Genomic DNA, 254,842 nt, shown 5'->3' with positions numbered 1-254,842 from the left:
TGGCCACCGGAGGGCACCCCGGTGCAGGCGCTGAGGCCTTTACAGGGCGAAGGAGACCGGCAGGCTGCAGTGCCCAGAGGTGGCCACCGGAGGGCACCCCGGTGCAGGCGCTAAGACCTTTACAGGGCGGTGGAGACCGGCAGGCTGCAGTGCCCAGAGTTGGCCACCGGAGGGCACCCCAGTGTAGGAAGATGGAGATCAGCAGGCTGCAGTGCCCAGAGTTGGCCACCGGAGGGCACCCCGGTGCAGGCGCTGAGGCCTTTACAGGGCGAAGGAGACCAGCAGGCTGCAGTACCCAGAGGTGGCCACCGGAGGGCACCCCGGTGCAGGCGCTGAGGCCTTTACAGGGCGAAGGAGACCGGCAGGCTGCAGTGCCCAGAGGTGGCCACCGGAGGGCACCCTGGTGCAGGCGCTGAGGCCTTTACAGGGCGAAGGAGACCGGCAGGCTGCAGTGCCCAGAGTTGGCCACTGGAGGGCACCCTAGTATAGGAAGATGGAGATCAGCAGGCTGCAGTGCCCAGAGTTGGCCACCGGAGGGCACCCCGGTGCAGGCGCTGAGGCCTTTACAGGGCGGTGGAGACCAGCAGGCTGCAGTGCCCAGAGTTGGCCACCGGAGGGCACCCCAGTATAGGAAGATGGAGATCAGCAGGCTGCAGTGCCCAGAGTTGGCCACCGGAGGGCACCCCGGTGCAGGCGCTGAGGCCTTTACAGGGCGAAGGAGACCAGCAGGCTGCAGTACCCAGAGGTGGCCACCGTAGGGCACCCCGGTGCAGGCGCTGAGGCCTTTACAGGGCGAAGGAGACCGGCAGGCTGCAGTGCCCAGAGGTGGCCACCGGAGGGCACCCTGGTGCAGGCGCTGAGGCCTTTACAGGGCGAAGGAGACCGGCAGGCTGCAGTGCCCAGAGTTGGCCACCGGAGGGCACCCCGGTGCAGGCGCTGAGGCCTTTACAGGGCGGTGGAGACCAGCAGGCTGCAGTGCCCAGAGTTGGCCACCGGAGGGCACCCCAGTATAGGAAGATGGAGATCAGCAGGCTGCAGTGCCCAGAGTTCGCCACCGGAGGGCACCCCGGTGCAGGCGCTGAGGCCTTTACAGGGCGAAGGAGAACGGCAGGCTGCAGTGCCCAGAGGTGGCCACCGGAGGGCACCCCGGTGCAGGCGCTGAGGCCTTTACAGGGCGAAGGAGACCAGCAGGCTGCAGTGCCCAGAGCTGGCCACCGGAGGGCACCCCAGTATAGGAAGATGGAGATCAGCAGGCTGCAGTGCCCAGAGTTGGCCACCGGAGGGCACCCCGGTGCAGGCGCTGAGGCCTTTACAGGGCGAAGGAGACCGGCAGGCTGCAGTGCCCAGAGGTGGCCACCGGAGGGCACCCTGGTGCAGGCGCTGAGGCCTTTACAGGGCGAAGGGGACCGGCAGGCTGCAGTGCCCAGAGTTGGCCAATGGAGGGCACCCTAGTATAGGAAGATGGAGATCAGCAGGCTGCAGTGCCCAGAGTTGGCCACCGGAGGGCACCCCGGTGCAGGCGCTGAGGCCTTTACAGGGCGGTGGAGACCAGCAGGCTGCAGTGCCCAGAGTTGGCCACCGGAGGGCACCCCAGTAGAGGAAGATGGAGATCAGCAGGCTGCAGTGCCCAGAGTTGGCCACCGGAGGGCACCCCGGTGCAGGCGCTGAGGCCTTGACAGGGCGAAGGAGACCAGCAGGCTGCAGTACCCAGAGGTGGCCACCGTAGGGCACCCCGGTGCAGGCGCTGAGGCCTTTACAGGGCGAAGGAGACCGGCAGGCTGCAGTGCCCAGAGGTGGCCACCGGAGGGCACCCTGGTGCAGGCGCTGAGGCCTTTACAGGGCGAAGGAGACCGGCAGGCTGCAGTGCCCAGAGTTGGCCACTGGAGGGCACCCTAGTATAGGAAGATGGAGATCAGCAGGCTGCAGTGCCCAGAGTTGGCCACCGGAGGGCACCCCGGTGCAGGCGCTGAGGCCTTTACAGGGCGGTGGAGACCAGCAGGCTGCAGTGCCCAGAGTTGGCCACCGGAGGGCACCCCAGTATAGGAAGATGGAGATCAGCAGGCTGCAGTGCCCAGAGTTGGCCACCGGAGGGCACCCCGGTGCAGGCGCTGAGGCCTTTACAGGGCGGTGGAGACCAGCAGGCTGCAGTGCCCAGAGTTGGCCACCGGAGGGCACCCCAGTATAGGAAGATGGAGATCAGCAGGCTGCAGTGCCCAGAGCTGGCCACCGGAGGGCACCCCGGTGCAGGCGCTGAGGCCTTGAAAGGGCGAAGGAGACCAGCAGGCTGCAGTACCCAGAGGTGGCCACCGGAGGGCACCCCGGTGCAGGCGCTGAGGCCTTTACAGGGCAAAGGAGACCGGCAGGCTGCAGTGCCCAGAGGTGGCCACCGGAGGGCACCCTGGTGCAGGCGCTGAGGCCTTTACAGGGCGAAGGAGACCGGCAGGCTGCAGTGCCCAGAGTTGGCCACTGGAGGGCACCCTAGTATAGGAAGATGGAGACCAGCAGGCTGCAGTGCCCAGAGTTGGCCACCGGAGGGCACCCCAGTATAGGAAGATGGAGATCAGCAGGCTGCAGTGCCCAGAGTTGGCCACCGGAGGGCACCCCGGTGCAGGCGCTGAGGCCTTTACAGGGCGAAGGAGACCGGCAGGTTGCAGTGCCCAGAGTTGGCCACTGGAGGGCACCCTAGTATAGGAAGATGGAGATCAGCAGGCTGCAGTGCCCAGAGTTGGCCACCGGAGGGCACCCCGGTGCAGGCGCTGAGGCCTTTACAGGACGGTGGAGACCAGCAGGCTGCAGTGCCCAGAGTTGGCCACCGGAGGGCACCCCGGTGCAGGCGCTGAGGCCTTTACAGGGCAAAGGAGACCAGCAGGCTGCAGTACCCAGAGGTGGCCACCGGAGGGAACCCCGGTGCAGGCGCTGAGGCCTTTACAGGGCGAAGGAGACCAGCAGGCTGCAGTGCCCAGAGGTGGCCACCGGAGGGCACCCTGGTGCAGGCGCTGAGGCCTTTACAGGGCGAAGGAGACCGGCAGGCTGCAGTGCCCAGAGTTGGCCACCGGAGGGCACCCCAGTATAGGAAGATGGAGATCAGCAGGCTGCAGTGCCCAGAGTTGGCCACCGGAGGGCACCCCGGTGCAGGCGCTGAGGCCTTTACAGGGCGAAGGAGACCAGCAGGCTGCAGTACCCAGAGGTGGCCACCGGAGGGCACCCCGGTGCAGGCGCTGAGGCCTTTACAGGGCGAAGGAGACCGGCAGGCTGCAGTGCCCAGAGGTGGCCACCGGAGGGCACCCCGGTGCAGGCGCTAAGACCTTTACAGGGCGGTGGAGACCGGCAGGCTGCAGTGCCCAGAGTTGGCCACCGGAGGGCACCCCAGTGTAGGAAGATGGAGATCAGCAGGCTGCAGTGCCCAGAGTTGGCCACCGGAGGGCACCCCGGTGCAGGCGCTGAGGCCTTTACAGGGCGAAGGAGACCGGCAGGCTGCAGTGCCCAGAGGTGGCCACCGGAGGGCACCCTGGTGCAGGCGCTGAGGCCTTTACAGGGCGAAGGAGACCGGCAGGCTGCAGTGCCCAGAGTTGGCCACTGGAGGGCACCCTAGTATAGGAAGATGGAGATCAGCAGGCTGCAGTGCCCAGAGTTGGCCACCGGAGGGCACCCCGGTGCAGGCGCTGAGGCCTTTACAGGGCGGTGGAGACCAGCAGGCTGCAGTGCCCAGAGTTGGCCACCGGAGGGCACCCCAGTATAGGAAGATGGAGATCAGCAGGCTGCAGTGCCCAGAGTTGGCCACCGGAGGGCACCCCGGTGCAGGCGCTGAGGCCTTTACAGGGCGGTGGAGACCAGCAGGCTGCAGTGCCCAGAGTCGGCCACCGGAGGGCACCCCAGTATAGGAAGATGGAGATCAGCAGGCTGCAGTGCCCAGAGCTGGCCACCGGAGGGCACCCCGGTGCAGGCGCTGAGGCCTTTACAGGGCGGTGGAGACCAGCAGGCTGCAGTGCCCAGAGTTGGCCACCGGAGGGCACCCCAGTATAGGAAGATGGAGATCAGCAGGCTGCAGTGCCCAGAGTTGGCCACCGGAGGGCACCCCGGTGCAGGCGCTGAGGCCTTTACAGGGCGAAGGAGAACGGCAGGCTGCAGTGCCCAGAGGTGGCCACCGGAGGGCACCCTGGTGCAGGCGCTGAGGCCTTTACAGGGCGAAGGAGACCGGCAGGCTGCAGTGCCCAGAGTTGGCCACTGGAGGGCACCCTAGTATAGGAAGATGGAGATCAGCAGGCTGCAGTGCCCAGAGTTGGCCACCGGAGGGCACCCCGGTGCAGGCGCTGAGGCCTTTACAGGGCGGTGGAGACCAGCAGGCTGCAGTGCCCAGAGTTGGCCACCGGAGGGCACCCAAGTATAGGAAGATGGAGATCAGCAGGCTGCAGTGCCCAGAGTTGGCCACCGGAGGGCACCCCGGTGCAGGCGCTGAGGCCTTTACAGGGCGGTGGAGACCAGCAGGCTGCAGTGCCCAGAGTCGGCCACCGGAGGGCACCCCAGTATAGGAAGATGGAGATCAGCAGGCTGCAGTGCCCAGAGCTGGCCACCGGAGGGCACCCCGGTGCAGGCGCTGAGGCCTTGACAGGGCGAAGGAGACCAGCAGGCTGCAGTACCCAGAGGTGGCCACCGGAGGGCACCCCGGTGCAGGCGCTGAGGCCTTTACAGGGCGAAGGAGACCGGCAGGGTGCAGTGCCCAGAGGTGGCCACCGGAGGGCACCCTGGTGCAGGCGCTGAGGCCTTTACAGGGCGAAGGAGACCGGCAGGCTGCAATGCCCAGAGTTGGCCACCGGAGGGCACCCCGGTGCAGGCGCTGAGGCCTTTACAGGGCGGTGGAGACCAGCAGGCTGCAGTGCCCAGAGTTGGCCACCGGAGGGCACCCCAGTATAGGAAGATGGAGATCAGCAGGCTGCAGTGCCCAGAGTTGGCCACCGGAGGGCACCCCTGTGCAGGCGCTGAGGCCTTTACAAGGCGAAGGAGAACGGCAGGCTGCAGTACCCAGAGGTGGCCACCGGAGGGCACCCCGGTGCAGGCGCTGAGGCCTTTACAGGGCGAAGGAGACCAGCAGGCTGCAGTGCCCAGAGTTGGCCACTGGATGGCACCCTAGTATAGGAAGATGGAGATCAGCAGGCTGCAGTGCCCAGAGTTGGCCACCGGAGGGCACCCCGGTGCAGGCGCTGAGGCCTTTACAGGGCGGTGGAGACCAGCAGGCTGCAGTGCCCAGAGCTGGCCACCGGAGGGCACCCCAGTATAGGAAGATGGAGATCAGCAGGCTGCAGTGCCCAGAGTTGGCCACCGGAGGGCACCCCGGTGCAGGCGCTGAGGCCTTTACAGGGCGAAGGAGACCGGCAGGCTGCAGTGCCCAGAGGTGGCCACCGGAGGGCACCCCAGTATAGGAAGATGGAGATCAGCAGGCTGCAGTGCCCAGAGTTGGCCACCGGAGGGCACCCCGGTGCAGGCGCTGAGGCCTTTACAGGGCGAAGGAGACCAGCAGGCTGCAGTACCCAGAGGTGGCCACCGGAGGGCACCCCGGTGCAGGCGCTGAGGCCTTTACAGGGCGAAGGAGACCGGCAGGCTGCAGTGCCCAGAGGTGGCCACCGGAGGGCACCCTGGTGCAGGCGCTGAGGCCTTTACAGGGCGAAGGAGACCGGCAGGCTGCAGTGCCCAGAGTTGGCCACTGGAGGGCACCCTAGTATAGGAAGATGGAGATCAGCAGGCTGCAGTGCCCAGAGTTGGCCACCGGAGGGCACCCCGGTGCAGGCGCTGAGGCCTTTACAGGGCGGTGGAGACCAGCAGGCTGCAGTGCCCAGAGTTGGCCACCGGAGGGCACCCCAGTATAGGAAGATGGAGATCAGCAGGCTGCAGTGCCCAGAGTTGGCCACCGGAGGGCACCCCGGTGCAGGCGCTGAGGCCTTTACAGGGCGGTGGAGACCAGCAGGCTGCAGTGCCCAGAGTTGGCCACCAGAGGGCACCCCAGTATAGGAAGATGGAGATCAGCAGGCTGCAGTGCCCAGAGCTGGCCACCGGAGGGCACCCCGGTGCAGGCGCTGAGGCCTTGACAGGGCGAAGGAGACCAGCAGGCTGCAGTACCCAGAGGTGGCCACCGGAGGGCACCCCGGTGCAGGCGCTGAGGCCTTTACAGGGCGAAGGAGACCGGCAGTGTGCAGTGCCCAGAGGTGGCCACCGGAGGGCACCCTGGTGCAGGCGCTGAGGCCTTTACAGGGCGAAGGAGACCGGCAGGCTGCAGTGCCCAGAGTTGGCCACTGGAGGGCACCCTAGTATAGGAAGATGGAGATCAGCAGGCTGCAGTGCCCAGAGTTGGCCACCGGAGGGCACCCCGGTGCAGGCGCTGAGGCCTTTACAGGGCGGTGGAGACCAGCAGGCTGCAGTGCCCAGAGTTGGCCACCGGAGGGCACCCCAGTATAGGAAGATGGAGATCAGCAGGCTGCAGTGCCCAGAGTTGGCCACCGGAGGGCACCCCGGTGCAGGCGCTGAGGCCTTTACAGGGCGAAGGAGACCAGCAGGCTGCAGTACCCAGAGGTGGCCACCGTAGGGCACCCCGGTGCAGGCGCTGAGGCCTTTACAGGGCGAAGGAGACCGGCAGGCTGCAGTGCCCAGAGGTGGCCACCGGAGGGCACCCTGGTGCAGGCGCTGAGGCCTTTACAGGGCGAAGGAGACCGGCAGGCTGCAGTGCCCATAGTTGGCCACCCCGGTGCAGGCGCTGAGGCCTTTACAGGGCGGTGGAGACCAGCAGGCTGCAGTGCCCAGAGTTGGCCACCGGAGGGCACCCCAGTATAGGAAGATGGAGATCAGCAGGCTGCAGTGCCCAGAGTTGGCCACCGGAGGGCACCCCGGTGCAGGCGCTGAGGCCTTTACAGGGCGAAGGAGAACGGCAGGCTGCAGTGCCCAGAGGTGGCCACCGGAGGGCACCCCGGTGCAGGCGCTGAGGCCTTTACAGGGCGAAGGAGACCAGCAGGCTGCAGTGCCCAGAGTTGGCCACTGGACGGCACTCTAGTATAGGAAGATGGAGATCAGCAGGCTGCAGTGCCCAGAGTTGGCCACCGGAGGGCACCCCGGTGCAGGCGCTGAGGCCTTTACAGGGCGGTGGAGACCAGCAGGCTGCAGTGCCCAGAGCTGGCCACCGGAGGGCACCCCAGTATAGGAAGATGGAGATCAGCAGGCTGCAGTGCCCAGAGTTGGCCACCGGAGGGCACCCCGGTGCAGGCGCTGAGGCCTTTACAGGGCGAAGGAGACCGGCAGGCTGCAGTGCCCAGAGGTGGCCACCGGAGGGCACCCTGGTGCAGGCGCTGAGGCCTTTACAGGGCGAAGGGGACCGGCAGGCTGCAGTGCCCAGAGTTGGCCACTGGAGGGCACCCTAGTATAGGAAGATGGAGATCAGCAGGCTGCAGTGCCCAGAGTTGGCCACCGGAGGGCACCCCGGTGCAGGCGCTGAGGCCTTTACAGGGCGGTGGAGACCAGCAGGCTGCAGTGCCCAGAGTTGGCCACCGGAGGGCACCCCAGTATAGGAAGATGGAGATCAGCAGGCTGCAGTGCCCAGAGTTGGCCACCGGAGGGCACCCCGGTGCAGGCGCTGAGGCCTTTACAGGGCGAAGGAGACCAGCAGGCTGCAGTACCCAGAGGTGGCCACCGGAGGGCACCCCGGTGCACGCGCTGAGGCCTTTACAGGGCGAAGGAGACCGGCAGGCTGCAGTGCTCAGAGGTGGCCACCGGAGGGCACCCTGGTGCAGGCGCTGAGGCCTTTACAGGGCGAAGGAGACCGGCAGGCTGCAGTGCCCAGAGTTGGCCACCGGAGGGCACCCCGGTGCAGGCGCTGAGGCCTTTACAGGGCGGTGGAGACTAGCAGTCTGCAGTGCCCAGAGTTGGCCACCGGAGGGCACCCCAGTATAGGAAGATGGAGATCAGCAGGCTGCAGTGCCCAGAGTTGGCCACCGGAGGGCACCCCGGTGCAGGCGCTGAGGCCTTTACAGGGCAAAGGAGACCAGCAGGCTGCAGTGCCCAGATCTGGCCACCGGAGGGCACCCCAGTATAGGAAGATGGAGATCAGCAGGCTGCAGTGCCCAGAGTTGGCCACCGGAGGGCACCCCGGTGCAGGCGCTGAGGCCTTTACAGGGCGAAGGAGACCAGCAGGCTGCAGTGCCCAGAGTTGGCCACCGGAGGGCGCCCTGGTACAGGCGCAGAGGCCTTTACAGGGCGAAGGAGACCGGCAGGCTGCAGTGCCCAGAGTTGGCCACTGGAGGGTACCCCGGTGCAGGGCGAAGGAGACCGGCAGGCTGCAGTGCCCAGAGGTGGCCACCGGAGGGCGCCCCGGTGCAGGGCGAAGGAGACCAGCAGGCTGCAGTGCCCAGAGGTGGCCACCGGAGGGCCCCCCGGTGCAGGCGCTGAGGCCTTTACAGGGCGGTGGAGACCGACAGGCTGCAGTGCCCAGAGCTGGCCACCGGAGGGCACCCCGGTGCAGGAGCTGAGGCTTTTACAGGGTGATGGAGACCGGCAGGCTGCAGTGCCTAAGGTGGCCACCGGAGGGCGCCCCGGTGCAGGGCGAAGAAGACCGGCAGGCTGCAGTGCCCAGAGGTGGCCACCAGAGGGCACCCCGGTGCAGGCGCTGAGGCCTTTACAGGGCGGTGGAGACCGGCAGGCTGCAGTGCCCAGAGGTGGCCACCGGAGGGCGTCCCGGTGCAGGGCGAAGGAGACCGGCAGGCTGCAGTGCCCAGAGCTGGCGACCGGAGGGCGCCCCGGTGCAGGCGCTGAGGCCTTTACAGGGCGAAGGAGACCGGCAGGCTGCAGTGCCCAGAGATGGCCACTGGAGGGCGCCCCGGTGCAGGGCGAAGGAGACCGGCAGGCTGCAGTGCCCAGAGGTGGCCACCGGAGGGCTTCCCGGTGCAGGGCGGTGGAGACCGGCAGGCTGCAGTGGCCAGAGGTGGCCACCGGAGGGCGCCCCGGTGCAGGGCGGTGGAGACCGGCAGGCTGCAGTGGCCAGAGGTGGCCACCGGAGGGCGCCCCGGTGCAGGCGCCGAGGCCTCCGCTGCCGTTAAATGCGTGCGCCGGCCAGTCCGCCCCAGCAGCCCCTCCTGCGGGCTCTGCGGCGGGAGCTCTGCGGGGAAGGCGGCCGCTCCACCAGCCCGGCCAAAGCCCTAGTCCCCCCCGGTTATTTCCCCTCCGCCCTCCTCATCCCCTGCTCCTGGTCTGTCGCGGCCTTTCAGAGCGGGGCCGTCTTCGTCCGCGGCTTACAGCGAGCTGCTTTCGGCGGAGTGCGGTCGAAATCCTCCAAACACGTGAATTGCGTCCCTCCTCCGCGGCCCCGCCCGCTTCTGACGCGGACACGGGGCTCGAGCGGAGGCGCCGCTGGGCGCGGCAGAGCTCGGGGCTGGGCGCGCGACGCCGGGCTCGGCCACCCTCTCCGCCTGGCGCCCTCCAGCGGCTTCGGGCGACCCGCCCGGCACCCCGCCCCTCGGCCGCGCTGGCGGAGGCTGACGGGCGTCGACGTGCGGACGGCGGGCGGGCGCCGGCCGAGTCCGGCCGTCGCTCTGCACGCATTCGGTCTCGGAGCCGCCCTCTGGCCGCCCGCTCCCCCGGCGCCGCTGCCTCGATGCAGCCGGCGCTTCCGCGGCAGCGGGGCGCCTGGCGGCGGCGCAGCTCCCGGCCCGGGCCCTGAAACTCCCGCGCCGGGACGGGGCGTGGCGCGGGAGCGGCCGTGTCCATTCCCCGCTGCTCCAGGCCCCCGGCAGCGCGCGTCGGATTTCCCGGGAGGCGCCGGCGCTTGCTGAGCCTGCGGGCATCGTGGGAAACCAGAGCGGCGGTCCTGCGCCAGATCACCGGGTCGGGGCGGCAGCTGAGCGGCGCCTCTGCAGGCGGCGCTCGAGAGGGCCTCGCAGCGCGGAGTTGTCGAGGCCTCTTCTGACAGCAGCGGAAACTCGGGCCAGCCTGATGGGGGCGGAAGGGCGAGCCTCCCACGGGCGGGTCGCGGCACGGGCGAGGGAGAGAGAGGCCCCCGAACGGCCCCCGCCCCCTGTGGGCTGCCGCGGGCCTCCATTCCTGCCACCGGAAGCTTCTCCACCCTAAAGGCAGCGGGAGGGGCGATTGCTGAAGCGGGCAGATGTGGGAGGGGCGCTCGCCCCCCGAAGCAGCGGCCCCCCGAAAACGCCCCCCGCGCGCCGGAATCAGGCTCCGCTGAAGCGAAGGGGGGCGTTTTCGAGCCGGACGCGGCGGGCGCGGGCTGTCCGACGCCTGCGGAAGGGGGCGCGGGCGGGGGGGCCACGGCTGGCGCGGAGCGGCCGCCTCGGCCGATCTGCGGGGCCTGGGGCTTGGCCCGCCCGCGTTCCCGCCATCGGCCGCGCTGGCCGGGTGCCCGCAGCCGCCGGCAGCCGGAGATGGCGCTCCGCGCGTCGCGGCCGGAGCCCTGCGGCGGGACGAGCGCCGGCCCCGGAGCCCAGCGGCGGGGCGCGTCCTCGGCCGCGGGCGGAAGGGCGCCAGGGGCGCTCAGCGCCGCCCCGCCCGCCGCAGGGAGCCCGCGAGCCCTGGGGGCCGGCGCGGGCGCGCTGGGCGGGGCCCTGGCTCGCCCGGGGAGGCCCGCGGGCGCGGAGGCCGAGGCGCGACCCCGCGCCTCCTCCGGCCGCTGGCGGCGCGCGCGCGGGAAGGCCCCTGGCGCTGAGACCGCGGCGGCGACCCTGCAGGCGCTCGGCCCTCGCAGTTCCCGCGGGCGGAGGGCATCGCCAAGGCCGCCTGGCCTGGCGCCTCACATGCGCGCTCCCGACGGGGCCTCTGGCAGCCGGCGGAGTAGCCCAGCGGGACACCGGGGCGCTTCTCCGGAGGCTGAGTCCGAGCCGCTCCTCGGCCCGTTTCCCTTCCTCCCAGAGCAGCCGCGCGGGCCTGGCGCCTGAAACAGACGTCCCGCCTAGGTCGTTTCAGCGGCTGGTGTAGCACAGGGGTAAAGGCTGCGGAGCCGGAGCTGCGTGGCGGCGAGTCGGGTGATCGAGGTGGCTTTTGCTGCCGCCCCGGGAGCCCATTTTTATCTAAAAGATGCCGAGTGCGAGGTCACCCGGGCGTGAACCTACTTTCCCAGGTTACTCGAGGCGGGCCGCCCCAGCTGACTGGCCCTGTGCAGGGCGCCACCGCCGCCCAGCTCTGGTTTCTCTTCTCCCTTGTGGGCCTCTGCCAGCTGGGGGCGGGCAGGCATCAGAACCCCAGGAGCCACTGGCGACGGGATGATCTCAGCCAGCCCCTCTCCCAGGACACAGTGGGGCTCAAATTCAGGACTGCTAGCCTCACAGGCATGCGCCTTACCCAGTGTGCTACACCAGCACTTGCAAAAAGCTATCCGGAGCTTATTGTTGAGGCGCCAGGCCAGAGGCGCCTTTACATAAAAGCACCACCCCAGGCTCGAACACCGGACCTCAGGACCGTAAGTGGGCTTCTCTCCCTTTTGAGCGATACGCGCAGCTGAAAGCACCTTTTCGGAACTTTTATTTGAGGCTCCTGGCTAAAGGAGCCTTTACATACAAAAAGCACCACCCAGGATCCGAACGCTTGGCCTCTGGACCTGTAAGCAGGCTTCTCTTCCTACTGACCTATACCCACAGCTGGAAGCGCCCCTTCGGAACTTCTGTTTCAGGCTCCAGCCTTATGGCTATGCAAAACACCTTCCCTCCCAGAGCGGATTCAAACCCTCAGCCTCTCACTGCACAACTAGCTTCCCCTTCCCCCGGCACTACATTGACTGCTGAAGAGGTGTTTCGGAACTGCTATTTGAAGCTCAACTTCTAGGCCACATTTCCAGGAAAAAGCATAGGCCACGCGGAGGATTGGGGCTGCGACCACGGGACCTTCCCCACGGGCTACACCCGCAGGTGAGCAAGCCTTTGCAAAACGTCTTGTTGAGGCCCCGGCCCCAAGGCGCCTCTCCAGGCAAAAAGCGCACGTGCCATGGAGGAGATCTGAAGGCTCAGCCTCGGACTGCATCACGCGGCTTCTTCCCTCACTGTGCTGGAGCAGCTGCTGGGAAAAAGGGTTTTCGGAACATATATTGCAGGCAGCAGGCCTTTTTTTTTTTTTTTACAAGGCAAAACACACCAGTCCAAAGGGAATTTGAACTCTCAGCCCGCAGCTCCAAAGCTCAGCTTCTCTCCCTCCTATGTTAGACTGGTAGGTGGAAGATCTACCTCGCAACTTACATTTCAGGCTCAATTTCTAAGCTGCCTTTCAAGGGAAAAAAAATGCAAACCAAGGAAGAGATTTGAACTCTAGCTTTTCACCCAGGCTTCTCTCCTCATTGAGGTACAGCAGCAAACTCTAAAGCAAGAGTTTTCAGAACTTGTCTTTCAGGCTCCTGTCCCATGCAGCCTTTCAGGTAAAAAAACAAACACACAAACGTAATCCACAAAGAAGACTCTCAGCTTCTGGCCACCAGCCCCACAACTAATCCCCTTTCCCCTCTGCATTACATCAACAGCTGGAATGTTTCAGAAGTTCTATTTCAGGCCTTGCAGGGTTAAACAAAAAGAGCATATGCCTGAAAGGGGATTCAAACTCCAAACCCCCAGATCTGCAAGTAGACTTTCCTCCTGCACCAGCTGTGGGGGGAAAAACATTGCCCTAGAACTAGCATTTGTCTCCCAAGGAGGAGAGGGGTCTTTAGAGCAGGGGTGAGCTCAGGAAGTAGATCACCAGATGTTTTTGACTTCACCTCCCAGAATTCTTCCCTAGCCATGCTGGCAAGGGCTTCTGGGAGTTGAAGTCCGAACCATCGGGAGAGCTACCTTCTGCCCACCCCTGCTTTGGAGAATCTAATTGGAAGCAGACCTCAAGGAGGCAGCAGCTCCTAAAACAAAATAAAGCTTCCTCTGGAAGATCTTAGTAACCATTACAACAAAGATTGTGGCACCTTAAAGACCAACACGTTTATTCTGGCATAACCTTAAAGAGCACACGTTTATTCTGGCATACGCTTTTGTGGACTAGAACCCACTACATCAGATGTGCATGGACTATTATGGAAAGGTTGAGGTTTATATACAATAGGTGGGGGGGGGAGAGAAGAAAATTGAAGAACAGGGAAGAAAAACAGTGAGGGCAGAGGAAAATTAAATGCAAAAAGTGACAATCACGTTATTAACAGTGGTCCTTCAGTGTAGTTGTTGCTGATAACACAAGCACCTAACACATGTAGCGTGATAACAAAAATAAAACCTTTATCCCAATCAATGCCAATGAGAAAATCCTTTATCCCAATCTGAGCAGGGTGGGCAGGATGGCTGCCATTTTGTCTTTCCCAGAAAGCCTTGTTATGAAGGGGGATGGGTGGAATTTTGGGAAATCAAAGATTTCTGCTGATAGTTTTTAAAAAATGTCTGCTTCCTTTGCCACTCACTGGGGGCCGCCATTAGAGTGGATAGCAGCTGAACATCTGCAGAAAAAGTACACACACACACACACACCTTTTGCAAACTGCACCTTATTTTATTTGGGAAGGGCAGTGTTATGCTCTACAGAAAGGGCAGTGATGAAAGCAAGCTTGTTAACATTATAAAGCAGGGGTGGGCAACTTTGGCCCTCCAGATGTTTCGACATACATGTCCCAAGATCCCTCACCATTGGCTATGCTGGCTAAGTAGGGCTGATGAGAGTGTAGGCCAAAATATCTGGAAGGCAAAAAAGGAGAGAAATGTCTCAGGATACAAGAATTTTGTTTTTGGAAAGCCCGATATGTTTCAGCCTTTTCTTTTTTTACTTTAAGGCCTTCAAGGGTTATAAAAACACTTGCAGAAATCCTTATAACAAAATATCTCCTGCTGTAAGTCACTAGTAAATTACAGCAGGAGATATTTTAATAGAATTTCTGTAGACATTTTATAACCCCTTGAAGATGGTCTTAAAAGTTTTTTTAAAAGTGGCCAAAACGTGTCAGGTTTCCACAAGTAAATTACTTGCACCCTGAAATGTTTCTCTCCCTTTTAGGTCTACTTTGGATGTTTACCAGCCTTTGTGCCCCCAAAACATATGAAGGGCTGCAAGTTGCCCATCCGTTATAAAGTTTCAATGTGACTCAAATGTTTAAATCTGAACTACTAGCAATGAAACACTTTTCACCCCAATTTCCCTGCCCATGAATACAGTGGAAAATGTCTAGAGCCCATTTGTGCACAGACAGCTTTGAGATAATCTCTGAAGCCCTTCTTCACATGCCCCCAACTGAAATACAACACGAGGCTACAAGAGCAGGACCTTTTCACCAGCAGCCTCATGATTGTTGGAATATCCTTCCCAGAGAGCCATACATACCTGGCACCTACTTTCCTGCACCAAGCAAAAGACATATTTATTTCCCCATAGACCTTTTTATACTCATCCATTATACTGTGGCTTTAGAGGGTTGTTTGGCTTGGTGAAATCAGGTCTTCTTTCACCTCCCTGCTCTAATGGGTTTTTGCTGCAAAGTTTTGATCTCTTAATCTCTGTTGTACAAGTGTTTCGATTTTACAGTTGCTTAGTTTGCTTCCTGATTTTTGTTTGTCATTGTGATTTTGAATTCTCCCCCTCCCGCACCTTGACCAGAGAACTGCTGTTATTGGGAGACTGATAAACTGAATAAACAGGATTAGACAAACTCATGGAGAAGAGCTCTGTATTACAGCTAAATGGAACTGCGATATTCAGAGGCATATCTTTTCCTATCAAGAATGGTTGCCTATGGGCTTTCCAGCAGCATCCATTTGGGAGAGAAGTTTGTCCAACTAGATGGACTTTGCTTTTAGCCAGGAGGGCAAATTCTCACATTCTTAAGTTAGCCACAACTATCTCACGCTGTTGCTCCGTGGGGTCTTAAGTCACTGCTACTGTTAGCTGAAGTGGGGCTACAGAATCACGTAGATGTATTGGCCTTGGCTGCCAGCCCCCGAATTCAGGAATGAACAAGAGAGAAAACAGACAGAAGAGTCTGAGGGGATGTGGCTGTGCAGAGCCTAACAAAGTACCAAAACCAACGGTTTGTTTGAAGAACACGGATCACATAATCCCTCAGGCGGGCAGCGCATTCCTCTTCCTCCTGGGGAGTGATGGGGCGAGGCTCTGTATGGCTGGGACCTGAGTGCTTATCCCGGGGTGCCAACTCTGAGCACTGCAGCCTGCTGATCTCAATTAGCATTGAGATCAGCAGGCTGCAGTGTTCATAAAAGCCACCAGTCACTGTTGACAATATTGGGCTTGAAGGACCGATGGTCTCATTCAGGATAAGACAGCTTCACCAGGAGGGTAACAAAGATGGAGGTTGTTGTGTTGTCTTGTTCTTCAAATCCCAAAGCCCCTCCTCTGCCCACCCACCTTAGAGGTGGGTTCTTCACTTTGGCCTCTTTCCACTCTGTCTTTTCTACAGGTTTGGTGCCTTCAGCTGTGTGATCATGCCAAGAAGGGTGACAACAGGTGAATCGCTCTCTTGCTGATCTCTCACTTTGCTGCTGCTGGAGGTGAAGCTCATCTCTCCTTGTGCTCCATCTCAGGGTGCCCATTTTCCCCATTCTAAGGGTGAAATGCCTCTCCTAAGGCTGTTACTGGCAATGAGGACTTCAAGCTAAAATAGGCTGCTATTCTGGCCTTACCCTGTTTTGCAGCACCCCTCGCTAGAAGAGGTTCAACATTCCTTGTTTACAAGCTGCTGCAACTACGACCAAAAACCACGGAGAGACAAGTGTCTTTTTAATGCACAAGTATGAAAACTCTCCATCCCTCCCAGGTGTAACACAGTGCTCAGCCTCCTCTGCTGACACTCTCAGCAATGAGGAAAGCTAAACACGTGACTGTCTGCATGGCTAAAGGGAAGGAAAGATGGTGGCATGGCCGTGGCTTTCCATGAGCTGGGTTGCAACAGTCCTCACTAATAAAGCCAACTGAAAACCAACTCTATTTGAGGTTTATTGTCTGTGCTATGAAGTGATGCTGAGTCTGGAAAAGGATGGGGTGGAGGCCCAGATGGTAAGGGGGCCTGTGATCACTTCTTCACTTTCCCAACTGGGTCTGTAATCACTACAACACCCCAACAGGCAAGACCTGGGAGGAAAGAAAGGAAGATAATTAGCAGAACACACATGATTCTGAAGGGAGTAAAGAAACGTGCCTCTAGTAGCCAACACAAGTGCTGAGTGCCAATTGATATGTAGCCAAAAATGGAGCCAATGAGAAAAAAAGAGGGAGATATCAGCATGTTTGGAGAAACCCTAAGAATTGAAGTGTAAAAAACAAACAGCTGAATGAGGACTCAGTATGCTTAGTGGCCACAGAATGCTGTGTATCTCTTGGGGAAAACAGGATGAACCAGATGAACAGAATGGATTTTTTAAGGAGAGGGCATGGCTGCCTGGAACCCTGAACATGAGCACATCTCACTGCAACATTTTGTTGCAGGTCACACTCATAACATTTAAGACAAAAGCACGGGGAGCATATTATCAACAAACCTCATTATGTAGCCAACAGGTAGAGCAGGTACTATATAGTGAATAATACAAGTCCAACACAATTCCTAACGAAATAACTGGTGCAAACTTCCCCACCCTGCCAAAATGTGTATTGTTTTTGCCACATAGTGCCTTCTGTCTGCAAAATTCTAGTGGCAACAGCCGAGGTGTCTCCTGATCAGCCATTCCCACTTTGACTTTGCAATAGAGATGGAAGTGAGAACCTTCCTTTAAACTTGGCCCCACTCTTGCAGGTTCCACAGAAATATAACAACTCAGCATTGATGTGGAATTTACCAGTGAGTGTATACCGGAATGGGTTAAGTCCAGCACTTACTGATAAGTATTTTTGTGGGACTGGGTCAGTCTCCAGTTCTTTGGGTCTGTCCCAGATCAATCAAGTGACCTGATTTCACAGCAATTCAGGAGTGGCAGGGACCAGATGTTGGCTATAATGCGGGATTATCTGTCCACCAATGCACTTGTCAAGGGTGGGCAACTTGTGGCCCTCCAGATGTTTTGATCTACAACTTCCAGCAGTTGCCCACCCATGAAATAAAGTTTACTTCTCTCTAAGCAGAAGCTCGTTTCTGAATGAGAAGGGTTGAGCACCAGCGATTAGACAAGCGGGGCGAGAAGCAGTCTCCTTCTGAGGATCAAATACTGGGAACAAATAGGAGGGGGCTCTTGCATTCATGTCCTGCTCAGTCTTCCCTGAAACACTTGGTGGGAAAGAGGATGCATGACTAGATGGGGAAGAGCCCTCACTCAGTGGGTCTGAGCACTAGCTTTCCATGCAGAAGGTCCCAGGTTTAATCTCTGGGTAGGGCTGGGAAATACTCTTGTCTGAAACCCTGGAGAGCCACTGCCACTCACTGTGGAGTAGGCAACCTAGTGCTCTCCTAGATGTCTTTGGACTACATCTCCCACATTCCTTGACCATTGGCCATGCTGGCTGGGGCCTGTGGCAAGATAGCTTATCTACCAGCAAAGACTGCATGTTTTATAGACAGAAATTGGTGATAGGAAAATTGTTCTTAAAGGAGAATGCTATTGTCGCCCTGCTTATTTAAGTTATATGCAGAGTACATCATGAGAAACGCGGGGTTGGATGATTCACAGGTCGGAATTAAGATTGCCGGGAGAATTATCAACAACCTCAGATATGCAGACGATACCACCCTAATGGCAGAAAGCGAAGAGGATCTCAAGAGCCTCTTGTTGAGGGTGAAAGAGGAGAGTGCAAAAGCTGGTTTGAAACTCAACATTAAAAAAACGAAGATCATGGCATCTGGCCCCATCACTTCCTGGCATATAGAAGGGGAAGAAATGGAAGCAGTGACAGATTTTACTTTCTTGGGCTCCAAGATCACCGCAGACGGTGACTGCAGCCATGAAATTAAAAGACGCTTGCTCCTTGGGAGGAAAGCTATGGCACACCTAGACAGCATAGTAAGAAGCAGAGACATCACCTTGCTGACAAAGGTTTGTATAATCAAAGCTATGGTTTTCCCAGTAGTAACATATGGCTGTGAGAGCTGGACTATAAGGAAGGCTGAGCGCCGAAGAATTGATGCCTTCGAACTGTGGTGCTGGAGAAGACTCTTACGAGTCCCCTGGACTGCAAGGAGGTCAAATCAGTCAATCCTAAAGGAAATCAACCCTGACTGCTCATTGGAAGGACAGATACTGCAGCTGAAGCTCAAATATTTTGGCCACCTAATGCGAAGAGAAAACTCCCTGGAAAAGACCCTGATGCCGGGAAAGATTGAAGGCAAAAGGAGAAGGGGACGGCAGAGGATGAGATGGCTAGATAGCATCACCAATGCAATGAGTATGAACTTGAGCACACTCCGGGAGAGAGCGGAGGACAGGAAGGCCTGGCGTGCTATGGTCCATGGGGTCACGAAGAGTCGGACACGACTTAACGACTGAACAACAACAACAACAACAACATTTTACTTATTTTAGCTAGCGATCCGGAATTTTAAGTTTATTCTATACGATTTGTGTTTGTGTTAACTTTGGGTAAACGTTGAGATCTAGTATACTTTGTTAAATGTTTGCTTTGCGGTGACCTGACAAGTTGCTGTTGTTCAGTCGTGTCTGACTCTTCGTGACCCCATGGACCATAGCACGCCAGGCCTTCTTGTCTTGCACTCTCTCCCGGAGTGTGCTCAAGTCCATATTCATTGCATCGGGGATGCTATCTAGCCGTCTCATCCTCTTCTCCTTTTGCCTTCAATCTTTCCCAGCATCAGGGTCTTTTCCAGTGAGAATCAGACCACTGGCCATGCTGGCTGGGGTTTATGGGAGTTGTACTCCGAGGGCACTAGGCTCTAGGTGGCAGCAGGGCTTTGTTTTTCTCTACCTCAGGGTTGGGCAACCTGCAGATGTTGGTGGACTGCAACTCCCATCAGCCCCTGCTAGCATAACCAGTGGTGATGGATGATGGGAGTTTGGAGTCCCGGACATCTGGAAGGCCGCAACTTGCCCACCTCTAGTCTAGCCATGTCAGCCCTGACACGGATGTAGTCGCTCAACAATGACGAGGGGCACAGGCGCTCTGCATATGTTCAGAGGCTTTAACTTACAAGGCCGATCTCTAGCATTTCAAGTAGGTCCCGGGGCTAGGGCGCCACCGCCCTACCTAAAAGCGTCTCCTCTCCTTCGGGCTGCCCGTAGCTCCCTGAGCCCGCGCACTTACCCAGGGCGAAGGTTATCTGTGTGATATGCCACATGTTGGGCGGGATCCTTTGCTGCATGACCCTGCGGGGCCCCAGGTAGACCCAGAAGGCGGAACCGATCAGCGCCGCCCCGCTCAGGAGGCGGCAGCTGAAGCAGTTCCAGAAGGGATGCTTTTGCGGGACCGCAGGAGGGGCGACGTCCGAAGCAGTGGGTGACATGGCTCCGTTTTCCTCTCAGAAAAAAGATGGCGGCGCCCAGGAAGCCACGCGAGAAGTCGATTGCGCGGGACGGCCGGAAGTACAGAACCAAGCCGCTCTACACTTTTTCTCATCTCAGTGGAAAGAGGCGGTGTACGTGCGCAACAAGCGTCCGGGGAGGTAACGTTTCCCCTCGTCATTTGTTCCATTTAACGCTAGCCGCGTCCTGGGAGGTAACGTTTCCCCTCGTCATTTGTTCCATTTAACGCTAGCTTCGTCAATATTTGTACATTAATACTAATTTCGATAGAAGCGGATTTTGTTTTACTTTTAAGGAATATTTGTCAGGAAGCATTAAGCAAGTAGCAGAGAGCGCAGGACAGGAAGGCCTGGCGTGCTATGGTCCATGGGGTCACGAAGAGTCGGACACGACTGAACAACAACAAGCCTATTTTTGCCACTTTCAAATTAGCTGTATTTCCCCCTTCCTATAACCGCATAGCTGTATCGTCTGAAATGTATTTTGAGTGTTTCAATTTAGTGTCATTTCTTTCTTATAACTCGGTCCCATTCACCCAACAAGAAGCTCAACATGACTTATATGGTTCCTCTCCTCCTCCTCCACTTGAGAGCAGAGCACTACTGGGCTGAGACCAACCAGCATCACGGTTGAGCAAAGTTACTATTTTATTTATTTAAAATATTTTAAAAATATTTTAAAATATTTTGTATACTTCAACAAAGTTGATTTCATGGCAGTTTACAACAATACATGACATATTAAGGGCACAATCCTTTGCATGTTTAGACAGAGAAAAGGCCTACAACTCCCAGCATTCCCAGCAAGGCTGGCTGGGGAATGCTGGGAGTTGTAGGCCTTTTCTCTGTCTAAACATGCATAGGATTGCGCCCTAAGCTTCCTTCTGGCTGCTGCTCACCTGATTGAAAGCTGCTTCTGCTTAAAGAGCAAGCAGATGCACCTATGATTTTTTTAAACCTTTGATTAGGGTTGCTGCACTGCATCATTGTTGTTTCGAGCACCTGTACCCACAGCATAAGACCAGATGAGACCATGTTCTAAAAAGGACTATCGAATGAATGAAGACAGAGACTTGGTTTAAAAATACTCAAATGTGTACAAGTACTGGCTCTAGTAATCAGATCATCATGCACAATAAATTTCCCATGCAAATAAAAAAAACCATGTATCAACATGGTAGCTCCAAAATACATTCTGGTTGGATTGTTTAATTTGTAATTTATTTTTTGCTTTTCTGTCCCTGTTTCATAATCCTAGGTTGTGGTTTCCTACATTCACTTCTTTTAATGGATATGTCTTAAGGGGCTGTCCCATTTCTCCCCCTTCTCCCAGAAAGTTCCAGCTCCTTAAATGCTCTGATCAATGGAACAAATTTTCCCAGCTACTTTATGAGGTTGCCAATGCTGCAGAATTTCCTATAAGAAAATTAGACTTGCTGAAGATAGTGGAATCTCCCAGTCAACGTGTTTATTGATCAAGGTGTAAATGTATCTTCTTTTAAAACGTTTCTCCCTTATCCCATGCCATAGCTCAGGTGTCAGGAACAAGTGGCCCTCAAGATGTTGGTGGACTGCAACTCCCATCAGCCCTAACCAGTATAGCTAATGGTGAGGAATGCTGGGAGTTGCAGTTCAACAACATCTGGAGGGCCACGCATCCCCCATCTCTGCCATCGCTGCTCTAGAGAACACCCTTTACTTTGACACCAGTTTTCAGCAAAACACCAGCAAAAGGAAATAGGGAGGCAGGGACAACAGGAGCTGGCTTGAGTCTGATTACTTGGGGCCACAGAAAATAGGTTTAGTCCCCTCCCAAATGGTCTCCATGTGCCTCCATTTTCTTCCATACAAGTGAATACTTGGCTTTCACATCCTGTGGGAAAATATTTCGTGCTGTTCATGGGCCATGTCCCTTCACTGGGCCCCAATCGCTTTCCTTGACCGCCAATCACTTGCTGGTTTCCTGGCTTCTGCACATCCCCATCGCCGCCCCCACGCCCCCTGCGTGCACATACACATTCTAAAAAGTGGAAATATCTCTCCTAACGTTTAGTTACTAGTAGTAAGACCGTTAAGCTAAATGTTGCCGGTATTTCTGCCTTTGGCTCCACTCAGACCACTGCAATGCCGCTCCCGAGAGCTTCTACGAAATAGAATTCAGCCCTTGGGCTGAAAGGGTTTCGGCTCCCCTTCAGTAAGAGATATGGGCCATACATCTTTGTGCACAGACACCAGCGCCACACAGGAATCTTTGCAATATTCAAGCCCACCCCCACCTCACCCCGACAGACATACACTTCTACCTTGTCCATCATAACGACAGGTATTTCTCTGGTTTACAACGATCCAGACATCATGGCAGGCATTGAATAAGTGCAGACAAATCCTCAAGGTGCCATTGTAATTTATGACAATCCGTTATTATTGCTCACCGTTGACACAAAAGCAAGCTGGGCCCCATGGCTGAGAAACACATGGATGCAACAGAAAAAACAAGAGCGCTCTCCCCACCAAAGGGGACAGCAACAGCCTCCTTACCCGATCCTACAATACCACACAGTTGTGGTGCAGCATAAGTTCAGAGCTGAGTCAGCCCAGAGACCTGTTAAGACAGGTTTACCCAGGGGTGGGCGCTCTTCCCATCCACACCCACTTATTTCCTCCAGGGCCATGGTTTACTGGCCACATTCTCATTGGTCTCGGCTGCTTCTTTAAGGACTGCCATCACCAGGGCATTCTGCTGTCGCCTCTCTGCCTGCAGCTGAGGATTGGATTCGGGGTACTCCTGAAGGGGGGAAATAAGATATTAGAGGGAAAGGGGAGCTGGAAAGAGGCAGAGAGAAATAAGATAGTTATGTGGCTTTACGGAAGCATTGTACGTTGCACCGAGGGCTCTATCAGGGCAGAAAATAACTTAGAACACAATCCTAAACCTGTTTAGACAAGGAATAGCCCTACATTTCCTAGCATGAGAACTGTAGCATTTTTTTTTGTCTAAACAAGCATAGGATTGTGCCTTTAGTAAACATAAGAGAATGCCTTCTATTGGTCTATCTAGGCCAGACCAAGCATGGGGGCCCTGGGTTCTTCAGACATTACTGGACTACAGCTCCTATCATCTGTAGCCATCAGCCACACCGGCAAGGGCTGATAAGAGCTGGGCTCCTAATGACATCCAGAGGACCGCAGGTTCCCTAGACCTAGCCTACTCTAACAGGCAGTGATTTCAGGCTTGGATAGGTGTTTCCCATCAAATCAGGAGTGGACAACTTATTGGGACTACAATTCCCATCTCCTCTCACCATTGGCTATGGGACTGATAGAAGTTAACTGGAGTGCCTGGAGAACTGGACCTCGGCCCTCCTGCAAGCAAAACAGGGGTTCAGGTTCATCTCAGCTCCGCTATACTATCCCACCTTCGCCCAGCAGGATTTACGCACCTTCGCCATCTCCTGCCAGCGGTTTTCATCCGGCGCTAACGCAACCCACAGTGCGAGCCCCAGGCCTGTACACCCCACCATGGCCCCCAGTCCCATGAGGATACGGTATGCAGTCCCCATGGAAACAAGCAGCCCCCTCCCCAAACTAGAGAGCAAGACCAACTTCTTCGGAAGGATGGGGGAAGAGAAACGGCAAGCACTACCATAGAGACGAGGAGCTGTGTCCTGGCCAGAGTGTCCTGACCAAAGCATAGAGATAAGAAAAGGGAAGAGTCGCAATGTCTATTAGCTAGCGATTGAGTGGGTAGCTTCCTTTAAACTGCTTTTCTTTTCTTTTCTTTTCTTTTCTTTTCTTTTCTTTTCTTTTCTTTTCTGCAGAGAAAGCTTCCCATAGAAAACAATGGTTTATTTCTGGTGGGAAATAATGTGATTCTTTGAGTTTTTAAACATATTTTACAAATGGCCTGGAAATGTCAGTGTCAATACAAATAGAGAGCCCATTATCCCTATACCCATATTAGGGTGGGGTGGGATTTGGCTTACAACAGCCCTGCAAAGTAATCCACTATTAATAGTATAAGTCAGAGGTGGGGAAGCTCGTTTGGAATCTCAGCCAACCCAGCCTCACCATACCAAATACCTCTCAGGTTCCAGTATGGTCAGCCTCCAAAGTCAGCCCCCATCCTCAGCCCAAATCCAGTGCTCAGGTGCACACAGAAGCTTTGTTTTCCTTTGATTTGTATGCAGAACCACTGACTTACATTGCACTGTTAAATGACTTAAAACTAAGCCGGGGCGGGTGGGGAACCCTGCGATTTTCACAAGAAATGTGGGCTGAATTTCTTTAACCTTTTCTATGTATGGGCAACTCTCACTTCTCCCTAAGGGATGGGGGCAGCCTTCCCCAACCTGGTGCCCACCAGATATTTTGGACTTCACTCCCATCAGCCCCAGCCAGCATGGCCAAGTGTCAAGAATGCTGGGAGTTGTAGTCTAAAATGTTTGGAAGATACCAGGTTGGGGCAGGTTACTCTAACGGTAGGCAACTTGGTGCCTTCCAGATGTTTTGGACTACAACTCCCATAATCCCTTACCCTGGGGCTGATGGAAGTTGTAGTCCAAATCATCTGGAGGGCTCCAGGTTTCCTACCTCCTGATCTAGAGGGTCCTCAGCAGTCAGCAGCCTATGTGAGCGCGAAAATTACAAGGCTGTGCACTATGGAGATAGGAAATTACACAGGGAACTGTTGTCTATGAATCGTATCCAATGTTGGTTCTACATAGAGAAGGCCCATTGAAATGAATGACACTGAAGTTAGTCACAACTAACTTGAATCCCATTCATTCCAATGAGTCTACTCTACATAGGAATAACATTACCCTATAATCCCAAACTTTATGGAGCATGGATACAATAGATTTTCCCATCTGGGAGTTGTCATCAAGCACATCTGGAGGACACTAGGCTGGGCAAAACCGATGGAGGTGTTCCAGGATGGAGTTGCAGGTACAGGGAGGAAGGGCAGCCAGGGGTGAAAGCTTGTTCCTTTAAGCAACATTGCCCAACTTTAAGAGTTGTTCTTTCTTTTACCAGCACCACACACAAATACACACGCATGTATACACACATACATAGCATAATAATACTTAATGTATTAGGTGCAGCATGCCTGAAATTCTGTGCACAGTTACCTGGGAGTAAGTTCCACTGAACTTGGTGGTGCTTATTTACCTTGCGCTCCAATGAAAGATCTTTAGCAATTGAAATGCAACCTTTATTTCTTTTATTTATTTATTATTACGTTTAAATCCTGCCTTTTTTTCTTCTGGCAAGGAACCCAAGGTGACTTACATGGTCCTTCTCCTCTCCACTTTATCCTCACAACAACCCTGTGGGGTAGGATAGGGTGAGAGTCAGTGACTGGGCCAAAGTTACCCAGTGTGCTTAGTGGCTGAGTGGGGACCAGAACCTAGATCTTCCAGGGCCCAGTCCAACACTCTAACCACTACACAACACTGACTTTAGCCAGCTGCAATGTAACCTGGAGCTTTTAATTAAAAATGCAAACTTTATGGTAAATAAGCGTTACCGTTGAAACTGTGAGAAGTAGGAACACCATCAAAGAAAAGAAATATACAGCCTGTTTGATCGTTTTCTTCATGCTCCAACTTCTTCTATGCTGATCTCTCACAAACAGTAGTAAAACCTGAAAGCCTCATTATCACCTCATTCATAATGGATGACACCACACCACATTTCTTCTTACATTAAAAGTATTTGATAGTTGGGGGAGCCAACTGGACATATACATAACATGTACAAATGCTCTATCTATCTATCTATCTATCTATCTATCTATCTATCTATCTATTATCATTATCATTTACTTTTTAAATATATTACCCTGTTCTACAACAAAATGGAGCTTATCCCCAAGTAAATGTGTTTAGCATCAGAGCGGTGGAAGGAAACTCCATTTTATTCTTACAGTCATGATGGTGCTATGATTTAAGTGAGTTCCAAATTAAAAATGGCACATGCTCAGAGTATTGGGTTGCTGTTTTTTCAGTAGGGTTGGCAAATGGGTTCCCCTGCCCCCCCCCCACTCAACGTATCAGGAATTTAGAAGCACACGACAGTGGGAAGGAAATGTTACTTCTGTGATTCACAACTGAAGTAATACAGATGGCCATATAAAGGCAGGGCACCCCCCCGGCACCCCCCCCAAAGACCATCAAAGACACAATCCTATGCATGTTTAGACAGAAAAAGTCCTATAACTCCCAGTGTTCCCCAGGGAGTGCTGGGAATTGTAGGACTTTTTCTGTCTAAACATGCACAGAATTGTGTCCTAAGTCTAAAATTACTTGGCAACACCTCTGCCCTCCACTGCACCTAACCACACCTAACCAAGTGGGGAGAGGTAAAATTACACCCCTGTTGATCCATTAGTTGGTCAGGAACTGGGAATAAATGCAGGACTTTAAAATGCAAACCACATACTTGTGAATTGCAATCAGAGTTGCTTTCTTCCTGCACATCCCACCCTGATCTTGTCCCTGAGCTTTTTAACAGTAGCCTGACAGACATCTATTTTAGCCAAGGATGCTCTTCCTTGGCATGGCGATAAAAGTGAAGAGGAATTATTCACCCGCTTAGTTTCTGTGTGACATCTTGCTTATAAAAGTCAAAGATCAGAGCCAGTTTAAAATAACAGAAACAAAAACTGACACCCCTACATCTTGGTAAGATCTGGTCCAAAATACAATCTCAATGGATAAGCCCTGGATATGGCAGAAAATGGGGTATACCTACACAGGGCTTAGAGGAGAACGCCTTGGATTGCTAAACTGTATGCCAGCTCCTGCTCCTTTTTTAAAACAGTTGATGTATGGACATTAGCGGCCGTCGTGTTTATTATGGCCACTGTGGTGTAGTGGTTAGAGTGTTGGCCTGGGATGTGGGAGATCTGGGTTCTTCCAGGTCAGAGTCAGTGACTTTGGGCCAGTCATTGACTCTCAGCCTAACGTACCTCACAGGGCTGTTGTGAGGATAAAAGCAGAGGAGGATCATGTAAGCCACCTTGGGTTCTTTGCAAGAGGAAAAAAAGCCAAGACAGACATGTAATAATAATAATTATCCCTGTAGTCGATAAAAGCCTTGCCTGAGTCATGCTGCCGCAAAAAGCACAGGAGCAGGTCAAACTGGGTTTGTTTGGTTAGTTGACAGCCCTATGATACCCTGATATTACTAAGGTTTCTCTCTCTCTCACCCCCCCAAATGACAGACACCATCTCCTTTTAGTAAGGCATCTCCCACTGTTCCCCACCCTTCATGCTGCGAGCCCTGTGACAATCTCTTTCTTTCACCCTGAGCTCATTAGCTGTTTCCATGAGCTCAGAAGGTGATTAATCTCCCGGGAGCACGTAGCTGATCCCTCTGCCCAGTGTCCTGGGGCAGTCTCACCCCTGGGTTCTAGCTCCTCTTCTGGCTCCCTTACGCTTTGTTCTGTTTGTCCAGCCTAGGCAAGCGTACAACGCTTCCCCACCAAATTACAGCGTCAGGGCAGAAAGGGCCTTTCCCTTCTGTGGCAAGAAGGCGAGTGCTGAGAATTCGAAGAGCATCCAGCCAGAATCCAAGAGCAGGAAAAGGTGAGAAAGTTGCGTGCCTGTGTGTGAAATTGTGTTTTTTTCTTGTCAAATCCCCACTACACTGCTGTCCAACTGCACTTCTTGAAGTGAGTTTGCCCCTCCTCCTCTGCCTCTCTAGATCCTCTGTGTTGTAGCAAGGGTATCTCTTGGACACCCAGGGTTGGCTCCAGAGGTTGGCACAATTGGGGATCTGCAAGGGGCCCCAAGGCCCACCACCACCATTTTCACTTTTTGAGATGGACCAGAGTCAGAGGAAATGCTGGGTTTTCCACACATGGTGGCCACTTCCAGATTAAAGGAACCTCACTCAGGGTACCTTACTCAAGGGTTTCTAAAATTCTGGCGTACATCTGTGTGTAGTGGAGCCATATTTTTTTTTGCACTGGGGAGAGGTAATCCATTGGCAAGTAATGCATTTGTCTCCTTAGTTGTTCTGGCTACCTATTAACTTCCAGCTCTGATTCAACATGCTGGTAATCAGGACTTCACACAAAATGTATCCAACATCCTCTTGAGTTGCTATGAAGGTTGCCAATTTGTTTTCCTGGCCCTTCTCCTATGCCTTTTAACAGCTGCCTCATGCACAGGAATGTAGCAAGTGAATCTTTTCCTTGGCATGGTGACCAAAGCGATAGGGCAGCCACGACCTGATTGGTTCTGCATGTCAGAAACTTGTTGTTCAGTAGTTCAGTCGGGTCCAACTCTTCGTGACCCCATGGACCATAGCACACCAGGCCTTCCTGTCCTGCGCTCTCTCCCGGAGCGTGCTCAAGTCCATATTCATTGCATCAGTGATGCTATCTAGCCATCTCATCCTCTGCCGTCCCGTCCCCTTCTCCTTTTGCCATGTCAGAAACTAAACGGGTAAAAAAAATTACCCCATCCCTTTTTCTCTCCTAAACACTGGGCAGTCTTGGGTCCAACATAATTCAGGGATCGTGTTCTCCTTTATCAATCTGCTTACTTTTTAAGGTCTACCAGCAGTATCCTGTGACAACCATCATATATTAGAGAGAAGACACCGGTAAGATCTTGGTGCAGGGTCTTTTTCATCATAGCACCCTAGTTGCATACCTCATGCCAGGCCTTGCTTTTGTGCAGCTTCAGGCAACTGCTGAAATCCTTCTTCTTTGGGCAGGTTAGTTGGTTTCACTGTTTGAATGGTTGCTGTTTATTAGGAGTTTCTTAACCACCCTGAGCTGATGGAATGGTGATCTATAATTCTGATAAAGCAATAAATATATTATCCCTGTCTCTGTATATTTAAAGGCACACGCACAGAGATTCTGTTTTCAGCTGTCAAATGTAGGAATTAAGGGGTGGGGGTGAGGTACTTGGTTGATGGCAAATGTAGTTCATTGAACAATATCTGCAGTCATTACCTAGTCCCTGACCCGCCTTGTAAGGTTGTGAATATAACATGGGATAACATAACATTATCATGTTTGCAGCCTGGAGCAAGTTGGAGAGAAAGGAGAAAGTAGCAGTTAGGAGTTATAACACATGTAGCCTGATCTTACACATGCTTACTCAGAAGTTTAGCAGGGCTTAGTCCCAAATGAAGGTATCCAGGACCATTCAGGATGAATGGAGCATATTAGGAGGCTGTATGTATCCACAAGGATAACCTTCTGAGCAAATTTGCACAGGAATGTTGGAGACAGTTGTGTTAGATGGATTCATTCATATAATTTTGATCTACCCCTTCAGCTGCTGGGAGATTTTGTATATTTCATTATTTTAAGGATCTCTATGCTACTTCTTGATTTAAACATTTCCAGGGCAGCTTAAAAGCTAAAAACAGTGAAATACATAACAAATCAACAATAAAACCAAAGCATGTTCTTCAATCAGGGATGATGCGAGTTGTACCCCAACAACCTCTGGAAGGCCACCGGTTTCACATTCCATCAGTTTCCTTTGGTGGGAAGGGACGCTGGAAGCTTGTTGCAATTTTGTAAAGCTCCATTCATTTACACAGGTCCAGGTTGAACAGGTAACACTGGGGCATAGAAGCAAGCACACAGGCAGGGGGCTCGATCCTTTGCTAATCTCAGTTCAACCTCTCGGAATCCCCACAGGTTTCTCCCAGCACAGGGATGTCCAAACCGGTCCTCTTGAAAACACCCTGAGCCAGACTTTGCAAGGGGCTTGTGAGCGGAGGATTGCTTCTGTGGTTTGGGAGTTTGAAGACCCCTGAATTCAGTGACTCATTATTGCTATTGTCTTTGTGTTGGAGGATGGATGTCTGAGCTCCAGGAGAGAAAGCCCCTGAGGTACAAACAGGGCCTCATACAGAACAGAATCATTGCTAATTTGCTCACATTGATGGAATAATGTGTTGGACCCTAGAACCACAGAGAGGGAGAGAAATCTCAGCAAGGGGCTGCTCTTTGCAGAGTGAGCGGGAAATCTTCTTACACTGCTGTGGTCATGTCACCCCAGGCCTTTGCCCCACATACAATGGGGCATGTGCTTGTGTGGGAGACACGACTTGTGGGTGTTGGTTGTTTTTTCTGCGGTTGAAAGATTATCTGGCCACGAGGCCACAGTGATTTAGAGCAACATGGGCATCTGTTAGCTCCTAGGCCGGGGCACTCTGACCCTAATCCTCCTTAAGCTGCCCCATCCTTGGCTCATTGCTGCCTGGTGAGTGACAAAGCATTGTGTTTTCACACCCCTAGGGTGGAACCCACTGGGAGGGAAGCCAGGCCAAATCCTGCTTGTATGCAGACATGAGCATCCCTTTCCCCAGAGTGTGAAGAAATCTACGCGTATATATCAGGGGTGCAGAAGTTCGGGCCTGGGGTCCCAATCCAATGGTGGCCATGCCCCTTCCCTTGGCACCACCCCTTTTCCCCCAACCTCTGATTCGTCTGTGGTTTCCTGACTTTTGTGCAGTTTTTCCCCTTCACCATTTGAAAAGGCCGAGATGCCTCTCCGAAGGTTTTAGCTAGCTGCAGTAAGAGCTTTAAGGTAAAATATACTGTTATTTTTGGTCCTTCCCCTTTTGCCTTCCAAAAGCTTTTCTGCAGTGGAATTCAGCCCTTGGGCTGAAAAGGGGTTCTGCAACCCTGGTATATATAGGCTGCCTTTACATTAAAGAAAAACCCCGCAGTGCTCCAGTTCTGGAGCCTTTCCTCATTTATTGTGGGCTCCCAGACAGGGACTATTGTTGAGAGAGGAAGCTTTTAATTTTCAAGGTTCCATAGAGCTCAATGAAACAGCGCCATCCAGTGGCTGTTTTAATCACATAACATTCTGAATTTAAATGATAGTTCATTAGTTCCGGATCTATTTGAGATGAAATAACCAGGAAATACCTCTGGATGTGCCGTGGAGGTTCACAACGTCATCTAAAGGACCCACCGACTTCCGTGAGTGAGCAATCTCAATAGCAGGATAAAAGCTCCGTCTGAAGGAGCCCATAGTCTCCCATATAAGCTAGCAAGATGGAGATGGAGGGTTAGCTTAGCAAAGCATCTCAAGAAGGGGAATATAACACACCACAAACTCCAACCCAATTGGCATCATTGTTTTTGGGTTTGCATTTCCTGGGAAAAGATGGAATGAGAGTGCAAAATAGGACGGGCTTTACTAGGCTGGGCAAATTTTAATGTGGCTGCACTTATTGGAATCTGCTAATGATGAAATGCACATATAACATACTTCCCATCTCAATGCCCAGAGAACATTTGGGAAAGTTTCTTTTTTCTTTTTTAAAATCGTACTTTTCTTTTATGTTCATGAAAAGATGGTTGCACAAAGCCACAGATAATCCCCTTTGGGAGAGTCAAGAGTTTTCCCAATATGCTGGAATTGACGAGACCAGAGGCTAATTTGGTCCAGTCAGTTTCAAATGTCCTCTGCATTCTATGGGACTAGGGAAGTGTGACTGCAGTTGGGAATAATGCAAAGTGTGGGGTGAAACAGTTGTTATTTCCCTGCTGGGAGGCACTCCCTGCAATTATGACAGTATATTTATCAAACACCTGAAGCAGTACAGATGGAATTCTTTGCCACCAGATGCGGAGATGACCACTGGTTTAGACTGCTTTAGAAGGCGATTAGACAAATGCACAAAGGAGGAAATGTCTGTTGCCGGCTACTAGCCATGATGGAACCTCCATGTTTAGATGCAGTAGACCTCTGAATATATGTTGCTGGATGACAAATAACAGGGCAGGGATGTTGGCTGGATACCGTGCCTTGAGGCATCCCAGAATCATCTAGCCTGCATTGTGCGAAACAGCATAATGGCTTCCTCAACCTGGTGCCCTCCAGATGTTTTAGACTACAATTCCTAGCCTTCCTGACCACTGGGCATGCTGGCCTGGGTTGATGGGAGTTGAAGTGCAAAACATCTGGAGGAACTTGGGTCTTATCTGCTAGAGTTTACACTGTACCAGTCCTGCTTAATCTGCAGAGAGACAGGTAATGGGGCTCAAGCGGTCTCTCCACCCTGCAACTTGGAAAAACTTCCTCCTAATCTTAGATGGGGGAGAAGGGGGCTGGCAGTGATTACTAACTGGTGAAAGAAAAGGAACTTTGCACATGGCTGAAGGTGCTCTTGAACTTATTATGACTTCACATGCTCTTGGGGCCAACAGACCTCAGGCTGAGCTGTGCTATGTTCTGACTGCAAATTAAGCTCCGTACAATCAACGTTATTAGTATTTAATGCATCATTTGCAACAAATAACGTGACCCTATGCAGTAACTCCAACTTGAGTTCAATGGGATTAACTCCCAAGGAAGTGAGCCTAGGACTACTGACTTAATCCACTTATTGGATGAACTGATATACAAGCCTTTCGTTCATTTAAAATGTGCTCCTAATGAATCATGCAGCAAACGCCGTCTGAGGAGAGGCACGTTGGGCGTAGGAGCGTAGATAGCTGTTATAAAATACTGTTGTTACAGGCATGTGTGCATCAACATAAAAACAAAATTGTTGTTATGTTTTTTCCCCTTTTAGTTTTTTTTTCCTGCCCAATTATAAATCAACTTTTGGGGGAAAAATAGAACAATTGAAGAAATTACAGGCTATTCTGTGCAAATGGACCCCTTAGGTCAAGGCGGGGGGGGGGACCAGCAGCCTGCCAGATGCAGGACTCCAAATCCCATCTGCCCCAGCCAGCATGGCAATGGTTGGGGATGATGGGAGCTGGAGTCTAATTACAGCTGGAATTGTGCAGGTTGCCCACCTCTGCCTTAAATGGCCCTGTTTTACGGTGCCTGAAGGATATAGCACTTGAGATGGATTTAGGGTCAGGAATCGATGTATTGGCGGCAACCCAAGTGTGTATCGCAAGCTGTTGGTCCTTAAAAATTGGGCACAGTATCTAAGAGAACCTACTTTATTCAGGAATTGAGGGGAGGCAAATACTGAGAAGACAGGGGATTTTGTTCGTGGTGTTTTGGAATAACAAATTCCAAGAAAGGTTAATTATTAATGATTATTCATGATTAATAATAACTAGTAATTAACCTTTGGTAATTATTAATACTTAAGATAATTATTAACAATTAAGATAAGTACTGAGTGTAATTAAGATCATTATTAATTGTTATTAATTATTAATCATTATTGTTATTAATATTTATTATAATTATCTTCCCACACACACACTCCTTGCCCAGGCAGGAAGCACCTGTATTCCCGGCATTGACCCTTGGCTTGCAGATGCCGTCATGACAGAAATGATGAGGGGCTCTGATGGTCCCAAGACCTCTGCCAAGGCACGTGCTTCACGCCAGATGCCAGCAGAGACTTTGGATCCAGCTGTGAACAATGAGGCAGGTCCAAACACGGATCAGGAGATGCAATGGATATTGGCCAGGGAGGACGGACCCCTCCAAGTGGCTTGTCTAAATACCCAGGTAAGGCCAGGGTGCCCTTGACAACTGCTGCCTCCCTTCCTCTTTAGATACAGGTTGAGCTATTTCCCTTATCCATCTTATCCACCATCCTCTTGATTGCCTTGGGTCTCAGCAGTTTCATCTCAAAGGGGTAGCAAGCAAGTTAGATACCTCGCTGGTGTTTTCCCATTCAATGTGGCATTGGAGACTGGGATAAGCAAGATGAACTTTGCAAGAGCGGAGTTGCTAGTCCAAAGCAGAGCCTCTTTGCATGAACTCACCTGCTTTGTCACTTTGTTAACTAGAGTTGATCAATGTAGGCAAAATCAACCTTGCACAAATGCATCGAAATTTGCCAAAAAGGCGGAATGAAAAGTGGAGGAAGCGAGAAGTACATGGATGTTTTATTTTAATTCTCTTCTCCCCACACCTTTAAAAATTCCTTTAGAAGTGTGCATTGTATAAATCTAGGATGAACCAGTGGAAAAGGGAACATCTTAGGCTGCATTAACAAAAGCATCGTGTCCAGGTCATGGGAAGTAATAGTTCCATCCTGTTGTGCATTATTCAGGCCACATTTGGCGTCCTGGGTCTAGTGCTGGATGCTTCATTTTAAGAGGGATATTGACAAAGTGCCATGGGGCAGACTTGCCCATTCACAAAATGGTTGCCAAGGTTGCCATGGCATGGCTGGTCACAAAACACTCATTTCCCAGAGGGCAAATTGATGGGACACAAAGAAAAGTCACTTGCCCAAGAACTTAAGTACAAGGCAGAGGGGTGTGTGTGTGTGTGTGTGTGTGTGGGCACCAAGAGAGATGTTCCGGGCATACTGGTGCCTAGGGGCACCACATTAGGGACCCCGACAGTACAGTGCCACCCTGTGGGGCATGTGGGATTGGCCTCTTTCCAAACACAGGTTATTTGCATTTAGATTAGAATTTTAGAGCTGGAGGTGTCCTTAGAGTCCATCTAGTCCACCGCACCCATCCCACTCGATGCAGGAGATCCTGAGTTGAAGCTCCCCCCCAAAAGACCTCCAGCAAGGGAGAGCTTTCCCCAGATAATTTTTTTTAAATGTTATTTATTACGTTTATATCCTGCCTTTTTTCCTCTTGCAAGGAACCCAAGGTGGCTTACCTGATCCTCCTCCTCTCCATTTTATCCTCACAACAACCCTGTGGGTAGGTTAGGCGGAGAATCAGTGACTGGCCCAAAGTCACCCAGTGAGCTTGATGGCCGGATTAGAACCCAGATCTCCTGAGTCCCAGTCCAACACTCTACCTGCTGCACCATGCTGGCTCTAGCTGGTTCCTCTGTCGAATGTCTCCTAATGTGCAACCGAAATCTACCCTCCTATAACTTGGGCCCATTAGATCTAGGCTTCCCAGAATTGACCTGAACATGTGAAGCAGCCTTCAGTTCTTTGATATGGGACTGAACCTTCTGTGCTTCCATCCCCAGCTCTTCCTCGCCCTGCCGCAAGGCCTGGGGGCAGATTCCTTCTGGGCCCCCACCATGGAGATGTGCAAGGACCTCCCCAGCGAGACGCCCAAGGGCATGTGCAAGGACCTGTCCGAGCTGCCGTGCGAGAAGATGCGCATCCAAGAGCCCCTGGGGGCTCTGCGCAGGGGGCGGTGCCAAGGGCCGCCATGCAAGGAAGCGCACAAGGCACCCACCCAGCGGCCCTTTGAGGAGGACCGCTGTGGAGAGCTGTGGCCTGGAAAAGCTCGCCTGCCCTCGATCGTGGTGGAACCCAGCGAAGGGGGCAACGTGGAAAGTGGGGAGCTCCGGTGGCCCCCGGATGACTTCTCGCTGCCAGAAGAGGCTGGGCAAGACAAGCTCTTTGCTGAAGGCGAGGAGGCGCTGGAGGCTGGTGAGCCAGGGGGTGGGCTTAGTGGATATGGGCACCTGCCTCTTTACAACGAAGGGGCAGAACTTCAGTCCTGGGGTCTAAATCCAGCCTGCCTGGGCTCCAAATCTGGCCGCAAAGCAAAATACCATCCTCCAATACCATCTTTGAAGCGTTGGAGTGAGAGCCAGGAGATCCGGGTTCTAGTCCCCACTTGACCATGGAAGCTCACTGGGTGACTTTGGTCCAGTCACAGACTCTCAGCCCAACCTACCTCACAGGGTTGTTGTCGTGAGGATAAAATGGAGAGGAGGAGGATCATGTACACCGCCTTAGGTTCCTAAGGAGTAAAAACGGCAGGATATAAATGTAATCAATGTCTGGAATGAATGTTTTGGAGCTCAGACCCTCACTTCTGATTTGTACGTAGATTCTTGGGCAATTTATTTTTCTTGCAGCTTCAGCAGTTCGCCTTTAGGGAAAAGCATGTTTTGTGACTGGCCATGCACACCGTTTTATGAAGGGGTAAGCCCACTGTTTAATGAAGGGGTAAGCCCCTTCTCCCCTACAGCAGCCATTTTGTGAGAGCACCCATGACACTCGCTCAAAATTCCAAAGGTGCCCACAGACCCAAAAAGGCTGGGGACCCCTGCCATAGCATATGCACCAGGATTCTTTTGCAACCAGATCAGTAGCTTTTTTAATCTCCCCACCCCCTGCTTCCTGTGACTTTCTCCTCTGCTGTTTTTATATTTTTAGGACTGTCTTCTTTCGAAAGTGATGTGGCGGATGTGCTTCTGTGAGATCGCTTGTGGCGTTTATTTTTCCCTGGGACAGAGAATGCCCTCTCACCCTCAGCCATGGGCAAACCTAATTCGCCGACTTCTTTTTGAGCTTTGAACCCAGGAGGAATGGGGCTCCTGGGCGTTGCCCCAGAAGCCAAATGGCCGTCCGGACGGCACTCATCCGTTTCAAGGTGTCTGTGTGGTGGGTAACAACAGCCCTGCTAGGCAGGCATGCCAAAGGAGCACAAAACAAAAGCTCACTAGTGGCAGTAACTTCTGCTTCATTCTCCCTACAGAGGTTGTTGTTGGGGGGAATAAACCTTTAACTCTTCTTGTTTCCAACCAAAAGGAAACCTAAACGAATGTGTGGGTCAACCAAAAGATGGCAAAAATTGTGCACACTTGGCTGATGAAAGGATCTGGAGATCTCAAACATTTGCACAGTTTTGGCCATTTTTTGGTTGACCTAATAAAGATATTACGCAAAATATGGATTTTGGAATTTTTATTTCCGTCAACATGGCTACCTTTGGTTTTATTTTTTATAAATGCATGTCATTCTGAATTAGCTCATTTTCTCTGTTGTACCCACCGTCTTGCTGCTGATGACCCCAGATCTTCCTTCCCTCCACCTGTTACCTCCCCTTGCAAAATTTTGATTGTAAGATCCTCAGGGCAGACACCTATCCTTCCCCATCCCCAGGTTTACCACTATTCATCATAACACACCATGTATGTTGATGTGCGCTGTACAAAGCAGGAGTGGGGAACCGGTGGCCCTCCACTGTTGTTGGACATCCATCAGCCGCAGTCAACATAGCAGGGATGATGGAAGCTGTAGTCCAACACATCCAGAGAGCTGAAGTTTCCCCACCTCTACTCCAAGTTATTACTTGATTGAACACTGTTATTATATTTTATCTTCTATGGGGGAATTCCTGTGAGGATCAACAAACTAGAGGTGATTTTTGCATTTAAAATATATGTGTAGAAATTATCTAGGATAATTAAAATGGAATATCTGGGTTCAGGAGGAGGATACCTATGAGCACCAGATGCTGGGGGGGGACAGACCTGAGGAAGATTCTTGCCTTCTTATGGGCTTCCTGGAAGCATCTGGCTGTCCCCTGTTGGAAACAGTATGCTGGGGCTAAAGAGAGCTTTGGTCTAATTGAGCAGGTCAGTTTATGTTCTTCTGTGTATTACACTTGGGAGAGAGTAACGTTAAGCTGAGTCTATTTTTAGAAATCTGTTTGCTCAACATTCACAAACGCTTGTCTAAACCTCAGGAATAAACAGTTTCTGCTGGGTGCCCGATGTGATTATTTTGATGGGAAATTGCTCTTTCTACGGGATAGCATTTTGCTACCCAGGAGGGATGGGTCCTTCTCAGTCTAATGGCAGGTCTTGTCCAAGCTCAGGTCCATGTGCACAGGTGCAGTTCTGTGGAGGATACTAACTGGGTGCAAAATCCAGCATCGCGTGCATCTCAAGCTTTTGTTAAAAATAAAATCAAAACAAGCTTCTAGTCCTTAAGGCTGTGAAGATATGCTCAAAAACACATGGTCAGCCTGCGGTGAAATCTCCGAAGCCAGAAGAGTTGCTGAATAGTGTGTCCAGTGGTTGGGGGGCAGGCTTCATAACATTGCTGGGGGCAGGTTTTTGAGGGCCCATAGAGAACAAGACACCCTCCATGGGCTCCTTCCATCAGGAAGTCTTACTCACCGCCATTGTCGCCAGCTGCTCTTGGAGAGCTCCATTAGCATTCTGACTGAAACCCAGAGCGGAGTCACTGCCCCATTGGCATTGAAGCCACCAGTCTCCACCGGACTGCTGTAAAGTTGCAGACTGAATGCAGCTGCTGCTGCATCTGAATCCTGTTTTATGGACTGTTTTCCATATTTCAACATGAAAGGGGAACGGCAGTGCTGGAATATGAACCCTGATTTCCAAGATCTCAATCCGTCTCTCCCTTTCTAAATGACAGGCCATTTCTGATCTCATCTCCCATTTCTTCACCAGGCTACGAAATGGCCATGCTGGCTGGGAATGATTTTGAGGTCCAACACACCTGGAGGGGTTCAGGTTGGGGTCCAGTTTTGCGCTCCCCTTCTACTCGCCTGCCCCGCAAATCGCTGCTGAGTCCAGAGCCCTCGGGCCAAGAATGTAGGCGTAGTAGCTGATGCCATTAAAGTGCCCGATCTCCCTTACGGTGACGGGCACACCCCCAGCATGTTCCAAGAATGGCACTCTGGCATCAGGGTCCTCGTCTGAGAACTGGAGCAGGCTGCCCTTGGGTTTCAGCACCTGTAGGCATTCTGCCACCAACCTCCTGGCTTTGCCTGGCCCCTGGGGGCAGCGCAGCGTGGCATCACAGGTCCCTTTGTCAAGGACCAAGTGGAAAGACTTTGGCCCGAAGCTGCCCGTCAGGTCAGTGGCATCACCCAAGCAGCAGTGCAGTTCGGATAGAGGGTGCCGTGGGGGGGCGCTGTCCTGCAGCAGCTGGCGCAGTGTGTCGATGGCTGGAGGTGAGAAATCCAAGCAAGAGACATGGAGCTGGCGGGGCGAATCACGATACAGCCCCAAGCCCAAGGCTGATGTGCCGCAGCCCACGTCCAGGATCAGGGCCTGGCCGGACGGCAGACCCTGAAGAACAGACAGCAGAAATCTTGAGATGTCTTTGTAGCCAAAGAACCAGTCGAAATGACTGGGACCGGCTGCTCCTTCCTCCTTAGTGGCATAGAAGCGGTCCCAGGTGTCACGCTGGTCCATTCTCCAAAGCAGGTCGTCTGGGAGACGGTCAGACAAAGCAGAAAGTATCACAGATGGAGGAAGTAGACATAGGCAAGGCCACACTTGTGTCCCTCTGAATTATGCCTGTCAACCTTTTCCCCCTCCTTCAGTCTGTACCTGTAACACAGCATCCCTGCATGCAGAAATGTAGCAGCTAATTTTTATTCCTGCCTGGTATGGAGAGGAAGTTGTGGGAAAAGCTTTAGCTGCTTACTGTCTATATGTCAGGCTTCTGCTGCAGGCACAAAGCCAAGAATGGGGGGAAATGATGGTGATCCTCTTTAACTAAAGCTGCTAAGAAGTCCATGAATAGCTTGAGAATTAACCCCCACCCCCACTGGGGGGGTAAGTTTCTTCATGAATTACACCTGATCCAAGTCATCCGTGAGACACGCTGTGGGGCACAGTTGGCAACCTCAGCTCACCCCATCTTTCTCTGCCCCCTTGAAACTTAAAACATGCATCATCGTCTTAAACAGTGCAGTCCTATCCATGTTTACCCACAGTGTTGAAAGGGGCTTAATCCTTAGTAAGTATGTTTAGGAGTGTAGCCTGAACCATCCTTTTTGTGACTGCAGGTGCGTTGGCAGCGATTACGTTTTCTGCTTTTTGAGTCAGTCTTTGAACCATATCGGTACACACAATTGGTTTTAAAATATACACACTCAAAAGGACAAACATCCAACAATAAAAACATCCCAAACTCACCTTTAATATGCACGGAATAGAAGAAAACTCATTACAGGCATTAAAGCCCTATTACCAACTGATTAAGGCTGCAATCCTATCCCCATTTACCTGGGTATAAGGGCCAAAACAGACATGACTTTAAATCTGAGTCTAGTAGCTATGTCTTTTTTGTCTTTTTTCTAATGTCTTTTCCCCTCCCTTCATTTTTACTCTAGCGTAGGCAATTCAGATCAGGATCTTAGTGCGAGGGGGTAGGGTTTTTTTAAGATCTGGACTGGTGGCCCTGCACCTACACTTAAGTAAAAAAAAAAAGACATGTAGCTACTAGACATAGATTTAAAGTCATGTCTGTTTCGGCTGTAAGTGATGGCCTTGCCAAATGGCCACCCCAGGGAAACCCACAGCATGCACAAAACACCTTTATGTCAATGACAAACGAAATAAAGTATTGAGTGCTAAGGAAAAACTGTTTTTTAACTGCAAGGAGAACACCCACATGTGAAACAGAGTAGTTCTATTTGCTGTAAATAAATAAATTATGGATGCCTCCATAACTCCTTCACTTCGTGGATCTCTATCCAACTTTTCAACTCATGTCCTCAAAGCAGTTCACATTATTAATAAAATGCAATGGATACGTCAGAAGTCATATATTAAAAAAAACCCAAATTAACAAACAAACTATCCCAGCTGGAGCAAGCAGCTTGTGTCATCTTTGCCTGCCTGCCTGCCTCTCTCTGCTCTCTTTTTGAACATTCCTTCTTTCTAGCCATCAATGAAGGGGCGAGCCCAAGAGTGAAGAACCCCAAACTACTTCCTGCCCCACCCTGTCCCTGCCTAAGACCACAGTTTCTCCACATTTTAAACCAAGCCCTGCCCCTAACTCAGTGAATTGTTTGGGTGTGTGGGACGCTGAAGCGAATCCAGTTTGTACCTTGTGAGCCACTTGGATGGGAGGGCACCCCATGTAAGAGAAACGAGGGTACAAAGGCAGGTCAAGCTTCCAAAGTAGATGCAAAAAGGAGATAAATTTCTCAGGATGCTGGAACAAATATTTTATTTGCGAAAATAAATACAATCTTTGTTCCAGCAGTCTGTTAAGTTTCTCCCCTCTTTGGGTCCACCCCATGTAAGAAGAGGAGGACAGAAGCATAAATAATAATTCGTTTTTTTAAACAAAAAATGCACCCAGGTTTCCTCTTTCTATTTAAATTTATTGCTTTTATAACTTTCCTCCAAGGAGCTAAAATTGGTTCTGGAGGAAGAGTGTGATATAAAGCCCCCTTGAGTGCCGTTTTTGGTAGAAAGGCAGGGGACAAATCAAACAGTGATAATAACAATAATAAATGTAATAAATAAATAAATGCACTGCAGTGGAGTAGTAGCATGCTGAAGTGCAGGCATGCATCGTGTCTGTCCCCTATAGCTAACACCCTCAAGGAGAGTCCAAAAATGCAGGTGTTGATGCATGTCAACGAACCAGTTCTAGCCGTTTTCATTTCCACCAGGCGCAGGTCTTTGGTCAAGTGAATGGGTCTGAACTGCGCATTCAGGACCAAGGCACCCCAAAAACACTTGGCATGACGAAAGAGAACAACATAGCGTCACTGGCAAAATCCATTTCTCCCCCAGCTCCTTGTGAGGATTGCAGCTAAGCTCAGAGGGAACAGGGAAGCCTGAGCGGGGTGTAAACCAGATTTTACCCCTCCCGGAGCTTTTGCATAGCACCCACCTGCCCAAGCAGAAGAGGACAGGGAGACAGAATGATGCAAGGGCCGCCGCAGGGTCCTTAAAGTCCCCCGGGGGCCTTTCAGCCAGCTGAATATCGCTGCTCCTGCTGCGGCTGCCATCTTCAAGGGGGTGGGAGGAAAGGCAGAGGAGGAGCCAAGATGATCGCCCAGAAGGAGGCGGCGGCTCGGCCCCGGCAGGGAACGTCTGCGAACTGTCCTGCGGAACCTCGTGCACCGACCCAGACCTCGCCTAGCTGCACAGCTGGCGGGGAGGAGATCTCTCCAGGGTTTCAGGCAGGGGCAGGGGCGGGGCAGCCCATATGGGCGAACTAGGTGGTCATGGACAGGGGGTCTTTTCCCAGCCCCACCTGGAGATGCCGGGAATTGAACCCCGGCTCTTCTGTGTGCCAAACGTGAGCTCTCCCACTGAGTTATGGCCATTCCCTTAAAGATAATGCAAGATTCCAGTCCTCATGATTTGGAATAACGGCTGATTTAAATAGGAACATAAGAAGCTGCCTTGGAGTGAGTCAGACCATTGCTGCAGCTAGCTCAGTATCCTGCTTGTGGCTTTCCACAGGGTTTCAGACAGGGGTCTTCCCCAGCTCTACCTGGAGGTGCTGGGGATTGAACCTGGGATGCAAGGCACTGCCTCTGCTATCTGAGCGATGTGATCAGTAATGTAAAAGTGCTTTCAGTCAAGGCTTTTATGGTGCCATCGCCCTGGCTCATTCACAAAATTCCACAGGGAGGGCCGAAAGCTGCTGTCTTCCACTTGTAACCCTCCCAGGTTTTTCCACTACTTCTTCTGTCTTTTCCCCTCCCCTTTCCATAAGGGAGAAGATATGGAACAGCTGCACAACATCTTTGGACTGGTAGTGCTAGGAGCCCTCTGTCTACAAGCATCCTAAGATTCTAGTCCTCACCGTTCTGAATAAAAGTCTGATTTACATTAGGAACACCGCTTCCCACCGAGTCAGAGCACTGGTCCGTCCAGCTCTGTGTTCTCTACACTGACTGGAAGCAGCTCCCCAGTGACAGGGGTCTTTCTCAGCCTTACCTGGAGATGCTGACAATTGAACCTGGAACCTTCTGCATACAAATCATGTGATCTATTACTGAGTTACTGCCCATGCCCAAAAGAGGCAAGAACTTTTTTCTTACCCAGGCATGATTCACACCTATCAAACCTATAGCCATTATTAGCAGCTGGGGCCTTCATTTGATAGGGGAGCATTTGGGAGAGGAAGGGCACTGCTTGTCCTGCAGGAGAGGGAAAAAGCAGCATCTCCAAAATTCCCTCTCCTGCATAACTATGAGAGAGAAGGCCTTACTTCTCTCCCCTCTAAGAGAATTAAAATACATATTAATACTGAATTAAGGCAGAAAGCATCACAGACAGAGGAAGCTGCCTTTTTCTCTCTCTCCTTGCATCTGGGCCTGTAACACAGCAGCCCTGCATGCAGAAATGTAGCAGCTGAAGTTTTTATTCTTGAAGTCTAGTATCCAGGCCCGGCTGAAGGGCAGACTCTGAAGGATGGAGAGTAGAAATCCCAAGACATCGTTGTAGCCAAAGGGCCTGTCAAAATGGCTGCAGCTCCCTGCTCCTTTCTCCTTAGCAGTATAGAAGTGGTGCCAGGCATTGCACTGGTCCATTTGTCATCCAGAAGATGGACAGAGGAAGCCGAAAACATCATGGACGGAGAAAGCAGACAGAGATGAGGCTTGTTTGTCTCCCTCTGAGTTAAGGTTGCCACTTTCCCCCCACCCTTGGATCTTTGCCCGTGCATGCAGACATGTAGCAGCTAAGGGTTTTACCCCTTGTCATGTAGAGAAAGTAGTGGGAAAAGCTTTAGCTGCTTAGTGTCTATATGTCAGGCTGCTGTTGCAGGCACAAAGCCCAGAGGAATAAAGGTAGTGACCCACTGTGGTTTCTAACCAAAACTGCTAATAAGTCTACGAATACCTTGAGAATTGCCCTGAGGATGCTGGAAGTTACATTCCAAGACATCTAGGTTGGGGAAGCCTGTGTGAAACTATCCCTGTTAACCAGGGGCAATGCCTTCTCTTTGGTATCTATCCCTGGTAAACTGCTGTCCATATTTTGCCTTCAGGGGAAATTTGGGGGCTGTTTAAATAAAAGTGGTACAGATCTGTCCTTTTGTATTTTTCTTTAAACAACCTATATACCACTTGATATCATGAAATATTTGGGGTCAAAAACAAGCAAGAGAACACGCCGCTAAAGAGCAACTGATCGAGTTCTCCTACACTTGTTCCTCTTTTTTCCCCCATAGCAGACTGACCTAAATAACAGTAATATATATTCCCCCCTATTAAAAAAAAAATAGTTTGTTGTTTATTCGCTGAGTTATTCCCAACTCTTCGCTATCTCAAATGTCGTGGGATAAATAACTATTATTCTTCAGAAACACATCTGTTTTTAAACCAATATTATTTCCCCCGTGGGGAGATGTACCGTTCCTAGAAATACTGCAATATCAAGTCGATGCGCGAAATGGATGGAACAAGCTCCTATTCCAACTTCCAGTTACAAAAATCCATTTAATATATTGTTCTCAAATAGAGAACATGTTGTTGTTGTTGTTCAGTCGTGTCCGACTCTTCGTGACCCCATGGACCATAGCACGCCAGGCCCTCCTGTCCTGCGCTCTCTCCCGGAGCGTGCTCAAGTTCATATTCATTGCATCCGTGATGCTATCTAGCCATCTCATCCTCTGCCGTCCCCTTCTCCTTTTGCCTTCAGTCTTTCCCGGCATCAGGGTCTTTTCCAGAGAGTTTTCTCTTCGCATTAGGTGGCCAAAATATTTGAGCTTCAGCTTCAGCATCTGTCCTTCCAATGAGCACTCAGGGTTGATTTCCCTTAGGATGGACTGATTTGACCTCTTTGCAGTCCAGGGGACTCGTAAGAGTCTTCTCCAGCACCACAGTTCGAAAGCATCAATTCTTCGGCGCTCAGCCTTCCTTATAGTCCAGCTCTCACAGCCATACATTACTACTGGGAAAACCATAGCTTTGATTAGACGGACCTTTGTCGGCAAGGTGATGTCTCTGCTTCTTACTATGCTGTCTAGGTTGGCCATAGCTTTCCTCCCAAGGAGCAAGCGTCTTTTAATTTCATGGCTACAGTCACCGTCTGCGGTGATCTTGGAGCCCAAGAAAGTAAAATCTGTCACTGCTTCCATTTCTTCCCCTTCTATATGCCAGGAAGTGATGGGGCCAGATGCTATGACCTTAGTTTTTTTAATGTTGAGTTTCAAACCAGCTTTTGCACTCTCCTCTTTCACCCTCAACAAGAGGCTCTTGAGATCCTCTTCGCTTTCTGCCATTAGGGTGGTATCGTCTGCATATCGGAGGTTGTTGATAATTCTCCCAGCAATCTTAATTCCGACCTCTGATTCATCCAACCTGGCATTTCTCATGATGTACTCTGCATATAAGTTAAATAAGCAGGGTGACAATATGCAGCCTTGTCGTACTCCTTTCCCAATTTTGAACCAATCTGTTGTTCCATGTCTGGTTCTTACTGTTGCTTCTTGACCCTCGTACAGGTTTCTCAGGAGACAGGTAAGGTGGTCTGGTACTCCCATCTCTTTAAGAATTTGCCACAGTTTGTTGTGATCCACACAATCAAAGGCTTTCGTGTAGTCAATGAAGCAGAAATAGGGGTTTTTCTGGAATTCTCTTGCTTTCTCCATGATGCAGCGAACGTTGGCGATTTGATCTCTAGTTCCTCTGCCTCTTCGAAACCCAGCTTGTACTTCCGGTAGTTCTCGGTTCGCATACTGCTGAAGCCTAGCTTGTAGGATTTTGAGCATCACCTTGCTGGCATGTGAAATGAGCGCAATTGTGCGGTAGTTTGAACACTCTTTGGCGTTGCCCTTCTTTGGAATTGGAATGTAAACTGACCTTTTCCAGTCTTGCGGCCATTGTTTAGTGTTCCAAATTTGTTGGCATATTGAATGCAGCACTTTAACAGCATCATCTTTTAGGATTTTAAATAGCTCGGCTGGAATACTGTCATCTCCACTAGCTTTGTTGTTAGTAATGCTTCCTAAGGCCCACTTGACTTTACTTTCTAGGATGTCGGGCTCAAGTTCAGTGACCGCACTATCATGGCTATCAGGGACATTCAGATCTTTCCTGTATAGTTCTTCTGTGTATTCTTGCCACCTCTTCTTAATCTCATCTGCTCCTGTTAGGTCCCTGCCTTCTTTGTCCTTTATCATGCCTATCTTTGCACAAAACGTTCCCTTGAGATCTCCAATTTTCTTGAAGAGATCTCTAGTCTTTCCCATTCTGTTGTTTTCCTCGATTTCTTTGCATTGTTCATTTAAGAAGGCCTTCTCGTCTCTCCTTGCTATTCTCTGGAACTCTGCATTCAGTTGGGTATATCTTCCCCTTTCTCCCTTGCTTTTCGCTTCCCTTCTTTCCTCAGCTACTTGTAAAGCCTCATCAGACAGCCACTTGGCTTTCTTGCATTTCTTTTTCTTTGGGATGGATTTCGTTGCTGCCTCCTGAACAATGTTACGGACCTCCGTCCATAGTTCCTCAGGCACTCTGTCTATCAGGTCTAATCCCTGAAATCTATTCCTCACCTCTACTGTGTATTCATAAGGGATATGATTTAGGTCATACCTGAATGGTTTAGTGGTTTTCCCTACGTTCTTCAATTTAAGCCGAAATTTTGCAACAAGAAGCTCATGATCTGAGCCACAGTCAGCTCCAGGTCTCGTTTTTACTGACTGTATAGAGCTTCTCCATCTTTGGCTGCAAAGGACATAATCAATCTGATTTCGATATTGACCATCTGGTGATGTCCATGTGTAGAGTCATCTCTTGTGCTGTTGGAAAAGAGTGTTTGCTATGATCAGCGTGTTCTCTTGGCAAAACTCTTATTAGCCTTTGTCCTGCTTCATTTTGTACACCAAGACCATGCCTGCCTGTTATCCCGGTGATTTCTTGACTTCCTACTTTAGCATTCCAATCCCCTATGATGAAGAGAACATCTTTTCTTGGTGTTAGTTCTAGAAGGTGTTGTAGGTCTTCATAGAACCGATCAACCTCAGCTTCTTCGGCCTCAGTGGTTGGGGTATAGACTTAAATTACTGCGATGTTGAATGGTTTGTCTTGGATTCGTAATGAGATCATTCTATCATTTTTGAGATTGTACCCCAGTACTGCTTTTCCCACCCTTTTGTTGACTATGAGTGCTACTCCATTTCTTCTAAGGGATTCTTGTCCATAATAGTAGATATGATGGTTACTTGAATTAAAGTTGCCTATGCCTGTCCATTTTAGTTTGCTGATACCCAAGATGTTAATGTTCAATAGAGAACATACCAGATATTAAACTGATAAGAAAAGATACTGCATTTCATCTTACCCAAAAGGCTGTAAAGCAATACCAAACACCGAGCAGGGCAGGGCAGACTCCTTTTCCAGAGGTCTGCCGGGTACAGAGAGCAAATCCAGCCTCCAGACAGCTCAGCGCCACACCAGAATCAATAGAGTTGTAATTCCAGAGAACATACTCTGACAAGATTCCTTCTTTGAAAATCCAGGTTAGCAGCCCCCTGGTAGGAAATTTAAGCTAAAAATTGTGGATTTTCTCGATCTCGTCAATTTCTCTGCCAACAGTGGTTGGCGTGTTGTTTGCATAAACCTACCTATTTTCCCATCATGCTCTGCATAACAGTGACCTCCCTGCCTGCCAGCAGAGGTCGCGCGTGTTTCTCTTCCTGCGAAAACCCAGCTGTATGTGCCAGCAGAACGTTCGAGATCATTAGGGAGGTGTTACGGGCAGAAAACGTGTTCCATGTAAATGAATGTGCTGCACATCACGACTGCACAGAACGTACCTGGCCTCCCGTTCCCTCTGAAAGTATTCACTAGTTAAGTCTGACATCAGAGAAGTGTTGCTTACTCCTGCCCTTTGAGTTTCCATTGAAGCATGAAATATACCACTCCCACCTGAACGATGACACCACCGTTCATTTTAATTGGTTTTCCTTAAAGAAATGTAACACTGTCCATTTTGACCACACCACGATTCAAGCACCTCAAGAAATATATTTGGGGTAGGTATGTCTCTCTGTTCTAACTCTGTCAACAGTAGACAGGACACAATCTTTTGCTGACAAAATTCTGCAGATTTTTTCTCTACCCCTTGAAGAAAGCCTAAAAATAAGAAAAAGGCCGAAATGTGTTGGGCTTCCTACAATAAATTAATTTTGCCTCCTGGGAACCTGTTTCTCTTCTTTGTGATCTACTTTGGATGTCCACCTCCTTCTGGTTTCTCTGTTCTAATAGAAACAGGAATGTCTCAAATCTAAGAACTGGTCATTGTTAACACGTTTGCAAGGTCTTTTCTACAAACATGAGGGATATGAAATTTGCGTTTCATTTTTTGGCAAAATCTGGGTTTTTTTCTCCTTGCCGAATTGTATGCTTATTACACCTTCCACAGCTCTGCCCTGCTAGAGGGCATGCAGTGACAGCTTATGCCTGATGGGGCTGGTGGTGTAGAGGGCAGGGCAGCTGAAGGCAGGCAGGCACTATAGGTTAATCATGGATTAAACAACCCACAGTTAACCTACAATCAGCAGTTAAATTAACTGTGGGTTGTTTAACCCACAGTTAACCTATAGTGTCCAGGTTCAGATGTCAGGTAGCAATCTCTGATCAGTTCTATTGGAGGTTGAATATGCAAAATGGCTGTGGAACGTACCCAGCATGTGTCGTGGCAAATCTTGGGTTACGCATGCTTGCCACCATTACATGGGAATGGGCCCATTAATACAAAAGCACCCCTTTGGACCCACATTTTTCTGTCCCGGCAACAACTTCCATTGCAAAGAAAAGGGAAGCTGAGGGCAAGATCATGATTGCAAATTGGTGGTGGCAGCAAGAGTATCTGCAGACTCATACAAAAGCTACCGTGGAGCTACATTTTTCCGTCCCAGCAGCAACCCCCACTGCATAGACAGGGAAAATGGGGCAGGGGGTCGAAAATGGAAGAAAAAAACGAGAATGGGGAGAAAAATCAATATGCATTTAAGAGCTTGGTGAGGACAGGACATAAGAACATAAGAAGAGCCCTGCTGGATCAGACCAAGGGTCCATCTAGTCCAGCACTCTGTTCCCATTGTGGCCAACCAGCTGCCCATGGGAAACCCACAAGCAGGACATGAATGCAACAGCATAGGACACATTCTCCATGGCTGGTCCCACTCACCCAGGCCAGCAGCTTCAAAAATAACATTATTTAAACATTGAAATTAAAAAAACAACAATTAAATAAAAGTGAGGGTACCCCAGAAAGCAAAGCAATGTACCTTGACTGTGGTGGCTGCTTCATTCCAGTCTCCGCTTCTGAGTCCATAAGTAGCAGCAATAATTTTATAGCATAGCTATAAAAACAGAAGGAACATTCACAGCTGAGCAACAAATTTAGCTCTCAAATTCCTGACCACCAATGCAAATAAGGTAACACGCAACGTAACCCAATTTTCATTACCAAACAAGAGAAATCAAGAATCTTTCCACAAACAAAATCACCAGAGTCAAACTCTTTCTTGCACACAGAGGCACACAAACACACTCACTCTCTGTGCCCCCCACCCCCCAAATCTTGAAATGTGCATTAAAAACTATTTTAAAAGAAGGAAAATAGAGGCTTTCAGTACATGCTGTGGTGCTGTCTCTGGCCAGAGCAAGCAAAGAAAGCATAACTATGCAAAGCCCATGTATTCACACCTGCAGTTTATCTGTCTGTTTTTAAGGCAGCTGTGATTGGCTCCTGGGTGCCCTTTGCTGATGCCCATTTTTGCATGCATTAACAAGCCTGCCCTGACTGGCTTGGTGGGCAGGAGCTGATTATGACCATATACAGCCTCAAGGCACAGTGCTCCACTCAAGACACTCTGAATGCTGACCAACTTGCCAGTTATTGTGTTTGGAACATTCTGAGCATGTGCAGACAGCTCCCCACGGAGGGGAGAAAAATGGCAGCGGACGATTGGCAAGGGGTGGGAAGGAGACAATGGAGGACCACCGAAGGCTCTAAGGAAGGAGGGCTCCACCTGAGAGAGTGCCTCCTTCTTTACCAACCTGCCCGGTCAGTGAGGTCATCAGAGGGCATGTTGCTGGTGGTGCCACATGGACCCATGGCCTGGTTGGAGTCAACCAGGTAAGGGCCTTCAGTGTGGTGGACCCCTTCCTGTGGCATTCCCTGCCTTTGGAGGTCAGGCAGGCACCAGTGCTAAGTTCCTTCTGGCGCTTCCTGAAGACACTGTTGTTTCAAGAGGCCTTCTTTGCGTGACCAGCAGTGGTTTATTAAATTTGACCGTATTGGAATTTGTCTTTAAAAAAAATGTTTTAAATGTTTTAACCTGGTGTTTTATTCTTGTATCTTTGTTGTTCACTGCTCCAAAATCTTCTGATGTGGACTGGCATATAAATATTGTAAATAAATAAATAAAAAGAAGAAGAGGGAAATGGGGCTATTCTACCTGCCCTGCTGAAAGACCTCCCCATCAATGCTTTTCCTCCCTCAGCTGTCATCACCACCAGCCATTCCAGCAAGCTATACTGAGGGAGATGAGAGGGGGAAACAGGGCCAGTCTATCAGCCCTGCTGAAAGATGAGTTCATGTTTTTCATCTTCCCTCCCCACCCCTTTTTCCTTGTGTGTTGTGACTTTTTAGATTGTAAGCCTGCGGGCAGGGACTGTCATCTCTATGGAAGGCAAGAGATGAGAAGGGAGACTTAATTTTGCCAGCTTTATTAGATTTAGGAAAGGAACAGGGATCACTGTATATACCAACAAAATGGAGGAGTGTTTATTGGTTTGGCTTTGAGTTAGTGCTCCAAGGTTCATAATGACCAGTTCCAGACCTACAATTTGGCTGTAGGGATTCTCTCAGGATAGTTGCCCTCTGGCAGGCTTAGAATATCAAGGCAAGAAGGTCGTTTGGGAGGTCAGCCTCGGACATGTAACAGCAAAGAACGGGTGCCTAAAGCCACAGATAATGGCCTTTGGCCCAGAGACTGCTTAAGGCTTCTCTTCCTACAATTTATACCTCAGACTTGCCTTCCCCAGCCTGCGGCCCTCCAGATGCGTGCAACTGCAACTCCCATAATTCTATGCTGGCTGGGAATTATGGGAGTTGTAGTCCAGACCTGGAGGGCATCAGGTTGTGGGAAGGCTGCCCCAGACTTTCAGTAAAAAATGGCTCCAGCAATTTCTTGGCAAGGGACGTTACCTCCATGTCGAATGGGCTCTTCTGTGTCCGGACAGTCCCCAGAGAAGAAAGGAATGCCATTCTGCATTGTTTGGTGCATCTGGAATAGAGGAAAAAATCAGAGCTGTGCACAAATGGCCTCTCAAAAGTCTTCACCCTGTTTGTGGGCAGAGAAATTAGGGGGGCAGTTTCATCAAGTTTCTCACAGGTAGGGCTCACCACTGGTAGGGGCTGCAGCACAACTTCTTTCTTTTGGGGGTGGGGGGTGGATAAGGGTTTTTGAGGATTTTCTGCTGCAATAACGTCAACTGTGTTGGCAGGCCGGCCCCCATTTTGCATCCACCAAAATGCAGGTGAGGTGGGGGGCAATGTTGTGTCAAGCTCCAGGGATGAGGGGAAGTTAGCGCTGTGCCAAAATCTGTCCTCCAATTTCCTGAAACTTTTCTTTCCCCATGAAAGGGGCTTCCATTGTTCTGCCTCACTCTCAAAACAGTCGATAATTTATGTTGGGGGCTGTTTTTGAGCTTACCTAATCACTGCTAGCGTCCCAGGCCACCCGCACTTTCTGGTTTGAGTAGGCCCTATGGGAAGAATTACCTCTCGAAGTCTTCCCCTGGGCTTTAATTGAAGTGTGGGAAGCTGAGGAATCACAGGCTGCGCACACTCCACAGCCACCTCCTAAGTAAGGTAAGCCCAAGAAACCTCAACCCAAATTTTGGAGAATTTCTCCAAAATTCCTTCAGTATTGAATTTCTTTTTGAAAGCTATTTCTTCTCTATCACGTTGAATGAGAATGGTTGAAAAAAAATGTGGGAGAAATTTTTGGCACGGCACTAGAAAAAATGCCCCACACAATCAGAGACCTTTTATTTTTATTTTTTTAAGGGTTGGGACTTTAAACTTAAAGTGCAGCTTGCTTAATGGTCTGGGGGGACAGCATACTTTAAACTTACAAACTCTCTCAGAATAATTGCACTGGGCTAAAAAAAAAAAAAAAGGATGGGATATGCAACTCCTGCATCTCTTCAGTTTTGCAAGATTCTGTCTATTCAAGCTTTCTGTTCATGGAACTGAAGAGCCTTGTAACTGTTTTTAGCTGTTTTGATTTGTCTTTACATTTTATACATTAAAGTTTTTTATATTATGTTTTTGTAATTTTTGTGACCCACCCATTGTGACAAAATAGCTTTGGCTATTGGGCAGCCTAGAAACAAAATTAATGAAATTAAAACATCCTTATTGCTACACAGCAGCATATTGCAAGAGATCTGGCATAAAGTCCCAGCAGGTTTATTTGCCTGCCAAGACAGGAAGCGCTTTTCTAGGCCCCATTTGTCTTTAGAGTCACGAACAGCAGCAATGAAGCTCCAATAAAAAGTTCTGGAACGCTCTCCTTGCAAACTGAAATGTTCCTTGTTAAAGAAGAGCATTTCTTTTGCGTTTTGCAAAATTATCTAGGTGCTGTTACTCAATGGCTTGCTTTAACCCCGTTTTCCCACCACTTCTCTCCCATCTCATGCTACCTTCTGCTACTTCAGAGGATTTGCAGAGTGGAAAGCACCTGGAGCAAACAGCCATACCTAGGGACCCCATGGATCCAACCTCTGATATGGAAATCTTCCATGCTGAGGTACTTTCTACCTTCTTTTGGGGCTCTGGAAGGCCTTCCCCCCAGGAGCTGAATTCAATTTTGAATTTCTTGGGAACTGCATTCCAGTGGTGGGCAGGGCAAAAGGCAAAAAAGGAGGGGCTAAAATCCCACCAGCTTTGAGCTTGATGCTCTTACACCAGCAATTAAGCCTTACGAGGGGCATTTCAACCTTTTCAAATACATGGGAAGGGTGGGGGCTGTGCAAAAGCTGTAAAACCTTCAGATAGGTAATCAGAATGGTGGTGCAGCTGTCAACACAGCACATACTTGAATTCACTTCCACAAGACATAGTGATGGCCACCAATTTGGATGCATCAAAGGCAAGATGCTAGAGAATATGAGTGGGAGGGTGCTATTGCATTCATATCCAACTTGTGGGTTTCCTCACTGTGTGCGAGCAGAATGCTGGACTAGATGGGCCCTTGGTGTCATCCAGCATGGCTCTTAACTAGGGACCCCAGGAGGACTGAATTTGGCTTATGGGCCTAGGGCTCCCCACCCAGTCTATATGTCAATTTGTTTTTTAATCTTTAAATTAGCCGTTTCAATGTTATTCTTGCCACTATTGAACTGGCCTTTGTGAACACAATGTGCAGGGGCTCCTTTGTGGACCTATGGTGGCCAACGCTGATGACCTCACATTTGGGTTTGTTGGCTAGGCATACATATGGAGAATCATGAATAGTAACTTCTTCAAAAGGAACCCTAATTCACAGAACTAGTTTACCACTGTGGCTGAGAGTGAGCTACACATGAGAAGTCCCCCATTTTGAAACTCGCCTCTGCCCTGGAATGGTCAAGCAGGACTCAGGCAGACCAGCACTTCAGCTCTATCCTTCCCTCAGCATCTGGAATTGAGAATGATCCTTGTCTATCCTACACAGCTGCTTTAAGGATTACAAGTTACCGTCCTCAAGATTAGTCATCCCCTCCTCTCCCACAAATTTTTCACAAGCCTGTAGCACCTCCTCACCATAGTGTGGAAGGGGACACTTGATGCCCCTGTTCCTGAAGGCCTTCAATCTCCTTTCTCACATCAGGCTTCCTTCAAGGGGGTTGTGATGTAACTGCACCTGCTTACCACATTCTTCCAGAAAGCTAGGAGCTTCCAAGTTTTTTTCGTTCCCTTCAGCACCTGTCTCAAGAGTTCTTGTTCACTGCAGCCATTCTTTGGCATCTTTCCTTCTCCCTCCCAATCCCTTTTCCTTTCTGGTCCCGTCTTTTGAATCAGGGGTGGGCAAAAGAAAGATCTCCAGATATTTGGAACTGCCAACTCCCAGGAGCCCTGACCGACATGGCTGATGATCAAGAACGTTGGGAGTTGAAGTCCACTGATCACCTGTTTTAGATTGTAAACCTGAGTGCAAGGACTATTTTAATTGACCGATCCTTGCACACTGCTCTGGGAACTTCTTTTGGTGAAGGGCAGGGTAAAAACACTAATAAAACCATATAAATTCCCTTTGCCATGCCTTCCAAGCCTGCAGCAGGCTCCAAAACAGCTTTAGCACTTAGGTGGGACAGATCTGTGAACCAAGCAAAAGATTTAGCCACCTGGGTTTCAAATCATAAAGATTTATTTAAAATAACAAAGAGTGGGGAAAATACATAGCAGTAAAAGGAAATGAACAATACTAAATAATCCTGTCCTAGACAGTTACATACTAACAGCATTGTGCAAAGATCTCTCAACATAACATAAGTGAAACAGTCTCCCAATCCTCTTTATCCAAAATGACCAGGAGGGGGAAACTGGGAATTTATCCAATTAGGCACCAACAAGTTAGGAGCGGTGGGGTATAAGCAGGTACTGGATGCCCAGAGGAAACTAAGGAAAGCAGTGAAAATTTGGAGGGAAAAGCCTGCATACACAACTGCCTTGTCTCAGGGAAATGAAGCAGGGCAGAATCCAATGGTAGTCCTACTCTGTGTAGGAGTGCTATTGGATACTGCCAAGAGGTACCACTTTAAGAGGTACCTTACAGAGCTTACGCAACACAATAGCTTGTAACCCAGCTTTAACAAGGCAAAGCTTTTAGGGGACAGCCATAAGAGTCTGCTCTGAAGTAAGAGGACTGTGGTTAACACTGAGCTAAAGGCCTTCAGTTAAGTATCAACAATGAACATTTAGCAGAACATCAGCAAGTGAACTAGACATTGGCATATCAGAAGATGGCCTAAAATAGTTACAGAAGTGGGAAAACAAAAAGCTAGAAAGGCTAGTGAACCAGGGATGGCAAGAATAGCCACCTCCATAACCACAAAGTCATGACAACCTTCAGGAGGTATCAACAGGATAATGGGAAGCAAAATTAGGTACAGGAGAAGTGCAGGCAGAGCTTTGGATGTTTTGCGGGAAGGAAATGGGTTTGGGAGACCACTGAGGGAGCTTAAATTCTATTGTTACTGCTTCGGGGCACATGGGGTAGGAGCTAGCCCTAAGATATAGAAAGAAGTGTGCCAAAGCTTCCAGGGATCCTTGGACAGGACAACCCGTGAATTCTTAAGACCAGCCTTCTCTGACCTGTTGCCCCTCAAACACCTTGGACTGCAATTCCCATAATTTCCAGTCCAAGATGTCCAGAGAGCATGAGATTGGAGAAGGGCAGTGTTAGGTTATTCTCCATGCCAGCCTCAGAGCTCTGGACTCTGTTCTTCTCTTCTACAACAGCCTTTAGAAGTTGCCCCTAGAAGCCTTCCATTTCATATGGGTGGAGTTGTAAAAATCATGCTTTTAGGATCCTGCGGCATAACTCATCTGGTCAGAATCCCTGTGGAGGAAGAAAGTTGTAAGAAATCCAAATCTGATAAAATGGTACAGTCAAGTTGTCCCCTACTTGTAAGAAACAGAGCCCCTTCTTGACCAGCTCGTTTTTGCAAAGCGTGTTTAATTACAGCTCCCATCACCCCCAGCCTGCATGGCCAAGAATGATGGGAGCTGTAATTCAGCACATCTGGAGGGCATCTGATTGGGAAGGTAGCTTCATAATATGCTACAACCATGTGCAGGGGCATGTTGAACAGAAAAGGCAATATAGCTTTGTCCCAGTGTTTGAGGATAGAACCAGCAGATGGCGAAGCAGCTGGCACCGAAGACAGAACACTGAGTGGGCATTCCTTTCCCTCCGGACATTACAGAGCCGGGCACTGCAAGACCCGGGCCTGCCAAGAAAAGGAGGCACTGCACTGAGACGGTGAGCTCACTCATCTTTGCAGAATCTAAACATTTCAGAAAATGACAAGAAGCAGGATCCATTATCTTAGACGCCACAGAACGGATTGCGTAGGGGCTACAGGTTACTAAAAAGTCAGGCACTGCCAAACACGTAGCTCCTTGTCTCCAACAGGGGCCAGACAGATGCCCTCAGGCGGATCACAAACCAGAGCAAGATGGGAGGCGGCCATCCCATCTGTCACAAGCATGTGATGAAGATATACAGTCAGGGCCAGAAATATTGGAACAAGGATAACTGTTTTGGCAGTTGGCCTCTGTACACCACCACATTGAAGTTGAAAGGAAACACACCCAGTTGGGAGCGAAGTTGGGACTTTCAGCTGTAATTCAAGGGGTTTGACAAAAGTGGGGCACTAACCTTTCAGGAAGGGCAGCCAGTGGCATACCCCCCCCCCCATCGTTGGTGGCTCATAAGTAATGGAACAAACCAACATTTCAAACTTAAGGATCGCCTTTAATACCTGGATGAAAGTCCTTTGCAGTCAATGACTGCCTGAAGTCTGGAACCCATGGGCATGACCAAATGCTGAGTTTCCTCCCTCAAGATGCTTTGCCAGGCCTTTACTGAAGCTGCCTTCAGCTGCTGCTTGTTTGTGGGTCTTTCTGCCTTCAGTCTTGTTTTCAGTAACTGAAAAGCATGCTCTGTTGGGCTGTGACTTGGCCATTGAAGAACATCCCACTTCTTTGCCTTCAGAAACTCTTGGGTATGTTTTGGGTCATTATCCATCTGCAATATGAAGCGGCGTCCTGTCAGTTTGGCAGCATTCGGCTGAATGTGAGCAGAAAGTATAGCCCTATACACGTCAGAATTCATCCTGCTCCTTTTATCAGCAGTCAGGTCATCAATAAACACCAGTGACCCGGTTCCACTGGCAGCCATACATGCCCATGCCGTAACACTGCCTCCACCATGTTTGACAAATGATGTGGCACGCTTTGGATCATGAGCTGTTCCTTTCCTTCTCCATACTTTTCTCTTCCCATCATTCTGGTACAAGTTAATCTTGGTTTCATCAGTCCAAAGAATCTTATTCCAGAACTGGGCAGGCTTTTTTAGGTGTTTGCTAGCAAAGGCTAATTTGGCCTTTCGGTTCTTGAGCATTACCAGTGTTTTGCACCTTGTTGTGAAGCCTCTGTATTTACATTCATAAAGCTGTCTCTTGACTGTAGATGTTGACAATGACATGCCTACCTCCGCAAGAGCACTCTTGACCTGCCTAGATGTTGTGAAAGGGTTCCTCTTCACCATGAGCAGAATTCTGCAGTCATCCACTTTAGTTGTCTTCCGTGGTCTTCCAGGCCTTTTGCTGTTGCTGAGCTTTCTAGTTAATTCCTTCTTTTTCAGGATGTTCCAAACTGTTTGTGTTGGCCACTCCCACTGTTTTTGCTCTCTGATGGGTTAATTTTGTTTCCTTAGCCTAATGATGGCCTCCTTCACTCACAAGGACACCTCTTTGGACCTCATGTTGGGGGTTCCAGTGAACAGCTACCAAATGCAAATGTAACACTCAGAATCACCTCCAGGCCTTTTATCTGCTTGATTGGTCATGGGGCACCCAGGAAACAGGCCACACCTGGCCATGCAGCTGCTTGTCAGCCATTCATTCCATTACTTATGAGCCCCCAACGGTGGGTGTGTGTGTATGCCACTGGCTGTACTTCCTGGATGGTTAGTGCCCCACTGTTGTCAAACCCCTTGAATGACAGCTGAAAGTCCTGACTTTGCTCCCATCTGGGTGTGTTTCCTTTCAGCTTCAATGTGGTGGTGTACAGAGGCCAAGTGCCAAAACAGTTATCCTTCTTCCGATATTTCTGGCCCTGACTGTACTGCCTTCTTTTCATCCCCCGCTATTTTTAATCAGTTTGGAAGGTAGCCTCCTTCTCCCCCCCACCCTTTTAACTATTTTGGAAGGGGTGGTCCTTCTCCCTCCCGCCCATTTTTAGCCATTTTAGAAGTGACATCTCCTTACAACAACCCTGGGGGGTAGGCTGGGTTTAGAGGTATCGACCGGCTCAAGGCCACCCTGCATTCCCGGGGGTCGGGGGAATTGGGAGGATAGATTTGAATACTCTCTTCCACGTGCACATTTCTCAGCAAAAGGATCTAGACACACGCGGTCCACTGAAGTGGCCGAAGACATGGAGAGGAGTTAAGCCACCCGAGGCCTTTCAGACGCCATGTTACAACTACGTGGCTTCTATGAGTTGCATCCATAAATTAAATGTGACTAGGCTACATTCTACAGGACATCAGAGAACCACTATAGATCCCCGCCCTCCAGGCCACAAAAAGCTCCAATTATCTACCCAATCACTATTTTTTAAGTCCCCCCCCCCCCTTCGTTACCTTCCTCGCACGAAAGCAAACACCAAAAGAAAGGGCAGATTTTTCCCAGCGCTGGTACTTATACCCTTGGGCGCCTCCACGTGGCAAATTCAAAAAACGATGGTGGTAGGGAAGAGCCAAGCTTAACTGCGGCTCTGGTTGGCCAAGTCCCTTGTGACCAATCAGAGCACTGCAGGGGCGGGGTTTCGGGGATGGGATGTTGTACGCAGGAGGACCTTCCATTCACGGTGCGGAAGGTCACGTGCGATACGTATCCTACCCGGAAATTAAACAACGAGATAAGGAAGTGGGCTAGGAGAGGCCACGTGGGTCCAGCATGGGGGCTCCTACGGGGAAAATTAACCGGCCAAGGACGGTAATTTTTTATTATTATTATTATCGTCATAGTTATTAAAGTTCTTGTCCCCTGCCCCTTCTCTAGAAGGAGTACAGACCAGCTTGCGGTATTAACAAAACAAATACCAGTAAAAGAACAATAAAGTCCTACTATAAGGATGAAGCAATTTAAAATAGAACAAAAAAATAATCTAATCTTATTGAGGATCTTATTTGTGAGGGTTTTTTTTTTAAAAAACTAGCTACTCGGCAGGCTTCTTCCCCTTCCCCCCCCCCCGCAAGGGAAGTAAGAATATTAGCATTAATGTAGCGCTTTTAAAGGCAAAATCCTATGCATTTTTATGTAGAAAGAAAGTCCTACAACTCCCAGCATGCCCCAGCCAGCCATGCTGCGAGTTGTAGGACGTTTTTATGTTGAGAAATGCATAGGACTGTGCCTTAAAGCATTCAGGGTGCTTTACGTGCATTCTTATTCCACCTTTGCAAGGTAGGTCAGGATCCTGATCTACCTTCTGCCCACCCCTGTTGTAGAATGATCATTTTTGACTTTGCAATTTGTTGCATTTATTGCTTTATTATAATGAAGTTTTCTGTATGTTAAACCTGTTAGAAATCTAATAAATGCAATGCAGAATTCTATCTCCTTGTTCTGAGTAATCTGTGGAACCATTCTTACCAACACCACGTTGTCAATGGGGTTAGTGTTGAGGCTGACATATCCTGGCTTGCTAGAGGCTTCCTGGAGTATACGTTAGAAGCAGTGTATACCAAAGTGCATACTTTATTGCAGCCTTCCCCAACCTGGTGCCCTTCAGATGTTTTGGACTTCACATTTTATCAGCCCCAGCCAACACAGCCAATGTCAGGAATGCTGGAAGTGGTAGTCCAAAGCACCATGTTGGGAAAGGTTGTTTTATTGGGAGCAATGTGTACAAAAGTGCATACATACTTCAACGCATTTCAGCTAAATTTGAATATTATTTTCAAAAAAGTAATACTTTTTAATTGGAGAACTGTATCCTAAATTCAAAGAAGCGCAAAGACCAGTGGGTAATTGATTCCAATTCCCATATTAGTTTAGGAACTACAAACTGGATCAATTAATTTCTCCCCTATTCTTACTTGGGTGAGTTTGTCATGGAGACGAAATTTGAACTCGGGGCCTCTTGCTGCTCGACATGGAACCGCTATGTCGGGGTGGGCAACATGTGGCCTTCCAGACGTTTTGGCCTACAGCTCCCATGAACCCTCACCATTGGCTATGTTAGCTAGGGCTGATGGGAGTTGTAGGCCAAAACATCTGGAGAGCCACACATTGCTGACCCCTGCGCTCTGTGAAAATGACAAAATCCAGATCAGGCTCCTCTCTGCGCAAGAAGCAGCTCCTTTTTCTTTTGTGGAGCAAAATCAAACAAGGAGGACATTTGTTTGAGGTGCCAGCTATGTCAGCTAAAATGGCTTCTCTTTCTCTCTTTTAGGAGCTCCAGAAAAAGCTTTTCAAAAGGCGCCGTGTTCTGAGCAAGCAGAAGCGGAAGAAACACCAAATTGTGGGAGCTGTGGTGGATGAGGGACTGATCACTATTCACCACCTGAAGAAGCGCTCGTGAGTTATGCTTAGCTCTGTACAGCCTGGGGAAGCGTGAGAAGAAATTAGAATTCAATCTTGAAGGGATTTTGGGGGTCGGGGGTGTATGGATTCTGTTGATTACAACAACACGGTGTTTATTGCTTATAGTTGTAGGCCATTGCAAATAGTACAAATGTAAAACTATCTAAAACAAAGACAAAAAACATGAGTAATTGAGCTGCCCTGGTTCTCTTTTAACATAAAATCATAACAAAAATATATCCTAGAGAAAAATGTCCAGTAATATCTTTATCTTGCTCAGATTAGAGCATTTCCTTTATGGTCCACTGACATGTTATTTACAATACCTGCTCAAATTTTTTTAGCTGCTGTAGCAAATAATGCAACATAATAGGGCTAGGTGGTCTTCGGTAAGGCCACAGCCTGTTTCTGTTGTTTTTGTCACTGTTTTTGCTGTATTTTTATTGCTTTTTAAGATTGTATTGGTTTTTATTATGTGTTTTATTGTTGTATGCTGCCTTGGGAGAGCTTCTGTCCTGAAAGGTGGCCAAGAAATATTTTAAATTAAATAAATAAAGGAAGGAAGTTTAATGGTTAGAGTTGGACTCCTGGAGTCAGGGTTCTGGAACAAAGCAGGGCAGATGCTTCTTGGTTTGAAGGTCATGGGAACAGCTGCACTGGTGTTTGGAGCAGAGAGAGACTTGGATTTTTAAGGGAGCAATCCTGTGTCTCGTAGACATCATCTGGAGGACATAGAGTTTTTCATTTTCCTGGCTTCACACTTGAAGACAGGGCACTGAGCTTGGAGCCAGGAAACCGTGCTTCCCTCCCTCTTGTAGCCAGTATGGGGAGAACTGCGCCAGCTGCCTCTCAGTGCTTGGAGACAGGGGAAAGGAGGCATTCCGGGGGCAGTAGGGGCGGGGAAGGCCGGGGCAGCTGGTTTACGCCTTTTCTTTTGGCTACTCCAGCCTCCTTCCCTCTCCCTCCCTGATGCCTCTGCTAGACAGGTGAAATCGCCCATCTAGCTAAAATGCAGCACAGGAGGTGCGAGGCGCCTCCCTCTCTGCATAGGGTACTTGTAAGCCCCCAAGTTTGGGGGCTTACAAGTACCCAGGGTGCAACTGATAGGATTGTGCCCTTAAACGGCATTCTAATAATGGACCATGGTTAAAATGTCTTCTGTTCTTTGCTTCACCTCCAGATCCAGCGCTCGAGCGAACATTACCCTCTCTGGGAAGAAGAGAAGGAAACTGCTGAAGCAAATCCGCCATGCCACTAAGGAGAAAACAGACATGCAGGGTAACCTTTCTTCCCTCCAGTTGGGCCTAGGAACAGGGGCTTGTGTCTACCTCCCCAGGAAGTGGAGGGCAGGGCCAGCCTGTCTGTCAGTTCGTTATTAAAAGTGCCACCACCATTTTGAAGTACTGTGAGGCTTTGGGATTGTGGGCCAGTTTATACATCCAGCAGATCCAAGTGCAGAAGCTTTTCCTGGATTTTACCACTTTAGGAAAAACAAAGCCTAAACTGAGCCGTACTCCTGAGCATACTAGCTTTCTGCATGCAAGGAGTACTGTGGTTGTGAGGGGTGGGAGTGGCAGTGGTTTTCATATTGGTATGCTTCATCACAGAGTGGGCAAGCCCTACCCTGCATGATACCCCCCCCCCAAGCTACAATTATTCCATGCCTGAACATGCTCGATTTCTACATGCAGGACTGTTAATTTTTTTCAAGTGAGGTGGAGGCGACCAACAGCCAGAAGTGGTGCAGTCCAAGGAAAGCTTAGGTGCTCAATATTGCTGAATCCATAAACCATAGCACACAGCTTAGTTATGAATTTATGAAGTCACCGCATACTGAGTACGTTGAACTCATTGGTCTATCCATCCCCACATTTCCTACTCTGACTGGCAATGGCTCCTTTTTAACTGGAGATGCGGGAATGAATTGGGAAAGAAAGCTGATCTAGGCTTGGAGAGTGGCTGTATATCAAGCACCAAGGAAGGATTATGGTTTTTAACTTCCATTTTGTCCTTTCTTATTGCAGTTGATGCTTTTCCAGGTCCAAGTAAAAGTGCTCAGAGTGGAAAGGGAAAGAAGAAGGACAAAGTAACAGACTGCCTGGATGTGGCTATGGTGGAAATTGAGCCTGCTCCCGGACCGGAGAGCTGAGATCTCCCTGTGAAGTCATGAAATCTAGCTTCCTTGTTTGTTTTTGAGGGTTGGAGCTGGCAGACTTGTGGGGTGGGGGTGCCAAGGCTGCAAAACCAGAAAAGTCAGAGGGCTTGGATTTTGAACCAGCTTAGCCCCATAAACTTGAATGTGACTAAATTCCTTTTAAGAAATGCAACAGACTTGAGAGGTTTGCAGAACAGGCTGCAGGTCCATCAAATTCTTGTTTGTTTCTCTGGACAAACAGCTCTGAGTTCTTCATTCTCTCGAGCAGCATTGGCTAGAATTTTAGGGCTTGAAAAGGGTCCCAAAAATCAGCTAGCCCAGCCTTTGTATTAAGTGGGTGCATGACATGGAATATCTTATTAGGGTGCAATCCTATGCCTGTTTAGACAGAAGAAGATCCTACAACTGCCAGCATTCCCCAGCCAGCCAAGCTGGCTGGGGAATGCTGGGGTTGTCGGACTTTCTTTCTAAACATATGTAGGATTGTGCCCTTAAAGAATTACCAGTGGCTAAGCCAGCTTTGCTGTATATTAAAAACATGTGAATGTATGAAGACTATGATCCTGTGCACAGTTAACTTCGGAGTAAGCCCCACTGATTTCCATGGGGCTTATTTTAGGGAAAACATGAATAAGATCATATATATGAAAGCAGGAAGGCTTGACCCTGTGTGGCTTAGGAACAGATGTTCCCTTCCCCTCCAGTTGAGGTTGGCTGACCACACTGGGGGTAAAATCCAGCATAAGTCCTTCTTAGAGTAGACATATTGAAATGAATGGGATTTAAATTAGTCATGACTAACTTAAGTCCCATTCATTTCATTGTGTCTGCTTTAAGTAGGACTTATGCTGGATTTTGCCCTGGCAGCTCACTCCCTGCCTTTAATCTATCTAGATTAAAGGCAGGGAGTGGGTTTCCAGTGTAGTCAACCGATCTCAATTGGAGGGGAAGGCAGCATCCTGTTTCTAAACCCCCATAGGGCCAGGCCTTCCTGCTTTAATATGCTCAAGCTTCAGATGTTCCAGGGCAATGAACATCATCCTGATTAAATGACAAGAAACCACTCTGCACTCTCCTGGCTTTCATTTCTTTCATAGTGTTGTTGGGGAGGTGGGGAGAGTGTATTTCTGGAATGGAAAAAGTGTGTGCCTAGGATATTGGAAGGGAGGAGGGATTGTTTCTGGGTACAAAAAGAAATGGCATATACAATAAGAAATTTCTTGTCATTAAGAAAGACAACTACAGAGGAGAGAGAGAGAGAGAGAGAGATGGGCTTAGGTCTTGGAAATCAGGGTTCAGTTTTAAGTGCAGCCATTCCTTCTTTCTGTTGCAATTTGGAAAGCAGCTCATAAAACAGGAAATGCAGATCCAGGTGCAGCAACTGCCTCATTCAATCTGCAGCATTTAATACAGCCCTTCCCAGCCTGGTGCCCTCCAGATGTGTTGGACTCCAACTCCCATCATGCTGGCTGGCAGTGGTGGGACTTGCAGTCCAACACAGCTGGAGAGCACCAACTTGGGGAAGGCTGATTCATTAGATTCCTGCCAGTCCATACCTTTTGCTAGGTGTACAGCACCAAGTGTGTATGTGGTGTTTACAGACTTAAGCGAAAGGCATCACCCTACAGCAAGGCATTCACAATCAAGATTGGGGGTCTCCAACCTTTTTAGACCTGTGGGCACATCTGGGAATTTGAAAAACTGCTGTGGGTACCAGCGCAAAATGCTAATCAGTGAATCACCGCTTTAGCACCTACCTGTTGCGTCTATGGATCTTAGGCTGCATCTTACTCAGCAAAAACTTTTGTTTCTTGTCTATTGGACACTGCAACATCTCTTTAATAAGGGATTGTCTAATTTGGCTAATTGCTGGCAGTTCAATGCAGCTAATGTTGCTTTTAAACATGTTTTGGCAATGTCCAGTAGTTGCTTATTACACAGGTATATTTTGTACTGGAACAGTCTTTAATATTCACTGATGTACACATTCTTTTAAATGATTTACCGGCTTTGTGGAAATTAACACATGGTCAGTGTACATGGATTCTCCATGCCCTTTTGACTGCTAAAAGTCTGATATTCCAGCATTGGAAGGATAAACATTCACCTTCAATAATGCAATAGATTGAGGACCCTACAGCACTTTCAGTATTTGAACTGGTAGCATATAGACACCACCTTCAAATGGATATTTATATTTGGTCTCCTTCTGTTGAAGCCTATGTATAATTGCCAGAAAGCTGTATGCATTTCATATGTATTCATTGCTATGGATATATACAATCCATGTATGTATATTTTAAACAAGGGGGGGAAGTGTAAAAAAAAAAGTTTTGTGGGTGTTACAGTGGGCACCTGATGCCCTGGGAAATGCCCATGGGTGTTGCTATATATCATGCACACACAAATACCCAAAGGTAATTCTTACCAATTTAGACACTTTCCCAGCAAGCATACAAAGCACAGCTAAACTCCATGCATGTCAACTCAGGGGTAAGCATGTAAAGGACAGCTCAATTCAATGCTTGTTTCCCATGTGGAGGGCATTGGAGTAGTCTAGTTGTGGTATACCTTAATGCATGTGTCCCAGGTCTGCCTTTTCCTAAAAGAGGCACAGGTGCTGTACCAGTGCCTCTGGCCACAACTATCACCTGGCCATCTAAGGTCTAGGAGGGCTTCCAGCCTACACACCTATGTTTTAAGGGGAGTGCAACTCCATCTAGTACAGATTGCACCCTTATATTCGCATTGCTTGTTCTACTGGCTATGCGCACCTCTGTCTTGCCTAGATCAGGAGTGGGCAGATATCAGGTTTGTGGGATTGACTTCATTTTTCCCCTCAAAGCCCTAGATCTACCAATCAGAAACTGGTGTAAAAGACATGCGCTTAGAATTAAAGAATTCTCAACCCATGAATTTGGTGCGAACACTGAATGGAGCTCAGTTATGCCAAGCAAAAATTCATTCCTCACTCTCTTGTATGACATCACTTTCTTGTATTCCATCTACCAGCCATGTTTTTGTACTCATGATCACTAACACAAAACAGTGCATGCAATGAATTATAAATAATTACTAATAAAATCTTTTAGCACAATGAATTGATTGATATTATTATAAGCAGCTGTTTGACTGGTTGAACCGAATGCATATTCCTTTCCAATGTATTCTTTTTTAAGATAAATTTTTATTTATTTTAACTTTATAAATAAAATAATACCAAAATACTAACAACCTAATCAATACTACAATTTCCCAGCAATACAATATTCTAATGAGGACACCACAGTAACAAAAAGAAAAGGAAAAAGAAAAAAAAGGAAAAGAGGAAAAGAAGCAAAGAAAAATGAAAGTTCTTTCCCTCCCCCTCCCCTTTAAAGGATTAAGTTTAAACTCCCAATACCCTGCGGCCTCCGATGCTATTCTATTTAAAAAAAATATAACATTAACAATCTTACAATTTAATAAGCAACTTTACATTTCAATATCATATCATCAATCTTAATATCAAAGAAACAGGCCTACAGTTCATTCCCAGTAGCCTATAATAATAATTAAAATACAGTGTTATATAATAAAACAAAATAAACCTTCAACAGTCAGTAATGTATTTTATACTAGATATATAAATGCATGTGCACAATACACCTTCAAACAATATATTTAAATAGAGCATATATCTATTTTGGCATAAAGAAATAAAAAGGAAAAACAAGATGAAAGAGAAATGAATATATGTATACTCCAATATATTCTTGATTCCCTAATCCTCCTCTTTGGTTTAGCTTGTAAATTCTTTGGGGCATGGATCTGTGGTGTGCTGTCTGGACAAGTCATTAAGAATTGATGGGCTTACCTGTTGTTGAAGGTGCCACAAGGGTCAGTTACTTTTATATGCAGCATACACATCTTGTTTTTGGCAAGTTGCCTGTAAAAATAAGTTCTGGGTGGTGGCTGGCAATTCTAGCATGGGGTTACAGGTATGTTGAGGAATTCCTCAAAGTGTGCCAGGCTCTTGTCTTTATAGCTACAAGGGTTGCAATCCTATATCTACTGACCTGGGAGTAAGCCCCACCAGTGGATGCTGGTGGCTCCAATTTCGGTCGGGCTGCGAATGTATTCTGGCTTTCAGTCAGAACCAGCCAGAACTCTAAAGGAACTGTCCAAGGTGCTGAACCTATTTTGAGGATAGGGCTCGGCACCTTGGATAGCTCCTTTAGAATCCTAGCTGGTTCTGGCAAACCCATAATGGTTTTACAGTCCCACCGAAATCGGAGCCACCAGCCTCCACTGAGTCCTACTAACCACAATGGGGCTTTCTTCTGAATAGACACTAGGATTGCGCTGCAAGCGTTCTTTAGACAGAAAGTGGAACGTTAGTATCGGGTGGTCTAGGAACCAGCACGGACTTTTTTTAAGGAGAAACGCTTTGTGGGCTGATTTTATGCTTCCCCCAACCATACACCGTGCGCAGGCGCGGCAGAGGGGCGGTGGAAAGAAAAGCGAAAAGGGACTGGTCATTTCCTAACTTTTTTCCCCCGGCCGGCATGTCCGCTCTGTGTGATCCCCCGGGGGTGGCGGGGCCTCCCGGGTCCGCCCCCAGCCCCAAGCCGGCAGTCGCCCCTCCATCGCTCAGGTACTGGATGTCCCGCCTGCCTATAGGGGATTGGTAGGGGATTGGGAGGGATTTCCCCCTAGATTGGAGCCTCCCCCAACCCTGCATCTCGTGGGACTTTGCAGGTTGAGGGTTGTGGTGATTGCTCAGGTTGCTTTAAAAAGGATCAGGTTGCTCAGGTTACTTATAAAAGGATCATCAATATAATGCCATCAGTGTTCATGGCACTTCGGAAAAATATAAAAGAGGCCAGGTCGCTGCCCCGAGTAGCTGACAATCTAAGCTTCGAAACAGCAGAGGGATAGGATGGATTATTTCATTTACATGTACTTTATCTAGTCATTATTAGTTATCATCAACATACTGAGAGACAATCTGGTGAAGTGACTAGAATGTCAGACCAGGAATGAGAGAAACCCAGATTCAAGTCCACACTCTGCCTTAAAGCTTGCTGGGTGACTTCAGTTGCTCTCAGTCAAACCTACCTCATAGAATTGTTGTGAGGATCAAGTGGTAGTGATGGGGAGAGGGGGGATAAAAGTGTAAATAATAAAAACTGAGTAACTTATGTAGTCCAGTTACCACCCCTCTTACTTCAGATGGTGGGTACCCAGAGAAAGGTCTCAGTAGATGGTCTTAACCAGGGATGGGGGGAGAATAACATAAATACAAAAGAAGGTGGATCCCTGCCTCACGGAGCTTACAATCTAAATGTCAACAATAAGGGAGACAGTGGAGGGAAGGGAAGAAGACAGACATAGAGTTGCAGGGCTAGGTCCCACCAGAGGAAAGGGTCCCTCCGTCTCTAGTCTGAAACCATCTACTAGCACCCCATTTTATGGGTCCATGGTGGACATTCTCTACAGGTTAAGAATATGGTGGTGGCCATCAGCCTAGGTGGTGTTAAAAGAAGGATTAAACTATGATGATGCCATCCTCAGAGTACAGGGCTCTTTACAAAGTAACATATGGCAGAGGCTCTCAGTGGTCTGAGGACATGCTTTCCATGCAGAAGATTTCAGGTTCCACCTTCAGCATCTCCAGTTAAAAAGGTGGAGAGCTGCTGCCAGTTACAGTAGACAGTTCTAGGCTAGATGGGCCAATAGTCTGACTTGGAGTAAAGCAGCTTCGGATATAGCAAAACAGGAGCCTGCCCCACCGAGTTTATAATCTAAATTTCAGCAATGAAGGAGACAGTGGAGGGAGAGGAGGAAGACAACAGGCAAAGGGTGATAGAAGAATGTCAACAGATGCCATAAGTTCTTGTTCTGGGGGGGGTTGCAGGGGGAGGTCCCCTCAACTTGGTGCCCTCCAGATGTGTTGGATTACAGCTCCCATTATCCACAGCCAGCACAGTCAATTCTGCCTGGGGTGACAGCAGTTGTAGACCAAAAGATTTGGAGGGTGCTGGGTTGGGGAACGCAGAGCTATTCTGACTGGCAGTGGCTTTCCAGGGTCTTGGGTGAAGAGAGATTTTTTCTATCACCGGATTGGGACAGTGGGCTGATCTTGGGCCCCCATCAAGCATCCAGCCTCACCACACTCTGAAGCCATCTCTCAGTGTAGTTCCATATACTTAGAGGCTTCATTTTGGTAGTAGGTGGGAACAAATTTATTTATTTTTTTTTAAATCTAAGCTGATTTGATTTTCGAGGGCAGTGTACAAAAAAATTATTCAGCCAAAATACAATACAATAAAAAATACAGTCCTCATAACAGACAGAGAGGCAGCAGAACTGAAATAGCATAAATAAAAATATCTTAGCCTGGTGCTGAAAAGATACTAAAATTGGTGCCAAACCCCAGGGAAAGAGATTTTGTGGAGAGATTTGAAGGAATCCATGGAAGACAGGGGTTCTCAGCAGCTATTTGCCGTGATGGCTAAATGGAACCGCCATGTTCAGAGGCAGTCTAGCTTTGAATATCAGTTGTTGGGGGCAAATTGCAGTGGGGGGGGGATGTTGGTTTCTGGCACAGTCCTTGAGCTTCAAGGGGCACTCTTGGAAATAGCACTGGACTAAGCACTGGACTTTTGGTCTGAACTAGCAACACAATATCTTAGTTGTTATGCTAGTTGGGGATTGTGTGAGATGTGTAACTCTTGTTTCTACCTAGATGGCATTGCATGAAGCAAGGAAAAGACACCACAGGCCTGGGATGAGAAATGCCTAGCTGTGAGACCTGGACACGAATGATATTGTGCTCTTTATTCAGAGCTGGTGTCTGCATTTGACATCCTTGGGCAGCTGCCAGGGCTTTGCCCACCTGGCAGCACCCACTACCCCCCTCCCCCAAGTAAAAAACATTTTCTGACCTGGCTGTCTGAGCTGGGCAGCTGTATCTAACTGCCATTTTAATTTCCTACAATCCCCCGGTGCAGCAACACTCCTGGGACATTGTGGGAAAATTAATGTGGTGGCTAGACTCAGCCACCTGCTGCTGCTTGTAGCACTACTAGCACCAAGTAAGTTCAAGGAGGCTCAACAACAGAAGAGGGGTCCCACTACAGGTCACATTGCCCAGGGCCCTCTTCCAGTCTGGAGCTGGCTCTGCCTTTATTAGACCATCTGCCTTAGTATGGTAGCAATGTTTTGAGTTTTACAGAGTGCTTTGTGTGGACAAGACAGCGGTAGGAAAAGAACCACCTAGGGCAGTTTTGTGTTTAGGCACTAGTGTGGTTGCCATACGTGGCTAGGAATTGCATGCAAGCTAGTGAGTGGAGGAAGAATGGAGTGCTGCATCCCTCCTCTGCTCCCAGCATCAAGGAAGGGAAGCCACCTCTTCAGTGCCTAGCATAGATATGCAGTTCTCCGGCTCTCCTCTGCTAGGTTGCAGTAGGCTAGTAAAAACAAGTTTTGTAGGCTAGTAACTCATTTACAAGGCTGACCTATAGCCTCCCACTTCTAAAATCCATTATAGGCATGAGGCTCTCCCAACATAACAACAACATTTAAAGTTTCTCCATTCCTCTTGTCCGTGTCTGAGGGTGATTTTTCCAGAATCAGTTTTGACAGGAAGCTATCACCACTTGGTGACTCCTACCCCCACTGTTATTCTCTTATGGTCAAGCTTTCTTTCGAAGATGCCTCTTATAAAGTCAGCAATAGAGTCAATCATATTTTGAAGTAGATTTTTAAAAAACAAATCACAGGGATAGTAAAACAATAGCTCTGTTAGGGTGAGCCACTGTTGACAAAGTGGAGTGTGAGCTTTTGAGTTACAGAGAATACTTTTTCAGAAAGGGTAGGAAAAAAAGAACATTTGAAAAGGGGGATATTTCTGCGGGAGGCCCTATGGTGTTAAACTCTGTCTACAGTCTGTTCAGAACATAAGAAGAGTCGTGCTGGATCAAACCAAGGATCCATCTCGTCCAGCATTCTGTTCACACAGTGGCCAACCGGATGCCCCAATGGGAAGCCCACAAGCAGGACATGTGCGGAATAACACCCAGTCGTGTTCCCCAGCAACTGGAGCATATAGGCAAACTGCCTCTGTTACTGGATGTAGCATATAGCCATACGGACTAGTAACCATTGATAGCCTTATCCTCCATGAATTTGTCCAATCCCTTTTTAAAGCCATCCAAATTGGTGGCCATCACTACTTGTGGTAGCAAACTCCATCATTTAAGTATGCACTGTGTGTGAAAGTCCTTCCTTTTATCTGTCTTGAATCTCCCACCAATCAGCTTCATGGGATAACCAATACTGGGTTCTAGTATTATGAGGCAGCAAGAAAAATGTCTCCCCATCTCCCTCCCTGTTTCAATCTTAAGATGATAATGGAGTAAACCCTTGCATACAAAGGAAGTTAGAACTGTAACTTGTGCAATGGATCTCTGGTTATGTAATAGCACACTGGGATAGAGAAGTAACTGGAGTCTCTCCAGTTAGGTGAATTGAATCCAGTACTAATTGGAACTAACAGGTCTCTTATAGGGCACAAAACAAAACCAAAGAAAAGTATGTTCTGCTTATTAGCTGCACTGAACATTTTTTTTAAAGTAGCCTAAATCTAATCACACTCTTAATCTGATCCCAAGTAGACTCCTTCACAACAAAGCTTGACTGTGGGAGAATATCAGAAAACTCACTATGTGATGACCTTTTTTCCAACCCCCTCAAGCTCCTATTGACTCAAGGCTCACATGTTTATTTTTTTCCTCCTGCAGTTCCCAAGAGCTGGCCCAGGAGATCAAGGCCTTCCTTAGCGGCGTTGACCCTGTGCATGGTAACAAGCTCACCATCAAAGAGCATGCCCGCTGTGCCATTTTGTTGCTGCGTAGTCTGCCCCCAGCCCGCAGCGCCGTCCTGGACCACCTCCGGGGTGTCTTTGATGAGTATGTGTGCACCTACTTGCTGGAGTTGGAGAGCAGCGATGGTGGGATGGGCTCCATCCGCTCCCAGGGCCCCAACCTGGACGACGTGGTGCAGGAGATCCAAGCCGTGCTGTCTGAGTTTGTCCGCATGAACCCCAAGGCATGGGCGGGCTTGGTCTCGGCCTGGTCCATAGACCTGATGGGGCAGCTGAGCAGCAAGTACGCTGGCCGGCACGGTGTGCCCCACGCCAGCAGCCTGAATGAGCTGCTGCAGCTGTGGATGTCATGCAAGGCCACGCGGACACTGATGGAGATCTACACTCAGTGCCTCTCCTCGATGATTAGCACCTGCCCGGACGCCTGCGTGGATGCCCTGCTGGACACCTCTGTCCAGCACTCGCCTCACTTTGACTGGGTAGTGGCCCACATCGGCTCATCCTTCCCCAGCACCATCATCAACCGCGTGCTCTCCTGTGGGCTGAAGGACTTCTGCATGCATGGGACGGCCTCGGCCGACCTCCTCCTCTTCCCCAGCTCCACGGCCGCTGACAAGCGGGTGCCCAAGATTGCCTCAGTGGTGGGCATCCTGGGCCACTTGGCCTCTCGCCACTCGGCCAACATCAAGCAGGAACTGCTGCGGATGTTCCACGGCAGCCTGGGCCCTGCCTGGGACCAGCAGCAGAAAGCCACTGTGCCCTTCCTGCTGCAGCTGGCTGTCATGTCTCCCACTCTGCTGAGCACCATCTCAGCCGAGCTGGTGGACTCCCTCAAGCCAGCTGTGCTCAATCAGCTGCACCAGCACTTTGCTTCGCTGCCTCGGGAGGACCTGGAGAACATGGTCAGCATCGTGGTACACCTCATCTGCCAGACCTCTGGAGGCGCTTATCGCACTCTGCAGTTCCTCATTGGCACGGCCATGCCGGCATCCGTCATCACCACCCCAGGCCTCGCCGTTCACGACAGCGTGCGGGAGGCGTGTGACCGCGTCATCCAGCTCCTGCTGCTCAACCTCCAGAAGCTAGTGTACAACCGGGGCTCGGCCAGCTTGGCGGAGGCCCCACCCCGGGCGGTGCCTTTCTTGGATGAGCTGAAGGGCCATGTGCGGGAGCTGTGTGTGGAGACCTTGCGGCTGGAGAGGAAGCGTTTCCTCTGGCAGCACCAGCTGCTGGTCCTCCTTTCTGTCTACTGCACCCCAAGCTGTGCCAGCGAGGCCCTCTTCTACTTGCTGACTCTGGCCAAGAGCCAGGAGGAGCTCAGCCTGGCCACCCAGCTCTACTCCGTGCTCAGCTCATGCATGAGCGACCTGCTGCCTGCCACAGTCAAGAAATGCGTGTGCCAGATTCACGCCGGGGGCCTCTCTGAGCAGCACACGGCCCAGCTCTTCCAAAACCTGGCCTTGATCATGCAATGGGAGGGTGAAGGCCCCGCCTCTATGGGACACCAGTTGGGCCAGGCGGTCTCATGGCATGCCAGTGACTTCGGCCAGCTCCTGCTGCACCGCAACCGCGAGGTTGCCCAGGCAGCCTCCTTGCTCCTATCTGTTTGCCCCATGCCAAGGGCCATCCGGCCAGCTCACCTCCTTTTCCTCGTCCGTTCCGCCGTGCACCACTTCTTCTCAGTGCTGCGCTGTAAGTGTCCCATGGGCATCAGCTATGGGGGCCGCCTCCTCTGCTGCCTGAGCGGAGCCTCGCCCACGGCCAGCAAGGCCATCCTTCAGTACCTGGTGGAGGGAGCCCTGCACCCGGGCAACGCTGAACTCTTTGGCGGAGTTGCCGAGCCCCCCGCCACCGGGAATGAGGCCGCCCTGGAAGGTGCCAAGCTCTCCCTGCTAGACATCAACCGCCGCTTCATGGCAGCGGTGAACTTCTCGGGCAGCGTGTGGTCGGTGTTCCACGCTGGGGTGATTGGGAGGGGCCTAAAGCCGCTCCACGCCCCTCACCTTCGAGAGCTGGAGGAGATCTCTCACAATGTCCAGACCTTCCTGGGCTTGTTGCTGCAGTGCTGTGGGGCAGGGCGTGGCAGCCCAGAGCCCCCCCAGCGCATCACTGTCAGCCCTGAAGCGGCAAAGACGGTGGCCGTGGTCCTTGTGGAGTCTGTCTGCCCTGATGTCACCAACAGCGAGCTGGCGTGGCCTCCTGAGGAGCATACCCGCAACACGGTGGAACGGGATATCCAGATTGGGCGGTCCTTCCGGGACAACCCCCTGCTCTTCCAGCTGCTGAACCTGGTGGCGGCAGGGCAGCCGGCCTTGTGCTACTGCTCAGTGCTGCTCCGGGGCCTCATGGCAACCCTGATGGCACACTGGGAGGCCTCGCGGGAGAACGACACCACCAGCTCACCTTGGCATTTGCAGGCCTCCTGTGCCCTGGTGGCCTGCATGGGGGAAGGCCACCTCCTCCCTCCCGTGCTCAGCAACATGCATGAGATCTTTGACCAGCTGGCCCCCTTTGAGGTCCACCTCCTGCTCCTCAGCGTCTGGGACTACATGCGCGACAACAGCCCACTGCCCCAGAAGTTCACCTTTGATGCTGGCACGGGCCTCTTCTTCCGGGACTTTTCCAGAGACATGGACGTCGGCAAATACCTCTGCGTCTTACACAGCGTCCTGCATAAGAACATTGACCGGCTGGGGCTGCTTTCTGGGCGGTTCCACACTTAGCCACTTCCTTGCTGATCTGCCCTTTGGGGTTCAGCCTGTTGTGATGCTGTTAGGGGCAAGAACATTCTGCCTCTTAAAAACTCTGATTCTGATGGTAATCTGATGAAAAACTGTTGCACGGTTTGTCCAGGTGTGCAGCAGGAGGAGGTGCCATGGGGAGGGAGGGTGCAGATGGTTCTGATGTCGTTCTCCCTTTCCATTTATACCCTCAGCCTTGCTGAAAAATGACCCTAGCTGGTGTCTACAGTTTAGTTTATGGAAGGCTCTATGAAGCGAGTGTTGAAAATACAGTAATGAGTAGAAATACGTTTTTGTTTCTTAAAGAAAAACTCAGCCTGTTGCAAGTAGGCTAGCTGCCAGGATGAGTTTACCCTAAAGAGTGTTGAGTGCTTTTGTTAAAGCTGGACCTAACAGTTGCTAAATATAGTCTCACCTACAGTGCTGTGCATCATGTGACGCAGGCACCAATGTCACCTGATGTAGCCACATCCAGGTAGTGTGATGTGTGGATGGTTGAAGCTTCTGCAGTTCACCACCTCCTCTTCCAGGTTGATTAGGCCAGAAAGCAAGGGATATCTGTTAGTTCATTGCTCCAGGTTAGATACAGCCAGTTTCTGGGTTGACCTGCCATAGAACCTAGATCACAGCAATGCTGTTGAGAATCCAAACAGGCTGCAAAGCCTGTGCAGAAATGCATTCCTTAATATACAGAAAAAGGGGGAGAGAGGAGAATTTGCTGATCAAATTACCCTGCATTAAATAAATAAAATAAACATTACCTAGTAAGGAAAGGAAAGGTAAGAAACACTTATTGGCCTGATCAGTTGGTGTAAGAGTGTGCAAACCTTTCTCGTTACGCAGAGCTGATGCAATTTTGTCCTGCTGAAGAGTTCTGTGTAACTCATGAGGGTCGCATACTTCTGGGTTACACAGAGCTCTTCAGCAGGCCGAAAGTATGCCAGCTGTCTGTGTTAACTGAAAAGCACTTCAACCAGAGGAGGGGTTAGCCAATATTGCCTTGCTTTCTTAACAGCGCAATACTATGCATGTTTAGACAGAAAAAAGTCCTACAGTTCCCAGCATGCTGGGAGTTATAGGACTTTTTTCTGTCTAAACATGAACAACCTTGTGCTCTCAGATTTGGGGGGGGGGGGCAGACAGCAATCACTGTCTATGCTAACTTGCGTCACTGAAGTATGGTTTTGTTAACTGGTTCTGCCTCCAAGCAAGGAAGGGTGGTCATCTGATTGATGATTCTTGGAGCGGATCAGAGCCAGCCACCACCTCCCACTCATGTTCCTGATGATGTGATTTCTCTCTTGGCATTACAGATATGCGATCACCTTATCCTCCAGTAGGTTTTTCCACCCACACCAGTGCTGCTGGTATGAGCAGCTGGTCATGGTCCAAGAGCTTGCTGTATTGATCCCTGTGCAGTCAACTACTCATCTATGTACCAGCTCAAAGAGATTTGTGCTAGTGCTGTATTTGGGATATTTCTTCTGGGCCTCCTTGGGCCTAGATAGCCTCAGGGGAGTCGTTCCTTTTCTTTTGGGGACAATTCAAATGCTAGAAAGAGGTTTATTTCAGGCAGTAAGGCAGGCACTGAAGACGGAGTTCTTGTCGCCAAGCATTTTTAGCAGGGCTGGAGGGTTGCTGGTTTTCTCTTTCGTTTTACATCATCAGAGCTCACTTGTTGTTTTTGGCTACTTCCTTTTCTGAATAAAAAAAGTGAACTTTTGCCACTCTGGTTTTCCTTTACAGCCAGGGGGCTGAAAGGTTTCCGTATGTGCATCTGTTAATTTCTCCATCTGGTGTGGTTGGGCATACTGGCATGAAAACAAACAAAAAACCTTTTACGCCTCTGCAGCTGACTTGGCACAAATAGAGTGGGTTCTACAGTGTGGGCTCTGTTCAGACACAACATTCCTGCAAATTTTAAAGACAAAAGGCCCTATACCACATATTTGATGTGCTTGTTGGGACAGACATACAGATACAGTCAGGGAGGCATCATTCTGTGTACATTTTCATAGAGTTTTAAGAGGTGATTTGGGTGGCAAATGAATACTGTTAAGGAGAGAAAATTAATCTATGAGAGAATTATCACTTTGAATTTCTGCACATCCACTGCATGTGGCGAGCAATCATATGGCCCCATGACAGTGTCTGAGGGGCCATAGGATATTTCAGATTTCCAGATCCCAGGTCAGAGAAAGCACTCTGACCTTGGAGATGGGAATCCGTGCTCCGCCCCCCTCCCCCTCACAGCTGGCACGGAAAGAACCGTACCAGCTGCCTCTCTGAGGTTGGGAACACAACCTTGGAGAGGGGGAAAAGGGGATGTTTCTGTGGCTGGGGTGCGGAGGAGACTGGAGAGGCCAGGATACAAGCAATCCTGATGCTTCTCCGGCCTCCTTCCCTCCCCCTCTGAAATGCTTTCGCCCATCTAATGAAAATGCAGGGGGGGAGGACAGGAAGGCAGAGAACGCCTCTGTCACTCCTTCCGCTCTGCACTAGATATCATAAACTCCAAGTTCAGGGGCTTACGATCATCGAGGGTGGAACCCATATAGGATTGCGCTCTTAATCTTGTGTGTGATAGCCCTGTCTGCTCTCCTGCTCTGCGTTTTCATCCTTGGTATGATTCTCCTGCCATTTTATTTCTATTACTTTTCTAATCTACCACTGCTCCAAGGAACTGAAAGTAGTTTATATGGTTCTTTCCCTCTATTGTATCCTCTCAACAACCCTGTGCAGTAGGTTAGGCTGAGAGAGAGACTGGCCCAAAGTTACTCACTGAGTTTCATTGCTGGGGGGAGGGGGAGATTTGAAACTGGTTCTCCTTGGGCCCAGTCTTACACTCTAGCGCATGGCTGGGAATGCTGGGAGTAGCAGTCCAACATATCTGAAGAGCGCCGGGCTGCTGTAACCACTACACCACAGCTGTTCTCTTCATAGTTCCTGATCTGGCCCCCAAGGGCAAGAGAACAAAGAAAGCCAGGTTGGGCCATTTGTCCAGTATTGCTTACTCCGACTGGCAGTAGCTCTCCAGAGTCTTGGGCAAAGAGAGGGCCTTTCCCATCATCTGCTCCCTGATCTTCTTAACTGCAGAGGCCAGGGAATGAACCTGGGCCCTTCCGCATGCTGGGCAGGTGCTCTTCCACTGAGCTGTAGTCCCACTCATAGTGATGGGGCTGGTACTGGTTTCCTCTTCCCCCGCTTCCCAAAAGGATCTTTGTCAGTTTCGCTTGTGCCTTGCCCAGAGCTGTTAAATGAAAATTTCGAAAGCTCCTTTGGTGTGGCTGCGGGGAGGGCAGGGTGCTGCCCTTCAAGGGAGATGGGTGCTTTAATAGAAGGGGATACACAGACCCAAATGAACGGAGCATCTGGCATCGTGAGGGAGAGCGTGTGTGTCCCCAAAAGACGAGTCACGAAGTGCGGGAGGGGGCATTGCAGCATGTGTGCGCGTGCGATGGGGGGGGGAGCTACTTCCTTTGTTTGCATTTGCTAGACGAGCACGTGAACACTCCTGCTGTGGTGGAACAAGGGGAGCGCGCTCTTACTTTATGAAGAGTTTTTAAATTGTATTCTTAACACTGGGGGAGCTTGTGTCACTTGGCACGAATGATGTCACAGGGGCTACCCCCTTATATTCCTCAGAGCGAGGCCCAGGCGTCCGAGGCTTTCCCCTCAGAGCAGAACCCAGACGATCCAGTTTCTCCTCGTTCCCCCAAACAGGCCTCAGGCGCGCGAGACGTTCCCCTCCGAACAGGATCCAGGGGTCCGGCCACCGTCCCTCCGGGCCCCGCCCCCCGGATGCCCGAGCGGCTGCCGGCACGCCCACGACCGAAGAGCTGGCTCATGCATAATGCAGCAGCGGGTGGGGGGGCCGCCGTGCGGCGTCTGGCCGGGCGATTCGAGGAGCGAAGGGGCGGGCTCGCCCTGCGGGAGCCAACCAGACGTGGGAGGGGCGGGGCCAATAGCGGCCGGCGGGCGGGGCCTAGCATGATCCAAGATGGCGACGTCGGAGGGGCCAGGGAGGTGAGAGTGAGGCGCGTTCGGTCTGATCGTGAGGGAGGCGGAGGGGGTCGGTCGCGGAGTAGTTCTCCCTCCTCACCAAAGGCCATCACCCCCGACATTACCTATTAACAGCCTTCTCCAACCGGGCTCCCTCTAGATGTGTTGGACTACAACTCCCATCATCCTCGAGCCGGTATGGACAACGGTCGTGCTGTCTAGGGCATGATAGGAGGTGTAGTCCAACAAGTCTGGACGGTGCCCGGTTGCGGAAGGCTGCCTTTTAACTTCTGGGACACCCCCTCCTTTGTGCCCCCTCTTCCAAATCCTTTCCATGGTTGCCTCAGTCTCTCCCCCACCTTATCCCCATATGGCCTGCCCCTGCCATAACCTCCTTCCCCCCCCCCAGCTGCTCCGCATCTAGAATCCCCTTCCACATCTCCCATCTCAGGTGCCGGTGTCTGTCTCTGCATCCCTCACTTGCTCTCCCCTGCTTTCCTCCCCATCACTCCCCAAACCTCCCGAATCTCCCTTTAAGCCCCCTCCGATTCCCCCTTTAAGCCCCCTCCGATGTTTACAAGACAGAAGTAGAGCCCTGCTGCGGATCAGACCCCATAAAAAATCCATTTTGTCCAGCATCCTGTGCCCTGCATTGGCCTCAGCCAGGTGCTGCCAGGGTGCACGCCTACGTCCCTCCATTGCTATTCATCTTCCTGTGACTGGTATCCAGAGGTAGACTCCCTCTGAACAAGAAGGTTCTGTTTAGCTGTCGTGCAGCTGATAGCCTGTGATAGACCTCTCCTCTGTAAGGATGCACCAATTGTCTTGCTGTATCAGACCAACGGTCTATTGAGCCAAATGTCCTGTTTCCAGCTGTGGGCAGCCAGATACTCCCAGGAAGCTCACAAGCAGAACATGAAAGCAACAGACTGGTGGGAGATTCAGGACAGATCAAAGGAAGGACTTCTTCACACAGCACATATAGTTACACTATGGAATTCACATCCACAAGATGTAGCGATGGCCACCACTTTGGGTGGCTTTAAAAGGGGATTAGACAAATTCATGGAGGATAAGACTATCAGTGGCTACTAGTCCTGATGGCTATGTGCTACCTCCAGTATCAGAGGCAGTCTGCCTATGTACACCAGTTACTGGGGAACGTGACGGGGAGGGTGCTGCTGTACTCATATCCAGCTTGTGAGTTTCCCATGGGCAACTGGTTGGCCACTGTGTGAACAGAATGCTGGACTAGATGGACCCTCAGTCTGATCCAGCAGGGCTCTTCTTATGTTCTCCTGCTGTTTGAATCCTAGTTGCTGAGGGCAGAGGTGTACTGCCATCCAAAATGGAGGTTTCTATCTTCCTATTCCTTCACCTCCCCCACCACTCTTCTGTAATCCCTTTAGCCAGACTGTACCTTATACCTTTTATATACCTCTCTTAAGACCCCTGTACACTTTCCCAGCAGCCGAATACTTTCCCTCTACAGTTGCTTGCTTATCGCTTTCAAATACTCACGAGTTTCTCTCCTCCCCACAGACTAGTTCTCTTCTTCCTCTTCTCCCCATCCCACCCCTGTTTCCATAGATCAGCCCTCCCAACCTGGTACCTTCCTGATGTGTTGGACTGCAACTCCCATAATTCCCAGCCAGCATGGCCAACACATCTGGAGAGTGTCAGGTTGGGGGAGACTACCATAGATCTTGTAGACTGCAGCATTGATTGCCATCTTACTCTCCTTTGTCTTTGCAATGACGTTGTGAAGCGGATGATCAATATTTCCATTTTATAGCTGGAGTTCAAGTGACATACCCAAGAGCACCTAAGAAGATCCATGGCTTAGCTGTGGTTTAGAGCCCAGGCTGTAGCACATTGGCCAGTCCACTGTGTGAGAGAGAGAGAGAGAGAGAGATAAAATCTCCATGAAGAAGTTCCATGTTGATCCCTTTAGATTTTTAACCATTTAATACTAAGTTACATCAACATTTTAAAGTATTTTTGTATGTTCATGTGGGCTAGAAACCTTCTTTGTCTGAAAGCAGAAGCTGAGTTTCATGAAAGCTTGCAAATTTTTGGTGCTCTAGGTTTCATATCATACTGTGTTAGGTGTGAGTGTGTAGATGTGAATGTTGATAGCCCCCTCGAAATACCTACGAGATGTGATGATTCCCCTCAGTCCTTAGCTTTGCTCTTCTGCCTGCTGTGCTCATGTCACATAAAACCATCTGCACAGATGTGTTGCTTTATGAAATCTTGACGGTGTCTCCACTCCCTAAAAAGGACAAGCCTCTGTCATAAGGAACTTAAAATGTACATTTTGGAAGGCACAACAGGCAAAAGAAGGGAGACTTTCCACAGCCCTTACTGCAGTGTCTTTTAAAAACTGGTATTTCGCAAGCAAGAGGTCCTAGGCAGGCTGCCCCTGCTATTGGTGGCTTGTCTGGAAACTGGAACTGACCTTTGCACCAGAAACGAGGGAGATGCCTGCCCTTTGTTCCCTCTCTGTATCCATAGGGGCCAGAAGCTGCTCCCAGTCACTGGAAACTTATTCTGTGGCTTGATCTAATCTTGCCATTTGTGGTGTGTGCAAGTCTCTTCTGCTAGAACAGATGTGGGCAGACTTTAGATAGGATCTTTTTTGGTTGGTTTTTCCCCCTGCTAGAATCCCACAGATTCAGAACCAGGTGCAAAATAGTGTTGTGGGGTGAAGTGGGGTGGGGTGAGCCCTTCTGCACACCATAAGCCAGAAACTGGGATAACCTGCCTACATAACTACAAATGTGACAAGTTATTACTACATAGAAGGGATTCAAACAGTCTTAATTTAGAAGAGGCAGGAAGTCTTTTTGCTGTCACTGTTGTCCAGTAATAGGGAGTCGAAGAACCATTGTCGATCTACAGCCACTTATTCGGGAGGGGCCATAGCGGTAGAGAATTTGCCTGGCATGCAGAAGGTTCCAGGTTCAATCCCAGCATCTCCAGGCAGGGCTGGGAAGGACCCTTGTCTGAAACCTTGGAGGGCTACTGCCAGTCAGTGTAGATTTGACCAATAGTCTGTGTTGGTGTAAAGCAGCTTCCTACATTCCTGCTGAAACCAGCCTCTGTTTCAGAACCGTGAGGACTGGAATCTTACTTTCTTCTCGTTAGGGGAAGGGCCTTAGCTCACCGGTAGAGCATCTGCTTTGCATGCAAACAGTCCCAGTTTCAGTTCCCGGCATCTCCAGGGAAGAAAACTGACATCTGAAAACTGTGGAGAGCAGCTGTGAGTCCATGGGGATCACCTCTCCCCAACCTGGCGCCCTCTGGATCAGTTGGATTGCAACACCTATTGTCCCCAGTCAGCATGCCCAACAGGCATGCTGGTTGGGGATGGTGCAAGTTATAGTCCAACAGATCAGGAGGACACTAGATTGGGGGAGCCACTGTTGGACCTGCTGGCTGGGAATGGTTGGAGTTGTTGCTATGTACCAGTGTGGAGATCTGTCAATAGATCCTGATCTGTCTTCTGCTCAGCACTGCTCCAGTGATGGGGGAAGGCACTCGGGAAGGAAACCATCATTCCATCGTGAGCCCGCAGACAGGGCTTGTCCTTTCCAAAGTCCTTGTACAGCGGCAAGTAATGTCAGGCATCGTTTAGAAATAATAGATAACCATTATGGTCTCCTCTTTTGTCTGGAGCTGAGGTTTCCCAGGAGGCCTATAGCATAATTGCTAGGAGAGAGTGGGCTAGGAAGTCCTTGGTTCAAATCTTGCTTAGGCCATGGACTTGCTAGCTGGGCTAAGGCAAGCACCCCTCTCTCAACTTCACTGCTCACCCTTTTTGTAATACTGATACTTAGCATATAGGTAGCATTTTCAAGTGTTCAAAATGCTTCATGTACAGTCCATTATCTCGTTGCTAACCCACAACAATCTGGGCCAGCACCAGGGGTCGGCATTGCTGGGCACCTGCCAAGGCCTGCTGCTGACCCGCTGATCACCTTGGCACTTTTACACTTCCTTCTCCTTGGCCTTGCAGTTGCTGCCTGTTCTCCCTGCTCTCCAAGCGTATGAAGAGTGACAAGAGCAAGGAGCTCACCCTCCGCTCCCGTTTCCCTTTCCTGGGCAATGGGACGGATTGGGCCCAGAGGATGAGGACAAGCCAATGTGTAGTGGTGACAGCAGCAAGAAGGTCTGCCCGCTCGGAATCTGGCCCCAGAGTCTCCCAAAATTGGGGCCGACACCAACTTGGACCAGTATTATAATCCCCATATTGCAACTGCCAGATCTTTTGGACTCCAACTCCCATCAGCCCCAACCAGTATTGCCAATGGTCAGGGGTGCTGGGAGTTGTAGTCCCCAAACACCTGGAAGGAGCCAAGTTGGGGGAAGGCCTGCCACCTTGCACAGGTAAGGACTGAGGCTGAGAGAGTGAGTGGCCCCTTTGGGAGTTCTTGGCAGAGGTGAAGGGGGGTTTCCTTCCAGAGTTGCCTTCTCCCATCACTAGAGCACTGGTGGGCAGAAGAGAGACTGAGACCATTGGTCCACCTGGCTCAGTACTGTCTGTGCCAGCCTTCCCTGGGCTGGTGCCCTCCAGATGTGTTGGACTACAACTTCCACCATCCCCAACCAGCATGTCCAATGCTCATATCGTCTGTCACAGGTTCTCCCAACCTGGTACCCTCTAGCAGTGTTGGACTACAACTCCCACCATTCCCAGCCAGCATGCCTACTGAACCTGGTAGCTGAGGTCAATGGGAGTTGTAGTCCAACACGTCTGGAGGGGGCCAGGTTGGGGAAGGTTGATCTCCACTGTCTAGTAGCTGCTCTCCAGGGTTTCAGGCAGGGTTGTTTCTCAGCTTTCCTTGAAGAAGCTGGGCACTGAACCTGGGACCTCCTGCATGCAAGCAGGTCCTCTACTGCTGAGCTAAGGCCCATCCGCTAAAAAGAAGAAAGTAAGATTCCAGCAGTGCTTGCCGCATCCTGCGGCGGTGGGGTCCGTGAGCTCAGGTTGCACCGCGTCACGAAGTGTCCTCTTTCTTGCTAGGCTCAGGATGGCAGCTGTTGCTTGGCTCACACTTTTCCTGGCAGCCGTCTCTGCTGTGGACAGAAGTAACTTCAAAACCTGTGACCAGAGTGCCTTTTGCAAGTAAGTTTCCATGCTGGGGTGGGGAGAGAGCCAGGAAAGGAGGGCTGGTGCTTATCTCTCTGACAAGGTTCCACTTCCCCAAGGAACTGATGAAGGGACAGGGTAATTGTCCTCTGCTGTGAACTGCACCTGGTACAGTCCTCTCGGGGTTAAAGCATACAGAGACAAACAAGTTGCTGCTCTCCTAAGAGGGGAAGGGAGGATAAAGGAGAGGTGACACTGAAGGTCTGCCTTCTGTAACCACGATTTCTCCTCCCCAGGCGCCAGAGGAGCGTGACAGCTGGGAGCTCCCCGTACAGGGCCTTGCTGGACTCACTGCATCTCAGCCAGGATTCCATGAAAATCCAGCTCATCAATGAAGCAAACAAGGTGAATCGCTGAACTGAAACTGCCTGGGCAGCCTCGAACAAGTCACACTCACACACTCTGCCTTTTTCTCTACCCCTCGCCTATCTTGCAGGGTTTCCTCATTGCGTTCCACCTGCCCCAAGCTCTTTGGCATTTGATTGGAAAGAAAACTTGCGAAATAATATGTATTTCAGGGGGCTTAAGCAAGTAAAGGCCCAGTTCAGCGGTGGGCAAGGTGGTGAAGCTGTGCCTTGCCCTGTACTGCTTCAGGCTGCAAGTGAAGGATCATGGGTTTAAGGCTGCACCACACTAATAGTTCCCCCTGCATTGTGAGAACTAGCATGTCAGGGAGAAGGTGGAATCCCTGTGTGGGGAATCTTAACTTTTTATATGGAGAAACACTGAATTATGCAGTTTCTCCCCGCCCCCAGCCTGAAGTGGTACAGTCCAGAAATAGCTGTACCACCTCATCTGCTGTTTGTCTGAATTCAGCCACAGTGCTTTGCTGGATTGTGGCCAAGGAAGCCTTTAACCCAGGAATGGGGAAGCTGTGGCCAGTGGTTAGGGATGATGAGAGGTGTAGTCTGACAGCATCCAGAGGGCCACATGTTCCCTTCAACCAGTGAACCTTTTACACCTCTATAGCGGGTCTCTGCAAAGAATTACTTTTTCAGATCCTGACTGTTCTTAGTATGTGTTTCAGCGGGGGAAAGGGGCTATAGCTCAGTGGTAGAGGGCCACGCTTTGTATGTGGAAGATCCCAGGCTCCAATGCTGGCATTGCCATTCTTTAAGGAAGTCCAGATAGCAAGTGGTGGGAAAGAGTGTGTCTGAGACCCCAGAGAGCCCCTGGCAGTCACTGTACCCAGTAATGGGCTAGATCAGTGGTGGATAGGGGCCCAAATACAAGCATATTGAGCTGAAAGCTCTTACTATTAGTAACTGAGCCTTAGGAGAGGCATTTCAGCCTTTTTGAATGGAGGTGTGGGGGGAACAACACAAAAGCCAGGAAACCACCAAGCAATTGGTAGATGTGGGAAAGGGGTGAAGCCAAGGGATAAGGGCGTGGCCTTCTGGGGATTCCAGGAGGGCCAGATTTGGCCCCCCGAGGTTGTGCACCCCTGCTGTAGCGCTTCTCTATCCCACAGTTGTCCTCCTTGCCACCCCCATTTCTCTTGTGTCTGCTCTCTTGCTGCCAACTGCAAATGTTTTATCCCTGTCTCTAGACTCGCCGTTCCCTGCAGCACTTTTACATCCCATAGCACAGAAATGTACCATGAGAGATCTGCAGTTCAGTGGTAGAGCCCTTGCTTTGCGTAGTCCTACATACAATCCCTGGGATCTCCGGGCAGGGCTGGGATTGGGAAAGGTCCCCTGTCTGAAACCCTGGAAAGCTGCTGCCAGTCAGTGTAGACTGGGGCATTGGACCTTGTTCTGTCCGAGGGCCAAGTTCAGTTTCCAAGACACTGTTGGGGGCCACATTCCAGTGGTGGGTGGAGCCAAAGGCAGAAGGGGTGGGGCCATAACACCAGCGTATTGTACCTTAAAGCGCTTACTGCCAGTAACTAAGTCTTGGAAGAGGCATTTCAGCCTTTTAGAACGGGGAAACAACTGCCCAGAAGGTGGGAATGTGCCCGCACCCCACCCCTAGAGCAACTCCAAAATTAAATTCGGTCCTCAGGCTGCAAGAGGTTTGACACCGCTGGTGTCGAACAAGATCTGACCCTGTTCTCTGCTTCCAGGTTAGGCTATCAGTGGCTACTGGTCATGATGGCTATAGATTACTTCCAGAATCAGAGGCAGTCTGCCTCTGTACGCCAGTTGCTAGGGAACATGGGTGGGAGGGTGCTTTTGCACTCGAGTCCTGCTTGTGGGTTTCCTGTGGGCAGCTGGTTGGCTACTGTAGGAACAGCATGCTGCACTAGATGGACCCTTGTCTGATCCAGCAGGGCTCTTCTTATGTATGTTCAGGTCCCTCTCCTCCTCGAGCTCTACGGCTTAAAAGGCAACATGACCCGGATCCGGATCAACGAGCTGAATCCGCTTAAGCCCCGCTACGAGGTACCCGACGTGTTAGTCCAGGACCCACCCACCACCAGGTATGTGGATGGAGGGCGGCATCCAAATGCAGAAGGAAGTCTTTGAACGGGTGGTGGTAGGGCGGGGGCAGGGGGGAGAAGACACGATTATTATTAAGAGAGAGAGATTATTTTGTGGGACTCGTCTCTCTGGGGGTGGGGGCAGTACAACATTCCTAGGAAGTTTCCCCTTCCCTCTCATGCCAAACACCTGGGTGTGAGGGGGAGAGGATGGAGCTCAGTGGAGCTCCAGGGGAGCCAAGGGGTTACGTATCCGTGGGGCTCCAGTGGTGTAGGCTGATGGGAAAAGGTGAATAGACTGTTTTGTTTGTATTGTTTCAATTACTTGAAAATCCAGTAAAGAACATGGGGGTGGGCAGGGAGCTGGGAATAAATAAAGAAATAAAAGCACACCACCCTGCACAGAGTAGGTCAGCATTCCCCAACCTTCAGATGTGTTGGGCTGCAACTCCATCAAGCTGGAAAAAGCTGGAGTAAGTAATGCCATGTAAAGAGGAGCAGATCGCCACACTGATGTACAGGTGGGGTTATTTTTTTTAAAGTATATATAGAAAGGCTTGTCACATTTGCACGATGTAGAGCAGGGCTGCAGGACCTCAAGCCCGGTAGCCGAATCTGACTTTCCAGGCTTCCCCAGATGGCCACGCCCCCTTTCCCCGGCCACCAATTGTTTGGCAGTTTCCTGCCATTTCATTTGTGCAGTTTTTTCCCCATTGTAAAAGGTTGAAATGCCTCTCCTAATATGCTGGTATTTTTTATTTCGGTCCTGCCTGCCACTGGAATCTGGCCCCTGAGAGCTTTTCTAAAATGGAATCTGGTCCTCTGGCTTTAAAGAAGTTCAACGCCCCTGGTGTAGAGGAAGCAGATTTTAAAACTCCCCTCTCTCCACTTCTCATAACTGGAATTCAGGGTCATCCACTAAAATTGACTGCAGGAGATTCAGGACTGAAAAAGGAATTCCTTCACTTCATGTTCTTCACTTGACAGAGCGTGTCGTTGACTTGTGTAACTTCCTCCTCCCCAAATTTGTCAAATCCCCTCCTAAAGCTGCCGAAGCCAGAGCTCACCACCACGTTTTGTGGGAGTGAATTCTACAAATCACCTTTGTGCCACACAAAGACATATTGACTGTGTTCACAGAACATGCTAACCCACACCCAGTGATTGAGTGTGCGTTGTTGTTGAACTGTGGGTTTGTTGAACCATGGGTCTGAAACCAGGACATTTCCCACAGGGTGGCATGTTAATCATGTCATATGGATTATTTTTCTCGAACAAGCCACCTTGAGAACACATGGTTTGTTACTGGTATGTTCAGGGAGGTTAACAAGCCACACTGCGTGGTTAACAAGCCACCTTGTGCAAAATGTCCTGGGTTCAGACAACACACTAACCCATGGTTCAACAAATAACCCACACTCACCCACTTACCGTGGGTTAGTGTGTTGTGTGAACAGTCTCATTTTTTCGACTGTTTGTCTCGAATCTACTCTCTGTCAATTTTATTGGCCGACCCCAAGTACGAGGGTCATGGGAAGAGGGGGGCGGGATCTCTCTTGCTCAATCTTCTCCAAAGCATGTGTACTTTTAGAATCCTCCCTCATGTCTTCCTTCAGCTATTTCTTTCCCCCTCTAAACTTAGAAATCCCAAATGATTTATAGCCCGGGGTTAGGAAACTATGAACCCTCCAGATGTTGGTGGAGTCCAAGTCCCATCAGCCCTAGCCGGCATGGCCAGTAGTCAGGCATGATGGGAGCTGTAATCCAACAACATACCCACCCCTGCTTTAGCCATTCCTTGTTGGGCTACGGGACTTCCTTTCAGTTTCTGATGGTTTTGTGGTGGAGAGGAGAGGGCCAATAGGAAACTATCCCATTAAGGATGCCAAGAAGATGGTAGTGCGGGTGGCATGGGGGCCCTTCAGCTTTGTCTTCTGCAGGGCTCCAGAACAGCTCTTGATGAGGGCATAAGCAATGAGGATCTCCCCTTCCTCCCCCCTCATCCCCCCCGGAACATCTATTTACTCATTTCAGCCGTGCCCTATTTTCTCCCCACCCCACTCCCAAGATTGTCTGTAACAGGTCGGGACGACAACAGCGTGGAGCTGTCCCTGGGCGACGGGGCCCACAAGCTCATCCTGACGGCCAAACCGTTCCGCATGGACCTGCTGGAAGGGCGGGAGCTGGTGCTGAGCGTCAACTCCAGGGGGCTGCTCGTCTTTGAGCACCTGCGCCAGAGGAAGGACTCGTGAGTACTGGGGATGCTGGCGGGCGGGCGGTTAGCTTCCCCTGGTTTTAGCTGGCGGTCACCTTCCTCGAGGAGAAACGGGAGGAAAGGCATCTGTTGGGTGGCAGGCGAGTGGGGTGGGGGGCCAAGTTGTAGTGTGCCGGACATCTTTTCCCTAGTGGAGATGGGAGCCTGCTGCTTAGGAGTGAGGGAGCGTCTTCCATTTGGCTTAGCAGTGACGGCTTTCAACCATGTTGGGAAAATGGCTGACATGGGGAGGTGGACTCCTTCTGGGCCTGCCCTGCCCTTTCCCAAGGGGAACCCACTGTGCATCTCCAGCAGGAGCGCTGATTCCTTTGGGAAGCTGAAGATCGCTTTCCCCCTTTAGCTGCAGTCCCCTTTCCCCCTGGCTTGGGGCACGCCTGTGGGCGGTGCTCACCATATCGCCCATAGCTACTCCTTATATCAGAGGTGCAGAACATCTCTCAAGCCCATGGGCCGAATCCCACTGGGGAGAACCTGGCGGGTGCTGCATTCCAGTAGTGGGTGGGGCCAAGGGCCAAAGGGGCGGGGCCAAAATGCCACATGCCTTAGCTGAAAGCTCTTACTGCCAGTAACTAAACCTCTGGGGAGGCATTTCAACCTTTTACATGAAGGCAGAAACTGCACAAAAGCCGGGCAACCACCAAACAATCGGTGGCTAGGGGAAATGAGGTGGGGCCAAGGGGAGGAGTGTTGCCATCGGGAACCCTTGAAGGCAAGGTCAGCACCCCAAGAGGGCTGGATTTGGCCCCTGAGACTGAGGTTCTGCACCCCTGCCTTATATATCCACTCCCTGGAAAGTGGGTGGCGCCAAAAGCCTCTGGCCCTGGCAGTCCCGTTCTCTCATTGGGCAAGCACTGGATGAGGGTGTGGCTTTGTGGTACTTCCAGTACAAGCCTCCCATCAACACCATTTTTCCATTTCAGCCAACATTTGGATAAGGACAGATGAGTGAAGACCTCTTGTATGTTTTTCTGTTTTGGGGCACGCAAGGTCAGATTTCATTGTCCGAGGAAGCTGTACCCAACCTGGTGCCCTCCAGATTTAGACTACAACTCCCAGGATTCCTGACCATTGGCTATGGTGGCTCGGGCTGATGGGAGCTGAAGTCCAAAACATCTGGAGGGCATCAGGCTGAGGAAGGCTAGTCCAGGGGGATGTGGACATTGGAGAAGAGGGAGGGGTATAATTTGGGGCAGCCTCCCCCAACCCAGCACCCTCCAGAGAGGTTGGGACTGCAACTCTCATCATCCCCAGCCATGGTGGCTTGGGATGATGGGAGCTGCAGTCCCAACCACTCTGGAAGGTGCCATTTCGGAGACAGCTGATTTAGGGAAAGCAGCAGGCTTTTCCCCATGCTGGTTGGAGGGGTGTCCTGAGTTTGTCCATCATTCCCTTCCCTCCTACCCCACAGGGCCAGATGGTGGGGTGGGCGTTGGGTGGGCGTTGGGAGGGTTGTGGCGTCTCCGGGGCTTCCGTGCACTGACTCTCGTTGTGTTTTCTGTTTTTGTTGGTTTGTGCCTCCCCCTCCCGTTCGCCCCCCCCAGTTTCTCGGAAAAAGTTAGTAGCACGGTCGTTAGCATTTGGGATAGGATCAAGAACCTTTTCTCTAGGTAAATCCGCAGCTTCTGCTACTGTTTCTCAACCCCCTTTCCGCTTGCCACACAGTCAGTGCTCTGCCCTTCCTTGCCCATCCAAGTCACTTGGGAGTTGTTGTGGGTTCTCCCCCCCCTTTGGTTGGGAGCTTGAGGGCTCCTGCTGCTCTCCTAAATCCTCGAGGAGAGGGCTTGAATTCCTTGGGCTGTGTGGTTAACTGCAAATCTGGCCTTGCGCAAGTGGGCGAAGTTCCATTTGTTGTGGCCCAGTACTAGGAGCAGCCAAATCAAAGCGTCAGGCACGATCCAGCCAGAGTTCAGCGCTCTTACACGCCGATGGAAAAGTTGAATCCCAGTGCTTAGCTTTCTCTAGATTTATCGCTGTTGCTTTTTATTATTAATACTCTCCCATCAGCGTATGTTGGGGTGGGGAACCATTGGCTGGTTGGAGTCCAGCAATGTCTGGGGGGTCGCCAGTTCCCCACCCCCTGGTATACATGGCGCCTTGCAGCATTACCTAGCCAAGGGACACAAGGTCCCTGTTCTCAAGGCACCTGCAGTCTTAAAACAGACAGTGAGGAAACAACTGAGGGAAGGGCAGATGTGGGCAAAAATGTTGGCTTTGGTTGGGATCAGAGGATTGGGAGTCAAGCTGAAGGCCAGGAAAAAGTAGGGCTTGAGGAGGGGTTTCAAGAAACCCGGACAAGTGGCTACATGTATGCGTTTGGAGAGGGAGTTACATGAATAAGGGGAATAAAACACTCTGGCTGGATTGTGCCATGTGTGTGTGTGTATGTGTATGATTTACAACTCTCTGGCAAGGTGGTTAATAAATGTGCCTGGCTCATTCACACATTTTTCAGTGTATACCTAAGGTGTTAAAAAAAAAAAACATGCATGAATGAAACAAACCTCTATCTAGTTCAAGGATAAGCAACCTGTGGCCCGCTGCCTAATTTCAAAAGCCCTCTGTAAGCGATCAGTAAGCAACCTCTGGCAAGTGTGATCTGTGCCTCCACAGGCAGCCTGATGGGTGGGGTGAAGGAGAGGGTGGCAAAGAGAGAGAGAAGGGGTGGCAAAGAAAGAGTGAGAGAGAATGGGGTGGCAGAGAGAGAGAAGTGGATGGCAGAGAGAGAAGTGGGTGACAGAAAGAGCAAGAGAGAAGGGAGTGGCAAAGAGAGAGAGAAGGAACTAGCAAAGAGAAAGAATGGGGTGGGAAAGAGAGAGGGAAAGGGGGTGGCAGAAACAGAGAGAGAAGGAGGTGGCCAAGAGAAGGAAAGGGAGTGGCAGAAAGAGGGAAAGGGGATGGCAGAGAGAGAAAATGGAAAGAGAGGCAAAGAGAATGGGGTGGCAAAAAGAGAGGGAGAGGGGGTGGCAGAGAGAGAAAAGGGGATGGCAGAGAGACAGGGAGGGAGGGAATGGGTGCTGTGCCCACTTTTGGCTCTGGCTCCATCTACCACTGGCTTCGGCCCTGCCCTCTGCCAGCATGCATACCCCCCTCTGAGAGATTAGCCCCTCCACAAAAGAAGGGTTCCTCACCCTGATCTATATAGGTAATAGATATGCAAAATAGAATATTGTGGCACCTTAATGATGTACAAGTTTATTGTGGCACAAGTTTCCACACGTTTAGTCCACAGATGCTTTTGCCACCATAAGGCTACAATCCTATGCCTGCTTACCTGAGATTAAGCCCCATTGAACTCAGCAGGAGTTACTTCTGAGCAGACATGTACACCTGTTAGTCTTTAAGGTGCTGTGAGATTCCTTTCCGTATACGTCATACAGTTTAAAAGACTCGGCAAAGTGCTGGAGTTGGCAGCTGCTCTCAGTTTAGTGTCCACTTGGTGACATGCCTGTGTTTACTGCCATGTCATGTGCGGGAAAACCTGGCAATGATGCCCGCAAATTACAAGCTACAGCTGGCAGTCACAGCTTTCTGATCTGCTTCCTCCTGCCTCCCCTCCCCAGTTAATTTCCAAGTATTGTCTCCCGAACCAAAACCTGCAAATGTAGCAGATTGAGGCCCATTTGGCTTCTTGTTCTGTACAACAGCATTTCCAGCAGCAGTTGCACCTCTTGGTTATGCCCAGTGCCAGTTTGGTATCAGGGGCCCCCCCCCACCCCCCGGGTATGTATGATTTCATATCGGAGAGGAAGAGATGCTTTTCTACCCCTTGTAGGGAGGACATGCTGATGAGTTGCTTGCCCTCACTTTGGTTTTATTTCAGTGTTGTAGAATCTCAGGCCTAGAAGAGAGCTTGTGTGTGTGCCTGAATCATAGGAACAAGGGAAGCTGCCTTATACTGAGTCAGACCCTTGGTCCATGTAGCCCAGTATTTTCGACACTGATGGGCAGCAGCGGCTCTCCAGAGTTTCAGGCATGAATCTTTCCAGCCCTACCTGGAGTTGCCGGGGATTGAACCTGCGACCTTCTGCATGCAAAGCAGGTGCTCTATCACTGAGCTACAGCTCCTCCCTAATCCCTTAACCCACACAATCCCATGCAATAAAAGGGGTTATTGGACACATTCTAAAACATTTTGGCTTGTATGGGGCAACAGCTAGACCTCTCCCCCCCCCCAACCCCAATGCTCAGCCGGCTCCCTATATAAGGGGTGTTGAACCTCAGACCTGCCAGGTAAATCCAGCCCACCTGGACTCTCCAGGTTTCCTCACCTGCCCTTGCCTTCTTTCCCTGGCCCCATCTCCTTTTCCCTGACCGTTTGGAATTTTCCCAGCTTGTACACATTCTTCCCCCGTTAAAGCTTGAAATGCCTCTCCTAAAGCTTGGTTACTGGCAGTAGGAGCTTTAAGCTCAAATATGCTGGTATTTTTTATATTTTGACCCCACCCCTTTTGCCACTGGCTCCGTCTCCTTTGGCCCTGCCCACCAGTGGAATGTGGCTCCCCGAGACCTCTGAAATTGAATTCAGCTCTCCTGCTGAACGAGGTTCAACACCCCTGCTGTATATGATCAGAGTGCTTGTCCATGAAGGCATATCCCTGGGGTGGGCAATGTGGTGGTGCCCATGGGCTCCAATGTGCCCTCAACACTTTCTTGGTGCTGACTGAGGTGCCCTTAGCCTCCCACTGTTATTTTTTTTTTATTTAACACATTTTCTTAGCAACAACTGGGGTTGCTGTGAAATACGTTTCTGTTGGTGCTGAAAACGGTGGGTTCAAGGGAGTTGTGTAGTGTACTGGTGCTCAGACCCCATCTCTGCCTTGTACTCAATCTTTTGGGCAGGTGACTTGTCCTCTGTCATGCCTCCCCCGGCAACCATTTTGTGGTGGTGCTCAAGACAGTTTCTCAAATTGCCAAATGTGCCCACGGCCCAAAAAGATTGTCTACCCCTGGCTTATGTAATCCTATGGAATGCACATGGATTCATCTGCGGATGTACCAGTGGGGTCCCTCAGTGAGCAGTCACTGTGGAAAGGGTTCGGTCCAGGTAGAGAGAGGAAGTTTTGAAAACTACGGATGCTCTGACCCACCATCCAGAGGAAGTTAGGAGCTGCCTGCTAAATGTGAGCAAGTGTGTGTATGTAGGACTTCCTTTAGTTTAGATATACGGAGGCACAAACAGGACACCCACTTCCTGCTTGAGTGCAAAACAAAGGGGCAGCCATTTTGGGTGGGAATGAGCTTCCTTAGGAGAGAGGAGGGATTCTTTATTAAAGGACCTTTCCCAAGAACCCAAGAGCATTGAGGGGATGGACACCAGAGCCTGGTCCTGCACTGTCCTTTGTCCTGGCAGCTGCCTCCCGCTTTCCCCTCCCCTCCCCTCCCCTCCCCTCCGCTAACCAGCTCGGCTGTGAATTGGTGTGCGCTGCTTCTAGTGACTAATGGAGTCTGCAGTTTTTCAGGGCTGAGGAGGTGTGTATGTGTGTGGGGTAATTTGGTTCCCTTTCTTCCTTTGAGTTACCTGAATGGGGAAATAGGGGGAATGTCTGGCTGAGCCTTCCTTTTCTCCCCATTCTTTTCTTCCAGAGAGCTGCCAAAGGAAGTGGCATCAGAAGGCGAGGGAGCTGCTGAGGCACCGGATGCCTCTTTGTCTGAGGAGCAGGAGTCCACGGAGAAAAGCGAGCAGGTGAGGGTGGGGGGGCTCCTCTGCCAGGAATAAGGCATGGGTGGGGAACGTGCCGCCTAATTTTATGCAGCCCACAGTGGTGTGTGGGGAGGCACAGAGAGAGAGAGAGAGAGGGATACAATTCGACAAGGTTGCAAATGGCTTGCTTTGGGATGTGGCTCCACCCACACTTGGTTCTGCCCACCCTCAGATCTGGCCCCTCCTGTCATCAGGCTATGATTGACTTTTCTCGCAGGTTGATAGCCCTTCTAGGAAAAAGGTTCCCCACCTCTGGAATAAGGAAACGGAACGGGGGCAAGTGGCAGGCAGAGATGAGACTTTTATTCTGGCCTGCTTCTCCTGTAGTTATCTAGGGATGCCGTTGATAATACAGGAATCCCTGGGTTTTGTACAACAGGGGTGGTCAGAAAGTAAATCTCCAGATGTTTTAGACTTCAAGGCCCAGTGTTCCTGAACATTGGCCGTGCTAGCAGGGGTTCCTGGGGGTTAGAAGTCCCAGTCATCTAGAGATCTATCTTCTGCCCACACCTGTTGTACAGCACAGGTATTCCAGGTGTTCAGAGTGCTTCCCACTCACTATCTTGTTGTGATGCCCTTACAACATTCCTGTAAGGTAGGACAGTACTGTCAAGATATTACAGGTCTGGGGCTGAAATGGAGAAAATAGTGGCTTGGCGAAGGCTGCAGGAGGGGCTACAGCTCAGTGGTAGAGCACATGGTTTGGATTCAGAAGGTCGCAGGTTAAATTCTGGGCATCTCCCATTTAAAAAATGGTCAGGTAGCAGCTGATGGTAGAGGCCTCTTTCTGCCTGAGGGCCTGGAAAACCACTGCCAGTCAGAGGAAGCAGTTTTGGGCTAGTTGGGCAAATATTCCAACCGTGCAAAGCTGGGTCTGTTTGTGAGTGCTAAAAGAAATCAAGAGCTCTTTCGTTTTAAAAAAAACCACTCACATAGAGAGGGACAAATGGCATTTCGTTGTTGTAAACCAGCCACTACATAAAGAGCCAGAACCACTGCACAGATCTGGACTAAGACTCCCATTCCATGCATGAGGCCTACGGCTTATCTGAGATCACCAGTGAAGCATATGGCTGATTTGTGATTTGAACTCCGGTCTTCCAGATCCAGATTCTGTGCTGACCACATCACTGTAATCTTTTTTTTTTCTTGTTGTCCTTGCAGTTTGAGGAAGCATCCAAAGTGGCAGGTGAAGCCGAGGAGGATCCAGGATCTTGGGAAGAAACATTCAAGACCCACACAGACAGCAAGCCCAATGGTAAGAGCCCTGTAACGAGTCACGCGGCTTTGGGTCAAATATGGCTTTGATTTTGCCCATTCCCAAAACATCAACATCAGGTGTCTTTCTACAGCTCTTGAAAAGAAGGCAATGATTCTCTTGAGTGAAATTGCTGAAGAAACAATACTTGATGTTAGACCTTAAAGGGCATCCTTATGGTTTTCTTTTTCATCCCTTTGGGAATCTGAATTGCAAAATACTTTCTTATTAGAATAAGACATTGGGACCAAAAGTTCAAATCCCAATCAGTATTGTAGATGATCCAAAAGAGATGTTCTGGCTCTCATTTTCAATTGAGCACTGCCCGCTTAGATTGGGAGTTGCAGTTGCAGTGGGGATAGGGATTAGGGGCGATGGTTTAGGAGGACAAGGAGCTGGGTTCACGCAACACGCTAACCCAACTCAGTGGTTGAGTGTGGGTTGTTTGTTGAACCGTGGGTTGTTTGTTGAAGTGTGGGCTAGCATGTTGTCCGAACCCAGGACGTTTTCCTGGGTGGCTTGTTAACCATGCAGTGTGGCTTGTTAACCTCCCTGAACAACCCAGTAACAAATCATGTGTTCTCAAGGTGGCTTGTTCGAGAAAAATAAGCCATACTGCATGATTAACATGCCACCCTGCAGAAAATGTCCTGGCTTCAGACCCACGCTTCAACAAACAACCCACGGTTCAACAACAACCCACACTCAACCACTGAGTGTGGGTTAGGTTGTTGTGTGAACCCACCATGGTCTGCACTAACACCAAACCATGGTTTGTGCTAACAGTTTAGACTCCAAACCATTATTTGTGTTCTAGATGTACAAGCAAGCCATGGTTTCTGAGGTTTTCCTCTCCCCTGGGAACCACTGGATGCAACCCCAAACAGCAGTCTGAAGGCAGAGCATTGTCCCATACCATGTGCCTCAGATAGTGAACCACATGGTATGGGATGTGTAACATGATGTTGTTGCTCAAGCGTCCAACCATGGTTTCAGATCCTGGTTTGGTGGCTGCTTGCAAACTATGGTTTACCAAAAGGTGTTAGTTCAGACCTGGAAGACAAAGCATGCTTTGGCACTGAAGTCTGAAGTGCTCTGCCTTCTTCCTGCTCCCTATCCTATCTCCCTTGTTCTACAGGGCCAACATCTGTGGGGCTAGATTTCTCCCTCCCAGGTGTGGAGAACGTGTACGGGATCCCGGAACATGCGGATAACCTCCGGCTACGAACGACTGAGTAAGCCTGGGGCCTAAATGGGGTTGCTGGCACTGGGGCTGTTTTTTTTCCTGATGGATCTCAAACGTTTGGTGTTAGAAGGTGTGCGGCTGTGTGTTCCATCAGAGGTTGGATGGATGGTATGCAAGTTTCTTGTGTGCCCCTTGTGTGGCACCATCAGTACTAGGACGTCAGCCTCTCCTTTGGTTCTTTGTCCATTGTCTGTGTCATTTCTAATCGCCCCATCCTTGGCAGGGGAGGAGACCCATACCGCCTCTACAACCTAGATGTCTTCCAGTATGAACTTTACAACCCCATGGCCCTCTACGGCTCCGTTCCTGTCCTGCTGGCTCACAATGCCCAACGCACGCTGGGCATCTTCTGGCTCAATGCTGCAGAGACCTGGGTAGACATCACCTCCAACACAGCTGGCAAGGTACTGTCACTCCAAAAATTATGAGCACGTAATCCCTTTCATTCTGATCTAAAATCTTCGCTGAGACACAGGACACTATCCTTGTATTTAACAACTTGCCTGCTCGCCACAGGTGACCAGGAATTCCACGCAGGCGAGTGCCTGCTAGATCCCTGTGCTGTCTGGAGAAGAGAAAGAGTGTGTTCCCTCATCACCAGCATGGAAATGCAGCAGGCTGGTAGAGTGGGGACACAGCTCTTCCCATCTCTCCTCCACCAGCCTGCTTGGTAGAAAACACTTTTTCTTTTTTTAATAACCTGCTAAGAGCTCCCGTCTTCAGTCCCAGCTTCTGCCAACCTAGCAGTTCGAAAGCAAGAAATTGCAAGTAGATAAATAGGTACCGCCTCGGCGGGAAAGGTAACAGCGTTCCGTGCACCTCGGTGTTCAGTCATGCCGGCCACATGACCACGGAAGCGTCTTCGGACAACGCTGGCTCTTCGGCTTAGAAACAGGGATGAGCACCGCACCCTAGAGTCAGACACGACTGGTTGGGGACACCTTTACCTTTACCTTTTTTAAGAGGCTAGTAGCCTGTTTCCACGGTGGTTGCGAAGGAAGTGGCTTCCCCTCTTCTGAGAATGTGGAAACACAGGCTACTTAAAAGCTTTGGAGGCTAGTAATTTTGTGGGCTTATTTACAAGCCTGTATCATACCCACCTGAATAGGAGCCAAAGTGAACAAAAGGGCATTGACGTATTCCCTGTCCTGCTACAACTCAAAGTCTCTCTGCCAGTCCCTTTGGAGGGCAGCCCTTCAATCTGAAGCTCTGGTGTTTGGGAGCAAAAGCAGGGTGGGGGGAATGTCTGATACTCCAGCAGAAAATCCACACAGATGTTGAAGGGGCAGCCTTCCCAAGCCAGGTACGCTCCAGATCTTTTGGACTACATCCCCCATCATCCCTGGCCATTGGTTTTGCTGGCTGGTGCAGATGGGAGCTGTAGTATGAAACATCTGGAGAGCCCCAGGATGGCGCAGGCTAATTCTTTCTAATTCCCCACATTGCTCCAGGGCACTGGTAATTTAAAATGGCAGGTGGCCTTCAGCTACCCTCTACTCCTGCTAGAGCTTGGGTGGGGATCCCCTTTCAGCCTGAGGGCTGAATTCAGTTTCAGGGAAGCTCTTGGGGGCCACGTTCCAGTGCTGGGCGGGGCCGAAGGCAAAACACTCTCCTATTTTAGCTTAAAGCTACCGCCAGTAACGTTTAGCTCAAAACTCTCGCTGCCAGTAACTAAGCTTCAGGAAGAGGCATTTCAGCCTTTTAGAACTGGAGAAAGCTGCACACAAGTTGGAAAACCGCCGAATGATTGGCACTTAGGGAAAAGAGGGGCAGGACCATCTGAGGAAACCAGGTGGGCTGGATTTGGTCTCTGGGCAGGTGAGATTTGGCCCACGACCCTGAGCTGGTAGCTGCATGAGGATGCCTGGGGGCTGACCCAGGGCTCAGATTGGGTGGAACGGCAAAGGGGTTTGCTGTGAATGAGGAAGTGTGGGAAGGCACGAGGGCTGAAGGGAGTGGGGCGGTCGCTCCTGTAATACCAATGCATGGTTTGGTGTTCTGTCCAAACCAAATGAGTCCCACATCGCTCCCAAACTCTCTTGCAGACCCTGTTTGGAAAGATGCTGGATTATATGCAAGGTGGAGGTGAGACTCCGCAGACAGATGTTCGCTGGATGTCAGAGAGTGGGATCATTGATGCCTTCCTCTTGCTGGGGCCAACGCCCAATGATATCTTCAGGCAGTATGCCTCCCTGACAGGTGAGTGGGGCAGGAGGGCTTGTGAAATTGAAGACAGTTTCTGAACCATGGCAGGAAGAAGAGAAACCATATTTTATCAATTGTGCTGTACTGTGCCTTGTGCGAACATTCTGCCGTCAGCCCACGCAAGCACAGCATTGGGCCCAGAATTCAGCCTCCTGAGATTCTCAGCTTTAATTTCAAAACAAAAACCACATTCTACCCCTGAGGCTGTGGTTCAGACCTTGCGCCAAACCATAATTCAGGAAGCTTGACTCCGGGTTGGTGTGATGGCTGTCTGAATTGTCAAACCATGAGTTATGACTGGTGACAAAGGAGAAATTGAAACAATGGCTTGAAGCAGGTTTGCCAGCCGTGGTTTGGATAATGAATGGTTCAGCAGGATGTCTGAATTGATAAAGCGGAGTTAAGCTCTGCCTCTGGAACTCCCTGTGCCATAGCAACCGGGGTCCTGAGCAGATGGGAAATGAAAGCATGCCAAAGCCACTCTAAACCATGGTTTGCTTGAATGTTCAACACCCCTGGAATAGGTAGAAGTGGGTCAGCGGTTTAAAGCAGCTTTCTTTGTTCAATTTATGTGTGGGGACGGGGACCTTGGCAAGCGTCCCAGCTGCCCTGTTCTTTCTCTCAGGCACCCAGGCCCTACCTCCGCTCTTTGCCCTGGCCTATCACCAGAGTCGCTGGAACTATAATGACGAGGAGGATGTAAGCACCGTGGACAACGGCTTTGATGAGCATGACATCCCGTATGACGTCATCTGGCTGGACATCGAGCATGCTGACGGCAAGCGCTACTTTACCTGGGACCCCAATAAGTTCCCTCGCCCCCGGGAAATGCTTCAGCGGTTGGCGGACAAGAGGCGTAAGGTAAGATGGGATAGGTTCGGGAACATAGCCCCAACCTTGTGTCTGCTTGGGGATTCTTGGAACTTCTTTACGTCCCCTCATTATATGACACACAATTCTGACATTACAACCTAACCGTGGTGTAGAACCCCAGCCATGGTTCCAAATCATTTAATGTATTTTGAAGGTTTACACCAGGAGTTCCCAACACAGTGCCTGCAGGCATCTCCAGTGGCACCCTCAAATGACTCCCCAGCATGGTTCCAGTTGACACCCCGATTTTTAAAAAATTATTATTTTTTCCACATTTCTAATGTACTTACATGGATTTGTATGAAACACATACAACTTTCTAGCAATTATACATGGGCTGCAACCAAAGTGGACCAAAAAGTGGCAGTTGCTGGGGAACATGGGCAGGAGGGTGCTGTTGCACTCATGTCCTTCTTGTGGGTTTCCTGTGGGCAGGTGGTTGGCCACTGTGAGAACAGAATGCTGAACTAGATGGACCCTTGGTCTGAGCCAGCATGGCTCTTGTTATGTTTTATGTTAAGATCCCAGGCACAGTCCCTGCCATCTTCAGTTAAAAGGATCTCTGCTTGCAGATGATGGAGAAAGCCTGTCTTGGCCCAAGGCCCTGTTAAAGGAGACAATTTCAGGCTAGATGAGCAGAGGCAGCTTTCTATGCTCCTATGTATCTGTGTGTGTATTGCAATTCTAGAGGAAAAGTGAAGCTCCACTCCTCGCTGAATTGGTCAACCTGGGTCTGAAGTGTACCACTTCAGACTGCAAGTGGGGGTGCACATGACTGAGTGGTCCTCCTTACCCAGCCTCCCCCTCCCCCCCCAAGTCCTTGCACACAGAACACTGTCTTGTGAGGGAGAAAGCTTTGCTTGCTAGAACCCTTCTTTTAATCATTTTGTGGAGGAGCAGCATTCAGTTGCTGAGCCCCCAACCTCCATTTCCTGAGTTTATTCAGTTAGGACAGTGCTGCTTGAATGAGAACTAGAACAAGTTTCTAGCCCCTGGTGGCTGCGAAAGCCTGCGAGCCATTCTTGTGGGAATCTCAGATGCCAAAGTGGAGGGGCTGAATAAGATGTCTCGTGGCTGCAGGTGCAGCTTCCTCATTTCCTGTCCTAGGAAATTGCTTCTCCCCCTTGACTGTCGAAACTGGAACACATAATGCAAAGTAAGAGAACTCAGGCACAGTTGGTCTTCCTCGAGGTGGAGTGACATGGCTGAGTGCTGCCTGTTTCTTCCCTGACCCCTCTCCGTCTTCCCTGTCCTTCCCCAACCCAGATGGTGAGCATTGTGGATCCACACATCAAAGTGGACAGTGGCTACCGGGTGCACAACGAAATTCGCTCCCGGGACTTCTACGTCAAGACCAAGGATGGTGGGGACTACGAGGGGTGGTGCTGGCCAGGTGAGGAAAGACAGTTTTGGTGGGGAGGAGAGAGATTGGGGGTGCTCCTCCTGTTTCTGGCAATCGGGCCGGCCTCGATAAGTGGTAAAGTGGGGCGGCCCTCTCCAGCATCAGAATGTGGGCCCGATTATTTAATGAAGTGAAGTGGAAGAGGCAGGGTGGATCCCAACTGGAGTATCTAAAGGCACGTCTCCTCCCGCATGTATCTGCTCAGACCCTTAAGTCATCTTCAGAGGCCGTACTCCGGGTGCCTCTGCCAAAGGAAGCAAGGCGGGTGGCTACAAGAGACAGGGCCTTCTCAGTGGTGGCACCCCACTTCTGGAATAAACTCCCCAAAGAGGTTCGCCTGGCACTTGCATGGTTATTTTTTCAGCGCCAGGCAAAGACCTTTCTTTTCTCCCAGGCATTTTTGCTAGTTCTAGGTTATTATGGCTGTTTTATCAACTCCTATGCTATTTATTGTTTTGCATAACTGTTATACGGCATATTCAGTTTTTAACTGTAATCCTCCAAGAGAACATTAGTTATTGGGTGGATTGGAAATGTACTAAATAAAAGAAAGAAAGAAAGAAAGAAAGAAAGAAAGCCTTTTCTTTGCCTCCTCCTACCCAGGCTCAGCAGGCTATCCAGATTTCACCAACCCAGAGATGCGTGCCTGGTGGTCCAGCATGTTCAGCTATGACCAGTATGAGGTAGGGAGGTCGCTGGTTGCTGCAGACCATCCTCCGGCTGGGACGCAGACCATAGACACCACCCCCACCCCTGGTAACCTGCTTTTCCTCTCCCTTGGCGCCAGGGGTCCATGGGGAACCTCTACACCTGGAACGACATGAATGAGCCCTCCGTCTTCAATGGGCCCGAGGTGACAATGCACAAGGACGCTGTGCACCAAGGGGGTTGGGAGCACCGCGACGTCCACAACCTCTACGCCTTCTATGTGGTGAGTGCCACTGCCCTTGTGCGCCGAGGAAGCTGACTTGTAGGAGCCAACTGAATGTGTTCGAGGCCACCAGCAAGTACTCTGAAACACCGGTCTGTCTGTCTGTCTGACCAAGGAGCTCAGGTGCTATACCTGAGATTGAACAAAGAGGATAATGTCCTGACCAGTAACAAATGGATAGAAGCAAAAGATCAGGACAAGGTGCAAATTTTACACAAAAATAGCAATAATTAATCAACAAGTTTCATCAATTATTATACAAATTTATAAAACATAGCTTAAAATTGTACTCCAAAGGGTGCAGATATAAGGGAGAACTACACACTACATGCTATCAAATTGGACACCCAAAGGTGCAAGTAAAAGGTAGTGCTATACACTAAAAACACTGCAAAACATAATTTTTTTTAAAACCAAGGCTAAAATTGTAAACTAATAGATATGAGTGAATTCAGTTTGTATGTCCACTACTTCAGAATATACAAAGGATTATACAGGCAGGTGGATCATGTCTCTATCCTGTTGAAGAATTAGATTACAAAGGTAATCTGTAAATTTTTGACATTCTTGTTTGCCAAATGCATTTCTATTTGCAGTGTTTTAAGTGTATAGCACTACCTTTTGGTGTCGTTTTATAGTGTTTTTACTGTGTAGTGCTCCTTTTTATCTGCACCCCTTGGAGTACAATTTTAAGCTATGTTTTATAAATTTTATAATAATTGATATACCTTGCTGTTTCATTATTGCTATTTTTGTGTAAATTTTGCACCGTGTCCTGATCTTTTGCTTCTATTTGCTCAGGTGGTGTACACCAGCCGAGGGTGGACAGGTAGGTAGATTGGGACCAGCTGCTCAATTGCTAGATATTCACAGCAGAACAGCAAGGCTTTTTTGCTCCCAGTTGTTGTTTTTAAAACTGAAACCATAAAAAGGCTCTTGCCGCCACTAAATTAGTCTGTTGGAATCTCTGATCCATAGTCATCCAAATGTATACTGGTGCTTTCACAAGTGGGAGCTGCAAGCAAATGTTGCTGTGTGAAATGCTCCTGTTCAGGTTTTAGTCTAACACTAACTGCTACATCACACACTGCAGCATTGGGGAAGATAAGCAAGTTTGAAACCTGATCAGTACTCTGGCTGGGAAAACACTGGAACCCACTGAAGAGTCGATAAACTATAATTCCTTGGTTTTCATATAATATGCACATTTAGCAGATTGTTGTAATATCGCTTCTGCATAATTCTGCATTGTTTATTTTTTATATTTTGCTAATTTGCTAATAGCATGAGGGTATGCCGGCTTTGCAGGTTTCAGCAAGCCTTGCTCGCATGCATATATTTGTTGCCATAAGGACCAGAAACTTGTTTTTAAAAAAATTGAAAATCCAGGAAGCTGCATTTTGCACCCAATACCACCTTCTCCACTTCTTCATTCCTTCAGCATCATGCTGTATCTATATGTGCCAGCTTCAGGGAGGGAGAGAGAGGGGGGAGGCACAGGGTTTGGGCTGCAAGGTTTCTTTTGGGTTATCTCTGAGACAATTGGATTTAATCCTGATAACGGTTTGAACTGTCCCTGTAACAAATACTTATTTTCTTCCCTGCCTTCCCATTCTGGCAGCAAATGGCAACAGCGCTGGGGCAGGTGCAACGGTCAGGGGGTGTGGAGCGTCCATTCGTGTTGACCCGAGGCTTCTTTGCAGGCTCGCAGCGTTATGGTTAGTAGTGCATGTGTGCATGGATGTGTGTGAAAGGAGAGGGGCTTTCGCTCTGTGTCAAGATCCCGCTTTGCATGCAGATGGTGCCAGGTTCGATCCCCAACATCTCCAGGTAGGGCTGGGAAACATCCCTTGTCTGAAACTCTATTTGGAGAAAGTGCAGGGAACACATTCATAAAGTCCTGGATTCAGTTCCCAAAAGAGCCAGCAGGGGAGTAGTTGGAACACTTTAAAAACAAGCAGCACAACATTCCTGTTGAAAAACTCAGACAAAATATGCCGTAAGCTGCCTTGGGAAGACTGGTCTTTTTTTTTTTTAACTGAATTTTTCACACTAACAATGAACAGTAACAAATTCAGATACACCACCCATGTGAGTCAATTTCTTTACAGTCTTTCTGATCACTCAGGTTCTGTATTTGGTACAAGCAAGATTATCTGATAAAGTTATCACTCACCATAGATCACGCTATAGAGTTCCATGTGTCTTAGGAGATTGTCGTGTATTCTTCTCAGCATTCACAAATTCAATAAATGGATATCATATTCTATAAGAAGTCTCAATTTCTACTTGGCCTCTTTGTACCTGAAGACATTTAGTGAGTTTCTCCATTAGTACAAGGTCCCCAGTTTTCTGTTTCCATACAATAAGAGAAAGTTCATTTGCTGATTTCCAGTTAGCAACTATGACCAACCTGGCTGCTGTCCATAAAAAAGTCAGGAACTCTTTATGTCTTATTTGTGAATTAAAGTCCATATAAGGAGAGAGTAAACGCAGTTTTGCAGATCGTGTTACATCTGCTTGTGTCCCTCACTGGCAAAGGCAAAGACTTGGACCCAAAACCTTTGCGCTAGTGGCCAGTCGTAGCATGTATGCATGTCTGTGCAAGACTATAGTCTTGAAAGGCAACTGAGAAATAGAATGAATTGGAGGGGCAGCAACTTGTGACCCTCCAGAGGTTTTGGCCTACAACTCCCAGCAACCTCAGCCAGCATAGCCAATGGTGAGAGAAGATGGGAGTTGTAGGTCAAAACATCTGGAGGACTACAAGTTGCCCACTCCAGGATTAAATGAATAAACGAATGTTCTGCCAAGAGAGATCCTACTGATACATTGAAGCCCCATTTAGCTAAAAGCACCCTAGAGATCCAAATGAGGGAAAAAAACAGGTAGGATCCAACTGAGCCTCTAAAGGCCTTCCTAAAAGGGAAAGTCTTAACACTGTGGTGGAAGAGTGTCAAAGAGTGGGTGAGGCAAGGCACTCCAGAGCCTACAGGCGGTCCCAGGAAAGTAACGGGTTAAGTGATGACCTAACTGCAGTTTGCTCACTACTGCATCGTGTCGTCGTCATCCTCCTCTGCAGGGGCTGTGTGGACAGGGGACAACGCAGCAGAGTGGGACCATTTAAAGATCTCTATCCCCATGTGTCTGAGTCTGGGACTTGTGGGCATCTCTTTCTGTGGAGGTAAGTAATGTGGGATTCCTGGTGAAATAGGCTGGACTGAGAAAAACTGACTAGCTCCTGAAGGTCACCCAATAAGCTTCATGGCAGAGTGGGGATTTGAACTTGGTTCTCCCCAGTCCTAGTCTGTGTACCATTTCAGGCTATGGGTCCTGTCGATGCCCTGTGCTGCCTCAGTTGTGGCAAGGGCTTCATGTTGCTGTAGCTTGGCAAGGTACTACTGTCGGTCAGATCTTTAGCAGGGGTGTGTGTCGCTCAGCCTTCACTGCCAGTCAAGGTGGGAAGAGATCAGCACACTGGAAACTACCCAAGTGGGACTGGAAGCCGGACAGGGTTGCCTGTATGTTACTACAAAGGAGCAGATCAAGACTGAGTTTGGAGTTTGGCTTCCTCTCTGGCTAGTTAGTCCTGCCTCCACACTGACTGAGGCTTTCTCTCTTAAAGAGGCCTGGCCTGTTTTAGCAGCCTCAAGCTGCGATGTGGCTGTGGCGTGCTAGTGACCTCATGACCAGAGTCCTCAGAGTCTAAGGATGGCAGTGCCTGAGGCAGCCTCCTCAGGATGCAGGGAAGCTGACCCCCGTGATCTTTCGGGAGAACTGTGTTCTGGGGAGGTGGAAGCCTTGTGATACTTTTCTGTGACCAAGTCCTCTCCCAGCACCATTAACTGTGGAGCCTCTTCTGAGGATAAAGGGTCAGGATCCTCTAAGGACAAGGGTTCGGATTCCTGGTCAGTGACAGTCTGACACACAAACCGCTACACCACACTGGCTCTGGCTGGCCACTGTTGGAAACAGAGGGCTGGACGATATCCATCCTTGGCCTGATCAGAGTGGCCGTAAATCTAATAAATAAAAAACAAACAAAAAAACCAGGCCTGCTCTTTTGTCCTTCAAGGATCTTAAAAGGAGCATCTTTCCCTCTTTCTCACCCTACCCGTCTTCAGCTGATGTGGGCGGCTTCTTCAAAAACCCAGAGCCAGAGCTGCTGGTGCGATGGTACCAAGCGGGGGCTTACCAGCCCTTCTTCCGGGCGCATGCCCATGTGGACACTACCCGCCGCGAACCTTGGCTCTTCGGTGAGGAGAACAAAGCACTGATCCGGGATGCCATCCGTGAGCGCTACGCCCTGCTGCCCTTTTGGTACACCCTCTTCTACAACAGTTACCAGACTGGCCAGCCGGTCATGAGGTGAGACAAGGGGAGTCTCTGCAAATGGGGAGAGAAGCTCATGCGCCCAAATGCTAGAACCCCGAGGGTCATGTGATGAAACTGACTGGCAGGAGGTTTAGGCCTCAGGCAGGAAGCATTTCTTCACAGAGATAACATTGGGCTGGATCAAGAGATCAGTGGGCGGAACTCTGCTCATGCAAATGGGGTTTTCCCAGCTCCTCACCTCCGAAACAGCGCATGCGCCCCCCCCCCGCCCGCCCCCAGACCTGCTCCTAAGTCTCTGGAATGGCATGTGTTGGGCAAGGCACACCAGGTCTGGCCCAAGACATTTTTCTGCCTGAGGCGGATCAGCAAATGGCACCCTGAACCCACTGAAGTTGAGGTATGCAGTATGCAAAGCCAGGCACATTATTTGGGGACATGAGGCAAAAAATCCCACAAGCGCCTTTCCTAATTTCTAGCGGTAAAAATACAATATTAACAAACTGAATAGCTAACAATTTCCTGCCCTTTTAAATATGCTGCCTGCCTCATGATAGGGCCGGCCCTGAGGCACACGGAGCTGCAGCAGGGCAGAGAAACTGGTGAGGCTGCCTTGTGCCAACGGAAGTTCTGTTTCACCTGCACAAGACACTTCTTTTGTCTAACACTGTCTGGGGAGGGGACTGATGGATAAATTCTGCACTTGCACATCTCAAGACATGGCCCCAAACCAGCCTTCCCCAACCTGGTGCCCTCCAGATGTGCTTGACTACAACTCCCAGAATCCCCATTGCTGGGAGTTATGGCCCAACACATCTGGAGGGCTCCAGGTTGGAGAAGGGTGCGCCACACCATGGTTTGCCATAACCATAGTTTAGAGCAGGAGTGAGCAACTTGTGGCCTTTCATATGTTTTGGCCTACCGCTCTCATCAGCCTGAGCCTGCCTAGTCATTGATGAAGGATTATAGGAGTTGTGGGCCCAACATCTGGGTTGCCCAACCCTGGTTCAAAGAACATGGTTTTAAATTAGTCTTCCTAAACTGGTGCCCTCCATATGTTTTTGGACTCTGATCCCAATCATCCTGGCATTGGCCATGGTGGATGGGGCTGATGGGAGTTGGAGTCCACAACACCTGGAGGGCATCAGTCTGGGGAAGGCTGCTTCAAACCCTAGTTTTTGGAGCTGTGCCTCTGCTTTCATTTTCATTGCCAATGCAGACATCACACCAAAACGTGGTTAAGGAAGCATAACTGGTTTGCTTTGGTGTCCTGTGTAAATAAAAAAATATTTTTTGTGACCAGCCAACAAAATCAGAATCTGTTGTTTGTTGTGGGGTGTAAACCATGGTTTGTGCTAACTCTGGTTTGGCACAACATCTGAATTGACAAATCATGGTTATGGTACAGCTGCTCTATCTCCAGATGCCTCTGTACCATAGAAACAAGAGCGTTAAGCAGAGGCAAACTGAAAGCAGACAAGCAACTCTAAACCATGATTTGGTGAGATGTCTCAGTTGAACTATCACTCAAGCCCAGATTTCTGATTCTGATTGTCTGGCTAATGGCAAGCCACAGTTTATCAGTTGAGACATCATCTAGACCATCATCACATTTCCTTAACCCTGGTTTGGTGTGCTGTCTGAATTCAGCAACTGTGTCATAGTTTCCCCCTTTCTGTCTCTCCATCACTGTTACATTTTTTTCCCCATCTTAGACCTCTCTGGGTGGAATATCCTCAGGACGTTACAACTTACGCCATTGATGACCAGTATCTGCTTGGTGAGTTCCCTGGAATCTCGGGGTTAGAGGAGCCCAAGGCTCTGTCGCTTCCCTGTCTGTCTTCTGGCATGAACCTTTTACATTTTAAAATCCAAGACCTGTTTTGATTCCTGGCCCTTTTAGCTGAGGATTTAGAGGCACACTTTAATTTGTTGAGGCTACTTTGTTTCTGGTGTGTTACTGTAATAAGGGAATGAAACAGCAAAAAGGCTATTCTTTCTAACACTGAATGGTAGCCTTTATTGGTGATCTATCCATCAAGATAGATCAGTGTTATCTCCATTTTGGAGATGAGGTGGCTGAAGATGAGAGAGTGGGGAATTGAGAGAGAGGCTCAGTTTGGGGATTCTAGTGTATGGCAGAGCCGAGATTCGAACCATAGACTTCCTGATCCATAGCTCAGTTTCTTCCCTACTATATTACATTAGCTCATGTTAACCCTTCAGACATTTCACAATAACTACAGTAAACAACACTTTTTTTCTTTAAAGAGAGTTTCTGCAATACTGGTGATCCTATTGGCATTCAGAACCAAATTTTGAAATGAGCAGATAACACAAGTTTCTAGATCTCATGCTCCTATACTGTTTTCTTTGTAGGTGATGCATTGTTAGTCCACCCAGTAACAGCCCAAGGGGCCCGAGGCGTGCAGGTCTACTTACCTGGCAAAGGAGAGGTAAGTGGGACTGGCAGAGTCAGAATGAGGAGTAGGGTGGAGTCTCTCTCTTTCTGCCTCCACAGTTTGTCTCTCTTCCTGCCACTCCTCAATCTTTTCCTGCCTCCTTCTTTTCTCTCTCTCTTCCTCCCACCCCCTTCTCTCTCTCTCTCTGTCTTTTTCAGCCGTTTCTCTCTTCATTCCCCTCTTTCAGCCATCCATTTTCTCTCTCCCTGTTCAGCAGGGTGCCAGAGGAAGCAAGATAGTTCTTGCCAGGGGTCTGGACTGGTTGCTTGAACGGGGCTTTTGAAATTAGGCCCCGGGTGTCCGGAGGTCGCCCCTGCCGCCTTCTGAAATCCTCAGGTAGCCAGAATCAACAAGCAGACAATAGGCTCTTTCCCAAGGCTTTATTCCCATTCAACCTAATGACGCTTACAGATGCGAATTGCTTGATCCTACGAGTGAGACTTAAGAGAGCTGCCTACTCGGGGGTTCTAACCTTAGGAATCAGTTGATCTCTGTTTGGAGGGGAAGGCGGGAAACCTCTGTACCTATGGGCTAGGAGGAGAGAGTCCACCCTTTTCCCGTGGCGCATCAGGGCGCCACTGTTGCCATCGCACCAAGTGGGCTGAGCACCTCCTCTCAGCGCCCGCCATCTCCCGCTTGACGCTGCGCCGGCGCCGAGCGTCCAGAAACTGCTGTTGCACCTCCCTCTCCCTGCCAGGGTCACTCTTACTCTCAGGAATGTGTCCCAGGAGGGGCTCTCCCCCTGGCTGCTCCTCTGAACAGCGCACAGGTTCCTCTCCTGCAGTTTCTATCTCTTCCTCAGAATCAGAACTGCTTTGGGGCTCTCTGGGCTCTGATCTAACCCTGACACTGGGTTGCCCAGCCCCTGTCTTAAATGAAATCTGAGGTTCCCCAGCACTCCCAAGATTCTGTGTGGAGCCCTGGATGGCACTCCATCTTGCTGCCCAACGTCCTCTCTTAACTTCCCTTTTTTTCCATGCAGGTTTGGTATGATGCCCGCACCCACCAGAAGCTTCACGCACCTCAAACCCTTTATTTAGCCGTCACCATGAGCAGCGTAAGTGTGTTGCAGAGCAGAGGGAAGTTCCCTGGGGTCAGGAAAAGAGGCTAGGTAGGGCATGGAAGCCCAGCTAGCTGACAACTGGAGATTTTTCTCAGAACCATAAGCCCCAGGATGTAAATAACACACAAGGCTGGGCAGATTTTAGGCTTGCAGAATCCTACTCTGTTCTTGGCTAGGACCCTGAGATCTACTAACCAGATCCTGGTTCAAAAGTCCTAGAATTAAAGAACACTGAGCCCAGGAATTTGTTTTGAGTCTCAGACCTGAACAGAGCTAACAGAAACAATCTCTCCTGGCTACCCCAGGCTTTCGTTGCTGCTACCTAAAGGAGCGCCTTCTTCCCTAGGTTCCTGCCCAACTGCTAAGATCCTCTTCAGAGGCTCTTTTCTGGGTGCCGCTGCCCACAGTGGTGTGATGCATGGCTATCAGGGAAAGAGCCTTCTCTGCAGTGGCCCCATCGCCTGTGCCTGACATCTTCACTGTATACATTTAGATGCCAGGTCAAGATGCCTTCCTCTTCTGGCAGGCAGTTCATCTTTAATCTGTTGCTCCGATTATTAACTTTACTACTGGCTTTTAAATATTTTTAATGTTTTAATATTTCGATATTTTCATTGTTTTGTTTATGGTTTTGATATTTTATTGTTGGGGTGGTGGTGGTTATGGTTGCAAGCCACTTCAAGGGCAGTTGCCAGTTGGGTAGTATAGAATTAAAACAAAATAATAAAATAAAAATAATATTAAAGGCAAAACTGAAGTACTTTGGCCACATAATGAGAAGACAGGATACCCAGGAGAAGATGCTGATGCTAGGGAAAGTGGAAGGCAAAAGGAAGCGGGGCCGACCAAGGGCAAGGTGGATGGATGATATGCTGGAGGTGACGGACTCGACCTTGGGGGAGCTGGGGGTGGCGATGGCCGACAGGAAACTCTGGTGTGGGCTGGTCCATGAAGTCACGAAGAGTCGGAAGCGACTGACCGAATAAACAACAATAATAAAGAAGAATGGTAAAGAATTGGGAGTTAGAATCCTTGCCGATCAACTTCCGATCATCTAGAATTCTCCCGGTAGATGCCAACCTTAATTTCTGCCCAGCCCTGTGTGACTGCGCACGTTGAGCACTGCCCTTAATGCTTCTCCGCAGATTCCTGTGTATCAGCGTGGCGGCAGCATCGTGGCACGGAAGGAGCGGGTGCGGCGCTCGTCCGACTGCATGCACAATGACCCTTACACCCTCTTTGTGGCCCTGGGGCCCCAGGTGAGTGGCGAAGTGGCTGTGTTGGTGGGGTCAGGGAACCTGCTCCACATAGTTTGATTGGGGCCAGTGTAGGGGTCGGCATCCTCAGGCACTTGCCAAGGCCCATGGTGTAGCAGGGACCCAGCCTTGGCCCCCAGTAGCCCCCTCCTACTTCTCCTGTTCCTGCACTTTACTGGGTGGCTGCCCACCCTCTCCAGTAAGCAAGCGAGTGTTGACTGGAGCAGGAGCCCAGCCTGGGAGAGAGGCAACTCCTGTTTATCACCCCTTCTCTCTCTAAGTCAGGGGTGGGGAACCTTTTTTAGCAGAGGGCCAAATTGGTTTTGGGCAAGCATATCAGGGCCCGCAACCCAAACTGGATGGGGCCACCCCAGTGTTGGCATGTGGTCCCAACATGATGGCCCAGACCGCATTCCCTCGCACACAGAAACACACTCACACATAAAATCAGATGCCACACTTGTGATCACACACACAGTGACACAACTACACACTCATGATCACATGCAATTGCACGATCACACACTCACACAGCACGCACAATTACACACGCAAACGCAGTGACAGTTACATGCTCACACACACAATCACACACATACATATGCACACACACTGACAGTTACTCAAGTTCACACATTCACACAACGCACTCATGATCACACACAATTACACACGGTGACACAATTACACACTCACACTCACACAGTCACATGACACAATCACATACACAGTCAATACACAATCACACATACACAACGACGCACTCACAGTCATACACTCACACAATTCCTCACTCACTCAGTCACACACATCCTCACATATCACCCCTCGCACGCTCCAGTTGGCCTTTTTAAAAACCCTCCATTGTGGTGGAGAGGTGGCTTTTCGGGTGCAGGCAGTGTCACGGTGTTGGAGAGGGGAGGGTTAGCCCTTCACTCCCTAGCAACCCCCCCCTCAGACACCACTCCCCACTGTAATTATGCCTTTTAAAAGGCTAAATAAATTTAAAGACTAAATGTAGCAGGGGTGGGGCAGGGCAGAGGGTGCAGGGATGGGGAGGGGACAGTTAGACTTTCCTTCCCCCAGCAGCATTACCCCCCAAATGTTCCCCCCCAATACTCTACTTAAGGCTTTTTAAAAGCTTCTCTTCCTGTGTGGGAGGGAGGAGGGGAAACCCCTTATTAGGGCAGGGGTTGGATGGGGACTTCCCACAGGCCCTATCTGGCCTGTGTGCTGAAGGTTCCCCATCCCTGCTCTAAGTTCAGTCCTGACAGGGGCTCCCTGCTTCCCTCGCACACAGGGCACAGCACAAGGAGATCTCTTCGTCGACGATGGGCACACGTATAACTTTGAGACAAAGGGACAGTACCTGCATCGTCGCTTCAGTTTCTCCGGCAACATGTTGACAGCCAGGTACTTGGCCTTCGTCCCCCCCGCCCCATCCTGTCTGGCATTCACTAGTTCTCAGTGAGGTAGCAACCTTGTGACAGAGCTGCACCACTTCTGATTGCAGGTGGGGCATTTGTAGGATTAAATGCCCCTCCGTATCAATTATATATTCCTGCACACACAAAACTACCATGTCGGAGAGAGATCCTCTTGCCTAGCCCTGACAAGCCAGGTTTCTACGTGCAGGGAAGGTGTCTGCCCTGATGAGCATTCAGACATGCGAACCCCTGTCTGAAGCAGTGCAGCCCATACACAGGGTTGGCGACCTCATTAAGAACAAGGCTGTGGTCACTCGACAGTGGTCTGTGCCTGTGGCTTGAAAGGCAGAGATGACACCTCCCCCCCGCACCCCAAGCAAAGCTTGACACTCCAGCCCCACTTTTCACATGCCAAAACAATTGTTTGGTGCTGCTAGTTCCTGGCAAGACCCCTCACATTGGAAGAAACTTTCCACTCCCTACCCCTTGCCCTCACATCCTGGGCACCTGCATACTCAGCCAGGCTTTTAACTAGAAAAAGAACTTGCAGGTGTCTAGCTGCGCTTCCTAATCAGTAATGGATAGATTTAATTAACATCATCAGCAAACTGAGAGGTTGCATAGTAGGGCTGCAGCAATGACTCAAGGTAGATTAATCTATCAGAGATCTTTTTGTTGATTAAAACAGTACCTCCGCTTAATTGACCAGATTTTTTTAAAAAAACTTCTTTTCATATAAGTACAAATCCAGGGGTGACAGGAGCCTTAGAAAATGTATTCCTCTGGCACGTAGGAAAGCATCTTCTGAGACAGTGGCTTCTATGTCACATATGCATGTATCATCTAAAAACAGAGAGAGTGCTTCCCCCCACCCGCTGCCCCCACTTACGTGATGTTCTTGTGCTAATATGTGTGGATTTACTTGAGTAACTGATTCACTGATTAAGCTGATAGGATTAATCAACTAAGAGCATGATCCTTACCCCACAGACAACGTCTGGGGAAGCATAGGATAGTTTGGTTTCCTCACTCCAAGGAAAAGGGGGTATTCCCAGGGGCAGGGAGGGGAGGAGACTGGGGCAGCTGCGATACAACATATCCTGTGGCCACCCCAGCCCCTCTTCCTCTGAGGTGTCTCCGCTAGACCAGCGAAATGCACCAAAGAGAAACCTATTGTGTCCTATTGCCCCCTAGCAGAAATGCCCCATTTCTGCCCATCTAGCAGAAAAGCAGGGCGGCTGGAGCATGGAGGCAAAGATGGCTTCCGCTCTGCTCCCGCCCTGCATTGGATACTCTGCAGCCTCTGAGTTCAGAGGCTGCTGGCAATCCACATAGGATTGCGCCCTAAGGGTTTTTTTTTAATCAAGTGAAAGCCCATTAAAAGTTTTACTATCCCATCAACCTACAAATAACCTTTGTGAGTCATTTGTGGCCCTAAACCACCCATTTTTGCAATCCTTCCCAGCCAGGTTGCCTGGAGAGAGATTCCTGCTCATGACAGGCGATCAGCGGAGTGGCTGTTTCCACTTGGCAACCTGACACTCAGTCCTGCATGCACAGTCTTTCCCCACTTGATGTCACGATCACATTACCCCTTCCCTGTCCTCTAACCCTTCCCCACCTCTTTGTTTCCTTCCCATCTTCCAGCTCTGTGGATTCAAAGGGCAGTTTTGAAACAGCGGCCTGGATTGAACGGGTGGTGATCCTGGGAGCTGGGAAACCAGCAGCAGTGTTCCTCAAACAGGATGGTGAGTGATCGCGTGCAGTACGTCACAGACTCAATCCCTGGCATCTCTGCTTTATGGAGAGAGACCGCACAGCTGAGTGGTAGAGCACAATACCAGCATATTTTAGCTTGAAGCTCTTACTGCCAGCAACGAAGCCGTTTCAACCTCTTAGAAGCGGAGGAAAAACTGCACAAAAGCCAGGGAACCACTGAGCAATTGGTGTCCTGGGGGAAAGGGGGTGTGGCCAACTGGGGAACCCAGTAGGGCTGGATTGGGGCTCCAGTAGGGTCGGATTGGGACCCTGGGCCTGAGTTTCCCCACCCCTGATTTACAGGCAGAAGGTCCCAAATTCAGTCACTAGCGATTCCGGTGAAAAAGAATAGCCTGTGATGAGGAAGAGCAACTATCTGGCTTGATATAAGGCAACTTCCTCTCTTTCTATTTAAATCAGCCATTTATTCAGATCCATGAGGACTGGAATCTTCCTTTACTTTTAGGAGAAGGGCTGTAACTCAGTGGTAGAGCCTCTGCTTTGCATGCAAAAGGTCCCAAAGTCAATCTCTGGCATCTCGAGGTAGGGCTGGGGAAGGACCCTGTCTGAAGCCCTGGAGAGCCATTGCTGCCACTCAGTGTAGACGATACTGAGCCAAGATGCTGACATTTGAAATGGAATTCAGCCCTCAGTGCTGTGTTCTGGGGCCTGGAATAGAGAATGTTTGGCTCCTGTGTTGTGTGTGTGCATGTGTGTGCGCGTGTAAAGTGAAGCCCCGACATTTTTTTCTGGAGCAGTGGAGGAGCTGTCACTTACACACACACACACACACACACACACACACACACACACCCCCATACCATGAACAAAGCTATGTGATTGCTGTGATGGGGTCCTCGTTCCTTCCTGGCATGCAGAAGACCCCATCATGTACCATTGCTCCTGGGGGGCTTTTAAGGGAGAGAAAAAAAGTGGCCAGCTGCCAGCTGCTGCTGGGAGAAGTTTCTGCAACAGGCTGGGAGAAGTTTCTGCTCCTCCTGCAAAAATGTTGCCTCTCCTGCCCCTGCCAGTGACTACAAAATTGAGCTCTAAAATTCTCCAGGCACTGAATTGTATTGTGGTTCTCTCTGTATATCAGCCTTCTCTAAGCCCTCCAAATGTGTCAGACTACAGCTCCCAACATTCTCAGCCAGCACGGCCACGTTTGCTTGGGGAAAGTGTCATATAAATGGAATTGTCATCTAATTTTTAAAGAACGGTCCACTCAGCTTTTCTTGAGACCATTCTCTGACTGGGACTCCTGGGGAAGTCTGAGCACTTTCCTTTCAGCCATGCCCATTCTTTCTCTCTCTCTCTCCCTCTCTCTCTCCATTACCCTCCATGCACCGCCCTCGAACCCCCCCACAGGTGCTGCCGAGACTCGTCTGGATTTCACGCACGAGGCCGAAATGTCCGTCTTAACCATCCGCAAACCCGCTGTCAACGTTGGGGCAGACTGGAGCATTTCCCTGCGATAATGCCACGAGGCGGGGGCAGGGGGTGGGGTAAAGGATAGGGGAGATGCTTGTGCAGTGTTGGGGAGTTTCAGGCCACCCCCCTTTCACTGGCGCATGGTAGGGTAGGCTTGGTAGCTCCCTGACCCACGGTGTCTCTGGTCCAAGGTCCCATACCACACAGGCATGTCTGGGGAGCGGGTGGCCGTAGCCCCTTCCCCTTTCAACCCTGTCTCGGACTCTGATCTTTTCAGGTGGTTCCATAGATTAACTTTTAGCAATATTTGCTGTAGAATGAAGAATCTCCAGGTTGGAGGTGGCTGTGACCTGGTTTCCCTCTGCCTCTGCAGCGGGGTGGCTAAGAAAGGTGCTCCCTCCCTCTCTTCCCTCCCCCCTCGTCCTGGAGATGCAACATTGGGGCCAACCTTTTGAGGGGCTGGACCTTTCCAGAATAGTCAGGGGTAGTCAATCCACTCTCCTTTTACTTTTCTACCCATCCCTGCTTTCCTCTTCATCTCTCCCAATCACCAATTATTTCTGATTCGAGTTCCAAGCCAGTGTGTGGACGAATTAAAATTTTAAAAATTACCTTGGTAGGGACTGCCTTTTAACCTCCTTTCCTTGTCAACAGGTGAATGTATAGACAATTCCTCTTTCCTTGTCTTCCCCATGCCCTCGTGTAGCCTCCCACCATAAGCAAGGGGCAAAGGGTCCAGCTAGATCATGACTCCTCTTATCATGCTCCTTGCAAGTCCCAAGAGGTTCTTGTTTTTTTCCCCACTTCTCCTCCAATCCTCCTCCAATCCTTACTACTCTGGATGAAGAGGAATATTGGGGGTTGGGGGGTTGGGAGGGAAGCAGGAAAGTCTCGGTGTCAGTGAATCACTGTCACTTCTATTTATGTTTTTTTTGGTGGGGGTTGATGGAGAGTCAACAAGACAGATCATGTGAAGAGGGAAAAGCGGAGTGATCCCAGGTTAGGTTCAAGTAGAAACTGATGGTTTTTGTCCTGCACGGGGACCTAAAAAGAGAGAAAAAGTAAGCATGGGGTGGGGTGGGGGGTGTACAAGCTGCTAAGGAAAGAGGCCTCTCTGCTGCTGGAAAGAGAGAAGAGGGGGCCCATCTTCCTACAGGTGGAACCGGATGGAATTTTTTACTCTTTGCTACTGCACCTCCCAGTCCCACTCCCTGCTTCTGGCTATCAGTGTTCCTCCTGCTCTCTGTCTAAGCTACGTGGCTTTCTTTGGCCATCTCTTTTGTGTGTATGTGGATTAACATTCCTGGTTCTGGCTGGTTCTCCCTTGTGTGTTCACAGGCAAAAGGCCCAGAGCAAGGCTTTTAAGTAAAAAAAAACCCAAAAAGACAAATTTCCTTCTTAACACACAACTTTTCTACCCCTTCCTGATTTGTGGTTTCATCTGCAGGTAAAGCTTTCACTGACTGAGTGTTTTGATAAAACAATAAAAACAAACAAAAAACCCCCATAAAAACTGAAATCTTTTGTCTGACTTTTCCTTGATAGTAGTCAAATGTCAAAGGTTACATGCGACAACGCCAGAAGCTTGGATTGTTCTTTTGTTTTGTTTTGCTGCATGTATGTGTAGTGTGTTTGGGCCATGAAATGATGAGAGCAGAAAAAAGAGGCAAGCCTCAGAACAATAATGTGTGTGTGTATCAGTTGTACTGGGTACTGCTTTTGAGGGGTGGGGTGGGGGCATTTGAATCAGTTTCTTTTGAGGGGTGGGGTGGGGGCATTTGAATCAATACTTTTAAAAATATATTAAAAAATTATACTCCTCCCCTCTGAAAATGGAGTTGCTCAAAGGGTCCTACAAAATATTAAGAAAAATAAAAACAGTAACTTTAGGCTTGTTTTTTAGTAGAACCCTGAGGTCCACGAACCAGAGGCAGGTGCAAAATTGTGGCTCAGGTGGGCAGACATATACTAAGAATTAAGGAGTGGTGCTCAGCCCAGGAATTTGTGATCAGTACCAGAACCAAGCTCAGAATTCTTTTCCAAATCCACTCATGCTTTTCCCCCAACTGTTATTTTATTAGCAAGCTGATTTGGAGTGGGGGATGCTTTTTAGGTGTTGATATTGTTAGACAATTGGAAGTCAAAAACCCTAGCTGATCTACTGTGAATCACCCAGTGATCTAGTAGTAGATCCTAATCCACATGCCCACCCATGTCTTAGACTTAGACCGTGTGGGATATATAGGCTGACATGGCTGTGGTGCTGATGTAAGACCTTTTTCCAGACATATCCCCAGACAGAGCTTCAAACACAACCCAAATATTTGACAGTATTTTCTTACTTGTCTCCATGGTAGGAAAGCCTGAATTAGCATAGCCAAAGCCTCTACAACATAATATTCCACAGCCCCTTTCTGTGGTTCGCCATCTTTATGTAGCTTGTATTCAGTACAGGTTTTAAAGGCTAAAAAAATACGCACGCAGCAAGAAAAGGAGGAAGCAGAAGAAACCGCTTGTTGATCAGCAGCCCAGACGGAAACAAATGGGGGGAAATTTGAGAAATGAGTAATTTGAGAAATTATCTAATGACTGACTGGTGACATAGGTAAGGGAGTGTTGCCATTTGGGGAAGCCTGGTGGGCTACATTGGAACCGTGGGCCATAGTTCAGCACCCCTGTTGTTCTGTGTCTGCATAGCTGCATGGGCCATAGTTTTTTGGTTACTCTTCATAGGTTGGTGTTGTGAAGTCTTACAAGATAGTAACTTTTGGAAGTAGGGGGGATACTTCCCTTATGTTTCTGTCAGAAGAGGGCACTGTATACCACATACTCAGAAGCACTTTGCTGTGGTTTCTTTACTCGGCAAAAACACATTCTGCATATGCTCAGAGGCACTTTCTCAGAAGTGCCAGATTTTGGGTGGGGGGAATGAAAAGGTGCCAGCCCTATCTAGAGGGGTTTTAACGATCCCTCCCTCTTGAGAATGGAAGATTAGTTTTTAGGGTAATATGCAAAGAAATCGAGGAAAACAACAGAATGGGAAAGACTAGAGATCTTTTCAAGAAAATCGGAGATATCAAGGGAACGTTTTGTGCAAAGACGGGCATGATAAAGGACAAAGAAGGCAGGGACCTAACAGAAGCAGATGAGATTAAGAAGAGGTGGAAAGAATACACAGAAGAACTATACAGGAAAGATCTTAATGTCCCTGATAGCCATGATAGTGCGGTCACTGAACTTGAGCCGGACATCCTAGAGAGTGAAGTCAAGTGGGCCTTAGAAAGCATTACTAACAACAAAGCTAGCGGAGATGACAGTATTCCAGCTGAGCTATTTAAAATCCTAAAAGATGATGCTGTTAAAGTGCTGCACTCAATATGCCAACAAATGTGGAACACTCAACAGTAGCCACAGCACTGGAAAAGGTCAGTTTACATTCCAATTCCAAAGAAGGGCAATGCCAAAGAGTGTTCAAACTACCGTACAATTGTGCTCATTTCACATGCCAGCAAGGTTATGCTCAAAATCCTACAAGCTAGGCTTCAGCAGTATGTGAACCGAGAACTACCAGAAGTACAAGCTGGGTTTCGAAGAGGCAGAGAAACTAGAGATCAAATCACCAATTGTCAGGGTGGACACTGAGCCCATAGAATCCCAGAGTAGTTCTGATTCAGAGGAAGAGGGGTTGCTCCTCTTTCCCAGGGCCAACAGCTGACGGAGATTCCTCACACCAGCATTCCTAGCTTAGATAGCAGTCCTGGGAGTGACAGCGCAGGAAGCAGACTTGATGGACGCGCGACGCCGACACAGAGAGCGGCGCCAAATGGAGGGCGCAGAAAGGAGGCGTAGTGCCCGGTTGGTGCGCAAACAACGGCTGCACCCAGAGGATCCAAGGGAAAAGGGGAGGGACTCTCCCTAGCCCTTAAGTTCAGGGGTCTGCCAGTAATTCCCTTTCAAACAGGGACCAACTGTTCCAACGTAGGGCATAGGTACTCTGCTGCTCATATCTAGTTGCTAACAGTAGAGTTGTTAAGTTGTAAAAGAGGAATAAAGCTTTGAAAATAATCCATTTGTCTGTGTCTGGACTTGGCTACTGGATTAGACTGAGAGAGGCCTCCAAGGAGCCCATGACACCAATATTCGCTGGATCATGGAGAAAGCAAGAGAATTCCAGAAAAACGTCTATTTCTGCTTCATTGACTACGCTAAAGCCTTTGATTGTGTGGATCACGACAAACTCTGGCAAATTCTTAAAGAGATGGGAGTACCAGACTACCTCACCTGTCTCCTGAGAAACCTGTACGAGGGTCAAGAAGCAACAGTACGAACTGGACATGGAACAACCAATTGGTTCAAAATTGGGAAAGGAGTACGACAAGGCTGTATATTGTCGCCCTGCTTATTTAACTTATATGCAGAGTACTTCATGAGAAACGCCAGGTTGGATGAATCACAGGTCGGAATTAAGATTGCCGGGAGAATTATCAACTACCTCAGATACGCAGACGATACCACCTTAATGGCAGAAAACGAAGAGGATCTAAAGAGCCTCTTGTTGAGGGTGAAAGTGGAAAGTGCAAAAGCTGGTTTGAAACTCAACATTCAAAAAACTAAGATCATGGCATCTGGCCCCATCACTTCCTGGCATATAGAAGGGGAAGAAATGGAAGCAGTGACAGATTTTATTTTCTTGGGCTCCAAGATCACCACAGACGGTGACTGTAGCCATGAAATTAAAAGACGCTTGCTCCTTGGGAGGAAAGCTATGGCAAACCTAGACTGCAAAGTAAGAAGCAGAGACATCACCTTGCTGACAAAGGTTCATATCATCAAAGCTATGGTTTTCCCAGTAGTAACGTATGGCTGTGAGAGCTGGACTATAAGGAAGGCTGAGCGCCGAAGAATTGATGCTTTCGAACTGTGGTGCTGGAGAAGACTCTTACGAGTGCCCTGGACTGCAAGGAGGTCAAATCAGTCCATCCTAAAGGAAATCAACCCTGGCTGCTCATTGGAAGGACAGATACTAAAGCTGAAGCTCAAATATTTTGGCCATCTAATGCGAAGAGAAAACTCACTGGAAAAGACCCTGATGCTGGTGGGAAAGATTGAAGGCAAAAGAAGGGGACGGCAGAGGATGAGATGACTAGATAGCATCACCGATGCAATTAATATGAACTTGAGCACACTCCGGGAGAGAGCAGAGGACAGGAAGGCCTGGCATGCTATGGTCCATGGGGTCACAAAGAGTCGGACACGACTTAACGACTGAACAACAACAACAACAACAATACTCTTTGAAGAATTTGTCTTCTTTAAATAATAAGAATATTTAATCCCACAATGGAGCTTGTGGCACTCATAGAATTTGCTGTCTGGACACGCTTTTGTGCAGGTAGTGGAGGAAGGGAAACTAGCGCAAATGTGCATATAGAAACACCACTTTTAGAAAGCCATCCCTAAAAGACAAAACGGAGGTATAATTTAGCAGGTACAAGAAAAGTAACCATTACTGCTAAACAGGAATACTTGGGAGCATTTGTTTAATGCCTGTGACTTGGAAATGTTATGGAGTTTTATCAACTGCTTATTTATTTGGCAGGCTACTTCCAGGACTGGCACAGGCCAACTGGTACAGGACCATGATTTGAAAGTACATGATGACTGAAATATCCTAAATATATAATGCGTTAAACTCCTCCAGATAGGGATAGAAATGCATTCAATACATAAAAGTGCTATATCCAAAGCTGATATATACAAAGATGTTTATTTCTTACAAAGCCATCCTATTATGTTTCAGAACTGGTCAAATTATGATTGTGGGGTAAATCTAATAAAGATGCAACCAGAGTACACTCGCATGCAGAGATCTCAAGCCAAGATTACCTTCCTTACCTATACAGAAGATAGGGTGGCCACTTATGTATTGCCAGAGGACAAAAGAGGATAGAGAATGACATATGCTACTTTAGATATGCATAGATCTAAATATGAAATAATTACCACAATCTTAAGCAGAAATACAGTATGACTCAGCAGAGTGGAGCAGATTGTGGCCTGGTGACAGGTGTGCCTTTTCAGTCTGCTGTCCAGGCGTTGCTAACTGGATGGGCAATTTCAAGGCCTTGTTCTCTTAGGGTTCTTTATTGTAAAACCCAGCTTGGACTAGAGCACTTCAAACAGAGGATGCCTTCAAAGAGAGGACTGCTCCATGAAAGCCCTTAAAAAACTGGACTGTCCTCTATAAAGGAGGACATGTGGCCATCTTGTATCCCCTTTCATCATCTGAACTTTTGCTTTGTTAATTCATTTTGATTAGTTGACTCCTATCTTTAAGAGCAGGTTATCCCAAAGGAACTTACAAATAAAATAATAAGAACAAAAGAAGAGCCCTGCTGGATCAGACCAAGGGTCCACCTAGTCCAGCATTCTGTTCAACCAGTGGCCAACCAGCTGCCCATGGGAAACCCACAAGCAGGACATGAGTGCAACAGCACCCTCCCACCCATGTTCCCCAGCAACTGGTGTACACAGGCATACTGCCTCTGATACTGGAGGTAGCACATAGCCACCAGGACTAGTAGCCATTGATAGCCTCCTCCAGGAAATGAGAATAAAATAATAAACGAGAATACAGTTCAAAACGCATCAGATTGTAGCAAAATGAGATGCTGTTGTACCTGGGGAAAATATGTCAATACCATTTCTGTGATAAGAGAGAGATTTAATCATCACCATCGTAACAACAATAATAAAAGGACGAAGAAACAGGTAAGACCGGAAGTAGCTGCACAGGGGGACACTAGATGAGGGCGGACCGCTGAGGAGTATAGGCGCGGAGGGACCGGAAGTGGTGTGTTGGCTGGGATGGGGGAGGGTGAGAGCGTGGGGCCCCGGATACGATGGAGGGGCTTTGAGGAGCTGAGGACCCAGCCCCACACTCCCTCCTTCGGCAATCGCAGGAGCGCGGTGAGCCTCGGCCTTTGCTCCGTCGCCATGGCAACGGTGTCACACCGTCTCCCTGCCGTCCTCCCCATGACCGGCGTCGGGGGGTAAATCCGTGGGGTGGGGTGGGGTGGGGTGGGGTGGGGACATGGGGTGGAGCTGCCCCCGCCCTTACAGGGCAAGAAAATTTCATCCCCACAAGGGCTGCCAAAAACCTCGGTGATGCTGCAGTGCTGAAGGCTGTTTTAGTAGCACTAAAAAAAGAAAAGAAAAAAGCGCGGGGCGGGGGAGTAGAGGAGAGACCAAAGGTAATCTGTATTGGCTATAAACCCCCAACATCCATATTCGGGTAATGTCTTTATTAGGACAAATCGAAGGTCACCAAACAGTGAACAAGCTTCTGAGTTCTCCAGAACTCTTCTTCAAGCTAAGACAGGCTTCTCCAACCTGGCAACCTCCAGATGTTGGGCTACAAGTCCAATCACCCCTGACAATTTGGTCATGCTGTCTAGGACTTATTTGGACTACAATTCCTGTCAGTCCTAGACAGCATGGCCAAACTGCAAGCGGTGATGGGACTTGTAGTCCAACAACATCTGGAGGGCACCAAGTTGGGCTAGATGTATCCTTAGATCTCCAGATGTTTTGGGCCTCAACTCCCAGAAGCCCCTGCCAGCATGGTCAATGATCAGGAATGCTGGGAGTTGAAGTCCCAAACATCTGGAGATCTACTTTCTGCCCACCCCTGTCCTAGGGCAGTAGCTTTATTAGGCCAATACAGTTTTTGGAGAACTTGAAAGCTTGCATGGTATTTTGTGACCTAATAGATGTCTCACCCTAATAATGTATTTTGGAATTAAAATAACAGGCGCTGGGACTTGTGGCTGTTTGCAGTCTGCAAACCAGTAAACCCTGCTCTTACATCCTCCATGCGTGTGTGTGTGTGTGTGTTCATTAGAGAGATAGATGGAGATGGGAAGGCACTCTGTGCTCAGAGACAACCTCAACACCAGCCTTCTCCAGCCTAACGCTCTCCAGATGTGTTGAGCTACAACTACCATCATCCCCATCCAGTGTGGCCATTGCCATGCTGGCTGGGGATTATCGGAGTTGTAGTCCAACACATCTGGAGGTTGTCAGATTAAGGAAGGATGCTCATTCCATGGATAGGCAACATGATCCCCTCCAGATGTTTTGGACTACAGCTCCCATAATCCCTGATTATTGGTTAAGATGGCTGAGGCGTATGGGAGTTGTAGTCTATAGCATCTGGGGACACCAGGTTGCCTACCCCTGCTCCATATATTCCAAACCATTAATATAGATTGCAGGGGGCTCTGTGAAGTTCAGATCAAACTGAACTGGAGATGGGGAATGCAGTGTATATGCTGTAGCAGGGGGAGACCCATTTGTGGGGTAAAAGTAGAGTAGTACTTTTGAGAGTCTAAGGGTGCAATCCTATGGCTGGCTAGGGAATGCTGCGGATTGTAGGACTTTTTTCAGTCTAAACAGAATTTCTAGAAAATTTCTAAAAAAAATTCTGGTGCTCTAAATCGAGAAGTCCGATTTAGCCCATTTATTTCACTTACAGTTTAAGTGAACACAAATAAAGAAGTATGTCATGTGAATTGTACATGCTGTATAACTATTTGAAAAATATTTTTTCCAATAGTCCAAAGTAATTGAACAGAACAATTTGATTTATGGTAAACATTCAATAAAAGTACACTCAGGATGCAATCCTATGGCTGCTAGACAGCGGCTGGACAGTCATAAGATTATTTGGTTTTTGGGAACCGAGCTCAGAGCCAGTGCGCCGAAGTCAGTTCCCAGAAAACTGCCTCCCCGCCCCCCCCACCTCATAGGTGACGTAGATTGTTCCAGGTTCTGGGCTCATATATAATATTTTTCTATTTTTTTTAAAAAAAAGAAAAACTCAACACAACAACATAAACACACAATACACATGCACTACAATATCTCTTAAGATTGTAAGAGATCTACCTTTGGCTCCCCTTACACAACAAGTGCTTATTATTATTCTCTAGTTCTTATCTTAGTTGTATATCATACATTGCGTTCACAGACATTATCTCATTTCTCTCCTAATTTTAACAACAAAAGAGAGAACCATCTCAAAGTTCAAAATCCACATACATAGATATCATTTTTCTCTATTTCTTGTACAAATTCTGTAAAAGGTTTCCAATCTAACATAAATTTAGTTCTTGATCTTTCTTTAATTATAATAGTAAGTTTTGCCATCGCTGCCAGCTCCATCATTTTCATGATCCACTCGCTCACAGTTGGTATTGTTTCATTCTTCCATTTTTGTGCATACAATAACTTTGCAGCCGTCGTCATGTAGAGAAAGAGGGTTCCCCCCTTCTCTTTTACGTGTTTATCTGTTAGTCCCAATAAAAAGTTTCTAGCTTTAATCGGGTTCTGGGCTCATAAGAGCAGCATGGAGTGGGAGGAAATGGGGCGTTCCTGGGGTGGGGAGGGGGCGAGGACCTTGGGAGGGCCAGTATGACGCTTCCTATGCGTTATCCAGCCCCCTCCCCCCCCCGAAGCACTGCAGCCAGACAACCGAAATCGGCCATCTAGCCACAAATGCAGGGTAGCCAGAATGCAGAGGTGAAGATCCCCTCCACACTCCGGCCACCCTGCATTGGATAGGCGGTTGCCTCCGAGTTTGGAGGGGGGTGCCTATCCCCATAGGATTGCTCCCTCAGTAGGTTTTAAGTGTTCGAATCAAACTCATTCAGAGCTTTCCTTGGAAATTGTTTTTATTGTAAATATTTACAATATTTATTGTAAATATACTTGTAAATATTTTAAGACATGATAACTTTATAGCATACACTTCCCTTATGTTTAGATTTTAGCAACAAAAAGTGAAGGCACTAAGAACTGTTAACATACTAATTTTAGTATGCTGGAAGAGCTGTGCTTGTAAAACATATGTGCTTGCTAAAGAGAGTCACCTAAAAAAAACTAACTACAGCTTTGAGTTTTTATTTAACGAGTGTTGTGTCAATTGCCTAATTTGACTTATATTGTGTTTATTCAATAATGTTTCTAATTAATGTTATTCGTTCATTTTATTAATTCATTTATTATATTTCTGTACCTCCCCATAGCCAAAGCTCTCTGGGTGGCTCACAAAAATTAAAAACCATTAAAATACATGATATAAAGTATAAAACCATTCATGTAAGGACATAAAACAGATAGCACACACAACAACAACATATATGTAAAACAATTTAAAACGGTCAGAGACCACCCAGGACCTGATCGAAAGACTCATTATATGCTGCCAAATGCCTGAGAGAAGAGGGCATTTTTAACCTGGTGCCAAACAATGCATTTCTACAGACAAGGGTAGTAGCGGAAAACTTTCCACCTCACATTGCTGACTGTTCCCAAGGTCCCAGTCTTACTTAGAAACCATCCTGCAACTAGCTGTGTTTGCTCCTTATCTCTGCAGGCCCTGCCATGAAGGTGAAATTGAAGAATGTTTTTGTCATCTACTTCCTTGTATCGGTGATTGGTCTGATGTATGCACTGCTGCAGCTGGGTGAGTAGCAAAGGGCGGGGAGTTTTTCTGTTTCTGAGAAGAGGAGAATATTAGCATCAGAGTACAAAGAATGTGGAAACTGCATGGCTAGATCAGACCAGGTCTATCTTGCCTAGTGTTCTGTTTCCAACAGCAGTCAGCCGGTTGCTCTGGAAACTCACAGTGAGGACAAGACTGTGATGGCCTTCCCCTATTGTTTGTCCCCGGACGCTCAGGGGAATACTGCATCTGAAAGTGGAAGTTCCATTTAATTGCCATGGTTAATTTATTCTCTGTGAATTTGGCTAAATTCTGCATGGGGTTGGAGGCTTGTCCCTTATTCCAAGCTAAATCCAAGTCTAAGGGTGCAATCCTATGCATGTTTAGACAGAAAAAAGTCTTACAACTCCCAGCATGCCCCAGCCAACCATGCTGGCTCGGGAATGCTGAAAGTTGTAGGACTTTTTTCTGTCTAAACATGCATAGGATTGTGTCCTAAGCCAGCAGGCCTAGACATATTTGCTAGAGAGTAAGCCCTGTTGGGACACAACGGGATTTACTGCTGAGTAAACATACATAGGTTCAAGCTGTAAGAATCTGTAACTCCATGTGCTCATGTTCATTCTAAGGTGGCCAGGGGAAAAACAAGAGAGGGCTTCTGCACTTTTAATAGTTCTTTAGAACAATTAAGGTGAGGAGCTTTGTCTCCCCCCCCCCCCCCCGGTCACCCTGGTTCCTTGTTATTCTTGCTCTCCCTCTGTCTAAATTTCAAATGTAAGTTCTTTGGGGGCAGGGAACTTTTCCTCCTCCTATATATTGTTCTGGCATTATAATGCACTATATAGCTTAGCTTTCCCCAACCTGGATCCCTCCAGATGCATTTGACTACAACTCCCAGCAGCCACAACCAACAAGACTTTTGGTCAGGGATTATGGGAGTTGTACTCCAAAACCAACTGGGGGTGGGTGGGTAAAAGCTGGAATAGGTGAATATTTTTGCAGCAGCTTTTGCTGATGTTCCTTTCTCTGGCCTCAGGACAGCCCTGTGACTGCACCCTGCACCTGAAGTCGGCCAGCGATCTCATCCATGCCAAGGAGAAGAAGCTGTCCCAGCTGCAGAATGAGCTGAAGCGGCTGCAGGGGCGAGAAAAATTACCGGAGCCAGCAGAACAGGGGCTGCCAGTCATCTATGCCATCACGCCCACCTATGCTAGGTAAGTCACCAGCCATGCTGGGGGATGCTGGGAGTTCTGGTCCAACTTATCTGGAGGGCGCCAGCATGGCAAAGGCTGGGGTAGTCCAGGGGTCTCCTGCTAGCACCCGCAAAGCTTTTTCTTTTTTAATATTTTCCCCATTTTAATATTTTCCCCGTTTTTGTAATATACATACATGGATTTGTATATATCCATAGCAATGAATACATATGAAATGTCTATATATGAAAATACAACTTTCTAGCAATTATAAGAAGAGCCCTGTTGGATTAGACCAAGGGTCCATCTAGTCCAGCATTCTGTTCACAGTGGCCAACCAGCTGTCAACTGGTTATACATATCCTTGCTATTTCTCTCCACCCAATCCTTTCCCTTGCTCTTTCTCTCCCTTCCCCATCCCCAACCTTTCTCTTTCTCTCCCACTCAGCCCTTTACTGTGCTGTTTCTCTCGACTCCAAGTCTGTAGCCTCGCTCTTTCTCATCCTTCTACTCTTTTGCTGTACTATTCTGCCCCGCCTCGCTATTTCTCTCCCCCCACCCCACCCCTTTGGACTAGCCAGCCCACACAGCAGCCATTCTGGGACTAGCCACATGGGGGCCATTTTGTAGTGGTGCCCACAGCAGTTTCAAATTCCCAAATGTGCCCACAGGTCCAAAAGGGTAGTAGGAGTAGACAGTGCTGGCCTTGATGGGCCAAGAGTTGGTTTCTGCCTAAGGCAGCTTCCTCAGCGACTTCCTTCTGGTTGACCTCCTCCTCTCTCCTCTCCTCCTCTGCAGGCTGGTCCAGAAGGCCGAGCTGGTACGCCTGTCACAGACCCTCCTGCACGTGAAGAACCTGCACTGGATCGTGGTTGAGGACTCACCAGTGAAGACCCAGCTGGTCTCAGAACTGCTGGCCCAGAGCCACCTGCGCTTCACGCACCTCCACGCAGAGACGCCCAAGGAGCACAAGCGGAAGGAGAGCGACCCCAACTGGCTGAAGCCCCGAGGGGTGGAGCAGCGCAACTTGGCGCTGCAGTGGCTGCGGGAGAACCGGCAGCTTGGAGACAAGGGGACGGTGTATTTTGCTGACGATGACAACACTTATGGCCTACGGCTCTTTGATGAAGTCAGTGCTTCGGGGAGGAGGGGGGAAGCAGAATGGTGGGGCGGTGGGGAGAAGGCCAAGAAGGCAGTGGAAGGAAGCAACCATAACAGACTGTGGGGTGTGTGTCTCAACATTCCAGAAGCTTCCAGATTCTGTCTGCCATTGGTGTAATCTGGCTCCGTCCCAGTGTGTTGGACTGCAACTTCCATCATCCCTGTGGCCATCGGCCATGCTGGCTGGGCATGATGGGAACTGCAGTCCAACTCAACTGGAAGGCGCCAGGTTGGGAAGGCTGGTATAAAGGAAGCAAACTTGAATAAGCCAATTTGATCTGCATTTTTTTAAAAAAATTGCTTGCTGAATATTCCCCCTAGCCCCAAATAAAATAGGATGAGGGACAGAAGCAGGGCTGGACCTTGTGGGGGTCTCAACCACAAACTTGGGTAGGGAAGCCACCATTCCCTCAGCCCGCTCCAGTCTACCGTACAGGGCTGTAGTCCTCACTACAAGGATTATTACGATAACACAGGTGAATTGTGTTGTGCACCTGAAAGGCACTTCCGTAAGTGCTGGTTTTTATTCTTGTTGTTTTGTTGTGGAGTAGAAACCGTAAACTGTGCTGAGGAAGGGAGTCTAAAGCTGCAATCTTATATACAGACTTTGCTGTGAATAAGTTCCATTGAACTCAGTGGGGCTTAGCTCTGAGTAGATACAAACGGGATTGAACTGCAGAAATCTGACCGATAGAGGATTGATATAGCTCCCATGTGGCTTTTTCCTCCTTTACTAAAGACTTGTCTATACTTATTTCTGTTTTTGTTTTGTGACCATGAGGGCTAGAACCTTGCTCTGTTTAAACAAAGCATGAAGGATTGGGGGTGATTCTGTGGGACTAAATGGGTGATCTGCTAGATCCTGTATTCTGCAGTTATATGTGGGTTACCCTCAAGTAAGAGGCCCCCATAGTTCATGATGGGGGTAAATAGAAAAATTACTTCTTACATCAGGGATGCATAATCTCAGGCCCAGAGCCAAATCCAACCCTGCTTGGGTCCCAATCCAGCCTTCTGGGGTTCCCCAGAGGGCCACGCCCCCTTGCCCTGCTCTCACCCTCTTTTCCTCCAACCTCTGATTCTATGGAGGTTTCCTGACTTTTGTGCATTCCCCCCCATTCCCATTCTAAAAGGTTGAAATGCCTCTGCTTTGGCTTAGTGACAGGCGGTAAGAGCTTTAAGCCGAAATATGCTGGTATTTTTTGACTTCGCCCTTTTGCCTATGGCCCTACCCAACACTGGAATGCGGCCCCTGAGAGCTTCTCCAAAGTGGAATGCGGCCCTCAGGCGGAAAGAGGTTCTGCACCCCTGCCTTACATAAGCAGTGTATTAAACTAGAGAAGGATTATTGGGGTGTTTGTAGGCCTGAGGTGGGGCTCCAGGTTGCCACAAGAGTAGGGGATGGTCAGGCTGTTAAGTAGAGAGCTGGGCCCAGGTAGAGCAGGGTGCGCCATGGCCTGCATAGCATACCTTTTGCCCTAGTGTCCTTTTCCAGTTGTCGACGTTCTGAGGCACTTCCCAAACTTGGTCTCTCTTATTCTTCATCTCCCCACAGATCCGCTCCACTAAGCGTGTCTCGGTGTGGCCCGTCGGCCTAGTGGGGGGCCTCCGCTTCGAGCGCCCCCTGGTGGAGAACGGCAGAGTTGTGGGCTTCTACACGGCCTGGAAGCCCAACCGACCCTTCCCCATCGACATGGCCGGCTTTGCCATAGCCCTCCAGCTGCTCCTGGCCAACCGGGAGGCTCGCTTTGACTTGCTGGCTGAGCGCGGCTACCTGGAGAGCAGCTTGCTGCAGTCGCTGGTGTCTATTGAGGAGCTGGAGCCCAAAGCTGACAACTGCACCAAGGTGATGGGGGAACGTCAGCCACAGCAGCCAGGGGTGAGGGGAGATGGTGGCACTTGGCTGGCTGTGTTTCTCTCTCTGGAGCAGCCTTCCCCAACCTGGTGCCCTCCAGATCTTTTGGACTTCCGTTCCCAGCAGCCCCGGCCAGCAGGGCCAATGGTCAGGAATGCTGGGAGTTGTAATTCAGAACATCTGGAGGGCACCAAACTGCTCTGGAGTATGACCACAGGGGGAGTGTGCATGTGTACTAAGCAACTTTGTATTTATTTGAAACATTTTTACCTCGCTCTTCTTTAGCTGAAGAAGGCTCCACACAGTGTCTTCCTGCAGGGGTGGGCAGAAGCTAGATCTCCAGATGTTTGGGCCTTCATCTCCCAGAAGCCCCTGGCAGCATGGTCAATGGTCAAGAATGCTGGGAGCTGAAGTCCAAAACATCTGGAGGTCTGCTTCCTGCCCACCTCTGGTTGACAGCTGTTAAGGAGACAGTCTCTGCCCTCAGGCTTGCAGTCTAAAGCACAGGACACAAAAGGAAAAAAGGGGGATTGGAAGGAGAGGGCCAGGGGAAAGCAAACTGGCACCAATTCTTAGTTACAAAGTTCAGTGGGTCGCAATTCAGGAGGTCGTGGAGATCCATCAAAGCGGAGTAGAAGGGCAGCTGCTTCCTCAGCAGTGGTGGTTGGAAGCTGGGGGAGTGGGCTTTCAGCCGGAGCTGCATCTGGGCATGATGGAGCGGGACCTGACTGCCCTTTGCTTCTCCCTGTAGCGGCCACAATGATGGCCGTTGGGAGCTGGAGGGAAGGCGGCTGTCTCTCTGTCTGGCTTTTAGCTGGAAGATGTGGTTTCACTTCCTCAAGCCACAACAGCCCTCGGGGTGGTTTGTCTCTGGAGCAGGCAGCCCTTGTGGGTGATCGCCATCGAGACACTGTCTACAGGTGAACAAGCCATTTTGGCAGCAGCAAACACAGGCAACACATGCCCTCAATCCTGGATCGGGGTAGGGCACCCACATCTGAGAATCTCCGTGGTCATGAGGCTGTTTCTCTCCAGCGGCTCTCTCTAGCATCTACCCCAGCTCCTCACTTTCCCCAGCTCCCCAACTGCAGCCCAGCCAGCGCCTTCAAGGGGAGGCTTTAAGTTAAGGGTGGGCCTTAAGTGGATCATTCTTTACTCTCCGCCTTCTCCAACCTGGTGCCCTTCAAATGGGTTGTACTGCACCTCCCATCATCCCTAGCCAGCATGGTCATTTGGAATTGCAGTCCAATGCATCTGAAGGGTGCTGGGTTGGGAAGGCTGCTTTACCTGGTGGAGATAACCAACCCAGAATAGTTCTTCCTGTCTTGCAGATTCGAGTGGGGGTTATCTAATCTCCAGATTCGAGTGGGGGTTATCTCTCCTCTCTTTAGATTGGGTGTACCTCAGCACTTCTGCTTGCCTATAACACTGTAGTGAGAGAGCAGTTATTATTCCTGGCCATATACCCTGATAGGTTGGAACAAGGCTGATAGGTGGAACATGGGAAGCTGTCTTACTCCCAAGCCAGAGCATTGGTCCATCTTGTTCAGGATTTCCTGCCCAGAGTGGCAGCAGTTCTCCAGGGTCTCAGTCTGAAGCTCCCCCACCCCCAGCGAAGCTTTTAATATCCCATGATTGAACCTGGGAGCTTTGGCATACAACAAAGATGGCCCTGCCTCAACCCTTTTTAAAGCTCCCCTGCTGCTTATGCACCCACCTTCTTATGCAGTGGTGGACAACACAGCCCCTCCCCCCCACGGCCTCAAGTGCAGCCCCTGCTGTACATACTGCCACCAGACAGCAGTGAAAAAACTGGCAGTTTGCCACCAAGATTCAACAGCAGACTGCTACAGAAACTCAAATATGCCAGATTGAGCTTTTTTTCAAGTGAAATATGCCGTATTTGAGACTCCATACTGATTTGTGGCAAAATTTCAGAAGCAAAGAGCTGGGAAAAATCCAGTGGTGTGGTGGCAGCTGGAAATTGCCCTCAAGACCACCTGAATTTGCCTGCCCCTGTTCTTATGGGTCATTTATACGTGTCTGATATTGGCAGCGAAAGGGGAGAAATGAACCCAGAGCTTCTCTCGCTCTCGCCCTCGGCTTGTTGCAGGTGCTCGTCTGGCACACCCGGACTGAGAAGCCCAAGATGAAACAAGAGGAGCTGCTGCAGAAGCAAGGCCTGGGCTCCGACCCCAGCATTGAGGTGTGACTGGGTGACCCCATTCTTGTGTGGTGGGTGGCATCTCCGTGGGACACAGGGAAGAGCTGGATGGACCGACCAAAGTGGATCGGCCACAGATGCTGGCACTTTTCCTCACCCCCTCATCCACGGACACAATGCACTGGAACATTTTCTATTTATTAAAGATGAACTCTGCATCTGTGCCCCTCCCTCCCCAAGCGGGGTGAGCAGGGACACACTCTGCTTCCAACAAGAAGAGACTTTTCCTAAGTGCTGCTACCCGCTTGCTGGGGCAGTGCCTCCATTGCAGCACTGTTGTAACACCCCCCAGCCCCGGTTAAATATTTCTTCCTTGAATGCTGCAGCCTTCTCCTGGGGAAAGAGCCCCAACCCGGCTTTTGCCCTGGCCCTCCCTCGGGAAACGCCACCTCCTCTTCCCCAAGCCCTTCATGCTTAGTTTCAAATTGGGATGCCTGCCTTTGTGTCATGGTTTGACCTTGGCTCTGATTGATGTCTCCTGCAACACAGCGCTCCAGTTAATGGGGCTGGGGAGATGGTGGGGGGGCTGGGAGGCTCTCAATGAAATCCACAAACCCCACCCTTGCCCCCTTCAATTTTAGCAAGATCAAGCCCCCATAGCCTTCTAAAACAGTAGTTAAGGGGGTCATCGCAACAATGCTGGATGAGTTTCCAGACCTGCACACTCATCTAATGGGGAGGGAAGAGTGTTTGTGTGTGTGTGTGTGCTAGGCTGCACATCTGGGGGAGCTGAGCTGAAGACGGTGGGAAGCATCGATGACTCCTCTGCAGCCCAATCATTGCATCCTCCTCCCGTATCTGAAGGAAATAAGCCCTTGCCAAGCCAAGGGCCTGGTCCTGGGGAAGGGCTGGCTCCTGTCCCCATGAGCTGCAAGTGTCTCTGTGTTGTGTGTGCCCCTGTTGCATGTATCGGTGGCTCTCCCAGCAACATGCATGTTAACTGCTCAATAAAACGTATTGACTCCCACTCCTTCCATGAGGGCCTTTTGTACCTGAGCCTGCCTCAGGAAATCAGGATTGGCTGACCGCCCCTTCTCGGGCCTCTGCAGCGTCCAGCTGCCCCCATGGTAGTGGTGAGGAACCTCTTTCAGCCTGAGGCCAAATTCCATTTCGGAGAAGCTCTGGGGGCAGGGGGGCATGTCCCAGTGGTGTGTGGGGCCAAAGACAAAAGGAGCAGGGCTGAAAATACCAGCACATTTTAGCTTAAAGCTCTTACTGGCAGTAACTACGGATAAGGAGTGTGGGGAATGGGGAAAAAACTTCCCGAAAGCTGGGAAACTACCACATGATCGGAGGTCAGGGCAAACAGGTGGGGCCACTGTGCTGCTTTTGTTGGCATGGGGAGGAGCACAGAGCTTAGGGACAGTACTCAAGCTCTGCCCCATCCAGTATGAATGTTATGCTGCTTATCTTCCTGCCTTTTGATGTTTTGGCAAGCATTGCCCCTGTACTTTCACGCATAGCTTTGCCACTGTGAGGGCCAGAAACATGTTTAAAAAAGAAAATGAAAGACAGGAGTCTTAGAAAAATTAATTCTGCATTCACCCACTGTTACATTCTGCATTCTTGTGGAATCACTGCATACCCACAGCCCTGGGTGGGTTTCCTCTTGTCCTTGCTTTGACTCTGGCTTATCTTCAGCCAAGCCTGAGAACTAAATCTGCTTCTTCGGCCTGTGAGCTGACGGCAGGAAATCATTAGGGATGCATCTTCCCTGTGCACCTTATCGCATCAAAGCCAAATTAGTTTCTCAGATGCACCCACCATTGCCCAGAGACCCAGTGTGGTGTAGTAGTTAGAGGCTTGGACTGGGACTCGGGAGACCTGGGTTCTAGTCCCCACTCAGCCATGCAGCTCACTGGGTGACTGGGCCAGTTGCTGACTCTCAGCCTAACCTACCTCACAGGGCTGTTGTGAGGATAAAACGGAGAGGAGGAGGAGGATCATGTAAGCCACCTTGGGTTCATTGGAAGGAAAAAGGCAGTATATAAATGTAATCATAAAAAAGTTACCTCTGAGCATCTGTACATTTCACTCACAGCCCTGCCTGTGAACATGGGGTCAACAATCCACCCCAAGAATGGCACAGAATCCAATCCTGAATGGCTATGTTTGCTCCAGCTGGTTTTCTCAGTGGAGTATGAAATAGGGTGGGTTAGGCATGTTTAACCTTTTGTCTAGAAGCTGGTGTCACTGCCACCTGTTATCGGTGCCCTGCAACACTTTGGACCATGTGGAATTCCATTCATCTTTGCGGAACTTCACCCAGCTTCCACGCCCTCTTGGAGGGGAGACGGGACATCAGGGCTTCCAGGGAAGAAGGTGTGTCTTCCAGACACAGCTGAGTTCTGCACAAATCCTTTTCAGCATTGTAACAGCCACAGCCAACATGTCAAGAACCAGTTTCCGGGAGCTTAATGCATTGCTCATTAACTTGATGCAGTCATGGTCTGACCATCTGATTGGCCACTATTGTCCTTCCAGCCCAGGGGAGTTGAAGCTCTTTCAGCCCGAGTGCCAAATTCCAATCTGGAGAAGATCTTGAGGGGGCTGAATTCCAATGGTGGGCAGGACCGAAGGAAAATGGGGCGGTGCCAAAATACCAGCATATTTTAGCTTAAAGCGCTTAATGCCAGTAACGAAGCCTTAGGAGAGGCATATCATTCTTTTGGAATGCAGAAAAAACTGCGCAAAAGCCGAGAAACCACCAAATGGTCAGTGGTTGGCAGAAAGAGGCCATCCGGGGCCTCCAGATTTGGCCCCCAAGCCTGGGTTTCTGCCCCCCTGCTTTGAGAGAAGATCCTACAACAACTTTTGATTTCTCTGCCTGCAAAATTGCAACCACTGGCCAGGCCCAAAGCCAAACATTGTTTATCCGCATAACGTTTCCCTCAGACTTCCTTCTGTAATACCCACTTGGGAATGAAACGATTCTCCAGTTCTGCGCTCTGTCCCCAGAAGAGAAGGTCGCCAGCTCTAGCGAGCTGCAGAACAGGGGAGAAGGAATTCTCAGCTTTGTTCTTGGTGTTCTAGGGTTTGGCAAAGGAGCTAAAGCCAAAGAATGATGTGTAGGCATGGTGAATGGTCTTCTTTTAATGGGGCCTAATTTGAGGATAGAGGTGATGGAGGGTCAATCCTGCATTATGGGATTGGGGGAGTTGATTGCTTTCTGGGCTCTGTAGAGCCGTATACATGTAGATTTAAGTTCAGAGTCAAAATACCTGGGGTTTGTTTTTCTGGGAGGTTGGGGTGTGGCTGCAGGGGTGGGGGGAGAAATCAGTACTCCTATATTTAATCTCTAGTTCTGTAAAAGGAGTCAAGTTCAACAATATACATGGCAGAATAGCAGCTCTTTGGAGACAGTAGTGGCTAGACCCCCCAACTCCTAACTTTAGTCTTTCCCCTCAGTGTACACAGACTTGCTTTTGAGAGTCGCTGGGCCAGGAACCAATTCTGAAAGCAGAGCTCTTTCCTCGAATCAAAGATGAGAGTGGTTTTGAGCATGCGCAGAGTGCTCGCAGAGGCACGTAGGGATGAGAGGAAAGACATTTCAGGCCACGGAGGTTCCTGCCTGAGAGCCAGTTATATTGTAAACTAGCAAATGGACCGTGGGTTGGAATAGCCCTTAGTTTGATAAGTGAAGCCTGCAAACAAAGAGACACGTTGTGCCTGCCCTATCTGAGCGAAGCCACACCTGATGGCACCCTTAAGCACCCCCCCTGCCATGGTGCTTCCTTATAGCCCCCTGAGGGAGTGGTCTGTCCATTTTCCTGAGGGGGGCCCTGCCCCGCAGCAGAGGAGAATGGGCAGGCCTATAATTCTGTCCCTCAGTCTACTAGCCTCCCCTGCTTCAAACTGTATGGGACTGTTGCAAGCTGTGTGCTGGTTAGGGAAGTCTTCCCCTAGTGGCTGAAGATGTTGCTGCAGGGCTCAACCACATGAACTCATTTAAATTAATTTTAAATAATTTGTTTTAAAAGCAAAATAACTCCGACGTGCACCCTCTACGGTTCCCTTCATATGTATGGCGTGTTTCAGGCATCTAGGTTTCACAGTCTGGGCGCTATGGTGCTGACAGACAGATACACACACAAGCTGGGAAATAATTATAATTATAAATAATAAATACCAAATGATTGGCGGTTGGGGGAAAGGGGGCATGGCCTTCTGGAGAACCCTGGAGGGCTGCATTTGGCCCAAAGGCCTGAGGTCCATACCCTTGTATTAGATAAATACACAGTGGGCAGGCCAATTGGCAGCTGTGAACCATTACAGCTAAATGGAACCTCCATGTCAAGTAGCAATCTACCTCTACCAGTTGCCAGGGGCAGGAAGGCAAACGGCAAGGCAGGGCTGCTTGTGTTCTTAACTAAGCGTCTGGTTGGCCACTGTGAGAAACCAGCGGTGCAGCTAGGTAATTTTAAACTCTGGGCTTAATGGTTTTACAGGGGGGCCCTTTAGATAGCCTCATTATTACTTCAATTGTGAAGCACACAACTCGCATTTCTTTTTGCCCCGCTGCCTCGCCACCACCATTCCATGCTTTACAATCTTCCTGAAATGTTAGAAAAATAACAACAAAACTGTTTTCGTTCATTTATTTCATTTATTACATTTCTATACAGCCCAATAGCCAAAGCTCTCTGAACGGTTTACAAAGATTAAGGGTGCAATCCTATGGCGATGCCCGTAAGCCTCCAAACTCGGAAGATTATGGGCATCCTATGCACAGCAGGAGGAGCAGCGGAGGCAATCTTCGCCTCTGCGCTCCTCCCGCTCTGTATTTTGGCTAGACGGGCTTTTTTGCCGGTCTAGCTGAGGGGAGGGAAGAGGGCTGGGGAGGCCTTGAGATACATCATATCCCAGCTTCCTTAGTCCTCTCCCCCTGGCATGCCCCCTTTACCCACTCTCCAAGGTCGCCAGTGCAGTTCTCTCCACGTGGGCTGCAAGAGGAAGGGGGAGGGGCAGGGAACACAGATTCCTGGATCCGCGGTCAGAGTACTGTCTCCGATCTCGGATCCAGGAATTGAAATTATCCTATGCCCCCTCCCAGACTCCCTCCAACCCTTAAAAATACATTATAAAACCATTTACATACAAACATATAAACAGACAGCACAGAGAGAGAGCTACACATACCTAAAACAATTTTAAACAAGAAAAATCCAGGACCTAATTAAAACCTCATCATATGCTGCATATGCCTGAGAGAAGAGGAAGGCCTTAACCGTTACCTGGTGCCAATAAGATAACAATGTTGGCGCCAGGCGGGTCTGGTCGGGGAGATCTTTCCAGAACTGGTTGGCCACCACCGAGAAGGCCCTCTCCTTTATTACTGCCTTCCGAGCCTCCCTCGGAAGAGGTACCTGGAAGAGGGCCTTAGATGTTGAACATAGTGTATGGATAGGTCCAACCCCTATATAAATAATAATAGTCTGAGCGTGTGCAGTTTTGCATTTTAAACTCCCTTAAATCATAGCACCATCATGACGACAGGAATAAAACGGAGTTTGCTCATCGCTTGCTACTCTCTGGGTAGTCACTTGGGGGACTCACGGTGGTCCTGCACCCCTGTGGGAAACAGAATGCTGCTAGCCTAAATGGACAGACCTTTAATCCGATCCAGCAGTTTAGGGCAGCCTTCCCCAAACTGGCGCCCTCCAGATGTGTTGGGGGATGCTGGAAGTTGTAGTCCAGTCCATCTGGAGGACTTCCCAACTCCTCGCTCAGTTTGGGGAACCCGCCGCAGAAATCTCCACCCTACTCTATCGGACCCCCGAAACCTGGTCCAGCTGAGCCCCGGATCCATCCTTCCATTGTCCTCCCTTTCCAGTTCCTTACTCTGGGCACGGCCCGGTGGTTGGAGAACTAACTTTTTAAAAACACGCACACAGGCGAACGCAACGCGATGCAATCCTCTTTTTTTCTTTCTTTCCTCCCCTCTGCAAGGGAAATGACATACCGCCTCTTTGCTTCCTGGGGGTGGGGGGAGCCCGGCCCCGGCAGCACGATCTGAACAGGGCGGGCGCTGCTGCCGCCTCCTCCTCCTCCAAATCCCCGGGACCTTTCTGGCTTCTCCATCCCCTGCCCTGTCAGCCAGAAGGAGCGGAGAGGAGCGCGATCGCCAGCGAAGAGCGCATGGAAACGAGGCGCGCCGCTGCTCGGCCACTATGGACGGCTGCCGAGAGCGCAGCCCGAACGGTGAGCCCCAGATTTATTTTGATTTGATTATGTGTTTGAGTGTTTGGGGGCCCCACGCTGGACAGCCCCTCCGTCCACCTGCGGCTGATGGTGGCTGGGGGCGCAGAGTAGAGCGCCTGCAGTTCTTACGCACCCACACACGGGGGCGCTGGAGAGAGTTGGGGTGACGGAACTGTGGCGGGATTTGCAAAGCGAATTTTAACGAGCGCTGCGCAGCCCCGCTCTTTACCCCCTCTCCGCTTTTGGCTTTGGAGCCCCGGTGGACAACTCCACACACAGGCACACAGACAGAAACATATGCTAGAGACGGGAGGGGTAAAACAACCACCACCCAACAACACGTGGCGAGGCTGTAAAACGCGAGTCAACGACCTGCCTTTATTTACGTGGGAAGAAAAGTTGCTTTCCCTGCAGGACTTACTTCTGAGCAAAAAAAGAAAAACGAATGAAAAAGGGCAAATAATCGGTTTGCCCAGCTTGTAATCTTACGCACCGCGGGACTCAGACTTACCAACACACATTTACTAGGGAGTACACCCCATTGAACTGGCTGCCTCTTGCTTCCAAAGAAGCAGGCACAGGATTGCTCTTACTTTCAATAAGGTGTGCAAAGGATGGGGCTGCACCAGTTTGCAATCCTATGTATGCTCTAAGGCATGATCCTATGCATATTATTATTACTACTGTTACGAGCACCTAAGACCACTAGACTATGAGATTTGCAGAGGTTCAGGGAGTGTTGTGAGTTTAATAGATCTTGTTGATGTTGTTAAGGAGCCCTGTCATATGAAGAGAGAGGTGTATATTCGATGTGGTGTACAGTTACAGAGGAAGTGGGGGCTGGCTTATGTGGGAAGGGTGTGGGGAAGTACGCACTGTGTGAATCTTGCACAGGGGAAGCAAGATTGCGTGCTTGAGTCAACATAGTGCGTCAGCATCATAGAAGAGTGTCTGTGTGTGTGTGTTTCGATGGTATGTGTGAGCAGAATTTCCATGCAGAAAGTCACCGTTGTAACCTGCGTGTACACACACACACATCTTCCATTTCCCCCAGTGTTTTACTCTTTATCGGGTAGTGATATGCGTGCACACTTTTGCTAGAATTACAGACTGCCCCCTCCACCTTTTATTCTTTTTAGACGTGTGAGACTCCAACATTTTCCCCAAGTTAATATACTTAATGTAAGAGCTCCTTTTGTTTTTCTTCCATCCTGTTTTCTGGGCAAAGAAATGACAGGGTCTAGTTCCTTGTCTGCGATAGGTCCTGTATGTAAATACACTCTCACACTCCCCTGACATACTTCCTATCTGCCTGGGGCTTAGAAGAAGCCACATATTGCAACATCGGGAATCAAAGTCAGTGGGACAGGGTGAGGCTAGTGGGTGTGGGGCAGAGCTTCTAAACTGTATGAAGTCAGGGACCCTACAATTGAATTCAGACCTTGCTCAGGTCCCACCTGTTCTCTCTTTATTTGCTTCTTGAAACATGAAAGCCCACACTACCCCCAATCCCTTTCTCAGAGTAGGCAATTGTTCCTATTGGTTTTCCATTCTTACAACAGCCCTGTGAGGTATGGCCCAATTTTTACTTCCATTTTATAGATGTGGAGTCAGTTTTATCACAGGTATATCCCACCCTTTTGACAATCAGGCCTACTATACATGGGTTACTTCCTCACAAGAACGCTGTGAAATAGGGTAGGCTGAGAGAGAATGACTTGCCCAAAGTTTGCTTCATGGTTGAGTGAGAATTTGAACTTCTTCTTTTTTTTAACCATTCTTTCATCACCCGGATCATGAACACAACAAGGTGGTTAAAGATAAGGGGTAACTAACATGTGCTACGAAATCTTCATGTATGACTATTTTAGAATTTCAGGTTTTTTTCTGTGGTTCCTCAGAAGTTTATCAGAAGATTACTCATGTGATGGGCAAGATTTCCTGGCCAACAGCTTGTTTAAGACTGCTAAATTTCCTCTACAGTGTGCAGCTACAGAGTATATTTGGTATGTTCAAGGGCAGAGGGTGGGCAGAAGGTAGATCTGGATGTAGTGGTAGATCTCTGGTTGATTTGCAGTAGATCAGGCAAGGATTTCTGACTCCCAGTTGTTTAACAATAGCAGCAACTGACTCTATACTGCTGAAATGAAGAAAGCTTGGGATAACCAGGACTGGGTTTTTTTGTGGAGGGACTGCTCCACTGAGGTCTAGTACTCAAAACGAATTCCTGTGCTCATAATTCTTTAATTCTATGTCTTTTTCACCAGATCTTGGGGTGTTAATGGATCTCTGGGTTTTAGTAAAAATACACGAAGAAACAAAGTAGATCCTGCAAGCTTGAAGTCTGCCCACTGCTGCTCTAGAATGCATTATCAGTTCAAAAGAGCCAACAGTGAGACCCAACTGTCTAGGTCAATGCCCCCTGTGAACTAAGCATACAGCCTAGGACATGACCCAGAATCCTTTGCAGCCTATGGTGGTTCTGTGGTAAATATGTCAGTGTGGAAAGGGTACCTGAGAAGCAAAGATGTTCTGCCTGGTTAGCACAGTAGCAAAAAGTGTGACCTGGGAAGTCTCCAGTTCAAATCTCGCTTCACACACTGTCTCAGTGGCTGCATCAGGCAAACTACTTTCTCTTGGTCTGCAACACAGAGATAATAATGCAGGCCTACTTTCCAAGGCTGTTGCATGGATTACTGAGTTAACAGAAGCAAAGGGCTCTCTGAAAATTTCAAATGCAGTACAAATGCTAGTGAGGTTAAATTAATGCATAAATACTAATTTAACCTCACTAGCATCTCAAAACTAACCCCTCCTTTCCCAGAGTATGAGCATACATTTCTGTTCTTCAGCTTTTACTTATAACCCTACAACAGCTGTTCTGCAGCCCAAGTTCCAGTGAATTCTCACCTGTTGGGTCCAAGTATTACCTGCATCATAGACAGGTTCTGGCTTTGGGTTCAAAGGTGCTCAACTCCTATCTTGCTTATAACCAAACTTGTATGGAAAGGGGAAGTGTGTTTGGGTGTAGTATGAGTTCGTTTCATCCGTTTATCTCCTTTTCTGGGAATCTATGCCACATGTTTGAATTCCTTGCTCTTTCCTCACCTGGGTTGAGAACACATTTCAGATTAATTAGCAATATATGAAGGAAAAGAAGATGGAACGGGGAAAAGTTGAAGCTTAGGATAGTTGACTAGAGCGTACATGTTGGTGTCTCGCAACTAGGATTGTGAAATCTGGGGGCCTGGTCTCCAGATAGCATCTTGTCCTTCATCGTTTGGCCTACTTCTTTTTCGGCCTACTTCTGCTGAACATAAACAGTTTGTGAGATTGGATTGTTTATTCTGGATTAACGCATGCGGAATCTGTTGGCCAGCTCCAGTTTCTTGCTCATAGATACTCGCCTGGATGGCCAGTTAGCATTTAAACATAATGTAGAAAGAATGGAGTGGAAATACCACATTCTTTAACCCATTGATTAATATGCTTGGCCCGTGCCCCCCAAAAGTGTGGCTCCCAAAATTAAAAACCCGAAAGGAGTCTTGTAGCACCTTTGAGCCTAATAAATTAATTCTGGCATAAGTTTTTGTTGACACTGTCCACTTCATCAGATGCGAATGGACAGTGTCACGAAAGCTTATGCCAGAATAAATGTGTTGGTCTTTAAGGTGCCACAAGACCTTTGGTTGATTTTGTAGCAATGGATTAAAACAGCTACTCCTCTGGAAATTGTCAAGTAACAACAACAACAACAACATGATGATAATCATGATAGAGTAATTTGATGATTAATTCAGGAGCAAATCACAGGAGTTTGGGGACATGTTAACCCTAGTGGGCTTTTGGGCAACTCGGCACACCAAGGATGCTTCCAGATTAGGGTTTTACAACACCAGTGTCCTGCCTCATTCACAAAGGTTTGCGGGGGCAGGGGGCGTCCAGACAACATCTTCTACTCATGATCCTCCCATGTTTTCCCACCACTTCTTCTGTCTTTCTCCTTAATGCAAAAAACCTGTTAAGGAGACAAAGATGGAACAACTGCCCAGTACCTTCTGATTGCTAGTGCTGGGAGCCCCCCATCTAGAAGTACCCCAAGAGAAATATGGCCGCTGCTTTCCTTTGGGACCTTAATTTGGCCTATTCCATCCTGTTCCCCTATGTTAAAGTTGTCTTCTTTGAAATGGGGACAGGGAGACAAGTTTGCCTGGATCATTTGGTCCTTGTCCCATATTCTCTTACCCAGAATACATACCCTTATTCTCCAACTGTGGTACGGGGGGGGGGGGGGCACTGAGGGAAACGGTGGTGGTGCTAAATTTCTCCCCATTCTTTCCCCATTTGCAGCCTAGCAACTGGAAGTGACTGAACCACACATGACCATATGGGAAAACCCCAGTTGGGCCTACTAGCGTGTCCTAATCCAGATTAAGTTTGCCACATAAGAATTTCAAAACAAAGTAACTTTTTTGTATCTGTGGTCTTCAAATGAAGTAACAACCCCCCCCCCCCCATTATGCAACTTGGCATGTGAAATGTCGCCGTTTAATGCATGATGGACGCTCTCTTTTGGGCACTCCATGAGTTGCTTCTCTCTTCAGCACTCACTTTGCAGCCTGGGAGAGGCCTGGGAGGTGCCTGTCTCCAGCGGTTTAATTCTTAAGATGAGCACCTTGCCCAAAAATGTCACCCGACGTGTTTAGCAGGGTGGGGTGTGTGTGTGATGTGTGTGTTTGTGGGGGTGATATTTCTTATGCGAACTCCAGAGCCCAAAATGGAAAAAAAAGATGCCCTGGCATCTGGCTTTAGTTTCTACACATACACACACAACACAATGCACCAAAGTCTGGGGAAGGTGATAAGAATCCAGAAATCCCAGGTTCCTTTCTTGGTTTTTGGGTGTGGAGCAGGAAACATGTGGTGTGGAAATCCGCCAGGGCCCTGTCAGGTTAGCGGGAAGGGGCAGAAATGATTGCTTCTTCTAGGAGTTTCTTTCATCTTTAAAAAATATATGTTATTCATTTTCCAAATGCAAAGACAAACAAACAAAGGACACATTGGACTTAAATCTAGTTATTCACGGAGTACAATTCATTTTGTTCTCCCTTTACTTTACAGAGACAAAAATATAGGTGGGATCCATTGGCTGCTTGGAGGTTTATTTTATGGTTCTTCATAATAACAAATTATATTTAGTCTCCATAATTTTCTTAGCAGATGAGGGAAGAAAAGAGAGAAAATGGAGGGGGGTGGGGAAGTTCAGCCTTTGCATGGGAGAATAGACAAATAGAGCAGGGAATAATAAAATAATGCTTTTCCTAAGTGCTTCACAAGCGTTATCTCTGTAAATCTTGTGGCAATGTTATAGTGTTAATAATAATAACACGTACATTTATATTTAACTTTACAAGTGTTCAAAGCCAATCAGATACGTTACATTATCTCAGTAATTTTTAGGCCCACATTACAAGGTTTTGGGGAGTGTGTGAGGATGGTCTGAGAGAAACTGCTTGTTTAAGGACACCTGAAAGGGTCAAATGGCAGAGAATATAGTGAGGACTTTCATGAAATCTACCAGCACCTTTTGATTCCCCCTAAGCTTTTGCCAAATCACACACACGCACACGCACACAGTAGCCTTCTAAAACAGTAGTTAAGAGGGGCACTGGCTACCTGTTGAACTTGGGACAAAACTAAGATTTGAACTTTGGACTATCCACCTCATATCTCAAGAGATGTGGCACTGAAAAACAGTCACTTGGGAGCAGAAAATAATTTTAAGGGCATCAGTGAAGATGTGGGTATGTAAGCATGATCCAAGAGTTGTGCCCCACAGCATGCTGTGGACATCACAGGGGGTTGTTTTGGATAATATGCAGCTGAATAGGATTCGAACTCGGGACTTGAACATCCAAGCCAAACAGTCTGGCTTTCGGCAGGCAGCCAAGGCCCTCCTGCTCTCTCCCTTGCCATTCTGAGTTGGCTGTACAGGATGCGGGGAGGTATGAATTGAAAAGGTCACCTTTTAAAAAAAGGCCTTTTGTTGGCCATGCCTCTTGGGATGAGTGTGCAGAGGAGGAGGATCTGGACAAAGCAGAGCCTGTTTGGGGGTATTATTTCTCCTTAAAGCATGTCTGATTTCTGTGCTGGTTGGCATAGAGGAGAAAAAACCAAGGATTTGGGCCCTTCGCCTCAAATAAGAATCTCTGTTTCTTGTACCAGCTCCTCGGATCCAAGCCTCTTTTATGGCCCCACATCCTTTGAATGTTGGACAGAAGCCTTCTTTGCCACCCACTTCTTGATCTTGGCTGCCAGGTCCCTGCTAGCTGCGGGGTTGGGAGAGAGAAGGGCGGCTCTGTGGTTTCATCAAAGGGGGTGGTGGTGGTATCCAAGAAGAAAATAACCCCAGCAAAGCTGCTGTTGGCTCAGACTGGAAAACACTTTGGTCCGCTTCATTGCAGCAAGATTGGCAGCTCCCTGTGTTTTCTTTGCTTAACTTCCAGCTGGTTTTGGGTACCTTAAAAACAATCTGAATACGTTATTTTACATTTACATCCACTTCTATAAACTGAAATACATACAAGGGCTATGGACAGCTCTTTTTTGTGTGTTTGCCCCTACTGGCAAGGCCTGCTGGCTCACAGTGAATTCTTAACCTACAATTCTCCTCTCGCTTGGCTTTCTGCCATCTCCTGGTGTCAATCAATGGGCACATTCACACATTTAATTAAACCATCAATCCTGGATTAAGAAATCATGATCTGCACAAGCAGTCGGGTGAGCGGGTAAATAAATTGCAGGAAGCTGCAATTAAGCATAGCTTCCTGTCTTGTCCAAGCCAGGATTGGGATTCTGGATTTGCTTCCAAACAAGCCAGGATTTGTAAGCCAACTTTAAACCAACCTTGTACATGGTTTATTAAGCCAGAACTGATGGTTTACAATGACCTGCGAATGCAGCCAGTGTCTTTGGCCTTCCTTTCTCGCACCAGTGTAATAAGTTCGTGATACTGTGTGTTCTCTCTGTCTTCCAAAGAGCTCCTGGAGGGACTCCTAGGACACCTAGTCTCCCATCTATATACCACCCAAGTCCAGGCCTGCGTAGCTTCCAAAACAGCCCTATGTTACATTAAAAAAAATAGCTATGCTGGTTCATGGGAGGGGGTGAGAATCCAAAAAATACATTTAGACAATACCTTTATTTGGACCAACAAAAATTCCACAGAAGTATGCAAGCTTTTGAGTTCTCCAGAACTCTTCATCTGGCTAGGTGATACAAAAAGCAGGGGATGGGGAAAGAATTAGAAAAGTCCCCAACTGTGGCTAGATGTTGTGGTCATGACGAGTGGTATAGTGGAGTCAGGACTTGCAGGGATGTAGCATCAACCATTTTTGATTAGCAGGGTTGCTGATGTCATTTGCCACTCGCACCAGAATCATTGTTCCCTCTGAGCTTAGCTGGAATCTTCATAGTAGCTGGGGTGATGGTGGTGGTGGATTTTCCCAGCAACAATATATTGTTGTGAGGTATCCCTGTTATATTGCAAAATATTTTTGGGTGGCTTGGTCTTGAATAAGCAATTGAGATCCATTAGCTTTACTTGCTGCTAGTGGAGATAAAGGTGCCAGAACTGGTTTGCTGATGTGGATCAACACAGCTGTCTGTATTTTTGGATGCTCCTTGGGAAGTGAGAGTGGGGTGGCTATGGGGACTGTATTGATGAGCGCCTGAACTTCAGTATTTACTGCTACACCACTGGTCATGGGGTCTGCAGTTTTAGATAGACCTAGTCTCAAAATGGGGATTTGCAGTCTGAATGAATTAAGTCAGCAGTAGGTGTTGCAGGTATCCGATTACACCTAGCAATGCATTTTGGGATAGAGAAGCGATGGCCAATCTATGCTAAGATAACCCTCAGACCTAGGTAAGTCTAGACTGGTCTTCTCAAGGGTTGAATTGCAGTCTGCAGTCAGAGGGGAGTCAGGAACCAGGGGACACATTCCTGACTTTTTACCAATTTGCTAACCACCTTGATTATGAAGAGGGTACGAAGGGGTTACTGACTGAGGTTAAGTGATCTTGAGTATGCGCACCCGTAGTTCTCTGCCTCCCTGCAAACAGCCTTAGATGTGATCTTGGGTATGTGCACCTATGGTTCTCTGCTTCCCCGACCCACATCCTTAGAGTACGCCGGGGGCAACGGGCCTTGCTGCTGGGTTATTCAGGGGCCCGTGTTCTGTGGCTGACGGTGGCGTCAGGAATGTCTGAGGCGGGAGCTGTTTCCTCCCAACTGCCACCGTCCTTTGCTGCCAGCACAAACAACACTGGCCGGGCATGAGGCAAGAGCTGGGCTTGGTGCCTGCAAGATGGAGACTGGAGGAGGCCTTAGCATGAACCAAACAGACCTCTCCCTTCTCTCCCTCCCTCTGTGAACTGAGGCATCTCCCAGGGACAGACCTGGGCTAGGAAACAGTGTTTCCCCCTGCTGTGTTAATTATACACAGTGGCGATTGTGGGTTCTGGCAAAATGTGTGTGTTTTGTCTGTGAATGTAATAAATAAGGATTAGCTCTTCTTGGTGTACAAAGTTTGAGTTAACACAAAACTCCTCATCAGCGGGCAGAAGGGAAGGATAGGGTTATGCTGGAATTCTAGCCCCTGCTCGGGAAGATGGAAGCGGGGTCTAGCTGAGGGTCGTGGGGACATTATTACTGTGTTTTAATAGGGCAGGGGTGGGGAACCTACAGGCCAGGGCCCAATCCGGCCCTCCAGGTTTTACCAGATGGCCACGCCCCTTCCCCTGGCACCACCTCCTTTCCCCCAACCACCAATCATTTGGCGGTAACCCGGCTTTTGTGCAGTTCCCCTAGAGCTTCTCCAGAATTGAATTCACTCCTTGGACTGAAAAAGGTTCCCCACACCTGATATAGCGCTACTGGTGTACCGGGTGCTAAGGTGGCCATGGGTCCTACTTTACAGAGGACAGTCTTTTTATTTGAAAGGGCTAAAAGAGGACATTCCTCTATTTGAAGGCGTCCTCTGTTTGAAGGGCTGTCTGATCCAAATCTAAATTTGCACATATAAATCTAAAAGCATATGCAAATTTTAATGCAAATCAGTGTCCTGTTTTGTCCTATTTTGGGGGCGATGCATTTCCTATTTTTTGGTACTGCATAAGTAGCTATTAACCAGAAATGTAGGCTGATACCAGCCCCAGGGAGCTTACAATATGAAGTTCGGAAGTTCTTACAATTCCTACATCTTTCAGCATTCCCCAACCAGCACAGCTGGCTGGGGAACTCTGGGAGTTGTAGGACTTTTTTCTGACTAAACATGCATCGGCTTGTGTTCTGAATCTCTGTTTATAGTTCTTGGGTCTAATCATAGTTTGGCTACTTCCTCCTCCTTGCTAGGTGAGAACCTCTTGGAGAGCAACAGCGTCCTGCATCACCCTCACTGGCTCTCCGACTTCGATTCCCGACTGCGGAGTCAGGAAGAGGAGCTGACGCTGGTGAAATCGGCGCTGGCGGATGCGCTACGCAGGCTTAGCTTCTACGACCGGCAGATCCCTCTGCTCAGGCAACAGCTCCTTGAAGGTGAGGCTGCTGAGAAGTGCCAGTAGGCGGGCAGTGTGTGTAGGTAGAGCACGGCTGGGGTAGGCATGGTCGGGCACCTGCTGAGGGCCCACACCCCAATAGGGGCCCATTGATAAGAGCCCGCTGGAGTGGCTCATCCTCTTCAGCATTGCAACCTGCTTGTTTGCCTCTCGCTCTGGCCCAGGCAACGGTGGTGGTGAGAAGGAGGGGCAGGAGATGCCACGGCCTGCTTGCTCCCTGGCTCTCTGCCTGCCAAGCAAGCAAATGGGAGGAATGAAGAGTAAGAGGAGGAGGAGCAAGCGCAACCAGTGACCGTGGCAGTGAGAAGGTAGACTCACTGAGAGAGGAAGCCTGTTGAGGGTGTCTTGCCCGAGGGCCCTCCAAAACCTGGGGTCGGCATTGCCACCCCGGCAGGGAGGCCACTGCTGTCCCTCAGAGCCCCCCTGCCCTCCTCCTTATTGCTGCCTGTTCAGTGTCCTCTCCAGGCTTATATCCAGTGCCAAGACCAAGGAGAAGGAGGCGCAGCGGCCACTCGCCTTGCCCTCTCCTTCTGGGCAGGTGTACTTAGGTTTCGGTGGGCCCTAGGCAAAGCCCCCTCTGCGGTGGTGGCGGGAGGGCAACTAGGTCAGTGTGCCTTGATGGGAAGCAGTGTTCCAAACAGCACCAAGTCTCTGGGTCTGGCCACCATTTTAAGGTCCTCCAATGTAGTACCAGTCTGGGACGTAGTGGCACATTAAAATGGCAGCTAGGCCCAGCTCCTTGGTGCTGACAGGAGTTTCTGATGCAGGGCCCAGGGTAGGCGTTAGTGGCGGGTCCTGCCAGGGAAATGGGGCCCCAGCGGCTGCCCACATATGCCAGATGCTGGCACTGGTCTTGGTGGAATGGATTGGGGCCAAAGGGAAAGGGTGAGCAAATGGGCAGTGGTGATATTGGCAAGGAGGTGGGCTCGCTCAGAGCGTCTTGTTCCAGAGGCCTCCAAAATCTGGAGTTGTCTGTTGCTGGATAAGAGGTGGTGGGAACTCCGCTGCAGAAGCTTGTTAGTCTGTTGTACCAAAGACAAATTACGTTTCTCCACAGCAAATTCCATCGTACTGGATACCAGAGAGCCGGCAGTCCCGCAAGGCAATGGTGCCCTCTGGATTCTGCCCCCTGCCCTCTCCAGTGATTCCAGGTACTTCTCCAAGCTCCTTGAGAGGGAAAAGACTAAGCCTCAGCAAAAGCAGCATTTAAGGGGTGGTGGTGGCAGTTCTAGCCCCTTTTCACCCATGGGCCTGTCCATATTTGATTGGCTTTAGATTCCGGATCGACAAAAGAAAAGTACTAGTTGACATGACGCACAGTTCAGTTTATGCAGTGTTCCCCAACCTGGGTTTTTCCAGATTTTTGGGACTACAACTCCCATCAGCCCCAGCCAGCATGGCCAATGGCCAGCATTTGTTTGTTTATTTATTACATTTACATCCCACCATTTTTCCTCCCAAGGAGCCCAAGGCAGCGTGCATGATCCTCCTCTCCTTTTTTGTCCTCGCAACAACTCTGTCAGGTAGGTTAGGCTGAGACAGTGACCAGCCCAAAGTCAACCAGCGAGCTTCGTGGTCATGGTCAGGTGGGGACTTGAACCCAGGTCTCCCCAGTCCAACACTCTTGATGGTTGATGGGTGTTGTTGTGAGTATAAAATAGTGGAGGGGGGCATCTATGCTTCCCAGAGCTCCTTGGAAGAAATGAGGGATAAAAATATAACAAAAAACACAGGGACTACTCCAGGGAGCCATTTTCTGTGACAAGATTAGCGAGTGGAGGTATGAGAACTGCATTTTCTCTGTGACTAAACTTGAAGCACTGAGAAAACACCACCAGCCCACAAGAGAAGTGCTTTCTTGAGGGAAAGATAGTATTTGGTAACTGTAGTTATTGTGCCATAACCTACCGTCTGGAAAGAGCCCTCAGCTTTCTGAAACACATCTGGCAGCTTGAATTTTTATTTTATTTTATTTTATTTTGAGGGGAGTGTACTGTTGGGGGGGGTACCAAGGCAAGAGAAACGAGTTGCTGTTCTCCAACTAATTCTGTTGAGCGGGGGGGTTGGTTTGCAGTTTGCCTGCCACACAGCGATCGGGAAGCCATGAGGAGCCGGTGCCCTGGGCCGAAAAGGGGTCGAGGGTCAGTGTTGGGACGCAGACTGAGGAGTCAACTGTCCTGGTGGTGAAGCAGGACCAGCACCTCAGCAATGGACAGCTTAACCAGACAGCGGAGAGTTCGATTGTTAGGAACAAACTAGGCCAAGCCTCTTCCAGCAGTGGGAAGGCAAAATGTGTTGAGGGCCTAGCCAACGCAGGTGCCCCAGAGCCGGTGAAGAATTCCTTCGGGCTGTCAGCTGACAGAGGAGACCAGGGCTTTGCCTTGGAGATGCAAAATGTCCGGGAGGACCCCCAGACGCATGGCCTCGGTGGCCGTCTTCCGAGCGCTTGCCTCCCCGAAGCTCAAGGCGTTGAGGAGCCTCCCCCTGAAGACAGCACGGACAAAGTCCCAAGCGCGGGGCAGTCCCGACCCCCAGCTCAGCCATCGGGGCAGGAGACACCCTCCCCTGAGCCTCTGTCGGAAGGGAGCAGCAGCAGCAGCGCCGCCGCCTCCCCTGTCCCAGCAGTTCAGAGTCTGATGACCAGCAAGAAAGAGCTGTGAGTGAAGAGTGGTTGACTAAAATGTGGGAGCTCGGGGTTGGGCCAAGTTTAATATATTTTATTATTTATTTGAAGTATTTTTATCCCAATCCTCAGTCAAAAAGACTCCTGGAGCATCTGACGTGCAATCAGGAAAACAAGGCTGTCCTTGTCCACAGGTTTACAATCTAAAAAGAAACGGCACATAAGAAAAATGGGATGGAGAGGGAACAGGGGAAAAACCAAGTGGTCTTTCAGAAGGGCTGATGGATGGCCCTGCTTCACTCTCATCTCCCCCTGTACTGTCTACTGGAATGGCTAACTCTATGCCTAAGTCAGGGTTGGGGCAGAGGTGGATGAGGTTTAGCAGGTTGGATCAGTGAGCCAGGAGTCTTGGTTCCTCTGCCTGGCTCTGGGTGGGAAATGAGGCCTTGTGTAGCTGGGCCTGTTCACAGACAACACCAACTGTGGTTTGGTGTTATATGAACGGGCCTTGTGCTCCCTCCTCCTACCCTTACACACTTCAGGTCAATGAATGGCTTTCTCTCTGGTGCAAACCATAGTTTCCTGTCAGCACCTGGTTCAGATGTAACAGCAAACTGTGGTTAGCATTAAAAGAGGAAATTACTCCCTGGAGTGGGCAAGGGGAGAAAGGGGAGAGGAGAAGGCATGTCTGAGCACAATGGGTTCTTGTAGAGCAGGGGTGCAGAACCTCTTTCAGCCCGAGGGCTGCAAACTGTGGCTTTATATCTGAACAATGAATGCCATAATCTTCAACGTCCAGGCCCAGCCTGCAACCCAGGCACGGTTTCAGTGGTTTTCTGCATTGGTCCATCATTCTCCTTTTTCTTTGCAGGGTGACCAGATGCAAAGGAGGATACCGGGGGGCTCCTGCACCTTCAACAGTGGAGTAGGAGGAGGCATTTGAGCAGGTGCTGCTTGCCATGCAAGGGCTGGAAAAGCCACAGCACTGGCTGACTGTGCCACCTGACCTTCAGAGACGCAACTGCCCTTGGTCCTCCTTTGCATCTGCTGGGAATTCTGTTTTTTCTCCTACTCTAAAGGAGGAGACAGCAAACAACAAGGGAAAATGGCGCCTCTGGCACACACCCCACTTAGGGTCAGGTCATGGCTTGCTTGTGGAAGCCCGCCGGCTACCATCCGGTTCAAAACCAGTGCTAGTGTAATGGATGGCTATGTGCCAAGATAGCTTGGGACCGGGGAAGTCCTACACCTTTATCTGGGACAGGGCTGGAGGGGGCTGGAAGTGGAGCAAGGTCTCCTGGGTGTTCTGCCTGAGGGTGGGAGCGAGGAGGCCAGCAGCAAAGGCCCCTTGGTGCTGTCGCATATTGTGTGTTCAGTCTCATGAGGAACAGCAGGATGTCGGTGGGAAGTGAGACCTCGGGATTCTTTCCTCCCAGAACTGCAAGGGGATCTGGGATCTGGTGAGGTCCATGCAAAGCAACCCCCCCGCCCAAACTAGCCTTGCCCAACCTGGTGCCCTCCAGATGCGTTGGACCGCAAGTCCTGTAATTTCCAGCCAGCCAGCACAGCCCTTGATTAATCAAATATTGATTAACCTAGCTCATCATTTAGTGCTGTATATATGGAAAGTATTTTTTATCCCACTCCTCAGCTCAAAAGGCTACCGGAACAGTTTACACACAATGCGTAAAAGAAGCCAGTCCCTGCCTGCGGGCTTACAATCTAAAAAAGACACAACACACAAGGAAAAAGGGATGAGGAGGGAAGAGGAAAACATTAAGTAGGCTGTCAGCTGGGCTTGGATGAATGGATGAACTTGCCTTATAGCAGCCTTCCTCAACCTGGCGCCCTCCAGATGCATTGGACTGCAACTCCCAGCATGCTCAGCCAATGGCCATGCTGGCTGGGAATGATGGGAGTTGCAGTCCAACTCATCTGGAGGACACCAGGTTGGGAAAGGTTGCCCCAGGCTGTTCGTTGTCCTGTGCTCCCCTCCCTTCCCGGCTACATCCCGAGCTGCTTCCCTGCGTGCTCTGCATGCCCCGCCCTTCCCTGGCTGAATTGAAGGTTTAGTATAAACCAGTCTCTATTTGCAGCTGTGGGCATTGCGTAGCACTCACACCGCAAGGCCAGAAGCTGCTTCTGAGTACTGGGAAGAGCCCCCCTCGGAGGAAAGGGCCCAGCTGCTGCCTGCTTCGCCTCCTTGGAGGACGGAGGCCTCTCGGTCACCCCAGCCTAATGCACCCCTGGGGAAGAATAAATGAGCCAGTGTTCACAGGTGCAAAAACATATCCGTAGTGAAGAGACGTACTTCTTCCAACATTGCAGGCACAAGGTTCCAGGGGGGTCTGTGGAATGCATCCCCATCATGTGCACATATATATTGGCCTCTTGTGCAAAGGTTTTCTGAACTACAACTCCCATAAGCCCTAGCCAGCATGGCCAAGGGTCAGGGATTATGGGAGTTGTCATTTGAAACATCTGGAGGGCATTGCATGGCCTAATCCTGGGTAATACCACTGGTCCGGTTAGCTCAGTATCGCCTCCACAGAAGCCTTCCCAACCCGGTGCCCTCCAGATGTGTTTGACTACAACTCCCATTATCCTCAGGCAGGCTAGGATTGGTGGGAGTTATAGTCTTGGATTTCAGACCGGTGATGGTGGGGTGTCTTTCTTTCCCGGTCCTACCTGGAAATGGCAGGGATGTTGCTCTGGGACCTTTTGCATGCAGAACATCGGCTCTACCACTGAGCTATGCCAGGGCTAACCCAAGACATTTTGTTGCCTGAGGAAAAGCAGCAAAAGGCATCCATCCTCCCTGCTCCCCAAGTCAAGCTGCCTCGTGCGCAACGTTGCTCAAGTTGTATTGGCACCTGAAGCACAAAGTCCCACAAATGCTTCTCCTCTTCCCTACCAGTAAAAATACAATCGTCACGATAAATTAAATAATCAACAATTTGCTGCCCTTCCACGACTCTCAAAATCAGCTCCCTGAGGCGGTCACCTCACTCTGCCTAAGGGTAGAGCCAGCCCTGTGGTCCTCCTCAATCTGGAAGCTTTTAAATCTGGAGTGGGGGGCCTAATGTTTTTTAAAAGTGAATTAACTCCCTTCCCCTACTCTAATTTTGCACACAGAAGCAGTTTTTGTACAGGGCTTGTGAGCAGAGAGAGCAACCACTGGAGCTGTAATGGTGTTTTGTGCCATCTGTTTTATTTACAAAATATACACATGGTGCAGGAAAGCACCTGGACAGACAGTTCTAGTCTGCAAAGTAACATTGGTTCCCTCAAAAGCCAAAGGCATGACCTTGAAACACCCCGGGGCTTCTTTCTAGCTACCAAAATCCAGACTTCCGTCTCCTTTTATTGATTTCTTACTTTCTTATCCTGCCCTTCCTCTAAGTTAGGGGTGTTGAACCTCAGCCCTGCAGGCCATATCCGTCCCAGTGCAGCCTTCCAGGTTTCCCCAGATGGCCATGCCCCCTTCCCCTAGCTCCACCTCTTTTCTCCCAACCACCAATTTTTCGGTGGTTTCCAGGTTTCTGTGCATTGTTTCCCGATTCTAAAATTTTGAGTTGCCTCTCCTAAGGCTTTAAGCTAAAATATGCTGGTATTTTGGCTCCGCCCCTTTTGCCTCAGGCCCTGCCCACCACTGGAATGCAGCCCCCAAGAGCTTCTCTGAAATGGAATTTGGCCCTCGGGCTGAAAGAAAGTCATCATTCCTGCTCTGAGAAGCTCAGGGCAGCATATATCATCCTTCACCCACCCATTTTATTCTCAGCAACAACCCTGTGAGGCAGGCTAGCGATTGTGACTGGGCCAAGCTAACCCAGTGAGCTTCCTGGCCATGCCAAGATTTGAATCTGGGTCTAACCACTAAGACCTCACAGGCTCTCGATTCTAACTCATCCCCCACCCAAGTAAGTGGGGTGTTTCAAATAGCTGGTAGCCACCATCCATCAAAGGCTAGCATTGCTCATTGAAGCAAGCATCTTTCAGCTGTCAGTGTTTGTGTTAAAGAAACATTATCCACTAAGCCACACAGACACAAAAACCTAGAGAAAAGGTCATCTTCTCACTTTGGAAATCCACAACATTATTGTGAAACGTCTTCCCTCTTACCCCAATCCCCCCTTTTCTTTCCAGACTGCGGAGAAACAGCTCCTCTGACAAACCCTCCCGAACCAAGCAGCAACTCTCCAAGAAAGCGGCATCCTCAGCAAACCTCTTGAACCGCTCCAGTAGCCTTGAGAAGTGAGACACACACGCACACACTCACACACACTGCAACACCCCAGTTGTTCTGCTGTAGGTAGTTGTGTGGGATTTGGCTGTGTTGCCCTGTAGTGTGTGCTGTGAGGGCGGGGGGGCGGGGGGGAGGCAATATGCACATGCTCAGAAACTCTATGTTATCCCAAAGTTGAGCTCTTCTTTGTTTATGTCTGGGGTCTCAACATGGTGACTGACCATGGCTTCCTGCCCCTCCTGATTTTTATCTTATTTCTTAAGATTTCAAAAAATTATTATTATTTTTGAATTGGGAATCTGGCATACTGCAAAGTGAAGGGCTGCTCTCCAGCACCATCTTTATTTGGGTTCCAAAGATTGCTTTTGTGTTTTCAAGCTCAGAAGCGACCTCTGCCTTGTATTAAGTTCTTGGGCAAGTGACTTTTCTTTTAGTCTCAGCAATTTGCCTTCTGCGAGATGAGTGTTTTGTGACTGGCCATGTCCATCACGGTAGCCACTTTATGAATGGGCAGGTCCTCCCATGGCAGCCATTTTGTGAGAGCATCCATGACATGTTCTCAAAATTCAAAGCATCCCTGCCCACCTAAAAAGGTTGGGGGCCCCAACTTATGTATTTGGCATTTCCAGAGCAGTTTACAAAAAGCAAGATAAAGTACACAAATAAACAAACAGGGGAGGGAGGGAGAGAATGAATGAATACATGAAAAATCCTGGGAGATTAAAAATATTTTTGCCTGGTGTTGAAAAGCTAACAACATTGGTGCCAAGAGAACCTCTTTTGGGAGGGAATTCAACAAATATAGTGCCACCACTGAGAAGGTCATGCTCTCTCTCTCTGGTCGTCACCTACCTTACCTTAGGTGGTAGGGGCATCTAAAGGAGAGCTGGGTGGAAGCTGACTGCTCCCTATAAGTGACCTACAGCACACACACATGCATACACACAGTGCACCATCCCTGTTTGTCTATAGGGAGATTGTGTGATTTAGTTGTGTTTGCTCTGCTGGGATGGGGGAACACTCTGTGCATGCTCAGAAGCACTGTCTTTTCCCAAAGTTGTGCTTTACCACTCCCTGTAAGCTACCTACAACACTTACACCCTGGTGGGCCACCTTAATACTCTGTTTTCTCCTTGCAGCCGAAACAAGGATCCCTCCCTCAGTCCAGGTGAGCTCTAGAAGGCTGTGACAGTGAAGGAGGCATCGGGACTGTTCTGGGGTATAGAGCAGGATCACAAATCGCTCAGGTAGTGGCTGTGGCCAGGTCAACAGCAGCACGCAATCACTTGGCAGGTTCCCTTCCAAGGTATATGGGGGGGGGGGGCTGTAGGCTGTCCTCTGTTCCCTGCTCAGAGAGCCACCTGCCAAGTGAGAAAAACGGCACCTTTGCAGGTACATTGGGGTTGGCGGGAGAGGATGGGTAATGCTAGCCAGAGCCCCAGCAGCCCTAGGCGTTGGTGTTTTTTTTAATTAATGTTTTAAATTGTAAATTTCAACAGAGCAAAGCAAAACAAAACCAGAAAAAATGTTGACATGACTGAATGAATCAATTTCAGTAAATACATGTGAAATGTATATGTATACATTTGTGTATACACACACACACACACAGATGCACGCATATATATATATATATATATATATATATGAAAATACAGCTTTCTAAAAAATAAAAGAGATTATACATATACTTCAACAAAGGCACACCAAATATCCATATATATGTCCATTCGCAAGTGATGCCTATATACAACCCGTTCAAATGTTGAAAGTGTTATTAAGTCCTCAAGCCACTGCATTATTGGAAGTGAGGATTTATCCTTCCAACATTGCAATATCAGTCTTATATATGTCAAAAGGACGCAGAGAATCCATTTACGCTGACTGTGCGTTGACTTTCAGGAAGCAGGTAGATAATTTAAAAGAACATGTATATCAGTAAATATTAAAGAATTTTTCAGTACAAGGTTTATCCATATAATAACCTCATCCCCAAAGAGGCAACTATTGGGCATTGCCAGCATTAGGGGTACTACACAGCAATTAGCTGATTTAGACAAACTCTTAATGAAGAGACATTGTGGCATCCAATAGATTTGGAACAAGAGTTTTTGCACAGCAGCCCTAGGTGTGATTCTGCAGGTGAAGATGGCCTCAGCTACCATAGCTTTAGGCTTCCTACTTTCCGCGTAACGCTTCTCTCCCTCTCTGCAGGGCCGTGGAGCAGTCGACGTGGGAATTATAACCTAGGTGAGGCTCTTCAAATGGGAGTACTGTCCTAACATGCTATTTTTCGATGTTCAGGTATTATTATTTGTTCCGCTCAGTGCGGGTGCATTTAGTTGTTGCAAACCCTCACTCCCTGCCTGAATTCATGTGCCCCATGCAAATATATAGCAGCCTATGAAGTGGTACAGTCCAGGAAAAGTTTGACTGCTTAATTCTGTTGATTGCACAAACAGGTCCTGAAAGAGGGTACACTTGGTCATTTGGAGGCAAAGGGGTGAGGGCACGGAAACTCCATCCCTGCAGACGTGCAGATTATTTTATGAGCCTTGTATATCAGGAGTGTTGAACTGCTTTCAGCCTGAGGACCAAATTCCATGTTGGAGAGCCTCTCGTAGGGGTGGGGGCATTCGAGTGGTAGGTGGGCCAAAGGCAAAAAGGGTGGGGCCAAAATACCATCATATTTGAGCTTAAAGGTCTTACTGCTGGTAACTAAGCCTTAGGAGAGGCGTTTCAGCCTTTTAGCATGGACAAAACTGCACAGAAGCTGAGAAACTACCAAATGCAGGAGACACAGGGGAGGGCTGGGAGAAAGGCTGCCACAAGTGAGAGGTGTGGCTGCCAACCTGTGCTTGTAGGCAAATTGTGGAGAACCCTCATGGAATGGAGAATTATTTATATATTTTACTGTGTCTGTACTGTGCTTTATTCTCTGTCCTGTTTAGCGCTGCATCGCTATATTAGTTAATTTCTGCTGTTTTCATGGATATTGTATGTACTGATATCTCTACTATATATTGATCTGCCAACATTAGGGTTATTTAGAGTTGTTGCTGTTGTATTTTTTAAAAAATACTGTTATATTTATTGCTGTTATCTTGAAAATTATATTTACTGTTGTTCATTTGTTGTGTTGTGAGCTGCTTTGGGCACAATTTTGTGGGAAAGAGGCATACAAATAAATAGATAATGATGATGGTTGGGGAAAGGGAGGCATGAGAAGGGGGTGTGGCCAACTGGGAACCCCAGAGGGCCAAATGTGGCCCCCGGGAAGTGCAAATTTGGCCCCCGGACCTGAAGTTCTGCTCCCCTGTTGTATGGAAGATGGATGGTTGGTTGGAAGATGGAGACATACAGGGACAGGAGGTTTGGAGGCAGCATGGTCAAAACATGGCCCCTCTTGGAGCAAGGGGGATGTTGGCATTTGTGTCTCACATCTACTGATGCCCACCCATTTCTCCAACTCTTTAGAAGGTCAGTCCACCAAGATGTTCCTGCGTGGCCGGCCCATCACCATGTACATCCCTTCCCATTTCCCCAACTATGAGGAACTGCGCATGGAGCTGCCGACCGAGAAGCTACAGCTGGACTGGGTGTATCCTTTCTCTGAGGAAGGGGGCTGCACTCCCTATCTCATCTTTCCCACCCTTCCTTTAAAAAGTGCAGCAGCTCTCAGAGACTCAAACTGCCTCCCCCCGCACCCAAACCGCATAAAAATGGGTTTTCCCTCCAAAATGGGTTTATTGAACCTTGCAGCCTTATAATATTATTATTATATTCTGCCCACCCTTCCTGCAAGGTGCTCTGGGCGATTTACATAGTATCCCCCCCACACACGCACACGCACGCACACTTTTATCCTCACAACAACCCTGTGAGGTAGGTTAGGCTGAGAGATGGGACCAAGGTCGCCCAGTAGGTTTTGTGGCTGAGCAGGGATTAGAACCCCAGGTCTTCCTGTTTTAAGTCCAACACTTATTCATCCATTTATTTATTTATGAAATGTGTCATCTGCTTTTCATTATAAAATAATCCCAAAGCAGGGTACAACTAATACAGTTATAGAGCAATGGTTTTATTCCCCTATGCAACAGAGTTGGCAGGTCTGTCTCCCTTGCTCCTGCTGGTGTGTGTTTGGTCAGCTCTGTGCTCCTTGACAGCTGATCCAGCTACGGTTACCGGGGCCGCGACTGCCGCTCTAACCTCTACGTGTTGGCGTCGGGAGAGCTGGTCTACTTCATCGCCTGCGTGGTGGTGCTGTATCACGTGCAGCGACGCACGCAGCGCCACTACCTGCGGCACACTGACTGCGTGCGTTGGTGAGTTCGTGGAGTCTGGAGAATTCATGTATTACCCACATGTACATTGACAGCACCGGCATTCGCACGCTCGAGACACATGAAACAGAGGCACAGGAACAGATACCCTCTCCACTTACACACACACACGATGCAAAAAACATATGAATGTTGTAAGAAGCCATATCAGTCCATTAGGGAAAAAAATCCCAAAGCCACAGTAGGGGTCCGTGCGGGCTCCAGGTTTTAGAGGTTAAGGCACCTTCAACAGGCCCCCTCCCTCAGTGACTCTACCTTCTCACTGCCATTGTTACCAGCTGCTCTTTCTCCTCAGCCTCTTTCTCATGGCTACCGTTTGCTTGCTTAAGAGGCAGAGAGCCAGGGAGCAAGTCGGCAGTGGAATTTACTGCTCTTCCTTCTCACCGCCACCGTTGTCTGGGCCAGAGCAAGAGGCAGGTGAACAAGCAGGCTGCCATGGTGAAGAGGAGGAGCAGCTCCAGGGGGCTGTTGTCGATGGGCCCCTGCTAAGGCGTGGGCCCTTGGCTGGTGCCCAACCATGCCTCCCCTTGTCACTGTCCCCGGTAGGGCTATTACTTTTATTTGGACCAACTAAAACATCCCAATGGCCTTTGATGCTGGGATGGGACCTTGTAACCTAACCATGTTTGCATTCTCTGCATGAAAGGCTACCAGAAATGAAGCACTTTCCTGGGCCCGCTCAACAAGGGGGGGATCCAATACTGACCAGAGTGCTGTCATCCCCAACCCTGTAGTGTAATTAAATTATGACTGATTAAGAGTGCAATCCTATCCATGCTTAGACAGAAAAAAGTCCTAGAGTTCCCAGCATTCCCTAGCCAGCCATGCAAGCACATTCACCGGTTAGGTGACTGGGACAGGACCAGGTGATCCTTCCTCTTAACCATTCTGTGTTTCTTCCAGCCTAGCTGTGCACCCTGACAGAGTCCGCGTTGCCTCTGGGCAGATGGCTGGTGTGGACAAGGATGGCAAGGTAAACCCTCAGTGTTGGGAGGGTCCCGAGGCCCTCCAGATTTATGGGGTTAAAACTTTTTTCTCCAGAGGCAAGCTTAACCAAAGTTTAAGATGGGGTTCAATCATGTGTCCTTCTACCAAAAAAACAGGGTTTTCTTCGCTCCGGCAAATGGCAAATTTTTAAGTTGATTTGGCTACTGACAATGTAGCCCATGCATGCTAGGCTATGCCTGTCCGTATAGCCTCCAAGCTTGCAGGAGAACCCAACGTAGTGCCTTCCAGAAATTTTGGACTTCAAATTAGCCCCAGCAAGCTGGCCAGTGGTTGGGAATTCTGGGAGTTGTAGTCCAAAACATCTGGAACTTAACAGGTTGAGAATAGTTGGTACAGAGAATGCACTGTCTCCTCCGATCAGCAGGGTGGAAACAGATAATTATCTTATTATTATTCTTTGTTCAGTTTATAACCCGCCTATATACAAAATACTCAAGGCGGTGAGTATTCTCCATTGTGTCTCAGCGAGGTGCAAATAACAAATGTTCTCCATCCATAATGTCCAGTGTGTGTGTGTGTGTGTGTGTGTGCATGTAAATCAAACAGCCACACAAGTGTGAAGTAATTCAGGGAAGCAGCAAATGTTATTAAACAGAACATTTAAAAATAACTTATTCTGTGACTCTTTAGATAGTCTATTTGAATTCCTTACCTGCTACCAGCAGTGTGTTTTCTACATAGTGACCTGTTTTTTTACCTTTACCACTTTATCTTTGATGCCTAGCAACACTGACCTTTCTCTTTGTTTTTGTCCCTTTCTTGCAGCCTCTGCAACCTTTTGTTCACATTTGGGACTCATCCACCCTTCTCACCTTGCAACAAATTGGTTTGGGCAGCTTTGAGAGAGGAGTTGGTTCCCTCGCCTTCTCCACTGCTGTGAGTGTTACAATCTCCCTGCATACCTGCCTAGGGGGTTTGGGGGAGAGAAACAATTTACCCCATTCTTCCAGGGCTTCATTTGTGGCAGGGCTCAGTCCCAGTTTTCGATGCTGGCCTTAACCCTAGAAAATATGAAGGGAGAATGGATGACAGTGCCCCTGAGCGTGTATAGAGTACATTTCCATCACCTCAGAGCCATTGCAGAGACCCTGAACAGATCAGGAATTCAAGAAAAGTGCATTAACAAATCACAGAGTGGTGATGAGCTCTGGCATCTCTTTTTCTAGAATTTAGGTAATAGGGATACCTGAACTTCCTTTTATTTGTCCTGAATCTCCTACTTTTAAGCTTCAATGGATTGCTCCAGGTTCTAGTATTGTGACTTTCTCCACTGCATGCAAACGTTACAGACTTCTACTGTGTTCAGTAGTGTAGTGGCAAATTCAGAAGTGCAGGGTCCCTTTGTGACAGTCACAGCCATGGCCCCTTCTAAGATTATCCAGCCTTGTAAGATATACAGCTTTCAACTGGGATCCAAAAACAGTGCAGCTGAGAGTAAGGCAGTGGTATTTCAATTGGGCATCTGAGAAAAAAATGCAGGGGTGTTAAAATCTTTTTCACTCACTCACTCACTCAAACACAAACATTTTAGGTTTTCAAAATATGATACTCTCATATAAAATATGATACTGAGAGCCAGCATGGTGTAGTGGCTAGAGTGCTGGACTGGGAGTCGGGAGATCCGGGTTCTAGCCCCCACTCGGCCATGGAAGCTCACTGGGTGACTTTGGGCCAGTCACAGACTCTCAGCCCAACCCACCTCACAGGGTTGTTGTTGTGAGGATAAAATGGAGAGGAGGAGGATTATGTACGCCACCTTGAGTTCCTTGGAGGAAAAAAGGTGGGATATAAATGTAATAAATAAATAAATAAATAAAATACTCTATGGAAGCTTCACCCTCTCAACTCAGCCCTCATGGACCTCTCATTTAAACAGCCCCCTTGCACACTCCCTTAGTGCCCCAACGTTACCCATTAGCCTTCCCTAAGCTCCTTCATTATATCTCCCTGTTCCCAAAGGCAACGTCCAGAATGGATTGAACTACACACACACACACACACACACACACACAGTGGTGTAGTGGTAAATTTGGAAATGCAGGAGCTCATTGTGACAGTCTCCAAGGGGAGTCCAAAAATTACAGGCAGCTGTGATGATCCATATCAACAAACCAGTTCTAGGAGTTTTCATCTCCACCAGGAGCCCATCTTTGGTAAAGTGAATAGGTCTTAATTGCCCATTCCAGACCAAGTCATCCCAAATACTTTGCATTCCAACATGGAACAATATACTGTTGCTTGGAAAATTCATTCCCCCCACAGCTACAGTGAGGATCGCAGCTAAGCTCAGAGGGAACAGGGAATTCTGAGGGGGGTGGCAGAAGACATCAGAGTCCCTGCTAATGAAAAAGTGCCAGGGTTGCGTCCCTGCGATCCCTGCCTCCATGACACCACTGACTATATCCCCCCTTAGTCATCTCCTCCCGCAAAACTAAAAAGCTCCAAACGTTGTAGCCTTCCCTTGCAGGAAAGGTGTTTCAGCACCTTCATGGTATAGGTTGTCCTTTTCTGCACCCTATTCTTTTTGGGATGCAGTGACCAGAACTAGAGAAACCCACCCCTCCCTGCAGACAGAATAATGAACGGAGGGAGCAAGTTTCTATTCCAGCTCTCTTGACCTGCTGTGCTGTTTTCTGTTTGCAGGGAGTTTTTTAAAGACAGGGGATCTTTTTTTAATGTTATGTTATATATTAAAATACTTCTGCCCAGCCGTTCAGTTCTGCGGTGGAACCGCCATTCAGAAATCAGATCTGCCTCCTGCACTCCTAAGTTGTGCAGTCCATTCGACCAACTCCTGCTGCTGCATGCGTGCACAGGGCGTGCTTCCAGAGAGAGGGCTCCTGTGCTGCCAGTCAAAAGGCACTGCACAGCTATTCCATCTTTTCCTCCTCAACAATTTTTTGTGGAAAGAAAAAAAGATGGGAGAAGCGATAGGAGAGCGCGGGAAGCTTACAAGTGGAAGGTGATGACATCTGGGCCTTCTGTAAAATTCTGTGAACGGGGCAGGGGGATTGCCTGATAAAAGCCTCGGCCTGAAAGCATCCCAGGCCTTAGCACACCCCAAGCTGCAAACTTGGTCCTCCATTCATTACTCTTTCACAGGGGGTAGTGGTAAGTTTTGAAGTGCAGGTGCTCATCGTGACAGCACCCATACCCGACACCCCCAAGGAGAGTCCAAAAATGCAGGCCGCTGTGTTGATCCATATCAACCAACCAGCTCGAGCAGCTTGCATCTCCACCAGCTTTTGTAAAGCTAAATTGCCTGATCATGAGCAAGCCACCCCAGAATACACTGCATTACACAATATGGGAATCAATATACTGTTGCTGGGAAAATCCATCTCCCCCCACCCCTGTTACTGTGATAACTGCAGCTAAGCTAAGAGGGAATTCTGAGGAGGGTGGCAGGCGATGTTGGCATCCCTGCTGATCAAAAAGTGCCTGTGCTGCATCCCTGCAAACCATGGCTCTGTTTCTACACCATCGCTCTTTCGGCCCTTGCATTGGCTTGTGGAATACCGATAGCCCTAGCTCGCACCTGACGTGATTGCTTGTTTTTCCTCCAGGACGAGGGGGCATACTTGTGCGTGATAGATGAGTCCAATGAACACATGTTGTCTGTTTGGGATTGTGCCCGTGGCATCAAGCAGGCCGAAATCAAGGTGAGCATTAGAAAACAGCAGGTGCTCTGGTCTGGAGGGCCCTGGCCTTGCTATATGGGCCAGGTTAAAAACAGTGGCCGCATCAGAATCAATCTGTCTGTCTGTCTGTCTGTCTGTCTGTCTATCTATCTATCTGGGGGGGGGGCGGGCTTTGTCCCACATGTTATATTTCTGGGATCATGTCCAGTGGGCACACAATGCTGAATGACTGTCGGGGTGAGGGGATTGGAAAGCCATTGGGGACAGAAAATGGAATGGCGTACCCTGGAAAAAGACAGGGCTGGCTAAAATCCTAAGCCTGAGCACTCCACACTCTGTAGAGGCTGGTGGCTGTGATTTCAGTGGGGCTGTGAATCCTTTCTGGATTTTAGTTAGAACCAGCCAGAACCCATTTTAGGGTTCAGCACTTTGGATAGCTCTTTTAGAGTTCTGGCTGGTCCTGACTAAAACCCAAAATGGATTCACAGCCCCACTCAAATCACAGCCACCAGCCTCCACTGTCCACACTGCAACATTTTGTTGCAGGTTCCACGTGTGGGAATTTACCCTGATTGCACACCCTGGTATCTTCTCCCTCCCCCCTCCCACCCATGTCATTTCTCCCCCCGCCCCCATCGCACCTTACAGAGCACGAATGAATCTGTCCTGACGGTGGAGTTCAATCCCCAAGACAGCAGCAACATAATCACCACCGGAAAATCTCACGTCTATTTCTGGACCTGGAACGGAAACAGCCTAACGAAGAAACAGGGCATCTTTGGGGTGAGGTCACATTAGAACAGGAAGGGAGGGATAGAGTCACTGGTAAGGTGGAGAATCTGGGGGAGGAGAGGACAGTGGAGGCAAGACTTGGCACATGCTCAGAGGCACCCTTTTTTCTGTGGAAAACAGCCCCAGTAACAAGCACGTGTCAATCTGATTCTGAGGCCTGCTCTTGACGCGCTTTTTAAACAAAACATCTCCCCAAGTGCCTTAAGCCATGTCTTTCTATTGCTTCCTCTGCTGTCAGTTGATTTTCTCTTAGTCCACCCCCAATACTCTTTGTCCTTCTTTGAATCTCTCTTTGTTAGCAAACTCTGTGTGTCTTTTTAGAATATGGAGGGGGAGCTGCATGTGGGAGAGTCCGATATCAGATCGGAGATAACGACAGAAATTCCTCCAGGGGAAGGGGCTTCGGGGCCAAATGCCACCCCCTAGAGGAACCCAAGGAGGCTCTGTGGGCTGGATGCAGAACCTCCATGGGCCAGATGAAGCCCATGGGCCCGAGGTTCCACATCCCTGTTTTAGATGCTTAGCTCTGCTCAAGTTCATCTTTCTGTTTTCTTCTCCTGTGTCCTGTGCAGTTCCAAATAGCTATAGCATTACCTATACTTCAGCGTTTTACCCTGGTTTATAACAACAACAACAACTGCTTAAACACTGCAGCATTAAACACTGCTATAGAGTGTGAGTAGGGATAGCTGAAGTAAGCCTGAAGTGCTCAGGCTGACAAATGACTTGTTTCCTGCAAGTTTTGAGATGCAGAAATGAACCCAGTTCTACCTGGCCTTTGTTGCACCAGTCTCTCCCCTTTCTTGATCTTTCCAGAAATACAAGAAGCCCAAGTTCATCCAGTGTTTCGTGTTCGACACCAACAGCGATGTGCTCACTGGAGACTCAGAGGGCAACATCCTGACCTGGGCCAGGGTGGCTGCTGATATCCGCACCCTGGGCAAGGGGGCTAAAGGTATGCTGGGGTAAAGGACAGGAAGGTGCTATCTGGGTGGGAAAACCTGGAAGTTGGCCTGTTAGGGATCCCGCCTCCTCCAACCGATGTTTAGGGAAAGGAATTTTAAGCTGCAGGCCATAGCACAGGGGTGGAGCACATGTCCCGTATGAAGAAAGAACATCTCCAATGAGCAGAACTGGAAGAGACCTCTACAAGGCATTGAGAGTTGCTGCCAGTCAGAGCAGGTGGGACTGGGTAGATGAACCCCTGGTCAGAGCCAGTGTAAGGTAGTGTCCTACGTCCATGCACTTAACATGGTGCTGAGGGGCCACAGCTCAGTGGGAGCACACATGCTTTGCATGCAGAAGGTTCCTGGTTCAATCCCTGGTTCCATGTTTTTATTTTTAGAAAAGGATTTCAAGCAGCGAGTGATCAGAAAGCACTCTCTTTGCCCCAAAGCCTTGGAGGATTGCTACGTCAGAGCAGAGCAAGGATGTTGAACCTCTTTCAGCCCGAGGGCCAAATTCAATTTCAGAGAATCTCTTAGGGGCCACATTCTAGTGCTGGGTAGGGCTGAAGGCAAAATTGGGTGGGACCAAAACACCAGCCTATTTGAGCTTGAAGCTTTTCCTGCCAGTAACTTAAGCCGTAGGAGAGGCATTTCTTCGTTAGAATGGGAAAGAAAAAGAAAAAGCCGGGAAGCCACCAAACAGATGGGAAAGGGGGTGGGGCTAAGGGACTGGGCGTGGCCATCTGGGGAACTTCGGAGGGCCACATTGGAACTGGCCCGCAGGCCTGAAGTTCCACACCCCTGGAGCAGATCTTGCTGGTCTGAATGGACAGGCCAACAGTCTGACACAGTATAAGCCAGCTTCCAGTGCCGGTACAAGACATTTTGCTGCCTGAGGCAAAGAACAAGATGGTGCTACCTCCTACTCCATGTGAAGTAGCCTACTGCACCGGCAGACAAATCTGATAATGGGATTGCAACCTCCCCTGCACGTGGAGGTAGCAGGCTAACTTTGGGAAGTCTGCATGGCACACAGGTCTCTCCAACACCTTGAGACCACCTCGTAGCATCTGCCGCCTGAAGCGACAGCTTCATTCTACCTAATGGTAGGGCTGGCCTTGGCAGTTTCATATGTTCATATGAATTTAAGTGGCAGCACTCCAATGTTTAAACTCTTTCTGGCGAAGTGGAAGGGGGCACTTGATGGGAAATGTCAACGCAGTCTCTCTGTGCCCTGTAACTGAACAGGATAAACTGGGCACACATTTAATGCCAGGATCCTGAACTGACATCTTATCTCCCCTTCCAGAGACATACCAAATCAGCAAACAAACACGGGCCCATGAAGGCAGCATCTTCTCCCTCTGCCTGTGCCGGGATGGCTCGGTGCTCAGCGGGGGCGGCAAAGACCGGCGCCTGGTCCAGTGGAGCCCCAGCCTGACCCTGTTGCAGGAGGTGGAGGTAAGGGAGGCGGCCAGCTCAGGGTCAGAACTGCTCTGACTTCCTTGCCCTATTCATGGGCTTTTTTTCTGCCACTCTCTCATTGAGGTGGATTTGGCAGGGCTGAGAAGGGCTTGATCCTGGGGTCACCCTCAGAATATAATCTCGGATGCCAAGATTTTGCCCTGGGACATGCAAATAAATAGTTAAGTGAGAGTCTGCCCCTGAGCCACGTGCAAAGTATATGTACCTCCTCTGCTTTGTAACCATGGCTGACAGCTATCTATGGAATTAGGAAGGTAAGTTGGCAGCAGAGTGTTATTGTTATTGTTATTATTTTAAAGACAAGTACTTATTAAAACGGCTGATGACAAGCAGTGCCATCGTAAAAGAGATATTCTCCTTTTGGGGAAAAGTGCCTCTTGTAAGATGATGTCTGTTACGATGGGATGGGAGCATCATCTAAAAACAAAAAAAGTATGCTGCTGGTTTCAGAATGGTTGTTCTAACCCATGTGCACATTTCTTTATTTATTCAAAGTATTGGGGGGAGTATTTATATCCTGCCAACTAGCCAAAGTTCTAATTTGTAAGCAGTAATTTATGCAGATTTAACTGATGGATAAATCAAGGGGAAAAAATCATACGATGCATCGATGGACATTTCTTTAGCCTGCAATCCTATGGTCTCTGGAAGGATGTCCCAGAGCCTTAGGATAGAGTGGATCTCCATCTCTGCCCACAGACAGGGAGTCTCCTTGTTGCCAGCATGGAAATTTGCACTGCCTTGCCACCAATGCTTTGATAGCAGTAAGGGAAAAAGGGGGGCTTGATGGGGTGGCGGATTAGGGGAGATTCTGGATCCTTGGGGGAGGGGCTGTGGCTCAGTGGTAGGGCACATGTTTTGCATACAGAAGGTCTGAGGTTCAATCCCCAGCTTTTCCAGGTGGGGCTGGAAAAACTCCTGTCTGAAAACCTGGAGAGCCACTGCCAGTCTGTGTTGAGAATACAGAACTAGATGGATCAAGAGTTGGGCTTGGATTTGACAGCTCAGATTCTCCCTTTTTGCCCCAGTAGGGTTGCTCTATTAATCAGGTTTGTTTATTGTTTGTTTATTTAGTACATTTCTATACCACCCAATAGCCAAAGCTGCCTGGATGGTTCATGAAAATTAAAACCACAAAATACAACATGGTAAAAACCATAATATAAAACCTTTAAAGGTTTGAAACAGAATAAAACCAAAGACAAAGCCAGCAGCAGTATAAAGATCTAAAAACACAATGAGACATTTAAAAAACAAGCTGAAGGACGAAAAAGCCTGGGAGAACAAAAGGGTCTTTACCTGGTGCTGAAAAGACTATAACGTAGAGGTGCCAGGCGAGACTCTCAGGGTGGGGCGGGGGGATTCCACAACCGGGGTGCAACCACTGAAAAGGCCCTCTCCTTAGTAGCCACCTCCCTCACCTCATTTGGAGGGAGCACCCGGAGGAGGGCCTCTGGAGATGATCTTAGGGTCCAAGAAGTATATATTCTTCTTGGCTGTAACTCTCTCTAAGAGCCAGTTCTCACGTAACAGCTAACTATGGGTAGTTTAACCTATAGTTAGTCGTGGCAGTGTGACATCTGAACCCAGCACTCTGGGTTGGTTAGAGTTAAAAATCTGGGTTGTTAGGGTTAACCCTAAACAACTCAGAGTGCCAGGTTTACTTGTCACAACAACAACCCAGGAACATGGCGTTCCTGAGTTGTTTAGGAAAGCGGAAGTGTGCAAGCGGGAACCAGCTCACTCCCACACCCTCACAAACACCCATGGTTTGTTAACCATAGGTTGTTTGATTGTGTGAATCAGGTTAGTATCTGGCACCCATTAATTGAGGACACCTTTTGAGCTGATCAGAGCTTTTTAATTGATGAACCTAATTGATTAATCTGTGAAACATTACACCCCCTACTTCTAAGACAGATAGTTTCCCTCCTACTTAGATCCCGGACCAGTTTGGTGCAGTCCGAACCATTGCAGAGGGTGATGATGGGGAGCTGTTGGTAGGGACGACGCGCAATGCTCTGCTGCGGGGAACACTGGCAGATGGCTTCCGGCCCATCATCCAGGTAAGCGGGGCTGGCTGGCTGCAGGAGCTCCTTCCCTCCCTAGCTGCTCCTTCCTCCTCCTCCAGCCCCGTTGCTCAGCTCTCTTCCTTTGCAGGGGCACACAGATGAACTGTGGGGGCTAGGCACACACCCTTCGCGAGACCTTTTTGTCACCTGTGGTTACGACAGGCAGCTCTGCATGTGGGATGGTGGGGAGCACACGCTGGCTTGGAGCGTCACACTGGAGGTACCGTACCCGGCAGAAAGGAACACGTAGCTTAACCTTGGAGCAGGATCAATAGACAGGGCTGTGGATATGGCACGGTTTTGCGGGGGGTGCACAATGTGGCATCAGACACAAGAGCTGGCTTCCTTAGAATCTCATCTTTCAGATATAAACGTATATTTAAAACCCACGTTTCTAGCCCTTATGGTTGCAAAGATTTCCTATTATGTTGGTGGTGGCTGCTAGAATTTCAGAAGCCAGAGGGGCTGCTGAATGAAATTTCCAGTGGAGTCAGTAATTCCCTACTTCCAAGGTTTTCACATCCTCTCCATGGAGGAGAGAGATGGGAACGTGTGGCCCTCCAGATATTGTTAGACTGCAGCACCTATCACCCCTCATTGGCTGTGCTGGCTAAGGCTGTTGGGAGTTGCAGTCCAGCAAGAACCAGAGGGCCACAGATTCCCCACCTTCGATGTAGGATGTCCCTGTGGAAGTTGCACTTTGGTTTAGCCTTTTCTTTTTCCTTTTGCTTACCCTTTTTCTTTTTCTGATTGAATAAATGCATTTGGACCTTTGCACATTTACTGCATCAGTCCTGATCTACACAAATAAGTCACTGTTCCTGGACTGGACTGCATCTTACTACAGTTGGAAGATCATGTGTTTTGAATGTTTCCCTATGAGGGGAAGAATCCCTGCCCATAAAAAGCTAGCATGTCAAGGAAAAGGCTAAGATGGAACCTTTCTCCCTAATATCTAGTTTTCTATGTTGCAGGGATACAAAAATAAAAATATGGAAGCACATTCGATCATGAGACCTCGCCACCACCTCTTACAGTTTGAAGTGGTACAGTCCATGAACAATTGTACTATGTGAACTTCTGCTTGTAGACCATGCCTCAGATGGACTGGCAAGGTGGGAAAGGGACTCATCCATTCTCCCCACCCCTCACCCCAGGAGTGTAAGCAGTATAACATGGTGCTTGATTTTAAATAATTTGCTTCATTTTTAAAATTAATTTATAGCCCTGCCTTTCCAATACATCTTGGCTTAGCCCTGAACTCACTTGCTGGCCTTGATGCAAGCCAACCGTGTTCCCTCAGTCTCATTCATCCATCTGTAATTTGGGGATATAATACTGGCCTACCTGACAAGGTAGTTGTAAGGATTGCCAATGTACTGTCTGACTGAAGCGCTTCAAGCTTTTAATGGAAACAGCAATGTAAATAATATGCTGTTGTTTGACTGAAACTCACTCTAAGGGTGCAGTTACATGTGCATAAATCCCACTGAGCCCAGTAGGACTTACTTCTGAGTAAACATGCGTAAACAGGCGCTGTAAGTGCCTGATAAATCCTCCCTAATGGGTTCTCCTGACTTTATTGTAAACTTGTGGGCAGCGCCTGTGGTATTCATCATTTTACACAGTGCCTATCAATTTTAGCTGTGTTGTTCTGTGGAACCTAGGAAGCTGCCTTATACTAAGTCAGGCCCTTTGTCCATCTGAACCAGTATTGTCAACACTGACTGGCAGCAATGGCTCTCAGGAGTTTTTCCAGCCCTACCTGGAGATGCCAGGAATTGAACCTGTGACCTACTGCATGCAAAGCAGGTGCTCTACCACTGAGCCACAGCCCCTCCCAAATTGCACCTTTCAAGAGGTATTCATTCAAATTCCCCAAACCCAAATCCCTACGTGAGCAAATCAAGTACTTAGGCCAAACTTATGGGGAAGGGTCATAGCCTCTGCTTTGCCTGCAGCAGGTTCAATCCCCAAATGCCAGGAGGTGGCCTAGCTCAGAGGTAGAGCCCCTGCTTTGCATGCCAAAGGTCCCAGGTTCAGTCCCCGGCATCTCCAGGCAGAGATGAAAAAACTCCTGCCTGAAAGCCTGGAGAGCTGCTGACTGACAGTGTCGACAATACCAGACTAAGTAGACTAAGTAGACTAATACTCAGTATAAGGCAGCTTCCTAACCTGGTGACACAGCAGCAGTTCCATGTGGGCAAACCTCACATAGACAGGGGTGTGTCTGTCCAATTTTAAAATGAAAAGGGTCATATCTTACCTCCCTGCAGCCTACCTTTCTCTTGATCAGCTCACATTTGGTGAGAAAAGTGCCTGGGGTGGGTGCTGTGGGCTGTTGAACCATGAGGGGTGGGGGGTGTCTGCAATTCTCACTTATTTGCCCCTTTTTGTTTTCAAAATCAGATGCCCTTCCTCTTCCATGGGGCAGCTCCATGCTTTGAATGCACTGAGGTGACTCTGCTGTATCGGGTTTGGCAACCCTAAGTCATCGTATTAACAAGAGTGTTCATATGGTCCCTCTTTCTCTGTTCTCTAGGAGACGGGGCTCTGTGCTGACTTCCACCCCAGTGGGAAAGTGGTCACGGTGGGGCTCAGCACCGGACGGTAACTACTCCCCCGCCCCTCCACCCCTGCTCACCTTTCCTGCCTCCAGCTTTGTGCGGTTGGAAGGGCAGCACTGCTTAGCTGTTAAGGGCTGCGCTGTTTCTTTTCTGGCCTTGAGAAGCAGCTGCATGAAAATCAGAAACGGAACAGGTGATGCTTTCCTCAACCCCATTCAGGTGCGATGCTGGGGAAAACTTCACCTGGTTCTATTTCAGCTCTTCCTACAGCTACTCGAGGCCAGGAAAGACACACAGAACCCTGTTTCGGCAGCCTATGCATACAGTGACTTTTGGTGGTCACCAGCCACTAAGAGAGTCTCTTTCCTCGCAGATGGGTGGTGCTGGATACAGAGACTCAGCAGGTGTTGTCAGGCTACATGGATGGGAACGAGCAACTCTCTGTGGTGCGCTATTCGCCAGGTTAGGTCCCATTGCTTGCTTTTCATACATGGGTGCGTTTCTAGCCGTGTTAGTCTAGTGCAACAAAAACAACAAAGAGAATCCTAATTTTAAGAAAGATACTATGGCTCTATGGGTTATAATTTATTTCCTGTTTTGAAGCCCTTCAAACTTTTGATCAAATTACAACCAAGTACAGTTGCCTGTATTTTTTCTGACTAACACATGCACAAAATAACACTCACACACATTCCTTATATATGCTGTGTAACTTGTATTTTCATTCTTTCATTAGATAGCAAGCTCCTACTTGGCTGTTTTACTGTAAATGTTCCGCAAGCATATTGGTGATAGAGTAAGGGTGCAATCCTATGCATGTTTAGACAGAAAAAAGTCCTCCAACTCCCAGCATTCCCCAGCCAGCCATGCTGGCTGTGGAATGTTGCAAGTTGGAGGACTTTTTTTCTGTCTAAACATGCATAGGATTATGCCTTAAGAATTATAATTAGTGAATTTCTTTGTTTCTTTAGTGATCTCGTTACATTCATATGTATGTCCCCTGTCCTCTTTTTTTTTGGCTTTGTCTTTGTAAAACTTTATTTCAGAGTAAAATAAAATTTCATGATAAAAACAACAACAACAAAAAGTCTTGTGGCACCTTAAAGATTAGTCCATTTATTGTGACATAAGCTTTTGTCGACTATAGCCCACTTCATGACATGCATGAAGTATTATGGAGAATTTCAGGTTTAAATATAGTACATATGGCAGGGTTGGGGATAAGAATTGTAAACAGTGAGGTTAGAAGGAAATTAAGTGCAGAAAGTACTTGGCAGTGACAATCACATTATTAACAGTGGTCATTCACAGGCAGTTGTTGCTGATAAATTTATTTACTTAGTTACTTGCTACATCTCTATACTGCCCAATACCCAAAGACTAACACAAACATCCTACAACTATGTAAGCCATTTTACACACATAGCATGATAGGAATTATTTATCCTGATTCAAGCCTCTGGCAGTAGAATTATATCTTTTGATGAATTCTAGAGTGTTTTGTTTCCTCGTCCAGCCGCTACTGCTGTCTGGTTTGTTTCTCTGCCTTTGAGTCTGATTTTCTCTTTTTGCCAGATGGGGAGTTCTTGGCCATCGGCTCCCATGACAACTTCATCTATATATACAGCGTAGAGGGGAGTGAGCATAAATACACCCGCTTTGGCCGCTGCACGGTGAGCAGAAGCATGGGAGCAATGCACATTACTGGGTGGGAGTGGGGAAAGGAAGAGACGCAGCTGACAAACACTTGCAAGGCAGTTAAACTTCTGATAGTTGAAGCATTATTTTCCTGAATTCTGGTTGGACATCCATGTCAGCCTTAAGCTCAATTGTTTTCTTAGCCCAGGAGTTTAAGGTGTTTTCAATGTGCTTGTTTTATTCCAGTGTTTTTTATGTTTTTTTGTTTTATCATGATGTTCTTGTTTTCTTGCTTTGCCTCTGTAAGCCCCGCTGACTGCTTCATCTGAAGAGCAGCTTATAAGCATCTTCAAGAAATAAAAGAAAGCAAAAAATAAATGTGGACTAGATGCCTCCTATAATCCATACACTTTCTCTCTCCTTCTCTGCATGCTCCCCTCCCACCCCACCCCCACTCCAGGGACACTCCAGTTTCATCACACATCTGGACTGGTCTAAGGATGGGAAATTCATCATGTCCAATTCCGGAGACTATGAAATCCTGTACTGTAAGTTCCATGCCTAGTGGGGAAGGATATTGCACATTTGCTTGTCCCAAGATGAAAAACTTTGAAGCGACGACTTCTGAATCATGATCAAACAAAAACAAAACTAGCCTGCAGCCTTCTGCCCTGAAGTGCATTGTACAGTCATTCCTTTAGCCACTGCCGTGTGGTGCAGCTGCTTTATTTTTGCGATAAGGAATACCCTGAATATTCCTTATTGCAGAGGAAAAAAAGAGTAAACTTGGGAAGGGTCCCTGAAACAGCAAGATAAATGGGAGTCTCTGAGCTTGTGCTTAATCAGTCCTGAGGACTGATTGTGATGGTTTGGTCTCTTGCTTAGCGGCAGTTTGACGTCCTCTGCAATGTTCACATTTGCCTCTGTGTGTCTCGTTTGCAGGGGATGTGGCTGGAGGTTGCAAGTTGCTGAGGAATCGGTTTGAGAACAGGGACCGGGAATGGGCATCATATACCTGTGTGCTGGGCTTTCACGTCTTTGGTGAGTTTGGAGGAAGATCAGAGGAAGAGGTTGGTCTGGGAAGCTAACCTTGTTTTCAGCAGATTCTCACCATGGCCTTACCTTGTTTGCCACTTTACTAATTTCATACCTTTGTCTCTCTTCCCTCTCCGCATTGCCTGCAGGAGTGTGGCCCGACGGCTCGGACGGCACCGACATCAACTCGCTCTGTCGCTCCCACCACGAGCGGGTGGTAGCTGTGGCAGATGATTTCTGCAAGGTGCACCTTTTCCAGTATCCTTGTGCCAAGCCCAAGGTATAAGGGGGTGAAGTGAGATGGGGTAAGAGTGTGGTCTTGTAGGGAAGACCTAATTCAGATCAGAAGTGGTGTGTGTGTGTGTGTTGTGGATAGAAGACCTGCCTTCTGATCACTGCTCCAGGCTTGGTTTGATTTCCATATCTTCAACAAGGAGCTGCCCTGCATCTTCACACTTTATCATCCTCCCTTGCCACACTCCTGCATCTGTACCAACCCAACTACCCTTAGCCAGGGTTATGGGCATTTCTAGGCCCTTGAATGTTTAGTACAGCTTAAAGCATGGGTGTCAAACTTCTTACAGATTGAAGGACAAATTCCATTGCAGAGAAGCTCTTGGGGGTCTCAATCCAGTGGTGGGTGGGGGGCAAAGGCAAAAGGGGGGGCAAAACACCAGCCTATATTAGCTTAAAGCTCTCACTGCCGGTAACAAAGCCTTAGGAGAGGCATTTCAGCCTTTGGAATGGGGCAGCGGGGCGGGGGGAATGCTCAAAACAGTCCAGGGGGAAGGGGTTGTGGCTGTTTGGGGAACCCTAGAAGGCTGAATTGCAACCCCAGGCAGGCCTGAATTGGGCCAGGGGTCCTAGGTTCAACACCCCTGCTGTAAAGGTTCTCATAACGATGGTACCCTTTTCAAAATGTTACACACACACCTTATCTTTCACAGGCACCAAGCCACGTCTATGGGGGCCACGGGAGCCACGTCACCAATGTCCGTTTCACACACAATGATGGCCACCTGATCTCCATGGGGGGCAAGGACACCAGCATCTTCCAGTGGCGAGTGTTAGGTGGCAGCCTTCCCTGTAGCCGTTCCCTCTCTTTGGCCTTCTCACAGGATGCCGGGGTCAGCACTTGAAGCTAAGGGGTGTGTGAGAACCCAAAGCAGACCAAACCCAGTGCAGCAACTAAGCCTTTATGAGAGAGGAAGGTGGCGGTTACTTCCCATCCCATGACTGATTCCTGGGTGAATCCATGGGAAGGTTGGAGTCCCTTCTCCCCGCCGACATAATTTCCTTTGGCTAACAATGTGATTTGCTTTATTAACATAAGGGTGAGCAATCCAAGGCACAGAAGAACCAGCATTGTGAAGGAAAATGAATGTCTTGGACATTGTGTGTGAGGAGGTGAAGATGCTTTGTCTCTCAAACAGGAGATGTTGGAGAGAATTGGTTGTTTGACTTGTGTGGAGGGGGAGATTCTGGGAACTTTTTGGAGGATGTTCCTTCTCAACCTTGCTGACACAGCCTTGCTCCCTACAAGCCTCAAAGATGCTGGATTCTGTAAGTCCAGAAAAGATGGAGAAGTGGACCGGTATCCATTCACCCCCCATTCCCCTCGCTGCAACCCTCTGTACTTTGTTTACATTCCTAGCGATTCTGGCCGAAGCTGGATCTGATGTGTAAATAACCAGAGCAAAGGAAGGGCCTTAACACTGTGAGAGACGCAGAGAAATAAACCTTTGCATCCAAAATCCTGCTGTGCTGTGCCTTCTTTTCTAGATTTGCAGTGGAGGGTGCAGAGGGAGGACAAGGGCTGCAGTGGGTTTTTGTGGCCTAGCCAGTAACCATGGTTACCCACCAATACTGGGCAACCTGCAACATAACAACAAAAGCAAAGATAGCCATGCTGGTCCATGAGGGAAAAAATCCAAAATCCACAGTTGGGTAATTCCATTATTAGGACCAACCAAAATTCCACATAAATGTTCAAGCTTTCAAGTTCTCCTGAACTCTTCATCAGGCTAGGTGGTACAAAAAGCAAGGGATGGCGAAGAAACAGAAAAGTTCAATTTGGGGGGTACTTCTCTGTTTCTTTCCCCACCTCCTGCTTTTTAGTTTGTTTATGAAGCACTATTAATGTACATGGCACTTTAAAGGGTTTCCATAAGAAAAAAAAAAGGTCCCTGCTTTGTGGAGCTTACAATTAGCAGCATGTTTCAAGCAACAGGTTTGCTGGATGGGGATTTGGCACTTCATAGAGCAAGTTCAAAGGAGCGGAAACTCTAGTTTCTGGAACAGGGCAGATAAGCGGAGCTTTATGAAGCACTAAATCTCTGTTGAACAAGCAGTTGCTCCCACTGGGGCAACACAATCAGTGGGAGTGCAGCAGCTCAGTTGAATTATGCCCCTGGATTTCAACATGTTTGGGAGTGAACTGTGAAAGGGGAGGGGAGCATAATAAACAAAAGAGAGGAAAAAGCAAACTCCATTCATGGGGTAGTGTAGCAAGCCTTCGAGTTACACAGAAGTCTTCAGGTGAAACTCTTGTTTGCAGTTGGAAAGCAATGAACCTCTGTGGCAAGATGCATTTTGTAATGTATAGAGGTGCTGTAAAAAAGGTATTTTGTCTGAACAATTTAGAATCCCAACAATGGAGGATTCCCACCCATCTCCCCTCAAAGTGGGGTAGAATCCAATATTAGCCCTACTTAGAGCAGACTCATTGAAGTCAATGAGACTGCAGTTAGTCACAACTAACTTAAGTCCCATTCATTTCAATAGGTCTACTCTAGATGGTATTAACGTTGGATACTACCCAGTATTAAGTATTTGTTGAAGAATTTTTCAATATGGTAAAGGTGACGCTAAAACAAAAAAAGAAAGAAAGAAAGAGTTAATGTTAGGGCCAGAGGTTGTAAGTCAGAGGAGTGAAACGGTTTGAAAATAAGGGCAAGTGCATTTCTATTACAGTGAAGTAATAGCACACTCCGGGGGAGAGAGCGCAGGACAGGAAGGCCTGGCGTGCTATGGTCCATGGGGTCACGAAGAGTCGGACACGACTGAACAACAACAACAATACACAATATTGAAAGTCTGTAACTTGGTAAGATCCTTGTAAAATGAGATGCAGAGAAGAGAGTTCTGCATTCATATAAACGATAGGATGTCATATTGTATAAAATATCTCCATATGTGGTTGTGGAGATGGGAGAAAGAATCCAAACGAAATACAGTACTATTGAGTTTTTTTTTATAAAGCATCCAAATATACTAGGGACTACAATAAAAGAGTAACACACTGATGTAGGTTTATCGACGCTTTCAGGTTAGACAAAACACCTCGGCATGCCTTTACAACTGTGCCTGAGGAATTCTGTGTAACCGAAAAGCCTGCATACCCCGCTTGCTTACGCGTCAGGAGAGAAGCAGCAGTTTGAGGACGGGAGGCAAGAAAGGGTTACGCTCCTGATTCCGGGAGAGACCGATGGTGGCCGAAGATAGCCGAGTCTCTCGGCCTTGCCCCTGTTTCGCGAAGGTTGACGGAAAGACGCGGAGAAGCATTCTGAACTATCGCCGCTGAAGAGCTCCACCCCCCTGCTTCTTAAGTTCTTATCGGGGAAGATTTTTTTACGACCCGAAGCTTTCCGGGAAAACACGAGGTGCCTTCGTGCGTTTCCGGCCGGGAGGGAGGTGGCGAGAAGTCGCCTGCCTTGAGTTGATAAAGCTGGCCGGGAAATCCCCGTCTCTTTCCGACAAATTTTCCGGGAAAGCTCGAGCTGCTTCTGCCGAAAGCTTAGCTCCGGCGTGCCCCCACGAACTCGAACCGGAAAAGCCCGAGTCTTTCCGAAGACGCCCGAGGGCGGCCTTCCGTAGATTCCCGAGGCGCTCGAGGCTTGGCCGGCGCTCGCTGCGTGAGGGGGGAGAACCACAACGGCGGCGGGAGGCGATGAAGAGCGGCCGGGCCCGGAGTTCCTGAGGGGGCCGAGCCGGGCCAGGAGGAGTCGTCGGAGCGCCCCAAAGGCGCCATGGCGGCCAATATGTACCGGGTGGGCGGTAAGGAGAGGGGAGGAGGGGAGCAGTGTGTGTGGGGGGTGCCTGTGGGGAAAAATGGGGGAGGGGCGAGACACGAGGGGGGAGGGGCGCGGTGAGGGGGTAGTTGTGGGGGAGGCTATGAGGCGTGGGGGGGAGGCCAGGAAACGAGGAGTGAATAGGGGAAGGGGACAAAGGGGTGTCGCTCCAGGGATAAAGATTTAGAGGGGGGCAGAAGGGGGGTAAGTGTATCTGTGGGTCGAGGGGTATTAAGGAGTACGTGAAGGGGCTTGGTCTAATTAGGGAGGTGAGGGATTTGCGGGGAGTAAAGGAGAGAGGGAGGCTGAAAGGGGGGGAAGGGTCCAGGAAGTGGGGCAAATATTTGGAAGGAGGGGGCTGGGTCCATTTGTAAGATGGAAGGAAGGGGGGCTGATTTTAAATGTGAAGGGTTAGGGTGAGTGGGGGTGTTATTGGGGTGTAAGAGGAAGGCTGGTTGGGCCATGAAAGAGTATGTGGGTTAAGGGGTTTTGAGGAATAGGTGGAGGGGGCTCAGTCTAAACAGATGAGGGGGTGTTGGGTGGGGAGGTCATAATAAGGGGGTTAAGCCCAGATAGTGGGATAAAGATTTGGAAGAAGGAGGGGGCTAGGTTCCTCTGTCAAGTGAAAAGGGGTCTAGGATGGGGAGCGGGTGATTTTTAACTCAGGGAAATGTGGGGCAGGAGGATTATGAAGGAGCAGGATTCCTGAATGAAATAAGTCAGTTGGGGTTCTTAAGGGATAGGTGGAGGGGCTGGGTCAAAACAGGTGTGGAAGGCTGAAGGTAATAAGGGGTCTGTGGACACTAAGTGGGTTGGTTCCAGTTAGAGGGATAAAGACTGGAGATGGGGATGGGGCTAGGTTAATTTTTAAGATAAATGAGTGGGGGGGTCTGGCTTAAATTGGAAGTGGTCAGGAAGAGTTAAGTAGCAAGCAGACTGGTGGGGAAGCTGCTGGAGGTGGGGAGGGGATTAGGAGTTATTAAGGAGTTATGCGGAGGAGCTAAGGGAGTAGTTTTGAGGCAGTGGCGCAAAAATTAGAAGCACAAGGGGTGTGGGGGGTGTAGGCTCACGTTGGAGGGCAGGGTGAACGAATAGCTCAGGGGTAATAAGGGCTAGGCCCTGGGCTAGTCTGGGGGTTGAGTCATGAGGGAGTTGGTCTGAAAGCTATGCTAAAGAGGTGGGGGATTGGGGGTATTAAGGAGAGGGTCGGGGTGGACTAAGGAAGTCAAAGTGTACCTTGATCAGAAGTGGGGTGCTGGTTGGGGGTAGGAAGTGGTTATTTTGGGGAGGGAGGTCAAGCCGATGGCTCAAGTATCTTCTTAGAGATTGGAATTTGGGGTGAAAGGTTATCGTGGGGGGGAGGCTAAAAATAAGTTTAGGTGGAAAATCCTGTGGATTATTTACCCTCACTGTTACAGGATTTTCTTGAGTAGGTGAGAAGACTGAGTGGTTCTCCATCTGATGGGTTTGGTCATTGGGATTGAGGCCCAGAAGATCGGGGGGGGGGGGGAGGCAGCAAGGTTAGGCTTATGGAAAAAGTGGGGAGGTGTACAGGTAGATAGATCAAGATCTGGTTGTTTGTGTAGAGAGGTGTGAGGAGGATGTGGTTGGTTTGGAGGGAGGGTGGGAGATAAGAAACTGATAGGGGTGTTCCTAGTTGTCTAAGGGGTCTGCCATTAAGTGGCTGAGCAAAGGACTGTGTTGGATTCATGCTTGTCAGACTGGAATGGGGTGACAGGGTGCATATGGAGTTGTGAACAGGATGCTGGAAAGTTGGTTTTAAGAAGAGCATTTATCTCATCTACTGCATGAGAAGACAATGGAATCTCCATGTTTATCATCTGGTACCTCTGAGTACCAGATGATGGGGACAAACCACAAAGGAGGGTTACTGTTGGAAACGGGACGCTGGACTAGGACTTTCGTCTGATCCAGCAAGGCAATTCCTATGTTCTTCCTCTACAGTCAATTGGGAATACCTCTACCGATATTCTCTCTGTCTCTTTTCTGTTGCTATGATCAGGGTATTTGATTCCTGAAGCCTCTGCACTATAGGGCCATAGGTCTGTGATAGCATGCTTGCCTTGCATGTAGAAAAAGGTCCCAGGTTCAGTCCCTGGCATCTCCAGCTAAAAAGATCAGGTGGCAGGGCTAGTAAAGACCCACGCACACCGCTGCTGCCACCTCAGACCCTAGTGAGACTTTCCAATCAGAACAAATAGTGGGTGAGATGGTCTGATAAATATAAGACAGCTTCATATGTTCATCCAGCTCCCTGTCTTTTATTTCCATCACCTTCAAGCTTCTAATTCTTATGTTTAGATCATGCTACCCTTATTCCCTCCTACTCCCCTGCTCACAAGCTGTTGGGCCCCTTAGTCACCTCCTCCCACTTTTATCTCTATCTCTTAAACCACCCTGTGGTTCCTTTGGCCTGAAACATCCTCCCCCTCCCTGTTGAGGATTCCCTTTCCCCCCAGGCTCCTATTCTGAAGACTTGCTACTTCAGCCATACCTCTCCTGTCCACCTTCCTGTTGTCACCTGATTCCCTCCAACCCTGTCTGTGACCCTGACCTTTTTCTTCTTATTTTTCCACTTTCTATTTAATGTGAGTTGAATCTGAGTCACATGTATGTTGTACGCAGCACCTGGCATTGATATTTATTCATTTATTTATGTTATTATTATTTATATTTCTATACCTCCCCATAGCCCAAGCTGTCTTCATTTATCCAAAGCATTTTTATCCTGTGCTTCAGTCAAAAGGTTCCCAGAGCACCTTATAAGAATTAATAATCAGAAAGCATAACAATTAGTTGACAGGAAAACAACTTGTCAGTAATAGTGGAAATAGGCCTTGTGGGTGCACAAGAGGCAAGCCCAGCCCTTTTCCACAGGTCAGACAAATGGCTGGCAACCCCACAAGGGATTGAGATCTACTAATTGAGAACTTTTAGTGAAGACCGGGAATTGTGGGCTGAAAGTCCCCAGTTCCAAGACTCAGGACAGCTGTGGGCTTGCTGGATGGCCTTTGGCAAACTGCCATCTCTCAACCTTCCCATGGTGATGGTAATATTGGCCTGCCTTACATGATTGTCATAATGATTACAAAGCTTGCATATGGCCACAAAGGGCAGAGAAGCTTGTGGCCTATCACAGGGTTTAGCCACATATATATATATATGCTTTACACTTTACGCGAAATAATAATTATGTGCCCTGTAGGAAATATGCAAATCAGGGAAATTTGCATATTTTGCATGTATTGAAATTCTGTGCCAGATCCCCTGGTCACACAGCACAGTCCCAAAGAGGTGGGATACTCATGGCCTTGGATGAAATCGACAGAGGCTGAAGTGGAAGGTGGGAAGCCTTGAAGCTGGGCCAGAGGGGAGAAACAGTGGAAGTTTTCTTTGTCCTGGGCAAAAGGGGATGAGAAGGATCTAGATGAGAGGAATCTTCATATTTTTGCTGTGGTACTTCGGTGGGCCTGGTGGATACAACTTGCATACACTCTGCTGCATACTTGGCCCATGGCTATTAGCTATGATGACTGAATGGAACTTCCATGTTCAGAGGCAGTATACAGGGAGAGCATATTTATGAGGACTATTTAAGAGTATGAACTCTAAACAAGGAAGTCCATGGGTCAATTCTCATTTTAGTTGTGGATTTGCCATGTAGCTTTAAACAAGCCATACTCTCCCGGGCTCAGGCCCTTATCTCTACATATGGGGATAATGATAATACCAGCCTACTTCATAGGCTGGCTGTAAGGATGGCTTAGATCAGGAGCAGGCAGAAAGTAATCTGGGCTTTTATTTCTGGGTGAGTTGCAGTAGATCAGCAAGGGTTTCTGACTCCTCATGGTTCAACAAAAGCGCCCCCCCTTCTAAATTAGGCAACTGAAACGAAGAAAGCTTGGGGGGGGGGAAGTGGGAGTGGATTTTCATGTGAAGACTGAGAGCTCTTGTACTGCAAACAGATTCCTGGGCTGTGCGTGTACTTGGACAACCCTATTCCTTAATCCTAAATGTATGACCTCCCTCGCCTCTCCCTGAGCCACAGTTTTGCACCTGGCTCTGGTTGATGGGCTTCAGGGTTCTAGTTTTAAAAAACCTCAAGCCTTGTCTTGGATAACTTCCATGAAGCATTTAGAGCAACTTAAGAGAAAAGTGTTGTGCACAAGAAGCCTATGTTGTTCTTACAGTCACCAGGGTCTCCTGAGAATATGATTCCGCCTTCCAGCTTCTTTTTTTTCATTGCCTCATTGCCTTTTGCTTTATCCCTCTTGCAGATTATGTCTACTTTGAGAATTCCTCTAGTAACCCCTACCTCGTGCGCCGTATTGAAGAGCTCAACAAGGTAAGGGTAGCGCTGGTTGTGAGGGCACTGAAGGGGAGGGTGAGCTTCCCTGTGTCCCATGGGGCTCCTGGACCCATTGTGGCTAAAGAAGCCAGGGTGTTTGCGGAGGATGGAGTGGAAGAATGCAGCTTAAGTGGGAAGCTCTTGGGTTTGGTGGGGCATTTGAGCAAGAGATCATGAATCTGCCGTTGCCCCCCATTTGTGAGCCTGAATACCCATAAGCAGCATGTCTCCTCTTTCTCCCCCAGACGGCCAATGGCAACGTTGAGGCCAAGGTTGTCTGCCTGTTTCGGCGGCGTGATATCTCCAGTAGCCTCAACAGCCTTGCTGACAGCAATGCCCGTGAGTAGCAGGGGATCCCGGCGTGTGCTTGGTAAACTGGGTGCTCTTCAGAGCCAGTGGCCTTGAAGAACGATCAGGGGCTTTTGGCCCTGTGTAGTGAAGGCTTTGGACTGCGTGTTGCACTGGGTGTTGCACTGGGTCTCTGGTTGGCAGGGCTTGTGCAGTGTGCCTTGGAATGAGTGGTTTGGCAGCCTGTCTGGTGACACTGCTGGAGGGAGGCAGTGGACAGAAGAATGCAGTCAAAGGGGCGGATACAGCGCTGTTGCCCTCAGGTTGTAGTGATGGGAGGAGGGAATCTGGCCAGAAAGGGAATGGGTGAAAGCTGCCCCACCCTATCCCTGGAGCAGTAGTATTGGAGAGCTCTGGAAGGCTTCTTTCTACCCTGGCAGAAGTTAGGAGTTAAAGAATCCTGTGGCCTCATCTTTTCTCTTCAATACGTGTGTATACACATGCATGTATACCCATAGTAGGCAGGGTCAGTAGCTGGTTCTTTGCCTGTATTGACTGGTTTAAACTTTGGCAGGAGTTAGATTATGTACTTTGGTTTGGGACACCATGAGGAGGTTTTGGCTTCGGAGAAGGGCATGAGCAGAATTGAATTGGGGAGGTGAAGGCTGGGAGATGCCATCTGTCCCGCTCAGCATTGCCTCCCCTTGCAAAGCCTAGCCTTTGATGAGTCCTGGCACAGCATGGGAGTCAACAGCTACTGAAGGGTTAACAGAAGTGGGCTCTCAGCTGTGCTGGTGGAGGGGGAGGAGCCTGCATGCATGACTCTGCTTAGGGCTTCCTGGCCTCTTGAGCAGGGGCTGTGATCTTGACTCTGCCCAATCAGACCAAGCAAGGAAGAGGAGGGCCGATTCAAGGCTGCCTCTAATCCACCGGCCTGCCTGCCCATCCCAGCAGAGGATTTCCTGAGCCAAAAAGCAAGGGGGTGGGGGTGGAGCCAGCATCCCTCTGGTTCCTCTTGTCCCCTCCTCCCTGGGATGCTGCCAAGTGCTAGAAGCAGAAGGGAGTTGGTAGAACAGTACGCCTCTTGGTGGCCCGGCCCCCTGCTGCTCCTGGCAGGGTGGATGGCGCTGTGTGTGTGTGTGTGTGTGTGTGCGCGCGCGCACGGTTGAGTGAGAGAGAGAATGAGAGAGAGAGAGAGAAACCACAAGGACTTCCAATTAGAATCGGGCACCATGCTACATTTTGGGTGAAAAGGGCAACTGAAAATGACCAGGGGCCTGAGGAAAAGTTAACATGTTTGAGGCTCTTTAGTTCAGGAAAAAAAAAAAAAAGACTGGAGAGGGGAAGGGGGCATGATAAAAGTTATGCTATGTATGGAGTGTAAAGGGAGTGGGTGGATTTTCTCCCTCACAGTACTGGAACTCTGGATCAAACTGAGTGATGGGGCTTTTTCACACATCATGTATAATGAAATCCTGGCAGTTGCTGCTGCAGGATGTGGTGATGGCCATTGGCCTAGATGACTTTTAAAAAGTGGTTTAGAGAAGCCTGTGGTGGAGGATAGGCCTATTAATGACAATTCACCATGATAAGTGAATGGAACCTCTGTGTTCAAAGGCAGTACTCCTTTTGAACCTCAGTTTATTTCTCACACTTATATCCCAGCCTTCCTCCAAGGAGATAAAGGTGGCATTCCTGAGGGGCACCCCATTTTTATCCTCTCACAATGCTGTGAGTTTAGGCTGTGTGTGGGGGGGGGTGAGAGAGAGAGAGAGAGAATGGTCACTCAGTGATCTTCATAGCAAGTGGGGATTAAAACCTGGGTCTCCCCAGTCCGATGCTTTTAACTACTGGCACCCTGGTTGTCAGACGCTAGGGAGAACCAGTAAAGCACCATCCCCTTCCTGTACCACTTGTGAGTTTCCAGGTGGGTCTGGCTGGCCACTGTTGGAGGTGGAATGTTGGGCTGGATGTTGCTGTGATCCAGCAAACTAGTTCTGATGAACTGGAAAACTAACCTTGTCCGAATTGGCTGGCTAGGCTGGGTTCACTGGCTGAATAGAGGGGCGAAATCGTGCAGTCTCGGGAAGATGGAATTCTTGGAAGTGGACAACTGGTGGCCTTTACCCACTCTGTCCTCTTTCTTCTCTTCTCTCTCCCTCCCCCCCGCTGCCCCCCCATTCTCCCCAACAGGAGAATTTGAAGAAGAATCCAAACAGCCTTCAGTGTCAGAGCAGCAGCGGCACCAGCTGAAGCACCGTGAGCTCTTCCTGTCACGCCAATTTGAGTCTCTGCCTGCCACCCACATACGGTGAGGGAAGCCTGGAGGTGATGGGTCAGATCCTGTGACATCTGCTGTCCTGGGTTGTAGAGTGAAAGAAGGCTCCATTGCTAGGGCGGGGTCTGGCTGCATGGGCAACATGTAGCCCTCCAGATGTTGGACTGCAACTCCTGTCAGCCCTCACCATTGGCTATGCTGGTTGGGGCTTTGGGAGTCCCAGGCTGCCAGCATCTGGAGGGTTAGACATTCCCCACCCCTGTACTAACAGGAGCAGGGGGCACTTCAGGAATATGACAGAGATTCTGCTTGGCCCTTGCAGGGGGAAATGCAGCGTTACGCTGCTCAACGAGACAGACATCCTCAGCCAGTACCTGGATAAAGAGGTGAGGCCAGTTGGGTAGTGAATTTCCATCACTGCCTGGTGTCCTGAAGTTCTGGGCTTGTGATAGCGTGGTGTCCTTCAGCCCCATCAAACAGAATGGTGGCCTTTGCTTCTCCTGGCTTAGTTGAGTGAGTGAGTGAGTGAGTGAGTGAGTGAGAGAGAGAGAGAGAGAGAGTGTGTGTGTGTGTGTATAAGTAACTTAAAGAGATTGCATATTGTCAGGTAACTCCTATTAACTCGTCCCTTGCCTCCTCACAGGATTGTTTTTTCTACTCGCTGGTCTTTGACCCAGTTCAGAAGACTCTCCTGGCTGACCAGGGTGAGATTCGGGTAGGCTGCAAGTACCAGGCAGAGATCCCAGAACGACTGGCAGAAGGTGAGTGGGGACTGGCCCCAGCGGCTGGGCGAAATGCATTTCCCTTGGTCCATGTGTATTGACAGCCCCTTCCTTGATTCGCCCCCAGGTGAATCCGACAACAGGAACCAGCAGAAGATGGAGATGAAGGTGTGGGATCCTGACAACCCCCTAACTGACCGGCAAATTGACCAGTTCCTTGTGGTGGCTCGGTGAGATACAGCTGGGGGGGTGTTCTGGCTCCTCTTATCAGGCAGACTCTGGCTCCGGCTTGTCATTAACCCTCTCCTTCCTCTCTCTTGCACCAGAGCCGTTGGCACCTTCGCTCGGGCCCTCGATTGCAGCAGTTCCATCCGGCAGCCTAGCCTTCACATGAGTGCGGCTGCTGCCTCCCGGGACATCACGCTGGTGAGGGGGGGCAGGGAGAGGACAGGGAGGGAAGGTCAGCAACTGTGGAGGGGGTCAGGATGGGCAGGGCTGTATGTGCTCCGTGTGAAAAGATATATATAAAAATTCTGCACCCAAATCCTGTGTCAAGAAGAGCTGAGTTCTGCAGCTACTATAGATCATGCTAACTAAAATAATGCAAAGTTGCTTATTTTGCATAATTCTGCCATTTTTACTACTCTGTATAATTCTTCTAGGGAGGGGACAAGGAGCTATAGAGGATACTCTGGAACTCTGCCTTTGACGTCCAGGTCCCTGGCTTGAAAGGATGTGGCCAATGCCAGAGGAACTCTGCCTTTGATGTCCAGATCCTCTGGCATTGGCCAAATGCTTTCAAGCCAGGGACCTGGCTCACACGTAATGGTTAATTAACCCACGAATTCCTGAGGTGCGAGCCGCTTCCACTTTGCATAATTAACTTCTTATTGGCCCAATTGTAGGTTGCTGTGTGACTTGAGAACTTGGACACTTTGGGCTATTTGTGGGTTAAACAACTCAAAGTTAAGCTACAATAAGTTGTTAGGTGAACCTTGAGTTGTTTAACCCACAAATAACCCAAATTTTCCACGTTCTCATGTCACTCAGCAGCCTACGATCGGCTCAGTCAAAAGCTGATTATGTGGAGTGGCTTACACGCAGCATGCAACCCAGCAAATCCTGGATCAATTAACCCATGATTTGCTGCCGTGATGTGCGAATGGGCCCTACATTTATAACAATAAGGACTCTAAACGTGGGTGTTTCCACAACAAAAAAGGCACTGCAAAGCCTCAGTTTGGCTGTCATGCCAAACCATGTGTTAAGACTCAAACTCAAATTTGAACTTTAAAATGTAGAATAGGCAAATAGTGGCTTATAGCTGTTTGTCTGCTTTTGTTTCTGTCTGCTCAGCACTGTGGTCTGTAGGTGCAGGGGCCTCGAGGGGCAGAGCAATGGCCATAACTATGGTTTGCCAATTCAGACATGACGCTAAACTACAATGAGCACAGACTCATTTACAAACCCATTTCGAAGAAACAACGGTCTCTGTTTCTGGTTTGCCAGCCAGTCACCAACCGCATGGCCTGTCGATTCAAGCATCACGTCAAACCATAGCTAAGCTTCCTGAACCATGGCTTGACAAAAGCCTAAGTTGAGCCTCAGGGGCTGAAGGAATTGCATTCTTGCACCCAGGACACAGCTGCAGGTTGTTAGGTGGCCCACTCGCGCCTAGCTCTTCTGACAGACCCCTTCTTCCCTGTCTTGGCAGTTCCATGCAATGGATACTCTGCAGCGAAACGGCTACGACCTGGCCAAGGCGATGTCAACACTGGTGCCCCAGGGAGGGCCCGTGCTGTGCAGGGACGAGATGGAGGAGTGGTCAGCTTCGGAAGCCATGCTCTTTGAGGAGGCCCTGGAGAAATACGGCAAAGACTTCAACGACATCCGGCAGGACTTTGTGAGTTGGGCTTGTGGGTTGAGTGGAACAGAACAGCCAGAGTCTTCTGTGGCTCAGCTTTTTAATCATCATCCCTGTTTCCCCCAAAGGTGGGAAGGGTGGTTCCCCCCTGCTCTTGAAAAGGTGAGGGCATCCTCATTTTCCTTCTGGCAAACAGGCAGGGATCATTTCTAATTTGAGCCAGGACTGGGAGCTGGAGCATATGTAGCCGGTAACGTGCACAATAGTTCCTTTCTTCGCTTCTCGTCTGATCCACCCACCCCACTCCACTCCACTCCTTTAGCAACTGCAGTTCATCCTCCACTTATCAGGGAGCAGGGATTCCTGGATCAGAAGCCAACTCCCCTCCTTAAATCAAGTGCTGTGAGGATCTGGGGTGTGTGGATGCACAACCTCGAAGCTCCGCTTTCTCTGGATGAGAGGTGGAGCTGGGCATGCTCTTGAAGTCTGTGTCCCTTGCAGCTCCCGTGGAAGTCCCTGGCCAGCATTGTGCAGTTCTACTACATGTGGAAAACCACGGACCGATATATCCAGCAGGTGGGTGAATGGATTTCTACAGGCGTCTCAGGATGCAGAGCAAGATGGAGGACCAGGGGGGGGAGGTGTTCCTTGCCCAGTAGCTGCACATGTCTCTGGAGCTGCTGACCAAGTGGCTTTGATGCGTGGGGGCTCAGATCCGGATGAAGGCCCACAAAACAAGGCCCTTCTTCACCTTCCACCATTTCTCTTTCTGTGCAGAAAAGGTTGAAAGCGGCTGAAGCGGACAGCAAGCTGAAGCAGGTGTACATCCCCACCTAGTGAGTATCCCCACCCTGAGGGAAGCACGCGGGGGAGCGCCGCCAGGCCTGCTCAACGTAGTTGCCTTTCCGTCCCTTGCCCAGCACGAAACCCAACCCGAACCAAATCATCTCTGTGGGCTCCAAGCCTGGCATGAACGGAGCTGGCTTCCAGAAGGGGTTGACCTGCGAGAGCTGCCACAGTGAGTACCCGCCTGGGGCTGTAAAGGTGGGGAGGGGCTCAGGCCCCATCTCTGATTTGGAGGCAGTCCGGCCCGCGCCATTTTCCCTGCCCTCACCACACGCTTTCTCAGCCCTGGTGGTATGGTGCCGCAGCATTCACACAAGGTGGACATTGGGGAATCGTTCCTGTACCTGATGGGGAGGTGTGTGGGGGGGTGGCATCTTGGGTTTCTCCTAGATGAGTCTGTGACCTCCTCTGCCTTCGTCTCGGCCCACAGCTACCCAGTCAGCACAGTGGTATGCCTGGGGTCCCCCCAACATGCAGTGCCGCCTCTGCGCCTCCTGTTGGATCTACTGGAAGAAATACGGGGGCCTGAAGACCCCGACACAGCTCGAGGGAGCAGCACGCAGTGTCACGGTAATGCCCTTGGGGGTATCCCTTGTTCTCTGAGAATTCCTTGATGGGAAGCTGGCTCCTTTTTTTTTTTTTTTTTAAGGCTGTCATTTGCTGTCCTCATGAAGCCTCTAAATTTTACCATGGTCTTCTGGGGCTCACCTAGAATGATATCTAATGGCTGCTAGAGTGGGGCCAACCTATCCAATAGCTAAGGGGCCTTTTCTGAAAGGATATTCCTGCTCAGCACCTTGAGTCTAAATGTGGAGGCAGCTTTGGGGTTGTCCAAGCTGGCTTGTCCGAGTAAACAGTGGGTTTTCCCTTTTGATCTTGCCATGTGCTGGCCCTTTCCCTCCCTCCCTCCCCAACCTGTCACTCAGTTCTTAAGCTGGGTGGTTGTTTCACCACATCCACCCTCACCCTGTTTCCAGGAGCCACACTCCCGGGGCCATATGTCTCGGCCGGAAGCCCAAAGCCTCTCACCGTACACAACCAGTGCCAATCGGGCAAAACTCCTGGCAAAGAACCGACAGACCTTCCTGTTGCAGACCACCAAGCTGACCCGCATTGCGCGCCGCATGTGCCGGGATATCCTGCAGCCACGCCGGGCCGCCCGGCGTCCTTACGCCCCCATCAACGCCAATGCCATCAAGGCAGAATGTACGTGGGTGGAGGGAAGAACTGCCTGACTCTTCAGGTGGGGCAGGGGGAAAGGATGGCCTGAATGAGGGAAGGTGCTAAAGAAGGCTCATGCTAGTGGCCGGCTTCTTCCCTCCAGGCTCCATCCGGCTTCCCAAGGCTGCTAAGACGCCCCTCAAGATTCACCCTCTGGTGCGGCTTCCCCTGGCTACCATTGTCAAGGAGTTAGGTAAGGCAACAGAAGCAGAACTCGGACAAGCTGGTTTGCATCTTCACACTGGCCCAGTCTCCAAACCACAATTTCGAGATTCACAATGTGCCCCACGCTTCCGTACTCTGTCCTTGTATGTGAATTCCCTCCCAACCCCGTGATTCACTGGTATTCAAATCAATGCCAACTCGGCTTTGCTTAACCAGGATGGCTTCCATACCGTGGTTTGCAGACAATCCTGGTTAGTGCTAACCTTAGTTTGCCATGAGTTCCCAAATTAGGCAAACTGGTAATCACAGATCATGGAAGGGAGCAAAAATTGTGTACTACAAATGCTACACAACACAGAGAGCTCAGCGCACCTTTGGGGATGGTGTCTGAATTTGTCTGTCACCTGGACCAGCAGAGAGAGAGGAAGCTTTGATCTTACCAAGCCCCAGCTTTCCCCCCCTCCAAAATCTCAAATTATTAAAAGAAAACGTCTCCCTAAGGGTGAGATGCAAGATGACTGGGTATGCCTGCATTTCACTTTGGGGTCCCCCAACACAATGTTCCTGTTTTTCCAGCTGCGCAAGCCCCCTTGAAACCAAAAACCCCCCGTGGCACCAAGACGCCCATCAACCGAAATCAGCTGACCCCGAACCGAGGCTTGGCTGGCATCGTGAGCAAGCGAGCATATGAGAGTGTGAGTGACGTTGGGCTGTGCACAATAGGCGTCAAGGGCAGTGGGGCGGGCAGGCTGTTTGGAAGCGTATCCAAACATTGGGTGGGAGCAGAAGTGGTAGAGAGAGACGGAATTTTGAAAGTGTGTGTTTTGCGTGTGGGAGAGGGGGAGGCCCACACATTGGATTGGTGTCTGGAACATAACCAGTCCTAACATTTTTGAAAAGGGGCAGAAATGGCAGAGTGTGGTTTTTGTTTTCATTAAAAAAAAAAACCTGTGCTGGATTCCTGTAGCATTTGTTGTGACTGAGGGTATTTACGTGGTGCTGCTTTCAGTTTTCCAGAATTCCTTTCCTCCCCGCCCCCTCCCCCACCCTGGGAGGGAGGGGAAATGCTTCTGGGGTCCTTCCATCTTTTTGGGCACTCTGTGTGAATTTCTCACTGCAGCAGGGAAGAGGGTGGATAGTTATGTGAGCCCACAGCCAGGCGTGTAGGACACCCCCTACCCTTCTCCTCCTGCCCTTCGTATTTTAGGGCAGGACGAGGCCAACTCAGGACAGAGGGGGAGGGAGCCAGCAAGAGGTGGACACTGCTTTTGGGGGTTTCCTCTCGCTGATAGCTCTGTGTGCGACCGGGTGCAGGTGGCAGGGGGCGGGCTCCCCTTCTCGGCCAACGGGCGGCCCATGACTTCCGGAATGAGGTCGAGTACTCAGCCCGCCATCAAGCGTCAGAAGCTGAACCCGGCCGACGCCCCCAACCCTGTCGTTTTTGTGGCTACCAAGGACACCAGGTACTGGGGAAGGGATGTTGAACGATGCAGTCGGGGCGAGCAGGAAGGCAATGAAAGGGTGGGGCGGGGTGGTGGTGTTTAGCCTATCCCTTCTCTGGCACAGGGTTGGCATTGGCCTTTTCTGTTCAGTCCTCCTGCCACAGATAACGGGGTTTGTGCCAGTATCCATTTCGGGAGCATGGAAATAAAAGATGGGTTCCCCCACCCACCCTGTCCCACCTACTATTGCTGCTTGGATAGCTACATGCTGATCTGGAAATGGCCTATGTTTAAGAATTCTGCACCAAGCGGGGGCAGTGGATGTGGGGAGGAATGCTCTGTTCTGAACAGTTGGGGGCTTCTAGGTGAAGTAGTAGTAACTCACCCTGTGGCTCACCTGGGATTTTAATTAGGTTGTGACCCAAGAGCAGATTCTTTCTCCTCTAGGTCTCTGCCACAAATGGGTGTGATTAGTATGCCCCCCCCAATAGGAGTAGATTGCATATTTATTGTATATTCTGGGTTTTCATAGAATTCTAGGTATTTGGGGCAAGAAAGGAAAGGGAGGCATGTGCAAGGGCGACCATGAACTTTGTGCAAGCTGCTGCTCTTCTGCTAGCCAGAGGTCCCCCTTTGCAGCCATGTGGCCTAGAAACTCTACCTTGTATGTTTTAAAATAAATGCTAAGATAACTCAGAAAGCTAGGTATGACTGTAGCTTTACTTTTTGTGCATAGTTCCTGTCCCAGAAGCAGCAGCTTACTCAGAGTCCTTTCTGCCCAATCCACAATCTTGCCTTATCCCTTTTTTGAGGCAAGATTCCCCTTTGTTGTCGGAAACTTCAGATGTTCGAGGTTTGTATGGCTTTGGCAGTGGTAGTGAGACTTTACAAACCCTGGCTGATGCAGAACCGTGTTTAGAAATAATCCAGATCTCTGAGGCCAGAGCTGCAGTGGGGGTCAAGAAAGTAGCAAGTGGCAGGAGGAGGTGCTGTGAGGGGTGTGTGTGTGTGTGTGTGTGTGTGTGTGTGTGTGTGTGTGTTTAAAATGTGATTTATGGAGCCCACAAGAACTGTGCCTGCTTTTGGTTTCTTTCTTGCACCAGGCTGCCTCTTCCAGCATGTTCTTCTGTTGTATGACCTGTCCTTGTCTCTTTTTGTTAGGCTGCATAATGGTACCACCTGATGTTCTGTGCCTCTTCCTCCCCACAGGGCACTCCGCAAGGCCCTGAGCCACCTAGAGATGCGCCGTGCTGCCCGCCGGCCCAACTTGCCACTCAAGGTGAAGTCGGTGCTGCCCATCCGGCCTGTGGTGGCGCCCCTGGTGCCTGTGCCCCCAGCCCATCCTGCCAGCACCAGCGAGCCCATCATCCTGGAAGACTGAGCGCTGTTGCTTCTCTGGCACCCCCTCTAGGATCCTTGTAGCCATCTCACCCGACACCAACTCCCCTTTTCTGTGTCCAAGGCCTGCCTGGCAGAAGGAACTTCAAAGCTCCGGTTGCCAACTATTTGCTGGGATTGGGCCAGGCAGGAGGGGACATCTCTTCCCCATCCCCAAGGTGTATTATCCTGGACATCCTTCATGCTCCTTTTTATATATATATATTTTTTAATTTCCACATTTGACATTTTTTTACCCTCCCCCTTTTCTGACAATTCAGACTTGCGCACAAAGCTGGCCTCCCCCACCTTCCTCCCAAGGCAACACGATAAATGTTGGTTGGACCCTCCTTGTTGGGGGCTGGGGAGAAACTGTAGGGCTGGCATGGAATTAGAGGAACACAGAACCCCTTTCAGAGTTCTTCTCATCCCACCTTTACAGCTATTTTTCTTCCTTTTTTCTGTCTGCGTGTCTCTCTCTCTCTTATTTTTTGGTGTGTCTTTTTTAAAGTTGCCCTCTGGTCCCACATACGTATGTATTTGGGAAAGAGGAGCAGTCCCAGTTACCTGTCAACATGGCTACCCCATACCCCCCCCACATACATCTTTGACGAGCCCATTTTTTGTACATGGTTTGGAGAGGAAAAGTCAGGTTTTTTTAAGTCAGCTTCTGGTTCTTATAGCAACAAAAAAATAAATGCTGTTTTCTTCACAGCTTTCTCTGCTTTTTTATTTTGAGGGGTGGTGCAGGAGGAGCAAGAGGTGGGGGAGCTTCATTTGGAGAACTTGCTTGGCTTGGGGATTTTTTCTTAAATGTGGCTTTTTACAGCAATGAAAGTCAGATAAATGTCTGTCTTTTGTAATAGTGGGTAATCTGGACCTGACTCGCTTATTCCCCCTTCTTCCTTTCTTTCTCTAGGACTGGTAGGCAGGATAATGCAAGAAGAGAATGTTGCTCACATTCTAGAGCAGTCCAACCTGGTGCCCTCCGGATTTGTGTGACTGCAACTCCTATCTTCCCCAGTTAGCACGGCCATGCTATCTGAGGAGGACGGGGTGGGGGTGCACTCAGGCATCAGAGGAGCACCAGGTTGGGGTGAGCCACCCTAGAGAACACAAGAAGTGGAAATTAGTTTTTGGTCCTTGGATTCTTCACACCGTTCAAGACAGGATAGATAGAAGCTGGCAAGTTGACTTTTTCACAGGACGTTAACAGCATAATCCTATACACATCTCAGAAGCAAGTCATATTGAGTTCAGTGGAGCAAGGTTGCAGCTCTCTAAGTAAACGTGCAGGATTGCAGCCTAAAAAACCACGCTTGTCCTCCTGCTGCAACAATAGCTCCCATTTCACCGATGGAAACACAGACAGAGAGTGAGGTCCAATTTAACATACTTGGAGTGAGTAGTGGAAAGAACTGTTCACTTTACTCCTTACCTCCTTGATGTGGGACCAAAAGCCCCAAAATGAAAAATGTCAGTTGTCTCATGGGGTACAGAGATCAGCACTGTACTTCTACCCCCACCCGCCCTTAGAAGACAGTCTTCTAAGGTGAATCCTTGCTTTGAGTTCTACAGTTCTGTGCTAATCTCTCTGCCTTGACATGGGATAAACTATTCAGATTACAGAAACGGTTGTGGACTAACATACATGCTGGTTATGAAAAATATAAAATACGCAGCAGCTTTGGGGGCAAATTTGGGACATTTTCCATCCGGTAAGGTAATGATGAAGGAGGGAGGTGCGGGGGATCTTTAGGAAACCAGGAGTCATGGCTTGAGATTGATGTGGGAGGAACAGGAAGCTATGTAAAACAATAGGCGTGTGTCACTTCCCCCTGCTTTCTTAGCTGAAAGAGCCCACGTGTTTCTTACTTGTAACTGTCTCAGCCCCTGGAGCAGGGGAGGTTCATGAATCCCTTAGGAACTGCATATCGTCCTAGCTTGGCCTTCTACAGTATGGGCTTTGTATGAAAGAAGCCACAATCTAAGAATCTGAGGGCCCTTTCTTCATCTAGCCAGGGTCCTGAATCATCTAGGGCAGGGATGGGCAGATGGGAGATCTGGATCTACTGGTAGATTTCTGGGTGATTTGCAATAGATCAGTGAGGGTTTCTTCTGATTCCCAACCTTTAATAATAGCAACAAAATGATACACATGCCCTCCCTGCCCTAAAAGCTTGGGGTAACCCGGAGTGGATTTTTGTGTGGAAGGACTGGCACTTGGGTTTGATATTCAGAACAAATTCCTGGGCTCAGAGTTCTTGACTTTGCTGCTACCAAAGACATACACTTCAAATTCCACTTCTAATAAATAGCAAAGTAGATCCCGCAAGTCTAAAGTCTGTCCAACCCTGAGCTAGGGAATCATGTATTTAGAAAACAAAACAAAACCTGCCCCAAGAGAATAGCCTTGTGGGAAAAAGTACCTGAGGCAGGGAGAAGGCTTTGGGAGTGGAGAATGAACCTGTTCTGGTTGAATACTCCCTTCCTCTGCTCCTCATAAGATCTTGCACTGGTAGCTGGTGGGGCCTTTCTCAAGGTGAAAACTAGAAACTAATGACAGTGGTCTGGGGAGGGGCTCCCTTGTTTCCCATGCCTGCACATGAACTAGTATAAGTTTGTTGCTTTTTTTTGGCTGCCCATTTTTTTTCTGCACAAGTGAAAACTGGTGTGGAAGTCTGGAAGGTGGAATGAACCCTTTCTAGCAAGTGCTTGAGGTTGGGGTCCCAAGAGTTGCCTTGTGAATGGGTGTGTTCATCTAAACATCAAAATACCCCGTGCTTTTCTTAGTGTGGCCCACTAATCAATTTTAAGGTAGCTCCAACTTGCTTTGTGTCCATCCCCCATAGCTGTGATGCAAAGGGGGGACAGGGGGCATATATTTTCTTTCTCAAGCTCGGAGAAGCGTAAGATGGGAGAAAAGCAGAAGCCATGGGGCGGCCGGGAGGAAGAAGGTTCCTGACTGTAGCGCTGCTCCAAAACTGTTATTTCCAGATTCCCAGCTATTTATTATGCTCATATCCTGCTTCTGGGATTCATGTGGGCACCTGGTTGGCCACTGTGAGAACAGAATGCTGGATTAGATAGGACTTCGGCCTGATCCAGCACATAAGAAGAGCCATGCTGGATCAGACCAAAGGTCCATCTTGTCCAGCAGCCTGTTCACACAGTGGCCAACCAGCTGCCTGCACCGCTGTTACATTCTTAACTGCTTGCTTTTGTTTGAGGGCAAACTGGAGATGTTGCTTGCGAGCAAGACACAACCCTGCTAGATTTTAGCAACTTTTCCTCCAATTCACCAAGCCAGTTCTTAATCTGGAGGTTCATCCCTAGTGCCATTCTACCATAGAGCTCTGATACGACTCCCATAGGAGCCCACTTAAACTTTAAATAGTGCTTTCTGAGTGTTTGAAAATGCTTAGCATTTAGTAATCCTTAGGACAACGGTGCAAGGTGGGCCAGTGGTACCCTACCCCTGTTGTAAAACAAGGATGGGGAAACTTCTTTTCTGTCAAGGGCTCTGTTCCCTCAGGTAATCTGTCAGGAACCATAGTAGTGAGCAGTACCGTAGCCAAAAGTCAGTCAGTCTGTCTGCCAGCCCTTCTCTCTCTTCCTCTCCCCCCCACTGCCCAGCAGGCTGCTAGGGGAGGAACAGATCACTGTTGCCAGAGGTCTGATCATTTGCAGAGAGCTTCCCCCATCATTACATTGCACCATCTATTGTGACTTTCCCAACTTCCTCTGCTTCTGGGCTCCCCCAGCCTGCATGAAATTAGGCCAAGTGTTGCAGGCTGCCCACCTCTGTTCTAGAGAGATGTGAGCTTTGAAGATTCAGTGCAAGATCTAGTCTGTCTCCTGGGAAAGGTGGTGAGAGGAAGTAACCTGTGGGTTGCTGCTTGCTGAAACAACAGTAGTATTTAGTGATGGCCTATTGGGTACATGTGCCCTATTTAGAAAGGTTAATGAAGAGAGTAAAAAATGTGCTGGGGTGGGGAGAGTGGCCCAGATTTCACAGAGGAAGGGGTTCTTCTGGAGAAGGGTGCCCATTATCCGTTGCGGACACTCAAAAGGCCTGAAGTGAAACAAGACAGGATTGATCTGCACACCCACACCAGTAAGGGAGCTTAGAGAACCTGAAGGCTGAGTAAGCCTCAGGCACAAAGGGGTTTCTTCCCTGGCAAGATGAGACAAAACTGTGGCTTCTGAACAACAAACAGGAAATTCAAGCTCTTCAGGAAGACAATGTAGGATTTCTGCTCAGAAGTAGCTCTGTGTTGCTTTGGGCTTTCTCCCTTGCTTGAACTTCATGAAGGAAAGGCTTGCTGCAAACACAGGAGCCAGGGCAGCCAACAACAATGGTAAAAGTGAGGAAAAGCCAGCCTACTCTACAGTAGGCCATCATCCATCTCTGATGTCGACCCTTGGCAAGATTTCTGTTTCATTTTTCTGTCCCAGTTTTGTTGTGAAGACGACAACAATATTATATATAACTTTTTCAAATGCTTTGCAAACAGTACGCCATAGTGAGGGCATACAACCAGTTTTTTAAAAACAATTCTCAGCTATAGCTTTATGCACCAGGCTATTTCTATGCCATGTCTGCTTTGGGAAATTCCAAGCATTACTTTGGGGGTTTGGCTGACAGAGCTCCCAGTCAAGGACCGACCAGTCAATCTTTAAACAAGTTAACAGTGGGTGCCCTTCACACTGGAGCAAAGACCCGTCCACCAGCCGGGCCTAGCCACCTTATACCTGTACGTTTCACATCAGAGCAGCTGAAGAAGGCGGGAGCCAAAGTGTTTTGCTGTCAGATTTCTGTATTTCTGGCTTGTTAGTCACTCTAATAAATACATCATACGTTATTGCCTTGATTATATATGTAAGCCACTCTGGAGGCCTTTTTGCCAGAGGAGCAGCGTAAAAATACTTCAAATAAATAAATGTAACTATATAATATAAAAACAGAGAGAGAGAGAAGGAGCGTAGGATGCGTGTATGGAGCTCTGTGGGCGCAGAAAGGGAAGCCTCCCTCGCCCAGTGGCTCAGTTACTTTGGGGACGGGGGGGACAGGCCCGCTTGAGGCCCAGGAAGAAGCCCCGCCAGCGCCTCGACCTTCAGCCTCACGAATGCGGAGGAGACCGGCGCCCCTCATTTGAATATTCGTGCCAAAACCCCGCCCCCGCCTCGGGTGGGCGGGGAGAATCCTCAAGACCGTGAGGAAGGGCAGCTTCCGGTAAAAAGCGGAAGTGGTGCTGCTCTACGCTTTAGCATCTCTATAGTGAAGCTCCTTTAAGATACTTTGCGTTGGAAATTCAGAGCGGAAAAAACAGAGTTCGGTTCGAAACCGGAAGTGGTTCTATCAAGACGGTTGTGTTCAAAGGCCTGGGACACGGAGAGGAATGAGGGGAGGCCGTAGGCGCGATGAAACGATCACACTTCGGAGCGCAACTGAACGCGTGGAACGGGGAGAGCGGCTTCCCCCGTTCCGCATTGATGCTTCTGCCCCGCGTGCGGCGGCGGTCGAGGACGGACCGGAAGTGGCACCTACCCCGAAGTTGTCATTTATCTCTATAGCGATAACCCCGCGGACACGCGGCCTCGCGCACGCACGTGGGAGGAGAGATTTGAGCCCTTTCCGGCGGAATCATAGAGACACGGAAAAGATAGAGCGCCTCAACTACCCCTTCCGGCGGAACTTCCAGAAAGACGCATGGGGACTGGGGAAGCGTTTGGAGACCTGACCGGCTTCCGGCTATGGTGGCGGAGAGGGCGGGAATGGCGGAGTTGGGGGAAGATGTGGAATCTCTGCCTCGGGGGGGCTTTCGCTGCCGCCTTTGCCTCGTGACGGTAGCCAATAGTGAGTGAGGCCAAGGGTTGAAGCGGGGGGATCGGTCTCGTGGGTGCAGTGATAGTTGTTCAGTCGGGTCCGACTCTTCGCGGCCCCGTGGACCACCGCACGCCAGGCCCTCCCGTCCTGCGCTCTCCCGGAGCGTGCTCAAGTCCATCTTCATTGCATCGGTGATGCTATCCAGCCATCTCATCCTCTGCCGTCCCCTTCTCCTTTTGCTTTCAGTCTTTCCCAGCATCAGGGTCTTTTCCAGGGAGTTTTCTCTTCGCATTAGGTGGCTAAAATATTTGAGCTTCAGCTTCATATAATAATAGGTTCTGGGGCTGAAACCTACTTGGAAGCCACAGCCTTTGACCGAGAACATTCAGTGGGGCCCTAGTTGGAGTTGTTCAGTGGTAAAGGGGAGGCATTCCGCACACACTTCTCTATTATTCAAATGCTTGTACACTGTGATTTAAGTAAATACACAGTCACAGTCACTTCCCCCCTTGGTATGTAGATAGAGTTGTAGTCTTGTGAAAGGGTCTCCACATAGTGAAATCAGGTTTGTTCTCTTTTATATTATTTCCAATACATCGTCTTAGTCTAAAATGGTAGTGCCCAAAGCTGTCATGGCACTCCTAGTGTGGCTTTAATGAGTTAGTGACGTGGTTCACATGTAATGACAACCCATGGTTTAAACAACTTGTTTAGTTGTTTAAATTAAACTCCTCTCTAGCAGGAGAGACCAAGTGTGCTGCCCCCTACGCATCCACCCCTTCCACTTTTACTCAACAACCTACAGTGAGCTCGAACCCAAGCTGAACAACTTTAGGGGCTAAACAACTCAGTGGTAAGCCCATGGTTTGTTGTTGGGTCAACTACTGGATTGTTCAGCCCCTAAACAACCCATCGGTCCAGGTTCACGCATCACGCTCAACAACCTACAAATGAGCTGATCGTAGGTTGTTGATTAAAAGCAGAAGTGCTGGTGCGCTGCAAGCAATGTGCCTGTTCTCTCCCACTCGTCCCCAAAAGCCCAGTGTGTGTAAGCCAAGGGCTTTCGTTGCGTGTGAACTGCCTCACAGAAAGGTGTTATCCACCCTGAGTGTGAGCGATGGGACAGACTTAAAGAACCTGGGGGGTGGGGGGCTTCCTAGGCACAAAGCTGTACCTGAAAAGCCTTGGTTCTATCCTGCAGAGCCCAGTCTGGATGACCACCTGCGTGGGAAGAAACATCAGCGCCTGGAAAACCTCCGTACTGTCCGTCAGGCCCAAGAACTTCGCAGCGTTTTTGTCAGTGGCTTCCGCAAGGGGACACTGGCCTCAGAGCTGAGTGATTATTTCCAGGCCTATGGGGAGGTGGCCAATGTGGTGATGGACAAGGATAAGGTAAAGCTGTTGGCAGCAAGCCTGCATAAAATCAAATTAAAACGAAACTCCCAGGGTGCCAAAGTAAATCTTTTTAGAAGCCATGCTCAAATGTTTAAAACGCTTCGTAGCTGGCTTTCTCCCAAGCAGCAAGAGAGAACAGATTATCATGCCTTACATGCCTTAATTCTTTTACAGAAAGAAAACTTACCAAATGTGTATGAAATCTCCTGTTTGATTCCAGCAACTCCTACACCATTTGATAAGCTTTCATAACCTGCTGTATTTGTAAGACACAGGGTCTTTGTGTGGGAATCCTATACCTACTTACCAAGAATAAACTTAATGAACTCAGTGGGACTTGCTTTTGAGTAGACATGTTTGGGGACTGCACTATCAGTCTTCAAAGACCTGGTTCACACATAATGGCAAATTGTGGGTTAATAGGAGTGAGCACTCCTCACTTCTGCTAATGAACCCACCCTTTGCAGTTAATGTGAACTGGGTTATAAAGCCGGATGGCGTTGAGATCAAGGCTGCAATCCTATGCACACTTTATTGGAAGTAAGCCCGTTGAACACTGTGAGATACATCTGCGTAAGCCTGCGTAAGCTTGAGCTGTACCTGGGATAATCCAGGTACAACAATATGGCTTAACCACAAAACTTGTCTCTTCCCTCCTCACTCTTCTCTACAGTGTAGCTGGAAGAAGAGTTCTGTGTAATTAAAAAAGCTTGTATAGTACATTCTGAATGCTAGTTGGTCCAGATAAAAGGTGTTGTTTCTCTTGATGCGTTCACCCTATTTTAAGACATTTGCCGAGCAAATACTTCACATTTGTAGGTGCCTGTGTTTTGTTTTGTTTTCCCCAGTAGCGGTAGACCAGTTGTGCTCTCCCTTCGTTGCAGAAGACTGGCAGGGCAGGAAGATGGTGGGATGACTTGATCCAGAAACAATTGCTCATTTTGCCTCTTTCATGTCTTCTGGTGCTAGGGGGTCTACGCAATTGTGGAGCTGCAGAACGAGGAGGTGCTGGAGAAAGTTTTGGCGCAACCCCAGCATAACTTGGGAGGTCAGAAGCTGCGTGTCAAGCCTCGGGAGAAGAAGGATTTCAAATACACTCCCCCAAGGAAGCAAGGATCGGCCAGGCGACAACAGCTGAGCCCTGAGAAGCTGGCACAAAACTTGTGCCAGGCTGATGATGTGGGTAAATTCTGGGGTTTGGCCCTTGTGCTGGAATTTCAGGGACCAGGCTCCACCACCCGCTCTGGCAAAGCTCTTATTCAAGGAAACAGACACGCCGTGGCGGTTCCTTACGCTGAAGGACTCCGCCTGTAACTGTGGCCCTTAACCTCACAGCACACAAAGGTCTTTATACAGTTGGCATCGGTCACACATTCCCTTCCCTTCCCTTATGAGACAATGTCTTCCGACTTCTTCAGCTTTCTGATTTCTCTGCTCCTTCCTTCCCCCTCTCTTATGCTAGATGAACAGTACATGACTTATGCCACCTCAGCAGTACGCGTCTGCCTCGCTTTGAGAAAATGGTGCTTACCTAAAGACTAACACTAGTTACATTAGTCTTAACCATTACACCCCTTATGTATTCTTAATTGGGCATACTGGAGAACTGCTCTGAATAAGGTTGGTCAATAGGGCTGTCACCTGCTTGGGGCATTTCATCTGAGCCCTTGTTATCGCTCCCCTTCCTGTAGGTAGATGCACAGATGTCTTTGATGGTGCAACTCTTTGAGTTTTCAGAGAGTGAAAGACGCCTGCGGGACTTGCTGGTCAGCCTCTTCCAGGAGGTGTTCTTAGAGTTTTTCCCTGGTAAGTCACCAGTCTCGACCTCTGCCCCAAACAGCTGCTCTGATGTTTATCTTCTTATGACCTTTGTCCCTCACCCTCCCATGTCCAGGTTCTGCCATCCTCCCCTTCGGCTCCTCTGTGAACGGCTTCGATGTCTCTGGCTGTGACCTAGACTTGTTCCTAGATCTTGAGAAGACAAAGAGCTTCCAGGCATCTACCAAGGGACCTAGTGAGCATCAGGTGAGATGCTGTGGGGACATAGAGCAGATGGTTTTAATGAAGCATTTTTCAACCCCTTTTGTGACTGTGACCCAACAAGACCTACTTTCTTGGAAGCGGTCCCACTGCATCTGCCAACCTTCTAACAAGAATTTTTGGCCAGTTAAATGGCTTTAAATGCAGTTTTTAATGTTTTGGCTTTTAAAACACTCAGTTGTGTCCATGTATTGGAATCCTTCTATCAAGGTGCTTTCTTTGCGGGCCCTAAATCAAAGGCAAAAGCTTCTCTCTACTGGATAATGTAAAGCAGCCTTGCTCAACCTGGCGCTCTCCAGATATGGTGGACTACAGCTCCTATCATCCCCAGCTGGGAAATGATGGGGGCTGTAGCCTGGAGGGCACCACATTGGCCAAGGCTGACATAAACGTATGGCTTGCAATTAGTTCGCTGCTTAAAATGCAAGGGTGCCAACTGGGGAAAACATTGGCAAGACGGATTACGTATAAACTCGTATGACGTTACAAAATATTCTGTTAACGTATTCAAGAAAGGAAATCCACTTTTTACCATGTATGTCAAGAAAGGCTGTTTTCTGGTTACTTCTGAAACAAACAAAGCTGGGAGAGTTACAATTCCATTCTCCTGATCAGCCAGTGATTGTCAGCCATGCCTTTAAACACATCAAGCATTTGTTCATTTGTGTGGAACGTGGAATTTAACATAGCTGGTTCACAGTCCTTTTGCAAGGTGTCAACATGGTTGGGAACCACTGTGTTCTCTAAGCTCCATATTTCTGTACTCAAGAGGTGTCCGGAGCAGTAAAGGAGTTGGGCACACCAGGTTAGCAATTTGAAATGATTAACCACGGATTTAAAAATAAATTAGTAAGCAAAGAAGCTAAAGTTTTAGCTGATTAACTGCAGCAATGAATCAATTAAGGGTGCAATTGTATGCACATTTAGAGAGAGAAAAGTCCTACCACTCCAAGCATGCCCTAGCCAGCTTTGGATGTAGAAGGTTCGGCCCTTCTCATCTCCAGTTAAACGTAAGTAGCAAGGTTAGAAAAGATGTCTGCCTGAATCCATGGAGAGCCACTGCCAGTCAGAGAAGAACCAAAGATCTGATTAGGTACAAGGCAGCTTCATATAAATTCTACAACTTTGAGAGGGCCCATAGCTCAGTGGTAGAGTACCTGCTTTGCATGCAAAAGGTCCCAGATTCAATCCGTTGCATCTCCAGATTGGGCTGGTCAAGAAGCCCTGGAGAGCTGCTGCCAGTCAGTATAGACCAAGGGTGGGCAAAAAGTAGATCTCCAGATGTTTTGGACTTCAACTCCCAGCATTCCTGACCATTGGCCATGCTGGCAGGGGCTTCTGGGAGTTGATGTTCAAAATGTCTGGAAATCTACCTTTTGCCCACCCCTGGTGCAGACCATACTGAGCTCCGCAGACCCATGCTGTGCTTTATTGAATAGGCAGGGCAGCAGCAGCCATTCCAAATGTATCTTCTTTTTCTCTTTCAGGCTGCAGATAGAACCAGTCCTGAACGGGACTCGCGCTCAGAAGATTCAATCCTGAGCGATATTGACCTAGCCTCAGCCACGGTGCCCGAGGTGCTCGAGTTAGTCGCTACCGTGCTGCGGAAATGTGTACCAGGGGTCCATAACGTCCAAGCTGTGCTGAATGCCCGCCGTCCAGTTGTCAAGTTTTGTCACAAGGAGTCCAGCCTGCGTGGTGACATTTCCATAAACAACAAGTGTGTATATATGTGTGGGTGTACACAGTAATTGCTTTAGTGGAGTTCACACAGTTGTGTTACAGGAAAAAGACGTAATACTTTGTTTTCCCTACGTGTGAGGGGTGGTTGGGGCCTTCTCCCCTCTTGAAATATGAGGTACATCTCAAAGGCACTGAAGAAAATTACCTTCCAGTTTCTTAATATGTCTTAGCACATTTCTCCTTTAACATCTTCTTTATTTCCTGAATGAAGGGGTTGGAGAGCCACTGGGCTGTTATAATTGCTATGCAGACAGTGTTGCTGATGTCGGGGGCTGGGACTGAGAGAACAGTCTAAAACAACACCCAGTAAGTGCATAGCTCAGGCAAGTTTTGAACCAGGCACTTATTAGACTAGATAGACAAAGAGTCTGACCTTTGATCAGATAAGTGATAAGGCACTTCCTGGGTTCAGTGTACACTCAGCTCATTCTTAGCCACTATAGTACATCAAGTTCCAAGGAATGGCTCCAGAGAGGATCATTCATTCATTCCTCTTGTCTGTCTGTCTTGCTCTTTGTCTCTGGTACTGTATGATTTTATAATAAGAAAAATATAGCTAATGAGATAAATTTAAAAGGGAAGAGGGAAACACTGCAGGGAAGGTCAGGAAATAGCTGTAGGTTTGCATTATGTTCGCTGAACGGAGGAAGTTGCCTTACGCTGAGTCAGCCCCTTCTAGCCCAGTGTTGTCGACACTGACTGGCGGCAGCTCTCCAGGGTTTCAGGCAGGAATATTTTCTACCATACCAGGAGATGCTGGGGATTGAACCTGAGACTTTCTGTATGCAAAGCATGCATTCTGCCACTGAGCTATGGCCCTTCCCGTGGTTTGTCTCCTTGGCAGGCTGGCGCTCTGCAACACACGCTTCCTGCAGCTTTGCACCGAGGCAGATGAGCGGGTGCGTCCTTTGGTCTATGTATTGCGCTACTGGGCAAAGCAGCAAGCTCTGGCAGGTAAAGTGGGAGAAGAAGGGGCCAGCCTGGTAGAACTCGGGGTCTGAGGCAAAGAAAATCAAAATGCAACCCTTTGTGCGCACAGGAATTACCGAGGCACACAGGCCCTGTTGAAATTAATGGAACTCCAGCAGAGCACCGCAGCAATTTAGAACATGGACAATATGGACATATTACCCGAGTGCTTTCTGATCTGCACTGGCTGCCAATTCAAAGTGCTGGCATTAACCTTCAAAGCCCTAAATGGCTTGCTGCGAGGTTACCTGAAGGATTGTCTCCTCCCATATATACCTGCCTGGACCCTAAGACACTCTTCAGAGGCCCTCATCTAGGCACCCCTGTCAAATGTGGTGAGGTGGGTGGCTACTACAGAGAGAGCGTTTTTAATGGTGGAATGCCCTTCCCAGAGGCTCATCTGGCACTGATGTTGTGGTCTTTTCGCTGCCAGGTGAAGACTTTTTTATTCTTAGGCATTTTACTTCTTTAGCTTTTCTTGTATTTAAATCCGTTATTATATTTATTTAAACATCTACGCTGTTGCTGGCTTTTACTTTGGTTTTATGCTGTAGTTCTAAATTTAAAAATATGTTTTATTATGCTGTATGTTATGTTTTTAATTGCTGTAAACTGCCCAGAGAGCTTTGGCTGTTGGTGATATAGAAATGTAAGAAAGAAATAGATCACAGGAAGCTGCCTTGTGCCAGGTCAGTAGACAACAACGTTGTCTACTCTTGACTAGCAACAACTCACATAGGCTTCAGGTAGTGAAAGGTGCTTCCCATCACCTTCTACCTGGTCACTTTTTTAACTGGAGATACTGGGGAGTGGACCCCGAACCATATGGATGCTACACTGAACAATGGACCTTCCCAGATAACATCTCAAACTCTGTAAGGCATTTGTAGCCACTGAGTGCTGAGCTATTGGTCCATCTAGCCTTGTGTTTTCTACTTTGGCAGTGACTCTCCAATGTTCTTCCCCTACCCTACTACCTGAGCTCCTTCTAGCTGGAGATGCTGAAGCATTCACATCAGAGCCAGTGTGGTGTAGTGGTTAGAGTGTTGGACTGGGACACAGGAGGTTGGACTTCTAGTCCGCACTTGGCCATGAAGCTCACTGGGTGACTTTGGGCCAGTCATTGACATTTGCCTAGCCTGCCTCACAGGGCTGTTGTGCAGATAAAATGGAGAGGAGGAGGGCCATGTAAGGCACCTTGGGTTCTTTGCAAGAGGAAAAAAGGCAGGATATACAGTCATATACAGTTGGTTTGTTCTGTTACTTATGAGCCACCAACGATGGGGGGGGGGGGTGTATGCCACTGGCTGCCCTTTCTCAATGGTTAGTGCCCCACTTTTGTCAAACACCTTGAATTACAGCTGAAAGTCCTGACTTCACTCCCAACTGGGTGTGTTTCCTTTCAACTTCAATGTGGTGGTGTACACAGGCCAACTGCCAAAACAGTTATCCTTGTTCCAATATTTCCGGCCCTGACTGTAAAATGTAATAATAAATACATAATAAGATCTTCTGTGTGCAAGGCATGGGCTCTGCCACTGAGCTGTGCCCCCTCTTGCATGGTCACAAAGATAAAGTATATATTACCTGGAGCTTGGAGGAGGGCAGGATGCAAATCTTAAAAAGAAAAAGATTCATTTCCTAGAACTTCATAAAGACATATTGACCCTGTTTTAGCCAGGGGGCTGAATTCCATTTCAGAGGACCTCTTAGGGGCCACATTCCAATAGTGGGTGGGGCTGAAGGCAAAATGAGGTGGGACTAAAATACCAGCATATTTTAGCTTAAAACCCTTACTGCCTGTAAAAGTCTTTGGAGAGGCATTTCTAGGTTTTTAGAATAGGGGAAAAACTGGACAAAAGCCAGGAAACCAGTAAATCATGGGAGGTTGGGGGAATGGGGGAGGGTGCTAGCAGAAAGGGTCTTGGCCTCTGGGCAAACCAGGAGGGCTAGATTTGGCCCTTAGGCCTGAGGTTCTCTATCCCTATCAAAAAGCTTTGTCCGGACTTTGTGGGATGTTTGTGGGGAGGGGGCTTATTTTGACTAATGGCTTCCTTTCTTTTCCCACAGGGAACCCTTTTGGTGGAGGTCCCCTCCTCAATAATTATGCCCTGACCCTGCTAGTGCTGTTCTTTCTGCAGACATGCAGCCCGCCTGTCCTGCCCACAGTTGCCCACCTGAGGGAACTGTCAAGTAAGTACTCCCACAGGTTGGGGCATTGCATAGCTTCATGTGCTGTTTAAGGAAGCCTTTCCTGATGCAGCACCCACCAGATGTGTTGGACTACAAGTCCCATCATCCGTAGCCAGCACAGCCAATCCTTGCTGGAGGTTATGAGAGTTGTAGTACAACACACATGGAGGCACGAGGTTGGAAAAGGCTGGTTTGGAGAATGCACACACACAGCTTGCAACTTTGATGTTTTTGTACTGATGTATTGGACACGTCATGCTTCCTTTTGGAACTATTATCAATATGCAGTCCTATAACCAGAGTTCTCTGGGCAGGTTATAGTAAAGTGAAAAGTGAGGCATGAATATTAAAAGCAGAAGGATAAGCCAGGTACACAAACATTAAATTACTTTCCTGCTCATGCCTCTGGTGGCATTGTTCTCACTCTTCTCTCCTTCCCTTCCTCCCCAGATGATGAGGAGCAGACCATGGTCGACAACTGGGACTGCAGCTTCCCCAAGGATTCGGCTCGGCTGGAGCCGAGCAGCAACACAGAGAACCTTTGTGAGTTTCTATCTGGAGGCTACAATTCAGCATCCTGCAAATCTGTTTCTCTTTGTTGTATTTTTTTGTTTTTGTTTTAATGGGCGGAGCTTGGAGTGAACCATTGTTAAGTGGTGCTCACATCCATCAATCCATCCAAACTCTTGTGGGTCTCAGATTTGGGGAGGGGAAATAAAAGATTCCTGAGGATTTAATGGTAGCTCTGGAGAGGCTAGTCATTCTTATGCACCCACAGTGACTCCCTTGCCTCCTTGTGACCCTGCTTGACTCTGTGTCCACTGGCCTGTCTGCCTCTCATTCCAGGCTCCCTCCTGGCTGAGTTCTTCCGCACCTTTGAGAACTATGATTTGGCAGGCTGTGTGATTTCGCTCCGGGAGGGCCGGCTGCTGCCACTGCCCAGCTTCCTGTCCTCCGAGGCAGGCCATAAACTGAAGCTGGGGCCAGTCAACCTTCAGGACCCCTTTGAGCTGAGCCACAATGTGGCCGCCAACATCAATGAGAAGACAGCGCTGCGCTTCCGCCGCTGCTGCGGTGCCGCCTCCAAGTACTGCCGGAGCTTGCAGTACCAGCGCAAATCCAGCAAGGGCAAGATCTGGGGGCTGGTCCGCCTGTTCCAGCCAGGCAACCCTGAGGCTGATGCTGCAACTACTGAGGGCTTCGTCATCAGCCTCCCGCTGATGCTGGCGGTACTGCCTACCCAGTCCCGCGAGCGGCTGTGTGAGGCCAGGGATTTCCACCAGCTCTGGTTTCAGAAGGCCTGTGCTGCCGTAGTCTTTGTCTTCAGGGATGTGCTTAAATGTAGCTGCTCGGAGATGAAGCAGGGATCTGTGGAAGGATGGGAAGCCACTGGATCTAAGCGGGAAGAGGAGCACCGAGAAGCCAAGACTGAGCAGTTGGCAGGGTCGAAGCGTTCCCTGGAGGAGGAGGAGGAAGGAGGCGGCATTCTCTCCCCTCTCGCTAAGAGATCACGAGCTGACATGTTGCTCCCCACTGGGGAGAGCGTGACCTGGAACTGCACCGCTTGGCACCGCGTGTGGCTGGGGCGACGGCGTGTCCGGCGCCTGCTCCACGGACCGGAGCTTGACTCTGAACGAAAGGCCGGCTCCCTGGAGCTGGAGGCCAAAGTATCGGAGGCCATTTCCCAGCAGGAAGGAGAAGCAACGGAGCCTCTGTTGCGGTTCATGGTTTGCGCCCAAGCTGGGGACAGCACACTTGCCGAGCAAGGTGCGCGCATCAGCCTGAACGTCACTCCAGCCCCTGAACAGGCAGCCGCCTTCCAGGAGTTCTTCCACTTCCTGCAAGGTTTTTTGCCCCGAATGGTGGAGCAGCACCTGGCTAGCAAGGCCTGAGGGCCTCTGTGTATAGTGGGGGCAACCATTGCCAAGAAGAAGACCATCAAGCCATGTTTTTATGGGCAGTTACAGCTTTGTGTATATTTATTACTGCCCATGAGAATAAAAGGAGTGAATGGCAAAATGATATTTTTGCCTTATTTTCATTTTTTATTTATTTCAGTCATTTCTCTCCCACCTTTCTACAGCAAAGTGTACTCAAGGCGGCTGAGGAAGGGGCACCTCTTTCCCTAACGTCTTCAGTTAAGCATCTTGTCCCTGCTCCTTTATGTACATGTGAGTTCTCATTAATATTAATATGCACATATGCAAAGAGTTTCTTCCCAGTGACCCAATTCCCATCGCTTAAAAAACAAAACTATGGATGGGGTGTTTCCAGTGGCCAACCACTGGAAAAGTTACAAGCAAGGTCTGATGCTGGTGAATATTGCCTGATGTTTATCTCCGGCATCCGGTAGGTAGAGATCTATTGCCTCTCTACAGATTCATAGTCTGCTATGACTAAGAGCTGATGCATCTTTCCACCACAGATTTGCCCCATCTTTTTTTTAAATCCACCTAAGCTCATCTGATCCTATGACAGTGAATTCTGTACATCAGCCTATCCCTACTACATGGTGCCCTCCTGTTGAATTTTTCACATTATGGGACCCGCTTACCACAAAGGGTGGCTCTGATGACTATTGGCTTATGGTGCGATCCTATATATGTCAACTCGGAAGTAAGTCCTACTGAGTTCAATGAGACTTGCTCTCAGGGAAGTGACTACAGAAACCTTCCCCAGCCTGGTGACCTCCAGATGTTTGGACTTCAACTCCCATCAGCCCCCGCCATCGTGGCAATGGACAGTAATGCTGGGAGTTGCCGGTCAAAACACCTGGAAGGCACCACGTTGAGGAAGACTGGCGTAGAGGATTATAGGCTTAGATCCCCCTTCCCCAACCAAAGACAATAAAGAGTCTTGTGGCACCTTAAAAGATGAACACATTTATTTTGGCATAGGCTTTTGTGGATGTTACGAGACCAGGAGGGGGAATGCTTTTCCTCCCAGTGGACCCTTTCTTCATGTGGGTTCCCCAGGAAAAGAATTTCTGATAGGGTGCCACCAGTCAGGATGAACCTCCTGACACACCCTAGTCTGTCCAGCTGCTTGGGGGAGTTTCTGAGTTCTATTGCCAAGAACCCCTCCCTTCAGCCCAGGCCTAGGAAAAAAGAAAGGTGCTTTGGACCTTCCTTCCCAAAGCCCAGAAACAAAGCATTTACCAAAACCCTGTACAAAATCTTAAAACACAAGCGGTAGCTTTGTAACCATGCAGCCTTTCACATGGGGAAGAGTTCAGGGAGAAATACCTTTTAAAACACAGCTGAATGTCCAAATGTAAAAAGTTTAGGGAAAAAGCGAAGTAAGGCGGCAGGCGGGGACAGGAATCAGGGAAGGCAACAATCACACATGCACAGAATTCCAAATAAAAATCAAGTCATTCTAACTTATCTAGTCACTTATCTGAGTGGATTTTTTTATGGGGATCTCCACTCAGTAAAAGCCAGCCCCTTTGCAGACACTGGTTGGTCAGTCCAGTACCGCAGCAGCCTGATGCAGTGGTGTAATCCAGCAAATCAGAATATTATCTAGTGGCTGGACCCACCTTCTTAATGACTGTAACTTGCATCTCAAAAGCCTGAGGTGGTTGGACCCAGTCAGCCTATTCAAGAAAAGGGGTTAAGGTTTTGTTCAAATTTTGGAGGACAAAGAAGTGAGATAAGGCCAGATAAAACTATTCAGCGGGATGCCAACTGACTTGATGCTCTAGGGGGCACTGTGGATCTATATTAGAAGTAAGAGTTTGTCACAGTGGACTATAGTCCACTTCATCAGTTGCAGGATATCCCATCGCCCCTGGCCATTGACCATGCTAGCTGGGGTTGATGGGAGTTGTACTCCAGTGCATCTGAAAGGCACCAAGTTGGGGGAGGCTGCTTGCTATAGGTTAACTGTGTGTCATGTAGGGAAGTTCCTCCTGTCTTGTGTCTCCTGAAACAGCAGCCAGCATGGGATTATTATGTCCCATCCAAGCCTTCAAACCCTGTCTACCTTTAATCACAAGTCTTCCACCACAGTTACCTTACCTCCACATGCCAGGAGGCTTGAGAGATATGTATCTGAATTAAACTGAATTTTCTCTTCAATAATATAGGGCAGCCCAGAGTCAAGTGATATGTTTTGAGGGTGGAGACCATTTTATGTATGTCCCCATCTCCATCAGAGTAATCACATTAGGTCTTATTGGTTTGATGTTTTTTGTAACCAAAAACAGTCTCTGTAATTTTTTTAACTTTGAACTGTCAACTAGTTTTTACTAGTACACTTGTAAAACATGTTAAGACTTGTTCATTTCCACCCACCCTTATCTTATGGGAGATTCTTTTAGTATGATTGAAAAACCGAAAGGGAAAAAAAGGAAGAAATCATAAAACGGAGCTGTACAAAAATAAGGGAGTCGTTTCTAAATACATAGCTGGGGATTTCCCAGGTGAAGCAGCTCCAAGATCCCAGGACTTTGAGAAAATTAGTGCTTAAAAGGTGGGAAAGTATATAGGAAGTTGGAACCAGAAATTGGACAGATAATGTAAGTCTTAATGTAAGTAATTTAAATCTATGGTTGTGTCATAGAATGGTAGTGCCCTCTCTGGAGGGAAGGGAAAAAGAACACAAGGAGACTTAACCTGCTATGGATTGTTCTCAAATAGAGAACAACAATTGCCCTATACATGCGATCGTGTGGATGTTTAGACAGAAAAAAGGCCCACAACTCCCAGTATTCCCCAGCCAGCAAGGCTGAAAGATACAATCTTAAAGCAGTTAGATGGCCATAAAATTGGCCAGGCTCTACAAAAGCACAGCAGAGTAAACGGGAACATTCCCAGAGACCCCCCAGCTAGTTAGATTGCAGAAAAAAAGTTCTTTAGGACCCTGCTGTTCACAACCCAATAAAGAATAAGCATGAGATCTATTGTTTTACTGAGAACATTCTCCCCAATGGGGAGGTGCACCGTTCCTGGAGATACTGCAATACCAGGTCGATGCGTGGAGTGGATGGAGCAAGCTCCTATTCCATCTCCCATTTCCAAAAATCCATTTAATATATAGTCCTCAAATAGAGGACATATCAGATATTAAACTGATAAGAACAGATACTACACTTGATCTTAGCCAAAAGGCCGAGAAGCGATGCCTTAGGTTGGGCAAGCCAGGGTAGACTCCTTTTCCAGTGGTTTTTGAGGGGACTGAGAGCAAATCAAGGCTCCCAAGAACTCAGCACCACATCAGAATCAGCATCATTTGTAAATTCCACAAAACGTACTCCGAGAACCTTCCGGTTTCCATCATCCAGGTAAACAGCCTACTCAATAGGCAATTTAATCTCCAGAATTGTAGATTCTCTTGACCTCGTCAATTTCTCCCTCTCAGTCTCCTTGTTCTGAGGGCCATTGGTGTGATATTTGCATAAGCCTACCTATTTTCCCAGCATGCTTTGTGTAAGCGTTCACTCACTGCCTGCCAGCAGAGGTCCCAGATGTTTCCTTTCCTGCAGGAACAGCTGTGTGTGTAAGGAGATCTTTCTATCAGCATGTAACTCCTTTGCTGAGGGAACTGCACTGGCTGCCTATCCAACACGGAGCCCAATTTAAGGTTTGTTACTGGTGTTTAAAGCCTTAAACATGCGAGACCAGGATACTGGAGGTCTTTTCCCTTGCCAGCCTGCCCGGTCATGAAGTCATCGGATAAGGTATTCCTGGTGTTTCCGCAGGGACCTGAGGCCCCTTTGGAGTCCACTCAATAGCAGGCCCTTTAGTACTTTGGCTCTCCTCTCTGTGGAACACCCTGCCTGTTGATGTCAGGCAGGCACTGAAGACATTTTATTGAAAGAAGCCTTCCCAGAGAGGCTCACCTGGCGCTTACATTGCGCTCTTCCCAGCACCAGGTGAAGACCTTATTTGCCAGGGCATTTTAGTCTTTCAGTTTCTGTTGTTGTAAGTCTGTTACTGTATTTTAAATCTTTGCATTGCTGCTAGGCTTTATTTTGGCTTTTACTTTTATTTTATACTGTAGTTGTGTAGTTTTAAACTTTTAAACTATTTTATTGTATCTTGCATTGTATTTTATGGTTTTAATTGTTGGTGAACCGCCCAGAGAGCTTTGGCTATTGGGCGGAATAGAAATGTAGTAAAAATAAATAAATAAATAAAATAATTGGATTTTAAATACTTTAATTCTGTATTTAGATTCCTTTTTTCTTTTATTGTTCACTGCTCAGGAATATTGTTAGATATAGAACAGTATATAAATCATGTAAGTAAGTAAATAAACAAATAAACCTGCCTAACTAAACCTACAAATAAACCTGCTGTGGTGCCTTATGGCTGTCTTTTTTATTTTACTTTTACTGATTTATCATGAATAATACAATATCATTAACATCAAACATAATAAAGATCAACAATACAAACAAAACTGTGTTCTCATATTTGTCTGCATTTCATGTTCATTAGGATGGTAAGTTCAGCTTAGTCCTTATTAGCCTCTATCTTCCGCTGTTTTATTAAGTCTTTCCAGAATTACTTTTGAGTTGTTGGAGGTTTATGTTTCCACTGTTACTTTATTTATGGAAGTGATAAATGGAAGCTAGATTTCCATAAATTTATCTTATTTCACAATCCCTCATACCACTCCACTGTAATGAGTTAATTTTTCTGAGAGCGCAGTTTTCCATCTTTTGGTGATCTGTATCGAACACTCTCCTGAGAAACCCGTACGAGGGTCAAGAAGCAACAGTAAGAATCGGAACCAATTGGTTCAAAATTGGGAAAGGATTTTCCCATTTAATTTAATTTCCCAATTAAATATATTAATTGGGAAATTAATATATTTATTATTTAAGCATAAGTTAAATGGTCTCCCTGCTTATTTAACTTATATGCAGAGTATAACATGAGAAACGCCAGGCTGGATGAATCACAGGTCGGAATTAAGATTGCCGGGAGAATTATCAACAACCTCAGATACACAGACGATACCACCCTAATGGCAGAAAGCGAAGAGAATCTAAAGAGCCTCTTGTTGAGGGTGAAAGTGGAGAATGCAAAAGCTGGTTTGAAACTCAACATTCAAAAAACTAAGATCATGGCATCTGGCCCCATCACTTCCTGGCATATAGAAGGGGAAGAAATGGAAGCAGTGACAGATTTTATTTCTTGGGCTCCAAGATCACCGCAGACGGTGACTGTAGCCATGAAATTAAAAGACGCTCCTTGGGAGGAAAGCTATGGCAAACCTAGACAGCATAGTAAGAAGCAGAGACATCACCTTGCCGAGAAAGGTTCGTATCATCAAAGCTATGGTTTTCCCAGTAGTAACGTATGGCTGTGAGAGCTGGAGTATAAGGAAGGCTGAGCGCCAAAGAATTGATGTTTTCGAACTGTGGTGCTGAAGAAGACTCTTACGAGTCCCCTGGATTGCAAGGAGGTCAAATCAGTCAATCCTAAAGGAAATCATCCCTGACTGCTCATTGGAAGGACAGATACTGCAGCTGAAGCTCAAATATTTTAGCCACCTAATGCAAAGAGAAAACTCTCTGGAAAAGACCCCGATGCTGGGAAAGATTGAAGGCAGAAAGAGAAGGGGACGGCAGAGGACGAGATGGCTAGATAGCATCACCGATGCAATGAACATGAACTTGAGCACACTCCGGGAGAAAGCGGAGGACAGGAAGGCCTCGTGTGCTATGGTCCATGGGGTCACAAAGAGTCGGATACGGCTGAACGACTGAACAACAACAACAAATCGAACACTCAGAACTTGCTTTCCAGTGCTGCGCAACTTCCAAACTTGTAGCCAGCCATTAGCAAGGTCATGATTACATCACCATGTGGTAAATTGGATAGGAGTACTAGGAGGGGGGCAGGGACAAGAATACATACTACTATATCCTATATAAATCCAAAAATTTGGGGGCAACCCTACCTCATATAGAACAGTGTCCTTACATCTCCACAACCTCTCAAGCCCTGTGGGGATAGGGAGGTGTCCATATGGTGCAGCTTGACCAGAGTATAATGCCAACTATATACATTTTGATCATGGTTTCTTTTAGTTTAGCTGAGATGGTTTAAAGGGCTCCCTGGACCACATTCTATCTCTACTGCCATGCAGACTGGAAAAAGCTACAATAACTATATTATATTACATCAGCCTTACCCAGCACTCCAGATGTATTAGAATACAACTCCCATCATCCCCAGCCAGCATGGGAGTTGTATTCTAACACATCTGGATGGCACCAGATTGAGGAAGTCTGTATGACATATTATTTCTTAAATAATATACTAAATTTCTGCCTGTTATATTTTAAAACTATTTCAATATATTTTAATGTGATTTTAAGTTGCTTCAAGTGCATAGGCAAAGAAGGGAGAGATAGAAATATCTATATAAATAAATGCATATGATTTTATCAATTTTTTCCTCCTCCCTCCCAATCCCTTTTCCTTCTGTGTCTTTTCAGTCTTTTAGATTGAAAGCCTGAGGGCAGGGACTGTCTCATTATTAATCTGTATAGGTGTCTTATCGGAGCCTTTTTTGGCTGAAGAGCAGGGTGAAAATACTGTAAATAAATCAATACATCATAGAGGTAGGAAAAATACTTTTAATACTAGCATATGTTTATGGTGACTACAGTTCTCCTATCTTTATGAGAAAATTGCTAGTCATGGCCCTTGAAAAGGGTAACTTTGAAAATAACTTTTAAAAGATGCTTGGGAAAGATGTCAACATTTGAGCAAAGATTCACAGGTCAGGAATTGCATCTTCCCACGCGGAGACCTTTCTTGCTGTTCCAACACCACCAGGGGGTTAGATTATGCAGGAATAAGGAAGGGCCAGAGCTAGGTAAGTAACAGGAATATGTGAACAGGACTGGTCAACCTGATCTTTCAGCTACATAAAAAAGGTTGATGCTTATTTGTTTGTTTTCAGGGGGCCGGGATGGTGGTGGTAAGGAGAATTATTCTGCAGATGTTTTGTTACTTGTCTGTCCTTCAATGTTTATTTTATATTTCTCTGTTTTGTGGTGCCATCCTATGCATGCTGAGACAGAAAAAACATGGCTAGCTGAAGGTATGCTGGGAGCTGAAGGACTTTTTTCTGTCCAAACATGCATAGGTTTGCACCTTTACGGTGCAATCCTAATCAAGTTTAGGTACTTCGTTGTATGTGGGGAGGCTTTTTGATAAGCGCATTTGCTGCTGGTCTTGCTTCCCCTCCCCCCACTTTTACTTGTAATTCAATGTTTTATGTTGTAAGTTGCCTTGACACTCTTTTGGTGAAGGCAAGGTAAAATGCTATAAAGAAAACCAGTATTTGATTGTTTTTATGTGAATGTTTGTTTTTACCTTTTCAGTAAGTAAATAAAGTTGATTTTTTTTAAAGAACTATGGGAAAGCATAGCCATGATTTCCTGTAAGGTGCTACTGTAACACAGATATCTCATCCAATACCTTAAAAAATGTTGCAATCCACCAGGGATGGGCAATCTATTTCCCCCCACACACGTTTTCCCACCCACACACACTCCCCCCCTCCTTCCTTCTCTCCCCAGGTAGATCTTCATCAGGATCTTGGAACAGGTAAGGATCAAGAATAAGGTTTCTCTTGAGAGAAATCAGAGTACAGCTTGCTACAGAAGCAAGAGAGCCCATTTTAGGCCTGGGGGAATTGAGGTACAGGGAGAAAGGTGCAGGGTGGGCTGCAGGGGAGCCCCTCCTGAGGGCCACATGCAGCCCGCGGATTGCCCACATGTGCTATACACTCTTACCTGGGAGAAATAACCATTGGGTCAATGGGGCTTACTTGTGAGTAGACAGGCATAGGCTTGCATTGGAAGTGTACAAAGCAACAGCACCACACAACACTCATACCGCATTTTACGTGTTTGCCTAGCGCTGGCTGCTTTGAGTCAACTCTGAAATTCTTCCGTTTTTAACTTTATAATATACAAGCTAATATAATATCAAAATTCTTAGAGGCACCATCACATTATTCCAACAGCACAATTTCTGCCCAACCCACCAACCCTGCCTAATAAAATCCATTATTTATCCAAATCAAATTAAGCAACCAACAGGTTATAGCCAATATTTTCTTTATCAAAATCCTGTTAAACTCATAGAATCATAGAATAGTAGGGTTGGAAGGGGCCTACAAGACCATCGAGTCCAACTCTCTAGCTTTTTAAGCATGTTGACCTACCTTAGGCATACTTGTTTCCGGGGTGGGGAACGACATTACTGCTACCATCTTGCTCAGTTTAGTAAGGCAGCTTACGATGCAACAACATGAAAGAAAATACAGTAGAGGATATGTTACTTACCTGTGCGATCCTAGCTGGACAAGGCCAGATCAGCCATCTATTCTTCTATGCATGGGGTCTTCAACATGGCACCCGCAGGCATCCAGGCACCCCAGCGGTGTGCGATGGCACCTGTCAGGCTATTTGGTCCTCTTGGCCCCAGATTGCCTCCTCAAAAATCTGATTCAAATGGTGTTGTTTCTCGGCCTGCTTGCTGTTGCTGCCCGGCCTTTGCCGCACTGGCCCACTCCCATTCTGATCAGTGGCAACAGGGGAGAAAAGGAGCCCTGGGACTGAGCTGTGTCCAAGCTGAGCTGCCATATTGGTGGTTTCAGGGAGGCAGGGCAGGTAAGTTAGAGCAATGAGAAGATGGTGCCAGGCAGAGGAGGGCAGGAAAGGGATAGATTGGGCCCTGGGGGAAGGAAAGCGAGCAGCTGGGACCATTTGTGGGGGAGCACAGGAAATGTGGCCCACCTGTGCTTTTCCTTCTGCTTTCTAATTCCAGGGCAAGTAGAAGCTGGAGTCAGGCCTTCATGTGGGCTTCGTATTGAGACATCTGCTTGGCCACTGTGGGATCAAAATACTGGACTAAAGAAGCCTTCTTTGGTCTGATCTAGCACTACTCTCATGTTCTTGCTGCAGTTGGAGCTAAGTTTTCTGGCAAGGGGGGAGAGAAGCAAGCTCTCCACAGCTGCTCCTTCTCTGCCTGATGCATGGGGCCTGGCTGGTCTCCCCAGCACCCCTTCAATTTGCCATGACATTGTTCCAGGAAGGCAAAGGGAAGCAAGCCAATGTGGTGTTGTGGTTAGAGTGTTGGACTGGGACTCAGGAGATCCAGGTTCAAGTTCCCCCTCAGCCATGAAGCTCACTGGGTGACTTTGGGCCAGTCACAGCCTCTCAGCTTAACCTACCTCACAGGGTTGTTGTGTGGATAAAATGGAGAGGAGGACCATGTCAACAACAAAAAAGGGGAGGATATAAGTGTAATAACTAAATACACAGTAAGCTTTTGGTCCCCTGACCGATGGCAGAGGCTAGAGTGTGCTGCCTTCTCTGGCAGGAAGGGAGGAAAGCAACTTTATTACATTTCTGCATGTTAGGCTGTTGTTAAAAGGCACAAAACTGTAGGCTTAAATGAGTAAATAAATAGAAAGTGGAAACCCTATACAAAATGAATGTGGGATAAATCTAGATATCGGTGGCAGAACAGGGAAATAGGATTGGCAGGATGGTATTTATTGCATGGGTGGGGAATTTGGGGGGGCCTTCCAGATGGTGGTGGTCTATAATTCCCATCATCTCTCATCATTTCAACTGCTGGCTTTGGTCATGGGAGTCTAACAGTGTCTGGAAGGCCACAGGCTGCCAAATCCTGCCCTATTGGAGCACAGCAGGCACAAGTAACACAGATGCAGCTCTGCATTAATGGGATCTCTGGGTCATATCCACCAGAGCTGTTATATGACGATCATCTATTTCCATCTAATATGGAAATAGATATTTCATCTATTTCCCTTGTGTACATCCTCCATGAAGCCCTCTGCACATGCTCAGAGGCACTGCCATTCTTAGGAGTACTTCACATGCTTCAACGCTGGGCACTGGTAACAGGACAAGTTCTTATCTATAACGGGTGCGTAACTTTTGTAATGACGAACTCCGCCAATGAACAGAAATTAGCTGAGAGAGAACAAGGCCTAAATTCTCCTAGTTCCCCTCTCCGTTATTCTCTGCATTACGCATGCGCAATCTCCGCTTTCGGCGCTTGCCGCCATTGCTCGTTCTCTATTTGAGCGCCATTCTATTGGGCTTGCGCAGTGCCCTAACCCCGCGCGCCCCTTTTTCCCGCGCTCCCGGGCTCGTAATGTATCATAGAGAGATAAGTCTATTGGAAATGTAGAGGGACACATAGGCTAAACTTCGGTTAAAACAGGAAACCGCCATTATAGAAAGTTAAAATGGTCGTCAGTGGCCATTTATACTGTACGGGTACACTAACGTCCCCCTAGTACCTCTATATTCAAGTACGGCGGTAGTGTGTAACTCCACCAAGTAGATCGGAAACTACTATGAAAAGGCTATTACATCGCATAGATTCTCTTAAATAGCATAGTATATCATAGAGGTATAGAAAGTTTAAACTGCGTGACTCTTTCTATCTCTATGGTCGCGCTTATCCGTAACGCTTCGTAAAAGAGGGCGCATGCGCTCTACCGTTTCAAGCCAAGCGGTCCGCCCCCAGGCTAAAACAAGCGGATGCTGCGTAGCAGAAGGAAGTGGAGGCAATTGGGGGGGGGGGGGAGAAGAGAGAGGGAAGGAATAGTTCCCATCATGCACCGCGGCGACTAAGTATTTAACCCTTTGGCGGGCGAGCCGTATTTCTTTCATCCGAGGCGCCGCTCTTGTCGGGGAGGTAAGAAGTGCGGGAGCCTATTTAATCCGCCGCCATCGTCCGCCTGCAGAGGCTTTAGGCCTTGCACGCCCTGATGAACCTCATCGGTACTGCTGTGCTCGTTTTCCCGTGTGGGTTTTGACGATCTGCTTTGCCCCTAAACTGGGAAACGAGAGAGGTTTTGGGTGGAGACTTTTTGCATGCAGAAAACGGGCTCCAGGCTGCATTTCTATGCGCGCTTGCTTGGGAGTCGGGCCCATTGAAGGGTTTACTTCTGAGGAAGCATGCGTGAGAAGCAGGAACATAACGGAACTGAAGTTATTGTCTCGAATGCTCCCTCGCCCTCACAAATCCCAAATGGATGGGATAGGTCCGGGGTCTTTTAAACAGTTATTATTTTTTGCAAGTGCAAAAATCCTCTCAACGTAGAAACGTAAGAGGTGAAAAGGAGTGGCGCTAAAGGAAAAACCTGTCCATGTCTTTGCCCTTCAAGGGTTTCTACATCATTATTGACAATAAAAACCATTAAATTTATAAAAAATAAATGTTTTAATCTTATAAGATATAACAAGACTCTTGGTTTTGCTGCTATAGATTAACATGGCTACCTTTTGGAAGTTACGTTACAGGTATGATCCAACTTAAGTAAATACTCTTTAAGGTGCCATCCTATGCATGTTTAGATAGAACAAAGCCCTACGGCTCCCAGCATTCCCCAGCCAGCGTGCTGGAAATTGCAGGACTTTCTTCTGTATAAATATACATAGGATTGTGCCCTTAATGGTGCGATTCTAGGCAAACTAACCTAAGGGTGCAATCCTATGCATATTTAGACAGAAAAGGCATACAATTCCCAGCATGCTGGGAGTTATAGGCTGTTTTTCTGTCTTAACATGCATAGGATTACACCCTAAGGCTCCAATCCTGTGCACCCTCACCTGGGATTAAGTCCCATTGAACTCAGTGGAGTTTACCTCAGAGTAAACATGCTTCGGTTTGGGCTGCCTGTATCCTTGATTTTAGTAGGAGAGATATTAAGCAGGGATGGGCAGGTCTCTGGGTGGTTTAAAATGGATCAAGAAGGATTTCTGACGGCTAGTCATTTCACTCATTTATATTTCTATACTGCCCCATAGCTGAAGCTCTCTGGGTGGTTCACAAAAATTTAGCAGTAGAAGCACCAAAATGACTCCAGGAGTGGCTGTTTGTATGGAAGCACTGTTGAGTTCTGTTCCCATCCTCAAAACAAATTTGTGGGCTCAGAATTCTTTTAATTCCAATTGTATGCCTTTTGCGCCAGGCTCCACTTGGTGGATCTTGGGGGTTCTCGTAATCCCCCCACCTTTGTAAAGTAGGGCCTACAAGCCTGAAGTCTGCCCACCCCAGACCATATGCTTAAAGTTGGTCCCTGGAAATCAGTAGGACTACCAGTGCTTTCCTGTACATGTCTACTAAGAAGTAAAACCTTTGACTTTAGTGGGACTTGCAGTGCAATCCTATGGCCACGTTCCTGGGAGTAAGTCACATTGAACTCAAGTGGCACTTAGATCTGAGTAGACATGTATAGAATTGCACTCCTAGGGAGCAATCCTATGCATGTTTAGACAGAGAAAAGGCCTACAACTCCCAGCATGCCCCAGCCAGCTGGGGCATGCTGGGAGTTGTAGGCCTTTTCTCTATCTAAACATGCATAGGATTGCTCCCTAATGTATTTGGCAGGATGGTCGCCCCAGTGTCTAGCCCTGTTCATGTACAGCTGCTTTACCCAGCCTGGCACCCTCAAAATGCTTTGGACTACTCAGCATTCCTGGCCATGTTAATGCCTGGGCTGATGGGAGTTGGAAGTCCAAAACATCAGGAGGGCACCAGGTTGGCATACAATTTATACTCTTTTGTCACTTGCCCCATCTGCACCTATTTGTGCTGCTACAAATAAGTTATGACTTTCCTTCCTTATATAGGCTGTCTGTAGTGCTTCACCATATTCTTAAGGTGCAGGCTGGCTGGGGATGATTTCATTCTCTAGCCCTAAACAGGGGGAAACTTGTGCACTCATTTTTATGGACAGGATTTTAAACCTAGTCTTTCTGTGATGAAACTTACACAGACCTGTTCTGAAAAGTTCTGTGAGGATGTCCTTTAGTTTCTGAGAAAACTGCCTCATGTAGTTGCTTGCTGCTTTGGAAGGTTTTTCAACTGAAGTTGGTATTGCTGATAACTGTGTTAACTTTTTCTCCAGATCTGAACCTGCAAGATGCTGGGACTCTGCTTTCCAGGTGAGATAGAAGTTAACCTAAATTATGTCCTCATCTTCCCAGGGGTGAAACTACTTGCCTTAACAGTCTCTGGCATGTGGGAAGCTTTTTCAAAATATAGCAAGCTTTGTATTTACTCAGAATTCTTCATCGGGCAGGAAATGTCATCTTGGCTGAAGGAGAGTTCTGTGCAACATGAAAGCTTGCTGCTTCGCCTACACAATTGCTCACTAAAAGGCTAACTGTTAGTGGGGTGGGGAATCTACAGTCACTTTTGTAGCTACATTGGAGACCCAAGTCAAGTTAGTCTGTCACAGCCTCATCTGTCACAGCCTTGTCTGACACCTTAAAGACAACCAATGAATGGTTGGTATTAATATAACTGCCACTGTCTTCTGCACTTAATTTCCATCTGACCTCGCTGTTGACAATCCTCCCTATCCATATGTGTGTATATAATGCTGCAATATAAGATAACATTTCATATATCTGATGAAGTGGACTGTAGTCTGCAAAAGCTCATATCATAATAAATGTCCTTGTCCTGAAGGTGCCACAAGATGTTCTTTGTTGTTGTTGTTACCATTAAATAGTTCGTTCATGGCTGCCAAGTTTAGATACACAAGATCAGGAATGCAAAAATAATTTCTACTGGCCAGCAAGAATAGAGTGAAAGTTCCTCTGAGCACAGGCACCGCAGCATCTCTTTGGTTCAACTTACCTTTGTGAATCCACATTTTCAGCAATGGACAAAACCGTGTCAAAGAATCGTTCCCATCTCACAGATGGACTTTTGGAGCCCAGCATCAGATTAGCTGTCAGCAATTATGCTCCACGTTACTCCAAACTCGTGGATGATATACAACACAGGAGATTTGCGTCCATGTGAACTTCGTTTTCTTCAAGTTGAGAAGATGGCTTTAATTCTTTTTTCTACTGGTAACTATCTTTTACAGACCTTCACTTGGGCTAGTCAGTGCAGGCAGGGTAGATATGAGAACAGGCTGTTGATGGGGATTACTGACTAATGCAAGCTTAAATGTTTTGCACCTAAAATAAATCAATAAGTATATATACACAAACACACATAATAAATTTAATCACTGGAAGCGGGTCTTCCAGTATTTTTAGGGCTTTGTGTTAGAGTCTGATCTGCAAGTCATATTTATTTTTTTGTTACATTTATATCCTGCCTTTTCCTCCAGGGAGCCCAAAGCAGCAGACATTCTCTTCACTTTATCCTCACAATAATCCATGTGAGAGGTTAGGCTGAGAGTCAGTGACTGGCCTAAAGACACCCAGTGAGCTTCTTGGCCAAGTGGGTATTTGAGCCTGCATCTCCGGAGTCACAGTCCAACCCCCTGACCACACCTCCCAAATGTAATTTGTACATTAATGTAGGCAGGCCACTCCAGTGTGTGTCTCATCATGGGATGCATCAACTGGATGTGCCCCCAAGCCACCATTTTTCTGACTGGCTATCTGTTCAGTTTTAAGGCTCTGGCAAAAAAAAGTGCCCAATCCTGACTAGCCATTTTTCTGAAAAGCTCCGTAGATCAGTGATGAACAGAAGTTGGCTTGATCAGCTTGGGCTCATTTCAGATGATCCTCTAAATCATGATTTGGAGGACTGGGAACATGCCACAGGCTTGCATAGTCCCTCATTTTGCCTTAAGAACATAGGAAGCTGCTTTACACTGAGTCAGACCTTTGGTTCATCTAGCCTGGTATTGTCGACACTGACTGGCAGCAAGGGCTCTCCAGGGTTTCAGGCAGGAGTTTTTCCAGTCCTACCTGGAGAAGCTGGGGATTGAACCTGGGACCTTCTGGTTGCAAAGCAGGTGTTCTACCATTGAGCTATGGCCCCTCCTTGCACCTAGGTTCATTTTTCCATTTCCTCGTTTCTTCTAACTACAGTTAGCCACCAAATTCAAATCTGGAAAACTAAGGGTGAGCACTAACCCCCAAACCAGCCTTCCGTGACCAAACTAGCCCTCCAAATGTTTTAGACTCCCAACTCCCAGCATTCCTGACCACTGGCCATAATGGCTGAAGCTGATGGAAATTGAAGTCCAAAACATCTGGAGGTTGAGGGAAACAGCTTTCAACTATAATTTTGAAAACATTAAGGTGTGATTGCAAGCTGTGGCTTAGAAGTTAACCCTAACTGTAGCTTTCCATTCAAGGGCACAAATCTGCCATATTCCTAATCCTCTAGTCCATGGGTGGGAGCCATGCTGGCTGGGAATTATGGGGAGTTGCAGTCAATACATCTGGGAGGCACTAGGTTTGGGAAGACTACATTGCTGTATCAAAAGATGGACCTAGTTTGCATGATCACTGTAGCTTATTTAAGCCACAGTGAGTTGCGGTATGTGCCGGGTGTCCTTTGAATATTCAAGCTGCAGCTTGTTTCATACAAACCCAGCTTGTTTCATACAAACCCTGCCAAGTGGGTTGTGCAAAGGAAACAACCCTCACATAACACTAAAAGAAAAGCTATGGGTTATGCGAGGGTTGTTTAACCTTTGCACAACCCAAACCTGCCAGTTTCATATGACACAAGCAGCAGTCATGGCTTGAATAGTCAGAGTAGCTATGTGCATGTGCCATGGCCCACTGTGGCTTAAATAAGCCAAGGTAGACTACTTTTGATCATGCGAACTAGCCCATGGTGTATGAAGCATGCCGTAAAGTTCATCCATCATATTTAACTACTGGTATGAGGGCATAAAGTGCTACAGAGATGAGATCCAGGAACTCTCTCTTTCTGAAGCTTCAGTGGAGAAAACCTTTACCAGATTCTGAGTAGCGCTAGCCCTGGGCTTTTGCCAAAGATGAGATGGCTGTTGCCAAACTGCAGTGGCAAAATAATTTTCTCTCCTGTCCAAGACACAATTGCTTTGGGGCTAGGTTGTGTTGAATTTTCCTGCCGCCCCTATTTAAATAGTTGCATAGCCTCCTTAATGGTTGAAGGCAGTATAATAAAATAGTTGTGTTTATATGTTCCCCTCTTTTCCATTTTGCAGATGTAAAAGTCATTGGTGATGTGTCGTGTATCGTATGTGAGTAGACAGTCTCTTCTTGGAATTATGGCGGTGGTGTCTTGGGTGGAGAATTCTCATGGAACATCTAGATGTCTCCCTGCTTGATTGTGTGATGGGGAAGCAATACCGTTATATCATTTATACAGCGCTTGGTTGCAAAATAGGGACATAGTTCATTACTAGTTCAGACAGTTTGTCTATCTAGGCTAGTGGTTATCTACGCCAGCCTTCCCGAACCTAGTGACCTGCAGATATCTTGGACTATAATTCCCACCAGCCTTAGTCAGTGTGACCATTGGTCCAAAACATCTGGAGGGTAGCAAGTTGTGGCAGGCTGATCTATGCTGACAGTGTGCCTGACTGGGTTTAGCTTTGGCTGTAAGATAGATGTAGAACAGTGGTGGGGAACTGGTGGACCCCCAGGTGTTTTTGTTGTTGGGCTACAACTCCCATCATCCCTGATTATTGGCCATGCTCGCTGGGGCTGATGGGAGTTAAGACTCCAACAATGTCTGGAGGGCCAGTTTTTCTAGCCCTGATGTAGAGAATCAAGTCCCATAGCATGTGAAGAATGGCCTTACCTTGATCACTGCAGCCAGCTTGGCTCATTTGAGGGAAATGCTGGAAATCCTTTCCTTGGCGAGGCCTTAATGTACTTCATAAAAATAGGGGGAACTCCCAGCAAGGCCTCAGCCTAGTAGTTCCTGTTTTGAGGCTCTTTGCCTTCTTCCTGTGTTCAGTGATGTGTATAAAACAGACAAGCATATATCTGATTTCTGGTGATGTCAGCTTTCAGTCTGAGAACACAAGACATTTCTGTTCTAAAGTGGAGGGATGAGTTGGGTGCATGAAATTCAAACTTCTCATTTCTACTTCCTTCATTTCAGGCTGCATGTTCCTGAACAATGATTGGCGCTTCATAAAGCCCCTTAAAGGTAGGTTTGAGGACAAGTGCATTTGAGTAAAACCACCATGCTGTTCCGATGTCTGTCGTGTGGAAGCAGGCGGGGCTGTGTGTGTGGATATCTTGCTAGAAATTGGACTGCTGGGGGCATGACCTTTGATGCTTGGGTTTCCAGTTTGAGATGATGACCTAAGTTGATGGACGACGCAAGTCTCATGGCAAGAGTTACCAAAGCCCTGATCAAACTGCTGTTGCTCCACAGAACCTCTTTCCATCCTGATCTTGCTTTTACTGATCAAATTCTTTTCATTTCCTTCTCAGGTAAGGATATTCTGGGTCAAGAATGGTAAGTGCTGGTGTTATGCTCTTGCTTGTTTTCTCAGTTAAAAACCAGCCATATTTTGTCCAAAGAAGTAGACAAAAAAAACATAGATCTCATGCCATAGCATTTAAAACAAGGTCACAAATTATTACTTTTTTATGATGAGGGGTTTTTTCTTCTTTCCTCTCTTCACAGCAGATCACTAGCCAGGGATCCAAACTGAGCGTTGCCTGAAATTAGGTCTAGGTTTCCCCACCTCTGTGTTAAATGGATTCAAAGAGGTATCAAAACCTGATGGTCTTCAAGCGTGTTACTGTGACCCACTTTGTGGGGCGGGGGGCAGGGACATGTGTCTGTGGTCTTAGCAAGCGCCATGGCAACATCCTTCTTGATGTGGCCCGTTACGACAAAGCTAGTTCCTGAGCAGGAGACTTTAAAAGTATTAGTTGGCAGTAATGATTCCTCTCCCTTTGCGAACAAGACTGCCCTGGGCGAGAGTTTGAGTGCCTTGTGCTTCTCAAGAAGTGCATTCATGCTTTACAGGTCCCCATCCTATCCTTAACCTGCTGTGTCCGTCTCCAGTGATGAGATCTTTACCGCCCCAGTCTGATCTCTTGTGATGGAGTGGTCCCCTCTGAGTTCAGGAGCTCAGCAGGGCTTTGGGTAGGGATGGAAGGTCCCAGGCTCTGACTTTGGTTTTCTCTTCCATTTCAGGACCCTAACATTGCTTCAGCAGGCAGGCCCAAAGCAGTTGGTTTGAAAGACCTTGCATCCCAACAGGTGAGGTGGAGGTTTCTGTGCTCAAAATAAACTACCCCATCATGGCGGGAAGGAGAGGATGTGGGAGTCTTAAGCTTAGAGTGGTTTTCCTCCAACCTGGTGCCTCCCATATGTGTTAGACTTCAACTCCGATCATCCCTAGACATTGCATCTGGAGGATGCTAGAGCATCATTTTGGTCCCAATGAGGAAACCCTGTTGCATCTTACCATCTGTCCTGGCGCCAGAACCTGCAAAGGTTGAACCCACTGGGGCCGGCAGAGGGAGAGGAGGAAACTCTGCTCCAGAAGGAACAGTCTGATGGGACTTCAGGGAAGGGCTGTAGCTCAGAGGTAGAGCACCTGCTCTGCATGCAGGAGATGCCAGGTTCCAATCTGTGGCATGTCCTGGAAGGGCTGAGAAAGCAGCTGTCCATCTGTTTTGTGTTCTGATGAGTACAAAATCCTTTTTTTCAATTCCTTCAACCAGTTGCTGAAGCATCTCCTGGCTTCTCTCTGAGGAATGCAAGGCATGTTCTTGGTGCTGCCTCATCTGCTGGACTGCTCCAAGGGAGAAAAGTGAGTTTGCCTCTAGCTCTGAACTCTCCCGACTTATCCCCTTGAGCATTGAAACCTGTCCAGCTCCCACTGACATGATGAACTCTCTTTTGGAATCTCGTTCGGCTGAATGTTGCTGTTGAGAAGTGGAATCTGAGTATCGGTCGGGAGCAAGCCTTAAACTGGGGGTGGCCACTCTCTAGTAATCACCACATCAGTTCCTGGCCCAAATACTTGCCTCTGTTCCATCCTTGGCAGCCCTTGGCTCCAATAATTAAGCCTATGCAGATCCTTAAAAATCTGCAGCTGGAGCAAAAATGTGTATAAAGTGGGCTGGACTTAGTGCTATAATTCTAGTTTTGGCAGTCTGGTATCTACCAGGGGTGGGCAGAAGGTAATATCAAGATCTACAATGGCAACAGTGTTGTGTAGTGGTTAGAGTGTTGGACTGGGATTTGGGAGACCCAGGTTCTAGTCTCCATTCAGCCATGAAGCTGACTGGGTGCCCTTGGGCCAGTCGCTGATTCTCAGCCTAACCTACTTCACAGGGTGGTTGTGAGGATAAAATGGAGAGGAGGAGCAGGACCATGTAACCTGCCTTAGGTTCCTCGCAAGAAGAAGAAAAAATGAGATATAAATCTAATTAAAGATGATGATAGTGAAACAAAACGACTCCCCTCTCTAAATCATCGTTCCCCAACCTTGTGCCCTCTAGATGTGTTGGACTACAATTCCCGTAATCTGCAGCCAACATGGATGTTTTCTGGGGCCTGGGGTTGATGGGAACTGTAGTCTTAAGGCACCTGGAAGGTGCTAGGTTGGGAAATGCTGGCTTAAAGTTTACTGCAGAAATGATCAATTCTCTCTCAAAAAAAATAAAAAATCCTGAACTGAGAATTCAAGTTGCCTCCAGTAAAAAAAAAACCTATAGATCTTGCAAGCCCGAAATCTGCCCATCCCTGCTGTACACAGTGAAAGAATTTAGAGCCCGGGTGGGGCGGCATTTAAATTTTAAACTGTTTCCTAACAAGATCTGTCGTCATGGACTAGGTAGAACCCCCAGGTTGTCCTGGACTTTTTTTTTTTTAATAGTCAAACCTTTCCTGCAGGATGGTGAGCCTGGAGTGCAGAGCCTCCATTTGTGATAGAGACTATCTGGTAAGAAGTACCCAAGGGTTATTAGAGGGGGACGGGCCAGCAGAGCACCTGTTAGTCATGTGGAAAGCTTAATCTCTGCCAACTCCAGCTTGCTTAGCAGAGTTGGGAAAGACCCCTTTCTGCCTGAGACATAAAAGGCTGCCTTATACTGAGCCAGACTAATTTAGCCTAGTATTGTTGGGCTAAGAAACCTCTCCAGGATTTCAGGCAGGGGCTTTCCACACACACACACACACACACACACACACACACACACACACCCCAACCTGGAGATGCCTGGGATTGAACCTGGGAGCTTGTGCATGCCAAGCAGATGCTCTACCACTGAGCTAGCTGGCCCTGATAAGAGTTGCAGCCCCATACAGGTGAAAGGTGCCCAGTAAGGCTGGGATAAGCTTGCAAAACGCATGCCCCAGGCGGAGCTTTCAGTGACACAACACAGAGGACTCTTGATAAAGCAGCACTAGCTGGTACCTTTTTGTGCCATCTTCTCTCAAGCCCCCCACGTAGATGCTGGAAAACCTTATGCCAGCTGTGTTACACATAAGGGAAGGGAGTAGCAGCTGCAGTTTTAGTGATGAGTCTAACTAGCTCACTTTGATTTCATATAAAGCCGTGAAAAAGTTTGAACAGCTGAAAAACTGCAAATTAACTAGGTACATACAGTAGGCTAGCTGTGGCTGAGTACTAACCTGCTGATCTTCTCTGTTGTTTTTTTCCTTCCCCGCAGATGACAACCTGAAGCAAGACAATTGTAGGCAGCATTCTAAGCACAGGTGAGAAAGGGAAGCTAGGTCTCGTTGTAAGAACATGAATGCTGTGTGTTGACAAATGACCCTCATCTCCTTTCCAAATTGGTTCCTCTGATGAGACATATACCGCCCCAGTCTGATTTCTGTGACTGAGTGGTCCCTCTGAGTCCAGGAGCCCAGCAGCAACATGGGTATGGAGGGAGATCAGTTCCCTGTTTCACTTCACGACACTTACGAGTTCAGCAGAACTCAAAAGCTTGCACAATCTTTTGTGGCAGTTTGGTTGGTCCTAATAAAGGCATTGACCAATTGTGTATTTTAAAGGGTTTTAATGTATTAGTTTGTTTTAATGAAGTTTTTATTTTAAAAATTTTGGTTCCTGTGATAGCAGGTTTGAGTGACGCTTTCTTGGTGGAAGGGCAGGCTACAAATCAAACAAAATTGGGGATTTTGGATTTTTTTCTCTCCTGCACCAGCAAAGCTATCATGTTTTTTTTAATTATGTTTATATCTTTTTCTCTTTTTAAAAGCTCAGATTGGCTCGTGTGGCACCTATTGGTCTCCGGTTACTGCACAGCATTAGTTGCTTCTGACCCATTCCACTGGGCCTGGACCAACGCAAGACCCAGCATTGCTTCTGCATCTTACAAGTGAGAGTCTTAATGCAAAACCAAGTACCTTCAAAGATTTGCTGGGAGCGGGGAGAGGGAGGATTATGGGGTACAGGGGAATGTCCCAATGAGGAGACCATGTTGCACCTTACCATCTGTCTTGGTGCCAGAACCTGCAAAGGTTGAACCCACTGGAGCCAGCAGAAGGAAAAGAGGAAATTCAGTTTCAAAAGGAACTGTCTGATGGGATTAGAACAGGTCTAGAACTTCAGGCCCACAATCCAGCTCTCTGGGATTTCCCAGATAGCGACACCTCCTTTCCTCTGACCACTTAATAGTTCGCTGTTTTTCTGGCTTTTGTGCTGCTTTCCCCCATTCTAAAAGGTTGAAGTGCCTCTCCTAGGTAGTTCCTGGCAGTAAGTGCTTTAAGATATGCTGGTATTTTTTGGTGTCTTGCCTCTTTTGTCTTTGGCCCTGTCCACCGCTGGAAGAGAGCTTCTCCCAAACAGAATTTGGCCCTTGTGCTGAAAAGGGTTCTACACCCCTGGATTAAGAGGGCAGTGGGCTGGGTAAACGTCATATATGGACTGTGTTAAGTAGGTCATCTTCCTTGGACTGTTCCCTCCTCTCCCTGCTCCCATACACAGGAGTCCGCAGTCACTGAAGACTGTTCTCAAGAATCAACAAGCCATCAATATGCTTAGCTGCTTTGGCCCCTCGCATTCTGTGAGAAAGGATTCATATCCCGTAATGTCTAGAAAAGAGCAGAGAAGACGACAAGAAATGGGGCTTGTATCCTTCTGCATTCAGCTTGAGCTTCCTCAGAGCTCCAGGATTATTACAACTTGCATGTAAGGTGGACTTTAAATCTGAAGATGCTTTTTACTGATCTTGTATTAGAGGCCAAGTGCCTGAAATCCAAGATACTTTTTAATTCCACAATATTGCAAATGGGACTAATTCTAAAAGATGGTAATGAGATGTGAAGCTTTGAGACCTTTTTGTATGCTGGCCATGTCTGTCAAGAGATAATGTAGTTTTCAAAAGCAATGTGTGCCAAGGACTTTTAGTATGTTAAACAAAATGTGCTCAGAAATTCCTTTTTATGTATGTAACAATCACCATTAATAAACTGTTCTAGGTTGTTGTTTTTTTAAAGTTTGACATGAATTTGCTATTGTGGGTATCATGGGGCTGAGTGCTTGAACACTGGAATTACTGGCTAGTTGATTAATCAGTAGTAAAACTACAAGAAAACATGTGCATACACCTTACATACAGTTATTACATAGTCTTCCAGATGTTGCTGCATTCCAACTCCCATCTGGTGCAAATAGCCATGCTATGTGAGAACAATTATTGTTGTGGTCTAACGTATCTGCAGGGTGCCAACCTTGTTGGGGAAGGCTGCTTTTACACAGGCTAGTGTTGATGTATATGTATTCACTCCAAGACACAATAAAAGACTAGCCATTGCTTATCCAGATTATCAACATTTTTCTTTTAAAATCTATAAATGGATTTTAAAATGAAACACCTTGGCATAAAACGGCAGCTTCAGCCACAAAGGAGAGTATGCTACAATACTGCGTATGAATGGAGTCCTACCCAATCAAGAACAGTCCAGAATTAAGCCTTCAGAGGGAATGGTAATTAACAGCACCTATATTAAACAGCCAGTCAAGCTACATTACTGAGCATTGTGTCTTCATCCCCGATGCTATTGGGTTTCAATTTATGCATTCATTCAAGCTCTTAATAGAAAGCTAGGCTAGGGCTGTTTTTCTCCTTTGTAAGGCAGCTTGGTAAATACTGCAGCTGCTGTCCTCTTTGGTCTTGAAAATGCCATCACAGCTCTTGCATTCTGGGAAGATAACTGCTCCTGGGGGAGACCACATGCTTGCCTGCCTTCGCTTTTGTAGCAAATCTACCATGGCATCTGTCCAAAACGTTTTTTATATACCTAAAAAAAACCGCTTTGGCTATAGAACAACCTCCGTCAGGACTGGGCCCACCTTCCTTGCCACCATTTGTTTTCTGGGTCCCAGCTGTGCCACTTCCCAGCAGGAGAGAGAGGGCAAGGCAGGTAGAGGTCATGTTCCTGCAGCGAGAAGGAGCAGCAGGGCCAGGAGTTGCTGTTGAAGCCCCTACGAAGCTCAGCAAGCACCCAATGGGTCCGGCATAGCAGGGAGAAGCTGCGGCCGAGCCTCCCCTCTCCCACTCCGCTGCAGGCGGACGATTCCAGCTCCGCGCATAGCAGGTGAGGAAGGAGAGCGGGCGGAGGGCCTGCCGGAGGAAGAGGGCGAGGAGGCACAGCGGCCGCTGCGCCTCTCACGGCCGCGACAGCTCTCTGCTGAAGCCTCGCAACCCCACTTTTCGGACGCAGGAAGGGGTTAAGCTGAGTGGCCGGCTTTGCTGCTGGCCTGGAAATGTCCACTGCACGTTACCCATTGCGTAACCCACCCCTCTTTCTCCCGCCGCGCCCCCCTCCCCGCCGCTGCCTTGCTTCCCCTCCCTGGCGCCTGGCATTCGAGGCCTCGTCTAAAAGCGTCCCTTGGCAAACCGTTCCCCCTGGGCACCCACCCAGCAGCTGGCTGGGCGAAGACATTGGGACAGGCCAGCAGCGAACAAGCCCAGGCCTGTTGTGCCGCTGGACCCAGCCCCCAAGCCTGCCCCCTTCCCCTCCAGCGCTCTCGGCTGCGCCCCATGCACGCGCACGCGGCGGCAGCGGCCCGAGAGCGGGGGATGGGGCGCGGTTGGCTGGGCCTGGTGCTTGCTCTGGCGGCAGCCGCCCCCGGCTGCGTGGCGGGCGGCGCTCGCGCGGCAGAGGTCCCTGCCCCAGCTCCCTGCCCGCCGGACGAGAGCACAGCCGCGCCGGAGGAGGAGCGCCGCCTGGTGCCCAGGTTCAGCACTTGCATGCTGCGTTGCGCTGCCCACGCCATGCTCAAGATGGTCGGCGCCAAGGCCACCGTCTCCCTGAAACTCAACGAAGGCACCGAAGGTGAGGGAGAAGGAGGGCCCGGGGAGCCAAGGGGCCATCGCCGCGGTGGCATCTCGGCCGCGTAGCCAATCGGGGGGCAGCGGGGCGGGGCTCAGAGGCTCCTCCCCCGCAGGCAGGGCCGGCGTCAAGAGTGGGCACGGCGCGGCTGGGCACCTCCGGAGGGCCCACGCCCCAGCAGAGCAGCCTCCTGACAAGCCCCCTGCACGTGCTCCTCTTCGCAGTTGCAGGCTGCTTGTCCCCCTGCTTCTTGCTCTGGCCCAGACAAAGGTGCTGGTGAGGAGGAGGGAAAGCAGATGCACCTGCCTGCTTTCTCCCTGCCTCTGCCTGTCAAGCAAGAAAGAGGAGCAAGAGCATCGGTTCACGAGAGCCTGAGAAGGTGGACACGGAGGGGGAGGGCCTGCTGGCAGTTTTCCCAAGGGCGCTCCAGAGCCTGGGGCTGGCAATGCTCGCAGGCGCTCTGCTGCGGTTCTTGACTGTCATGGGTTGTTCTAGGCCTTTGAGTTCCCAGGGCTCCGTAAAGGAAGTGGAGTGTAGCTGGAGTAACATAGGGCAAGAGTGGGCAAACTTCAGGCTTGCGGAATCCACTTTGTGGGGGTTTTTTCTAGAACCTTGAGATCCACCAACCAGAGTCCTGAGGCAAAAGACATTCATTTAAAATTAAAGAACTCGGAGCCCAGGAATCTGTTTTGTGTACCAGAACTGAATGGAGATCACAGTCCCTTCCACACAAAAATCCACTCCTGGTTACCCCAAGCTTTCTTCATTTCAACAATATAATTGGGGCAGGGGGATGAAGAGATTTTGTTGTTATTATCAAAGAGTTGGCAGTCAGAAATCCTTGCCAATGTAGTGCAAATCATGCAGCGAACCATCTGGAGATCCAGATCAACCCTCCATCCAGCCCTGTGATATGTATGAGCGAGGTTGCCAGTCCAAACCTCACCCATACCTTCAACTCATTAGGTGGCCATAGACACACTTTACCCCTTCCCTCTACGTGCAATATTGAGCTAATACTGGCCTACCTTGCAGGCTTGTTGTGTGGATGACTGAGGTAATCTGCGTGGAACATTTTGAATGGTTGAACTGTGCTACATAAATGCTACATATCATGTAACCTGGCCCGTGGTGCAAAACTGACCCCCTTTTGCCAGTGACTCCTGGATTCTATCATTCCACATCTGCAATATGAGAGGTAATGAGAATGACACCCACATTCTCCAGTCCTACCTCCCTGCCATCTATAGCTCAGTAGTAGGACACCTTCCTTGCATGCAGAAGGTCCAGGTTCAACCCCTGGCATCTCCAGTTAAAAGGACTGGGAAAGACCCTTCTCTGCCGAGACCCCAGAGCCATCGCCAGTCAGACTAGGCAATATAAAGACACATGTACTTGACCCCTGGTACAAGGTAGCTTCCTATGTTCTATTTTGCTGACTTCCTGGGACTGGACACGGGAGCTACAGTCAGGCACTTGGAAGGCCACAGTACATAGCTGGAGAACTGCGTTGGGTTTTGTGGATTTAAAATAGGGGAGCAGAAGCTCAGGCCCGTGGGCCACATCCAGCCTTGCGAGGCTCCCCAGATGGACATGCCCCTTTGCCCTGGCTCCGCCCCCTTTCTCTGACCGTGTGCTGTTTGAGATCCAGGTTCTAGTCCTCAGTCAGCCATGAAGCTCACTGGGTGACTATGGGCCAGTTACGGACTCAGCCTAACCTACCTCACAGGTCTCTTGTGAGGATATAATGGAGAGGAGGTGGAGGACTATGTAAGGTGCCTTGGGTTCCTTGCAAGAGGAAAAAAGGTGGGGTATTAAGAGAGCGCAGGACAGGAAGGCCTGGTGTGCCATGGTCCATGGGGTCACAAAGAGTCGGACACGACTGAACGACTGAACAACAACACTGATAATAATAATAATAATAATAAATTACTATATTTGCAGGCTTGCCTTAGGTTTAGCTGTCTTGTCCCCTCCTTCTGCCAGCTACAGAATGGCTTGGGCCCTGATGGACTCTGGCCTTGGAGGAGAGGAACAGTTGCTCCCAGGAACACCCTCATTATCACTTCCCCTCCTTCTGCCAAGGGCCAAGCAGAGGATCATTTTTTTCCTCGGCTGGGTCTCAAGCATTGCTAATAGGTCTACCCCTCCCTGTTCCCTTACAGGTGAGGAGCATGAATTTTGCTGGATGCTGCACCTCCGCTGCCAGAAGGGAGAGAGGCTCACCAAAGCTTTTGTCCTGCTGAACCTGGAGCAGCCTCCCGATGGGGGCCCACCGCCACCCTACAGGCTCCTGCTCACCACCCCACCCTCGCTAAGGCAGTATTTGAGGGCCCGTCAAGGGAACCGCGGCACGCGGCTACTGAGCGGGGAAGCTTGCGGCATGCGCTTTGACGTGACAGAGCCCTTCCGCAGGGCCGAAGGGGGCCAGGATGCCGAGATGTGCATCAAGGCCGTCTGTCCGGAGGAAGATGTCTGCAGAGCCTTGCAGCTGGGTATGCGTTGCCCACCCTTCTTGGCCACTCTGTGGCGCAGCCTGCCTCGGCCTGACAGCTAGGCCACGGGAAGGTGGATGGGCTGTTCTGAAATGGAGGACGGCACCTCGCAACTGTTGGGAACAGAGGGTGGGGGAAAGAGCACACAGATTCACAAGTATGCGCACACACACACAGATTCCAGTTCAGCAGCTACTGGCACGCTGGAGATAGTATCATGACAGACTTTACTTCAGCATCAATTTTTAACTGGCCATTTCAGCATTACATCAAATAATACAAATATCACACACACACACACACACACACACACACACACACACACTGCTATCACTAGGGGAAAAGGTATAAAGAAAAGATTAACCAAATTTCAACCCAACAAGCAGGGACAAAGCCCCTGAAGCTATACAAAGGGTTCATGAATCAGTACAAATAGACTACCTGCTCTCTGTAGGCCCGGCACCAGTGTGCGGCATAGTAGGCTGAGTGCTGGGGGATGACTGGACCCATCATCTTTGCCACTGGGGATGGAAGGGCCTCACAATGGCGCTGAGTGAACACTGTTGCCTTAATTATGCTTCCTCATGTTGTAGACAGAGCTGGTGTAATCAAAGTGGCGGTGCTGGCATGTTCAGGGGTGTGGGCTTGGAGCTGGACTGGCATAACTGCTGCTGCAACCTGGGAGCGGGGGCTGCCTGGCAGTGGTGCTGAGTAGAGATCCAGGCCTGCTCTCCTTTTCTTACTGGTGCTGTCATGATGACACCAACCCTGCCCTGATGTCTGCAACGGGCTGAGGCAGGTGTCATTACTATGGCAGTGCCAGCAAAGACAGGTGTATTATGTGGGAATCAGAGCTTGGCTCAGCAGCATCATTGTCTCTAATTTTTGCCTTTGGAAAATATTTTTGGAGGATATCATCTTAAAAATTGGCTTCTGTACACAAAAGTATACCAGAGATTATCTGTGCTCCAGCTTCCTCCTCTGTGCGGTTAGATCTCTGAGTGGGAGGCAATCACATCTTGGCTACAGACAAGGGCAGATGTATATAGATGGAGATGTACAAACATTAAGGCTTGGTTAATACATAACAGGAAATCATTTCTTGCCATGGGAAGCCTGGGGATTGCATTTCCCTTCCCGCTCTTCCTCTTCTGTGCCCATGGTGACAACAAAACTCCCACTTTCGATTTTAAACTAACCCCAGAGCTGCTCATGATGTCAGAACACAGGAAACTGTGGGTTGCTCAAACGACAGTTAGTGAGAACAAGCCATGGTTTCAGATCCTGCCTTCTTTTTGAACCATGGTTTAAACAAAACACGGTTTTGGATGTCACAGGGAACTGTGGTTTGGTAGCTCAGTGGTAGAGCACATGCTTTGCATGCAGAATGTACCAGGTTCAATCCTAGCCATCTCCAGGTAGGGCTGAGAAAGACTTCAATCTGAAACCATGGAGAGCCACTGCCTGCCAGTGTAGTCAGTGCTGATCTAGGTCGACCAATAGTCTGAGTCAGTATATAGCATAAAAGAGAAGAGCTGCAGGCTTATTCTCATAATAGGAAGCCATGATTTCCTGTTATGTCTGAGTGTGGAGCCCAAGCCCCCAGATTGTGAACAACCTTGCGTCAGGACCAAGCCTTGATGTCAAAATTGCTGGCTGGGAATTATTTGCAGTCCAACACATCTGGAGGGCACCAAGCTGGGGACAGCTGATCTAAGCAATATTTATATCGTGTATGGGGAGAACAATATTTTGTTGGTTGTTATCAGCCATACGACAAAAAAGGATTCCAGGTGGCAAGGAGGAGGAAAACTCTTCCGGTTTCACCAGGTCTTCCCCTACTTTACACGAGTCCATTTTCCCCCTACACAGTGTTCCTAGACTCTCCTGTGGCACAACATCCTTGTGGGGTTGGGTGTTGGTACTTCCCACGGCACTGCTCTGCCTCTTTCTATCCTGGCTAGAACATTAGATGAGAGAAAAAGTTTCTCACGTAACACAGCTCCCTCAGGGGAAATTATTGTGACTTTTAAAAAACCCTATGAAAGGGCGGCATTTGCACCCCTTGTAGAGACTGAGGGAAACCCTGAAACGGGAAAAATTTTGTGTCTGGTCATCGATCTACCAACCTGGGGTAGAATACTGAAGCTCCCCCATCTACCATAATCTCTGCTGCTTTACCTACTTTACCTGTTTGGTCTGTGCTGTGTCTTTCCTACTATGTTATTCCTTGGCTCAATCCATTCCTTCCATTTATATCTTTGGCCTTTTCTTGATATGTTTTTGGAAGACGACTGCTTTGGCCTAGACTAAATGTTACCCCCCACAGTAATTTAGAATGGGGGTGGGGGGTTGTAGGGAAGCTTTGTGATATGGTCACGTTGTTTGAGGCTTTTGAAATAAACCAGCTAAGCCTCTAATGAAGTATTCTCCATTTATTTTGCCCACTTTTAACGCAGGAGAACAGGAATAGGCTAAGCAGCCTGTTATGCCGACAATTTACTCAGGAGAGCTACCACCGCTTATTTAACTGCAGGAAAGGCTACCTGATGGACACAAGCATGTATGTTTTATGAATTCCCTTATTAAAAAATAAGGGCTTTCCACCTTCACTGTTTGCCTTCCTAACGAATACTAACCATATAATGCTATACATGTCACCTCAGAAGTAAGCCCCACTGTGTTCAGTGGAACTTACTCCTAGTGAAGCATGTATAGGATTGCAACCAGGTAAGTGGTGTAAAAATCCAGCAGAGGTATGCTTAGTGAGTTTAAGCCAGAGGTTCTGAATAACCCACAGCAAAACAGGGTAATCTTAATCAAGAAGAAAAAACCCCAAAAGGACTGTTGCGAGGATAAAATTGGGGGACGGGGGGACGGATGACAATGTAAGCAACCCTGAGCTGCTTGGCGGAAGAGTGTGCTAAAAACACTGATCACGATAACAATATTAATAGTTTAAAAAGTTAGCAGGTGAGTTGCTGGTCAAACTATTCGAATTACATGTCATTACATTATTGATCTCTTCAGTTGGGGTATGCATTGGGTAGGCACCTGGAAAAGCCTTTGGCTTGGGACGATCATTGTTTTTCTTGTCAGAAGCTATCTGCTTCTAATAGTTGCACAACAGGCAGAAATTCAACAGCAGTAGCTTTGTTGCTATGTGTGCAATAGTTAAATCACATATATCGTCTTTAAATCAGGGTGTTGAATCCCTTTCATCCTGAGAGCTGAATTCCATTTCAGAGAAGCTCCCAGGGGCTGCACTCCGATAGTGGGGGGTTTTAGTTTAAAGCTTTTAGTTTAAAGCTCTTCCTGCCAGCAACTAAGCCTTAGGAGAGGCATTTCAACCTTTTAGAATGAAAGAAAAATGCACAAAAGCCAGAGAACCACCAAACGATTGGGGGGAGGGAAGGGGCCACCTGTTCCTCTGCTGTATATGTCTTACAAATTAGGATCTCTCTCTCTGTTCCTGAAAGGGAAGATTCTTCATTCAGGACAGGACAGCAGATTCTGGATATTTCCAGGAAAAGTAAGAACAGCTGGCCACCTTATCCAAGTAGGGTTGCTGTTAAGTCAGGTGCTGTCATCATGACATCCCTTAGCTGGCAAACGTGGTATCTTTTTATGGGGTGTAAAGAGTTATTTATTTACAATATTTATATATTGCTCCACATCAAATATCTGCCGTCCTCCAGATATTTTGGATTACAACTCTCAGCATTCCTGACTTTTAGGCATGCTGGCTGGGGCTGATGGGGGCTGGAGTCCAAAGCATCTGGAAGGCACCTGGTTGGGAAAAGCTGAGGCGGGGAGGATACTGGATACTGTGGACATCAAAGGCTGGGGGGATGGACTTTTTGCCACACTGATGTACAAGGACTTGGAGAAGGGTCCCACTCTGTCTTCATATCTGCATAGTAGCCTCCAGTAAGTGTCAACGTTCATTCCTCTGCCTTACTTATGACATCCAACATTCCCTGAGACAGCCTATCTATTGTGTGATGGGATGAGGTGAAAACTCACCCACTGTTGGGATGACATAGGGGAAGGGAACTAGGCATCAGAAACTGCAACACAGAGGCTGATTTTGGTTGGGGGTTTCCTCCTGATTGTTGTCCTTGGCCTGGAGATAAAGTGATGAGGAAAGCTTAACCTGCTTAATTTCTGCATGACAGATAGCTATCTTTATAAGCACAGAAAAAAACCCTCACAAAAAAGTGGCAACCCTAAAACCAGCCTGACTTCAATATTACCTTAATCTGTATGAACAGTATTGGTTGCAGAATTTTGAACCTCTGCCTACAAAAATGTGGGTGTCCTTAATGCCAGAAGCACAGTTCTCAGGCCCCTTTATACGGTGGTGTGCTTTGTTTTATCAGATGTTTGCTGCAGGAACATAGGAAGCTGCCTTAGACTAGGTCAGACCGTTGGTTTATCTAGCCCTGTGTTTTGTGTTCTGATGGACAGTGGCTCTCTCCAGGGTCTCAGGCAGAGAGAGGCTTTTCCCATTGGCTGCTACATGAATGATCCTTTTAATAAGAGATACCAGACAATAAAGGCTGTTGTTAAAGAACAGTATCATCAGTTGAGAATAACACACTCCAGGGCTTCCCCTTTGTTATTAGGTGACAGAGGTATGATTACTGGAATTGGATTCAACACTGCTAAGAACATAACAACACAAGAAGAGCCACACTGGTTCAAACCAAAGGCCTAACTAGTCCAGCATTATGTTCTCATAGTGGTCAACCAGATACAAGCAGGACATGAGCACAATAGCACCTTCCTCCTCAGCCACTGGTATTCAGACACATACTGCCTCTGATGCTGAAGGTAATATAAAGCCACTGTGACTAGTAGCCATTGATAACACAATCCGATGCATGGCTCCACAAAAGTATCTCCCATTGAGTTCAGTGGGACTGACTCCCAGGTAAGTATGTTTGGGATTGCAGCCTTAGGCTTACATTTCAGCAGGCTGCAGCAGAGGGAGATGAGAAGGTAAGTAGGGCCATTTTACCATCCCAGCTGAAAGGCTACTTGCTTTTCTCCTCTTCCCTCGCCATCCCTTTTTACTTTCATGTCATGTCTTTTTAGATTGTAAGCCTGTGGCAGGGACTGTTTTTTTAATTGATCCTGAGTACGCTGTTTTGGGAACCTTTTTTTTTTTTGCTGAAAAGCAGGATAAAAATGCTTTAAATGAATCAATAGAACGTACCAGGTAGTAAGTCCCATTGAACTGAATGGGTGCAATGGGAGATACTTCTGAGCAGGACATGTCTTAGGATCAGAGTTGCCAACGAGGTTAACTACCAAGCAAATTTGCGGAGGGATTTGTGATTCCTTGCAACAGTTCCACCAGGCTGATCCTACCTCCTCTTTTAAAGCCAATGGTGGCTTCCAGGTCAGCTGTCCATCTAATAGTTGCACTAGGTTTCAAGGCACACAAGCTTCTAAACGTCTCCTTCCTACTCTAGCTGAGGTAGTAGAAAATTCTCCTTCCTACTCTAGCTGAGGTAGTAGCTCGGGGAACAAGGCAGGAAGTTCTCTGAAAGACCCTCGAGCTCAAATTCCGCTCTCCACCTCACAAAATTAGGGGGGCCACCTGGAAAGGGGAAAGAAATTCTAGTGGGAAGGATACGAGTGTAACACTGAGGAAGCCTGCGCTGGCCAATCGGTGCCGCGGCCGCGTTCCGGTGTCTCATTCTAAAGCGTCCGGGTCAAAATAATTTCAGGATTGGACCACTGAGGGCGATTTAAAGGCGGAGAGAAAGCAGAAATGGCGTCTCCTGCGCGGGGCAACCACGTGTGGGTCGGGTCCGAAACGGGTATCCTAAAAGGTAAAAGAGGGAATCGTCTTGTTTTGGGGTGGGCCGGTGGCAAGGGGGATAGTTAGGGATTTCTGGGTAGGAAGAAATAAGTGAGGAGGAAAGGGGGTGGGGTTGCTCACTCCCGCCCGCTCCAAACGAATTTTGGTTCCTTGGGCTGCATGCCTCTGAGCATGTATAGAGTGGCTTTCTTGTTTGAGGCATGGATCGAGGAAAGGGAGAGAGGGAGGAAGAATTGTGGGTGGGAGTGGATGAACAAGGAGGGAAGAGAATCGGAGGTATGTAGGAAAAGACGCACTCGAGGAGTAATAAAAGGGCGGAGATTAACAAATTAATGGATTAAAATAGGCATAGCAATGGGTATTGGCTATGATGGTTAAATGGAACCTCCAGCTCTAGAAGCAAAGTACCTTTGAATATCAGATGCTGGGGACAAGCAACAGGGGAGGGTGGTTGCCTACATTCCCTGCTATGCCCAGAAGGTTCTTGGGGCTGCTCTTGAGAACGGAATGGTGGGACTCCAGCCTGGTCCAGCAGAGCTCTTGATATGCTCTTTATTAGATGAGAAGGAGACAGGGGTCCTGGGGACATTAAGTGTTGGGGCAGAAATGCAAAAGGAAATGTTATGAAGGGAGGTTTATGTGGGGGGAGAGATTGGGCAAAAGGCTTTATAGGTGCCTATAGGTTTATTTATTGATTTGATTTGCACCTTGCCTTTCTACCAAGAAAAGTGGCACTCATGGTGGGTTGCCAGCTTTTCAGCTGTATGCTGTAGGTGTGCCTTTAACAGAGTCTTGAACTGATCTGTAGCTAGTAGGCTGTTGCAAAGGTCACTTGTAATTCCTGTAGATCAAGCCCAGGTTAAGGGCCACAGTTATAGGTGGGGTCCTTTGGTGTAATGATCTGCTGCAACGTGTGGCCCTGTTTCCTTGAATAAAAGCTGTGTGAGAACACAAGGTGGCGTAGTGTGGTCCCTGAAATTCCAGCACGTTATCTACATTATAAACTTATAGGGGAGGAAGCTAGAAAGTTGTGAGGGGCAGGTAGGGTCCATCAGCCCCCCAGCTTCCCCTTGGTGATGGTGAATTGTGCAGAGAAGGTTAGCCATCAGCCTGTTTTGATATCCCTTTCTTTCCCTTTTCTCCTTTTAGGAATAAACTTGCAGAAGAAACAGGCCACAAACTATAAGTTGGGGGATGTGGTGCTCAGTCGCCATGATGCTGTCACGGCCATGTGTTGGGCAGATCCGTATGAGTCTGAGGTGATGGGATCACCCTCTCCTAAGGGAGCTGGGAGGGTTTGGGGTTGGGGGTGATGCTGGTGAAAGAAAACTTGAAGTGGGAAGAGAATATATGATCATGGAAGTTGTGAGGCAGGGAAGGGAAAGATTCCTGCCTTAAACGCACAGACCATAAGCATGTCACCAAAATGACAAGAAGGCTTAGAAACCAGCAATGACTTTTGTAGGCTGCAGGGATGTGCGGTCAGATTTTGCTTGTTATGCAATTTAAACTGTAATCCCTGAGGGAGGTAGAACATAAAATGCTGCCTTAGAACAAGTCAGATCATTGTTCCATCTAGCTGACTGACAGCAGGCCTCCAGGATTCTGGACAGGAAATTTCCTCGGCCCTATTGGAGATGCCAGAATTTGAACCTGGAACTCCCTGCATGCAAAGCACATGCAAAGCATGTGTGCTGTCACTGAGATATAGTCCTTCCCCAAGGGGTAAACCTGCTCCCACCATTGGCTGATTGCTCATGGCCAATGAGCACAAAGGCACTGAGATCATTGACAAGGGCTTGAACATGTAGAGCTGCCTTTACTGAGTCAGACCAATTTATCCCAGTATTGTCTGCTGTGCCCAGCAGCGGCTCTCCAAGGTTTCAGGTACAGGTCTTTCTAGCCCCCATACTTGATGTCACTTTAACTGGAGATGACAGGGATTGTACCTGTGATCTTTTGCATGAGTTCTACCACTGAGCCATGGCCCTTCCCTAAAAGAGAGTAGCCAAGGATGTGTAAGTGATTCCTAATAGTTCATGTTTTCTTTCTCTGTATCCTTTTGTTTCTCTGCAGATCTTTGTGGGATGCCTTGATGGATCGGTCAGATTGTTTAGTACTGAGAAGGGCAAGTTCACTGATACCCGAGACTGTGTAGGAGGAGAGGGACCCTTCTGTGGCTTGGCTTGGCTTGATAGGTAAGGACTAATACCTTCCGTCTTCCTTGGCCATCATCTGCCCTCAGAAAAGGACAGACTTCCTGAGACTGTGGAGCCAGACATCTCTTAACTTCTAACATCAAATTCCCCACATTGCTGTCTCCTTATCGCTTGATCTGACGCTGTGCATTCTGCAGAGGCGGTCCTAAGATGTTTTGGTGGCCTCAGGGAAATATTGAAATGTGTGTTTTCTGCTCCCCATCCCTAATCAAGATCCTGAAACCTTAAACCATGTTGGCCTGTCCTTATCCATTCCTCCTAAAATGTTCTCTCTCTTGAGCCATGAGGACTAGAGAGGCACCCAAGTTGTGAACATTTGTATTCTCAGAGGTTATGCACATATTCACGTGCATCATGGTGTCTTGCAGCTGAAATGTGTGCATTACCTCCACTTGAAAATGTGTTGGAGATTATGACCTGGTTCACAGATAACACAATAAGCCAGGATGTATGCAAGCAGCCTGCACCAGGCTTTGCTCTTTCCTTTATGCGAGCAGCAAAACATGCCAGGATTCAGCACTCAAGCGTAGCTTCCTGTGATGTGTGAACTGAGATCTACTGTGAAGTGTTTGCAAAATAAGGCAGGATCAGAAACCAGCTTAAATCAGGGTTGAAAATCTGGCTTGTTTGCAAGCACTTCATCATAGTTCTGGGTTCGCACATCACAGAAAGCTATGGTTGAGTGCTGATGCGTGGTTTCTTTTGCCGTTCATGCAAAGGGAGGAGCAAAGCAGCAGGTAAGGGGCTCCATGATGGTGTGTGCTGCTCATGCATGTCCTGGCTTCTGAAGCCAGAATCTTTGACTTATTCTTGCATGTGGACATGGCCAACGTAAGAATTATCTTTCTGGATCTCACCCAAAGATCCAGCATTCTGCCCCTGACAGTTGCCTTCATGCTTCTTGGTGAACTATGCTCACCTTCCCGTCATCCTTACTGTTTTTGTGCCACTGAGGTCTTGGGTGTTTCTGGTCTTTTTTCCTTTTTCTCCACCCCACCCTTCCCCTAGATTCAGGCCTTCTCACTTTCAATAAGCACACCAAAGCAGGCTGGGAGAGGCACGTGTATTTCTGTCTGTTTCTGCTGCAGCAAAAATGCTGCCCTTTAATAGATGCTGCCGTAGACGACTGCTTAGTGTTATAGCAACAAAGGAGCTGCCTTATACCAGGTCTAATTGTCCATTTAGCCCAGTATTGTCTGCTCTGACTGGTGGCACCTCTCCAGGGTCTTTCCCATTTCCTGCTACCTGATCCTTTTAAAGTGGAGATGCCAGACATTGAACCTGAGATCTTTGGCATACAAAGCATGAGCTCTACCATTGAGTATGGAGGTAAGCCCTCCAAAGGCTTTTTCCTTATTTGGAAAGGGTTGCCACTGAAGATCCTCAGCATTTACACCTCCAGTTAATTTCACTCTTTCTCCCCTCTTCATTGTTTGACCATTCCCTGCAGCTCCCTCATCACCTGTGTCGAGTCTGGCTTGCTGAAGGTCTGGCGGGATGCCTCCTCAGAAAACGTGAGCCTCTTCTTACAGTCCCCCCACCTCCCACATCATACACAAGAAGAGCCAAAGTGGGTTACAGGGAGGGAAGGGTAGGAGGCTTTCATCTCCTGTGGAAGGAGAATAGTGTTTGAACACTCCTCTGGTAATCCTTCTCTGAGTAGGCATCTCTGTAGAGATGAGAACACAGTAGTTGATGGGGAACAGTGAAATGAGCCAATGGTGTAATGAGCCAAGTAATGACAACTTTCAGGATAATATTTCTGGGCTTGTGGGAACTATATGTCAAGATGCGTGTGGAACCCCTAATTCCTGTCTACTGCTGTGTTATTCCACACACCCCAAAAGGAGAGCACATATATTACTATGACAAATATTATGGTAAGGGCACTGCGAGTACAATTTATGGGTCTCAGCAAGTGTGTGATCATGCCACATTCCGAACCTGGCTCCGAGTGACTTGTCGGGGTACTATAGTAGATGATTTCCTGCAGCGGGAGGAGGTTGGATTAGATGGCCTTTGCGGTCCCTTCCAACTCTGTGGCATGTTTGCATGGCCCTTTTAAGCCAGTTATCCTGGGTTATTAAACCATAATCTGGATTAGCTGCACACCCACTGGTGTGAACAGGTAAGCAAACTAAGCATGGATACCTTAGCATGATGTCTGAACCCAGGATTATGGTTATTATGCCTGAACAAGCCAAGATTCAGAAACCAAAAACCTTGGTTTAAAGTGGGTTTATGATTCTGGCTTGTTTGGGTGCAGTAAATCATAATCCTGGGATCAGATGTCGCACTAAGACTGCCTTCCCCAACCTGGTGCCCATCAGATGTGCTGGATTACAACTCCCAGCACTGCCAGCATTTAGACTTCCTTCTGTCTAAACATAAGATTTTGCCATTAGTCTGTTTCAGCAAACTCCGTAACACCTTGTGGCACTTTAAAGGCTAAAAAGATCTATTGTCGTAGACACTTTTGTGGACTGAAACCCATTTTGTCAGTCTTAATAGCTAGAAACTTGGTTGTTTTTCTTCATTGATGATTTTCAAGAAATTAATTCCTGTGACTTTCATTGTGGTCCTGCAGAATTACAGCTTTTGCACAGCCCTGCTGTTAACCATCTTTTTTGTTCTTTTTTTTAAATAGTACTTTATAAAAATGTTGCTTGATATTCATCATCCTTGCACCAAGGATGGATTTTTCTTGTTGGTGTATATTGGCGAGGGATTGAGAATGAGAGTTGTTGGCGCCCAGGGTAGATATAGTTGTCTAGCTGAGGATTTGAATCCGAGCCATGCAGGTCCTTATGTTAGACAATCTGTCCACCAGAGCATGCATTTTGTACACCTCCACCATTACAAATATCTCCTGTGTCACAGGTGGAGATCCAAGTGGGCCCTGGCGTGTGCCGCATGCGCCAGAACCCTAAGCAGCTTCACCACATGGCCACAGGTGGCAAGGAGAACTGCCTCAAGGTGTGGGACCTACACCAACCGCAGGAGCCTATTTTCCGAGCCAAAAACGTGAGTGTACTGTACTCTCTGATAGCCTGGGCTCCTGGTTTTGTACATAAATGTAGTATCTGTGGAGATTTTTAGGTATAATTTCTGGCAGAAAGTCACCTTCCCTGCATTCACACCTCCCCTTGTTCTTCTGTCACAGGTACGGAATGATTGGCTTGACCTGAGGGTACCTGTCTGGGAGCGGGACATGCAGTTCTTGCCTGGATCGGAGAAAATTGTTACCTGTACTGGACACCACCAGGTAAGTGCAGGGGAAGAGATGTGGGCTGAGGAAAGCACTTAAGTTGCCCCTTCCTTGAAGCAGTTTATATTTGGCTACCATCATTCCTACCCTGGTCATATCCAGACCAGATGACTCTAATGCACTTTATGTGGGGCTGCTTTTGAAGGGGGTTTGGAAATGACAGCTGTTCTAAAATGAAGTGGCAAGAGTGTTAACTATCGCATCTGCCTTGGGGCATATAAATCTAACTTTACATTAACTACACTGGGTTCCCAGTAGATTTCAGGGCTTGGCTCTGGTTTGGACATTTTCAAGCCTTAAATGGTCTGGGGCCAGGATACCTCAAGGACCATGTTCTCCCATATGATCCTATTCAGTCATCTAAATCACTTTGTGAGGCCCTGCTCTGTGTCACATGTCATGAGGGGCTACAGAGAGGGCAGGGTCTTCTCAGCGGTGGCATCTCAATTGTGGAACTCCTTTCCTAGGGAGGATCATCTTTCTCCCTCATTAATTGTGTTCGGGCAACAAGTTAGGATTCTGTTATTTCAGAAGGCTTTGGGGGACAGCCTGAGGAACTATGGACGGAGGTCCGTAACATTGTTCAGGAGGCAGCAACTCAATCCATCCCAAAGAAAAAGAAATGCAAGAAAGCCAAGTGGCTGTCTGATGAGGCTTTACAAGTAGCTCACGAAAGAAGGGAAGCGAAAAGCAAGGGAGAAAGGGGAAGATATACCCAACTGAATGCAGAGTTCCAGAGAATAGCAAGGAGAGACAAGAAGGCCTTCTTAACTGAACAATGCAAAGAAATCGAGGAAAACAACAGAATGGGAAAGACTAGAAATCTCTTCAAGAAAATTGGAGATCTCAAGGGAACGTTTTGTGCAAAGACGGGCATGATCAAGGACAAAGAAGGCAGGGACCTAACAGAAGCAGATGAGATTAAGAAGAGGTGGCAAGAATACACAGAAGAACTATACAGGAAAGATCTGAATGTCCCTGATAGCCATGATAGTGCGGTCACTGAACTTGAGCCGGACATCCTCGAGAGTGAAGTCAAGTGGGCCTTAGGAAGCATTAGTAACAACAAAGCTAGCGGAGATGACAGTATTCCAGCCGAGCTATTTAAAATCCTAAAAGATGATGCTGTTAAAGTGCTGCATTCAATATGCCAACAAATCTGGAACACTCAACAGTGGCCACAAGACTGGAAAAGGTCAGTTTACATTCCAATTCCAAAGAAGGGCAACGCCAAAGAGTGTTCAAACTACCGCACAATTGCGCTCATTTCACATGCCAGCAAGGTGATGCTCAAAATCCTACAAGCTAGGCTTCAGCAGTATGTGAACCGAGAACTACCGGAAGTGCAAGCTGGGTTTAGAAGAGGCAGAGGAACTAGAGATCAAATCGCCAACATTCGCTGCATCATGGAGAAAGCAAGAGAATTCCAGAAAAATGTCTATTTCTGCTTCATTGACTACGCTAAAGCCTTTGATTGTGTGGATCACAACAAACTGTGGCAAATTCTGAAAGTGATGGGAGTACCAGACCACCTTACCTGTCTCCTGAGAAACCTGTACGAGGGTCAAGAAGCAACAGTCAGAACCAGACATGGAACAACCGATTGGTTCAAAATTGGGAAAGGAGTACGACAAGGCTGCATATTGTCACCCTGCTTATTTAACTTATATGCAGAGTACATCATGAGAAATGCCGGGTTGGATGAATCAGAGGTTGGAATTAAGATTGCTGGGAGAATTATCAACAACCTCCGATATGCAGACGATACCACCCTAATGGCAGAAAGCGAAGAGGATCTCAAGAGCCTCTTGTTGAGGGTGAAAGAGGAGAGTGCAAAAGCTGGTTTGAAACTCAACATTAAAAAAACTAAGATCATGGCATCTGGCCCCATCACTTCCTGGCATATAGAAGGGGAAGAAATGGAAGCAGTGACAGATTTTACTTTCTTGGGCTCCAAGATCACCGCAGACGGTGACTGTAGCCATGAAATTAAAAGACGCTTGCTCCTTGGGAGGAAAGCTATGGCAAACCTAGACAGCATAGTAAGAAGCAGAGACATCACCTTGCTGACAAAGGTCCGTCTAATCAAAGCTATGGTTTTCCGAGTAGTAATGTATGGCTGTGAGAGCTGGACTATAAGGAAGGCTGAGCGCCGAAGAATTGATGCTTTCGAACTGTGGTGCTGGAGAAGACTCTTACGAGTCCCCTGGACTGCAAGGAGGTCAAATCAGTCTATCCTAAAGGAAATCAACCCTGACCGCTCATTGGAAGGACAGATAATGAAGCTGAAGCTCCAATATTTTGGCCACCTAATGCGAAGAGAAAACTCCCTGGAAAAGACCCTGATGCTGGGAAAGACTGAAGGCAAAAGGAGAAGGGGACGGCAGAGGATGAGATGGCTAGATAGCATCACGGATGCAATGAATATGAACTTGAGCACACTTCGGGAGAGAGCGCAGGACAGGAAGGCCTGGCGTGCTATGGTCCATGGGGTCACGAAGAGTCGGACACGACTGAACGACTGAACAACAACAACAACAACAAGATACAGTTTCTCCTTCGCTTTTTCTCACTTTGGGGGGTGTTTTGCTGTTTTTGTGATGTTACTGTTCACTTGTATTTCTGTATTGTACTGATTTAATAGATGGAAGGGCATAAGAACATAAGGACCATGCTGGATCAGACCAAGGGTCCATCTAGTCCAGCATTCTGTTCACATAGTGGCTGCCCATGGGAAATCCACAAGCAGGGCATGGGTGCAACAGCATCCTCCCACCCATCTTCCCCAGCAACTGGTGTACATACGCATAATGCCTCCGATACTGGAGGTAGCTTAGAGCCATCAGGACTAGTAGTCATTGATAAGACTTATCCTCCATGATTTTATCCAATCCCCTTTTAAAGCCATCCAAATTGGTGCCCATCACTACATCTTGTGGTAGCAAATTCCATCATTCATGCGTTGTGTGAAGAAGTACTTACTTTTATCTGTCCTGAATCTCCCACCACTCAGCTTCATGGGATGAACCTAGGTTCTAGTATTGTGAGAGAGGGAGAAAAATGTCTCCCTATCCACTTTCTCCACAGGGTATAAATGATCTAAATAAATACAATTCCCAGTAAATCCCAGCCTTTTCCCTAACAAACTCTATATTGTGCAAAATATGGTAAATTTCCAACCACAACAAATTAGCTCAGTTTGTGAACGTGATGCTGGTTTGATCTTTATTTCCTATGGTTATAGCATTTGGGAGCATGTCTGCAAGTGCTGAATTCCACTCTTGACCCTCTTGGTCTTCTACCTCCAGGTCCGGCTGTATGACCCCAGCTCCCCACAGCGCCGCCCTGTGCTGGAGGCCACCTTTGGCGAGTACCCGCTCACTGCCCTCTCACTGACTCCTGATGCAAAGTACGTCTATCCCAAACTTGACTTTTTGGGAATGTGGGTGTATGACTGGCCCTGAAACTCAGTAGGGCCATCTTTCTGCTGTGGGATAGAACCCTAAATGGCAGTGTTCTTGGGTACTCAGAGCAAGGCACTGCCTGTGTGAAGAGTGTTCTGTTGCAAAACAGGAAATGCTTTAAAAATGTCTAATTCCTTTTTCTGTCTTCCTCGTAGTGCTGTTGTAGTTGGCAGCTCGCGGGGGGATGTGGCAGTCATAGATCTACGGCAAGGTAAGTATCGAGGGTTTGGAGGAGGAGCAAAAGGGTTTTGGATCTAAAGTGAATCTGGAAGGGGAGTTGCAGAGGTCTGTAAGGAATCAAGGTGGACTAAAGAAGAAAGGCAGAAGGAGGCCACAAGGACAAGATGTGTAGCTAGAGAGGCAGCTTCTTTACCAAACGGGGAGGTTCTCAGAGCAGGTGGCAGGAAAGAGCAGCATTCAGCTAGGCAAAATACATCCCCTTGCTGTCTTTAGCCCTAGCAAGTGGTGTACGTTACCAATGTTTCTCAGAACTTTCTAATTTGGGCCCACATTCTATGCCCCCACCCTACAAAATTGAGCACCAGCCATTTGCTCTATGGTCTAGCATGCAGATCTCTTGCCTTCTGCCGTGTGAAAAGACTGGGATATAGATTCAAATTTTCATCCAACTCTGGCCTTTGTAAGAGGAATAGAAGGTCATCTCTGACCCCTCTTAAAACCATGCACCAGGAAACACCTTTGGAACAAAGCACTGGCTTTTCCCAAATCCGATCAGGCAAGGACGGGGGGAAACTCATTTAAATCATGTGGATTAATAAGAATTGTCTGCTAGAGGGCATTTAACTTAGCTGTGTGCCCTGCCTGGTGAACAGGGAAATCGCCACCTCCTCAGGATCCTATTCCCTCTTTGGGCAGGCCACATTGCGGTGTGAGATGTACATCCCAAGGTAATTCTGTACAAGCACTGAAAAAGCATAGGACATTATGTTGGCATACCTTCAGTCCTGTCTTTACAACCATAAGGAGTAGAAACTTTATATATAATAGAAAGCTGAGACTCTCGGGGGTCTGAATTAGTTAACCTGGTAATTGTGTCTCCCTGCGACAGGGCGGTTGGTAAAGTGCCTCAAGGGTTTCGCTGGGAGCGTCCGTGCCATCCAGTGCCACCCAGTGCTGCCTCTGGTGGCCTCGTGTGGGCTGGACCGCTTCCTTCGTGTGCACAACCTCCATCACAAGCGCTTGGAGCATAAGGTGAGAAGGAGCCCTAATACTAAAATAGTGGCAGGGTTGCATTTAGATAAAGGAAGTGGGATCTGTAACATGTTGTGTTGTATCCTCAACTCCTTGCAAGAGTGCTCCTGTTCAGGGTTCCAGCCAGCACACCATGCCTTCCTCTAGGACATGATAAGCTATAAAGAGTTCGAATGGAGCTCCTGTCTCTTTCCCACCACCCCACATTTTCCATTTTTCTTTTCCAGCTGGTTCTCAGCTTTCTGTGGCTTCCAAGCAGGGTGGGGTAGTTTTTCTTTTGAGGGATTTAGGGGGGTTTCTAAAGTGTTTTTTGTACTGATGCACATCTCAGGGTTGCCCCAAGTATTGTCAAGGGCTCCTTGGAGGTCTCTCTCAGTCTAATCCAGTAGCCAAGTCCAGACACAGACAAAGGGATTCTTTTCAAAGCTTTATTCCTCTTTTACAACTTAACAACTCTACTGTTAGCAACTAGATATGAGCAGCAGAGTACCTATGCCCTAAGTTGGAACAGCTGGTCCCCGTTAGAAAGGGAATCACTGGCAGACCCTGAACCTAAGGGCTAGGGAGAGTCCCTCCCCTTTTCCCTTGGATCCTCTGGGCGCAACTGTTGTTTGCGCGCCAACCGGGCACTACGCCTCCTTTCCGCGCCCTCCATTTGGTGCTGCTCCCTGCGTCGGCGTCGCGCGTCCAGCAAGTCTGCTTCCTGCGCTCTGTCACTCCCAGGACTGTTATCTAAGCTAGGAATGCCGGTGGGAAGAATCTCTGTCAGCTGTTGGCCCTGGGAAAGATGAGCGTGCTCTTCTCCCAGGAGCGACTCCTCTTCCTCAGAATCAGAACTACTCTGGGATTCTATGGGTTCAGTGTCCACCTTGACAAGTATGCCGTTACTTCCCTCTTGATTCTCAGTAGCCCTATTTGGCCTACAATTCTATTGGCACTCACCACCTGAGTTTGATATTAGAGGGAATGCTGCTTAGGCCTGTCATATTCCATGGGGTATCAAAATGGTTAGGGTACGCTGCCCAGGTCCTAAACCCTGAAATGTGGTGCTATGTAGGCCAAAAGAAAAATTAGGTGACTCACTATGTTACCCGATGTCACTATACCTGGAAATTATTTAAGGCACTTCCATGCCCAGAGAGTGTATAGATGTGGCAAAACAGTTAAGATATTACTTAGCCACCCAGAATGCTGTACACAGGTTGTCCAAGATGCCTTGATTACTGGAGAATTCTAATAAAGGTATATTCTTGCGTCTAACAGTCAAAACCTGGGGATGACCTCAAAATGGAGGCCACCATTCCAAACAGAGCAAATGAAGCTGCACGTCGGAGAGATTTTCGGCTATGGGGAGTTCTGTCCTTCACTAGCAGCAGCCAGGAATGTGGCTGTAGGCTTGCAATTCAGAATCCCCATTTACTAGTCTATTTACAAAGAGCCTAATGTTAAGCTAAGCATCGTAAGATAAAGGAAAAAGACAATTCCAGTTCTCCATGAGAGAAGACTAAAACATGCAACTCCCCACTGCTGCTGGAAATGGGTACCATCCAGCAAAACATTACTGTTTGATTCTGGCAGTTGTATAACTTGCTCCTCACAGTCCCATTTAGACATGTTTTGCTTTATATGCCTTGGAACAGTGAATAATTTAATATTCTTGAATATTTTTCTACATGAGTACTAGATAATTCTGTTAGCTAAAGTACACCCTTAATTTATTATTAACTTTATTTTTATTAAGACAAGAACTTCAGAAGTACTGGGTTTGGGGCTGTCTATATATTCCCTCCTCCCTGTGTGGGTGGGATTTTTTTAGTCCTGTACCAGCCCATTAACGGAAAAAAATGCCTGTATTGGTTACAGGTTTATCTGAAATCCCGATTGAACTGCTTGCTACTGACCAGCCGAGAGGAATGGGAGGTGAGTTGAAAGTAATGGGGATTTGGGAGGAAGTATTTTTATAGTTCCTATTTGTGATGAGGCTGTATTTCCAGAATGTGTGAACAACTTGGAATTTTGTTGTGCATTTAAGGTAACAGGTGTGTGTGTTCATTATTGCCTGCATAATTTTAAGGCCAGGGATGGGCAAAGAATCTAGAAATAGTATTACTGTTTTTTTAAGTGTTCATGGGCTTCCCAAGGCTATAGAAAGCTGCCTTATATACTGTACCATATCAGACTGTTTGTTTAGCTCAGTATTGTCTAAACTGACTCTCCACGGTATGTGATGGGGTTTTCCTGTCATCTGATGCTTTTAAGAACATAAGAGCCATGCTGGATCAAACCAAGGGTCCATCTAGTCCAGCATTCTGTGTTCATGGTGGCCAACCACTTGCCCATGGGAAATCCACAGGCAGATGAGTTCAACGCCACCCTCCCACCCATGTTCCCTAGCAACTGGTGTACATAGACAGACTGTCTCTGGTACTGGAGGTAGCGGATAGCCATCAGGACTAGTAGCCATTGATAGCCTTTTCCTCCAGGAATTTGTCTAACCCCCTTTTAAAGCCATCCAAATTGGTTGCCATCTGTGGTGGCAAATTCCATAATTTAACTATGTGCTGTGTGAAGGACTTCCTTTTATCTGTCCTGAATCTCCCACCAATCAGCTTCATCTGATGACCCCAGGTTCTAGTATTATGAGGGGGAGAAAAATGTCTCCCTCTCCACTTTCTCCACACCATGCATAATTTTGTACACCTCTATCATGTCTCCCCTTACTCGCCTTTTGCCCCAAGCTAAATAATCCCAGCTGTTGTAACCTTTCCTCATAGGGGAGTTGCTCCAGCCCCTTGATTGTTTTAGTTTCCCTTTTCTGCACTTTTTCCAACTCTACATTATCCTTTTTTTTAGGTGCAGTGACCAGAACTGCACACAGTATTCTAAATGTGATCGCACCATAGATTTGTATGATATTGGCAGTTTAATTCTCAATTCCTTTTCTAATTATGCCTAATTGTTTGGCTGGAGATGTGAGGGATTGAACCTGGGACGTTCTGTGTGCAAAGCAGGTGCTCTACCTCTGAGCTTATGGTCTCTCCTCTATAGACCAGGTGGATATGACTATTATACCTAAAGCCAAAACATGCTATAGTGCAAATACATCCTAGATCTGCTTGTCTCCTCTCCCCAGGATGAGGACCTCGACCCTTCCACTGACCTCCAGTGTGACATGAAGGAGGAAGAGGACGATGAGATCTGGAACTCCATGGAAGTGGTGGCCACCAAGCGGAAAACAGAACCACAGCTGTCCTCTGATGTGTGGAGTGAGGAGCTCCAAAAGGAAAAGGGCCTCAAAAAGCAGAAGAAAATGAAGAAAGCTGAGTCTTGATATCGGGGTTAGGGAGGGGAGATGACCTCTGCCTTCTTAATAGAGGCAAGCACAAACGTTCCTGGATCTCTGACTTGGACACTTGTTGTGTTGGTCAAGGAAGAAGAGACAAGAAAGGATTCCCAGCTGCCTTCTACTACTCTGTAGGAAAACTTTACTGTGTGGGAGGGGTGGTTGTTCTTGTTGTTCCTTACTCCTACACCAATCCCAGCTCATCTTTGAGTAGAGGAGCTGGAATGGCAGGAATTTGAAGCTGCATTTGCAGGATCTTATAAGAACATTTTTTTTCTTGCAGGGGGGAGTGAGACAGGTGAAATTCTTCATTTCCCTTCTCTGTTCTCACCTTTGGCTGCTGTGCAGTTCTGTCCAGTTAATTTGATTAAACATGCCTTCTTGTGCAATATGTTCCATACATCAGCTGTTTTGGCTGTTTATTGGGCAAGAGGTGGAGTTGGCAGGAAAGAGAAGTATGCTCTCTCTCCCCTGTGCTATTTACAAAGGCTGCTTTTCAATTAAAAAAAAGCTTAAGGAGGAGTTTGTTTTATTTATCCTAAGTATTTGTGCACTCCTTTTTACGGTCAAGCCATTACAAAGCAACATACATGACACTATATTATGAATATCAGATAGATGTAGTTACTATGAGAACTGCTGTGAATTACACAAACCATTTCTACTCTTGTAGAAAGCTAGCAGTCAAGACATAAATTTCCAGAGCCCTCTTAAAGGCCTATAGTGAAGGGGGCAAGTATAAGTCAACCAGAAGAGAGTGCCATAACTGTAGGCCACCACCAAGAAGGCCCTATTGTAGTGTGTGAATGACATTTTAACTCAATTTTTGGGATGGTACTAATGGTACCTCTATTTTTTATTTTTAAAAA

At 48.6% G+C, this 254,842-nt stretch overlaps 12 protein-coding genes, 2 long non-coding RNA genes, 9 other non-coding genes and 2 pseudogenes across 43 annotated transcripts; 18 read left to right on the top strand and 7 right to left on the bottom strand.

The window, feature by feature from the left end:
- Window positions 1-13,468: 13,468 nt before the first annotated feature.
- DMAC1 (distal membrane arm assembly component 1) lies at window positions 13,469-19,402 on the bottom strand. The gene is made up of 2 exons (XM_084824396.1): window positions 19,189-19,402; window positions 13,469-16,074 (listed from the first exon to the last, which is right to left on the bottom strand). Exons 1-2 carry the CDS (start codon window positions 19,385-19,387, stop codon window positions 16,016-16,018), a joined length of 258 nt encoding a protein of 85 aa, XP_084680522.1. The 5' UTR covers window positions 19,388-19,402; the 3' UTR covers window positions 13,469-16,015.
- Window positions 19,403-21,481: 2,079 nt separating this feature from the next.
- UQCC3 (ubiquinol-cytochrome c reductase complex assembly factor 3) lies at window positions 21,482-57,244 on the bottom strand. 3 transcript variants are annotated; one of them, XM_084824401.1, is made up of 5 exons: window positions 57,209-57,244; window positions 52,600-54,397; window positions 49,996-50,074; window positions 48,068-48,142; window positions 30,222-30,441 (listed from the first exon to the last, which is right to left on the bottom strand). In XM_084824401.1, the coding sequence occupies exons 3-5, from the start codon at window positions 50,053-50,055 to the stop codon at window positions 30,292-30,294; spliced, it is 285 nt and encodes a 94-aa protein (XP_084680527.1). In that variant the 5' UTR covers window positions 50,056-50,074; window positions 52,600-54,397; window positions 57,209-57,244; the 3' UTR covers window positions 30,222-30,291. The 3 variants fall into 3 exon arrangements, with proteins under 3 accessions (XP_084680526.1, XP_084680528.1, XP_084680527.1); XM_084824400.1 differs by lacking the exons at window positions 30,222-30,441; window positions 52,600-54,397; window positions 57,209-57,244 and adding exons at window positions 21,482-22,190; window positions 51,555-51,699; XM_084824402.1 differs by lacking the exons at window positions 30,222-30,441; window positions 48,068-48,142; window positions 49,996-50,074; window positions 52,600-54,397; window positions 57,209-57,244 and adding exons at window positions 21,482-22,190; window positions 22,846-23,051.
- LOC146334438 (uncharacterized) lies at window positions 28,052-36,806 on the top strand. Of its 2 annotated transcripts, none has more exons than XM_084824398.1 (4): window positions 28,052-28,135; window positions 32,641-32,880; window positions 34,324-34,735; window positions 35,471-36,806. In XM_084824398.1, the coding sequence occupies exons 2-4, from the start codon at window positions 32,692-32,694 to the stop codon at window positions 35,512-35,514; spliced, it is 645 nt and encodes a 214-aa protein (XP_084680524.1). In that variant the 5' UTR covers window positions 28,052-28,135; window positions 32,641-32,691; the 3' UTR covers window positions 35,515-36,806. The 2 variants fall into 2 exon arrangements, with proteins under 2 accessions (XP_084680524.1, XP_084680525.1); XM_084824399.1 differs by lacking the exon at window positions 28,052-28,135 and adding an exon at window positions 30,354-30,374.
- Window positions 35,988-43,413, bottom strand: CSKMT (citrate synthase lysine methyltransferase). Its single transcript, XM_084824397.1, has 2 exons — window positions 40,712-43,413; window positions 35,988-38,285 (listed from the first exon to the last, which is right to left on the bottom strand). Exons 1-2 carry the CDS (start codon window positions 41,148-41,150, stop codon window positions 37,609-37,611), a joined length of 1,116 nt encoding a protein of 371 aa, XP_084680523.1. The 5' UTR covers window positions 41,151-43,413; the 3' UTR covers window positions 35,988-37,608.
- On the bottom strand, window positions 43,178-43,305 carry LOC146334437 (U2 spliceosomal RNA; annotated as a pseudogene).
- Window positions 46,027-46,136, bottom strand: LOC146334435 (U2 spliceosomal RNA; annotated as a pseudogene).
- On the bottom strand, window positions 54,665-54,805 carry LOC146334434 (small nucleolar RNA SNORA57). Its single transcript, XR_014786390.1, has one exon. It is a non-coding gene; the product is annotated as a small nucleolar RNA SNORA57 (small nucleolar RNA).
- Window positions 57,245-57,469: 225 nt separating the features above from the next.
- Window positions 57,470-64,403, top strand: C17H11orf98 (chromosome 17 C11orf98 homolog). 2 transcript variants are annotated; one of them, XR_014786352.1, is made up of 5 exons: window positions 57,470-57,563; window positions 59,023-59,147; window positions 60,334-60,431; window positions 61,178-61,873; window positions 62,294-62,372. XR_014786352.1 is itself a non-coding variant. In XM_084824702.1 (4 exons), exons 1-4 carry the CDS (start codon window positions 57,525-57,527, stop codon window positions 61,300-61,302), a joined length of 387 nt encoding a protein of 128 aa, XP_084680828.1. In that variant the 5' UTR covers window positions 57,470-57,524; the 3' UTR covers window positions 61,303-64,403. The 2 variants fall into 2 exon arrangements, 1 of the variants encoding a protein (XP_084680828.1); XM_084824702.1 differs by having other exon boundaries at window positions 61,178-64,403.
- A 1,387-nt stretch (window positions 64,404-65,790) lies between these two features.
- GANAB (glucosidase II alpha subunit) lies at window positions 65,791-115,557 on the top strand. 6 transcript variants are annotated; one of them, XM_084824003.1, is made up of 25 exons: window positions 65,791-65,944; window positions 81,950-82,051; window positions 82,312-82,420; window positions 84,370-84,497; window positions 86,566-86,745; window positions 88,314-88,379; window positions 92,356-92,455; window positions 93,638-93,731; window positions 94,870-94,966; window positions 95,201-95,381; window positions 97,023-97,176; window positions 97,808-98,043; window positions 99,322-99,448; window positions 100,061-100,140; window positions 100,245-100,388; window positions 102,010-102,106; window positions 103,471-103,572; window positions 104,513-104,756; window positions 106,436-106,500; window positions 107,100-107,176; window positions 108,165-108,239; window positions 109,391-109,504; window positions 110,802-110,914; window positions 112,576-112,676; window positions 114,055-115,557. In XM_084824003.1, the coding sequence occupies exons 1-25, from the start codon at window positions 65,856-65,858 to the stop codon at window positions 114,162-114,164; spliced, it is 2,985 nt and encodes a 994-aa protein (XP_084680129.1). In that variant the 5' UTR covers window positions 65,791-65,855; the 3' UTR covers window positions 114,165-115,557. The 6 variants fall into 6 exon arrangements, with proteins under 6 accessions (XP_084680129.1, XP_084680127.1, XP_084680126.1 ...); XM_084824000.1 differs by lacking the exon at window positions 65,791-65,944 and adding an exon at window positions 76,909-76,944; XM_084823999.1 differs by lacking the exon at window positions 65,791-65,944 and adding an exon at window positions 80,942-81,312.
- A 5,415-nt stretch (window positions 115,558-120,972) lies between these two features.
- Window positions 120,973-133,068, top strand: B3GAT3 (beta-1,3-glucuronyltransferase 3). 4 transcript variants are annotated; one of them, XM_084824111.1, is made up of 6 exons: window positions 120,973-121,086; window positions 124,556-124,645; window positions 125,661-125,838; window positions 126,616-126,946; window positions 128,534-128,824; window positions 130,947-133,068. In XM_084824111.1, exons 2-6 carry the CDS (start codon window positions 124,564-124,566, stop codon window positions 131,043-131,045), a joined length of 981 nt encoding a protein of 326 aa, XP_084680237.1. In that variant the 5' UTR covers window positions 120,973-121,086; window positions 124,556-124,563; the 3' UTR covers window positions 131,046-133,068. The 4 variants fall into 4 exon arrangements, with proteins under 4 accessions (XP_084680237.1, XP_084680238.1, XP_084680234.1 ...); XM_084824112.1 differs by having other exon boundaries at window positions 120,973-121,169; XM_084824108.1 differs by lacking the exon at window positions 130,947-133,068 and having other exon boundaries at window positions 128,534-129,339.
- Window positions 133,069-133,207: 139 nt separating this feature from the next.
- Window positions 133,208-175,023, top strand: EML3 (EMAP like 3). 6 transcript variants are annotated; one of them, XM_084824103.1, is made up of 24 exons: window positions 133,208-133,379; window positions 146,674-146,856; window positions 147,934-148,027; window positions 148,951-149,532; window positions 153,646-153,753; window positions 154,885-154,913; window positions 155,960-155,995; window positions 157,223-157,346; window positions 157,921-158,070; window positions 158,992-159,061; window positions 159,862-159,972; window positions 162,663-162,758; window positions 163,386-163,520; window positions 164,346-164,484; window positions 165,786-165,937; window positions 167,902-168,027; window positions 168,122-168,253; window positions 170,576-170,643; window positions 170,974-171,062; window positions 172,176-172,273; window positions 172,699-172,786; window positions 173,181-173,279; window positions 173,423-173,553; window positions 174,221-175,023. In XM_084824103.1, the coding sequence occupies exons 1-24, from the start codon at window positions 133,289-133,291 to the stop codon at window positions 174,410-174,412; spliced, it is 3,123 nt and encodes a 1,040-aa protein (XP_084680229.1). In that variant the 5' UTR covers window positions 133,208-133,288; the 3' UTR covers window positions 174,413-175,023. The 6 variants fall into 6 exon arrangements, with proteins under 6 accessions (XP_084680229.1, XP_084680230.1, XP_084680232.1 ...); XM_084824104.1 differs by lacking the exon at window positions 133,208-133,379 and adding an exon at window positions 137,042-137,258; XM_084824106.1 differs by lacking the exon at window positions 133,208-133,379 and adding an exon at window positions 137,043-137,258 and having other exon boundaries at window positions 173,423-173,531; window positions 174,801-175,023.
- Window positions 175,024-177,182: 2,159 nt separating this feature from the next.
- On the top strand, window positions 177,183-192,632 carry MTA2 (metastasis associated 1 family member 2). Of its 2 annotated transcripts, XM_084823512.1 has the most exons (18): window positions 177,183-177,329; window positions 181,642-181,709; window positions 181,958-182,051; window positions 184,194-184,311; window positions 184,601-184,664; window positions 184,922-185,039; window positions 185,128-185,230; window positions 185,327-185,426; window positions 186,715-186,903; window positions 187,366-187,440; window positions 187,642-187,700; window positions 187,785-187,882; window positions 188,141-188,280; window positions 188,688-188,916; window positions 189,035-189,124; window positions 189,673-189,791; window positions 190,411-190,559; window positions 191,748-192,632. In XM_084823512.1, exons 1-18 carry the CDS (start codon window positions 177,302-177,304, stop codon window positions 191,917-191,919), a joined length of 2,013 nt encoding a protein of 670 aa, XP_084679638.1. In that variant the 5' UTR covers window positions 177,183-177,301; the 3' UTR covers window positions 191,920-192,632. The 2 variants fall into 2 exon arrangements, with proteins under 2 accessions (XP_084679638.1, XP_084679639.1); XM_084823513.1 differs by lacking the exon at window positions 190,411-190,559 and having other exon boundaries at window positions 191,748-192,631.
- Window positions 192,633-197,657: 5,025 nt separating this feature from the next.
- Window positions 197,658-208,125, top strand: TUT1 (terminal uridylyl transferase 1, U6 snRNA-specific). Its single transcript, XM_084823510.1, has 10 exons — window positions 197,658-197,775; window positions 198,947-199,137; window positions 200,110-200,319; window positions 200,832-200,946; window positions 201,035-201,165; window positions 202,668-202,900; window positions 203,768-203,877; window positions 205,963-206,085; window positions 206,536-206,628; window positions 206,932-208,125. Exons 1-10 carry the CDS (start codon window positions 197,673-197,675, stop codon window positions 207,975-207,977), a joined length of 2,355 nt encoding a protein of 784 aa, XP_084679636.1. The 5' UTR covers window positions 197,658-197,672; the 3' UTR covers window positions 207,978-208,125.
- Window positions 208,126-211,020: 2,895 nt separating this feature from the next.
- LOC146334426 (U2 spliceosomal RNA) lies at window positions 211,021-211,211 on the bottom strand. Its single transcript, XR_014786379.1, has one exon. It is a non-coding gene; the product is annotated as a U2 spliceosomal RNA (small nuclear RNA).
- Window positions 211,212-211,526: 315 nt separating this feature from the next.
- Window positions 211,527-215,462, top strand: LOC146334425 (uncharacterized). Its single transcript, XR_014786228.1, has 3 exons — window positions 211,527-211,671; window positions 212,963-214,250; window positions 214,293-215,462. It is a non-coding gene; the product is annotated as an uncharacterized LOC146334425 (long non-coding RNA).
- Window positions 215,463-218,765: 3,303 nt separating this feature from the next.
- LOC146334417 (uncharacterized) lies at window positions 218,766-230,299 on the top strand. Of its 2 annotated transcripts, none has more exons than XR_014786226.1 (11): window positions 218,766-218,798; window positions 221,017-221,053; window positions 221,776-221,971; window positions 224,062-224,097; window positions 224,967-225,014; window positions 226,020-226,085; window positions 226,553-226,641; window positions 227,730-227,778; window positions 228,509-228,554; window positions 229,061-229,180; window positions 229,789-230,299. It is a non-coding gene; the product is annotated as an uncharacterized LOC146334417 (long non-coding RNA). The 2 variants fall into 2 exon arrangements; XR_014786227.1 differs by having other exon boundaries at window positions 218,766-218,884.
- LOC146334424 (small nucleolar RNA SNORD26) lies at window positions 223,771-223,845 on the top strand. The gene has a single exon (XR_014786388.1). It is a non-coding gene; the product is annotated as a small nucleolar RNA SNORD26 (small nucleolar RNA).
- LOC146334423 (small nucleolar RNA SNORD31) lies at window positions 225,880-225,949 on the top strand. Its single transcript, XR_014786384.1, has one exon. It is a non-coding gene; the product is annotated as a small nucleolar RNA SNORD31 (small nucleolar RNA).
- Window positions 226,264-226,391, top strand: LOC146334422 (small nucleolar RNA SNORD22). Its single transcript, XR_014786385.1, has one exon. It is a non-coding gene; the product is annotated as a small nucleolar RNA SNORD22 (small nucleolar RNA).
- On the top strand, window positions 226,712-226,782 carry LOC146334421 (small nucleolar RNA SNORD30). Its single transcript, XR_014786387.1, has one exon. It is a non-coding gene; the product is annotated as a small nucleolar RNA SNORD30 (small nucleolar RNA).
- Window positions 228,348-228,420, top strand: LOC146334420 (small nucleolar RNA SNORD29). Its single transcript, XR_014786389.1, has one exon. It is a non-coding gene; the product is annotated as a small nucleolar RNA SNORD29 (small nucleolar RNA).
- LOC146334419 (small nucleolar RNA SNORD31) lies at window positions 228,633-228,702 on the top strand. The gene has a single exon (XR_014786383.1). It is a non-coding gene; the product is annotated as a small nucleolar RNA SNORD31 (small nucleolar RNA).
- On the top strand, window positions 229,264-229,391 carry LOC146334418 (small nucleolar RNA SNORD22). The gene has a single exon (XR_014786386.1). It is a non-coding gene; the product is annotated as a small nucleolar RNA SNORD22 (small nucleolar RNA).
- A 331-nt stretch (window positions 230,300-230,630) lies between the features above and the next one.
- Window positions 230,631-237,197, top strand: LOC146334416 (uncharacterized). 2 transcript variants are annotated; one of them, XM_084823516.1, is made up of 3 exons: window positions 230,631-232,142; window positions 234,305-234,634; window positions 237,094-237,197. In XM_084823516.1, the coding sequence occupies exons 1-3, from the start codon at window positions 231,848-231,850 to the stop codon at window positions 237,105-237,107; spliced, it is 639 nt and encodes a 212-aa protein (XP_084679642.1). In that variant the 5' UTR covers window positions 230,631-231,847; the 3' UTR covers window positions 237,108-237,197. The 2 variants fall into 2 exon arrangements, with proteins under 2 accessions (XP_084679642.1, XP_084679641.1); XM_084823515.1 differs by lacking the exon at window positions 237,094-237,197 and having other exon boundaries at window positions 234,305-237,046.
- A 3,184-nt stretch (window positions 237,198-240,381) lies between these two features.
- WDR74 (WD repeat domain 74) lies at window positions 240,382-254,513 on the top strand. The gene is made up of 11 exons (XM_084823514.1): window positions 240,382-240,477; window positions 241,617-241,726; window positions 242,544-242,665; window positions 244,137-244,200; window positions 245,567-245,710; window positions 245,850-245,951; window positions 249,263-249,363; window positions 249,574-249,629; window positions 250,488-250,630; window positions 252,494-252,550; window positions 253,764-254,513. The coding sequence occupies exons 1-11, from the start codon at window positions 240,417-240,419 to the stop codon at window positions 253,959-253,961; spliced, it is 1,158 nt and encodes a 385-aa protein (XP_084679640.1). The 5' UTR covers window positions 240,382-240,416; the 3' UTR covers window positions 253,962-254,513.
- The last annotated feature ends 329 nt before the right edge of the window (window positions 254,514-254,842 follow it).

Source organism: Heloderma suspectum, chromosome 17, assembly GCF_057233095.1.
Source record: "Heloderma suspectum isolate Gila_16-S chromosome 17, 16-S_ref, whole genome shotgun sequence".
In the NCBI taxonomy this organism is placed as follows: domain Eukaryota; kingdom Metazoa; phylum Chordata; class Lepidosauria; order Squamata; family Helodermatidae; genus Heloderma; species Heloderma suspectum.
This window is presented reverse-complemented; position numbering and strand designations above follow the sequence as displayed.

Bases quoted from the DNA above. Each gene is read 5' to 3' on its own strand.
- DMAC1 (XM_084824396.1), bottom strand. From the start codon at position 19,387: ATGTCACCCACTGCTTCGGACGTCGCCCCTCCTGCGGTCCCGCAAAAG. The intron at 16,075-19,188 runs GTAAGTGCGCGG...CTTTCCTCCCAG, and splicing joins ACAGATAACCTTCGCCCTGG to GTCTTGCCTGTTGGGGTGTT.
- LOC146334438 (XM_084824398.1), top strand. From the start codon at position 32,692: ATGACAGAAATGATGAGGGGCTCTGATGGTCCCAAGACCTCTGCCAAG. The intron at 32,881-34,323 runs GTAAGGCCAGGG...TTCCATCCCCAG, and splicing joins TGGCTTGTCTAAATACCCAG to CTCTTCCTCGCCCTGCCGCA. The intron at 34,736-35,470 runs GTGAGCCAGGGG...TTATATTTTTAG, and splicing joins CGAGGAGGCGCTGGAGGCTG to GACTGTCTTCTTTCGAAAGT.
- CSKMT (XM_084824397.1), bottom strand. From the start codon at position 41,150: ATGGCCATAACTCAGTGGGAGAGCTCACGTTTGGCACACAGAAGAGCC. The intron at 38,286-40,711 runs GTGGGTGCTATG...ACCGTCTCCCAG, and splicing joins GTCCTCTTCTGCTTGGGCAG to ACGACCTGCTTTGGAGAATG.
- UQCC3 (XM_084824400.1), bottom strand. From the start codon at position 51,598: ATGGAAGATTTCCATATCAGAGGTTGGATCCATGGGGTCCCTAG. The intron at 48,143-49,995 runs GTAACGTCCCTT...CTGTTTTTATAG, and splicing joins AGAGCCCATTCGACATGGAG to CTATGCTATAAAATTATTGC. The intron at 22,191-48,067 runs GTACATTGCTTT...TCCCCCCTTCAG, and splicing joins AAGCAGCCACCACAGTCAAG to GAGTACCCCGAATCCAATCC.
- C17H11orf98 (XM_084824702.1), top strand. From the start codon at position 57,525: ATGGGGGCTCCTACGGGGAAAATTAACCGGCCAAGGACG. The intron at 59,148-60,333 runs GTGAGTTATGCT...CTTCACCTCCAG, and splicing joins CACCACCTGAAGAAGCGCTC to ATCCAGCGCTCGAGCGAACA. The intron at 60,432-61,177 runs GTAACCTTTCTT...TTCTTATTGCAG, and splicing joins GGAGAAAACAGACATGCAGG to TTGATGCTTTTCCAGGTCCA.
- GANAB (XM_084823999.1), top strand. From the start codon at position 81,068: ATGTGTAGTGGTGACAGCAGCAAGAAGGTCTGCCCGCTCGGAATCTGG. The intron at 86,746-88,313 runs GTGAGTACTGGG...CGCCCCCCCCAG, and splicing joins CTGCGCCAGAGGAAGGACTC to TTTCTCGGAAAAAGTTAGTA. The intron at 99,449-100,060 runs GTGAGGAAAGAC...CCTCCTACCCAG, and splicing joins CGAGGGGTGGTGCTGGCCAG to GCTCAGCAGGCTATCCAGAT.
- B3GAT3 (XM_084824108.1), top strand. From the start codon at position 124,564: ATGAAGGTGAAATTGAAGAATGTTTTTGTCATCTACTTCCTTGTATCG. The intron at 125,839-126,615 runs GTAAGTCACCAG...CCTCCTCTGCAG, and splicing joins ATCACGCCCACCTATGCTAG to GCTGGTCCAGAAGGCCGAGC. The intron at 126,947-128,533 runs GTCAGTGCTTCG...ATCTCCCCACAG, and splicing joins GCCTACGGCTCTTTGATGAA to ATCCGCTCCACTAAGCGTGT.
- EML3 (XM_084824102.1), top strand. From the start codon at position 139,117: ATGACTATTTTAGAATTTCAGGTTTTTTTCTGTGGTTCCTCAGAAGTT. The intron at 139,265-146,673 runs GTATGTTCAAGG...CCTCCTTGCTAG, and splicing joins GCAGCTACAGAGTATATTTG to GTGAGAACCTCTTGGAGAGC. The intron at 171,063-172,175 runs GTTAGGTCCCAT...TCTTTTTGCCAG, and splicing joins TGTGGTGCGCTATTCGCCAG to ATGGGGAGTTCTTGGCCATC.
- MTA2 (XM_084823512.1), top strand. From the start codon at position 177,302: ATGGCGGCCAATATGTACCGGGTGGGCG. The intron at 185,231-185,326 runs GTGAGATACAGC...CTCTTGCACCAG, and splicing joins CAGTTCCTTGTGGTGGCTCG to AGCCGTTGGCACCTTCGCTC. The intron at 187,883-188,140 runs GTGAGTACCCGC...CTCGGCCCACAG, and splicing joins GACCTGCGAGAGCTGCCACA to CTACCCAGTCAGCACAGTGG.
- TUT1 (XM_084823510.1), top strand. From the start codon at position 197,673: ATGGTGGCGGAGAGGGCGGGAATGGCGGAGTTGGGGGAAGATGTGGAA. The intron at 200,947-201,034 runs GTAAGTCACCAG...TCCCATGTCCAG, and splicing joins GTTCTTAGAGTTTTTCCCTG to GTTCTGCCATCCTCCCCTTC. The intron at 203,878-205,962 runs GTAAAGTGGGAG...CTTTTCCCACAG, and splicing joins AAAGCAGCAAGCTCTGGCAG to GGAACCCTTTTGGTGGAGGT.
- LOC146334416 (XM_084823515.1), top strand. From the start codon at position 231,848: ATGCACGCGCACGCGGCGGCAGCGGCCCGAGAGCGGGGGATGGGGCGC. The intron at 232,143-234,304 runs GTGAGGGAGAAG...GTTCCCTTACAG, and splicing joins ACTCAACGAAGGCACCGAAG to GTGAGGAGCATGAATTTTGC.
- WDR74 (XM_084823514.1), top strand. From the start codon at position 240,417: ATGGCGTCTCCTGCGCGGGGCAACCACGTGTGGGTCGGGTCCGAAACG. The intron at 241,727-242,543 runs GTGATGGGATCA...GTTTCTCTGCAG, and splicing joins CAGATCCGTATGAGTCTGAG to ATCTTTGTGGGATGCCTTGA. The intron at 252,551-253,763 runs GTGAGTTGAAAG...TCCTCTCCCCAG, and splicing joins CCAGCCGAGAGGAATGGGAG to GATGAGGACCTCGACCCTTC.